At 37.8% G+C, this 288,358-nt stretch overlaps 17 protein-coding genes, 1 long non-coding RNA gene and 2 other non-coding genes across 33 annotated transcripts in view; 8 read left to right on the top strand and 12 right to left on the bottom strand.

Moving 5' to 3' along the window:
* flnb (filamin B, beta (actin binding protein 278)) overlaps positions 1-50,980 on the top strand; it is a 126,361-nt gene extending 75,381 nt beyond the window's left edge. Inside the window, exons 28-60 of the mRNA XM_067447455.1 lie at positions 33,189-33,196; positions 33,713-33,825; positions 33,891-34,473; positions 34,559-34,670; positions 34,758-34,918; positions 35,838-35,942; positions 36,010-36,118; positions 36,222-36,415; positions 36,508-36,631; positions 36,851-37,014; positions 37,108-37,231; positions 37,412-37,596; positions 37,695-37,818; positions 37,909-38,078; positions 38,162-38,288; positions 38,384-38,520; positions 38,593-38,716; positions 39,655-39,830; positions 39,939-40,062; positions 41,687-41,741; positions 41,856-41,958; positions 42,035-42,175; positions 42,316-42,444; positions 43,602-43,775; positions 43,879-44,037; positions 44,460-44,663; positions 44,792-44,944; positions 45,292-45,414; positions 45,511-45,777; positions 45,902-46,039; positions 49,851-49,964; positions 50,054-50,242; positions 50,348-50,980. Coding sequence (XP_067303556.1) covers positions 33,189-33,196; positions 33,713-33,825; positions 33,891-34,473; positions 34,559-34,670; positions 34,758-34,918; positions 35,838-35,942; positions 36,010-36,118; positions 36,222-36,415; positions 36,508-36,631; positions 36,851-37,014; positions 37,108-37,231; positions 37,412-37,596; positions 37,695-37,818; positions 37,909-38,078; positions 38,162-38,288; positions 38,384-38,520; positions 38,593-38,716; positions 39,655-39,830; positions 39,939-40,062; positions 41,687-41,741; positions 41,856-41,958; positions 42,035-42,175; positions 42,316-42,444; positions 43,602-43,775; positions 43,879-44,037; positions 44,460-44,663; positions 44,792-44,944; positions 45,292-45,414; positions 45,511-45,777; positions 45,902-46,039; positions 49,851-49,964; positions 50,054-50,242; positions 50,348-50,535 — 5,101 coding nt within the window. The 3' untranslated portion in view covers positions 50,536-50,980. The remainder of the gene's footprint in view (positions 1-33,188; positions 33,197-33,712; positions 33,826-33,890; positions 34,474-34,558; positions 34,671-34,757; positions 34,919-35,837; positions 35,943-36,009; positions 36,119-36,221; positions 36,416-36,507; positions 36,632-36,850; positions 37,015-37,107; positions 37,232-37,411; positions 37,597-37,694; positions 37,819-37,908; positions 38,079-38,161; positions 38,289-38,383; positions 38,521-38,592; positions 38,717-39,654; positions 39,831-39,938; positions 40,063-41,686; positions 41,742-41,855; positions 41,959-42,034; positions 42,176-42,315; positions 42,445-43,601; positions 43,776-43,878; positions 44,038-44,459; positions 44,664-44,791; positions 44,945-45,291; positions 45,415-45,510; positions 45,778-45,901; positions 46,040-49,850; positions 49,965-50,053; positions 50,243-50,347) is intronic.
* A 2,118-nt stretch (positions 50,981-53,098) lies between these two features.
* abhd6b (abhydrolase domain containing 6, acylglycerol lipase b) lies at positions 53,099-58,223 on the top strand. Its single transcript, XM_067447301.1, has 8 exons — positions 53,099-54,208; positions 55,036-55,192; positions 55,289-55,402; positions 56,422-56,554; positions 56,679-56,836; positions 56,923-56,977; positions 57,096-57,196; positions 57,389-58,223. The coding sequence occupies exons 1-8, from the start codon at positions 54,090-54,092 to the stop codon at positions 57,569-57,571; spliced, it is 1,020 nt and encodes a 339-aa protein (XP_067303402.1). The 5' UTR covers positions 53,099-54,089; the 3' UTR covers positions 57,572-58,223.
* A 1,087-nt stretch (positions 58,224-59,310) lies between these two features.
* Positions 59,311-62,216, top strand: kctd6b (potassium channel tetramerization domain containing 6b). The gene is made up of 4 exons (XM_067447299.1): positions 59,311-59,456; positions 59,640-59,683; positions 59,886-59,974; positions 60,993-62,216. The coding sequence occupies exons 3-4, from the start codon at positions 59,948-59,950 to the stop codon at positions 61,677-61,679; spliced, it is 714 nt and encodes a 237-aa protein (XP_067303400.1). The 5' UTR covers positions 59,311-59,456; positions 59,640-59,683; positions 59,886-59,947; the 3' UTR covers positions 61,680-62,216.
* A 185-nt stretch (positions 62,217-62,401) lies between these two features.
* LOC137079328 (small integral membrane protein 4) lies at positions 62,402-63,369 on the top strand. Its single transcript, XM_067447300.1, has 2 exons — positions 62,402-62,724; positions 63,028-63,369. The coding sequence occupies exons 1-2, from the start codon at positions 62,571-62,573 to the stop codon at positions 63,117-63,119; spliced, it is 246 nt and encodes an 81-aa protein (XP_067303401.1). The 5' UTR covers positions 62,402-62,570; the 3' UTR covers positions 63,120-63,369.
* A 762-nt stretch (positions 63,370-64,131) lies between these two features.
* On the bottom strand, positions 64,132-66,598 carry ognb (osteoglycin, paralog b). Its single transcript, XM_067446439.1, has 6 exons — positions 66,385-66,598; positions 65,968-66,052; positions 65,722-65,886; positions 64,908-65,110; positions 64,726-64,818; positions 64,132-64,634 (listed from the first exon to the last, which is right to left on the bottom strand). The coding sequence occupies exons 1-6, from the start codon at positions 66,544-66,546 to the stop codon at positions 64,464-64,466; spliced, it is 879 nt and encodes a 292-aa protein (XP_067302540.1). The 5' UTR covers positions 66,547-66,598; the 3' UTR covers positions 64,132-64,463.
* Positions 66,599-71,343: 4,745 nt separating this feature from the next.
* Positions 71,344-72,305, bottom strand: LOC137078767 (uncharacterized). The gene is made up of 3 exons (XR_010905346.1): positions 71,955-72,305; positions 71,720-71,882; positions 71,344-71,479 (listed from the first exon to the last, which is right to left on the bottom strand). It is a non-coding gene; the product is annotated as an uncharacterized lncRNA (long non-coding RNA).
* Positions 71,752-78,711, top strand: dnase1l1 (deoxyribonuclease I-like 1). The gene is made up of 10 exons (XM_067446438.1): positions 71,752-71,900; positions 72,892-73,019; positions 73,768-73,912; positions 73,995-74,083; positions 74,184-74,270; positions 76,269-76,381; positions 76,487-76,599; positions 76,689-76,846; positions 78,102-78,198; positions 78,271-78,711. The coding sequence occupies exons 3-10, from the start codon at positions 73,769-73,771 to the stop codon at positions 78,409-78,411; spliced, it is 942 nt and encodes a 313-aa protein (XP_067302539.1). The 5' UTR covers positions 71,752-71,900; positions 72,892-73,019; position 73,768; the 3' UTR covers positions 78,412-78,711.
* Positions 78,712-79,269: 558 nt separating this feature from the next.
* Positions 79,270-82,160, bottom strand: rpl10 (ribosomal protein L10). Its single transcript, XM_067447298.1, has 6 exons — positions 82,060-82,160; positions 81,678-81,736; positions 81,242-81,349; positions 80,640-80,778; positions 80,241-80,403; positions 79,270-79,496 (listed from the first exon to the last, which is right to left on the bottom strand). Exons 1-6 carry the CDS (start codon positions 82,080-82,082, stop codon positions 79,341-79,343), a joined length of 648 nt encoding a protein of 215 aa, XP_067303399.1. The 5' UTR covers positions 82,083-82,160; the 3' UTR covers positions 79,270-79,340.
* Positions 79,691-79,824, bottom strand: LOC137080127 (small nucleolar RNA SNORA70). Its single transcript, XR_010905999.1, has one exon. It is a non-coding gene; the product is annotated as a small nucleolar RNA SNORA70 (small nucleolar RNA).
* LOC137080126 (small nucleolar RNA SNORA70) lies at positions 80,478-80,611 on the bottom strand. The gene has a single exon (XR_010905998.1). It is a non-coding gene; the product is annotated as a small nucleolar RNA SNORA70 (small nucleolar RNA).
* A 20,998-nt stretch (positions 82,161-103,158) lies between the features above and the next one.
* flna (filamin A, alpha (actin binding protein 280)) lies at positions 103,159-142,312 on the top strand. 4 transcript variants are annotated; one of them, XM_067446434.1, is made up of 47 exons: positions 103,159-103,400; positions 107,686-108,167; positions 119,815-120,066; positions 120,321-120,418; positions 120,998-121,145; positions 121,263-121,459; positions 121,559-121,721; positions 122,062-122,262; positions 123,416-123,553; positions 123,670-123,796; positions 123,964-124,100; positions 124,210-124,406; positions 124,513-124,626; positions 124,711-124,854; positions 125,415-125,538; positions 125,637-125,797; positions 125,875-125,965; positions 126,184-126,353; positions 126,457-126,574; positions 126,676-126,938; positions 127,156-127,474; positions 127,559-127,732; positions 128,071-128,233; positions 128,363-128,523; positions 129,163-129,330; positions 129,421-129,544; positions 130,105-130,261; positions 130,356-130,545; positions 131,848-131,871; positions 132,733-132,980; positions 134,586-134,672; positions 135,863-135,962; positions 136,055-136,195; positions 136,362-136,490; positions 136,722-136,895; positions 136,982-137,143; positions 137,240-137,443; positions 137,550-137,702; positions 137,810-137,932; positions 138,026-138,292; positions 138,503-138,640; positions 138,756-138,871; positions 139,600-139,732; positions 139,998-140,174; positions 140,267-140,485; positions 140,880-141,083; positions 141,173-142,312. In XM_067446434.1, the coding sequence occupies exons 2-47, from the start codon at positions 107,789-107,791 to the stop codon at positions 141,355-141,357; spliced, it is 7,662 nt and encodes a 2,553-aa protein (XP_067302535.1). In that variant the 5' UTR covers positions 103,159-103,400; positions 107,686-107,788; the 3' UTR covers positions 141,358-142,312. The 4 variants fall into 4 exon arrangements, with proteins under 4 accessions (XP_067302535.1, XP_067302537.1, XP_067302538.1 ...); XM_067446436.1 differs by lacking the exon at positions 134,586-134,672; XM_067446435.1 differs by lacking the exon at positions 131,848-131,871 and having other exon boundaries at positions 103,160-103,400.
* Positions 142,313-148,156: 5,844 nt separating this feature from the next.
* On the top strand, positions 148,157-152,333 carry emd (emerin). Its single transcript, XM_067447297.1, has 8 exons — positions 148,157-148,294; positions 148,897-148,980; positions 149,172-149,267; positions 149,361-149,395; positions 149,479-149,513; positions 149,620-149,661; positions 149,743-149,802; positions 149,948-152,333. Exons 2-8 carry the CDS (start codon positions 148,899-148,901, stop codon positions 150,168-150,170), a joined length of 573 nt encoding a protein of 190 aa, XP_067303398.1. The 5' UTR covers positions 148,157-148,294; positions 148,897-148,898; the 3' UTR covers positions 150,171-152,333.
* Positions 152,334-152,470: 137 nt separating this feature from the next.
* LOC137079324 (ninjurin-1-like) lies at positions 152,471-153,913 on the bottom strand. 2 transcript variants are annotated; one of them, XM_067447295.1, is made up of 4 exons: positions 153,710-153,910; positions 153,079-153,307; positions 152,870-152,999; positions 152,471-152,698 (listed from the first exon to the last, which is right to left on the bottom strand). In XM_067447295.1, the coding sequence occupies exons 1-4, from the start codon at positions 153,740-153,742 to the stop codon at positions 152,686-152,688; spliced, it is 405 nt and encodes a 134-aa protein (XP_067303396.1). In that variant the 5' UTR covers positions 153,743-153,910; the 3' UTR covers positions 152,471-152,685. The 2 variants fall into 2 exon arrangements, with proteins under 2 accessions (XP_067303396.1, XP_067303397.1); XM_067447296.1 differs by having other exon boundaries at positions 152,471-152,999; positions 153,710-153,913.
* A 181-nt stretch (positions 153,914-154,094) lies between these two features.
* Positions 154,095-157,875, bottom strand: haus7 (HAUS augmin-like complex, subunit 7). Its single transcript, XM_067447294.1, has 10 exons — positions 157,722-157,875; positions 156,649-156,764; positions 156,479-156,546; positions 156,331-156,392; positions 155,958-156,040; positions 155,623-155,832; positions 155,434-155,539; positions 155,146-155,352; positions 154,589-154,700; positions 154,095-154,509 (listed from the first exon to the last, which is right to left on the bottom strand). The coding sequence occupies exons 1-10, from the start codon at positions 157,821-157,823 to the stop codon at positions 154,448-154,450; spliced, it is 1,128 nt and encodes a 375-aa protein (XP_067303395.1). The 5' UTR covers positions 157,824-157,875; the 3' UTR covers positions 154,095-154,447.
* Positions 157,876-162,187: 4,312 nt separating this feature from the next.
* On the bottom strand, positions 162,188-166,358 carry LOC137078763 (ninjurin-2-like). 2 transcript variants are annotated; one of them, XM_067446432.1, is made up of 4 exons: positions 165,607-166,358; positions 163,466-163,694; positions 163,253-163,385; positions 162,188-162,463 (listed from the first exon to the last, which is right to left on the bottom strand). In XM_067446432.1, exons 1-4 carry the CDS (start codon positions 165,643-165,645, stop codon positions 162,397-162,399), a joined length of 468 nt encoding a protein of 155 aa, XP_067302533.1. In that variant the 5' UTR covers positions 165,646-166,358; the 3' UTR covers positions 162,188-162,396. The 2 variants fall into 2 exon arrangements, with proteins under 2 accessions (XP_067302533.1, XP_067302532.1); XM_067446431.1 differs by having other exon boundaries at positions 163,466-166,358.
* A 142-nt stretch (positions 166,359-166,500) lies between these two features.
* On the bottom strand, positions 166,501-239,729 carry atp2b3b (ATPase plasma membrane Ca2+ transporting 3b). Of its 7 annotated transcripts, none has more exons than XM_067446428.1 (23): positions 239,255-239,728; positions 228,978-229,632; positions 211,428-211,625; positions 209,098-209,355; positions 208,697-208,822; positions 205,398-205,523; positions 204,365-204,418; positions 203,974-204,015; positions 203,236-203,400; positions 202,129-202,343; positions 201,617-201,859; positions 200,242-200,483; positions 199,911-200,145; positions 199,655-199,834; positions 199,457-199,544; positions 193,481-193,587; positions 193,041-193,232; positions 191,149-191,362; positions 190,663-190,874; positions 189,003-189,110; positions 184,974-185,156; positions 180,110-180,196; positions 166,501-170,762 (listed from the first exon to the last, which is right to left on the bottom strand). In XM_067446428.1, the coding sequence occupies exons 2-23, from the start codon at positions 229,204-229,206 to the stop codon at positions 170,346-170,348; spliced, it is 3,921 nt and encodes a 1,306-aa protein (XP_067302529.1). In that variant the 5' UTR covers positions 229,207-229,632; positions 239,255-239,728; the 3' UTR covers positions 166,501-170,345. The 7 variants fall into 7 exon arrangements, with proteins under 7 accessions (XP_067302529.1, XP_067302523.1, XP_067302524.1 ...); XM_067446425.1 differs by having other exon boundaries at positions 170,638-170,762; positions 180,043-180,196; positions 239,255-239,729; XM_067446422.1 differs by lacking the exon at positions 180,110-180,196 and having other exon boundaries at positions 239,255-239,727.
* cfap126 (cilia and flagella associated protein 126) lies at positions 238,434-253,410 on the top strand. Its single transcript, XM_067446430.1, has 6 exons — positions 238,434-238,578; positions 251,010-251,077; positions 251,164-251,226; positions 251,649-251,726; positions 251,841-252,038; positions 252,108-253,410. Exons 2-6 carry the CDS (start codon positions 251,051-251,053, stop codon positions 252,396-252,398), a joined length of 657 nt encoding a protein of 218 aa, XP_067302531.1. The 5' UTR covers positions 238,434-238,578; positions 251,010-251,050; the 3' UTR covers positions 252,399-253,410.
* Positions 245,217-250,811, bottom strand: ccnq (cyclin Q). The gene is made up of 5 exons (XM_067446429.1): positions 250,489-250,811; positions 250,140-250,323; positions 249,924-250,056; positions 248,744-248,962; positions 245,217-245,494 (listed from the first exon to the last, which is right to left on the bottom strand). The coding sequence occupies exons 1-5, from the start codon at positions 250,604-250,606 to the stop codon at positions 245,405-245,407; spliced, it is 744 nt and encodes a 247-aa protein (XP_067302530.1). The 5' UTR covers positions 250,607-250,811; the 3' UTR covers positions 245,217-245,404.
* A 378-nt stretch (positions 253,411-253,788) lies between the features above and the next one.
* On the bottom strand, positions 253,789-265,114 carry b4galt3 (UDP-Gal:betaGlcNAc beta 1,4- galactosyltransferase, polypeptide 3). Of its 3 annotated transcripts, XM_067446418.1 has the most exons (8): positions 264,860-265,114; positions 264,564-264,640; positions 262,904-263,377; positions 261,293-261,528; positions 260,912-261,102; positions 258,302-258,424; positions 256,388-256,492; positions 253,789-256,234 (listed from the first exon to the last, which is right to left on the bottom strand). In XM_067446418.1, exons 3-8 carry the CDS (start codon positions 263,163-263,165, stop codon positions 255,922-255,924), a joined length of 1,230 nt encoding a protein of 409 aa, XP_067302519.1. In that variant the 5' UTR covers positions 263,166-263,377; positions 264,564-264,640; positions 264,860-265,114; the 3' UTR covers positions 253,789-255,921. The 3 variants fall into 3 exon arrangements, with proteins under 3 accessions (XP_067302519.1, XP_067302522.1, XP_067302521.1); XM_067446421.1 differs by lacking the exon at positions 258,302-258,424; XM_067446420.1 differs by lacking the exon at positions 264,564-264,640.
* A 1,262-nt stretch (positions 265,115-266,376) lies between these two features.
* bgnb (biglycan b) lies at positions 266,377-285,443 on the bottom strand. The gene is made up of 8 exons (XM_067446417.1): positions 285,236-285,443; positions 277,863-278,139; positions 275,043-275,155; positions 272,392-272,605; positions 272,156-272,266; positions 271,813-271,906; positions 267,645-267,783; positions 266,377-267,567 (listed from the first exon to the last, which is right to left on the bottom strand). The coding sequence occupies exons 2-8, from the start codon at positions 278,107-278,109 to the stop codon at positions 267,370-267,372; spliced, it is 1,116 nt and encodes a 371-aa protein (XP_067302518.1). The 5' UTR covers positions 278,110-278,139; positions 285,236-285,443; the 3' UTR covers positions 266,377-267,369.
* Positions 285,444-288,358: the final 2,915 nt, after the last annotated feature.

Genomic DNA, 288,358 nt, shown 5'->3' with positions numbered 1-288,358 from the left:
GTGTGTGTGTGTGTGTGTGTGTGTGTGGGGGGGGGGGGGGGTGTGGATGGGGGATGGTGGATGGGCTTAACTAATAAGAGTTGCCTGCAGCATACTTCAGCATTACTACTGTGTGTGTGTGTGTGTGTGTGTGTGTGTGTGTGTGTGTGTGTGTGTGTGTGTGTGTGTGTGTGTGTGTGTGTGTGTGTGTGTGTGTGTGTTCTTTTTTCTAGCCTGGTGGGGACTTCAACCTGAATGCACACAGACTCATTGGGACACGTGTCACTGGTTTCTACAGTGTGTGTGTGTGTGTGTGTGTGTGTGTGTGTGTGTGTGTGTGTGTGTGTGTATGAGAGCCACTCTTCTGTCTAAAAAGACTACCTCTCAATGCTGTGCTTTGGCCTGCATTAAAGGATTAAACATATTATTCTGGGTTTGAATAAAAAAATTCATGTATAAAACCAGTTTATTTGTAGGGCATTGACAATATTGTTTTATATAATTAGTTAAATAATTGTGCTAATACAAATAATTATTAATAAAAAAATATAAATATTTAAAAAAACATTACTAACAAAAGAAAAAACACATTTAATTGTCTTTAAAAAGAAAAGGAAAAAAAAGTAGTGTGTGTAACTTAAAAAAATGAGAAGATTAATGCCTTTTGTTTAAGGACAAAAATGAGAACCAATGAGCAACCGGCATATAGAATAACCAGAAGGTGGGAGTGTAGCCTTATTTAGTAACCAGGTTGGATATGTCCTAGGGAACACTGTTTTGAAGATAAAACTATTGTTGTTATTGCAAAACAGTGTTTTCAGACAGTGAAATAAAAACAATGTTCTCTCACTGTCTAGATTTTGTGTCTGTCATTCCCCCCCTTCTCCCCCCCCCCTTCTCTCTCAGGATCACTCTGTGTGTGTGTGTGTGTGTGTGTGTGTGTGTGTGTGTGGAGGGGGTCGCTCTCACTCTGTGTATGTCGCCTTGTTTCTTGTTTTTCATAATTTAACCCTTTCATATCATAGGCTATCAGCAATATCTATCACTTTATTGTGAAACATAAGTTTTAAAAAATGTATTATATATATAACACTGGTCTTCTGAATTTACAATATTTTGAGCTGCAAAAAATACATTTGCACATAATTGAAAGTGATATCCTAATACTTTTAATTGTTTTCTATAACATGGGCTTTAAAGAAGGTCATGTGCTGTGTTTGCAAAGATCACGTATGACACCTCTTTAAACTAATGATTTATTGATATAATTCAAATGGATTAAAAAATTTAATTTCACATGATTTTATAAAAGTGGCTGTTTATAATAAACTTCTATAAATTTTATGCACGCATATTACTCTTACCTGACACTGATATTAAAATCATTGTTGCGGTCTCTGTGATTTGGCTTAATTTATTTTTAAGAGAAGTGTAAGGATAATACAACTTCAGCATTTGGACAGTATTCTGCACTCATTTTGAAATTGACATTAGACATCATCTGACATAAAATTAATGAATAAAATGTAATTGATCTCATAGATGTGAGTGTTGTGGTTCCTGGTCATAGCAGCACCAGTTGCTGCAGTTAATGAGGTGAATTCAAATGACTTTGACATAGTCCCTTTATTTATTTTTTCCCATATTAAATGCCTATTGCCTGCTGTGCACAGTTGAGCTGATGCCACCGGGGTGGCGGTGCCCCCGGCTTGGGCCCGTCATCGCTGCTCGCAGCTTTAATTAGGGCCCAAGCCCTGAAAGGGCGCAGAGCCCTATTGTTCTTCTAAGGATTATTTTTTTTCGTTATTAGGGCCCAAGCCCTGAAAGGGCGCAGAGCCCTATTGTTCTTCTAAGGACAATTTAGCTTTTTCGACTATTCGGGCACTTTCGGGGCCCTTATCATGCTCGAAAACTCTTGAAACTTTGCACACGCATCGGAATCTGCGGCCATCAGGGCCGGGCTGAGGCTGGTACCTGGGCGTGGCAGGGGGGCTCGACAGCGCCCCCTAAAGTGGGGTCTGAAAACATGGTCTATAAATCAAACACACTTGCACGCACATGTATGAAACTCGGTACACATATAGAGCTCATCAGGCCGAACAACTTTCGTGCTCTAAGTTATGTGTCAGCCCAACAGGAAGTGAGCTATTATGGGTTGTTCGGAAAACGCATGCTCTGGAATTTGCGATACTCCTCCTAGGCGATTCACCCGATCAGCACCAAACTCGGTCAGCATGAAGTCAAGACACTGAGGATGCTAAATTGCGAGCAACTTTTTGATATCTCAAACGGTTAGGCTGTGGCGAGGAGACGAATTTATGGCGAGAAAAGGGAAACAGGAAGTGTGTTATAACTTCTGCATTCATTAATTCATTTTGATGAAACTTCAGCTGTGTGTTCGTTGTAAGAGGCTGATCACATGGATATGACTTTTGTGAGTCAAAGTTATAGTGCCACCAACTGGCAGCAGGAAGTGTGTCACTTTCAAAATGCTTTGAAATCACCATCTTATTTTTACCCGATATACTTCAAACTTCATCAGTATAATGTCAAACCATAGCAGATATAAAGCTGGTAAGCACTTCCTGATATTGTATATACTGTTGCCACGGCAACACATCAAACTATAACATTCTTTTTCGCTCCTTTTGAGATTCTTAAAATGCTTCAAATTACATGAAACTCAATACACACATCAGACATGCTGTCCAGTAGATATGGGCAAAGACTTAAAAACGGGCATGGTGGAGGAGCTCAGTAGCGCCATCTTTTAACAAAAGTAATGCAATCTTTTGTCAAAAGTGGGGGGGTTAGTTTTATCTTCAGTCACCAAACTCTGTAGATATATTGTTCTCTTTGAGCCGAACAACTTTCTAATTTACAGTCATTAGCTCCGACGAACAGGAACTCAGATATTTAAGGCTTAAGGTGTGAGGACCTTATTGTAATTGCTAAAACCATCATTTTTCTTTTCCCAAATGAATTACATTTTTGAGGGCCTAAACACGCATGAAAACTCATGAAACTTTGCACACGCATCAGAAGTGGTGAAAACATACATCTGATATGGGTTTCAGAATTAGGTGTGGCAAAATGGTTCGATAGCGCCACCTACAAAATTTAAATTAAGCGTCATTCGCGCTACGTTTCATGTATGAGTATGAAAATTCAGTAGACGCATTCAGCAGCCCAATACCTACAAAAAAGACCCAAGGCGCAAAATCTGAAAAACCAACAGGAAGTGAGATATTTTGAATTTTCTTCGGCAACACATCAAACTATAACATTCTTTTTCGCTGCTTTTGAGACTCTTAAAATGCTTCAAATTACATGAAACTCAACACACACATCAGACATGCTGTCCAGTAGATATGGGCAAAGACTTAAAATCGGGCATGGTGGAGGAGCTCAGTAGCGCCATCTTTTGACAAAAGTAATGCAATCTTTTGTCAAAAGTGGGGGGGGTTAGTTTTATCTTCAGTCACCAAACTCTGTATATATATTGTTCTCTTTGAGCTGAACAACTTTCTAATTTACAGTCATTAGCTCCGACGAACAGGAACTCAGATATTTAGGGCTTAAGGTGTGAGGACCTTATTGTAATTGCTAAAACCATCATTTTTCTTTTCCCAAATGAATTACATTGTTGAGGGCCTAAACATGCATGAAAACTCATGAAACTTTGCACAAGCATCAGAAGTGGTGAAAACATACATCTGATATGGGTTTCAGAATTAGGTGTGGCAAAATGGTTCGATAGCGCCACCTACAAAATTTAAATTAAGCGTCATTCACGCTACGTTTCATGTATGAGTATGAAAATTCAGTAGACGCATTCAGCAGCCCAATACCTACAAAAAAGACCCAAGGCGCCAAATCTGAAAAACCAACAGGAAGTGAGATATTTTGAATTTTCTTTGGTAAATTGGTGCAGTTTTTGCCATTGCCAGACGTTGTATTTTAACAAATTCCTCCTAGAGATTTAATCATATCAACATCGTATTTGCACAGTCTAATCTAAAGGCCTTTGTGGTGTTAAATTGGGAAGATCTTGAGTTTTCCTTGAAGGGTGTGTCTGTGGCGGCCTCACAAATGTTGATGTTTTGCCATGACACAGGAATTTGTTGTACCTCAGGCATACAATGTCCGATCTGCCTCAAACTTCACATGTTTGACAAGAGTCCTGGCCTGAAGACATCTACATTCCAATATTCAGTCAAAGTTATAGCGCCACCAACTGGCAGCAGGATGTGTCACTTTTTGAAAAAAATTTAAACCACTGTCTTACTTTCACCCGATTTACTTCAAACTTCATCAGTATAATGTGAAAACATGACAGATATAGACATACGAATGGATTCCTGATATTTTATAAACTGTTGCTATGGCAAAGTGTCATTTTAATTATTTTTTTGGGTGTTTTTGAGACTTAGCATGCTTGAAATTGTGTGTGTGTGTGTGTGTGTGTGTGTGTGTGTGTGTGTGTGTGTGTGTGTGTGTGTGTGTGTGTGTGTGTGTGTGTGTGTGTGTGTGTGTGTGTGTGTGCGCGTGTTTTCTATACATGGGCTTTACAGAAGGTCATTCTGTTTTTGAAAAGACACATGTCTTAAAATTAATTATTTACTGATAAAAATCAAATTGATTTAAAAAGTAAATTTCACATGATTTTCTAGTTTATAAGTTGTCTGGGTATCACCAGACCAAGCTCAATTTAAGATGTGATCAATGAGCATTATTTGAATGACTCTGTATGCAATTGGATAGTCAACTAAACAGACTACTAAACTCGCCAATAGCGTGCCAGGTGAATAAGTTAGTCTGTGATTTGTTCCCGCAAAAGTGTAACAGAAGCAGTAGAAATGAATGTACAGGTTTTCAGACTGTGTTGCAGGGCGAAGTCAAATCGCTGGCAGATCAGGCTGGGTTTACCCAGTCAGTCTAAGTAAATTTTATAATAAAGTTTATAATAAACTTCCATAAAATTTAGACGCGCATCTTACTCTTACCTGACACTAATATTAAAATTATTGCTGCAGTTTCTGTGATTTGGCTCCAATTGGTAATTTTGTAATTAACATTTTTTTATTGGATGCTACAAATATTGAAATGAAAGCATGCTTAATTGCATAAGATTATAAATAGCTAAGGTAGGTCAAAAACACATGTAGAGAAGTGTTAGGATAATACAATATCACCATTCGGACGGTATTCTGCGCTCATTTAAAATCGATGTGACATCATCTGACATGAAACTGATTCATTAAATTGAATTGATCTCATAGATGTGACTGTTGTGGTTCGTAGTCATAGCAGCACCAACTGCTGCAGTTAATGTGGTGAATCCAACTTCATTTGTAAGGCACTAACAATATAGTTTTATATAATTCGTTTAACAATTGTGTTAATAAAATAAAAAGACCATGAATTAAATACTGGCCTTCTGGACTTACAAAATTTTGAGCTGCAAAAGATAACTTTGCACATATTTGAAAATTACCTATTATATCATATTACATTAGAATTCATCTATATTTAAATTCCAGGGTGTGGCTTGTGGTCATAGCGGCACCAGCTGCTGCGGTAAATGTGGCATATTTGAGCGATTTTAAAATACTCTCCTGTTTAAATGCATATTGCCTGTCTTGCACAATTTGCCTGAAGCCACCGGGGTGGCGGTGCCACCGGCTTGGGCCCGTCATCGCTGCTCGCAGCTTTAATTATTATTTATTATTTTTTTACGCGACTATTTGGGCATTTTTGGGGCCCTTCCCATGCTCGAAAACTCTTGAAACTTTGCACACGCATCAGAATGCGCGGCCATCAGGGCCGGGCTAAGGCTGGGACCCGGGCGTGGCAGGGGGGCTCGACAGCGCCCCCTAAAGTGGGGTCTGAAAACGTGGTCTATAAATCAAACACACTTTCACGTACATATATGAAACTCGGTACACATATAGAGCTCATCGGGCCGAACAACTTTCATGCTCTAAGTTATGCGTCAGCCCAACAGGAAGTGAGCTATAATGGGTTGTTCGGAAAACGCATGCTCTGGAATTTGCGATACTCCTCCTAGACGATTCACCCGATCAGCACCAAACTCAGTCAGCATGAAGTCAAGACACTGAGGATGCTAAATTGCGAGCAACTTTTTGATATCTCAAACGGTTTGGCCGTGGCGAAGAGACAAATTTATGGCGAGAAAAGGGAAACAGGAAGTGTGTTATAACTTTTGCATACATTAATTCATTTTGATGAAACTTCAGCTGTGTGTTCGTTGTAAGAGGCCGATCACATGGATATGACTTTTGTGAGTCAAAGTTATAGCGCCACCAACTGGCAGCAGGAAGTGTCACTTTTGTCCAAAGTGGGGGGTTAGTTTTATCTGCATTCACCAAACTCGGTATATATATTGTACATTTCGAGCCGGACAACTTTCTAATTTACAGTCATTAGCTCTGACCAACAGGAAGTCAGATAATTTGGTTGGAAGATAACAAGAAGTGGCAAAGCGAGCTCTGAGTTTTTACCTTCTCCTCAAAAGCGATTCATTCAATCTCCTCCAAACTCGGACAACATGAAGTAAATATACAGAAGATGCTAAAATGCGAACGGTTATTGGATATCTCAAACGGTTTTCCCAAAGCAAAAGGCTAAAAAACACAAAATAAGAACACAAGTGCCTGGTTCATAAATAAGGCTATACTCCCACCTGCTGGTTATTCTATATAATCACACTGTGTTTTTTTTTTTTTTTTTTTTCAACACATGCTCTCCCTTAAATGTCCAGTAGAGGGCAATATTGTATAAGTTTTCAAGCAAAAAACCTTGCCTCTGTGTGTGTGTGTGAATGGTTTTCTAACTTGGAGGGGACTTAAACCTGAATGCACACAGACTCATGGGGACTTCCCAATGGGTACAAAAGCTTATAAATCAGACAGAATGAGTTCTTTTGAAAATGTAAAAATGCAGAAAGTTTTGTGTGATGGGTAGGTTTAGGGGTAGGAGCTGTGTAGGAGGACAGAATATGGTTTGTACAGCATAAAAACCATTATGTCTATGGTGAGTCCCCAAATAGATAGTGAACCAGACATGAGTGTGTGTGTGTGTGTGTGTGTGGGGTGGATGGGCTGAACTGATAAGAGTTGCCTGCAGCATACTTTAGCATTACTAGTGTGTGTGTGTGTGTGTGTGTGTGTGTGTGTGTGTGTGTGTGTGTGTGTGTGTGTGTGTGTGTGTGTGTGTGTGTGTGTGTGTTCTTTTTTCTAGCCTGGTGGGGACTTCAACCTGAATGCACACAGACTCATGGGGACATGTGTCATTGATTTCTACAGTGTGTGTGTGCGTGTGTGTGTGTGTGTGTGTGGGGGGGGGGGGGGGGGGGTTGTTGTGGATGGGGGATGGTGGTTGGGCTTAACTGATAAGAGTTGCCTGCAGCATACTTCAGCATTACTACTGTGTGTGCGTGTTCTTTTTTCTAGCCTGGTGGGGACTTCAACCTGAATGCACACAGACTCATTGGGACACGTGTCACTGATTTCTACAGTGTGTGTGTGTGTGTGTGTGTGTGTGTGTGTGTGTGTGTGTGTGTGTGTGTGTGTGTGTGTGTGTGTGTGTGTGTGTGTGTGTGTGTGTGTGTGTGTGAGAGAGAGCCACTCTTCTGTCTAAAAAGATTACCTCTCAATGCTGTGCTTTGGCCTGCATTAAAGGATTAAACATATTATTCTGGGTTTGAATAAAAAAATTCATGTATATAAACCAGTTTATTTGTAGGGCATTGACAATATTGTTTTATATAATTAGTTAAATAATTGTGTTAATACAAATAATTATTAATAAAAAAATATAAATATTTAAAAAAACATTACTAACAAAAGAAAAAAAACATATTTAATATATTATTATTTTTTTTACCGACTATTTGGGCATTTTTGGGGCCTTTCCCGTGCTCGAAAACTCTTGAAACTTTGCACACGCATCAGAATGCGCGGCCATCAGGGCCGGGCTGAGGCTGGGACCCGGGCGTGGCAGGGGGGCTCGACAGCGCCCCCTAAAGTGGGGTCTGAAAACGGGCTCTATAAATCAAACACACTTGCACGTACATATATGAAACTCGGTACACATATAGAGCTCATCGGGCCGAACAACTTTCGTGCTCTAAGTTATGCGTCAGCCCAACAGGAAGTGAGCTATTATGGGTTGTTCGGAAAACGCATGCTGTGGAATTTGCGGTACTCCTCCTAGACGATTGACCCGATCAGCACCAAACTCGGTCAGCATGAAGTCAAGACACTGAGGATGCTAAATTGCAAGCAACTTTTTGATATCTCAAACGGTTTGGCCGTGGCGAAGAGACGAATTTATGGCGAGAAAAGGGAAACAGGAAGTGTGTTATAACTTTTGCATACATTAATTCATTTTGATGAAACTTCAGCTGTGTGTTCGTTGTAAGAGGACGATCACATGGATATGACTTTTGTGAGTCAAAGTTATAGCGCCACCAACTGGCAGCAGGAAGTGTGTCACTTTCAAAATTGCTTTAAATCCCCATCTTATTTTCACCCGATTTACTTCAAACTTCATCAATATTATGTCAAAACATGGCAGATATAGACATATAAATGGATTCCTGATTCTAGAAAAACTGTTGTCATGGCAACGTGTCAAAGTCTAATAATCTTTTTTGGTGTTTTTGAGACTCTTCACATGCTTGAAATTGCATGAAACTCAACACACACATCTGACATGCTGTCCAGAAGATGCAAGCAAAGATTCAGAAACGGGCGTGGTAGAGGGGCTCAGTAGCGCCATCTTTTGTCAAAAGTGGGGGGTTAGTTTTATCTACATTCACCAAACTCGGTATATATATTATACATTTCGAGCCGGACAACTTTCTAATTTACAGTCATTAGCTGTGACCGACAGGAAGTCAGATAATTTGGTTGGAAGATAACAAGAAGTCGAAAGCGAGCTCTGAGTTTTTACCCTCTCCTCAAAAGCGATTCATTCAATCTCCTCCAAACTCGGACAACATAAAGTAAATATACAGAAGATGCTAAAATGCGAACGGTTATTGGATATCTCAAACGGTTTTCCCGTAGCAAAAGCCTAAAAAACACAAAATAAGCACACCAGTGCCTGGTTCATAAATAAGGCTATACTCCCACCTGCTGGTTATTCTATATAGCACACAGTTTTTTTTTTTTTTTTTGTTCAACACTTATGCTCTCACTTAAATGACCAGTAGAGGGCAATATTGTATAAGTTTTCAAGCAAAAAACCTTGCCTCTGTGTGTGTGTGAGAATGGTTTTCTAGCCTGGTGGGGACTTAAACCTGAATGCACACAGACTCATGGGGACTTCCCAATGGGTACAAAAGCTTATAAATCAGACAGAATGAGTTCTTTTGAAAATGTAAAAATGCAGAAAGTTTTGTGTGATGGGTAGGTTTTGGGGTAGGAGCTGTGTAGGAGGACAGAATATGGTTTGTACAGCATAAAAACCATTATGTCTATGGTGAGTCCCCAAACAGATAGTGAACCAGACATGAGTGTGTGTGTGTGTGTGTGTGTGTGTGTGTGTGTGTGTGTGTGTGTGTGTGTGGGGTGGGGTGGGGGGGGATGGGCTGAACTGATAAGAGTTGCCTGCAGCATACTTTAGCATTACTAGTGTGTGTGTGTGTGTGTGTGTGTGTGTGTGTGTGTGTGTGTGTGTGTGTGTGTGTGTGTGTGTGTGTGTGTGTGTGTGTGTGTGTGTGTGTTCTTTTTTCTAGCCTGGTGGGGACTTCAACCTGAATGCACACAGACTCATGGGGACACGTGTCACTGATTTCTACAGTGTGTGTGTGTGTGTGTGTGTGTGTGTGTGTGTGTGTGTGTGTGTGTGTGTGTGTGTGTGTGTGTGTGTGTGTGTGTGTGTGTGTGTGTGTGTGTGTGTGTGTGTGTGTGAGAGAGAGAGCCACTCTTCTGTCTAAAAAGATTACCTCTCAATGCTGTGCTTTGGCCTGCATTAAAGGATTAAACATATTATTCTGGGTTTGAATAAAAAAATTCATGTATAAAACCAGTTTATTTGTAGGGCATTGACAATATTGTTTTATATAATTAGTTAAATAATTGTGTTAATACCAATAATTATTAATAAAAATATATAAATATAAAAAAACATTACTAACAAAAGAAAAAACACATTTAATTGTCTTTAAAAAGAAAAGGAAAAAATAAGTAGTGTGTGTAACTTAAAAATGAGAAGAATAATGCCTTTTGTTTAAGGACAAAAATGAGAACCAATGAGCTACCGGCATATAGAATAACCAGAAGGTGAGAGTGTAGCCTTATTTAGTAACCAGGTTGGATATGTCCTAGGAACACTGTTTTGAAGATAAAACTATTGTTGTTATTGAAAAACAGTGAAATAAAAACAATGATCTCTCACTGTTTAGATTTTGTGTCTGTCATTCCCCTTCCCCCTCACTCTCCCTCTCTCAGGATCACTCTATGTGTGTGTGTGTGTGTGTGTGTGTGTGTGTGTGTGTGGAGGGGGTCTCTCTCACTCTGTGTGTCGCCTTGTTTCTTGTTTTTCATAATTTAACCATTTCATATCATAGGCTATCAGCAATATCTATCACTTTATTGTGAAAAATAAGTTTAAAAAATGTATTGTATATATATTGAGCTGCAAAAAATACATTTGCACATAATTGAAAGTGATGTCCTAATACTTTTAATTGTTTTCTATAACATGGGCTTTAAAGAAGGTCATGCGCTGTGTTTGCAAAGATCACGTATGACACCTCTTTAAACTAATTATTTATTGATAAAATTCAAATGGATAAAAAAAAAATTCACATGATCTTATAAAAGTGGCTGTTTATAATAAACTTCTATTAATTTTATGCACGCATATTACTCTTACCTGACACTGATATTAAAATCATTGTTGCGGTCTCTGTGATTTGGCTTAATTTATTTTTAAGAGAAGTGTAAGGATAATATAACTTCAGCATTTGGACAGTATTCTGCACTCATTTGAAATTGACATTTGACATCACCTGACATAAAATTAAAGAATAAAATGTAATTGATCTCAGAGATGTGAGTGTTGTGGTTCCTGGTCATAGCAGCACCAGTTGCTGCAGTTAATGAGGTGAATTCAAATGAATTTGACATAGTCCCATTATTTATTTTTTCCCATATTAAATGCCTTTTGCATGCTGTGCACAGTTAAGCTGATGCCACCGGGGTGGCGGTGCCCCCGGCTTGGGCCCGTCATCGCTGCTCGCAGCTTTAATTATTATTAGGGCCCAAGCCCTGAAAGGGCGAAGAGCCCTATTGTTCTTCTAAGGATTATTTGTTATTATTAGGGCCCAAGCCCTGAAAGGGCGCAGAGCCCTATTGTTCTTCTAAGGATTATTTTTTGTTATTATTATTTATTATTTTTTTACGCGACTATTTGGGCATTTTTGGGGCCCTTCCCATGCTCGAAAACTCTTGAAACTTTGCACACGCATCAGAATGCGCGGCCATCAGGGCCGGGCTAAGGCTGGGACCCGGGCGTGGCAGGGGGGCTCGACAGCGCCCCCTAAAGTGGGGTCTGAAAACGTGGTCTATAAATCAAACACACTTTCACGTACATATATGAAACTCGGTACACATATAGAGCTCATCGGGCCAAACAACTTTCGTGCTCTAAGTTATGTGTCAGCCCAACAGGAAGTGAGCTATTATGGGTTGTTCGGAAAACGCACGCTCTGGAATTTGCGATACTCCTCCTAGACGATTCACCCGATCAGCACCAAACTCGGTCAGCATGACGTCAAGACACTGAGGATGCTAAATTGCGAGCAACTTTTTGATATCTCAAACGGTTTGGCCGTGGCGAAGAGACGAATTTATGGCGAGAAAAGGGAAACAGGAAGTGTGTTATAACTTTTGCATACATTAATTCATTTTGAGGAAACTTCAGCTGTGTGTTCGTTGTAAGTGGCCGATCACATGGATATGACTTTTGTGAGTCAAAGTAATAGCGCCACCAACTGGCAGCAGGAAGTGTCACTTTTGTCCAAAGTGGGGGGTTAGTTTTATCTACATTCACCAAACTCGGTATATATATTGTACTTTTCGAGCCGGACAACTTTCTAATTTACAGTCATTAGCTGTGACCGACAGGAAGTCAGATAATTTGGTTGGAAGATAACAAGAAGTCGAAAGCGAGCTCTGAGTTTTTACCCTCTCCTCAAAAGCGATTCATTCAATCTCCTCCAAACTCGGACAACATGAAGTAAATATACAGAAGATGCTAAAATGCGAACGGTTATTGGATATCTCAAACGGTGTTCCCGTAGCAAAAGCCTAAAAAAGATAAAATAAGCACACAAGTGCCTGGTTCATTAATAAGGCTATACTCCCACCTGCTGGTTATTCTCTATATCACACTGTTTTTTTTTTTTTTTTTTGTTCAACACTTATGCTCTCACTTAAATGACCAGTAGAGGGCAATATTGTATAAGTTTTCAAGCAAAAAACCTTGCCTCTGTGTGTGTGTGAGAATGGTTTTCTAGCCTGGTGGGGACTTAAACCTGAATGCACACAGACTCATGGGGACTTCCCAATGGGTACAAAAGCTTATAAATCAGACAGAAGGAGTTCTTTTGAAAATGTAAAAATGCAGAAAGTTTTGTGTGATGGGTAGGTTTTGGGGTAGGAGCAGTGTAGGAGGACAGAATATGGTTTGTACAGCATAAAAACCATTATGTCTATGGTGAGTCCCCAAACAGATAGTGAACCAGACATGAGTGTGTGTGTGTGTGTGTGTGTGTGGGGTGGGGTGGGGGGGGTGGGCTGAACTGATAAGAGTTGCCTGCAGCATACTTTAGCATTACTAGTGTGTGTGTGTGTGTGTGTGTGTGTGTGTGTGTGTGTGTGTGTGTGTGTTCTTTTTTCTAGCCTGGTGGGGACTTCAACCTGAATGCACACAGACTCATGGGAACACGTGTCACTGATTTCTACAGTGAGTGTGTGTGTGTGTGTGTGTGTGTGTGTGTGTGTGTGTGTGTGTGTGTGTGTGTGTGTGTGTGTGAGAGAGAGAGCCACTCTTCTGTCTAAAAAGATTACCTCTCAATGCTGTGCTTTGGCCTGCATTAAAGGATTAAACATATTATTCTGGGTTTGAATAAAAAAATTCATGTATAAAACCAGTTTATTTGTAGGGCATTGACAATATTGTTTTATATAATTAGTTAAATAATTGTGTTAATACCAATAATTATTAATAAAAATATATAAATATAAAAAAACATTACTAACAAAAGAAAAAACACATTTAATTGTCTTTAAAAAGAAAAGGAAAAAATAAAGTAGTGTGTGTAACTTAAAAATGAGAAGAATAATGCCTTTTGTTTAAGGACAAAAATGAGAACCAATGAGCTACCGGCATATAGAATAACCAGAAGGTGAGAGTGTAGCCTTATTTAGTAACCAGGTTGGATATGTCCTAGGGAACACTGTTTTGAAGATTAAACTATTGTTGTTATTGCAAAACAGTGAAATAAAAACAATGATCTCTCACTGTTTAGATTTTGTGTCTGTCATTCCCCTTCCCCCTCACTCTCCCTCTCTCAGGATCACTCTATGTGTGTGTGTGTGTGTGTGTGTGTGTGTGTGTGTGTGTGTGTGTGTGTGTGTGTGTGTGTGTGTGTGTGTGTGTGTGTGTGTGTGTGTGTGTGTGTGTGTGTGTTTGTGTGTGTGGAGGGGGTCTCTCTCACTCTGTGTGTCGCCTTGTTTCTTGTTTTTCATAATTTAACCATTTCATATCATAGGCTATCAGCAATATCTATCACTTTATTGTGAAAAATAAGTTTTAAAAAATGTATTATATATATATATATTGAGCTGCAAAAAATACATTTGCACATAATTGAAAGTGATTTCCTAATACTTTTAATTGTTTTCTATAACATGGGCTTTAAAGAAGGTCATGCGCTGTGTTTGCAAAGATCACGTATGACACCTCTTTAAACTAATTATTTATTGATAAAATTCAAATGGATAAAAAAAAAAAAATCACATGATCTTATAAAAGTGGCTGTTTATAATAAACTTCTATACATTTTATGCACGCATATTACTCTTATCTGACACTGATATTAAAATCATTGTTGCGGTCTCTGTGATTTGGCTTAATTTATTTTTAAGAGAAGTGTAAGGATAATATAACTTCAGCATTTGGACAGTATTCTGCACTCATTTTGAAATTGACATTAGACATCATCTGACATAAAATTAATGAATAAAATGTAATTGATCTCATAGATGTGAGTGTTGTGGTTCCTGGTCATAGCAGCACCAGTTGCTGCAGTTAATGAGGTGAATTCAAATGACTTTGACATAGTCCCTTTATTTATTTTTTCCCATATTAAATGCCTATTGGCCTTCTGCGCACAGTTAAGCTGATGCCACCGGGGTGGCGGTGCCCCCGGCTTGGGCCCGTCATCGCTGCTCGCAGCTTTAATTTATTATTATTTTTTTACGCGACTATTTGGGCATTTTTGGGGCCCTTCCCATGCTCGAAAACTCTTGAAACTTTGCACACGCATCAGAATGCGCGGCCATCAGGGCCGGGCTGAGGCTGGGACCCGGGCGTGGCAGGGGGGCTCGACAGCGCCCCCTAAAGTGGGGTCTGAAAACGTGGTCTATAAATCAAACCAACTTCCACGTATATATATGAAACTCGGTACACATATGGAGCTCATCGGGCCGAACAACTTTCGTGCTCTAAGTTATGCGTCAGCCCAACAGGAAGTGAGCTATTATGGGTTGTTCGGAAAATGCATGCTCTGAAATTTGCGATACTCCTCCTAGACGATTCACCCGATCAGCACCAAACTCGGTCAGCCTGAAGTCAAGACACTGAGGATGCTAAATTGCGAGCAACTTTTTGATATCTCAAACGGTTTGGCCGTGGCGAAGAGACAAATTTATGGCGAGAAAAGGGAAACAGGAAGTGTGTTATAACTTTTGCATACATTAATTCATTTTGATGAAACTTCAGCTGTGTGTTCGTTGTAAGAGGCCGATCACATGGATATGACTTTTGTGAGACAAAGTTATAGCGCCACCAACTGGCAGCAGGAAGTGTGTCACTTTCAAAATTACTTTAAATACCCATCTTATTTTCACCCGATTTACTTCAAACTTCATCAGTATAATGTCAAAACATGGCAGATATAGACATATTAATGGATTCCTGATTCTAGAAAAACTGTTGTCATGGCAACGTGTCAAAGTCTAATAATCTTTTTTGGTGTTTTTGAGACTCTTCACATGCTTGAAATTACATGAAACTCAACACACACATCAGACATGCTGTCCAGAAGATGCAAGCAAAGATTCAGAAACGGGCGTGGTAGAGGGGCTCAGTAGCGCCATCTTTTGTCCAAAGCGGGGGGTTAGTTTTATCTACAGTTACCAAACTCGGTATATATATTGTACATTTTGAGCCGGACAACTTTCTAATTTACAGTCATTAGCTGTGACCAACAGGAAGTCAGATAATTTGGTTGGAAGATAACAAGAAGTCGAAAGCGAGCTCTGAGTTTTTACCTTCTCCTCAAAAGCGATTCATTCAATCTCCTCCAAACTCGGACAACATGAAGTAAATATACAGAAGATGCTAAAATGCGAACGGTTATTGGATATCTCAAACGGTTTTCCCGTAGCAAAAGCCTAAAAAAGACTAAATAAGAACACACGTGCCTGGTTCATAAATAAGGCTATACTCCCACCTGCTGGTTATTCTATATAATCACAGTTTTTTTTTTCTTTTTTTTTCTCAACACTTATGTTCTCCCTTAAATGACCAGTAGAGGGCAATATTGTATAAGTTTTCAAGCAAAAAACCTTGCCTCTCTGGGTGTGTGAATGGTTTTCTAGCTTAGTGGGGACTTAAACCTGAATGCACACAGACTCATGGGGACTTCCCAATGGGTACAAAAGCTTATAAATCAAACAGAATGAGTTCTTTTGAAGAAAGTTTTGTGTGATGGGTAGGTTTAGGGGCAGGAGCAGTGTAGGAGGACAGAATATATGGTTTGTACAGCATAAAAACCATTACGTCCCCAGAAAGATAGTGAACCAGACATGAGTGTGTGTGTATGTGTGTGTGTTTGTGGGTGGGTGTGTATGTTGTGGATGGGGGATGGTTGATGGGCTTAACTGATAAGAGTTGCCTTCAGCATACTTCAGCATTACTACTGTGTGTGTGTGTGTGTGTGTGTGTGTGTGTGTGTGTGTGTGTGTGTGTGTGTGTGTGTGTGTGTGTGTGTGTGTGTGTGTGTGTGCGTGTGTGTTTGTGTTCTTTTTTCTAGCCTGGTGGGGACTTCAACCTGAATGCACACAGACTCATGGGGACACGTGTCACTGATTTCTACAGTGTGTGTGTGTGTGTGTGTGTGTGTGTGAGCCACTCTTCTGTCTAAAAAGATTACCTCCCAATGCTGTGCTTTGGCCTTCATTGAAGGATAAAACATTTTATTCTGGGTTTGAATAAAAAAAAAAAAAAGTATAAAACCAGTTTATTTGTAGGGCATTGACAATATTGTTTTATATAATTAGTTAAATAATTGTGTTAATACAAATAATTATTAATAGAAAAATATAAATATAAAAATTACTAACAAAAGAAAAAAACTAATTTAATTGTCTTTAAAAAAAAGAAAAAAAAAGTAGTGTGTAACTTAAAAAATGAGAAGATTAATGCCTTTTGTTTAAATATAAATGTAGAATAACTAAATATAGTATAACCAGAAGGTGGGAGTGTAGCCTTATTTCGTAACCAGGTGGGATATGTCCTAGGGAACACTGTTTTGAAGATAAAACTATTGTTGTTATTGCAAAACAGTGTTTTCAGATAGTGAAATAAAAACAATATTCTCTCACTGTTTAGATTTTGTGTCTGTCATTCCCCCTCCCTCTCTCAGGATCACTCTATGTGTGTGTGTGTGTGTGTGTGTGTGTGTGTGTGTGTGTGTGTGTGTGTGTGTGTGTGTGTGTGTGTGTGTGTGTGTGAGTGGTTTTCTAGCCTGTTGGGGACTTCAACCTGAATGCACACAGACTCATTGGGACTCGTGTCACTGTAGGGACCTAAACTGAGGTCCCAATGGGTACAGAAGCTTATAAATCATAGAGAATGAGTTCGTTTGAAAATGTAAAAATGCAGAAAGTTGTGTGATGGGTAGGTTTAGGGTCAGGGGGAGTGTAGGAGGACAGAATATATGGTTTGTACAGCATAAAAACCATTACGTCTATGAGTCCCCAGAAAGATAGTGAACCAGACATGAGTGTACGTATGCAAGTGTGTGTGTATGTGTGTGTGGAGGGGGGGATGGGCTGAGCTGATAAGGGCTGCCTGCAGCATTACTACTGTGTGTGTGTGTGTGTGTGTGTGTGTGTGTGTGTGTGTGTGTGTGTGTGTGTGTGTGTGTGTGTGTGTGTGTGTGTGTGTGGAGAGAGAGGGAGGGGGGCTGATTTCTACCTGCAGCTTACTACTGTGTGTGTGTGTGTGTGTGTGTGTGTGTGTGTGTGTGTGTGTGTGTGTGTGTGTGTGTGTGTGTGTGTGGAGAGAGGTGGGGGGGCTGATTTCTACCTTCAGCTTACTACAGTGTGTCTGTATTGTATAAGTTTTGAAGCAAAATAAACTTGCCTGTGTGTGTGTGTGTGTGTGTGTGTGTGTGTGTGTGTGTGTGTGTGTGTGTGTGTGTGTGTGTGTGTGTGTGTGTGTGTGTGTGCGTGTGTGTGTGTGTGCGTGTGTGTGTGTGTGTGTGTGTGTGTGTGTGTGTGTGTTGTGGATGGGGGATGGGGGATGGGCTGAGCTGATTTGAGCTTGCTCATAATTGAAAGTGACCTATTATATCCTAATACTTTTAATTGTTTTCTATAACATGGGCTTTAAAGAAGGTCATGTGCTGTGTTTGCAAAGATCACGTATGACACCTCTTTAAACTAATTATTTCACTGTAAAAAATTATTTAGAAAAAAAGTTATCTGGTTGCCTTAAAATGTTGAGTTCATTGAAATTGAAATTTTGAGTTAATATAATGAAATTTTTTTGAGATTCGACAACCTTTATTAAAAGATTATTAAAAGATTTTTTAAGCATATTAGGTAATTGTGTGTGTTTTATTTCTGATGACGCAGTGAAACATGCCAAATAGTGCTATTTTCATGATTTATCACATTTTTTATGTGGTTCAGATACAATAATATTTTGAGTTTCTATTTATTAAACAAATTTCCTTCATTGTATCAACTCACATTTTTAATTTCAATAAACTAAAAATTTCAAGGCAACCAGGTTACTTAGTTTTTTAAGGTAAACCAACAAAAAACAACCATCATTTTTTACAGTGTTGTTGATAAAATTCAAATGGATTAAAAAAAAAAAAATTCACATGATTTTATAAAAGTGGCTGTTAATAATAAACTTCCATAAATTATATGCACGCATATTACTCTTACCTGACACTGATATTAAAATCATTGTTGCGGTCTCTGTGATTTGGCTTAATTTATTTTTAAGAGAAGTGTAAGGATAATACAACTTCAGCATTTGGACAGTATTCTGCACTCATTTGAAATTGACATTTGACATCATCTGACATAAAATTAATGAATAAAATGTAATTGATCTCAGAGATGTGAGTGTTGTGGTTCCTGGTCATAGCAGCACCAGTTGCTGCAGTTAATGAGGTGAATTCAATTGACTTTGACATAGTCCCTTTATTTATTTTTTCCCATATTAAATGCCTATTGGCCTGCTGTGCACAGTTAAGCTGATCCCACCGGGGTGGCGGTGCCACCGGCTTGGGCCCGTCATCGCTGCTCGCAGCTTTAATTATATATTATTATTTTTTTTACCGACTATTTGGGCATTTTTGGGGCCTTTCCCATGCTCGAAAACTCTTGAAACTTTGCACACGCATCAGAATGCGCGGCCATCAGGGCCGGGCTGAGTCTGGGACCCGGGCGTGGCAGGGGGGCTCGACAGCGCCCCCTAAAGTGGGGTCTGAAAACGTGGTCTATAAATCAAACACACTTTCACGTACATATATGAAACTCGGTACACATATAGAGCTCATCGGGCTGAACAACTTTCGTGCTCTAAGTTATGTGTCAGCCCAACAGGAAGTGAGCTATTATGGGTTGTTCGGAAAACGCATGCTCTGGAATTTGCGATACTCCTCCTAGACGATTCACCCGATCAGCACCAAACTCGGTCAGCATGAAGTCAAGACACTGAGGATGCTAAATTGCGAGCAACTTTTTGATATCTCAAACGGTTTGGCCGTGGCGAAGAGACGAATTTATGGCGAGAAAAGGGAAACAGGAAGTGTGTTATAACTTTTGCATACATTAATTCATTTTGATGAAACTTCAGCTGTGTGTTCGTTGTAAGAGGACGATCACATGGATATGACTTTTGTGAGTCAAAGTTATAGCGCCACCAACTGGCAGCAGGAAGTGTCACTTTTGTCCAAAGTGGGGGGTTAGTTTTATCTACATTCACCAAACTCGGTATATATATTGTACTTTTCGAGCCGGACAACTTTCTAATTTACTGTCATTAGCTGTGACCAACAGGAAGTCAGATAATTTGGTTTCAATCTTGAAAAATCATAAAAACAAGCTCTGAGTTTTTACCATCTCCTCAAAAGCGATTCATTCAATCTCCTCCAAACTCGGACAACATGAAGTAAATATACGGAAGATGCTAAAATGCGAACGGTTATTGAATATCTCAAACGGTCTTCCCGTAGCAAAAGCCTAAAAAAGACAAAATAAGCACACAAGTGCCTGGTTCATAAATAAGGCTATACTCCCACCTGCTGGTTATTCTATATATCACACTGGCTGTTTTTTTTTTTTTTTTCAACACTTATGCTCTCACTTAAATGACCAGTAGAGGGCAATATTGTATAAGTTTTCAAGCAAAAAACCTTGCCTCTGTGTGTGTGTGTGAATGGTTTTCTAGCCTGCTGGAGACTTAACCCTGAATGCACACAGACTCATGGGGACGTCCCAATGGGTACAAAAGCTTATAAATCATACAGAATGAGTTCTTTTGAAAAGGTGAAAATGCAGAAAGTTGTGTGATGGGTAGGTTTGGGGTAGGAGCAGTGTAGGAGGACAGAATATATGGTTTGTACAGCATAAAAACCATTACGTCTATGCTGAGTCCCCAGAAAGATAGTGAACCAGACATGAGTGTGTGTGTGTGTGTGTGTGTGTGTGTGTGGGGAGGGGGGATGGGCTGCTTTATACCTGCAGCTTACTACAGTGTGTGTGTGTGTGTGTGTGTGTGTGTGTGTGGAGGGGGGGGGGGGGGTGGATGGGGGTGTGGGCCGGTTTAAACTTGCAGCGTTACAGTGTGTGTGTGTGTGTGTGTGTGTGTGTGTGTGTGTGTGTGTGTGTGTGTGTGTGTGTGTTCTTTTTTCTAGCCTGGTGGGGACTTCAACCTGAATGCACACAGACTCATGGGGACACGTGTCACTGATTTCTACTGTGTGTGTGTGTGTGTGTGTGTGTGAGAGCCACTCTTCTGTCTAAAAAGATTACCTCTCAATGCTGTGCTTTGGCCTGCATTAAAGGATTAAACATATTATTCTGGGTTTGAATAAAAAAATTAATGTATAAAACCAGTTTATTTGTAGGGCATTGACAATATTGTTTTATATAATTAGTTAAATAATTGTGTTAATACAAATAATTATTAATAAAAATATATAAATATAAAAAAACATTACTAACAAAAGAAAAAACACATTTAATTGTCTTTAAAAAGAAAAGGGGAAAAAAAGTAGTGTGTGTAACTTAAAAAAAATGAGAAGATTAATGCCTTTTGTTTAAGGACAAAAATGAGAACCAATGAGCAACCGGCATATAGAATAACCAGAAGGTGGAAGTGTAGCCTTATTTAGTAACCAGGTTGGATATGTCCTAGAGAACACTGTTTTGAAGATAAAACTATTGTTGTTATTGAAAAACAGTGTTTTCAGACAGTGAAATAAAAACAATGATCTCTCACTGTTTAGATTTTGTGTCTGTCATTCCCCTCCCCCCTCACTCTCTCAGGATCACTCTGTGTGTGTGTGTGGAGGGGGTCTCTCTCACTCTGTGTATGTCGCCTTGTTTCTTGTTTTTTTCATAATTTAACCCTTTCATATCATAGGCTATCAGCAATATCTATCACTTTATTGTGAAAAATAAGTTTTAAAAAATGTATTTTTATATATATATATATATAACACTGGTCTTCTGAACTTACAATATTTTGAGCTGCAAAAAATACATTTGCACATAATTGAAAGTGACCTATTATATCCTAATACTTTTAATTGTTTTCTATAACATTTTAAATCAGACAGAATGAGTTCTTTTGAAAATGTGAAAATGCAGAAAGTTGTGTGATGGGTAGGAGCAGTGTAGGAGGACAGAATTAATGTTTTGTACAGCATAAAAACCATTACGTCTATGGTGAGTCCCCAGAAAGATAGTGAACCAGATATGTGTGTGTGTGTGTGTGTGTGTGTGTGTGTGGCTGTGTGTGTGTGTGTGTGTGTGTGTTTGTGTGTGTGTGTGTGTGTGTGTGTGTGTGTGTGTGTGTGTGTGTGTGTGTGTGTGTGTGTGTGTGTGTGTGTGTGTGTGTGTGTGTGTGTGGCTGTGTGTATGTGTTGTGGATGGGGGAATGGGGGATGGGCTGAGCTGATTTGAGTTGCCTGCAGCATACTTCAGCATTACTACTGTGTGTGTGTGTTTGTGTGTGTGTGTGTGTGTGTGTGTGTGTGTGTGTGTGTGTGTGTGTGTGTGTGTGTGTGTGTGTGTGTGTGTGTGTGTGTGTGTGTGGCTGTGTGTATGTGTTGTGGATGGGGGAATGGGGGATGGGCTGAGCTGATTTGAGTTGCCTGCAGCATACTTCAGCATTACTACTGTGTGTGTGTGTGTGTGTGTGTGTGTGTGTGTGTGTGTGTGTGTGTGTGTGTGTGTGTGTGTGTGTGTGTGTGTGTGTGTGTGTGTGTGTGTGTGTGTGTGTGTGTCTGTGTGTGTGTGTGTGTGTGTGTGTGTGTCTGTGTGTGTGTGTGTGTGTGTGTGTGTGTGTGTGTGTGTGTGTTGTTCTAGCCTGGTGGGGACTTAAACCTGAATGCACACAGACTCATGGGGACTTCTCAATGGGTACAAAAGCTTATAAATCAGACAGAATGAGTTCTTTTGAAAAGGTGAAAATGCAGAAAATTGTGTGATGGGTAGGAGCAGTGTAGGAGGACAGGATATATAGTTTGTACAGCATAAAAACCATTACCAAAAAGATTCCCCAAAAAGATAGTGAACCAGACATGAGTGTAAGTGTGTGTGTGTGTGTGTGTGTGTGTGTGTGTGTGTGTGTGTGTGTGTGAGAGAGAGAGAGAGAGAGAGAGAGAGAGAGAGAGAGAGAGAGAGAGAGAGAGAGAGAGAGAGAGAGATAGAGAGAGAGAGAGACACTTTTCTGTCTAAAAAGATTACCTCTCAATGCTTTGGCCTGCATTAAAGGATTAAACATATTATTCTGGGTTTGAATAAAAAAATAAATGTATAAAACCGGTTTATTTGTAGGGCATTGACAATATTGTTTTATATAATAAGTTAAATAATTGTGTTAATACAAATAATTATAATTAAAAAAATATAAATGTAAAAAAAATTACCCCCCCCCTCTCTCAGGATCACTCTCTCTCTCTCTCTCTCTCTCTGTGTGTGTGTGTGTGTGTGTGTGTGTGTGTGTGTGTGTGTGTGTGTGTGTGTGTGTGTGTGTAGGGGGTCTCTCTCACTCTGTGTGTGTGTCACCTTGTCTCTTGTTTTTTCATAATTTAACCCTTTCATTTCATAGGCTATCACAAATATCTATCACTTTATTGTGAAAAATAAGTAAAACAAAAACATATATTACATCTTTAATTAAATACTGGTCTTCTGAACTTACAAAATTTTGAGCTGCAAAAAATACATTTGCTTATAATTGAAAGTGATATCCTAATACTTTTAATTGTTTTCTATAACATGGGCTTTAAAGAAGGTCATGTGCTGTGTTTGCTAAGATCACGTATGACACCTCTTTAAACTAATTATTTATTGATAGAATTCAAATGGATAATTTTTTTTAATTTTACATGATTTTATAAAAGTGGCTGTTTATAATAAACTTCCATAAATTATATGCACGCATATTACTCTTACCTGACACTGATATTAAAATCATTGTTGCGGTCTCTGTGATTTGGCTTATTTTTAAGAGAAGTGTAAGGATAATACAACTTCAGCATTTGGACAGTATTCTGCACTCATTTTGAAATTGACATTTGACATCACCTGACATAAAATTAATGAATAAAATGTAATTGATCTCAGAGATGTGAGTGTTGTGGTTCCTGGTCATAGCAGCACCAGTTGCTGCAGTTAATGAGGTGAATTCAAATGACTTTGACATAGTCCCTTTATTTATTTTTTCCCATATTAATTGCCTATTGGTCTGCTGTGCACAGTTAAGCTGATGCCACCGGGGTGGCGGTGCCCCCGGCTTGGGCCCGTCATCGCTGCTCGCAGCTTTAATTATTTATTATTTTTTTACGCGACTATTTGGGCATTTTTGGGGCCCTTCCCGTGCTCGAAAACTCTTGAAACTTTGCACACGCATCAGAATGCGCGGCCATCAGGGCCGGGCTGAGGCTGGGACCCGGGCGTGGCAGGGAGGCTCGACAGCGCCCCCTAAAGTGGGGTCTGAAAACGGGGTCTATAAATCAAACACACTTTCACGTACATATATGAAACTCGGTACACATATAGAGCTCATCGGGCCGAACAACTTTCGTGCTCTAAGTTATGCGTCAGCCCAACAGGAAGTGAGCTATTATGGGTTGTTCGGAAAACGCATGCTGTGGAATTTGCGGTACTCCTCCTAGACGATTGACCCGATCAGCACCAAACTCGGTCAGCCTGAAGTCAAGACACTGAGGATGCTAAATTGCGAGCAACTTTTTGATATCTCAAACGGTTTGGCCGTGGCGAAGAGATGAATTTATGGCGAGAAAAGGCAAACAGGAAGTGTGTTATAACTTTTGCATACATTAATTCATTTTGATGAAACTTCAGCTGTGTGTTCGTTGTAAAAGGCCGATCACATGGATATGACTTTTGTGAGTCAAAGTTATAGCGCCACCAACTGGCAGCAGGAAGTGTGTCACTTTCAAAATTGCTTTAAATCCCCATCTTATTTTCACCCGATTTACTTCAAACTTCATCAGTATTATGTCAAAACATGGCAGATATAGACATATAAATGGATTCCTGATTCTACAAAAACTGTTGTCATGGCAACGTGTCAAAGTCTAATAATCTTTTTTGGTGTTTTTGAGACTCTTCACATGCTTGAAATTGCATGAAACTCAACACACACATCAGACATGCTGTCCAGAAGATGCAAGCAAAGATTCAGAAACGGGCGTGGTAGAGGGGCTCAGTAGCGCCATCTTTTGTCCAAAGTGGGGGGTTAGTTTTATCTACATTCACCAAACTCGGTATATATATTGTACATTTCGAGCCGGACAACTTTCTAATTTACAGTCATTAGCTGTGACCGACAGGAAGTCAGATAATTTGGTTGGAAGATAACAAGAAGTCGAAAGCGAGCTCTGAGTTTTTACCCTCTCCTCAAAAGCGATTCATTCAATCTCCTCCAAACTCGGACAACATGAAGTAAATATACAGAAGATGCTAAAATGCGAACGGTTATTGGATATCTCAAACGGTGTTCCCGTAGCAAAAGCCTAAAAAAGATAAAATAAGCACACAAGTGCCTGGTTCATTAATAAGGCTATACTCCCACCTGCTGGTTATTCTATATAGCACACAGTTTTTTTTGTTTTTTTTTTGTTCAACACTTATGCTCTCACTTAAATGACCAGTAGAGGGCAATATTGTATAAGTTTTCAAGCAAAAAACCTTGCCTCTGTGTGTGTGTGAGAATGGTTTTCTAGCCTGGTGGGGACTAAAACCTGAATGCACACAGACTCATGGGGACTTCCCAATGGGTACAAAAGCTTATAAATCAGACAGAAGGAGTTCTTTTGAAAATGTAAAAATGCAGAAAGTTTTGTGTGATGGGTAGGTTTTGGGGTAGGAGCAGTGTAGGAGGACAGAATATGGTTTGTACAGCATAAAAACCATTATGTCTATGGTGAGTCCCCAAACAGATAGTGAACCAGACATGAGTGAGTGTGTGTGTGTGTGTGTGTGTGTGTGTGTGTGTGTGTGTGTGTGTGTGTGTGTGTGTGTGTGTGTGTGTGTGTGGGGTGGGGTGGGGGGGGGGATGGGCTGAACTGATAAGAGTTGCCTGCAGCATACTTTAGCATTACTAGTGTGTGTGTGTGTGTGTGTGTGTGTGTGTGTGTGTGTGTGTGTGTGTGTGTGTGTGTGTGTGTGTGTGTGTGTGTGTGTGTGTTCTTTTTTCTAGCCTGGTGGGGACTTCAACCTGAATGCACACAGACTCATGGGGACACGTGTCACTGATTTCTACAGTGAATGTGTGTGTGTGTGTGTGTGTGTGTGTGTGTGTGTGTGTGTGTGTGTGTGTGTGTGTGTGTGTGTGTGTGTGTGTGTGTGTGTGTGTGTGTGTGAGAGAGAGAGAGCCACTCTTCTGTCTAAAAAGATTACCTCTCAATGCTGTGCTTTGGCCTGCATTAAAGGATTAAACATATTATTCTGGGTTTGAATAAAAAAAATCATGTATAAAACCAGTTTATTTGTAGGGCATTGACAATATTGTTTTATATAATTAGTTAAATAATTGTGTTAATACCAATAATTATTAATAAAAATATATAAATATAAAAAAAACATTACTAACAAAAGAAAAAACACATTTAATTGTCTTTAAAAAGAAAAGGAAAAAATAAGTAGTGTGTGTAACTTAAAAATGAGAAGAATAATGCCTTTTGTTTAAGGACAAAAATGAGAACCAATGAGCTACCGGTATATAGAATAACCAGAAGGTGAGAGTGTAGCCTTATTTAGTAACCAGGTTGGATATTTCCTAGGGAACACTGTTTTGAAGATAAAACTATTGTTGTTATTGCAAAACAGTGAAATAAAAACAATGATCTCTCACTGTTTAGATTTTGTGTCTGTCATTCCCCTTCCCCCTCACTCTCCCTCTCTCAGGATCACTCTATGTGTGTGTGTGTGTGTGTGTGTGTGTGTGTGTGTGTGTGTGTGTGTGTGTGTGTGTGTGTGTGTGTGTGTGTGTGGAGGGGGTCTCTCTCACTCTGTGTGTCGCCTTGTTTCTTGTTTTTCATAATTTAACCATTTCATATCATAGGCTATCAGCAATATCTATCACTTTATTGTGAAAAATAAGTTTTAAAAAATGTATTATATATATATTGAGCTGCAAAAAATACATTTGCACATAATTGAAAGTGATGTCCTAATACTTTTAATTGTTTTCTATAACATGGGCTTTAAAGAAGGTCATGTGCTGTGTTTGCAAAGATCACGTATGACACCTCTTTAAACTAATTATTTATTGATAAAATTCAAATGGATAAAAAAAAAAAATTCACATGATCTTATAAAAGTGGCTGTTTATAATAAACTTCTATAAATTTTATGCACGCATATTACTCTTACCTGACACTGATATTAAAATCATTGTTGCGGTCTCTGTGATTTGGCTTAATTTATTTTTAAGAGAAGTGTAAGGATAATACAACTTCAGCATTTGGACAGTATTCTGCACTCATTTGAAATTGACATTTGACATCACCTGACATAAAATTAAAGAATAAAATGTAATTGATCTCAGAGATGTGACTGTTGTGGTTCCTGGTCATAGCAGCACCAGTTGCTGCAGTTAATGAGGTGAATTCAAATGACTTTGACATAGTCCCATTATTTATTTTTTCCCATATTAAATGCCTATTGCCTGCTGTGCACAGTTAAGCTGATGCCACCGGGGTGGCGGTGCCCCCGGCTTGGGCCCGTCATCGCTGCTCGCAGCTTTAATTTTTTGTTATTATTATTATTTATTATTTTTTTACGCGACTATTTGGGCATTTTTGGGGCCCTTCCCATGCTCGAAAACTCTTGAAACTTTGCACACGCATCAGAATGCGCGGCCATCAGGGCCGGGCTGAGGCTGGGACCCGGGCGTGGCAGGGGGGCTCGACAGCGCCCCCTAAAGTGGGCTCTGAAAACGTGGTCTATAAATCAAACACACTTGCACGTACACATATGAAACTCGGTACACATATAGAGCTCATCGGGCCGAACAACTTTCGTGCTCTAAGTTATGTGTCAGCCCAACAGGAAGTGAGCTATTATGGGTTGTTCGGAAAACGCATGCTGTGGAATTTGCGATACTCCTCCTAGACGATTCACCCGATCAGCATCAAACTCGGTCAGCAGGAAGTCAAGACACTGAGGATGCTAAATTGCGAGCAACTTTTTGATATCTCAAACGGTTTGGCCGTGGCGAAGAGACGAATTTATGGCGAGAAAAGGGAAACAGGAAGTGTGTAATAACTTCTGCATACATTAATTCATTTTGATGAAACTTCAGATGTGTGTTCGTTGTAAGAGGCCGATCACATGGATATGACTTTTGTGAGTCAAAGTTATAGCGCCACCAACTGGCAGCAGGAAGTGTCACTTTTGTCCAAAGAGGAGGGTTAGTTTTATCTACATTCACCAAACTCGGTATATATATAGTACTTTTCGAGCCGGACAACTTTCTAATTTACTGTCATTAGCTCTGACCAACATGAAGTCAGATAATTTGGTTGGAAGATAACACAAAGTGGAAAGCGAGCTCTGAGTTTTTACCTTCTCCTCAAAAGCGATTCATTCAATCTCCTACAAACTCGGACAACATGAAGTAAATATACAGAAGATGCTAAAATGCGAACGGTTATTGGATATCTCAAACGGTTTTCCCGTAGCAAAAGCCTAAAAAACACAAAATAGGGACACACGTGCCTGGTTCATAAATAAGGCTATACTCCCACCTGCTGGTTATTCTATATATCACACTGGCTGTTTTTCTGTTTTTTTTTTTTTCAGTTTTTTCAACACTTATGCTCTCCCTTAAATGACCAGTAGAGGGCAATATTGTATAAGTTTTCAAGCAAAAAACCTTGCCTCTCTGGGTGTGTGAATGGTTTTCTAACCTGGTGGGGACTTAAACCTGAATGCACACAGACTCATGGGGACTTCCCAATGGGTACAAAAGCTTATAAATCAGACAGAATGAGTTCTTTTGAAGAAAGTTTTGTGTGATGGGTAGGTTTAGGGGCAGGAGCAGTGTAGGATGACAGAATATATGGTTTGTACAGCATAAAAACCATTACATCTATGAGTCCCCAGAAAGATAGTGAACCAGACATGAGTATGTGTGAATGTGTGTGTGTTTGTGGGTGGGTGTGTGTGTGTGTGTTGTGGATGGGGGATGGTGGATGGTGGATGGGCTTAACTGATAAGAGTTGCCTGCAGCATACTTCAGCATTACTACTGTGTGTGTGTGTGTGTGTGTGTGTGTGTGTGTGTGTGTGTGTGTGTGTGTGTGTGTGCGCGCGTTTGTGTGTGTTCTTTTTTCTAGCCTGGTGGGGACTTCAACCTGAATGCACACAGACTCATGGGGACACGTGTCACTGATTTCTACAGTGTGTGTGTGTGTGTGTGTGTGTGTGTGTGTGTGTGTGTGTGTGTGTGTGTGTGTGTGTGTGTGTGTGTGTGTGTGTGTGAGCCACTCTTCTGTCTAAAAAGATTACCTCTCAATGCTGTGCTCTGGCCTGCATTCAAGGATAAAAAAATTTATTCTGGGTTTGAATAAAAAAAAAATGAATGTATAAAACCAGTTTATTTGTAGGGGATTGACAATATTGTTTTATATAATTAGTTAAATAATTGTGTTAATACAAATAATTATTAATAAAAAATATAAATATAAAAAAACATTACTAACAAAAGAAAAAACCCATTTAATTGTCTTAAAAAAAAAAAGTAGTGTGTGTAACTTAAAAAAATGAGAAGATTAATGCCTTTTGTTTAAGGACAAAAATGAGAACCAATGAGCTACCGGCATATAGAATAACCAGAAGGTGGAAGTGTAGCCTTATTTAGTAACCAGGTTGGATATGTCCAAGGGAACACTGTTTTGAAGATTAAACTATTGTTGTTATTGAAAAACAGTGTTTTCAGACAGTGAAATAAAAACAATGTTCGCTCACTGTTTAGATTTTGTGTCTGTCATTCCCCTCCCCCCTCACTCTCCCTCTCTCAGGATCACTCTATGTGTGTGTGTGTGTGTGTGTGGAGGGGGTCTCTCTCACTCTGTGTGTGTCGCCTTGTTTTTTGTTTTTTTTTCATAATTTAACCCTTTCATATCATAGGCTATATCAGCGATTTCTATCACTTTATTGTGAAAAATAAGTTTAAAAAATGTATTATATATATATATATATATATATATATATATATATATATATATATATATATATATATATATATATATATATATATATATATATATATATAACACTGGTCTTCTGAACTTACAATATTTTGAGCTGCAAAAAATGCATTTGCACATAATTGAAAGTGACCTACTATATCCTAATACTTTTAATTGTTTTCTATAACATGGGCTTTAAAGAAGGTCATGTGCTGTGTTTGCAAAGATCACGTATGACACCTCTTTAAACTAATAATTTATTGAAAGAATTCAAATGGATTAAAAAAATAATTTCACATGATCTTATAAAAGTGGCTGTTTATAATAAACTTCTATAAATGATATGCACGCATATTACTCTTACCTGACACTGATATTATAATCATTGTTGCGGTCTCTGTGATTTGGCTTAATTTATTTTTAAGAGAAGTGTAAGGATAATACAACTTCAGCCTTTGGACGGTATTCTGCACTCATTTTGAAATTGACATTTGACATCATCTAACATAAAATTAAAGAATAAAATGTAATTGATCTCATAGATGTGACTGTTGTGGTTCCTGGTCATAGCAGCACCAGTTGCTGCAGTTAATGAGGTGAATTCAAATGACTTTGACATAGTCCTTTTATTTTTTTCCCATATTAAATGCCTATTGGCCTGCTGTGCACAGTTAAGCTGATGCCACCGGGGTGGCGGTGCCACCGGCTTGGGCCCGTCATCGCTGCTCGCAGCTTTAATTATTATTATTATCTTTTCGCCTTTTGGGCATTTTTGGGGCACTTAACGTGCTCGAAAACTCTTGAAACTTTTTACACACATCGGAATGCGCGGCCAACAGGGTCTGGCAGAGGCCTTTGCCCCGGGCGTGGCAGAGGGGCTCAACAGCGCCCCCTTGAAAAACAGGGTCTATATATTAAACACACTTGCACGTACATGTATGAAACTCGGTACACTTATAGATCTCATCGGGCCAAACAACTTCCGCACTCATAGTCATAAGCTTCGCTCAACAGGAAGTGAGCTATAATGGGTTGTTCGGAAAACGCATGCTCTGGAATTTGCGGTACTCCTCCTAGACGATTCATCCGATCAGCACCAATCTCGGTCAGCCTGAAGTCAAGACACTAAGGATGCTAAATTGCGAGCAGCTTTTTGATATCTCAAACGGTTTGGCTGTGGCGAAGAGACGAATTTATGGCGAGAAAAGGGAAACAGGAAGTGTGTTATAACTTTTGCATACATTAATTCATTTTGATGAAACTTCAGCTGTGTGTTCGTTGTAAGAGGCCGATCACATGGATATGACTTTTGTGAGTCAAAGTTATAGCGCCACCAACTGGCAGCAGGAAGTGTGGCTTTTGTCCAAAGTGGGGGGTTAGTTTTATCTGCAGTCCCCAAACTCGGTATATATATTGTACATTTCGAGCCGGACAACTTTCTCATTTACAGTCATTAGCTCTGACCAACAGGAAGTCAGATAATTTGGTTGGAAGATAATAAGAAGTGGCAAAGCGAGCTCTGAGTTTTTACCCTCTCCTCAAAAGCGATTCATTCAATCTCCTCCAAACTCGGACAACATGAAGTAAATATACAGAAGATGCTAAAATGCGAACGGTTATTGGATATCTCAAACGGTGTTCCCGTAGCAAAAGCTTAAAAAATACAAAAGAAAGACACAAGTAACTGGTTCATAAATAAGACTATACTCCCACCTGCTGGTTATTCTTTATATCACACTGTTTGTTTTTTTTTTTTTTTCAAAACTTATGCTCTCCCTTAAATGACCAGTAGAGGGCAATATTGTATAAGTTTTCAAGCAAAAAAACTTGCCTCTGTGTGTGTGTGTGAATGGTTTTCTAACCTGGTGGGGACTTAAACCTCAATGCACACAGACTCATGGGGACGTCCCAATGGGTACAAAAGCTTATAAATCAGACAGAATGAGTTACTTTGAAAATGTGAAAATGCAGAAAGTTTCCTGTGATGGCCAGGGGCAGTGTAGGACAGAATATATGGTTTGTACAGCATAAAAACCATTACATCTATGCTGAGTCCCCAAAAAGATGGTGAACCAGACATGAGTGTGTGTGTGTGTGTGTGTGTGTGTGTGTGTGTGTGTGTGTGTGTGTGTGTGTGTGTGTGTGTGTGTGTGTGTGTGTGTGTGTGTGTGTGTCTGTGTGTTGGGAGGGGGGGGATGGTGGATGGGCTGAGCTTAGCTGATAAGGGTTGCCTGCAGCATACTTCAGCATTACTACTGTCTGTGTGTGTGTGTGTGTGTGTGTGTGTGTGTGTGTGTGTGTTATTTTTTCTAGCCTGGTGGGGACTTCAACCTGAATGCACACAGACTCATGGGGACACGTGTCACTGATTTCTACTGTGTGTGTGTGTGTGTGTGTGTGTGTGTGTGTGTGTGTGTGTGTGTGAGAGCCACTCTTCTGTCTAAAACAATTACCTCTCAATGCTGTGCTTTGGCCTGCATTAAAGGATTAAACATATTATTCTGGGTTTGAATAAAAAAATAAATGTATAAAACCAGTTTATTTGTAGGGCATTGACAATATTGTTTTATATAATTAGATACCCCCCCCCCCTCCTCAGGATCACTCTGTGTGTGTGTGTGTGTGTGTGTGTGTGTGTGTGTGTGTGTGTGTGTGTGTGTGTGTGTGTGTGGAGGGGGTCTCTCTCACTCTGTGTGTCACCTTGTCTCTTGTTTTTTTAATAATTTAACCCTTTCATACCATAGGATATCACAAATATCTATCACTTTATTGTGAAAAATAAGTAAAAAACTAAAACATATATTATATCTTTAATTAAATACTGGTCTTCTGAACTTACAAAATTTTGAGCTGCAAAAAAATACATTTGCACATAATTGAAAGTGATATCCTAATACTTTTTAATTGTTTTCTATAACATGGGCTTTAAAGAAGGTCATGTGCTGTGTTTGCAAAGATCACGTATGACACCTCTTTAAACTAATTATTTATTGATAGAATTCAAATGAATAAAAAATAATAATTTCACATGAATTTATAAAAGTGGCTGTTTATAATAAACTTCCATAAATTATATGCACGCATATTACTCTTACCTGACACTGATATTAAAATCATTGTTGCGGTCTCTGATTTGGAAAATTTATTTTTAAGAAAAGTGTAAGGATAATATAACTTCAGCTTTTGGACAGTATTCTGCACTCATTTTGAAATTGACATTTGACATCATCTGACATAAAATTAATGAATAAAATGTAATTGATCTCAGAGATGTGAGTGTTGTGGTTCCTGGTCATAGCAGCACCAGTTGCTGCAGTTAATGAGGTGAATTTAAATGACTTTGACATAATCTCTTTATTTATTTTTTCCCATATTAAATGCCTATTGCCTGCTGTGCACAGTTAAGCTGATGCCACTGGGGTGGCGGTGCCACCGGCTTGGGCCCGTCATCGCTGCTCGCAGCTTTAATTTTATTTTATTTTATATACCACCATACAGGTCTGGAATAAATAAATGGATTTTAATTGTTATTAATGTTTAAAAATGTAATTAAAATTAGTATTATTGGTATATTAAAATGTTAACTGTCATTTACTCGTATTAATTTCATTCCAAACCTGTAAGACTTTCGTTCATCTTCAGAACACATTATCTTTTTGATGAATTTCTGTGCTCTCCATAAACAGATATGCAAGTTCATAAAGAGATCATGAAACAATCCACATGAATTGAGCGGTTAAGTCCAAATTTTCTGACAAGACATGATCGCTTTATATGATGAACAATTTGAAATGTAGGCTTTTATTCACATATAAACATTGATCAGTTTACTCATTTACCAGTCGGGTTTAAAAATTGCATTTATACAACTAGGAGCAACCAAAGACATTTGTTATGCATAACTGCATCAGTGCCATATTTGATATCAATATACAGAAATATCACGTGGTCACAGGTGGAACACATGAAACGCATACTTTGCACATGGAAACATAGTTTTGAAACAGTTCCCATGTGATCAAGTAGAAACATTAGATATTCATGTGTATTTTCTGTTTGGAATGACATGTGTGAGTAAAAATATTGATACATTTTTTAGTTTTGGGGTGAACTATTCCAGTTAAATTAAATATTATTTAAAATGAATTGTGAAAATGGTGATTAGTCAGGTCTCAGATATTTTTGATTTTTGTTATCTGATTGTGTGAAGATGAAGAGGTGGATCTTGATGAAGACTTTCCAGACGGCGTGCAGCCTGGTGGTCATGGAGAACTTGTTATGAACGTAATCAGCCCGTCAAACGTCCCAGGCGACGCCACAAAGGTATTGAGTCGTACAAGTTCTGTGAATTGAGAAGGAACACTACAGTTATATGTTTGTTTCTTCAGGTACAGGCTTGTGGTCCAGGCCTGAAAGAAGCTGTTGTTGGAAAACAGGCAGAGTTTATCATTGACACAAGCAGCGCAGGCAGTGGACGACTTGCCATAAGAGTGGAAGGACCCTGTGAAGTTGCACTAAAATGTCTGGACAATCAGGATGGCTCTTGTACAGTGTTTTACCTCCCCACCGAGCATGGAATGTACAAAATAAATGTCCTTTTTGACAACTCTCACATAACTGGCTCTCCATTCGAGGCTGTCATAGTGAAACCAATCGACCCATCTAAAGTTTTGGTAACAGGCCCTGGTCTGCTACAGGGGAAAGTCGGGGAACCTTGTATTGTAAATATAGACTGTGCAATGGCAGGACCTGGAGATTTATCTGTGCAGGCTGTCTCTGACTCAGGAGTCATTGTCCAAACTGAAGTAAAGGAGAATGAAGACGGCACCTACACAGCTGTTTATGTGCCGCTAACTGGAGGTGTTTACACGCTGCTTCTGAAATATGGAGGAAAGCTCGTGCCTAACTTCCCCGCTAAGGTTACTGTGGATCCAAAGGTCTATAAAAGCCATGTAAAAGTGAGCAGGCAAGGTGAAAAAAATCCCACTTTTTGTCACGTGACAAGTAGTTTGCGTTGAGATTTTGTTTGTTTGTCTTATCCATTCTGCTTTTTCAGGAGGCATTGTGGTTGGTGAAAGGGAAAATGACACAAGTCAAGTTGTTGCAAATGGTTTTGGTCTCCGAAAGGGCCTCACTGGACATCCTAATATGTTTAGTGTAATTGCCAGGTAAGCTAGTAGGTATTTTTAGAAATGCATTCAGGGACAAAAAATGATTGACAACCAAATTTGAGCCATAATGTTCTTCTTTCTCAGCAGATCTTCAGTTGATGATCTTGGCATAACAGTGGAGGGTGCGTCTGAGTGTCAGGTGACATGCAAAGACAACGGTGAAGGCATGTATAATGTGGAGTATACTCCTTCAGAGCCTGGTGAATATAAGATCACCATTTCTTGTGGAGAGAAAAACATTCAAGGTAAGCTTTAAATTACAAGGAACATTATTTATTTTATCTACCTCAATGATATGAAATAAATCCTAGTATAAGAAGATTTTTGTTTTTGTAAATTCAGATATAGGTATGATCAAGTTTTCGTTCAGGTGAAAATTAAGTTTTACACATGGTTATTTATTGAAAGGTGAAGAACAATATGAGGTGAATTCAGGAATAAATCAAGGAGTTAATTGTTGTTATTTTTAAAAATGTATATGACCAGTTTTTAAATACGAGATGTCGAATTGGTCACTTTAAGACTTATTTATTGAAAAACATATTCTAATATAATATGTTAATATTTAACAATATTTTTAATCAGAAAATGCAAGTTGAATTTTTTTTAATGGGTTTATCTTTTAATAATAATTTTAGAATGTTTACCGTACGTTAAATTGAAAGATTCTATATAATTGTTGTTATTATTATTACTACTATTGTTGTTATACATATGTTTTTGTATATTGTCTTTAAATAAAATTGTTAAATTATTTTAAATGATGTATTGAAATGATATTGAGAATCATAGTAATGATATAAAATAATGTATTGTAAAATAATCATAATATTGCGTTGTTGTTTTTTTTTAATACTATTGATTTTGCTTTGAGTATAGCCATATGCCATTACATCATAAATACTTTTGTATTCATAGATATGTTTAGCTGACACTAATACAAGACAAAAATTCTAAAATACATTCAGATGACATTTTTGTAAATAATGTTAAATGTCTTTTATATAGTTTGTAAATAATTGTATGACTTTAGTTATTTACTTTGGTTCACTTTTAGTTATTTCATGATGAAGATAGTTGTGCTGCTGACATAGCTCTGAAAAATAATAAATATTTACTACAATAATGATGATGTTTTACATAACTGCCATCTGTATTCAACAGGAAGTCCTTTTATTGCATCAGTAGAGGATTCTTCAAATACTGCAGATTCTGGGATCTGTCTGCAGTCAGGGATTTGTTTATCTTCAAATACTGTTACTCCTCATGGTAGGTTAATTTATTTTTTAAAAATTGTATGCCAAGACACATCTTCAAATTATTTTAATTGGCATAGGTACTGAAATGACAGAGATCAAATACAATGGAGATGGGATGAGTCCAAATCCATCAATGGAAGACAGAGAGTCTCTCATCAATCCTCAGAGTCCTTATAGAAGCAGCAGGTTAGACAATCTTTTAATGCAAAGTAAGGTAAATTACCTTGGCTTGGAAGCAGAATACCTAAAAACAGATTTTAACTATTCTTTACTACTTTTTAAATCATAGTCCTATCCAGTTCCAAGCTCTGCCTAACTGTGATTGTGCTGGAGAGCTTCCCTCAGCTCAGGGTGTGAATATGGCAGAGATCATTGTTCCAGGTTTTAAAGGAAGAATCTGTGGTAGAACTTCCCAAACTTTCACACTCGGCTGCAATAGAGATGGAGCAGCACCTGAGACTGTTGCTGTGGTGAGACCTGATGGTGAGGACAAAGTAAAATGATTCTAAAACATATATTGGCAATCATTGGAAAAAATCTCTATCTCTGAGATGCTTTGAATGTTTGCACTGTAGGTTCCATGGAGCTCCTGGAGATGAAAAAAAGTGGAGAAGGCACTTATAGCGTTGTCTATTCGCCCACCATGGATGGTTGTCATTTATTAACAGTGAAATTCGCTAGTGAGGAGACTTTTAATAGGTGAGAAAAAAAAGTTACATTTATTTGCTTGGACTTGGCAGATGTGTTCAATTTCATTTTTGTTCATACCAAGTCAGATGTAATTTGTTTTACACAAGAAGCATCTGTGTTTTAGGACTCCCCATTTAAAAAAAATCACATTTAAATTTTGTTTTTTTTATAATTGAAAATATAATCTTGATTATAATTTAAATATATTATATTTATTTATTTTTGCAGACAGTTCAAGTTTCAAGTGTTGCCGATAGATGATACAGCTCAGGTTAATGTAGCCGGTCCAGGTCTGACATCAGGAACATGTGCCTGGCATCCTCAAACATTTACTGTCGACTCCATTGTTTCAAAAAAAGTTCCACAGTTTGTTGCCATAATGACACCAGATGGTATTACACTGTGTATTATATTAGATCACAACTACTAATATTATATTTCAATACAAATCATTAATGTTGCACATCTGATTAATCATTAAATAGGCTTGACTGAGGTATTTGAGGTCAGAGATAATGGCGATTGGACATACACTGTGAACTACACCCCTTCAATGGAAGGGCTTCATTCTTTGATGGTCAAATATACTGAAGATGCTTCCTTTTGCAGGTATGAGCATTGCATTCATGGCTACAAAATATTGATTAAATGCATAGGTCATGTCATATAGAGATGGAACTCATCCACCTTCAATTGACATGAAAAAATTTGCCTTTATTAGGCAATTTTATTGGTTGGAGGATTACAATGAAACGCAATGTTTTGATGCATGTTATTGTTGATTTACAGTCCTTTCAAGTTTCGAGTGCTGCCTATGCCTGATTCTAAATATAAGCCAGGCTTGAGGAATGGGACTCCAGTTTTTGGATTAGATTTTGAGCCACAAGTGTGTGTAAACACTCCTCAGACCTTCACAATTGATGGCAGTAGCTCCGGAGAGCCGCCAGAGACTGTAGCTGTTGTTACGCCTGATGGTGAGATTGTAATGGAAAAGGATGTTTGTTTCGTTGGGTGTTTCATGTTATTTTAATAGAATTCGAAACAGAATTTGACTAACTGTTGCTCTTTGCAGGCAAAATCACAATGTTAAGTGCAAAAGACAAAGGAGATGGAACGTATTTAGTGGCATACTCCCCTTCTGTTGAAGGATCTCACTCGATTATGGTCAAATGTACCAATGATGATTCCTTTAGAAGGTAAAGCAACAGATGAATGAGATTCTAGTGTGAAGCCACCCAGTACATGCAGTCCATGTCCTCAGGTTCTCATATAATCCTATCTTTCAGTCTTCTCAGATTTCATGCCATACCTTCTCACTCTGGTAGAAAAGATGAAGATGTCTTAAATAAAGAGGAACCTTCGAGTCAGAAGGGAAGTGTCAATGCTAAACCTCCTCAAACATCTGCTAACGGCTACAGTGTATCACCAGAGACTGCCACAGTAGTGAAAGCTTATGGTCAGAACCATGTTTTTGATATATTGCTGACATCTGCATGACTGTGTTTGCTAGGAGAATCAATCATGGGTGTTTACATGTAGGCTCAATCAAACTCTCCACAGATGTGTTGGGCAACAGGGACAGAACTTGCAAGATGACTTGCACACCAAATATGGAGGCCTCTCATTCCGTGATGGACAAACACACCAGTGAAGAGACTTTTAGAAGGTTTGAAAGTGTATTTGAGTCTGTTTTAGGTTTTACTCTCATTTATTACTTCTAGAGAACTACCAGAAACATTTGATATTTGATTTGTTTAATAGGCTCTCTGAGTTCCAGGCAGACATGACTATTGAAAATACAGAACCTAAGATTTGTGCTCAAATTCCTCAGTCATTCAAAATCAACTGTAGTAAATCTGGGAAGCCACCTGAGTGTGCGCTGATGATCACCCCTGATGGTGAGGACCAGCTTCTCTTGAAGGACGTTTCAGATTTCTATGGCTGTAACTGACAAACCTTCATACCTACAGGAAAGGCTGAATTGACAGAGGTCAACGAAAACCCAGATGGGACTTACTCTGTGAAATATTCTCCTTCCATAGAAGGTCTTCATTCCTTGATGGTCAAATATGCTGATGATGATTCATACTGCAAGTAAGATTTTACATATATATATATATATATATATATATATATATATATATATATATATATATATATATATATATATATATATATATATATATATATATATATATATATATATATATATATATATATATATATATATATATATATATATATATATATATATATATATATATATATATATATATATATATATATATATATATATACACTCCTGAACAAAATCTTAAGACCAGGGGATGCATTGCAAGTTTTAAACATTTCGCACTTGTGGATCATAACCGGGTTGTAAGTGCTGCTTCAAAACGCCAAAAGAAGAAACAGGAGCAAGAGTAAGTAAGTAAGTAAGCTTTATTTCTATAGCACTTTTCACAGACAAAAGGTCACAAAGTGCTTTACAAAATTAAAATATACACATAAAAGATATACACATAACATAATATACATATATACACAAAAACATACAAAACCATAATTGCTAATTAAATACTTGTCTAAAAAGATGCGTCTTAAGGTGTTTTTTAAAAACCTTCACAGAGTCCAAAGCTCTCAAGGCTAATGGAAGAGAGTTCCAGAGCCTTGGAGCCACTACACAGGCTCGGTCACCTCTTATTGTAAAGAGACAAAAAATAGAGAGTAGGCAATTTATTGAAAACTGCGTTTAAACTCAAAAGTTTACTATATATAAAAATAATAATAATATATATAAAATATATATAAAAAGTAAAGTAAAAGTTGTATTTATAATAGTTAAATAGTTAGGAAAATTAGAAATAGAAAAATGTATAAAAACTTTAATAAATTTTTTTGGTAACATTTGAATAATACAAATTTTTTAATATTTAAAATGTTATAATTTTTTTTTATTGTTTTATTTTTATTTAAATATTAATTAATTATAACACTTATCATATCTGATTTTGTTCATATTGTTTGTTTTTCAGTCCATTGAGGCTTCATGTCCTGGCTCACTCAGCTAGTGATGATGAGCATGGGATAAATACAACTGAGGTTTGTAGTAGACACTTAAAGGAAGATGTCTGTGCTCAAATTCCTCAAACTTTCACAGCTTGCTGCAACACTAATGAGGCCCCAGGGACTGATATGTTGAAAGCTAATGGTGAGGCCCTGATTTTATGATCATCTGTATCTGTCTGTTTGGAAGTCATCATCAGATATCAAGCTGAATTTAAAAGAAACCTTGTTTGTTGTGGTATTGATTCCTTAGGCAGTAGAGATCTGGTTGAAGTGTTAAATAATGAGAACCAGACCTATGCAGCAACACACTCGCCCTCCGCTGATTACTCTCACTCCTCAGCTGTCAGAAATCCCAGTGAGGAGGATCTTCAAAGGTAAAACTGCCATTACAGTTAAGTCTCAATCTAAACCATATGCATTAAAGGGGTCATGAATTGAGAAATCAAAGAAAATCTGTTATCGACACCATGTCTTGCAAAAGTGTGGTGAAACCATAGACTGTAAAAAAAAATAGACGTAGTGTCCGTGACGTCACCCATAGGATTCCGATAAGCCATTCTTAAGCTTAAAGTAGGGGCAAGCTGGGCGTTGCCATCTTGTAAGCTAGTCATCGCGAGTCATTCCCGGACAACAGAAAATGGGCAAAAAGGCGGGATGTGGGCGGAGCTTAGGCTACGCAACGAATATAGACCGCAGATAAATGGCTATCTACCTGTAACCACGCCCTTAATTATGCAGAACTTTAAGGCTTTATATAACGTAAACGAATGAGTTATTAAAAAAAATTCACCCCCCTCACAGTTGTCATGAAGGTCAAAATTAGCATTATAGGCCAAAACCACAATTTGTACCAGGCTGTAAACATGTTTTTTTTTCTGCTGTAAAGTTGAGAATTTTAACATGGGGCTCAATGAGATGGCTAGTGGTGAGCTGAGGAATTGCAGTTTACATTACTTCCGTATTGGCTTCAAGAGAGGAGGTTGCCGCTTGGGTGAAACGCTGCCTCAAGTATGCCTGGTTCTGTAGTCCCACCCACCGACTTGTGGAGCCAAACGGATTGCGCTATCAAGCAATAAAGCCAGCATAAGACATTGCACATTTGTTCCTTCATTTCACAATGGATACGGTTGTAATCAAGAGACTGGAATTGCAGACAGGATGAGAATGAATGAATGAATGAATGAATGAATGAATGAATGAAGCAACACACTTATGTGCGTAAAAAATGTGATATTATTTGTGATTAGTATTGCATTGTTACAGGTCGTTTGCTATCTATTGATTATGTGTGTAACTGTAGTCAGTGTGCAAGTAAACCTCACTCTTCTGTCCTCAAGAGACGCCCTAGCAACTGACGCTAGAGGTTGCAGCCTTTTACCTCCTTGTTAGAGCGTCCGATTCTCATGCTGGTGGCCCTGGGTTTGAGTCCTGCTTTTAGCGGGTGGTTAGATCAGGAGGGATTACATGTGTACATGCCTAACTGAACATAACTTCCACACTATTACAGGCTGGAGAAGCCTTTATTTGAGGTGTTGTTGGTTCATTGTGTGGTGAGACTCTGACATGATGTATAGGCCAGGGCTCGCAAAGCCCAACGTCCTGGGGCTAAATTATGTGTTTTCAGACAGACTACCAAAACGTAAACCTGTTGGCAGGCTGGTGAATCTTAAAGAGTGAAATGACATTCCTTTCCTGATGTGCGTTCGGAGCTCATTATAATATGCAAATCTTATCCAATCATAGCAGTGGACTTTACTTCCAAGTCTTCAGTGCAGCTAAATGAGAGGCTCAAAACCAGGGCAGAAAATACTATTACATATTCATTATGATGTTTTTGAATGTAAAAACCATGTGACCTCAGAAGTTGAGCTCAGACAACAGTATAATTTTTTTTTAAAAGACCGTTCATGACCCCTTTAATCAGTCTCAATATTCCAATTCATTATTCACAAATTTTCGCTCTGTTTATCCCTTAATTCATTTTGACACGAATTATAGTCACCAGCCATCATCCTCACACTCATCAAGCGGTCACATTGGTTTTAAAAACAAGGTACGAATGTGCAACGTTTCTTCAAGGTTAATTTCAATCCATTTAATAATGTCTCGAGTCCTTGAGACATTTCATACCTTGAATGTCTACAACGTCTTCATTATTGCTCATCAGGTTGAGGGCAGAAATGTAATTCCTCTTGGTGCCATAAATCAAGTAGGGTTTATATCCTGTGATATAGTCCTGCCATCAGACCTAAGTGAAGGTGAAATTACAGGTGAGATGTTGCTCTGGATTCAATTGCTCATTTTAATGATTGCATCCTTACATCGTTATTTTAATGGCATTCATAGGTGAGGTGATCACACCGTCTAGAAAGACAGAACAGCCTGACGTGATTGATAACAAAGACGGTACCATCATTATAAAGTTTGATCCTTCAGAAGAGGGTCTTCACCAACTACTTATTAAGTCGACCGGAAGCGATCTACCAGGTTAGACCACACACGTCCTCTCTGGAAAACATTCACTTGACCCTCTTCTTTTTTATTCTTCAACAAAGCAAATATTTAAACATTTCACTGTCAGCATTGCAAATCTATGGATTAAATATGATTCTCTCTCCATCCTGCAGTACTTCCGCTGCAGTATTATGCAAATAGTCTTGCTAATCGCAGCACGATGGCCTATGGACAAGGACTTGTGTATGGAATTGCAAATGAGATGGCAACGTTCACCATCTGTCAGGAGGATTCAGCCACGAGTGAGCATATTCTATAATAACAGACTGCACACATTTTTATGCAGTTGTACTGTATGTTCTTATTGCATCCAAAATTGGTTGACTCTTCACTGTGTGTGACAAATAGAGCCAAGAACCATGATGGGGTAAAGGCAAATGGAAAGTCTGCCCCAAATATTTTTGTGCAAAAGAAATTTTCTGGTATCAAATCGTTATAAAATATCACTGTGCATTAGTGCCAGTCCATTTTTCAGCTTTGAGTTGCTTAAAGCATTATAAATCATGAATCAAGCCAATACAAGATGAATATTAACAACAAACTTTGTGTTTTCAAACACTTTCTTGCTTCAAATAAAAGTACAATCCCATAAAGCATTGTGAATGACCATCAAATTAAACTGGAGAAATATAAACCTGCTTATTTTAATGTTGTCGATTTATATTGAAAAATAAATCTGCATATTTAGCAAAAAACATAATGTACTAAGTATTTTGACAACATGGCGAGACGGACCCTTTTACGGTGCTTTATGGGATTGGGCGCACCAGAACAGGCTCGATTTAAGATTAAACATTGGTCTGGGGAGTCTGCTCTGTATTTTCTACTGCACAAGAGGCAAGATAAACAAACATTATTCAAATGACTCTGTACAAAATTAAATAGTCCTTCAGCCAATTAGACCACAAGAGGCGTGATCAATGGCATAATTCAAATGAGACTATGTAATTGGATAGTCCTTTAACCAATTAGACCTCAAGAGGTATGATCAACGGGCACTGACCAATTACTTCTCTATCCGTCATCGTGTTAAATCCACCCATAGCATGCCAGGTGGATAAGCCAGTCTGTGATTGGTTCCCTCAAAAGTGTAACAGAAGCAGTAGAAATGAATGTACAGGTTTCCAGACTGACTTGCAGGTCGAAATCAAATCGCTGGCAGATCAGCCTGGGTTTACCCAGTCTTGGGTAATGTAGTTTTACACCACAAATTCAGCTGTTAAATATGCTTTGGACTGATGGCTTCAGCCTCATAGCTCCCAAAGTCTGTCTTTAAAGATTTATAAGCTATATTGTTAAAAATCAATTTCCAAATGGAGAAAATGAATGGCATTTTTACTTAGGAACCTGACTGTTGCACACCATGAAACGTAAAGACATTAATATGATAATTGTTCAGGTGAACTGGACATCACAATCGAGGGTCCGTCTGAGGCAGATGTGCGCTGCTTGGACAATGCAGATGGCACTTGTACTGTGAGCTACCTCCCAACGGAGCCTGGGGATTATGAGATCCAACTTCAACATAATGACATGCCTATCCGAGGTAGCCCTTTCAAGGCTAAAATAACTGGTATGGTAACCCCCCCCCCCCCCCAAACCTCAAACCACTGTTCATAAGGATATTGTGCTCAAATCTTAAATATTATATGGATGGTTTTATAAACCCAATGCAGATGGAAATGTGAGAATGTCACAGGTAAACCTGGGCAGTGCTGTTGACTTCACCATCAACATCACTGAAGAAGATATTAGCCAGCTCTCTGCCAGTGTCATGTCACCAGCAGGCAATGATGTACCCTGCTTACTGAAAACACAACCTGACAGCCATCTCGGTGAGCCATCTATTAATGTACACACAGTTGCTGTTGGTAAAAACACAATGACTAGCATTAATGAGACTAAACAAAAGTTTTAGCATTTGACCACCTAAAATGCGTCAAGCATTGGTGAATGTGATTTCACCAAGTACAACATTTTCTTGGAGCAAATCTCTGTTGATCCTGGAACAACATTCCAGGTCATCCAATCAGATTTGAGTGTCAAGTTCAAGTTTACAACCAGTTAGATGCTTCTACATCAGTGTTATTGACCCACCATTTCCCTCTGATTTTAGGGATAAGTTATGGGTAGGGATGGGGTTACGTCTACATTTTTAGATGGGAATATTCTTCCAGGATTTACAAAATATGTTGATCAAGGAACATGGTGACCCCCTGTCAAACTTCATCAGTGGTGCACTTTTTTTGTTATGCAGGTGTATCTTTCATCCCTAGAGAGGCTGGTGAGCATCTGGTCAGCATCATGAAAGACTGTGAGCATGTGAGCAACAGTCCCATCTCTCTGTCTATCAGTCAGGCAGAGATGGGAGATTCCAGCAAGGTGAAAGCCTTCGGGCCAGGCTTACATACAGGGCGCACCTTCTGCATGTCTGAATTTGTGGTGGACACTTGGGATGCAGGTATGATACTATATAATCCAAATGTATTTCTTATGACTTATGTTGAGATTTGGATCATATGTTATGATGGGGGCAAACATTATATGTAGTCTAAAACAAAAATTTCATAAACTTTATGCAACCTGCAGGGTATGGTGGGTTAACGGTTGTAATTGAAGGTCCCAGTAAAGTAGATGTTCACACTGAAGAGATGGAGCACGGAACCTGCAATATATCGTACCACCCAATCAAGACTGGGACCTACAAAATCTCCATTATATTTTCAGATGAGCACATTCCAGGTTTATAGAGCTGCCTCTTTATAATGTTAATGAGGTAACACTTGAGATTTGAGTCAAAAGTCATAGTTAATAGTGAGAATTTGACCCTAAACTAAATTGTGACCAATAATAATATTTTTTTATAATAATATAATGAAATTAATTTTATTCAACAAATATGCATTACATTGATCAAAAGTGACAGTAAAGACATTCACATTGTAAATTTTTTATTTCAAATAAATGCTACTTTTTAAACTTTCACTTGATGAGAATTTAACACAAGACATAAATATTAGGCAGCACAAAAAATATTTGAACTGTTTATATATTAAATGAATAGTAAATATTGAATTCCTCTTCACCAGGTAGTCCTTTTACAGCTGTGGTGACAGACCATGGACTTATGAGAGAGAGCATTACATACAACCAGAAAGCAGCTCCTATTGCCAGCATTGGGAGTGAATGCAGCTTAGGCTTTAAAATCCCGGGTTAGATGAATAGCACATCACACTAATCCTGGTACTATATTTCACGCCTCAACAATTGTGCAATGATGTTAACAAACACATTCTCTTGCTTCACAGGAACTGATTTTGAGACCCTGTCAGCACACGTGCATGAACCATCAGGATCTCTAGGGGAGGCTGTTATTCTTGCTACAGGCAGTGACACCTATGCAGTGAGCTTTCTAGCGAAAGAAATGGGAGTTCATAATGTGACCATAAAGAACCAAGGCCAGACAATCCCTGGCTGCCCACTCCTGTACACTGTCGGCCCACTTGGACAAGGAGTAGGTGAACAGATCCAGGTGTGGGGACAAGGCCTAAAGACAGCTCTGGCAAGTGTTCCAGGTATCCCACTAATGGTTCTCTCGTTCTGTTTTTTGTTAGCATAAGGTGCTTTGTTATGTACCGTGACAGCTGGCTAATTCAATTGTGAGTCATATCAAAAGTATGTGTTGATTTCATTTTGCAGCTGACTTCAATATTTGGTCCCGTGAGGCTGGAGCAGGAACTCTTTCTGTCTCAGTAGAGGGTCCTGGAAAGATTGAGCTCCACTTTGATGATCAGCTGGATGGTTCTTACAATGTGTCTTACACAGCACAAGAGCCTGGTGGGTAATTGCTTTTATGCAGTATACAGTAATGTTTAAAAAATATATTCTATGTCCTTAAAAATGTCAGAAATATCCAGTCAATAATATAATAATAATATAATATATATATGGCCTTTCAATCGATTACATTTTTAATCACGATTAATCACACTCTTGCTTCAACGATCATTGGAGACTCCAAAAGGATACCAAATAACCAAATATAAGGAGTCAATATAATTATATTATATAATAAATGCATACACACCTACGCACCCATGAGAAAGAAAAAAAAAACATTACAGAAAATTCGTTCAGGAATTCACAGTGTAAAGTTCATTTTAGATGTCAAGCTGCGATACCAAACATGACCGCACAGAGACACCAAAAACTCCTACATCAACCTAGCCTAGAAATCTAAGCACACCCTAGCGGCAGCAAATCTAATCTGCCCGCGAGTGTCATCTCAACTCTCAATACCCTTCTGAGCTGTAATCCCCTAACTCTTGCTGGGCCAATCACATCGTGTATAGAGTCGGTGGGTGGGGCCATAATGATGACGGCCGAGTTGCGTTTGTGTGCTTCTAGTAAACACAGAAACTGGAGAATGGCAGTCTTTCGAATCAGCTCTGACCGCTACTCTGGAAGACTTGGAGTTAAGCTTTTCTCTGAGAAAAGAACAAAGAACGGCACTGAAGTCATTTTTAAAAAGGGAAGATGTGTTCGGAGTTTAGCCTACCGGATACGGCGAATGTTTAATCTATCAACGAGCTCCGTTTCACCTTCGTTGCTCTGGTTGGTTGTAGCGCTATCCTATCGCGTGCAGAGGGAGTTTGAAAGACAACCGTTTATCCCGCCCCTTGGATTGAGCGGTCAATGGTGAGATTCCAGACCAAACATCTTGAAGTGGGTCTGGCTTGTCAGGCTAACATCAACTGCTTTTACTGCATAAAACTACGATTACTAATCACAAAAAACGGACACATGACATACCAAATCAAACATTATCCTTCCGAGTGTGTGTGTGGAAACGACGTGAATGGACTGTGTCTGTGTACATTAATGCAGAGTGTCTATAGCATGCACATACATTTGTTGTTTGTGCGTCAAATTCCAGACTCTCACGATCCTTAAAGGCTTGTTTATACTTTCGCCTGGCTCCGCTGCGCGAGCCTCCGCTGACTGTGCATGCTCCTCCCCAAACGGACGAGCCGTTTATACCAAGGGGGTAATCTAGCACTCGGAAAGTGTTCCACCCATAGGGGTGGCCATTGCTAACCAAGCCATCACCTGCTGTTAGCATCCCATTGACTCCCATTCATTTTTGCGTCACTTTGACAGTGAATAACTTTACATCTGACACCCGTTTCACACATACTCCGTCTTCAGTGCGTGTGCGGTGCATATTTTTTTCAGTACCCATGTTAACGGGTGACAGCTTTCACACAGCACACGGATGCGGTCCGTCAGTCTGTTCCAGGAGCGTTGCGTCTGCAGCAGTGCACGTACCGAGTATATTTTTTGCTGCGCTGCGCTGCTGCATTAAAGCGACAGAACATTGTTTGCATTAAAATAAACATGCCCTGATGCAAAAATCTAGTAATTTCACCACAGATGCATATCATTTAAAATATACTCTTGTTTCAAAGTCAACACATGGCTTTTTTTCTCAAGTAAAGCAACAAAACGACACCTTACCTGGCATTTAGGTAAAAAATGTGCCATAATGGATAGCACTCGCACTTTCTTGGAGGTGAAAAGCAAATTTCTTTATTGACCTGCAGGATTTCTTTTAAAAGGGTTTAAAAACGAAAGAAAAGAGTCGGCTGTTTTTGAATAGACTATTGTAAGTTTCTAATTTAAAATGTTTGTGATTTAAGGCTATAACCTATGTTTAAATGTTTTGCCACTTGTGTGAGCTAAATCTAAAGTATATAAATATCATTTAATAAAATGTTGTTTAAATGTAGTAGCCTAGGCTACGTAAACCTGACTTCTATTAAAGAGTAAACAAAGAGAATTGGAATTCTGATGAGGCATGTTCAGTAAAAACGTTTGGATTTTAAATAAAAAATAATAAATAAATGCTGTGTTTGTGGTATGCAACAGCGGATCAGTTGTGGACTGCAAACGCAGCATATGTGAAAGAACAAAAGGGTGTGGGGATCCTGCAACGGATACGCAACACAACACGCACCGCACACGCACTGCAGACAGAGTATGTGTGAAACAGGCGTGAGGCGTTTAAAGACTCCATTTGTCCATTGTTTATTTATAAAGAAACACGACAATGCATAAAAGGCTCCATTACCTTGTATCTTACACTATCGCCCCGTAGAAGCTGTTTTTGTAAAAATAGGCTAACGATTGCGTCATAACCAACGCGACTCAGTCGCACAGTTGAGAAATTACCGTATAGACAGGAGGAGCTGTCAGAAACAATCTTTTACTGTCTATGAGGCAGTCGGCGGGACGTGGAAACAAAGTCCGATAAAGTCAAGGGAGAAGAATGGGGAGAAGCCCATAGTGAGCCAAAAGCAACGGGAGAAAATATTTAAACAACGGGATTCAGATTTCACTTTCCACAACTACTAGAAGACCTACAGCTGTCAGACAGGAGGCTCACGTCACATCTACGTCGTCAAGCTCAGTCTGAGCCTGCGCAGTTCGCTCAGCCATCAGGAAGTGAGTGCTCCTTTACTGACTTCACTTAACGCCGTAGAAGTCAATGGGATAGCTCTGTCCATTTCATTTACTGTCTATGAGTTGAACTCTGTTGACATTTGACAATGCGTCCCTTTGTTGCTCTGATTGGTTGTAGGTCTATCCAATTGATGTTTTTCCTGGTTCGGTTGAAACACGCCTCATAATCACAGCCCAATGGAGCAGTTTCAGACTCATATTCTGATATTCTGACTCGTATTATGACCACGTCAGGCTAGTGTACGCAAGGTGTACGCTGGAAATTTGGTGTACGCACTTTTGATAAAAGAGGGCCAATGTGAATCTCTTCTCTCTGATATGTGTGATGTAATCAATCAGCCTGGCCGTCTAGCGCTGTTTTGGACTGTTTGAGTGAATTCGATTACTGGATCACTGAAAACATTCCCCGAGTTTAACGGCTTAACTTATCATAAACTGAGAAGTAGAATCGGGGTAAACAGTTAAAATGTAAATTTTCTCCTGCCAGGAACTTATCTGTGCTTGTACTCATTGTGATTGTGATAAACTCCCTACTTCTAAGATCATCGATTACTACGGGACGAAAATTACATACTTCACATACCTTCACATACCTCTGTAATTCACATACCTCAGCTTCACATACCTCTGTAATTTGTTTACGTTAATTACGTTAAATTTATACATAGCGCACTTGCTCGCTCTCTCTCTCTCTCTCTCTCTCTCTCTCTCTCTCTCTCTCTCTCTCTCTCTCTCTCTCTCTCTCTCTCTCTCTCTCTCTCTCTCTCTATAATAGACCAAAATTATATATTTTTTGACACGTCTATGAAAAAGTATTTTATCTTTAGTAGTATTTTATTTGATATATTATGGGTTGTTCAAATCAAGGACAATTAGGTATGATGGTAAAGTATTAGGCTAATAGCAAAAAAAAGGCAGCAGGCATGTGTTTGTGTGGACAGCTGCTAATATAGGCCTAGTTATTGTTATAGCTATCATTCTTGGAGTTAATAGGCCTTTACGTATAAAAATGTACATTATGGTCATAATGATACTAATCAATATACTGAAGTAGTTTTATTTATGATTTTCTGAGTAAGAGAAGGGCCTATTTGTAATCATATTTACAGAATTTGTTTTCCTGCAGGTGTCTATGAGGTTTCAGTCATGTTTAATGAGGAGCATATTTCCGAAAGCCCTTTCCTTGTGTCTGTCTGCGCTGCCACTGATAAGAGTCTCACACAAGGACAAAGTGGCTCTGGTATGAATTAGCAATTTTTGAAGACTTTTGCATGGGAGATATTTGAATGTGTATGGTCTAATAGTGCTTTCTTTTCTGGCCATATATAGATCATAATCAGATGTGTAACAGTTACGAGGAACCTTCTCCATCAGAGATGGAGATAAACATATCATCTGACAGCAGTGCTGAGCCAGTTTTCCTGTCTAACGCTAGTAAAGTCATCTGCCATGGCACAGGCCTGACTAAGGGCATTCTAGGACGCAAAAACACGTTTTATGTGGACTGCAGTAAAGCTGGTGAGTGCAGCTTGACATCAGCTAGAATATTAAGTAACTCGTTTCACTTAAGTAATGCAAAATAAATGTCTCTCAGAGCTGAGTGTAACTGCATTTGTGTTGTAGGACGAAACCTTCTCTTGGTCGGCATGCATGGCCCCACTGTCCCCTGCGAGCGGGTGTCGATCATTCACATGGGTGGGCTTCAGTACAGGATCAACTATGCCGTAAAGGAAAGGGGGAAATACATTTTAGCAGTGAAATGGGGAGATGAGCATATTCCAGGATCTCCGTTCCATATCAGTGTTTTATGAAATCCATAAATCTGTGAATGAACATTTACCATTAAAAGGTTTTAGGTTGGTAGGATTTATAATAATATTGTAATATAGTGTTTTTTTATGTAGTAGTACTCTTATATCATAGTATTATATTGTAGTATTTAAAATAAGTGTTTTTTAAAAATAGAATTTAATCCTGTGATGGAAAAGCTGAATTTTCAGCATCATTACTCCAGTCTCCAGTGTCACATGATCCTTCAGAAATTATTCTAATATGCTGATTTTCTGTTTAAGAAACATTTATTATTAATGTTGAAAATAATTGTGCTGCATAATCAGAAAAAAAAATCTGGATTCTTTGATCGATAGAAAGTAACATAGAAGGCATTTATTTGAAATAAATTTGTGACAATGTTAAAGTCAAATGAATGTTCTTTCTCAATAAAAGTATTCATTTCTTTAAATAAAAATCTTACTAAACCCAAACCTTTGAATGGTAGTGTACACTCATAACATTTAAAAATAAAAAATAAAAAAATCATGCTAATTATTTATGTAATTCTAATAATAATAAAATGTGTGTGTATATATATATATATATATATATATATATATATATATATATATATATACATACATACATACATACATACATACATACATACATACATACATACATACATACATACATACATACATACATACATACATACATACATACATACATACATACATACATACATACATACATACATACATACATACATACATACATACATACATACATACATACATACATACATACATACATACATACATACATACATACATACATACATACATACAAACAAACAAACATATCCTTCTCACATTCTTTTATTTTTGTTTCACTATATTTTTATGTAAAACTAAATTGAATGGCTGGTTAAAATAACACATTTGAATTTCAACTCTGGTGAATTGGTTTCCATAATTTTTCTCATGTTCTGATGCCTTAGCAGGCTTGTGCACAATTCCGAATTTAATTGAGAAGGACTCCTAAATTTCAATTCAATTCTTGAATTTGAATTGATGTCAAAAACAGGATGTAGAATTAGAATTTAAATGTCTTGTATTTCATGTATTTCAGAAATTCATATACATGTCCATCTTGCCATAGCAGCTTCATCTGCACCTGCTGAGAGAATCTTTAGTGTTGCAGGAAAGATCTTTAGAGCAGAACGGTGCAGACTCAATGATAAAAAACACTTGAGGATCGATTGAGAATTAGATCCATCAGTGTTGCTCAGGGAGTTTTGCACTGGAATTAATTATAACTGCATTTACAACAACTTTGTGTTTTTTTATTATTTTGAAATTAAAATAACATTGGAACAAAACGAATTGGACAACATTGAGGGGTTAATTTATTTAAATTTATCATTATTTTAGAACAATGTATGCATGGTTGAGAAAAGTGACACTGTAAAAAATTAATCTTGGGTCTTGTAATTTTCACACAAAAAATTAAGGTGATAAAATAAAAATAGTGTGTATTTTTTTTAAAGAAAATTTTGGTTTAGTGTTGTAAAAAAAATAAAACCAAGAGATACACTTTCCTAATTTTTTAAGGAAATGTAAGCAATTTTGAGGCTTGAATTGAGAACCGATTAAGCTAATAAAATTAAGGAAAATAAGATTAACTGTTTAAGAGAATTAGCTCAATTATGCAGTTTTAGAGACACCATTGTTAGTTCCCAGCATGCTAGAAATGGAGATTAATATTGAAATGAAGTGCTGTTTAATGTGTTTTTAAATGAAGGGAAACATCTAATGTATAATGTTCATTTATGTTTGAAATTTGAAAGAATTTCTGTTACGCTGAAGTTTTGACCGTTACCATTGTGCAGAAGAGTAGAGCTTATAGTTAGGTTGTGATGTGAATAACTTATTATTATTATTATTATGAGGAATGTTGCTTTGTTCAATATGTAATAACTTTGCTAATGCTAGTGCAATAACAAGTTTGTTTCTGCTTGTGCCAGCATCAAACAGACTATTAATTGAATAACACAACTGAAAGTCAAATATAAACAGGTCATTTCCATTTACTCTGATATTTTTTTTTCAAAATCCACTTAAATTGAAAAAGCACATTCCACTAGTAAGATTTAATTCATCATAAAAACTACTGAAATATTATGTAATATTGTTACCATCATTTTTTTTAAAGTAGAGACTGTGTAATATTTTATAGTGTAGATGTATGTAATGAAATTGTTATTGAATATAAAATTAATGTAATTGTTGTATTACAGAGGTAAAATGTGTAATTCAATTAGTTACTAATCATATTAAAAGGAAATTGCTTTGCATTGATAAAGTAATCCAAACCACATTTATAATGAGTAAATTATAACAGTAAGCAATTACATTTCCAAAGTAACCTTCCTAACACTGAATGTGTGTGAGATTCGACACATTCTTTTTGTTGTGTGACTGTGAATTTCTTTGAATTGTCATGAATTTAATTCTACTTCCTGTCATTCAAATTCAACTTCCTGTGGGGTGGAGTCAATTCAAATTCCAATTCTTGAATTGAATGGAGGCCAATTCTGAAATTTGCACAAGCCAGGCCTTTAGACATCTGGAGCATTTCATCTTGTGAAAATTTTTAAATGTTGTAAACAGTCACAATAAATGTGATACGAGCATAATTTCAACTAAATGCTTTTAAAGGTTAAATGGAATTTATATGCAAAAAGGTACATGTGAGTTATGAAATGACATTTTTAATAGTCCATTATTAAATGCGCAATCTAATTTTATTTCATTTATTCTGAGTAAGAGAGAAATATTGCATTTTCCATCTGAACCCATTGATTTCTTGATCACGGGTTCACCATACACAGTTTTCTCTGGATGCCATCTCATTGTTTATTGGAGTAAGCAGACCGCTCCGCTGATTTATTATATTAGAAGCGCAGGCAGCACACTGACCAGCTACCTTATGATGTCTAAAAGGGACTTTTAGGATCTGTCATTTATGACTGACTTCACTGAATGACGTCAATATAGGATTAACCTTCCAAAGTAAGTTCATTATTCTCAAACTGTTCCAAATCTATTAGTTGAGGGCAAATTGTTATTTGAACTAATTGTACTTTTAACCTCGTTTCAAAGGTTTAGTTGTCTTTATTTGTTGTAATAATGGTGAGATATTGTATAGATGGATATATGTTCAGAATTGTAAAATATGTCTGTGAATGTATAAAAACATAAAGGAAAAAAATATATGTATTGTAGGCAGTGACACTAAAATGAAGGGATAAAATGATGGACATGTAAATATTTGAAGCGCATGGTAAGAAATCTAGGTTACATATATTGATCAGACACAAACCGATGCTGCCAGACCTTCCCCTGCCCCTCACCCTCTTTGAGTCTGACCTGTACATATGCTGCCTTATAACACAACAACAAAGGTATTTTGAAGGTTTTCATCATTCCCTACCATTTTTAATGTTTGGCAATCATTACAGCATTTCTGTTTGTAATTGTGTGCTGTATTATCCTGCAGGGTGTTTAGCAGATGAACCAGAGTTGCCATGGATCAGGATATGGTGAATATGTTTGCCATTGCTGCAGGGACTCTTGCTATCCCTCTCCTCCTTTTCATGGCCTCTTTTATGCTGTGGCCATCATCGCTCATCAAAGTCTATTACTGGTAAATGCCACTTATAGTTAATATATACATTCATTTAACTTCTTTGTAATATGTAAATATTAAAGGCAAGGCAAGTTTATTTGTATAGCACATTTCATACCCAATGGCAATTCAAAGTGCTTTACATAGAAATTAATTAAAATTGTTGTAACATATGCATGAGAAAAAAATGAATAACGTGTATGAATCAAAAATTAAAAACAAGGATAATTAAAACTAAATGATTAAAACAGCTGTAAAGATAATTAAAAATATAGCTGCAAGCAGCCATTATCGGGGCCAAGCGCAAAGAAGAAGACAAGACATGCCAGCATGGCTGGAAGTGTCAAACCAACTGCAACAATGAGCCATTAAGGACCTATTAAGTTGATTTTAGGCAAAATAGCAGTATAATTTTAAATACAGTCAATAGTAATGATTTAATGATTTAATGGAAAATTTATAATACCGTAAAATGACGTCATAGGGTGCAATAGAATCGGCTTGAGCCACACACACACACACACACACATAAATTATATAAATATGTATGTGTATGTGTGTCTGTATATATGTGTGTGTGTGTGTATATATATATATATATATATATATATATACATAATGTACGCTGCGCTGTATGTGTATGTATGGTAACGCTTTACAAAAAGGTTTCACTTGAGCTAACATTTAGTTACAGCATTTATTAATCTTAAATGTTATACATTTTTGGATAAATGTTGGTTACATTAAATGTTTTTTACCAGCAGGTTTGCAGTGATGAATATTAAATGTAAATGCACATGTTTTGTTCATATATTCTGACCCATGAATGCTTTGTGTTTGTGGAGGTACTGGAGGAGAACTCTGGGTCTACAGGTACGTTACGCAGACTGCGGAGGTTATCGCTTTTGTTACTCGCACAGGGGGAAACCGGGCCTCAGGCCCTCTATACTCATGCTGCATGACTTCTCTGCTCATAAGGACACATGGCTCCCCATGGTGAAGGTATAGTATGTTTACATGGAATTCTCATTTTCTACCCTTGGCTATGCAGTATATTTCTAAATAATAATAAGCTTTTTGTGTCTAAATCCTTAACAGTACCTTCCCAAACATCTGCACCTCCTGTGTGTTGACATGCCAGGGCATGAGGGCACAACACGTACCAGCATGGATGACTATTCAATCCAGGGCCAGGTCAAGAGAATACGGCAGGTAATTGGGTTAGGTACCTTTTTCTATGAATAGGGTACAAATACTAAAGTTTGTTGTGAGAAATATTAGATCTGTTTAAATGATAATTTACATAATTGTCATTCAATACATTGTTGTAATTACTAGTTTGAATTTACTAATTTAATTACCAAATACAAAATTAGCTAGTCTGTATACTGAACTTAATTTAGACTAGAACATAATAAAGACAAATAAGGTTTTAAACTTAATGCACCAACATTTGGTAACATGAATGCATACGCTATCTTTCTAAAGTTTGGGGTCAGTATGATTTTTTTTCCTTCACAATTCACAAGTGAAAAAAGTGATTTACAAGTCACAATTCTGAGTTTTTTTTGTCAGTCAGAGTTGTGAATCTATAACTCGCAATTGTGAGAAAAAAAAGTAACTGCAACTTTTTAATCTCAGAATTATTTTTATTTAGTGGTGGAAACGGGCTTACATATTAAACTGATCAAAATTAACAGAAAATAAATGTATAATGCCTCTATTTCAAATAAAGGCTTTTCTTAGGAACTTTCAAAGAATCATGAGAATTTCCTTTTTTTTAAATCACAGTTTCCACAAAAATATTACACGGCAACAATTCAACACATACACTTATGAACGTCAAATCAGCATATCAGAATGATTCATGAAGGATCATGTGACACTGAAGACTGGAGTAATGATGCTGAAAATTCAGCTTTACCATCACAAGAATAAATGACATTTTAAAATGTATTAAATTAGAAAACCTTTTATTTGAAATTGTGAGATTACTGTTTTTACTGTATTTGAATAAATAAATGCTGCCAGGCATAAGAGCCTCTTTAAAAAAACATTTACAAGCAATTATAAAAATCTTACAACTCCAAACTTTTGCATGCTAGTGTAAAGTGAATAGAAAATAAAACAACTCCTTTATTTTGTAAAGCCTGAAGTATAACTTATAGTCAACTGTTAAACAATTTGTGTTGGCAGTGTTTATGAGTATTCCTCGCTTTTACACCAATCAGTTTGTAGAGGCCATTCGACTAAACCGGAAGCCGTTCCATCTGGTGGGGACTTCAATGGGTGGCACTGTGGCAGGAGTGTATGCAGCCTGCCATCCCTCAGATCTCTACAGTTTGACCCTCATCTGCCCAGCCGGTTGGTCAATACATTTAGTTTTTGACACTGAATGAATGGATATATTCGTACAGACATAACATAAACAATATAAACAAGCATTACTCCTTAATCTCACTCCTGCATGCTCTCATTTTCTCTGAAGGCCTGAAGAACCAAAACGAGAGCAAGTTTGACAGTCAGATGCATGATGTTACGCACAGCCAGTACACACTGAATATTCCTCTTATTCCATCCACCCCGGAGGAGATGGAGGAGATGCTGAAGCTCTGTTCTCACGTGCGCTTCAGAGTGCCTCAACAGGTTAGTCACACACATGTCATGTAGAGTTACTCTTGATTCAAAACACACCTTCACACACCATGTGTGGCTTTTACCTTCATTTATAGATTCTTCAAGGCCTGGTGGATGTACGGATACCACACAATGACTTTTATCATGAGGGTCAGTATGAACATTGGCCTACTTAATGCATTTACTTTAAATATGAAACATGCTAGAAAAAGTGTTGTTTTGCATAATTGTACTTTTCTTAAAATATCTTCTCTATAAACTACCACAGTTTTCATGGAAATTATGAGTGAGAATTCTAAATATGCTTTGCATGAGCATATGCAGCAAATAACTACCCCTTTACAAGTCATCTGGGGCAAACAGGACCAGGTATGTGTGGCACTCATACTGGAACTTAACATAGAAAACACACACATGCACATTGCACAGTTTATGTCATATTATTGAGAGACTGAAAATAATAGTATATAATAGTTTTAATAATACTTTGAAATATTTGAATATTTTTTTTCATGGTTTCCGTGACCTAACAACCCCAATCTTCCTGTCTTTTATTTTCAGGTGGTGGATGTGTCGGGTGTGGCGGTGATTGCAGAGGCTCTTCCACACTGCCGTGTTGATCTGCTGGAGAACTGCGGTCATTCTGTGGTTATGGAGCGACCACGACAAACAGCTAAACTCATTTTGGATTTCATCATTTCTCAGCAGAGCACAGATAGTTCCAGCACGAAGAAGAAATCCTGAGATGGCCAAATCCTGGAGATCAACCATATTTTGTTTAACACTTAATGTAGCACCCAATTGACCCTGAAGTAACAAACTTGGGAAAAAATATTCATGGTAATAATTTTGTAGTGTTTTTTAGTTTGATTGAATAAAAAAAGAGATGATGCTTATAAAAAGTATATGCTAACATATAAGATTTTACTTACTAACATTAGCAAATCTGAAATAATAATGAACAGTCCATTTATTAATCTTAATTTCAATTTTAACATTTACTAATACTATTTTTTTTTAAGTTTTATTTGCTGGCGTTAGATAATGCACTGTGAAAGAACTAACATGAACAACAGTTTTTGTATTAATTAACATTAAAAAAGATTAATAAATGGTGTAAAGTTATTGCACTGTTCATGTTATTCCATGAACTAATATTAAAGTCAGCATGAAACAGAAGTGGTGCTTTCTTCCCTGTTGTGATGTATGTCGAGTGAAACTGCTTCTCAAACAAGAACAAATGAGGGTGGGGTTTGATTTTTGTTCATTGTCAATTGTTTGGATCATTGTTTACTATTGCGGTGATCTCATGTGAGTGACAGGTTGTCCTGCCCTCTTCTCATCAGAGAAGAGATGTCGCTGCAAGAGGGAGGGGAAGTTACTTTGATTAAAGATTAAAAGGCACATTAATAACTATAACACAACAAGACCTTGTTGTAAAGTGCTGCACTATATTGATGGGATATGGCATCAGAACCGATGGTAATACCATGGTATGTTTTTGTATACCATGGAGCTGATTGTGTATGTGTACCAATGCACTTAAATAAATACCCTCATAGTTCTGGGTCCTATGATTATACATAGCATTGGGCACCATACCTATTTTTCAACAAAATAAGGCAGGAAAGTACAGAAAGTTTTTAAGTATATGTGTCATTTAATTTAAACATTTTTGTCATATATATATATATATATATATATATATATATATATATATATATATATATATATATATATATATATATATATATATATATGTGTGTGTGTGTGTGTGTGTAGGTGTAGGAATTAATGGATTTAAATATTAAAATAAGGATTAGTACATTAATAACCTGGATTAATTAGAAGCAGCATACATTGATTTAATCACTTATATTTAAATTGAATATAAATCTTATTAAAATTCATATAATATTTTATATTTATTATTGATTATATATGAGTTACTACAATTGTCCTGCTGCAATTGCGGTGGGCATAATTAGCATTTCTTCAACATACTATACAGTTATTAGGCATGTGTCCAATAAACTATGATTTGCCATGTCCAAAAAGTTATTGTTGATGAAATACTGTAGGTATATGATATTTGTGCAAATCCTCATTTTATCCCCAGTCTCATATTAGATAGGCCTATTATTATTATGAAAATATTAATTGCTTCCATTATAAAATTTACTTTTTCATTACACGGTAACGTCAAAGAACAATTGTGTATATATATTGCATTGAAAAATGGCAATTTTATCCACATATTGTGTAAAGTAAAATGGTATTTCCGTTCATTTCGTTATCTTTCGTAACATATAATCATATTTAAACAAAGTTTGGGTGAAAAAATCACGAAGCCAAAAAAAATGATGCCGGCTACATGTGATGTCATTTCATCTCATTTTATTTGGTTTCCACTTACGAGGACATAGCATAGCATGAATAACACATTTTCTGACTGTTTACCTGGGTTTTAGGAGGTTAAATCTACCGTAATGTAGGCTACGCTAGTGTATGTCACGTGACAGTGCGGTTGCCTGCTGCTGTATTCTCGTCTTTGCGGCTATACGGGAGGACACCGTGTTATAGCTGCTCTATCAAAACCGACGTTTAAAGCCCTCAGCTCTGGAGACGGGTAAGGATGGAGCCGTCACACTCAGTATGACTGCCAGGAAAAATCTTCATTTTTATTAATTTACGTCACCGTTACATTAGTAGTTAGCAGGGAGCTAGCTGTATATTATGGTAGCTGGCTAGCAAATGTTCCTAGTAAAAACGCATAATTTTTATTAAAACATGTTCATGTTTTTAATGTTAGGTACATCAGGTAAAATCGCTGGACGTGCAAAACTCTTCTAAACGGTGAGTAATTACGTTTGAGAGAACCTGCTTACTTGTCTTACCAAAAGCTAGCATGCTATTGAGCATATAATTCATTGAGTTTGCTCGCACAGCAATGCATCTCATTGTGCGCGTCATTAACGTATCTGAAAACATTCAGAAACCCTTAAGTGGGACTATACACGTGCCTTTATGTATTATTAATAAGTCCTCTTTTTTGCAGGTGTAATCAAGTATAATATCCGAGCAACTTCTGTGTCAGAGCGGTCTACCTATCCCTATCAAATGGATAATGGGGACTGGGGGCATAGGGTATGTATGTGGAGAAATATTTAACTGAAATAATTGTTATTACATAAGTATTAAAGCATATTGGTCATTTGAGTTGTGTGCCATGCAGTATTGAAATTTGAAGAAGTAGAATTAAAGTGAATTAATTCAGACATTCATATAACTGAAATAAGTGTATTTCTTAACTAGACAAATTCATTAAGAGGCGCAAGCTCTTTAACGTGGGTGCATTCTGATTGGCTATCCATGTTTTTATCATTCATTTGCTGGAAATACATTTTTCTAAAAATGATTTCAATAATAATGTTCCTCTGTGTTATGTAGACTTTACTGTTCTCATAGAATTAGAGTGATTATTAAAATATGAAATTTGTTTCCTTGTTGTGAACAGTCCTTTATATTTTTCTTATACTAGATGATGAAAAATAGATTGAAATAAAATAGATTGCCATTAAAAATGTCTAACTGTAATTTTTTTCAATCTACATCAACAAACTCAGTTCCTACCTGCAGCCTGTTCTGAATTGAATACATTTTCTAAGGAATCAGATTAAAGGTTTTTCCATAACTGACATTCAAAATAGTCACCATAGATAGATGGGCTATCTGTTTGTCTGTCTGACTGTAAGGTCTGTGTAGCCTTTGAATTATGACCTTTAAACTTTTAAAAGTATTTTAAACTTTAAAGCACAATGTCAAGCCAACATGTTTAACAAGAAATCCTTTTCTATTTCCAGTTCAACAAACTGAATCCATCTGCCAAGTTTTGTCATTTGGAAATTATTTTCCCTGTTATTAGTGATGCATATGAATTTCAAGATAGCACAAAAGCATTAACATTAATTTTCCTCTCATCGCATATTTTTCCCCACCACCATGTCCCTTTAGGGGCTCCGCAATTATTAGTGTCTTTACACAACTCTCTGTTTTGTTTTGCTATTAACAAATTAGTCACATTAAAGTCCACATTTGAAACAACTTTTCGATTATGTGTGATGAATTGCTTTAAAGTTTTCTCGATATTATCCATTTCTTTTAGTTGACTCACCCAGTCACCTTAAATGTCGGAGGTCACCTCTACACGACCTCTATCACCACTCTTCAGCGTTACCCAGATTCCATGTTGGGGGCCATGTTCCGCGGCGACTTCCCCACCACGCGGGACGCTCAGGGAAACTACTTCATCGATCGGGACGGGACGCTTTTCCGCTACATATTAAACTTTCTGCGCACTTCTGAGCTCACTCTTCCTCTTGATTTCATGGAGATGGACCTTCTGCGTAAAGAAGCTGACTTCTATCAGATCGAGCCTTTAATCCAATGCCTCAGTGACCCAAAACCTCTTTACCCACTGGACACTTTTGAGCAGGTGGTGGAGTTGTCCAGCACTCGCAAGCTGTCTAAGTACTCAAACCCAGTAGCGGTTATTATCACGCAACTGACCATAACCACCAAGGTCCATTCGCTGCTTGAGGGAATATCCAACAGCTTCACCAAGTGGAACAAACACATGATGGACACCAGAGACTGTCAGGTGTCTTTCACCTTTGGACCATGTGACCACCATCAAGAGGTGTCTCTAAGGGTCCACCTCATGGACTACATCACCAAACAGGGATTCACAATCCGGAACACACGGGTGCATCACATGAGTGAGCGAGCCAATGAGAACACAGTGGAGCATCACTGGACTTTCTGTCGGCTAGCATATAAAGTAGAAGACTGACCGATTTATGAATGTGGTTGCTGCTGTTTCCAATGCGATGTTTTAATATGTAGAAATTCCATTGTCAGTTGAGGCCAAGCAACAAAAAAGGGAATGAAATGTTCAAGATTTGTTCAAAATGAAGGCATCAAAACGATATTTGATATAAAAACATATTCATATGATACTCAAGCAACTTTAAGTAATCTATGTTCACCTTGACCGTGTAAAAAAAGAAAGAAAAAACAGAGATTTTCCAGAAAAAAATAAATATTAAAATATTCATTCATTCCATCAGATGAGAAAATCTGTCCAACATTGTGCACTATGTGCAACATCAAGATGTTAGTGTGCATGTATTTCTAACACATTCTTTAAGTATTAAATGTCCACATGCTGTAAATGGAAATACATTTCACTGATTTTTTTGATCAGATTCATTTCAGAAGGGAAAAGAAAGCATCAACATATGCCAGTTGTTTTATTTTAGTCTCTCCACTGAGAGTGATTGAAAATAAATCAGAGATGCTATGTTCAAAGTTAAAAAATTGTTATATAATAATAATATATATTTATAAAATGTATACCTTGTATCAGTAAATTAAAACCGCTAATTCCAAAGACTGCATGAAAGAGACTTCCCTATCTTATATCAGATTTGGTAGAGTCCTGCCAGCGGACCTATTAGAACACACCATCCGATCCGTGACGTAAACTCCGCCATGTTTTCCTGTTCTGTCAGCGCAGCGGGTAACGTTACATGCCTGCGCTAAGTGCAAGATCAATGTTGAAGGGCACAAGCTGTTCCGATGTTGTATTCTAGCGATTAAAACACATCTGTATTATTTAGTGCATATTATTGTGCTGTGCTTTAGAAGTATCTAGTTTGTAATTTTGTTTTGAAAGAAAAATATGTTTAGAAAAAGTCGGAACCTAAAATATATGTTAAGTCTTGTGCCTGGAAAAAGACGATTTGGCACGTACAGATTTTTGCCCTTGTTCTTCTGTATCGGTGGTGTCATGGAGTGGATCATGATTAACGTGAGGATAGGACGAGAAACGTTTTGTAAGTATGCTATCTTATGTACACACACACACACACACGCCCATCTCTTTGAGGCGTTTTTGTGCATCATTTGGCGTCCTCGTTGCGCAGCCCTGCCAATTCAACGTGAATGATGCTTTCTTCAAATCTTTAAAATAGACTTTTAATGTCTATCATTCATCTTAATAGGGTACAACGGTGCTAAAAATTCACAGTTGACATACCATAAATATACCCTATATTTATGTAGGCATATGAATCATTGTTGATTTACATAAATGGATTGTTATGGATAAATTGTTACATTATTTTCTGCCTCCGCAGATGATGTGTACAGAAGGAAACAATCGGAGAGAGAATACCAACACAAAATTGATGAGGGCTTGATTGTGCTCACAGAGTCTGAAGTCAAATGAGATCATAACACACTGGAAATACAGGATCATCACCACGAAGAGACTGAAACCAAAAACGTTTTGACACTTTTACACATCAACACACTTTTGGTATCAATCAGAAATGGGATACTATAATATTATGCATCTATTAAGCAGCTGTGACAAAGACTGTAATTATGAGGACAGATGAGGTGCAAAAGACTGTACAGAAGGTGGCAAGTTTTGTATTGACTACGAGATAAAGATGCTGTTTATGCAATAAAAAGAATCTGTCTGTTCTGTGATTCTAACCAGTAGACTCTGGACGCCCTTTTCCACTACAAATGAGTAAAAATATTATTTAATATAGTAATGAGAAATTAATCTCATAAATGATTTAGTTGCCTCATTTAGTTGCCCAGACAGGGCTTAGATTAAACAAATTATGGGCCTTATTTCAATTAGGACATTTAAGTAGCTTTTATACACATGCCTTGGGGGAAAATGGTGTGCTATGGCACTGACATTTTAACATTTGTCAGTGCAAATATCTCAGTTAAAACAGCTCAGAAATGCTGTTTTCCTCACCTTTTAGTCATAATGTCTTCATACGAAAAAAATCTTTAGTGTCTTTTAATGAAAACTTTCATTTCATAATAATGAGAAACTCATAATTATGACTTCTTGTATATCTCAATAAGGGAAAACTGCTTTTTAACTAAAAAATAAACACTAATTAGTATTTCTTATAACAAAGAGAGACTTACTAATAATGCCTTAATGACAACCTTTCTTTCAATGACTTGTTTTCTTATTATGATGCGTTATTTCTTGTAAGTCAGTTACAATTATAATATAGCAATTCACAAAGTCATTGTGAAATGTTATCAATATAATAATAAGCTAAGCCATTATAATCAATATTTGTCATTATTGTGACTTGCAGGGTCATGTTTTTTAATGAACTGTGGCAGAAAAAAATATGCTCAGTTGCAGTAGCCATACTTTATGCCATTAGTAAGAAGTCCAGCAAAGTCTGTTGGTCCAAAATGAATTTATTTACCAGCAATGGATATCAGTAAAAGTACCACTGAACATTGTTTTCCCATTTTAGACATTCTTTGCCTCATTTTTACTTGCAAAAACGTAAAAATATAACAAAATGATTACACTGAAGAAAAGTCAAGTTGCTTAAAAAAAGTTTTTTTTAGCCTGTATATGCGTCTTACAAATGTTCTAAATGATCTGAAACATCTAAATGTGCGATGCACCGAAGAGTCTTATAAATCAATAATCTGTATTGTGCTGTTAAATCTTTGTGAATGTGCTGTCTTTAACATCATAACAGCAGTTACCTACTGAGATTTTCTTCTTTTCAAAGCATTACTTGTAGTGTCCAATAGGTAGAGCTCTCAAACAGATGAAGCTGTTGGGATGTTGGGCCAGTGTTATGGGGTTTCCATCGAGCCGAACCTCCTGCATGTTGTACCTGATGTAGTGCGTGTTGTTCCCTTTGCAGAACGTGTCATCCGTCAGTGACGTTATGTTGTTGTTCTGAAAACGATTTTAAACGTATTCATATTTATAGGGACACAGTAAATACGGCAATACATATATTTAGACTATAGAGATGAGATGGCCGTACATGTAGATGAACCACATGCAGACTTTCCGGCAGCGGTGGGACGGCCTCCAGCCCGTTGTCGCCAAGGTACAGGTATGCCAGCTTGCTGAGTTTCTAATGTAAAAGATGGAAGCCAGTCATGATGAACATGACAAAATAGCTTATCGATAAAATTTCAAATTCTTTATTTAGTTCATTTTTACCTTGAAAATGCTTGCTTTCACTCCCTTTGTTTTAAGTAGGTTGTGATTGACATTGAGAGACACAAGTTTATTTGGCAGCATTGGCAGCTTGACTAGCTTGTTCTCAGCGAGTGTTAGTTCCTCAAGCTGATCGAGTTTCGAAAAGGCTCCATCTTCTATCTCAGAGATGAGGTTGCTAGACAAGTCGATTCTCCTCAGTGTGTCTGTAACACACCACAATATGGATGTATGGGTAGGCTATGTTTACACATTTGGATATTAAAATGGGGGTGCAACTGAATTTTTTTTAACTTCATAAGCTTTAATACATACATTTTATAAACTTATTTTCATAAGCTTCATCATTGTTATCATTTACTCACCCTCATGCCGTTCCAAACCTGTATGACTTCTGCGGTATGACTTCTGTGCGGCCAAATTCCGAGCTTGAAAGCCTTCCTCTCTGACAGCATGCCAAATATGCATATTTTATACCTGATTATACGTAAATGTGAACATTGGAACCTTTATTTTTTAATTCAATGAGGTCCAAATGTCCAAAAAGAAAGAAAGTCACAGTTTTTTTTGGAATGACATGATGGTGAGTTTTGGGTACACTATCCCTTTAAATGCACAAAACCTTGATTCGTTTCCCCTTCTATACCAGTGACTCTAAGGGACCTTTCTCAGTTCTGTATGTCAGTCAGACTCTTGGCTTTTAAAAAAGTCTCAAGGAAAATTTCACTCAGTTTCCCTGATTACATTGATCCGGTTCCAGTCATTACACAGTGTGTTTTTGGTGGACACACCCTAAAGCTTTTCTAGCATTCCTTACCAATATCAGCAAAGTCTCTGTTGGTTATTTTAGTGATTTTGTTAAAGCGTGCATAGAGGTAAGCCGTTTCCTTTGGCAGTGGTGGAACTGTTGTCATGTCAGGAGAAACCTCCTCACAATACACCGATCCAGTTAGACACACACACATCAGGCAAGTAGGAAGTTCTGAAAAATTCAAATGAATAGGCTTAAATATTATTATTATTAATAATAAAATAAAAGCAACAGTAAAGAAAGAATAAATACCCTTGTCATCTTTTTGGTCTGCTTCTGGACTTTCGTCATCTTTATCATCTGGACTATCATAGTCTGGGCTAAGAATGACCTTTTTCTATAGTAAAGCGGATGATAAGAAAATTGCATTATTTTGTTTTTTTTCTCTCAATATCAACATGTTCAATCAGTTCAAATTATAGTTTGACTTTCACTGAGCTCATGAGTTCCCTGATAACTTGCAGATTGTTTTGTTTTCCATTGGACATAATCCCATTATGGATTTAACAGGTTTTTCCATTGCATACCTTCCTTGGAACAGATTTACGATATCTGGCATTCTGATTATACATACATTTTAGTCATCAAAAACATCAATATGTTAAGCAAAATGATATTTTAAAACAAATTTCTGTATACAAATGCATTATCAGCATTAAATTGACGTACCTTTGGTTTCTTGGCTTCCATGACAACTCTACTCTCTGAGATTAATTCATCATCTACTATTTTCAATATCCCTTTGTGTCTAGGTACCACTTTATTGGTTTTTGCCGTATCACAAAATATCCACGGCACAGTCACGAAAAAGAGTAAAATCCTCAGATCCATCACTTTGTGTTGAGAAACACTTCGTGTTCTGTGTGTAGAGCAGAGAAGAGCAATGCAGTGTGTCACAGCCTCTGGGTAAAATGAGACCTTTAAAGAGTTTCTCTGCAGTGACTGCCTGTGAACCATTAAACTACTGCCTTAACCCACTCTGTGCTGTCCTAAGGTTGTTTAACGGATCACTTGCTCCCATTCCTGCCAAAATGAACTGTAGTGAAGATGTATTGATTACTAGAATCATTTTTTTCTCCATACACTCTAAAAAATGCTGGGTTGTTTTAAACCAATGTGGGGTCAAAGATGGACTAACCCAGCGATTGGGTTGTTTTAATCCTGTGGTTGGGTTAAATATTTGCTTAGGACAACCCAATCGCTGGGTAAAAACAACCCAACAACTGTCCATATTTGACCCAACATTGGGTTGTTTTTTACATTCAATTTTTTTAGAATGTATGCATGTGTTTTGAAATTGTGATTAAAGGGAGTAAAGTGGATAAAAACACTTTGAAGTTGATATATTTAGCTGTCTTCTTGTGAATGTGCATGATCTTACAATAACTAGCAACACCTATTCCTCCCTTTAGTGATATAATGAGACATTTTCAGGGAACACTGTGATCTGGAAAATAAAGGGAAAATATAGGAGAGAATGAACAGTGCTGGCTATGGAAATAAAGGATGGAGTTCAACAGGAAATTATTATTAGTTCAGGAATTTTGGACAGCATTTTAAAAATATGATGCACTTTTAAAACTTGCAAACTCAAAAAAAGCAACCGAATAACATCATGTGAGTTAATATTATGAATAGTGTGTGTTGTCCATCTCTATGTGATGTTCAAAAGCTTTATTGTTAGAAATGCAGCTGGGTTTCTTTGGTAGGTACCAGGGGATGGATTAAGGAGAAGAGGGAGAAAAACTTCTGTCCCCCTGTTTTTGATTAAGCCAAAACGAATTCCTGATTTAGCCAAGAGAATTAATATAATCTTTATATTGGAAATGCATTACAGTGTTGTGAAATAGATGTCACGCATCATTCAGTTGACATGCTGAATGATATACAGTACATAACTTCACCTTCTTTATATCTCTGTGAAGTGAGAACGATCTGATGGCTTTAACAGCGATCCACTGGGTTTTGAGCACTTTTTAAGTGCTGCTTGTTTTCATCGGATAACCTGGGAGAAGAATTAAACAGGTGTTCAAAGAAATGCATTCCAGGACCTTTAAAACGCACTTCCTCAACCTCCCTCTGGGTGCTGTTATATTTAAAGGGATAGTTCACCCAAAAATGAAAATGTGAAGTTTATCTGCTTAACCCCAGGGCATCCAAGATATAGGTGACTTTGTTTCATCAGTAGAACACAAATTAAGATTTTTTAACCCCAACTGTTGCAGTCTGTCTGTTATATAATGCATGTGACTAGTAACGCATGAGAGTATGAGAAGAGAGTTTAAAAAAAACATGCACGTACAAATCCATATTTAAGCCTGCAGCTCGTTATGACACATTAATGTCTTAAGACCCGAAATGATTAGTTTGTGTGAGAAACTGAACAGTATATATATAATTTTTTACTTCTCAAAACACCATGTCCAACAGCCTTCAGTGCACGATCACTTCTGGTGAAAATCTTCATTTGTGTTCTATTGAAGAAACAAAGTCACTGGATGCCCTGGGGGTAAGCAGATAAACATAACATTTAAATTTTAGGGTGAACTATCCCTTTAACCTGATGAACCCTAGACAGACTAAACTGTTTAACATGCACACAAACAAAAAGAACATTAAAATTATTATGGAAGGCAAAGCATCTTTGTGGCAAAGTCCGGATATTATTCTGCATGGTTTGCCTGCAGCTCTACCAACTGATGCATAATGGAGAGAGTGTGAACATTTCAACAGATGTGAGAGTGAATGAGGCGCTTAATGGATTCTATCAGACTAAATATATTCATTAAGTAACAACTGCATAGGATCCAACAGTGAAGATACCTGGAAAAGCCTTTATTATCGAGCTAATGAGAAATAAATACAAATAAGGGATGACAGTCCTAAAGGTCCCATTTGGGGTAAAAGGCCCTTTTAAAGTTGTCTTTGCTCCTAAAATGCCACATTACCTTGTATATTTAAAAAATATTAAATTTCCTAAACACCTGTTTATCTTTATGCACATGCTATTTTTTTTACTTATTGTAGTATCTATTGTACATTTTTTACATATCTAGTATCTACTGTACATTTTTTTGTTTCTATTTGCCTTTAATTTATACTTATTTCAATTTTAGCTGTTTAAGTACTTCAGCACTTTTTTTAAAGCTACACTGTGATATTTCCCCCGTCTAGCAGTGAAAAGGTATATGACCATCCAGTGAATATTAATTTCTGTTCTTCTCAATTCCGATTTAATTTTACCTCCTACGGTGGCCGATTTAGTCCAAGATTAACATGGCAATCCCCCTCTTCACATTCGACACGGTGCCATCAAGTCTTAAAGCGCGAAAGTCGAAGCTTGAATTTACAGGTGTGTCCCTCTTTGGCTAATGTACTTTCAAGATGGAGGAGCAACATGGCGACCTGCATTCGAACCCCTCACCCATATGTATTTTCAATGGCATATTATAAACTTACGAGAATATTTTATTACTTGAAAGAAGTAAATATACATTAATGAGCACATATATTTTTGAAGTGTTTTTAGCTAAGAATAAACTAAAAATAAATATTTATTTTTATTATTTTATTTTATTTAGTATGGCCCTGCATGACATCATGAATGGTGGAAATCCTTGTATGGGCATTTCTCAGGGATGAGCGCATGCTCACATCAGCCAGAGCCAGAGCACATCCTTCAATGAGCTTATTTCGGGTTACGGAAGCCGTCGGCAGTGCTGTCATTTAGTTTTTAGACCACAAAATCAAAAATGTCACTAAAGAAGTGTGTTTTTGATTGTGATGGAAAGATAACCTTGTACAGCTGCCTAAATTACCCAGCGTTTAGGAAACGGTGGGTGCCGTTTGTTTTTCCCGGAGCAGCAAAGGTGCAAGTGTGTTTGTTTCTTCCTATTCATGAGTCGAAAAATGCAGGCGGTGAGTGAAACTGCATCAAATGTCTGTTTTGTTGGCAATAGGCACTGAAGTACATATAATGTCAACAATGCAAACGTATAGTGAATGAAATTTATCTAGGGAAAATGCCATGATGTATTGTGTGTGTGTCCTCGTGACTCTTAAACTACTCTACAGGTACTCAATATTAACATGAGATTGGCAGAAACTGTGTCTTATCTACCGTTTTTAATCAAAACATTTTTTTTTAAATTCAATTAAAGCTACACTATGTAACTTTTCCGTCTGCTAGAGCGTGCCTATTCAAAACAAAGGCGTAGTTTGATGATGCCAAGTTTGAGCGCAGAATCTAGGGACATGTGGTCTTCACCTCACAGCCAGTGGGAAAGAATCGGGATAGGACTCGGGCAGAAATCATGTTCATGGATGCGATTATTAACTTGTTGCAAACTGCTAAGACTAAAGCACTTGAATAAAACTGGAAACCGAGGGTAATGCAAATATGACGCCATTGACAGACGACTCCCTCAGACGTCCTGGCTCCTTGGTTAAAATAGCAACTTTCTCAAAATTACAAATAGATGGAAACATTTGGGATATTGTAAGAACTCAACTGAACAAAATATAACACTGCATGGCCTGTTGGTTTATATAGATTTTACTGCAAAAATCCTACATAGTGCACCTTTAACAAAAACATTTTGAATAGTACTAGATTTAGTTAAAGCTACACTGTGTAACTTTTTTAGTTTATTCTTAGTTAAAAACACTTAGTTCTTTCACAAATATATGTGCTCATTAATGTATATTTACTTCTTTCAAGTAATAAAATATTCTCGTAAGTTTATAATATGCCATTGAAAATACATACGGGTGAGGGGTTAGAATGCTGGTCGCCATGTTGCTCCTCCATCTTGAAAGTACAGAGAGGGACATACCCATAAATTCAAGCTTCGCCTTTCGCGTTTTAACACTCGATGGCACCGTGTCGAATGTGAAGAGGGGGATTGCCATGTTAATCTTGGACTAAATCGGCCACCGTAGGAGTTAAAACGAAATCAGAATTAAGAGGAACAGAAATTAATATTCACTGGATGGTCATATACCTTTACAGCACTAGATGGGGGAAAATATCACACAGTGTAGCTTTAACAATAGTAACACTGTTATGCATTGCAAAACTGTCCTCATTGATTCAGTAATTTTATGAAATGGCATTAGCTTTTGAGTTTATTTTTACAAGCGAGGTTAAATATAATAGTTAAATATAAATATTTGTTTTTTTCAAAATATAAAGTTTTCCCATGCCATAATTAGAACCTTTTGCCTTAATTTATCTCTTCCATTTATTTTTACACAAATTATGCTTTTCCATTGTCCATAATCAAATCTGAAATCATGATCGCTGTGGACATGTAGGATGCAAAATTCATTTTCCACATTCATTTACTCCTTTAATGTCTTAAACAAGTGCAGAATGGACTGGGTTGAAGAGGGTTTCATATCTTTTAAACCCATAAAAGGGTTTTACAGATGTTTAACCCTTTTGATCACTTCGATTGTCTGCCTTTCAGTTTCTCCTTCCTGTGGGCTGATGTATCTGCTGAGGAGGCACTTTTAGGCCGTGGCGGTGAGGACTTGTAGAGAACACAAGTGGATCCATCCTCCCCAATCCGATAGGACACCTCGGAAGGGTCCACCCACAGTGTCAGCTCTATTGGAAGTGATGAGAAAAGCTGCTCTTGTGCGAGTCCAACAGCAGAGGCTGCTTTTCCTATGAGAGGGTCCATTTTACGGTTGATCCGTAAACATCTGTAGCCAGAGCCTCTGCAGGGAGCATGAGGAAACCAATGGTGCTGATAGTGCTCTAAAAGAGACATATCAAGTGAAACTGCTTACAAACTTACACTTTAAAGTCATGTTAAAGCATTTATTTGTCAAAAAAAAATCTTAGATTATTCAGTCTTTAAAAAAAATAGATTTTAATTTAAAAAAACTTATTTTATTTTTTAAAATAACTTTAAAATAAAATAAGCAATTTAACTGAATAAAGATATCGCTGGCGATTTAATACTCAATTAGTAAAGAAAAGCCCCTCTTCTCTCACCTAGTAGCCCATCAGTGAGTGTGTGAGTGAAGAGCTGCAGCTGATCTCCAGTCAGAGACACGCTGCCTCTGCTCAGTAAACCGCTAATGAAAGTAGCAGCGACTGACACCTCTGTTTTCATCCTGTTTTCATCGAGCATATGTTCTTCACTAAAAAATACGAGCTGTGGAAACAAATAAAGGTAAATTACGTGCAAAATGCAGTTAATTATCTTAAAACGTTGTGCATAACTCACCTGTGCTACGTTTTCAACGACACAAAACGCTAAAACAAAATCTTCTTGGATAAATACCGTCGGACTAAAACAGACATTCAATTTATACTAGAATATTAGCTACAGTAATTAATTGCAGGACGGACAAATAATATTAGTGAGTAAAAATAAAGCAGAACTTCCGAAACAGTTACGTCATAGGGCAGAATTAGCGCGCTTCTCTAGCGCCATCGCTTGGCGATCAAGTGACGTGTGTGCTGAGACATTTCTTCATTTCAGCTTGATGTGATTTGAATGTAGTTTTAGACCAGATTCAGAAAGTAGGCTACTAAAACGTGCGCCATATTGACCTGGTAGCACAGTTATTGCTGACTAAAGCATAAATTATCCAAAATATTTCAAAACAAACATGGGAGGGGTGGGTATGTGTAGAACTGTGAATAAAATGCATTCCAGTTCTGTGGATATCTTCAGTTTTCGGAGTAATTTTGGGTGTGTAGATTATATGTTTGTCTGGAGTTAATTTTCAGCACATTTCTTTTTTTCTTTTTCTTTTCTGAAGCAAGAGTTTACTGTGCAATATTGAATATGTGTAATTAGCCTATCTTACTCAATAGGTAACCACATGAGTAACTATATATTTCATAAGGCTTATTTATTTTCTGTCTTCTTAATAATTTGGTAACTTTCCTGGAATTTGAGAGACCTTTATACTCATTGATTTAAAACCATTTTGTTTTGTTTTGTTCTCTTCAGACAACTATGTTGTCATATTGTTGAGTAAAAGCAGTGCCCTAAACTGGACAGACCTGAAAGATGAGAAGAGAGTAAAAGGATTATACACCACACAATTCCGTTATTCATGCATATGTGTTGCATTTAGCCTACTATACAGGGTGTGGAAAGCCCCACACTCCATACATTAGCAAGATAAACTCCTCCCTTTGTCCACAAATAGCAGAGCAGAGGGCGTGTCCTCTAAGACTTCCTGAGTATAATAACACCAGTGGAAAACTCTTCTGCTACGAAAAGGGAAGAAAGAGGGACCTGCATTGTTGAAGTGAAACCCAACACATTTCAATTGAGGTAAGGAAGTCTGCCTTTCAGTATATTAAGCTTTTGAATGCGGCTCTGCCACAGTTTGTAAACATGTTGGTGCTTTCTCTGTGCTGAGATTCCCATGTTGTAGCAATTTGGCAAATAATTGCTATGGAATTTCTTTGGATAAATGTTTGGGGAACAAAAACTGTCAGAAACCTCTAGAACTCACAGATCAGGTTTCAGCCTGTTATATGCAGTCTGGGTTACTTTAAACAACAATATAGACTATTACCTACACAATATGTCCCTAACCTTTAAGCAGACACATCCTGATCATTGACACAGGCTATAATTTGCTCAACACATTCACTTTCTGACCACAGGCCCCACTGTCTTTCAAATGAACTTTTAAGTGCTTTGGGATCTTTCAAATTCATCAAACCTGATGAACTGTTATTGTCTTTGTGTGTTTATACTTGTTATATTTTTGATCCGTGCTTTTTTTTTGGATCGGAATGGGGAAATTAGATAATCTCTCTCTTCAATCCCCCCACCCCTTATCATACCACAACACTCAAACATATGATAAAGTATTACGCATCAGTTTCAAGGTCTTTTTCCTTTTTTTCAGTTTTTTTTTGTTCCCCGTTGTCCTGCTTCTGCATTCTTTTTTATATGTTTTTACAAGTCTCTGCCTGCATACGTCTATTCCTGTTAACATAACATTTGAAGGTTGTTCTTTCCCATTGAATTGTGAAGCTATAACTACAGAGGTCTTTGTCTTTACATTCAGGATGACCGACAGTATGTTCCTCTTCACCCTCTTCATTCTCTCCGGCTCGCTGGCCTGCTATGGCTTCAGAATTTGTGCCTTTAATGTTCAGAGTTTTGGTGATTCAAAATCAGCCAATGTCAAAATCATTAACTCTGTATCACGGGTAAGAGGATGAATAGCACAAAAAAAACATTATGTAAATTGTTTTTGTTAAATATTTTAAAAATGTCAGTTTTATCTTGCAGATTGTAGCTCGTTGTGACATATGTTTACTCCAGGAGGTCAGAGATCAGAAAAATAAAGCCATCCCACGCCTGCTTGATGCAGTCAACAGGTAGACAATATATGAAAAATCTGAACTTGCAGTGTAACAAACTGGATTTAAGAGAAAATCAAACATATAGTGCATAAATATTGTTATGTTTTGTTTCCAGCCTTAATAATAATGATTATGACTATGTGGCGAGTGAACGTCTTGGGCGAACACAAACGTATCAGGAGCAATATGTTTTTTTTTACAGGTATGTGTTTAGAACTTCTGTACTTTAGGACAATATGTAAAGGCTATGGTTGAAAAAGATTTTGGGGAAATATTTATTGGCTAATATTAGAGAATAGAGATATGTTCATTTATGCTGTCAATTTCAGTCATTTTAGTCATTTTTCATCTTTGGTAAAAGTAATGCATTACTATTTACTTGAAAAGTAATCCGATTACGTTACTTGCAATGTGTTACCCTCTCAACACTGTTTATCGGTATGCTAATTTCCTTTTATTATATATATTTTATATATACATGCATGCAGTACAGGCCAAAAGTTTGGACACATTACTATTTGTAATGTTTTTGAAAGAAGTTTCTTCTGCTCATCAAGCCTGCATTTATGTGGTCAAAAATACAGCTTTTTTAAAAAAGATTGTGATATATTATTACAATTTAAAATATTTGGTTTTCAATTTATTATACTTCTGTGATGCAAAGCTGAATTTTCAGGATCGTTACTCCAATCTTAAGTGTCACATGATCCTTCAGAAATCATTCTAATATTCTGATTTATTATGAGTGTTGGAAACAGTTCTGCTGCCTTATATATTTGATGAATAAAAGGTTCAAAAGAACTGCATTTATTTAGCCTGACAAGCCAGACCCACAATAGGATGTTTGGTCTGGAAACTCACCATTGACAGGGCTCAATCCAAAGGGGCGGGATAAACGGTTGTCTTTCAAACTCCCTCTGCACGCGATAGGATAGCGCTACACCAACCAGAGCAACGAAGGTGAAACGGAGCTTGTTGATAGATTAAACATTCGCCGTATCCGGTCGGCTAAACTCTGAACACATCTTCCCTTTTTAAGAATGACTTCAGTGCCGTTCTTTGTTCTTTTCTCAGAGAAAAGCTTAACTCCAAGTCTTCCAGAGTAGCGGTCAGAGCTGATTCGAAAGACTGCCGTTCTCCAGTTTCTGTGTTTACTAGAAGCGCACAAACGCAACTCAGCCGTCGTCATTATGGCCCCGCCCACCGACTCTATACACGATGTGATTGGCCCGGCAAGAGTTAGGCGAATACAGCTTAAATGTGCAGATCCACTTGTCCATGCAACATTTCTGTCGCGCCGCGCTCCACTTTATTCCTATGGGTGACGTCAAGCGACTTTAATGCGCCCGAATAGCATTCCGGGAAGGCAGCGCTGCATTTGAAAAAATGCTGCGCATCAAAAAAGCTGAACGATTCCCATCTTTATGCAAATGAATCCGTTGAACGTGACGCGACTATCCAATAGAAGTATGGCACATGGAGACTGGGGGAAGTCTCTCGCGGGTCGTTTGTTTTTCATTCCCCGCTGGCTCAAAAGCACACCCATAGCAGTAAACTTGAGGAACGCCCATCAACGCACAAATGAGGGGAAGCGTCACAACATCACGCTTCAGTCATGTCGCAAAAGTGGATCTCCACGGTCAGAAGGATATTGAGAGTTGCTAGACGACACTCGCGGGCAGATTAAATTTGCTGACGCGAGGGTGTGTCTAGATTTCTAGGCTAGCATTTATTTACAATAAAAACATATTTTCAAATAATATAAATCTCCTTTGCTATACATTTTTATCAATTTAACACACCCTTGCTGAATAAAATTATTGATTTATTTTTTTTAAAAGAGAAAAAAAATGACTGATCCCAAATTACTGACCAGTAGTGTATATTGTTGTTACAAAATATTTTTTTCTTTTTCTTTTTTTAAAAACTTTTTATTAAAAAAGTATCACTGGTTCTTTGTGTTACAAAATGGCTTATAATTTGAATATGTTTATCAGTTATCAACCGTTTAAATAATTATTGGCACATCCCTGGTTAAGGCAGTGATGTTTATTCATTTGGTAATTATTAATTTAGGAGGTTACGTATGTCTTGTGTTACTTTCATTGCTAATATACTTGATCATCATGATTGGTTTTAAGGGATTTCATAATAATTTTATTATTTCCCCATGTAATTCCCCCCTCCCCCCACCAAACAGGAAGAGCACAGCAAAACTGAAAAACCAGTATCAGTATCCAGATACACAGCATGGTGATGTTGATGCTTTCTCCAGAGAACCCTTTGTGGTACATTTTCAAGCCCCTAAAACAGGTCAAATTACACAAAGGAAAACTTGCTCACTGAATTTATTCAAATCATTGTAAGCTGAAATGTTAACTATTTTGATCATATGATAATGAATGTTTCTGTTAACAGTGGCCAAGGAGTTTGTCTTGATTCCGCAGCACACCACCCCTTCAAATGCCACCAAAGAGATTGATGAACTTTATGATGTCTTTGTGGATGTTAGAGAGCGATGGAAACTTGAGGTGTGATGTAAGCTTCTTCCTACCATATATAGAGCGTAATATCTTAAGATCCAAGTCTTAAACCTTGCTTTTTTTTGTCATCTTGGCAGAATGTAATGTTTCTTGGGGACTTCAATGCAGCTTGTGGTTACGTGGCTAAAAAGAACCGTAAGAACATCAGGCTCTTCTCTGACCCATCTTTCATCTGGCTGATTCAGGATAACGTGGACACTACGGTGAAACAGTCGACTGACTGTGCATACGACAGGTATGCTTTCAAAACATTTACCTCAGCATAATAGGGCTTGGACGTCATGACGTCATTACTTGGCGTGGCGGCCATGTTGATGGCATCCTTTACTGCTACTCGGACTACTGCGCACTGTTTATAGACGTACTCCCTCTCAGTCGTGTGTCTTAATTTGATAATTTTGGCGTTATTTCAACTATGGTAAACCGTTGCTGCATTTTGGGGTGTAACAGCGCAACACATAATCACCATGGGAAATGTCGAAAATGGATTAACTTTCCACCGCTTTCATGCTTGGAGGCGCAACCACGGACAAGAAGTAATAACAGGACGATGTGCAAAAAGCAAGAATTGTCACACAATCAGATGTTTTTTATTGTTTATTTGCAAGTAGTGCAACCTGAGAACACAGAAATGTGGAATGCTTCAAGGTAAAAGGTTACAAATAAAAAATGAACACAGAAAACGGAGTGCAAGTTGTTGCATTTTTATATAACGGAGTGCACTTTATATAACAAATAAACAATAATAAATACACTTTAAAAAAAAAAAAATTCTTTCAATACTATATAAGCAAATAAATAGGTATCTATAAAATAACAACAAAAGACAGAAAATAGAGGAAGTGCAAATTATAAATATAGTAAACAATAACATTGCAATAAATAAATAATGCAGTGCAATTTCTTATATAATAATAATAATAATAATAATAATAATATATACGTTTCGTTTAGACTTTTTCGATAGTCCACTTTAAACATTCTACTAACTATGTACGTTTTCAACAGCATGTCAACTAACACTAATTAGAGTATTAGTAGACTGGTAGGTTATGGTTATGTGTTGGGGTTGGGGTTAGTAGAATAAGTTGAATTGTAGTTGCAAAGTTACTTATTGTCAGTAGAATGTCTGTTGGGGACCAACAAAATAAAGTTTTCGTCGTCGTCGGTGCTCCGCTCTTTTTTTTGGGAAATTCATGTGGATCCAAAACTTTAATAGTTCCGATTTTGTCTCTATAGCGGTCCCTGCCTTCCCTTTTTAACGTATCCCGGTAAATTCCATATCCCTTTCGGGATTTTAACATGTTTTTTCTTTCTCCCAACTCTGCTTCTCCTCATTCGACTTGCTGTATGTTTACTTTCGCGAGGCCATCAACATGCCCGCAACGTCCCAGAATGCAATGCGGCGCCAAAGCCCTACATAATAAATCTGCTTATGATTTGCATATAGACACTGCATGACGATTTGTATTTATGGCTAAAATCCACAGATTTGTTGTGCATGGAGAGCCATTCCTCAGAACAATCGAACCGTTTTCAGCACAGCCCTTCTATTTTCCCAAGGAACTGCATCTTACAGAGGCTCAGGTAAGACAAATTCAGCATTTACTGTAATTTTGTGCAATTTCACATCACTGAACTTTGGATTGTCTGTTTTAGGCTTTAGAAGTAAGTGATCACTACCCCATCGAGGTGGTCCTTAAGACTCAGAAATCAGAGGCCTTATCAAGAAGCAACAAAGCATCATGTCACTTGCCTACAGCTTTTGTCTTGAATGTAATGCTGTTACTGCAGATATGAACACAAATCAACCACAAGTGGATTATTCATCTCACCTAAATGAAGTGAAGACTTTACTTTGCTGTTACACAGCTGCTACGTACTTGAGCTCCTACAGATCAACAACTGCATCTACAAAATGTGCTGCTGATTAGTGGATGTGACTGAATATTGCGTATTACAGCTTTTAAATTGGATAATCGTAGAGTACTGGCTCAGGTTGTACATTCCTGTTGTCTTTTTGAAAGTATAAATTCTCATTTAGTCATGCAAGTTTTCACTTTTAGAGACTTCTATTTTTGTAATAAATTCTGACAAACATGCAACTGTATGAATGTTTTCTCGTTTCACACCCCCTACAGCATTTTTTTTGGATGGTTAATGGTCATGCCCAAGGTTACAAAGAGCTATGTAACAAACCCAGAGCTTACATTCTTACAACATTTAACATAACTAGACTGCCAATGCCCAAACAATCCCATAAAGAGAATCTAGAACTTTAAATAGGTTGTGACGTTAATTTGGAGAAATCTGAAAACCATCTGCATCCATATTAACCCAAATGTTTGTTATTCATTACATATACACTGCATCCTCTGGACTGGAGGTCACATTTGAAGGCTGCGTACATCAGAGGCAGCCTTATTTATGATAAGTAACTTAAGTTGCAAAGACATTTTACCCCTCATGAGGAATAAGTCAGTTTTATTATACCTTTCTTAAGCCATCCTTGAAGTATAAAGCCTTCAATTGCAACCTCTGGAGGACAGCCTCCGAAGTGAGATGCAGCTATTGTCATTCACATTTTAGAATTTCACACAATTACAATAATTGCATTAAACATGATCAAATGCAAGGCAAAAAAAGAACCAACAAGACTTAAGTCAAAGAATGGACTTTATTTGTGGTCAGAGCCTTAGTTCACACAGATGCACTGAAGTGTGTGGTGCTTAGTTGGCGTGCAGGGCCTTCCAGCGGCTCAGGGGTCCATGGCTGGGGATGTATTTCACACCACAGCCATCGGGGATCAGACGCTTCTCCGCCAGCATGTCATCAAAGTCGCAGGCGTTGAACTTTGTGAAGCCATACTTCTTGGAGATGTGGATCTGAGAGGGAGAACATAGTCAGCAGACCACTTTAACTTCACCTACACAATACACAGCAACATAGACACATGGTTCTCAAATAAAATAAAATTCCTTTAAAACGCCATTAGAGTGAATAAATAGCCTAGAGATGAAATGTACAATTGATCTATTAAAAAATGGTCATCCAGTAATTAAATAAAAAATAAGCAATATTATGTCTCAATGGTCCCTTAAAGGGCCCAGCACTGCACAGCCAGGCTCATACACAGCCAAAGAATTACTGTCTGCAGCCTTTGCACACTACACAAGTACAGACAACCTGTCTAGTCGGCTTAATAAGCTGCAGGTAAGAGTCACAGACGTTCCAAGTGTGTGAATAGCCTTTATAAATCAGCACCCAACACCAATTCCACTGAATTTCTCCTCAGACCATTGACTTTATGCCATCTGAACAAGTCTGACATCACTCATCATCGAAATGCACTTCTGCCGACGACATCAACTTATTGTGAGCACAGTTCGGCAGCGAGAAGACACTGAGCTTGTAAGGTGCCGTCAAAAGCCCCCACTGAAGCCACTGATATAGTTCAAACAAAGCATAATTGAAATGTATTTTGTTTAAATTAAGTTGTTCTGATCCATTATTTAATGTTTCAATGCCATTACAAAGTGATGCTTTTGCAGATGTTTTGCAGGGGGGAGGAGTAGTGGACCAAAAGTTTGAAAATGATAGACCTAGTCATTTTTTAACTTCATAAGTACCTTCTGACGGCCAGGGAACTTGAACTTGGCTCTCCTCAGAGCCTCGATGATGTGTTCCTTGTTCTGGGCCTTCGTGCGCACGGACATGATCACCTGGCCAATGCACACACGGGCCACTGTGCCCTGAGGCTTACCGAAAGCACCACGCATACCAGTCTGGAGCCTGGAGGGGAGATGAACATTAAGATTGATTCACTCAAAAAGGTAAAAAGGAAATTCTATCAAAATTAAGCAAGGTTATGTCTCAATGGTCCCTTAAAGGGCCCAGCACTGCACAGCCAGGCTCATACACAGCCAAAGAATTACTGTCTGCAGCCTTTGCACACTACACAAGTACAGACAACCTGTCTAGTCGGCTTAATAAGCTGCAGGTAAGAGTCACAGAGCACAACCGCTCACCTATCAGCTCCGGCACAGGACAACATTTTGTTGATGCGGATGACATGGAAAGGGTGCAGGCGCACACGGATGTGGAAACCATCTTTACCGCAGGTCTTCACCATGTACTTGTTTGCGCAGATACGGGCAGCCTCAAGAGCTAGAAAACAAATGGCAGATTAAAGAAATGTACCAGAACGTGGACAAATGTTAAATTGTTGAAGTAGAAGATAGGAAAAACAGTATTTTATAGGGCGATTTTTCCAATTCAAGTTTAGTGTTTTGCAGTGATTGTATTTTTAAATCAAAAAGTCACGGTTTTGAATAAAAATGTTAGCAACCCGTATATGCACATTGACAAATGACAAAAGAAAATGATACAACCACATGACACGGGGAGTCATGACATGGGGAGTCTCAAAGATATTAGACGGAAGCTGATCTTTCTTCTAACTTGAGGGCTACGTTTTTATAATGCAGTTTCATGGGTTAGACACCGCTAAAGACGCAAGACGTGCGCAATCAACTACCAAACAAAAACAAGCAGTTGTTTTGAAAATAAATAATCACATCACATTTTTTGCCATATTACCCAGCCTTAGTTCTGCATGGAGATGCCTCACCTTCACTAGACAGCTGTTCATACTCATCAGATACCATGTGACCACACAGGGGGAACTCATCCACCTTAGCCTTCTTCCTGCCCAGGTCGAAGATCCTGATCTTAGGATCTGAGTTTGTGAAAAGGACATGCTCAATCAGAACAATCAGAAAAAACTACATGACTCATTAAATCAAATCAATTTCACCAAATATGAACAGTTGTCCCGAATTCAGGGTTCACACTTTTTGATTAGACAAGTTTGTGCGTGTAGTTATACTATCACTATGTACTGCAAGTTAGTTTGACTTTACACAAAAGCAATGATCAGCAGATTAAATATGCACTAAAATTATCAGCTAGGCAAAGTATATTAATCACAGAACCTTCCACGGCTTAGATATGCTAAAGATCAGAAAAAGGCATTAAAATTATCCCGATTGTCTTCATTAACTTACCAGGAACACCTCGACAGAAACGGGACTTGGGGTAAGGCTTGTTCTTACAGTATCTGTAGCTGAAACATAATATATAATATTATGATACATAATATACACATATGCACACAACTACAATAAATAACAATGTCAACAGACATCAAGTTCTAGCTGGACGAGTAAGCTTCACATTTAATAATGATTAATTTCAAATAACCAACAAATTATATTTTTATTAGAAGCCAAAACTGTTTTAATAACAGTCGTGTTAACAGCAAAAAGTAGCCCATGTCAGTGTAACGTTACTGTCACTACCGAATGAGGCCGGTCTGCTGCACATGGTTAGCGGGCCCTGCCATTTTCAGTACGGCCAATTTTTAAAACACTAAATTCACTAACTTACCAACGGGCTGGACGGCGGCCCATGGTTGCGATCTGTAATATACACAATAACAATACCTTTAAATATCAAATTTGTATTTAGACGTGAATAAACAAGGTGTTTTTTCGACAAAACTGAAGAGAGCGGCGCAGCGCGCTCTTACCACGCACTCACCTAATGGAGGAAAGGAAGAACACTGATCTTCCGCTGCGTCATAATGGACTGATACAAACTACTTCCGGTTACATATCAGTGCCCAATTTTTAATGCAGTTTATATTTTAGTTTAAGAAAATTAACCGAGTAATTCAGATTAATATAAGTGAGTTGTAGAAAAATTATAGTTAGTCAATTTCTGTGCTCTTACAACAATTTGGAAGTGTAGTTCTGCGCTCCCTCATAGCCAAGTATAGCTGGTATTTGTAGTCCATGGGCACCCCTATCGTTTGGGAACTTTCTTTGTGTTGTTTTATTAACGTAAAAAACGTTTAACGTGGCTTAATGTAGGCCTACTAAGATTTTATTAGAATTATGTTTACTGAGTTTGGTCTGAGTTGTCGGGCGAAATCAAATCCCTGCAGCTCAGACACTTCATCTAATACTGTGTGGTGTAGAAACTAAACTGTAGGCTAGTTAAGTTTCCGTTGATTTGTTTGGTCAGTAATATGGTAAACGTAGGTTGTAAGATACATATATGTACCATATCGTTATGCATACATTTATTTGTAATATTGACGTCGACGCATTTCACTTTTTCAGTACAATCCTGGAATCAACTACACAGATAACGACAAAGCATATCTTAAAACACAAGAGGGCGACACACACTTTCAAATGGATCCACTGGTTGATAGTTGCACATTGTCTCGAGAGAGCGCTGTTGCCTGTGCTTCTCCAGTTCGGATGTGGTAATGAAACCCCTCCTGCACGCTCTTAATTTTAAGAGAGATGACCTCATATCTTTGAACTGTAGATAACGAGGACCAAATGCTCGGTGGTCATTGGAACCCATAAAAATCACAAATGTTTGTTCACATTCAATGTAAAAATGACGTGACATTAAAAATACATAACCTCAGTTCAGATCTAGGCTAGAATCTAGAATCTGAGGTTATGCATTTCGTTTTAATGAACAAAATCTCTCTCTTGACTGTTCTTACATGATGGTATTAGTGATCTAGCCTCTAGATCACCATCATGTAAGAACGGTCAAGAGAGAGATTTTGTTCAGGCTTCAACAAAGAAATAAATCATTTATAATCTCAGGAAACATCCACTCTATCCGAAGCTGAGGCCAAAGCTTGTGAACAATCCGAAATATTTCTGTCTCGCTATGTGTTCTGACTTCAACTAACCGGGGCAAGCACATTCTTACCTTAGATGGGGCTGTGCACAGGTCAGGCCGAATCAAATCTGTCTCCTCGTTTATTTGATCTCATAACTGTTCCAGAGTCAGTCTAGACCGGCCAACTCCCACAGCAACAAAGCTTGGGGATATACGCAAAGCATTCAGGTCTATTGATGGCTTGATTATGTAATAAAAATAGCTTTAGCTAAATAAATAAAATGTCAAGAACAATTTTGGGATAATTATTCATTTATTTATAGTGATATGGTTATTATGATTATGATGTCACAGACAATTGTGGCCCATTTTCCATTGATTTCCTTTTGTAAGCTTACATGAGTGATGAATCAGACAACCGTTCCAGTTCTTCTGTTAGAAATGTGCACATAATGGTTTCAGAACTCAAATTTGAGGTTTCACTGTGTAGCCCTATTGATGTTAATTAAATCTTTTCTAGTCATGTTAACAACAGACCTTTTTTCACTATTTTTTTCACTATTTTTTCGAATAATTGAAAATCATTAATCTAAAAACCCATCTGAAATTCTCAAGGGCATCCATGTTGAATTTTAGTTTGGCTTACACATTGAGGTCATGACTAAACAGCTTTTTTATTTTATCATGATTCAAATGCAAATTAAAAAACAGTGTTTCTGTATTATCTATTGTTATGATTTTACTTATTTCTTAAATCAAATTTGGTTTATATAAAGCATGATAAAATCTGAATGATGTTTTTCTAATCACTCATTGGAGTAATATTCAATGCAATGTTTTTTTCTTCTCTTCATGTAGTATGAGACTTAGAAAATAAGTGTTATGATGATGATGGTCTTTAGTGATGGTAAACTCACTCTTAATACAGGGTCTTTCCTTTCAGCGAAACCACAAACTAGGTTTTTGTCTTCATATACCACACCCAAAGCCTTCACACATCAGTGTAGAAGAGTTGCATGGGCTTATATGATGCACAGCATCAGCTTTTACTCACAAGGAGAATGAGTTTTCACATGCCATTGTATCTTGGCCTTGCACAGGTCCTGCGCAGTCTGCATGTGCAGGATCTTGTGCAACCGTACTTGTGTACATGTGCATGTATGTGCATGGTTTAAATGTGTGTGTGCTGTAAGGTGGGGCACATGGTGTGTTTTTAATGTATTAAAATGTGAGAAGAAAAAGAAAATGAAGAAGAAGAGAGAGTCGATCATGAAGTTAAAGAGGAATTAAAAACTATTTGAGGAAAGGGCTGGGTCGGACATTACTCATTACCCCTGTGCAAAAGAACATTAACTAATGTGGTTTACTGCTCTTAGATGGCTTGAACTGGTTTATGTGGTGGTCTCTTAACCTGACCATGCTGGTGTTTAGCTGGTTTAGCTGATAGGTCAGCTGCTTTCCCAGCCAGGCCAGTAGATTTTCCCATGCAGCAGGACTCTTAAAATATCATTGTTCGTGCCCACTTGAATACATGATTAATCATTTGATTATCTCATATACTTTTCTATGTAGCTGTGGAGAAGTTTATTCCTGCAGAGACTGTATGTGACAATCTGTATGTAATGTGACAATCTCCCCAATGACTGATTCAGGAAAATGGTTAGTTACTTATCTCAATCCTAAGAAATTAAGTTTAATAGACATACTCTGTCATTGTGCAGGTCGATTTGGTTGTTGTTTGGAACGTGACTGTAGCATTGCAAAAACTATTGTTTAGTTACCGATGCTATTGCAAAAATCCAATTCTCTGATAGCCATAATGGGATTTATTTAGTCTGACAACAGTGGAGTTGCTGAGATAAATTAAGTAGATTTAAGATTTGATTAATCACAATGAATCGATTTGACTATAGCTAAAGCAATATTTTTGTTTCCTTCAAAACTTTTTATTCTGACTTATTCATTTCCTTAGAAAGACAAAATAGGTATTATGATGGCACTGAGAAATTTGATGAGCTGGCACATGGCACCATAGCATCACCTTAAACAGGAAGTGAAAATATATCTGCTGCTATGGTGATAACCACTAGTTTGTAAATAACAAAAGTCAGAAAAGCCCGAAGCTATGGTATGACACATCATAAGTTTCCATCTACCATTCTATAAAAAAATCACTAAACACAGAAGAATTCACTGCATTCCCGTCTCCATTCTACCGATGTGTGGAGCAGGGGCTGCTCAGGGTAAACCTGTGCTGACATGTCAACTACCATAGTCATGAGATCATGTGATGTCATCCAGGGTCAGTTAAAAGCACATGTCATAATGGGGTGTATGAAGGGGCCCTGTCTTCAGGTTTCATGTTTTTTGTTCAACTGGGATGACAGTGAAAAACTTCTATAATTTACTATGCTGTCCTTAAAGGGTAAGTTCACCCAAAAATGACAATTCTGTCATTAAATACTCACCTTCATGGTGTTCCAAACCTGTAAGACATTTGTCATTTTCAGAAAACAAATGAAGATATTTTTTATTAAATCTGAAAGATTTCTGAACCACACATAGGCAGCAACGTCATTGCAACTTTCGAGGTCCAGAAAGGAAGTAAAGACATTGTTAAACTAGTCCATGTTAGCTTAGAAATCTAGACGCACCCTAGCAGCAGCAAATCTAATCTGTCGCGAGTGTCACTCTCAATACACTTCTGAGCTGTAAAAGCCAAATTCTGGTTGGGCCAATCACATCGTGTACAGAGTCGGTGGGCGGGGCTTAACATAATGACGACAGAGTTACGCTTGCGCCTCTAGTAAACACAGAAACTGCCGAGCGGCGGTCTTTCGAATCAGCTTTGACCGCGACTCTGGAAGACTTGGAGTTAAGCTTTTCAAGAACAAAGAACGGCACTGAAGTCATCTTAAAAAGGGAAGAAGTGTTTGGAGTTTAGCCGACCGGATATGGCGAATGTTTAATCTATCAACAAGCTCCGTTTCACCTTCGTTGCTCTGGTTGGTTGTAGCGCTATCCTATCGCATGCAGAGGGAGTTTGAAAGACAACCGTTTTATCCCGCCCCTCGGATTGAGCGGTCAATGGTGAGTTTCCAGACCAAACATCTTGATGTGGGTCTGGCTTGTCAGACAACTGGCAAGTCCATGTGACTCCAGTGGTTCAACCTTAATTTTATGAAGCAACAAGAATACTTTTTTTGTGCAAAAAACCCAGAAACAAACAAAAATAACAACTTTATTCAACATCATTCTCCTTCGCTATTCATATAGTAAACATAATGCCGTGCTTCCAGGTTCATTATTTGCCCATGCTGTTAATTTGAGTGCGATTTGCCCTCTTCCGATATGTATCCCTGCCTCTGCTGAATTATTTTTTTATCCCCGGTGGGGATGGTAAAACACTGTAATGTAACAATACAAATGATTATAAATGGACTTTAACTGTTAGCACACCCGCCTAGAGACCGTCTGGGATTTGTGATCCTGTTTTACATGCATGCAGAGCTTTACAGAAATTTAGCGCTCCATTGATCTATTTGAAAGTGACAGTATGAGATTAAAGGGTTAGTTCACCCAAAAATGAAATTTCTTTCATTAATGACCCAGCCCCAATGTCGTTCCACACCCATAAGATCTCCGTTTATCCTCGGAACACAGTTTAAGATATTTTAGATTTAGTCCGAGGGCTTTCTGTCCTTTGAATGTAAGTTTATCCACACTTGCTGTCCACGTTCAGAAGGTAATGAAAACATCATCAAAGTTGTCCACATGTGATTTGGTTAGTTAGACTCTTTTGAAGCATCGAAAATACATTTTGGTCCAAAAATAACAAAAACTACGACTTTATTCAGCATTGTCTTCTCTTCTGTGTTCCTCAAATAAAGAATCAAACGGTCATGATTCGGATCACATGTCAAACTGACAAACTGCTAAAATCACGTGACATTAGCAATATGAATCACAAATCAATATGCTGATTCGCGACCGTTTGATTCTTTTTTTGAGGTTTGAAAACAAATGCGAATGTTTTCCGATAATGAACGGAGGTCTTATGAGTGTGGAACGACATTGGGGTGATTCATTAATGAAAGAAATTAAATTTTTGGGTGAACTAACCCTTGAACACAATGTTTCTGCTCACACTATGACCTAATGCAGATATTAATGAACTGACGCATAAACGTATTATGAGACAGAAGTTTACCATCACCGTAAGGTGGGAATTACCAATGTGCAATATTGACTGATGGATTGGCAGAGAATCGTCTTTTCATAGCTCTCCAAATTAGCAAACTTTTGGACTAGTTTGTAGCCTATATTGTACCAAAGTACAATATGATAAAAAATAAATGGGAGCAAACGCGATTGAAAATGTACAGGTTTGTGTCTTATTATTCTATTCAGAACATCAATAACTATAGAATGATATTGTGTGACGTTGCATTCCCTTGAGAAATGAAGAATTATTAGAGTAATTTTAAAAAGTTGTCGAAAATCAAAGCTATCTTATCTAATATCTATACTTCAAAGCAAGGTTAAATCTGAATATTTATTGTAAAAAATGTTTTTGTAACAGCTGCCAAATATAGTCTATATAACTATAGTTTTTTCATAGATCGCACCCTGCACGTGAGCACCAACACCCATGAGTGTGAGACGCAGGAGTCGACCAATACTGAGCTAGCGTTCTGACGTAGAACCTGGTAGAGCTACACTGTATTAAATATACAAAATATTGGGACGCTGGGGGCCATTGGGACATTAAATTGCACATAGCTGAATTAACATCCTTTACAGTGGGACAATATACAAAATATATGGAAAGTATATACATTTATAAAACAAATACAATAAATACAAATGTATATTGTGATTTGCAAATGTGTATATTTGTGTGTAAAGAGGTGAGTAATTGTATGATGGGTGGTTAAAGTCTTAAACTGGGAGAAAAAAAGAAAAAGAGAAAGGAAAAAAAGTTCAGTAAGAACAAGCATTGTTCTCCATTGTAACCTGGTTCTTGGTGTTTGGAATTGAAATTGTGAAATTTCGATTGCTGAGCCAAGTGTTACTGCTCATTGCACAATTATTGGATACGCATGTGTAATGCAGTCAGTGTTCCCTTTATAAAGTAGCTTTAATGTTTAGTGAGGACACAATAATCCTCATGATGCACATATAGATTTTTTAACACATCATCCTCCTGCTTTGGAACTGAACTGATAAGTCACAGCCATGTAGGACAAACTGTCTGAATTCTTGTTCAGACAGTTTAATTTGCAGTCTAATTTCTAAATAGTAGTTTCTCCCTCTCTCATAGGCTCTCAAACACACATGAGCAAAGTCTGCTGAGGGGGGGGCAGACAGTCTGAGGTCCACATGTGGTGAATAAACAAACACTGCCAGCACTGCCATCCTCCACTCAAAAATGACATCATTATTTATCTGCCTCAAACATCTGCTTTGGTTATTCAGTCCAGATGCAGGTATAAAAAGTGTGTCACTGTTTCGTGCAGTTTCATCGCAGTGTGATGTAATATGTGTGTTCTATAAGAGGTTATGTTCGATGAGATTATGTGAATTGTGTCATAATAATGATATGCACAGATACACCCTATTATTAGTTACTAATTTAGATGGCAGATCTTTTCGAATCATTTCACACTTGTGCACTACAGCATCCATAATTTTTATAAGTTGCTCATACTCAAAAAAAGTAGACAGCTGATATCAAAGACGAATCTCTCATTCTCTCGCTATGTTCCCGACCTCCTCCGCATTCCTCCTCCCAAATAAGGATAAGGTTGCTTACATACTCTCTCTCGCTCTCTGACCCGCCACCCCCCACCCCCTTTCTTTCTTTTGCATGTTTTTTTCCTTTTTTCTCACACCCTTTCTCTCACTTTTGAGGCTAATATACTCAAATACAATAACTGGTGCTGATATGCAAGTATTAACAAAGATCATGGCTTTTATTTTGGTCTATGTACTTTTATGCAGTTGATGTTGTTTTGATGCTGTTTCTGATTAAGGAAGCGTGTGTGCAAGTGAAGCAGCACGGAGGGTATTTTTGTTATTCCTCTGAGGTTTGGATGTGTAGTTAGGCATGATGTGATGTGAAGAAGAAGTGAATATGGATAGGGATTTTAAGGCTCTAATAATAGCTTTGCATGGCCCCACAGTTTAATTAACCCCTGCCTGAATGTAAAAGCTCATTTTTTTACATTATTAAATTGTAATATAAATGTATTGAAATGGCTTTTTTGGCATTTCAATAGTATGTAGTTCAAAAGCACCTGGACATTTGACTGTTTGTATCACTCCTCTTGTCTGTTTTGCTTGATCCAGACAGACTGTCAGCGACTTTTTTCAGCAATTCTTTCTGCTCATTACAACCTTGCACAAGTAGGTGATGTTAAAGGTCCCATTCTTCGCGATTCCGATAAATAATACCTGTAAAATTATAACGCTCAAAATTTCAATGCCAAGCGAGATATTTTATTTAACAGAAGTTCCCTTTCAAAGCCTTCAGCGAACGGCCGGTTTGGACAACAGCAAGAAGTGCAGGGATGTAATGATGTCACTAGAACCGTTTGTTGACTAACCCTCCGCCCACAAGAACACGCAAAAAAGGGGACTTGTTGCTCTCCCAAGTGGAGAAGAGCGCATTCAGCTTGCATCTCCCCGTTATGGTAAGAGGCGGGACCTTTCCGGGCAAAGTGCGCTAAGCGGCTGTCCAGTCACAACACGGGAAACGCTGGCCCAATCAGAACTCGTTATGTGTTTCTGAAGGAGGGACTTCATAGAACAAGGAAATCAACAGGCCGTTTTCAGGACAGAGGAAACAGCGCTGTACAGATAAGTAAATTGTGTGAAAAATACTGTGTTTTTTTAACACGTGAAACATGAACTCATGTTATTTTGCACACTGTAAACATAATCAAAGCTTCAAAAACACGCGAAGAATTGGACCTGACTGCATTTATGAGTGAATCACTGAATCATTCATTCAACGGATTTGTTTCAATCACACTGATTCATTTAGTAATGGAACAAAATATTTGGCCTTTTTGTGTGTGTGCAAACACTGCCTGCAAAAATCATTGCCTGATAGGGCAGAGAAGCAACAAGTCAGCTGCCTAATATTTCAGACACAGCCTCTATATGAGTAAACCATTGAATCATTCACTCAGCCAAATCATTCAAATACACTTTATTCATAAATGAAACACCCCTGCTGTGTGTTGCTCAAAGATGCAATAACCTTACATATCAGATAACCTGCAACATGTGAGACAACCTGATCTCACAGATTTAAGTGAAATCAACACGGACCCTTAACTCAAAAATTCGTGGCAGTTTCACGGAATCGCCGGAAGTGATGCCTCTGTAAGTCAATGACAGTCAGCATCCGTGGTCTGTTCCAACACCTTATATTTGTCAGTTTGATTCAGTCAGCATCATTTTATTTACATTTATTTTTGTTTTGTTTTAGTTTTGAACAGTTGATTATGATTTCACTTTTGTAACTTTAGCTAGCGTAATGTTGCTGTTTGAGCTAAACAACATCTGCAAAGTTACGGTGCTCAAAGTTCAAAACAAAGGAATATTTTATTTTAAAGAAATCGCTTTTTAAGGACTACAGCAAACATCTGGTAGGGACTACAACCATCTTATTCACAGGTTTTTCCAACACAAATCACGTAACACAAATGCAATAGCATGTCTTAAAAGCAAGACGACAACATAAGTAATAACCATAATTAAACAAAAATACTGTTCTGTCTTCATGCAGCAGATATGATCTGGCTCTGAAGGCATCTTACAACAGTTCCCACACCAGTGATTAATAGATTATCATAACAGAATATGCTAATCATTGACTTGAAGATAATGAACTCTGCATCAGCGACATACATTTATCAACTATTTAGAAATGTCCTATAGCATTCTACATGTTGTCAATTCTTCTTAAGCCTTTTCATCCTTGTACGACTCCAGTTTGAACATAAAAGTCTGAACAGTTTCTGACCTTTTTAGCACGTGTCTGCTAACACAAGCGCTTGAAGCTCCACCCTCTTTATGAAGCAGCAGCTCATTTGCATTTAAAGGAACACACAAAAAGTGCTATAACAATTATCTGTGGGGTATTTGGAGCTAAAAGTTCACATACACACTCTGGGGTATTCTGATTCTTATTTTTAGCACATTTGTTTTTTGTTTATGAAAGTACACTGAAATATGCTCTCAGTTAACTTACTTTTATACTGCAATTATTGTAAGTTTTCTTTAAGTGAACTTGATACATGATACTTATAGTTTACTATATTTATATATTATTTTGGAACTGTAAGTATACTGTGTGCCTATTTAGGTATGAATTATTATACTTAAAATATACCTTTAAATGTACTGTAACTTGTGGGATATTGCTTGATTAAATAATAAATTATTTTATTTCTTCTCAGAAATAAGCATTGCAATAATCAATAATTAATTTTTAAAATACGTTAAGCTCATTTTTATTTTTTCTCATTCAATGATTCCCAGATCATTTTGTCAGCTGATTCCCTTTGACCTAAAATATTTAGGATATTATATCTTAAGTTAATATTTAAATAATTTTACATTACATTTTACATTTCCATGTTTGCGGTTCTCGGATGTTGATTTAATGGTCATAATACATTGAGACAAATAAAATATTTGGCCTTTTTTATTAAGGTGTTTTAATTTGATTGTTTTTATTTTAGAATCATTTATTTTAATTTTACTTCATTGTGGTTTATTAATTACTCACAAACCATGTTCTAGATCATTATATGAGATGTTATGTCTCATATAAAGCCTGAAAGCCTGTCATACCAAAAGATTCATTGACTGGCTAAAAAAGCACAATGTATTTCGGCTCCCCAGATTCTTTTTGACTTGCTGATGTCAGTATTAAATACCAATCCTCTACAAGCCATTTCAGTGCTTACTGTAAGCATCCACATTATGTCCAGATGAGGTAAGTTTACTTAATTCTGCCATTGAGTAGGTGAGTGTGCAAAACCACATTCCTCGTCTGTTCAGCAAACATCAGACCTCTTTCCTCACTGCAGCTCTGAAGGCCCACCAAGCCTCACTCTGTAGGGGATCATCATTCTTTATTTTAGTGCAAACAAGTGATGTCACGTGTAGTCGGCCAGTCCACCAAAAGGGAAAAATTACAGCTACCGGTCATAATGTTTATACAGTCTTTACAGCATCATGATTTTAGGGTTGTTCAAGGCGTGACAGAAATAATCAATGCACAGAGGTTTTCATGATGGAGGGTTGTTTAGTTTTCTGTGAGAGCAGATCTTTCTTTCTCTCTCGCTCTCCTTGTCCCTCTTACCTCCACAAACACAGCTTACCATATATGGCTGTGTTTGTGGAGAGGAAAAGGGTAAGTGTGTGTCTCTGCGTTCAATTGTGCGACTTTGTGCTGTCGTGTGCCTACACATATAAGTGGGTTTGTGGGTACAAGTCATCATTCAAAAACAACTTTTGAATGAGCAAGAAAGAGAGAGCAAATTGGCAGGGAAGTATGAGCGATAACTGATGAGGGATTCTTTGGCTCTGATCCAGAGTTTACTTAGTAGGCTTACCTTTTAAAGACATCATGAATCAAGTAAGCCAGTGATGAAGAAAATGTAACACATTAAATTACAACATAGGTAGAGAACGGGAACACTTTAATGTATTAACAAATGAATACATTTGTTATAGTATTTATTAATTTGACTTTTCATTAGTTCATTTACACTGATACATTAAATAACTAAGATTAATTATTCAGATATCAAATGTAATTCCTTCCTTACCCCTTTCTTTGAGCCAATAAAGCACTTTCTAGTTCACTGAAAATTAACTAAAGTTTACCAACTATTGCCAGCACATTGTTTTATATGCACTCATTTTGCGCTGGAAGGCAGGGTGTGATGTAATGTGTGATTTGTCAAGCTTGCTTGCCTATGCCTGTGTCTGACAACATTCTTAATATGGTCAGACTTCCCAGAGGGAATGATTTAGAGAGAGAGAGTGAAAGAAATAGAGAGCACAAGGAAGGAAGAAAAGTGAGATCCTCAGACATAATGACCGCCACTCTGTAGGTTTTTGTGTCACACTGACCGCTGTGCAGTCAAACCCTCTGAACATGTCTCAGCATCTCCCTTGAACGCAACATAAAGCACCTGTAAGCGGGGAATAAACGATCACGTGCAGATTATGTTCAATGACTGTCATTATCTCAATCCCTCTAGACATTAATGTCTGTTTTCCCTTCATTATAGACAAAGAATCAACTTGGCCTCATTTTTCACACTACAAAGAATTTGCACACAGTGTTCAAATACAAAATGTCACATTTCCGTGCCTCAGGGGAATTGTTCACCGTCAATTTGTTTACATTTTCATTCTTCCCACAAAACTTTTGGATGAATGTAAGCAGACCGAATTAGTAACGCACCAACATGAAAATTCTTGGCTGAAACAAAAACCCTTTAACTATGATTTGTATTAAAGTTAAATTAATAAGCAATTACGTTGTTACACTTACACTTCCTTCAATTAATGTAACTTTACAATAACATGTAGGTTCCAAAATAAAATAAAAAGTTTACATAAAGGCAGGTTTCTGATTACACCATTCATTGTTAAAGTATTTTACATCACTGTTTTACTTCAGTAGGCTACAAATAAAATATGAAGTAATGTATCTACCACTGATTTTGCACTTGTCGTAAACAGGATGCTATTTGCTGCTAATTATGTGGTGCAAACTCTTCCACTATTTACTAACGTTTTGTACATTTATTGCAAATAGAAGCTGTATTAAAAAAATGTTGTTGTCATAGACTGCATTCACATAATTCCCTCTGGCACTGAGCACTCATCTAGCCCTCATCACCAATACTATAAAGAGCACAAACACTCCCTCAGTCATGGACTGACCTCGCCTGATGCTATGACGACTTGCCTGCTTGATTTTCCTGACTACCTTGTAGGCTACTGCCATATCCAATCATCACATCATCCGAAGGGGTACGGGAAGTATTCACAAGATTGTAAATTTACGTTACATTTACGTTTATTCATTTTTAGTATTTAATAGTTTATTTGTAATAAACACTTTAAATGTAAATTGTAAGTTTACAGGTTTAATTCTTTCTAAATAGGATTCACTTTGCATGTGATGCTTGAATGAACTGAATTAGCCCATCATAATTCTTGAATCTTGAATTCACCAATTCTACCTTTAGTGTTCTGGGCACAAGTTTTTCGTGTTAATTTGTGCATATATTTGCATTACCGTGTAAACAACAGCTCAATAACACTTTTATTTAAAGGCTTAATTTACCTCCCATATACTAGTCCTTTGCATTACGATCTTAATGTAAAAAATGTGATGTGCAGTCAAATATCTGTATGCTGTTTAAACGAGTGGTCTTACCGATTTATGCTTGTTGTGTTTTTTTGAGTTTTTATATGTTTTATACATTGACATATGATTTTATGCTTTGAGTTCCTGCCATATCTGCAAAAAAACTACCTGTTTGAGTTTTACCTCAGTTTTGGGCATTGTGTCCAAGCCTGAGCATAACAGAAGGTCAGACCAAACAAGATGAGGGGATTTCTCTATCCCTCCTTCGTTTATGGCCATCCCCTGGAAGACAATTTGGAGGAGATAGAGTCCTGGAGTAATGGCACTCCAAAGACCTGTTTTTGGAGTGGGCTCGATGACCACCCGTTTCAACGTCTCCCAGCAGGAGCAACCACCTGCACACTGGCACAGGACATGGATAATGTGCTGTGGCTGAGTGGCTCACCATTCACGGTTGGAAATATAGAAGATGATGACTTTACTCAGTCACACCCTCCCACTACCCCATACAGTCAGCAGTTCTCCTCATTCCAGTGACCGCCACATTTTTCCTTACTCCTGCCACAAACCCAGAGTCATTTCCAAAGCCCGGCAAGGACTACAAGCCCAAGTCTAACACAAAGCCTGCCGAGTCTTTGTGAGAAGGCCCCAATGTCCAGTCTGGAGTTTGAGCCTGAACCAGTGTTCACTGAACTCACCATGATTGTGAACTACAAGCCAGAGCCCCCACAGACCCAGAGCCAAAGCCTGCCAAGTATATAACCAGGACTGTAAGCCAGTATTAATGTTCTTCCCTGCTGAGTGCTGGTGGAGTTTGACATCATGGAGTGGAGTTCAACATATCCTCATGCCCCTGAAGTTTGTACCACATGTGAACTGATTCCCCTCCTACATTCAAGCAACCGTTGGTCATGTCCAGTCCCAAGTCGTCTTTGTTGGCATTGGCCCTGCCCAGCTCCAAGTGGTCACTGGTTGGTTAAGCCAGGCTCCAAGTCATCTCTCTGATTGGTCAAGCCCAGCTCCATGTTGTCTCGCTGGTCAAGCCCAGCTCCAAGCTACAGACTTTTGGTCCTCTGGCTACGCCTCATTCCTCCATCCCTTCGGCTCCACCAGGCTCTTCCTGTCCCCATTCCCACTGTTTTTACCCAGTCTGTCAAGTCCTGTTTCTGTGAGCCTGTGGTTTACGGCTCGACATTCTAATCCACTAGTGTCACCACAGATCTTTGGATGCGCCTGGGTCTCCACCTCAGTTGGACAGGCTCCTGGCTCCACCTTGGCTCTTCCCTTTATCTGTTCCACCTTAGGGCCTTCGTCTTGGCACTGCCCTGGATCACACTATAGCCCCTCACCCCTTCATCTCCTATCTAACTCCTTCCTTTCTGCACTCCCCCTTAGACTGTTCTGTCAGCCATCTGCTGCCACAGTGTCATCCTCCCTGCCACCTAACTGTGCATACCTGAACCTCACCTTGCCTGCATCACAAGCACTATATAGAGCGCACACACACACACACACACACACACACACACACACACACACACACACACACACACACACACACACACACACACACACACACACACACACACACACACACACACACACACACAAACACACACACACACACACACACACATACTCCCTCAGTCATGGTTTTGACCTAATCTGATGCTACAGACTACTTACCTGTTTGGTTGTTTGTTTCCTGATTGCCTTGCTAGCTACTGGGATCTCCAATTATCACGTCACCTGTCGTCTTTCAATCATCCCTCATTGTGTCTGTGTTGACTGCAATTTAATGTTTCATTGAGATTGTTGAAATCATGCAGACATTTTTCAACTAGATTTCTCCATGCACCTTTCCTCAAATTTAAAATGTGGGCTTCTTCCGACAAGACAACATCATCAGTATGATTAAAGCTGGATGATTTCATATGCACATTGCTTTATCAATTTAATGTTAACTGGATCTATTTTATGTCTGTTTTGGCCTGTTTTCTCTTTCAGCTGGCAAACGTTTGGCACTTTATCAGCTGATTCAGTTTAACATAAATGGATGCCAATCTCATTCCAATCTCATCAAGGACAGAGAAAAACAAGAGTGGGCATGTATTATAGTGCCCAATCTAACAAGACTAGCTCATATGTAAAATATTCTTAGACATTGTGGCCACTCAGTAAAAATACAATCCTAAAACAATGAACATGCATTTAGATGGCTTTTTTTGTTGCTCCTAACTTAATAGTTCTAACTAACACTAATTGTTTAACCATTTGAATTATTTTTTTCACTAAATGCATCTTGCAATTTCATAATTTAACCCATCCCAATTACATGAATGGGCACAATTGCCAAGAATGTGCATTTACTCTTGCACTCGTCACGCTCAATTAGTGCATTTACTTTAAAGTTTGAAGCTGCTTTATTCTGGGCTGTGTTTCTCAAAAGCATTGTAAGTCCATGTAAGTACCATTGTCACCTCAACTTCGCTCACAATTGCTTTTTTTTGTAGAAAAATAATAATATTTTAATTCAGCAAGGATGCATTAAATTGGTCAAAAGTGACAGTAAATATATTTACAATGTCACAAAAGTTTATTTAGTCTATGTTTTCAATAATTTGTGTTCTTTTGAACTTTATATGCAATAAAGAATCCTAAAAAAGTATCATGGATTCAACATTAGAAATGTTTCTTCAGCAGCAAATTAGCATTTTGGAATGATTTCTGAAGGATCATGTGACACTGAAGACTGGAAGAAGAATGAAGACATTTAAAAGTGTAATAACATTTTATAATGTTACAGATTTACTATATTTTTGATCAAATAAATTCTTTAGATTTGAATGGCAATATATTCGTATAGCTTCAAAAGAGAGGGGATGTGAAATTAAATGCATTGTCCTTTATACTTCAAGATTGTAGTTTTGGTTACTCAAATAGGCTAGCCCCTATAGCTTGCATGTAAATATACTTATTGAGAAGTTTAACCAATTTTGCCAAGGGTGGTTGGAGAGAATGATAGAATTGTAAGAAAATGGCCCTTTTTTTACTTCTTTTTTGTGTGTGGAAAAAAACAGGACTGGGAATGAGTTAATTGACCAATTCTGTGATTTTTCCCCCCCAGATACCCCAGGGAAGGACAATGTGCTCCAAACACCACATCTGCTCTCTTCCCAGAGTCACAATCAGGCAGTGGTTATCAAGAGAGCTGCAGGCTTGGGATCGGGCTGGGGTTGATTATTCATGAAAATCATCAAGAAGCAACTAGGCTTGTGATTTATATTGTCATTCTACCAAAACCTGATGACACCTCCTGTTTTTTAATGAGGTATGGCGGAATGAGACAGACATGACCGGTGTGGCATCAGTGATTAGTGGTAGTAGATGGCGGAGGTCAGAGATATCAACACTGTCTATGTTTCCATTACAATGCAATTCAATTTCCCTGTGTGTGGGTGTGTTTGAATTGCCTGTGGGATCAGAGTAACTGTCCATGTACAGTTATAGTCAACCAAAAGGCTGTTCTGTTTTCTGTGATGTGAAGGGAAGGGAATAAAGAATAAAGCACTGTTGCTGATGAAATCCATTACACACTTCTAGAGCTTTTGACTCTGACTCATTCTGCTGTAATATCCTCTCAAACAGTAACAGATGGTACCAACACTTTCACTGCCTTCCGACATGTTTGTAGGTGAGTGCGTCTTTAAATTAGTGTTGTACGTAATATGACTTTTCCCAAGCACACTAATAAACCCCAGTTTGATCTAGATGTGTTTTTCTCTTGACTATAAAGACAATGAAGAATGGCTGCTACACGACGTAATCCTGTGATGCTGAAAACCTTGAGATGGAGATATCCTCTAATCTTTAACTTGTGAAGACGACACAACATAAGATTAAACAGCAACATAACATGAACAATAAATTAAGTAAATTAATGCTAAATATTTTATTTTATATATATATATATATATATATATATATAGAGAGAGAGAGAGAGAGAGAGAGAGAGAGAGAGAGAGAGAGAGAGAGAGAGAGAGAGAAGTAGAACAATGTATGTTGTTCTCTGGACATTCACTTATGTCTTCCAAACATATTGTAGTTTGATGGTCAGTGGGCAATTGGCTTGCAATGTATGGACATTTTTATGCTTTTCTTTGATGTGATCGGCAAAAAAAAGAAGAAGATATGTTTGGAAAGACGTGAGGGGGAGTAAAGACCAGTTCACCCCAAGGACGATATTGCTTCTATGAGAAAAGAGAAGTTGATAACAAAATAAAGGAGCAATATCATTGGTTTTCTCTAGCTGATTAACAATGATAACATTGGCAGAATACAGCCTTTAAAGCGCTTGAGCATTTAAAGAGGCAGACAATACAACTGCAGCAAATGTTATAATGCGTTGGTGTGGACACTAGTTATCCTTGATAAATGGCCTTAAAAAATAAGATGGAATTGTCAATTGTCAGTGAACTATCCTTAAAGAATTCAATTATATTAGATTATTAATTTCCCCTATTATTACAACTTTAACATACATTGATTAAAAATTGGTAAAACTGATTAGATTAAAATGTCTACAATCAATATAACAAATATTCCCCCTAACATGGATGGAACATGATTTCACCAAGTGATTTTCAGTTGATCCTGGAACAACATTCCATTCATCTAATCAGAATTGAGAGATAAGTTTACACTTTATTGGGCTTTTCACAGTGTCAGCAATATGAGGCTGTGCAATGCTTTCAAACAGGTCGCGTGCTGCATTCATCCAATAAATGGCACTGACCCTGCAAATATATAATTTAACCCCACGTAAATTATAAAATGTGTAAAACGTAATCCAAGATAACCCAGGGTTTAGAATGACCCAGACTTAACTATTTCAAATGTGAAAAGCCCATATGTTTAGGTTTACAGCCAGGGTTAGGTGCGTCTACATCAGTGTTATTTAGCATATTTAGTTATTTTAGAAATAAATTATAGGGGTAGAGTTAGGACTAAATTTTCAGACAGGAAAATACCAGCATCAGATGGGAAAGTGTTCGACCTTAATAGACTGTTATCTTATAAATGTGTCTGACAAAGTAAATTAAGACTCCCATTGTAGACAAGAGTAAGATGATAAAAACTTCTGAAACTTGCAACATGTTTTCAGATCATTTTAAAATGGTCCAAAACCCATGTGTCACCATAATCTTCATACCTGTTCATGCCAACGCTATCTCATGACCACTTCGTATGTACTTGAATGAGATGGCTAATTCGTACGAAATCATATGAGTGAGGTCATATGAATTTGTACGAATTAGACAAATTGTCTATACTGTGATAGGTTTAGGTGTGGGGTTTGAGGTTAGAAATAAAGTTCGTGATGTTATTTCTATCAAGAGGTGCATCAATTTTGGTCAAGATCTTGTATTGACAATGCAAGAGTCAAGCACTCTTTAAAAGTCTGCTCAAGCACATCCCAAAGACTTTCAATGAATTCTTGACATTTTCATCATGGAATATGGCAGCACGCTAAACATAATAATCACTGGAATAATTATCCAACCACTGATTCTTAAGCATTTGCCTATTTAAATCCAACCAGGGACTTTTTTTTTTGCCTGGGAAGTGTTATTCTGTCTGTCGGTGACTGATACGTAGTGTCCTCTGTATGATACGGCACAGTCCTTGAAGGCTGTTAACATCAACCTATGAAAACACACCCGAAAAAGAAGAAGAAAACAAAGAAAGTCTGCTATTTTAGAAAAACACATTTGTTTTGCCTGGACGCCTGACTTTATTTACTTATTCGGATGGATATTTTGTAATTCTTAGTAGATGTACTGAATGTATGAGATGTAATTCTAACATTATATAAAAAAATGTAGTTAATATGGACAGGATTACAGTATCAAAGTAAGTCAAATATACTTGACCTCCTCAGGGAAAACTAGTCTCATTCTAAAAAGATTATTGGCTTATGCTTGTTTTCGGCCTTCATTTTGCTTCTGCCTGTGTCAGAATGGTGAATCACAGCTATCATCCTTGTTTTTCAGCTAATACGATTAACAACAGGACCCTCTTCCCTCCACAGATTGTATCCATCCTTCCAAAGAGCCACACATTCCTGTGGAAAACATGCCGTATCTGTCACTACAGCTTCCTGTGTTAACGAATTACACCCAAAAACGGATGGGTCACAACAGGCCCATCTCTCTCAAGCTTTCTGTCTTTCTTTTTCTCTGTCAATAGTGTTTCATACATTTGCTCAACAAACAAATACAGTAATTTTAGCTTGGCTCATTCTTAATAAACATTAATGCCTAGGTTAACTCACTGATATTATGTTGCTGTACTTCATAAAACATGTCCAGTGATTTTAAACTGTTCAAATTGTTGCTCTGGCTTTTGTTTATCAAGCAAAAGTGATGTCTAATGACTTAGTCTCACTAAATAAATAAAAAAAGATAATAGCAAATGGTTTTCATGTCTCATTCTTTCTGTCTAAACTTATCTTTGAGAATAAATTGTCCTGTTTTTCCAATAAAACAAAAAAGAATGTAGACAGAATTCTTGGGATTACGATGGGAAAATAAACGCTTCACATAATTGTCTCTCCCTACTTGTCATTTCTCTTTTATTCCTTTTTCTTTGGTCCTCTTTGATCTCTTTGCCTGTTACTGTACTAATTCTGTATTTACTGTCCATAAAACTGAGCATAATATTTTATTAGCCCATATTTAGACTCCATTTAAACCAATGACAACATTTTTCCTGTTCTTCACAGTCTGTTAAACAAGATCATTACTGTCTCTCGTGTGCATTGTGGACATGTTTTGTAGTGTATTTTTGATATTTTGTGTGATTTGTTAATCATATCTAATTTAGGACACAAACCGACCAATAAATAGACATCTTCAAACTCTACTATGAGATCCTGCACGTCCCTCCATTTCTCTGTGCCCTATGTCTTCTATTCTAAAAAAGCACCAACATTGTATGTACATTAGCAAATGAAACATACAAAAGCACGTCTTCACACATAATTCGGTTATGCACGTATAACATACCTGGGATGTTTTGCTAGGCTTAAGCTCCTGGTATATGCAAGATATTTTACTGTTCCCTCTTAGATTTTTGGCCTTGTTGACACCTTGTCTTTGCATATGGCTATTTTCATTTACTCTCCATTGATATCTCTCTGCTTTTATTTCAAGAGCCAGTTTGCTGCCAGAAGATAGCTGCCCCCCCCCCCCCCAAAAAAAAAACAAAAAAACAAAACAACAACAACAAATGAGATTTGACCAAGCACTAAATAATGCCAGTGTCAAACCCCATGGCGCAAATTATCTGGTTTCAGACTTCTGGATTACTTGTATTGGGGGCAATGATGTAATCCTGCCCCAAGGTTCTCTGATAAATTAGAAGGTTATAGCTGTTCCCTCTCTTTCCCTCTAAGGAATTAAGCACTGGGAACGTTTGCAGTCAAAGACAGTTACCCATGGGAGACTGGCTGTCTACACCAGGTTTTATTGGTACCAAGAGGGTTATAGAGTCTCATAGACAGGCCCATACTGGGCCATTATAAGATCCAGCTGAAATGAATGTAATGTATTAAACAGCAAGCCCTGTCTCTTTAATTATTACGGAGTGAAATACTTGTAGTCTCGACTCATTGTATAAAATGAGCAATTGGTCCCAAAAGTATGTGAAACGATATGAATACATTTTGAAATTATTCCTCTTGTCTCACACACATTTGGTTTCACTAGGCCTATATAAGAGCACATGTCATGGTGATGACCTAAGATAACTATTTAAAAGAAAACAGGCTGATTAACTCTCAAATAATGAGGACCATTTCAAATGTCCTCAGAAGTTTGGGGTTCGACTGTAAATTTGTGAGGCCATTTTTTTCAAAGTGCACACACACACACACACACACACACACACACACACACACACACACACACACACACACACACACACACACACACACACACACACACACACATGCAGTAGAGGGTGAATGATCTCACCAGGAAGGAGACCCTCGTGACACATTTATGCTGTGCAGTATAAAGTTTGGATGAAATCCAATGTGACTTGAGAGAGAGGAAAAAAAGTTTTGTGTCTTTATGCCAGTGTTCTAGTAGTCAGTAAAAGGTCATTTTATTCCCCCAGACAATGAAAGGAAACCTAAATGGATATTATTACCTCTGGACTTGCAACAACTGGTGTTAAACAGCCAGCCGAAGCTCTTTGTTGAGCAGCAGCAACAGTGTTCAGGCAGATGGAGCAGATACAGGCGCTCTGAACAGGGTGACATCATACCTTTACAATCTGAAGGCGCGGCCGCCGGTATCACGTCAGCTCGAGACGCGCTCGCGCGAACACAAGAGTAACCCCCTCTTTGATACTTTACCAATTAAGGTTCTCGCATTAAGAGCAGAGAGGACAGAAGGAGGCAGAAAAGACTAAAGGGTGTCACTAGCGTTTTTTTCTCGAGTTCAGCGAACAAGCTTTTCCTCCAGGGACACTCGTCCGGTCCGGGAGGGTCTTACAGTGAGATTTCTGCACTGTGGTACAGTGAAGTTCACCCTCTGCTGCCTGTGCCACACGCAAACTCTGAAGGGAGCAACACGAATTACTTCAAGACAAGCAGCAAAATGTAAGTTATAAAACCTCTGTTTAGCGCTGCGAGGCATGTTTTTTCTTGCATTAAGTAATGTTGAGTCCAACATTATGGGTATTTAGCTACTTTTATTCTAGTTTTGCGTCAAAACTAAATTCGCTTAGGGTTAAATTCGTAGAAAAACAATGACGCAGACTTTTTTTTTTTTACCGCAAAAATGTCTTGTGTTTTGCATAAATGTTTCGTGTAGCGGGACGGGCGCGTGCAGCATAGTGTCCGTAATGGCACTGAATGACATATAGGCTATGTTGCGTGCCTATTAGTGCCCTGCATGTATGACGAGCTGTGAGAGGGCTTATACAATATTGGGAAGAACTAGGAGACAGAATAAAAGGGGAAAAGAGCTATACCGATTATTAAAGACATCACTTAACCTACATCAAAGGCATTGTCTCTAAATGCAAATCCAAACATTAATATTTAATTCATATTCATACTCCATGTTATGTCCTCATTTACGAAAAGTGTATAAACCCGATACTCTGCAAAGGTTTTGGTGCATCACTCGAAATCTAATTAAGGCCTCCTCACCAAATAAGGGAAAATATGGAAAAGTCCGCGCGCCCTTCATCCTTTGATGTGAGTTGCGCGCGCCCTCCCATGCTCGAGGAGAATCTTGCACGAAACATCCCGACCTCACCTGGATGACAATCGTTAGAACTCCTGATTCAATATTAGGGTTTTCAGTAAAACCACACATTTTTCTTGCTATAGGTTAGAGGAGACGGGTCAGTCCGCCAGTCAAAAGTCAAGTTACACAAATGTGTGTTTTCAATAGCAGTCGTTTTATACGTTGGTTTCATGGTTCAAGAGTGAGAATTTCAGTTAATAAGAAAACGAAAATTACAGTAGGCTATCATAATATTGTTTCCCCTAATAATTGGTTAAACAAGTGACCACCCAGACGAGTCAAATATACAATGAAAGTATAGATTTTAATTGAAACGTTTAACTGTTTGTCATGACAGGGGTGTTTTTTTTCTTCATAAATATTATGCAGATTTTTTTAAATTGATCAAGCTCCATTGTGACAGCTCACCTCATCTGACAGCATGCCTCATTTTGGGCAGCCAGTGTTTAAAGTTGAAAAGTTGTGATATTCTTTCTTCGTGATTAAGCCTATAAGTGAATCGGCTTCTCGAACAACAAAAATGTTCATGAATTGATTGGATTCTTGGATGGTTGTGGTTTTTCTATTGCTGTGATCTCATGTAAGTGACAGTTTGTCTTGCCCTTACGTCAGTAAACACATCATCAGAGATGAGAAGAGATGTCACTGCAAAAGAGAGGGGGAGTTATTTAAAGATTTGAGGGCAAATTTAAAAAAATGTATGTGCATGGATAACTAATTTATAATAAACATTGCTATATTCCATGAAAAGATGAGAATTGACCATTTAGATTTCATGAACTGTAGCCCCCCGACAATGGTGAAAATATTCAATAGATGTTTTTGTAGCCAATACTTTATGGTATGTACCTCAAATCAGTGTCAAATGTAAATCTTCTCTGATAAATCCTCACTGGAGAACAGTGTGACAACTAGCCCAATGCAGTCTCTTTGTTATAATTATTTGCATTTAAGAATTATATAAAGCTTTCTATTTAGTTTCTTCGTGCACAACAGCAGTGCCACATCCTGTTGACACAAGAATTAGACGCCTTTACAAAAATACCCATCCATCCTTCCCCTCGATATGCAATCTGTGTTTTTCACAGATGAAGAAGAGATGCACATCAGACTTAGCGGTTTGCAGCCAGCATGTGGGTTCACCACTTTTCAGCATGGCTGAATCATAGCATCACGTGCCATCTTCACACTTCCCTATTCTTTATCTGTTCTCAAATGAACCTGTTTGGTGATTAAAGTCAAATGATTACATGTATTTTGAGTTAACTCTGATTATATGAATGTTGAAATTACTGATTGATATCATTAGGTTGTCTTTTAGATAAGTTCACTTTTGTAAACAGCTGTGAGTTAAAGGGATAGTTCACCCAAAAAATAAAATTCTGTCATAAATTCTCACCCTCAAGATGTTCCAAACCTATGTTCCATAAAAACGTTTTTGGTTACCTGTTTGGTTACATAGTCTTCGAAATCTATTCTTGTGGGTTCAGCAGAGGACAGAACTTCATACAGGTTTAGAACAACTTAAACTTGAGGGTGACTAAAGGGTTGGGTGAACCATCCTTTTAATAGCCTTCTGTCACACAGAGTTTGTATCTCTGTTCTTTTCAAATGTCTCAAACCTTGACAATATTCCAATATTCGTCTGCTACATGTTAGAGTGCTTAAGAACTATACAGTCTCATTTATACATTGAAAACTGTTACAACCCATTATGCATGGTCAGACATGATATGTCTATTAGAGTACTTCAACCTTGCTCCTGGGGACCCACTGTCTTGCAAAGTTTTTTCCCCCAACGTGCTTCAGCAAACCTGCCTGCATATTTTCAACAAGTGATCCTGAATATCTTGATAAGCTTCACCTGTCTTTAATTAGGGTTGGAGCTAAACTCTGCAGGACAGTGGGTCCACATGAGGAACCCTGCTCATGAACCTTGAAAAGAACCCTTTACTCACCCTCAAGTTTAAGAACTGAAATGATCTGAATCAACAGGTCTTCTTATCTTTCATTTTGATGTACAATATTCTCGTAAACTTTCCATCTTTTTAAAACACACACACACACACACACACACACACACACACACACACACACACACACACACACACACACACACACACACACAGCACGTGTGTGTTTTAAAAAGCTGGAAAGTTTATGAGTGTTGTATATCAAAATGAAATATAAGAAGCCCCGTTGATTCAGATCATTTCAGTTCTTTAATTTAACATCCATGATTGAAAATCAAATTATAATCTGGACTCTTTTTTTTACCATCAATAAGTGCTGTGTGGAAAATCATAAAATCAGCCTGTCATACTTTATATTTCCTCCAGGTGTCGCCAAACTACTGGATTTAGCAGTACTGTGTTCTGAATGCCTGACTTGTTTGTTCTTCTTTTGTTTCTAAGCAACTGGCCTATTTACAGTTAGACTGTTTTGTGAACATCATAATAACACGTTGGATTTGAGAACAATAAGACATTGGCGATTTGTTGACTTACATGATGTATGGTTTATAGTTATGAATGCAGTTCATGTGCTTGAGTCCGTCACAATGTAATCTTATTGATAAACTAATGAAAAACCTGAAGGCTGGTCTTATCCTCCCTTCTGCTCAATTTATGTTCTGTTAAAAATATCAGGCTTTCCCTGAGCATAAATCTGAATGAGGCAGAGAATGAGAACCAGATTATAACATATTATGTTTGGTTGTTATGTAGATGTTTTTTGATGGGGGCGGGGAATTGGAGAGGAGGTCAGGGGGGCATCGGTGGCTCATTACATGAAGGGCATTCCACAGATTCTCCTGGAGAGACAAATGCTGAAAAAAGGCTCTAAAGGAAAACATTCTTTTTGGACTGCGTCCTCACACACTGTTTTGGCCCATTTGCCTTATTTAGTCAAATGCTGGATTAATGTAGCTCTAAATTGTTCTATTTTGTGACTTTCTCCAACAAAATGGGTACAAGGAGGTTGGAAATCCTGCCAAGATTGTTTTATATACACACATTTGGCATTTAAGCACCTCTTTAGACTTATTTTCAAATTTCTTACTCATCTGTTGTGAATTTTTACTTAAGTCATTTGAACACCTTGTCCATTGGTAGCCTTTACATCAACTCATGAATATGGTATAGAAGTTGAACATGCAGTGTGTAGCCTATGTTGATAAATGAATAAGTGAAATGGTGAAACACCATTTTAGAATGAATACATAGCCTATCAAGTTTTATATGGACATGCTATATATTAACATTGGCTTTTAAATGTTCAGAAAATCAAACATTTTTTGATTTGAAAATTTGCTTTCACATGTCTGAGGAGATATAGCTAGCAAGGAGAACTGAGCATTTTTCTTTACAGATTTGACTCTTTTTGTTGGCTATATTTTCCAATACTGATTTTAAACAATGTTGCTGTTTTCAGAACAGTTGTTTTACACTTACAGATAGAAGACTAAATGAATGACACATTGATTAAACAGCTTCTTAAAAACGAAAGAAGTTTTATAGAAAGAATCTAAGTTTGACCAAGTCCTCGTACTTAAATTTAAGTGTAATTAAACGCCCATATCCCATGTGTATTTTAGCCTGATTTTATTAAAATCTTTTGTCTTTCTTCTAGTCACATAACTTTGGAAAGAAGAGCACACAAATTGTACAATTCCACAAGACTCCACCCAAAAAGCGAGACAGCGAATTAGTGCAGGAGACCCGAGTCGATAAAAATGAGTCAACACACACGCCCCCACCAGTCAAGCGCCGCCGCCGCTCCCCTATCCAACGCTTCTCTCTCCCCGGACAAGGACGCAGACATGCCCGCTACAGAGAAAGATCTCGCCGAGGACGCACCATGGAAGAAGATCCAGCAAAATACATTCACGCGTTGGTGCAACGAGCATCTGAAATGTGTCAATAAACGCATAGCGAACCTGCAGACGGACCTGAGCGATGGGCTCCGGCTGATCGCGCTTCTGGAGGTGCTCAGCCAGAAGAAGATGTTCCGCAAGTACAACCAGCGCCCCACGTTCAGGCAGATGCAGCTGGAGAACGTTTCTGTGGCCCTGGAGTTCCTGGACAGGGAAAACATCAAGCTGGTGTCCATAGGTAGGCTGTGTGTGCTTTTCATTCTCATTTTTGTCGGTTTTGAACATTGCACGTTCTTAAATAGTTACTAAATTATTATACGTTGTGTTTGTGGCGTTTATTCCCATGTTTGTTGCATCCAACTAGCCTATATGATCCGACTTCTGCATCGCTAACAAACAGAGCATGAAATTTTAGGCAGGCCACAAAATAACGGGAAAGAATGATGGAAATGAAGGCCTTTGTGGCCACATACTGTTTTGTGCAAAGTTGTATCATTGCTTCACAAGTTGCACGCATTTTGTGGATTTATTGTAACGTCTTGCTCACGCGGATGGGTGATGAAAATAAGATTGCTTTAGTCGCCTTTGCAGTTTAGAATCTGACAAAGAAGTGAGAATTATGAGGAACCACAGTCGCTCCATTCAACTGTTGGAAGTCCAGCCCAGAATGTCTTAAAGCAGCAGCAGTAGATGGCGGATAGTTTAGGGTAGTTTGACCATAGTTTCAGTGATGAATGGGTAAAGCTCAACTAGTGCACCCATAGGCTACTCTTATTTTCTGTTAAATGTTGATGCAGTAGCGCGAGGAGGGCGGAGGACTGAGCCGTTCCTCTCAGTTGGAATCTTCACCTCTGAGGTTTTTGACATTTTATTCGTCGGTCTATTGTTATTATAATTCTCACGTGGCTATCAGTGAACATGGCATTCACTAGGCCAGTCGCACAAAGTCGAAATATCGATCCGCGAGGGCACGCCTTCCTCTCATAAGAATGACATTAGTCTTCTTAGGAGTTTGAGATGGTTCTTTTGGGGTGTAAACGTTTTAACGGAGGGATTGGAACGTCAAGTTACACAACACTGCCTATTAGAAATGTCCAGACATGGTTCCCTCATTCAACACCGGTTGTGATTGACTAACACCGTGACACGCCCTCCAGTTTATTGCTCATTTTAGACACTAGGGGTGAAGATAGAGGGAATTGGTGTTGGTTCAGAGTGTGTGTAGTCTGATATTGAGAATTAGAGAATCTTTTTACTTTTAGGCCTACTTTTTGGTTTGTCTGTAAAAACCGACATCTCAGTTTATTCAAGTTATGCAATCCTTATCAACAGTCTGCATCTACTTGATACACCTTATGAGGTTCATTCGTGAAAATATATAATTATGAAAATAGTCATGCTCACAATCTTCATCTAACTAAAGTTCATGTAGGCCTATAGTAGATTTAGCATTTTTTCCTTTCCACTTTTATTGCAAAAAGGATTACTCTGGATGGAGAACTGTTGTTTTAATTGTAAAATTACAGAAATATTATTTAAACCTGTTTTTTAGATTTACTAAAAAGTATTATTTTATATTAATTACATCAACTTTAATTGAATAATCCTTGCATATTTATGATAAAATAACAATTTTAAATTAGTGAAAAAATAATGCAAAACATTTGGCATAAATCTTAATGCAACAAGGTAATGGACTGTTTTAGTTTGTTATTCATATTAATACATTTATGAATTCTCTTAAAAGATGAATCAGTAATATGAATATGTAAGGATCCTTCAATTCAACTTGATTTTATTGTACTATTGAAATTCGTAAATCTTAAATACAGGCTTAAATTATTATTAATTTGAGAATGTCTTGGTGTTTAATTTCTTCCTTTTTGCTTTAATGACTGCTTTGTCAGGTTTTCAGATTTGATTTAGACTGTTTAATTAACATTTAAACACTGATCAGTGAACAGAATCTCAACCGAACCTGCTTGACGCACGCAAACAAATTGGTTCTTGCTAAAGCTCAAAAAATGATGCATAACACTAGAATGAATATCATTGGTTCTCGCGCGTCAAGCAAACATGCTTGAGCTTCTGTGTATTACAACTGAGTTGAATGAATTAAATGTGAACAAAAGCCAAAATTTAAATCTGTTCATCATAGTGTTGTCAAAAGTACAGACCGCGATAACAAATCGGTTCTGAAATGTTAAAAATGTGATGCTTCGTGCGCTGTTGAGCTGTAATCAAAAACACCTCTGACTGGCCATTGTGCTCGCGCGCTCATCGGATGTGGCTGTGATTGGCTACATTGATCAACGCACGGCAGCAGTTTGAAAGAACACGGATGTGTTTTAATGTGTTTTGAAAGCTGGAGCAGGAGCATTTGCAAGCACAAGCCTGCGTCAACCAGCGGAGCGGAAGGCTGATAGACACCTGCATTTAAACGCTCTGTGTATATCTGCGCATAGCTCCGTGAAAAGCGCCATTGGTGTATTTTTACATGTTTGTGAAGCGCTAATCATTGTAGCCAATCCCAGACATATTTGATGAGCGCGTGAGCACTGGCCAGTCAGAGGTGTTTATGATTCCGCTCAACAGCACCGAGTCATATTTCAAACATTTCAGTCTCAATTTGGTATCGCGATATGTACTTTTGACAATACTAATATAAAGCAATCAATATGGATTATCTTTACAATCTCTTGATAAACGTAAGTGTCTGTTGCGTAGCTGTCAATGGAGGAACTGATTTCTTCCCAAAGACCTTCATTTGTGTTCCGAAGATGAATGACGAGGTTAAGTAATGATGGGATTTTTTTGGGTAAACTATCCCTTTAAGTTATTCAAAATCCTAAACATTTTTGCCTTTTATTTCCAAGTTTAACATGGCTTTTGAATCCCAAGATATTCAGTCCAGTTAGTTTATTTTCTGTCTGGGTGTTTTAATATAGTTTGTTCTCTTCAGGAAGCTCATATTTTCATCATCAGAGCCACAGCCCAATGGATGTAGGCTCTTTTGCTCAGGAGCCCAGAGGGTATGAATATGAATAAACATCCTTTCAGATTTGTTGCAATCAATGGTTATTCAGCAATTGCTCAATATTTTTAATGTAGGAACCCATTCATCCCTTTGTGTTAATATGAGCAAACAAAGTTTTGCGGGACTCTGAATTCCTTACACACGTGATGGTGCAATTGTCTTTAATCTATGATGTTATCTCACCACAAGTAAATCAAGGGTTTTTCCTTTTTCTTTTTTTCTCACCGTGCACGAGTTCTTTGCATCCACTATTAATGCAATAATGCAGTTTTGAGTAACTGGATCTGTTTATATCCATGTTCTTGCTTTGTATTAATATTTAAACGTGTGTGAGAACATAAACTAAATATGCACTTGTTTGTGCTTGTATAAGTTTATGCAAGCATAGAAGTGGTATGTGTTCCCCTGTCAGGACTGGCCCCATAGTTTACTTGTCTATACGAATAGTTGCCCTCCAAGGTGGGGAAGAGCATGACAGCCCTGTATCTCTGTCTTCATCTGGGTGGAGCTCATAGAGCTTTCAAGTGTAGTGCCTAGAGACGCTGTAATCGGTTTCTTCATCTGCCGTGTTAGTACTTAAATGTGACACAACGGAGCTTGATCTTGATCAAGACAGCCTCTTTAATCATTTATGACAAGGGAATATTTGACATTTATTCAGCACATAGGTTGCTCAATATTTTGACTTAGATTACTTTTAAATGCAATGATTCCGAATGGAGTCCGAGTAGTGAATTTGGAAAGGATAATTGCCATTAAGAGTGTCAAAGTGAGATGCATGTTAAGACTTGATTTGGTTAAGTAAGTGTATGACCTTAGGTGCACTGGTGCTGCAGGATATTGACTAACTAACTTTATTAAACTTTTGTGCCCTGTTGTGTAACGTTTCAGAGCCTCCAAGAAATGCAGTGAGCTTAAATGGAGATGGAGCACAATATTCCAGTGTATTGATTTTGCTATAACCACTTGAACTTATCTTGTGTTTATGCTGTTAGTTTGCTGCCCATGTTTCTGTTTATCGCATTTAAATGTTGAAATTCTCACTGTAAAATGATTTGGATGCATTTAACTTTTTAATGGTTTTTATGTGTAATATGTTTTTCAAAAATTATCCTTTTTTCAGGTATTTTATTCTAAAAAGGGTAATATAGTTAAATGGAGAGGTATGAGAGGCCTCCTGATGTTCTTGTGCTTTATTGGCAATGCCAGGATTTCCTGTTAATTTTGGAAACAGACAGTACTGGGGCATGGAGCGCAGCAGTGGTGCTCTTTGTCAACTGCTTTGGTTGCAGTAGTATTTTTGAAGTATTTTTCCCATTTATTTTCTTTATGGCAATTTAAAAAAGGAAACCGTTCCAACATATGAACCAAAACCATTTTTTTGTTGCTGAATCGCAACATTGATTTGAAGCACAAAGTATCTGAAAATTATTTTTATATGTAACTACAATCCCATGAAGCATTGTATATTTTGTAATCAAAAACAACAAAATTGTATCAAGCTGTTCCTCTACTGTCATTAAGTATAAAATATCCTATATTTGAGGTTCAATGGAAAATATCTAGTAGGAAGTCTGACCCAGTTACGTCATGTGCAATGCTTCATGGGAACGGGAGTTTGCTGCTGAGCTCTTTGGCATTAATTCCATAGTTATAGTGTCTGCTTGGTGGTCCAATGGTGGATCTCTGTCAGGATTATGGGTTGTTCTTTACTAGGCATTGTACTTCAAATCACACTAATAGGCACATTTATTAATGGAGCCTGAACTGCTATGATTTAGTGCTCCTGAATAGAACGGAATGTGGTTGCATTTGCTTTATATATCTGTTAAGTTGACATAAACCAAAATTAAATAGGGTGCTAATTTGCATGCCTGCACCAACGAATTAGTGGTATGTGTAAGTGTGCGTGATTGTGTACCATCACACCCTTCACCACACTGGAAAGCACCCAATGGCAAGTCTCGCAACCCAACCTCAGTATGGTTTTACCATTTTGTTTTTCTTCTGTGCTCCTTTAATTGGTCATACTTGAATCTCCAAATTTCTGCATAAACAAAGAAGGTGATTTTGCACTTGAGTGACTCAGATGTTGAGTTCCACTTTACTGAAAAACCCTTCAGAGGTTTTTTAGGGCCATTGCCACCCTGCTAAAAAAAACAGTTACATGGAAACCACATGAAGACATCTGCCATGCGCACACCCCAAAAAGCCTCGTGACAACAAACCGAAACAGACAAATAGGTATGCAACCAAGAGAGGAGGTGATGAATCAAGATGAGTCGAATAGACTGTGGCTAGGAAACTGATGAAAGGGTTAATCTCTTTCTATGTTGAGCTGAGATTGCTGCAATTTGGTTTTCCCCCTCCTTTTGGAAATTATATCAATTGGACTTGGCTGGAGTTTATAAGCTAATGCAAAAAAAATTGGATGTTTTTTTTTTGCAATATTTTTAGATTGATATGATTTTTTCAGTTTGGGAGAAGGGAAGTGGATCAGAGGGGGATGGATGGCAAATGAGAGAAGTGGATCGAGGAAGGGTGGAGTGGTGGTGGGGGTTTTCTTAATGGATATAATTGCATGGCACTTCCTTGATCCGGCAACCCATAGAAGAATTCATCACACATTAATTTTATGCATGCTGATGTAAAACTCCTTGTAAGGATTGTCTAATGGGGATGGCAGGGGTGATTCATCCATGGTGGCTTTGGGAAAAGAATCCAGCACAAGTGGCACTTATCAGATTATCCCAAGGCATTCATCTCCACCCTTATTTCAAGGCAGACATTTATGTGCACAGTCACACTGGCAGAACTGCTGATGAACGGAAATGTAACTGAACGTGGCTAGATCTTTTGCAATCTTGTTAAAATGTTGACTGGGCTTGTATGCCTACGTGATATATGGATTGTGACACAAAACGCACTCTGAGCTTTGATGTAAGGAAAATAGTATGTTTAATATGGACACATACTCTCCTGGCCTCTTGTTTGGGGTGAAGTTGATGGAACTGGGTTCCGTCCAGACACTAAACATCCAAGCCAAATGACAATCCAGCTCTGTCAATATGGGGTTTTACAAAAGCACTACTGCAGCAGTTTTCTGTTCTAGTCAGTTTTCCCTCCCTCACTCATTCTCTTTCTTTCCTTGCCTCCTCCTACTCCCTCCCTTTCCCCGCTGTAATCAGAAACCCCTGTGCAAAAGAATGGGTGGCCTGCCAGGATCAAGTTTGCTTCTGCCCTTTTAAGGCTAAAAAACCAAGGGGAACATTTCCAGAGAGAGAGAAGGAGGGAGGAAAGAAGGGAGGGACATTTGGAAGTCATAGAAAGTAAAAGAAAAGGAAGTTTTCTTACGGAGTTCATGCTACTAAAATCATGTATTGGATGTGCTCTATTTTGAAAACAAAAGCTGGAACGATCAGAATTCGCTATTTCACATGGCTCTCATTAAGACCTTTAGCACTACCGTTGTTTTTTTGCCTTTTTTTATTTTTATTTTTTAGGTTCTTCAAACTGCAGCTATTAGATAAAGAAACATGCTAACTATCGCTAGTGTCATGACAAGCATCCCATGTGGGAATTTTGTCCTGGTGTTAAACTGAAAAACATTTAATCTGATCAAATGTTATATTTCAGGGCACCTGGTTCCCATAGTTTACAAAAAGCTAAAATAACCTTTTATTAAAGTTGTCCTGAGGTGGAAATTCAGCAATATCTTGCGACTGATTCATTTGCAATCATAGCCTCCTAATAATCCCCATCAACTGAATTGGCTCAATCGATATCTCTTCCCCACCTAATACCTATGGCTAGTGTGTGGTGAACACAGACGCTGTTGTAGTGTGGTTGGAGAGAGACTCCGAAATTGTTAAATAATTAAGTGCTTTCTTTGAGTGTAAAGTAGTACATAGTAGAGCACTATATAAATGCCCCATTCATGTTTCTCCAATATTTTTAAACAATGTTGTAAATTGATCTTCTGGTGACGCATCAGACTTCTCTTTGCTGACATGTACTGGACTTCTCCAATCATTTATTCCATTTAAACCTGGTCCCTTATTTTTTACAATCAACTGCAAGCTCTCATTCAGATCCATCTCCATCCAATTGACCAACTCACCCTTCGCCAAGAGTTTGATTGTCAGGTGATCTAAACGATCATAATCCGCCATTTTGTCTGAGAGTTGATAGATTAACGTTGATTGACTTGAATTTGAAAAACGGTGTGTACTGATGTCTTTCCATAGTTTATGCAAATTTAGTAAATACTTTAAATGAACTAGAAGGAAGAGATGATCAGTTCACAAGCAGCTTTAACTGAGGCACTATTGCGATCTGTCACACACATTAAAGAGCCACAAAACGGTATTTATTTAAATTACTTGGTGAGACACAATTACAATTTGAGAGTTGAGACTGAAAAAGTAACCTGCTCTGTCCTGTCTGTCAGTGTGTTTTCAGTATCCTCTTTGCTGAAGACGTGGGGCATGAGAGCGCCATGGCTTGTCAGACATGGCATCAGTAACTATCTGTTGTTACTTCATTTATTGAGAGTTCAAAAAACAATTCCATTATGTAGTACCAAACTTGTTTTGACTTTATTTCTTCGGTGACGCGATGGATTCCACACAACTGTGTGGTCCATTTAATGAATGTCATTGAGGTCCAGTGAAAACTTCAGACATTTTTGAAAATGTCATTCCTCTGTGGAACACAAGATGATATGCCTTATTAGACTAAGAGGAAAGAAAGGGGCGGGGGGTCATTTGTGTTGAGTTTTCTGTGTTTCTGATTGCGTTTGTGTATGAGACGTCCTGACCACGATGATAAGACCTTTTTGGAATGTGTGCAATTTCCTCAATCCTCCTCTACAGCTATGTGCAAACATGAAACCCCCACTGCTGGAAAATGATCTCAAGTTTGTGAATGAAAAAATATTAGGTTAATTATCGAACTGAAATATGTGACTTTTCCAATGAAATGTATCTCTGTGCAAACACTCCTCCAGTCTTCAGACATCTGCAATGTTTTATGTTGTCCGGTGATGGGTCAGGTCAAGGATTAGGGCTGATGTCAGAGCAGCTGAGGTTATTTGGCAGGTCCGGACAGAGGGTGATTCATGGGAATGAATTTCTGCTCTGATCCACTATGATGATTCAGCACTCCAACATGGATCAAACAGGAAGGACACAACTCACTAGCCCTGTCTCAGGCCCTCCCTGTCTAAGCCCATGGTTGTGTCCGAAGGCTTTGCTGGCATGTAGGTAACAAATTCACATTTGAATCCAGTGTTTGCGTAACATCTGATCAGCGTCATACAATTCCCTCTATCCCACAATCCTTTGACGCTTAATAAATGGTAGTAGATATATTGATTTAAAAATAAAATAAAAGTTTTTGTTTACATAAACTAAAAATGATTGGTTGGAATTCAACTATAAAAAAATAATAAAAATGCTATATATGTAAAATGCTATAACAAAGATATTGCGTATTGGTAGTTAATGTTAATGCATTTATCTTGCCTTGAGAAATAAGCATTATGCATTATGGACACTTTGCCAATTTGCTTTGTCCCAAATCTCACTTGGGTTTGGTTTAAATCATCAGACATGACGTCATGATGCCTTCATGCAGAAAACATTTTATTTAGTCATCGAGTGACTGGACAGGAATGCCGCTTCCTGCCATTTTGTACACAGGCTATCTCTTTTGTATATATATTATTGTCTCTGACTGTCCCTCTCTTCTTTCCATCGTCTATCTCTGTCTCCTTTGATTTATCTTCTCTTACTCACTGCCAGCATTCTCTCTCGGACATGAGATTCATGTTTTGGGAATTTGATGGAGAGCTGTGAACACATGTCCTTAAAAGGAATGAGTGTGCTGTGTGTATGTTTCCTGCAGTGTGTGGTGGAAATGCTGCAGCAACACAGATTCCTGTCATGTTTCATATGTTTGCCATTTTGTACAGTGCGTCACCAGGCGCTGTGTCCCCCTCAAACCCCTTCCCACATCTAGTTCAGGATGGTCATGCATGAATCAACTAGTCGATTAGTGTGGTCAGCTAGTTTACAGAAAAATAAAGAACACAAAATCTAGATGGCAAGACTCTGAAAAGATACTGAATTTTGAAAAAACCTCAGTGCCACAGCCCACGAGTGTAGAAATGTCTAAAAGGTTGCTTTTAAATTCCTTTATGCGATTCAGCTATTTATAAACGAACACATTCCAATGTGACCAACCCTTAGAAATCCTTCTGATCAGCTTTTGGCATCATGACTAAATCATCCTAATTATACAGGACTAAGACAGACTAGTAGACTCCTCACTCAAATAATCCTACTCTATTCCAAATGCACCCCAAAAAGATGCATGCTGTTCTGTCAGTGAGGGAGGGCTGCTGAGAGGTGATAAGATGGCATGAATTTTGTGCCAATTATAGTGAGTCTTAAGGCCTTTACTCTGACTTGACCAGATAAATGAAGCGCTAGGATTTTGAGGTGTCAGAAACCGATCATCTCCCAAGGCCCTAAAGGCCAAAAAATGTGCTTCACGTAAAAAAATAACAACTGTGGATCATTTTAATTGTCTGTGATTGATCCTTCAGGATGTCTTCGTAAACCCTGCCCTGGCTTGCATTGATTAAGTCCGCCTCTAATACCTTTAACAAGCACCAACAAGTTCCCATTTAAGAAGATTTACATTCTGTCTTTGTTTTGCCAGTGAAATGAAGACAGAGAAATAACAGTGAATCAGATTGCCAAGTCTGCGCTATTGTAATGCTGAGTTTGCGTCTAATATTTCACTCATGATTTTTTTCTTCATTCAGTGCTCTTGTAGGAATAAGATGCTTAAGTCACAAAGTTAGCGTGATCTAAAGGATATTCCATTTGAGCTGACTCTAGAAGAATTTGGTGATGTTTAAATTTCCCCTTCCAGCATTAACAATAATGGCACTTTTTTTATGGGTTCATAAATTTCGATATTATTGCCCTGTTGCTAAATCGCATGCCCACTGTGTTTGGTCTGAGAATAAAGGGATCAGAGAAGGTTCAATAGCACCTTCACCAGAAGCCAAGATGAATTCCTGCAGACCCCGAGGACTCATGTTTTGTAAACCGCACCGGGAGACCAGAACTAGAGAAAAATGTAACCATTTTACATGGCCAAACAGGCACTGTTGGATAACTGGAATGGGTCAGGAGGGGAATAAAATGTTATGCGAGATCTCACAATATACAATGCATTCATTTTGAGTCTATTTTATGAACAAATCAAGTGCTTTCTTCCCTCTTTGTCACAATGCTTTTCTCTGCTAGTTTTGTTAGGTTTTATGTTAGGGAATGAAAGTTCCCTCAGAAATTAAAATGGTCTTTTACTCTACTTTCCCTCATGTCATGCCTCCTAGTGAAAGTCCATTCTCTTAAACGGCTTTGACATTTCAAAAAGTAAAATATAAAATGTATCATTAAGAATTGTAATCTGAGCAGTGTAATCCAAGTGTTTGCCATATTTGAGCTCGGTGCGTTTTTTTTTTTTTTTTTTTGGTTGTCTCTTCATTGAAATTCAATTCAATCTCAAGTTTCATTTAAAAAATATCAGTAACAATTTAAAATGAAAGCCCATTAATGAATTAACAACAACAATGATCAATCCATTTGTTGCCGTATTTATAAATCTTTTGGGTTTTGATATCTGTAAGTTGATTTTAATGTGTTGAAACTATTAACTTGTGTTAATATCTAGAATCTTATCAATTTGTTTCAAAGGTTAAAAAAAGTGTTTAAAACTAAATGAGGATGTGCATTTAATGACTGTGATGACATGTCCTGTTACAATGTAATTGTGATTTCCAGAGTGTTGCTCTGGGTAAACTGTTTAAATCACATGATAACTTGCCTTGGGTCCCCTCCTTTTTTGCTCTGCCAGTAGCACGCATTGATTTCTGGGTTATATCGAAATAGTCTCTCCTCCGATTCTGTCCCCTGCAAGGTTAACTGCATCCTCAGTGGAGCATGATTCAGTTAAAACAGGAAGTTGCACTGCACTGCCCTGCCCTGCCCTGCCCTAGTCCACCCTAAGGGTATGCGAGCGCTCTTGGTGAACAATTTTCCACATTATCTTTAAGCATCTCTGGATTCTCTGTGTCCCAGCTTGGATTAGACTTAACTTAAATACTAAATACACTGGAGGATACAGTGAGACTGTTTGATAGATTGTTTCAGTTTTATTTTGTGACTCGGGACACGCGTGCAAGCCTATAACCACATTTTGGATGGGCGTATGCTCTTGTTAAAGATAAATGGCAAGCAAAAAGGGAAGTGTGAAAGTGTTGTATGAGGGTGTAGATCATTGTGTTCAGATCTTGATGTTGACACAGGGTGGAGTGACTAGAGGAGGAGATGGGTTTACATTTATTTCACTCTTTTTATAGCAGAACTTTATAATAAAAGGCTAAAAGTCTTCATCTGGCTCTTTCAGATTTCGAATTAAAATGTTGTCCTGAAAATGTTGTCCTCAGATTGGTCTGTGCCAGCCATGTAGATGGTTTAATCCACATGTCTCCTCTGATTATCTACACTCTTGAATCTGAAGTTGTGCCAGCTTTGAATGTTTCACAGTCTGAATGTTTCAAATATGCAGTCCATATACAAACATTTCATTGTTTGGTGCCAATTTCTAGGATGGTCAGCAGCAACATATTGCACCATCTTGTGCTGAGTTGTAAAAATATTTTGTTCCAGGTATACAGGTTACAGATGCTCTCAGATGATTTAAAAATCAATTACACTCAATGTGTTTTGGCAGGCTTTGTTTAACCTGTCTCTCCGTCTCTGTGTTACAGATAGTAAGGCCATAGTGGATGGGAACCTGAAGCTGATCCTGGGTCTGATATGGACTCTTATCCTGCACTATTCCATCTCTATGCCCATGTGGGACGAGGAGGAGGAGACCGAAGAAAGCAAGCAGAAGACTCCCAAGCAGAGGCTGCTCGGATGGATACAGAACAAGCTGCCCGAGCTGCCCATCACCAACTTCAGCCGCGACTGGCAGTCAGGGAAAGCCCTTGGCGCGCTGGTGGACAGTTGTGCTCCAGGTGAATGAGGGTTCTGGGAAAAATGCAAGATCTCAAGATTTTGTGAATGTTTTGATTAATAAACAGATCAGTTTTGAACTGTTACATGGAAATGACTCCAACTTAAAAATAGATGCTCATTTGAGTTTGATTAACTATTTATGTTCTCAAGTAGCAAGACAATTATGTTTTTATAAAATAAATAACGACAGAGTCCTTGGAAAAGTGATGGACAAATACGGTTTATTTATTTATTTTTTATTTTTGGTTTGCAGGTCTTTGTCCAGACTGGGATTCCTGGGATCAGACCAAGCCTGTGGACAATGCCAGGGAGGCCATGCAGCAGGCTGATGACTGGCTTGGTGTTCCTCAGGTACTTTATTTTAGTTCAGTCATCTCTTGCCACCCCTACCTGGTGTTTCAAATTCAGTGCAACCATAGATTTTGTAGTTTCATCATGACTTGGATTGACAAGGAAGCAAACAGAAAAATCATTCACTCACGCCACATGCCGTTTTTTTTTACCTTGGTCATAATGAGTTGCAGTATGTAATCTCGCCTATTATTACAGTAGTGCTTATGATTTTAGGACTCTTTTACTCTTTTTACTTTTACTTAGATGCATAAGGAACTGAGTCAAATCACTATTTCTCTACTGATGTCCTGAAATGACCCAAAAAGTTTTTTGCTACAATGCGTGTCAAGCCTGGCACATTGCGTGCCATCGGTTATGCATGTGGTTAGATAGGTTTCCGTCCTCAGGGTAGAAGTTACTATCATACAGACTTTTCTTCTTGTGTCTTTTGCTGCTCAAAATACATTTCCTGCTGCCATGTGGGCTTGCACAATGAACCATATTGCACAATTAATATTTTAAAGAAAAATGTCCTTGTTTTACAATGAACATACCTTTTTATAAATTTACAAATAACATGCCTTGTTTCTTCACCAGGTGATCACTCCAGAAGAAATTGTTGATCCTAATGTGGACGAGCACTCTGTTATGACTTATCTGTCCCAGTTCCCCAAAGCCAAACTCAAGCCTGGTGCCCCCCTGCGGCCCAAACTCAACCCTAAAAAAGCCCGTGCATACGGACCAGGTAATAACTAAAAACCAAAGCAAACAAAACTGCAATAAGTAAAGTGATGTTTGCTATAAATTGAGTGTCAGTTCTTGGTTAAGATAAGAATCATGGGTATTGTTCTCTGCCATGCAGGTATTGAGCCCACAGGTAATGTTGTGATGAAGAAGGCTGTGTTCACTGTTGAGACCATCAGCGCTGGTCAGGGCGAGGTATTGGTTTACGTGGAAGACCCAGCTGGCCACCGCGAGGAGGCTAAAGTCACAGCCAACAATGACAAGAACCGCACTTACTCAGTATTCTATGTACCAAAAGTCACTGGACAACACAAGGTACCCAAAAGACAATAGAATGGGACAAAGCACAATATATGTGGGGAAGAAACCGTCTTGCCTGGCTTTTAATAGACTGACCTGTGTTTGTTCTCCTAGGTGACAGTGCTGTTTGCAGGGCAACACATCTCCAAGAGTCCATTTGAGGTGGATGTAGGAATGGCTCAGGGGGACTCCAGCAAGGTCACTGCCCAGGGCCCAGGACTTGAGCCTGCAGGCAACATTGCCAACAAGACCACATATTTTGATGTCTACACAGCTGGTACTTGCCCACAGTATATCATACATAGTATGACAGTATAGATGAAAAAAAAAGGCTTATCTTGGTTGATGATGATATAAAATGTTTTCATAAAATATAAAATGTACTCAAATTGAATCAGTTTTTTTTCTTTCTCAAATGCAAAATAAACCATTAGCATATTAACATTAAGCACTTTATTTGAAATTGAAGTAACATTCAGGCAAATATATATTGTTTTTTATTTAATCTAAACAAAAGTAGTCCAACTAAAAGGGCAAAATAAACATGTTTTAATTTTTTGTTTAATTTATATTTATAACTTGTACTTGGCAAAATAGACTTATTACTTCTCTCGTAGGTGCTGGAATAGGAGAGGTGGAGGTGGTCATTATGGACCCCAGTGGAAAGAAGGACACTGTTGAGTGCAGTGTTGAGGACAAGGGCAATAGCAGTTACCGATGCACCTACAAGCCTACTCTGGAGGGCCAGCACATCATCTATATCACCTTTGCTGGGGGCCAGATCTCTAAGAGCCCTTATACTGTCCATGTGGGAGAGGGTAAGTTCCAGGGAAGAGCTAAGCATGAATGTATTCCATTTGAAAGACAGGAAAGGGAAGTAGGTCAAGAGGATATACACACAGGATTCAGTAAAACAGGGCATGGAAAGGCAATTACTACTGAATATTCTGTATATAACAATGAGAGTTAAGGTTGGTTATCTGTCCTTGCTGCATGTTCTTTTGTCTGCACTGCTTTTCTTGCTGTTTTTTCCTCTGTTTTTCTTCACTGGAAATTGTGTCTCTCCTTTTGAAGGATGGGTGCTGTCTACATCCACTGGTATCTTTCCTTCTCTCTTTGGATCGGCCTCCTTTTGGCTTTTGATGTCATTTCCTGTTTCCTTGGATATGTCTTGGGTACTTGACTTGCTGCTTTTGTCAATGTCCTTTTGTTTTCTTGTTCAGTTGCCCCTCACTTAAGGCAACAAATCCTTTACAGTTATAGTTCCAGTGAAATTACATCATTTTGATGTCAATGTTTAACAGTCCATATAAGTGCTTATAGATGTTTGTTTCTCAGGAGATGCATAGACCATGTTATCCATGGTGTTGGACATGAAGCAAAATTCCTGTGACTCAGTAGTGTGTGGTGCACTAGTCAAATGGAACATTAAAAATAGCATTTTATTATCAGACAGTTTTTCCACCAGTATTCAGCAGTCATTCTTCCCACAAACACTTCCTTTGGATCAAGACAGAAAAAGATAAGAATTTACTCCATGAGCATGGCCCAATATCTCTCCTCTAACATGCTCAGTGTTTTCCTTCCTTTTTAAAGAATCAATTTAAATCTATTTCAATAGAAGTGTTGCTCTATCAACAGATTTTGATATCATAGAACAAAATAATTGAATTGGTTAAAAAAAAGCTTAACAGTATTTTTGATACCTAGAACATACAAAACTTTGCTCAGTTAGTATGTTGGTTAATGCTGACATGAAGCTGTAACCCCTTAAAAAAAGTATCATAATTGTGATATTTAAGTTACAACTTTATTTCAAACAGTGTGACTTTTTATTTTAGACTCTCATAATTACTGGTTTTATTTTTTTTGGAGCTTAATATATTGAACAAATTACTTTTTCTTTTTTATGAATGGAAGGGTACACCATTATCTACAATTTATACTAACTTGATTGTCTTTTCTAACCAGCCTGTAATCCAAGCCTGTGTAAAGCCAAGGGCCGTGGTCTGCAGCCTAAAGGCTTGAGAATCAAGGAGACTGCTGAGTTTAAGGTTTACACCAAAGGAGCTGGTACTGGAGAACTGAAAGTCACCATCAAAGGGCCCAGTGAGTGGACGCCACACTCCTATTCACATTCACACTGCCAGAGCCCTCTGTTTTAACTTGTGCTATAGTACTAGATGTTTTATGATAGTCACTCAACTATAGTATTTATTACACAGAGGGTCTTGAGGAGCCCTGTAAGAAGAAGGATCTGGGAGATGGCGTTTACAGCTTTGAGTATTACCCCAGCACACCTGGGAATTACACCATCACAATCACATGGGGTGGACAACACATCCCACGCAGGTTCGAACACATTTGGATTTATACATTGGTCAAACGCTTTTATCCCATGCAAAATACCTCACATATCAGTCCATGTTCTTTAACCCATAATCTTGGTGTTGCTAGTGCCATGATTTGCCGTTTAAACTAGAGGTGATTAAACTTAATGTCTCCTATCCCTCATCCAGCCCATTTGAGGTGAAGATTGGATCTGAAGCGGGACCACAGCCAGTGAGGGCATGGGGTCCAGGTCTAGAGAGTGGTGTTGTAGGCAAATCTGCTGACTTTGTGGTGGAAGCTGTCGGGGATGACGTGGGAACTTTGGGTACATTTCACTAGCTTGGTCTACTTTTATCTGCCTGTTTGACCATAAGTAGAATTTTTGAATTGCAAATTCAGAATGACAATTTAAACTTTGGGAATTCTCCATTCAGGTTTCTCAGTGGAGGGCCCATCCCCGGCTAAGATCGAATGTGATGATAAAGGAGATGGCTCCTGTGACGTGAGGTACTGGCCCACAGAACCCGGCGAATATGCTGTTCATGTGCTCTGTAAGAATGAGGACATCCAGCTTAGCCCTTTCATGGCTGAAATTGTTCCTGGTCCAGGAAAAGATTTTTATCCTGACAAGGTATTGAATCTGGCTTCCTTTTAGAGGTTTGAGGCTAATATGAGCAGTTGGTATTCATATATATTGTACAGATTTAAACTATTGGTGTGACTCGTCTGAAAATCAGGTGAAAGCTTATGGTCCAGGTCTGCAGAGCTCTGGCCTATCAGTTGGCAAGCCAGCCGAGTTCACTGTGGATGCCAAACTAGGTGGCAAAGCTCCTCTAAAGATTCAAGCTCAGGTGTGGATCTTCCTTTTTTTTTTCACCAAATACTGACCTACAGCTCTTCTAAATCTAAGCACTAACAAGCTCTTTCCCTCTCAGGACCGTGATGGAAACCCAGTGGATGTGCAAGTGAAGGACAATGGCAATGGAACATACACCTGCAGCTACACCCCTCGCAAACCTCTCAAGCACACTGTGATGGTGTCGTGGGGCGGAGTCAACATCCCAGAGAGTCCATTCAGGGTGGGTAATAATTCAGATATGGTTAAGATCTTTTAGAATTACTGTGCTAGCACTTTACTTGAAGTCTTTATGTATTATATAGGTATTAATAATGTATGCTGTATTTACTTTATGTATTTTCATAATACTATATGCATTATAATGTTTGTTAATTCCTTAATTTGTTTATTGTATTTTAATGAATTCTATTTCTCAAGGTATGACAATAGGCATGATAATGTATTGATGTGGTTCCAATTATTTGACATCATTCAATGCATTATAAGGTGCATTAACTGTGTGTGTGTGTGTCAGTCAAGTGTTACCATTGCGGTTTGTTACTTAACGCATTATTTAATACTTCATTTTCATAGACAAGGCTTATGCCTAGTCTCATACTAAAAAACAAGTTTGGGCTGTTGTAACTGAAAACAACTTGTATTGACATATATTAAAATGTATATGCCATTGTTTTGTCTCAAGATGAACACAGTAATGTTTTTTTATGTCCTAATCCTGGCTTAATCTAAGCCTTGTCTGTGAAACTGGGTCAATGTGTTTTTACTGCATTTGTTGTGTAGATGAATATTGGGGCAGGGTGCCATCCCAATAAGGTTAGAGTATCAGGACCTGGAGTGGCCAAGACAGGCCTGAAGGCATTTGAACCCACATACTTCACTGTGGATTGCTCTGAGGCTGGACAGGGTAAGCGCTTCAACTGTAAAAGAATGATGTGAACTAATATCCTCATGTCTTTTTATGGACAAATGAGCCTAACAGATTTTTTTGGTCTGTCTTTCTAGGTGACATCAGCATAGGCATCAAATGTGCTCCAGGTGTGGTGGGACCTGCTGAGGCTGACATCGATTTTGACATCATTAGAAATGACAATGACACGTTCACTGTCAAATACACTCCCCCTGGTGCAGGCAGCTACACAATCATGGTGCTGTTTGCTGAACAGGTAAGAGAAGTAGCATGTGTATGTGGTAAAGTGGTCTAGTGGGGGTTTCTTTTATTAAAATGAGTTTTGTTTTCCAGACCATTCCCATGACTCCCATCAGAATTAAGGTCGATCCCTCTCATGATGCCAGCAAAGTTAAAGCAGAGGGCCCTGGACTCAGCCGCACTGGTGAGATAAATGGCAAATACTAACATGGGCATCTCTGTCAGCCATCATGCTTGTAATTTGTTTTTTGAACAAGTAAAATAAGTATTATTGTTTACATTTATATATAATATAATAAAATAAAAAATAAACTAAAATATGTTTGCCCCCCAGTTTTGTTTTTAGATTAAAGGTAAATCTCTGTAATAGTGAGCAAAAAATAGCTCTTATTTCTCTTTAAGGTGTGGAGTTGAACAAACCCACTCACTTCACTGTGAACACAAAGGCTGCAGGCAAAGCTAAACTTGATGCTCAGTTTACTGGACCCAACAAGGGAGAGGCAGTCCGTGACTTTGACATCATCAACAATCATGATGGTACCCACACTGTTAAATACACCCCAGTCCAACAGGTAGGCACATGTTAGCCATTTATAAATGGAATTGCAGTTTTCTAAATATACTTTATCTTTTGAGTACTGGTGGAATCTAAGTGATAATTTTCTTTAATTTTAGGGCAATATGGGTTTGAATGTCACCTATGGTGGTGATCCCATTCCCAAGAGCCCATTTGCTGTAGCAGTTGCCCCATCTCTGGACCTCAGTAAAGTTAAAGTGGCTGGTCTTGGTGATAGTAAGTTATCACTTACTTGTCTAGCTTGTGACCAATTCATCTATAATTATGAACACCAATTTAAAAATCGAATTATCTGCTCTTTTTCTTTCTTTCTCCAGCAATGGCTGTTGGAAAGGATCAAGATGTCACCGTCAAGTCTAAAGGAGCAGGTGGTCAGGGCAAGGTTGGCGCAAAGGTTACAGGCCCATCTGGCAAATCAGTGCCCTGTAAAGTTGAACCAGGCCTGAGCCCAGAAACCAGCCAGGTTCGTTTTATCCCCAGAGATAAGGGACCCTATGAGGTTGAACTGACATATGATGGTGCCCCCATCCCTGGCAGTCCATTCCCTGTGGAAGCCATTGCACCCTCTGATCCATCTAAGGTGAGGCAGTTTGGAAATGTTGCTCAACCTAGGAATTAAATATTATTGCTGGTTTAACAAGATGATAAAGGAATCAGGAAATCTCTTGTGGGTTGTTTATTCTTCACACTGTAATTTGCTTAATGTTGCACAACTTCTCAGTGAGTGGTTTTGGCATCTGAGGCCCTTATTGGCTTTAGTGCACGCTTTTATGCATATCCCAACATCTCATGTGTAGGTGAGATGTTCTGGGCCAGGTCTGGAGAGAGCTAAGGTTGGCGAGCCAGGAAAGTTTGTGGTCGATTGCACTAATGCGGGTCCTGCTGAGCTGACTATAGAGATCATCTCGGACAATGGCACAGAGGCTGAAGTCCATATTCAAGACAATGGGGATGGAACTTACACCATCACTTATATCCCTCTGTACCCTGGAGCTTATACCCTCACCATTCGCTACGGTGATCAGGATGTGCCAAACTTCCCAGCCAGACTCAACGTGGAGCCTGCTGTGGAAACTGGTGGAGTAAAAGTATTTGGACCCGGAGTGGAGGGCAAAGGTAGTGTGGTCTTCCCAGGTTTAGAAGACAGGAATTCCTTGTCTTTGCTCATTTGTTCACTTTGTTCAATTTGTGAATTTGTAGGTGTTTTCCGGGAGGCCACTACTGATTTTACTGTGGATGCTCGTGCTCTCACCAAAACGGGTGGCAATCATATCAAGACATGTATCAATAACCCATCAGGCAACCGCACTGAAGCTCTGATCAGAGACCTGGGAGACGGCACTTACCAAGTGGAGTACACACCCTATGAGGAGGGTGAGTCTCGGTTTTCATTTCTTCTTTTTGTTATCTTGGGCATCTAATGCTCCACTAACTTTAATTGCACTAATGTAATGCCACTTAAATGGAATCTTTAGCAAATGTCAAAATTATTTGCCTTTATTTCCTATTTTAAATTGTAATGTGATGCTTTGAAATTATTTGTAGCTTTTAAAATCATTAATTTTAGTTATTTTTAAATCATTTTAATATATTGTATCATATTCATCATATCTGTTTTACAAGGATATGCAGTGCACAACTTTTAAAATCTGTAAAAATGTAGTATATTATAGAATGTATTTATGCTAATCTTCTGTGGTGTATATTAATAGGCACACACAATGTTGAGGTCACTTACGATAACAGCCCGGTTCCCAAGAGCCCGTTCCGTGTGCCGGTGACTGAGGGTTGTGACCCGGCACGCGTGCGTGTACATGGCCCAGGACTTCAGTCTGGCATTACCAACAAACCCAACAAGTTCACAGTTGAGACCCGGTAGGTAGATTTTTCACTCTGCTTTTTGTTTGACTTTTAGCTGCTGTTTCCTTGATCAGTCAATCACGGTGTCAGTCATTTGAAGGTTCAAAGGTTCTCTGCCTCATGCCTTGTCTGTTACTTGTGCAGTGGTGCTGGTACAGGTGGTTTGGGGCTGGCTATGGAGGGACCTTCTGAGGCCAAAATGTCCTGCACTGATAACAAAGATGGCAGCTGTTGTGTTGAATACATCCCATATGAGCCAGGCACATACAACCTCAATGTCACCTATGGAGGTCAACCAATCACTGGTCAGTTTTTTTTTTTTTTCATGTGTTAGTGTTTTAGTTATTTAATAGTGTTGCAATGATCACAACTCGTATTATGATTCGAGTTATGGATCGGATAGGCAAAATATAACTTTTTCTTTACATTTATTAGTTAAAGTGTACTTTACTTACTTTGATTTGTATTCGTTAGGCTAGAAGTTGTTGCTGTGGTATCAAACATTAATAAAGGCAGTCAGTCAGTAAGAACAAATACACAAATTAAAAGCATAGAGAAATACAATATAACAAAGTTGCAAGTATTAAAAGTCTTACAGTAGTCTTTAGGTATAGAAATGTACGGTGATTTCCAAATAACACCATTTAATTTACACAGTAAACACTACATATCCGTATTTATTTGAGTTAAAGCTGTTTTTTTCCAGACTGCAGCTGGTCTGTCCTAATGCATAATATAATGATAATCCTATTTTTTCTCAACTGTTTACATTAACTTAAGATATAACAATTGTGTTTGAGAATACTTGCTGAGACGGGTATTTTGTATGGAGCAATGCATTTCTATTGCAGCTCCGATTCATTACATCCCTGATATTTATAGGTTTTATGTATTTTTTTAATTTATTATAATTTTTTTAATCTTATCCTCCCTCCCCCAAACAGGAAGCCCTTTCTCTGTACCTGTCCATGATACTGTTGATGCAACTAAAGTAAAATGCCAAGGTCAGGGGCTTGGAAACAACGTACGTGCCAATATCCCACAGGTCTTTTCTGTGGATGCAAGCAAGGCTGGAGTGGCTCCTTTGCAGGTCAGAGTGCAGGGACCTAAAGGTGAGAGAATGACTTGAGTCATCTTGTTTGTTTGGATGTTTTTCCCCCTCTATTGAATTGGAAGATTGAAGATTACTGTTTATTATGAAGGAGTCGTGGAGCCTGTTGAGGTGGTAGATAATGGTGACCGGACTCACACTGTCAGCTACGTACCCACCAGGGAGGGGCCGTATTCAATTAACGTCCTTTATGCTGATGAGGAGATCCCACACAGGTAAACTGCAACTTCAGATCTGTCACCACCAACATTTTACATGTCTGTAAACTTTAGGCCACATTATGTTCAGTCATGCGGTTTATTCTGTTTCTATTTAGGACACTCTTGAAAAGTAAATGTCAGTAGAATCAAAATGAGTTTTAAAAATGGATCTTAAACATCTTATGTCAGTTTAATTTTTTTTTAATCTATTATCTGTCAACCTGGATTTTACAATACAAATACCTATGCAAAGTGTCATTGTTTTACAAATAAATTACTGGTACAAAAAGTAAGGAGTCATCTCTTAAATGTAACTATCACACTTGCTACAGCACTAAAAGTGAGTATTGTTAATTAGAGGAATACATTAAAGGTGTTTTTTTGTTGTTGTTTGTTAATACGTTACAGCATAAAGTAACATTCAATAGCAGATTAGTTCTTGCTGTAGTGTTGGAATTGGCATCGACTACTGATATTATATCAGGCCTGGTGCATTTTTAAATTCCCTTGGTTTCTGTCCTTCCTTGGTTTTTTTATTTCCCCTCTCTCACACTGCTTTTGGTCTCTTTATTCAGTCCTTATAAGGTAAAGGTTCTGCCCACTCATGACGCTAGTAAGGTCCGTGCCAGTGGTCCTGGTCTGAATACCACTGGTGTGCCTGCCAGTCTGCCCGTGGAGTTCACTATTGATGCCAAAGATGCAGGAGAGGGACTCTTGGCTGTCCAGATCACTGTGAGCTGATGCTTTGCTTCCCTTTATAGCCATAAAGTAGCTACTGACTCTTACAACCTTTTATGTATTGTTTGGTTCTTAATGCTTATTTTAGGACCCTGAAGGGAAGCTAAAGAAGGCTAACATTCGTGATAATCAGGATGGGACATACCTTGTGTCCTATGTGCCTGACATGACCGGCCGTTATACCATTCTCATCAAGTATGGTGGTGATGAGATCCCATACTCCCCATATCGTATCAGAGCCCTGCCCACAGGAGATGCCAGCAAATGCACAGTCACAGGTATGTTATGCTCAGGTCGTATTAGCCAACATAATTTACCAGTCTGTACATTTACTGATTGTATGTACCATGTAGACCCATTTCTATTTATTTCAGAAAAAACTATTGAGCTATCAGATCTCTAAATATGTACATAATATAGTAGGGCTGCACAGTATATCGGAATAAAATCCATTTGCGGTATGGCTTAATGTGAGAATTATAACCATAGCCTTCATGATTTGATTAAATATGAAACGTAGCTGAATCTGAACCATCATGAGCTGAACCATGCTTCACTCTGGTAGTTTGCAAATAATGTGCTACCGGTAAAAGCACAATGGTTTAACACTTAAAATAAGGAAACTAAGATTGTAAATATTAGTTGTTTTAAAGTTACACTGTTTCTGTTTTAATTGCACTTTTGCAATACATGTTGGGGTTTTTTAATTTAAAACATGATTTTATTTATTATATCATATTGAATGGGTCGCATGCAGTTGAAATTTGATCTAAGAGGCCAAAACATGATTATTTTTAAGCTGTTTGCTTTATGGGTGTTTTGCTATAACACCCAAGGTTTTAAAGGTATCCCCCCAAAAAAATAGTTCAACCATGAAAGTATAGTTCACGATCAAATGTTTCAGCTTTTTAACATTTTCATTTACTATGCAGAATACGCTCGCCAACAAAATCACACTAGAACAAATAATTTTTTCCAACTATAGTTGTTTAAAAAAATCTGGTGACAATTTCTGTTTTTGTTTTTTTCATATCGTAATATGTATTGCACAAAAACAAAAAATACTACAATATTGTTTTTTCCGCATGCAGCCCTTATATATATAGATCAAAAACGCCTCCATATTTTCACTATAAAGTGAGCAAACTGCTTGTTATGCATATTACAAAAAAAGGGCAATGTGCCTCTTTATTTACCCATTTCTTGTGTCTGCCAGTATACACACTGAATGGAAGGATCAGAATAATCCTGTGGTTTGGGAGCCACTGGAAACTAAATGTTTCTTTTGCTTTTGAGCCTTTTTTGTCTCATGTAAAACTTAATGTTCAGGCCGGTTTTCACAAGATCGTTTTCACAAGATCATTTTTGTATATATATATATATTTTTTTGTATAAAGTGTGTAAGGTTTCTTTTTACTTCTCACATCTTCATCCCCCACCCAGACACACACCTCCTGTGCAGTGCTGCTCACATTCCCATCACTTCATTCCCCACTTTTGTTTTATTTCTTGCACACATTTTGTTGTATTTTGCCCTGATTGTTACTTTCACTTTTTCTTGCTCTGCTTCACGGTCTCAGTCTCAATTGGAGGTCACGGTTTGGGTAAGCGCTTTGAATAATGCTCTAGTCTTATAGTTTGGATCTGCATGCAAAATTGCATTGTATATGATACTAAAGGGCTTATATTTTGCCGTCCTATCCACTACTTTAGTAAAGACGTAGTCCACATTTAGATTATCTTGCATCTAATGCTACTTCAAAGTGACTTTGACTTGTATAACAAGAGTGAATTAGTTGTCGACTGCAGGTGACTAATCACTAACTTACTGTATCAGATCTTTAATATGCCTGTATGATGATGAATGTACATATACTCTCAGCTCAGCTTTTTACTGGTTGCATTGTTAAATGGACAGTAGGACCCTGGAAATTGAGGCAACAGAAACAGGGTAGTGGATCCATCTTTTGGGCACAGAGGAGAAAGATGTCTAGATCAGTGATTCTCAACCTTTTTGATTTAAAAGCCTCCATTTTGTCCAACAAACCATTCAAAGACTAAAATGTTTTATGTATACCTGCTGTAATTATGACTGATATTTTCAAAAAAAATTAATTGACAGAAACTAGGAATTTTGATTATTTAATTAATAAATTATCCATGGGTTATTTTGTGATTCAAGAACTGCAAAAATAATACTTAAAATAAATCCTTGAATTTAGTTTTTAGCATTTAAATGTAATATAATAAAATAATTGATCTCAATCTATTAATTAAAAAAAAGTCATCCTTGAGAACCACTGGTGATGGGTCCTACTCTTAAGTCACCTGTTGCCTTGGTGTTCCAGATGTTTTGCATCTAGTGCATGGTGGAATGTATCTATGGAGGGATGGGTACTAAACTTGCTAATAACAAAACAGCTGCCTGCACATTACCTGTGACTAAACCTCTCCGTATTCTGTAGGAGCTGGAGTTGGTCCAACTATTCAGATCGGAGAGCAGACAGTCATCACTGTGGATGCAAAGGCCGCTGGGAAGGGCAAGGTGACATGCACTGTGTGCACTCCAGATGGAGGCGAGGTGGATGTGGACGTAGTTGAAAATGAGGATGGAACGTTTGACATCTTCTACACAGCACCCCAGCCAGGGAAATACGTCATCTGCGTGCGGTTTGGTGGAGAGCACATTCCCAACAGCCCCTTCCAAGTCACGGTACATATATGCCATACAGATCCTTTAATCAGTATATTAATTTCACATGGTGGACAAACTCTTACAGGTAGCCCTTCCAGTGGAGTTGTGCATTAAATATACACTGTGAACCTTTAGTGCAAAACCATCATTACAATGTGAAGAAATTCATAGCTCATTGTTGCAATTACACTGTGGTAAACATCAACATACAATTTAAGGGATTATCCTCATGCTGTTCCAAAACGGTATTTCTCCCATGAAACACAAAAGTAGAATAGGATTGGAGCATTTATGTTTTAAAAAAGGATATAGCAGTGTCAAAAGCACCCAAACAACCATAAAATATCATGTAGTAACTTGTGCTGTATTTTAGGGTGACCATATTTTGATTACCAAAAACCAGCGCACCATTATTTTAGGATTTTAGGTGTTAACATCCCGGTTACAACTAAGCCTAGTTTTTAAGTATAAAAGTATAAGTTTAAAAGTATAAGTATATTTTATTTAAGTATAAACTGAATGTTATTGACATAACCATGTATTATTGAATTTTAATGGAAACGTTAGTTATGGGGGGCAAAAAATTGCTAAAATGAAGGATAAACAGACATTCATGGCATTTAACACAACTTCTGTTACATATTTGAAGGCTGCTTTAAGAATATTAAGGGTAAACATAGGTGAGTATGTATTACTTCACGGAGAGCTTGCCACCTACTTTTCTTAAGTACAAACAGTACAAAGTAAAGAGTTGGTTACAAACTAGCTAGTAGTTACTAAACTTCTAGTGTGGTTGGATGGATGGGAATTTGTTTAAATTAAACTAAATCCATTAATGCAAGTCTGGAATTTTGAGGAGTTTTGATTGTCGATTTATGAAGAAAAAAAAAACATAAGTATGATTAGTTAGAAAGCACATTGTCTACATGATCATAACATCCTGAAGGTTCTTGTTGAGTTTGTTGGTCACAGCTTGAAAGCATTAGGATCTATTAATATTAGAAATGTTGCTCTCAGAAGAAGGCCATGTTTAATACAGTTTTCAGTCCTGTATGTGAACAGTGCTAAGAACTTGAATACAGTTTGGTTATTTACGGGAGTGACAACCTCCATTCTTGACAACTGGGTGTTTTAGATCTGACAAAAGCACTCTTCCTTCGACTGCACATTTCTAATATCTATAATATTTACGAAAATAGTAATATCAAAAGTTGATGTAAATAAAATTACTTATGTTGTAGGTTCATACATGCAGTACTCAAGCTGTGTAAAAAGGACAGGTCAACTCACACCTGTATACAAAATGAATGCATCTTTTTGTGTTTTAGCCTTTTTCAATTAATTGTATTCATTGTTATCCTTTGGCCACTGTAGTTTGCTGTTGAGTTCCACTGTGCTAGGACTATTATGATTTACTTTTGGGCCAGTTCCTCAGACAAAACTAGTTTTTTGTTTTAAATTATGAGGGTAAAGAAATTACAACCTTTTTGGGATGAACTATAGTTTTGAAATGTCAAATCTTGAGCGAAATTTCCTAGTGGCGTCCTGGTTGGGCAGCTTTGAACCAGAGCTGGTGGTTGTAATTGGAGGGATTTCATCTTTGATTCTGTTGCCCTGTCTCAGGCTTTGGAAGGTGACTCCCCTGACCAACTAATGCAGCAGACCCAGAACCTGCAGTACGCCTACGCGCCCAACATGGGCCAGCCATGGGTACTGACACACCCCTCTTTCCTCCCCGTCTCCATTTCCTGCTCTGCTACCAAGTCCCCAATCAGTCCTACGTCCTTCCCCTTTTTACCCTACTGTTTGTCTTCCTCCAGGTTTAGGTTTCTTTAATCTTATTTCCCATGATTCTTCATTCATGCGGATTCTTCATTAAGTTTTTTGATTGTATAGAATGACAGCCATTTTGGAAAGCAATAAATGTGGGCAATCTACATTTGAACAAAATGGCTGATTGTTGCAGAGCTTAAGCTGTGTGTTTGACACCGTCATTGTCTTTTGTGTTGGCATTTCGATTGTTGTTGTTGTTTTTGTGTGTGGTACATCATCATTGTGTTGGTCACATTGCCACTTGTCTGCTTGGCTTTTTCTCCACCCCCTTCTCCAGATTGGTCAATCATTGACTCATCCTGCCATTTTTCATTAGAATGTCATTCTCTCCTCTCACAGTGTTGGTGGCTGCATCATCCTCGTCATCTCCATTTATAGTTTTTCATCTTCATTTAGTTGTTTATTTTAGGGTTCTGTTGTCATGTCTGCTGTTTGTGCTCTTCATTTGTGTTTTCTTGACCAAAAACAATATACACTAAAGTTAAAAAGTTTGGGGTCGGTAATATTTTATTTTTTATAATGTTTATTTAACATTAACTTTTATAATGTTCCCAAAGATTAATATTTCAAATACATGCTTATGAGCTTTCTATTCATAAAAGAATCCTGAATTTTTCCACAAAAATATTAAGCAGCCCAACTGCTAGCAATTTTGATAAGAGATAATTTTAAGCACCAAATCACCATATTTGGTATGATTTTTTTTTTTTTTTTTTTTTTTTTTTAATGTTAAGTAATTGCTGCTGGAAAATTCACTTTGCAAACTTTTTTAACTTTTAAACTGTAGTATATGGACATGAGTTGTAATTTGATATGCTTAGTTGAATACAGTTGAAATATTGTTTGTCTGTTTAATTGAATTCTTGAGTAGACTCATGACCTAGTAAAATACATTGAACATTCAGTGAAATAAAAATTAGTATTGAACAAAATTAAGCAATTAGTAAATTCAGATTAAAGAAACCTACAGAAACAAATACATTAGCTTTAGATCTCCAGGTTCTGAGTTCAGTGTCCACCTCATGGTTTGTTTTTGATCTGTCTGATTTCTCCCTCCTTTCTCACAGGCTACAGACAGACAACTGGGTATGAATGGACTGGATGTTGCTGGTCTGAGACCCTTCGACTTGGTCATTCCTTTCACCATCCAGAAGGGAGAAATTACAGGTACTGTAATTTCTCTACAAACTCTACAAATCCATCAAATAGAAATGTCCTCACTTGTATGAGAAGATTCTTATGTAACCAATGCCTCACAGGTGATGTAAGAATGCCTTCAGGAAAAGTGGCCAAGCCTGATATTACAGATAACAAGGACGGCACGGTCACAGTGAAATACGCCCCAACTGAGGCTGGCCTGCATGAGATGGACATCAAATATGATGGAATACACATCCCAGGTAAAATAACCGGTACTTGTTTGCATTGCTGGAAAAAGAAACCGTGACCAAGTATACAAGAGAATAAATCTTATTCTCTGAAAGAGGATATTCTTTAAAAAAAAGCGTTTGCCATAATGTTAACTAATATAGTGGTCCTTAATTATGAATTCTTTGGCCTCATTAGGAAGCCCCCTGCAGTTCTATGTGGACTATGTCAACAGTGGTCACGTGACTGCCTACGGTCCTGGTCTGATTCATGGCATGGTCAATAAACCTTCAGTCTTCACTGTCAACACCAAGGATGCTGGAGAGGGTATAGACGCTCACATCTTGATTGGCTCGTACATTACATGATTAATTTGAGCTTTTAAATAATGTTTATCCTTAATTATTTCCTCTATTTGGTTAAAATATATGCATCTAGTGCTTAAGCCATTAATTTATGATGGAGAGTAATACACCTGGTTTAACAGACAACTTTAAATGCTCTCATTTAAACAGTCACAATAAAAAGCTGATTTATGATTATGAATTTTTTCACTAGGTGGTTTGTCTTTGGCCATTGAAGGGCCGTCAAAGGCAGACATTAGCTGCACTGATAATCAAGATGGTACCTGCACTGTGTCTTACCTCCCTGTTCTTCCCGGAGACTACAACATCATTGTCAAGTACAACGAAAAGCACATTCCCGGCAGCCCTTTCATGGCCAAGATCACAGGTGCTTTAAATGCTGCTTTGATATTTATTTAGAGGGGGAAAAAGTCCATTGTTTGTAGTGCTGTCATCAACTCTGTTTGTCCACAGGCGATGACTCCATGCGCATGTCTCATCTGAAGGTGGGCTCAGCTGCTGACATCCCTCTAGACATTGGTGAGCTGGACCTCAGCCAGCTGACCGCATCTCTTACCACCCCCTCTGGTCGGGAGGAGCCGTGTCTTCTCAAGATGCTCAGGAATGGGCATGTGGGTACGTTTTAAGACGGAAGCGAGACGTGAGAGGTCAGTGTGAAGTCAGCTGTTGTGCTAATCACAGCCCTCTATTTCTGGTGTTTTTTTCCCGAAGGTATCTCATTTGTGCCGAAGGAAATTGGCGAGCATCTTGTTAACATTAAGAAAAATGGACGTCATATTCCTAGCAGCCCCATTTCAGTCATGATCAACCAATCCGAGATTGGTGATGCCAGCCGTGTGCGTGTGACTGGTCAAGGCCTCAGTGAAGCCCGTACCTTTGAGCCTGCAGAATTTGTCATTGACACCAGAGATGCAGGTGAAAATTAAATGTTCAAAAGCAAAAACGAGGGATTGATTTTATTTTTATTTTTTTGCTTATGTATTTTTTTTCCGTATTTGTTCAAATTTTTTTTGGTCTTTAGGATATGGAGGACTTAGTTTGTCTATCGAGGGACCCAGTAAGGTGGACATCAACACTGAAGATCAGGAAGATGGCACCTGCAAAGTCACATATTCCCCCACAGAACCAGGAAATTACATAATCAACATAAAATTTGCTGACCAACATGTTCCAGGTATTTACTAGCATTGCTCTATTTTCAGAATGGTAGATTTAATTGATCATGTATTGCTGTGTGATTTGACAAGCTGTTTAACTAACCACGTTATATTTCCCCTACAGGAAGTGCTTTTACCGTGAAAGTGACAGGCGAGGGTCGAATGAAGGAGAGCATCACCCGCAGAAGAAGAGCAGCATCTGTGGCCAATGTTGGCAGCCAGTGTGATCTCAGTCTGAAGATCCCTGGTAGGAAAAATAACATTAAAATAAATATTGTTATTAACAATTCCCTCCTCTAATGCACCTACATTTGTTGCCCTCTGTACTTTTGGCCCACAGAGATTAGCATCGCAGACATGACCGCTCAGGTGACAAGCCCATCTGGCAAAATACACAAGGCTGAGATCATGGAGGGAGAAAACAACACATACTGCATTCGCTTTGTGCCAACGGAGATGGGTGTGCACACAGTCAGTGTGAAGTATCAAGGTCAACATGTCCCTGGATCCCCCTTCCAGTTCACTGTGGGTCCTCTTGGAGAGGGAGGCGCCCATAAGGTCCGTGCTGGAGGCCCAGGATTAGAGAGAGCAGAGGCGGGTGTACCAGGTATGATTTCGCCAGTACAGCAAATTGGTTTTAATGCCAAAAGATGCAAAAAAGACCATTGCTCAAAAGTGACTTCTGTGTGTGACAGTCAGCATGGTGAATTGGCATAAACAACTTAATTTTATAAAACCTGTTGAAATGACTGGATTTTGCATACCACAATGTTAAATGGGACTGTAGTCAAATATTTTGTGTGTACCCTATGTACAGCTGAGTTCAGCATTTGGACCCGTGAAGCAGGAGCTGGTGGTCTGTCCATCGCAGTGGAGGGACCCAGTAAGGCGGAGATTGCGTTTGAAGACCGCAAGGATGGATCCAGCGGTGTTTCCTACATTGTCCAGGAGCCTGGTGAGGCTTTTGTTCTGGACTCGCTCTATATACAACTCACTTATACTATAGGAAGTTTGTTTATACTCATGGTGTGTTTTAAGTGTCAAAGCTGACTGGTCTCCATCGGTTTCAGGTGATTACGAAGTGTCCATCAGGTTCAATGATGAGCACATTCCTGATAGTCCATTCGTGGTACCCGTGGCCTCTCCATCTGATGACGCCCGCCGTCTCACTGTTGCCAGTCTTCAGGTGAGGCTTCGAGAAAGACAGACATTTGTCCACCCAAAACAACTCCAAGTCAACCCTTGGCACAGCAGCTGCAATAACAATGAAAACCACACCATGACATGAAACAAAGTTTGATTTGTTTTAATGTGAGGTATAACATATCAAGTGCAAACACAAAAGGAGAGGTAATTGTCCTACTACACCACATGCTCTCACATACATGCACACATTTGGTAGCTGCATATGTTAAATGTGTAGATCTTTTACTGCATCTGAAATGGGTTTCAATTGATAACGTTGAAACTCAAAAGGTTGCATGCACCAATCACACCAAACATGCCACAGCCACAGTTATCCATTGCTGCTGTGTTCAAGGGGTGTGCTGGGGTTTCTGGGATATTGAAGGACTGTTTGTATTTCTCGTGCCTTGTCCTAAAGGCTCCCAACAGCCCTTCCTCCAAAACAGATGGAAGTGATAGGCTAAAGGGTTAAAGAGGGCAAAAGAGGCTTGTTTGTGTTTATGTTCTTTGACTTTGAGCTACTTAATTTTGTGTGTTGCTGAGGGTGGAGGGCTTTCATTTCTTGGTCTCTCAAAGCCTTTCTCTTTAACCCTGTTAGCCTGAAGGTAAGAGATTGTAGAGTCACATTAGGTGAAGAGCTGTTGCATATGTGAACTTGTTGTGCTGAACACCAGACATTTACTCAGTTTTTGATCCCGAGTTGAGTTTGGCAGTGTCATGTTAATGCAGGAGTCCGGGTTAAAGGTGAACCAGCCGGCCTCTTTTGCTGTGAGCCTAAACGGGGCTAAGGGAGTCATCGACGCCAAAGTTCACAGTCCATCCGGAGCACTAGAAGAGTGCTGTGTCACAGAGATTGATGAAGGTAACTGTGGGTTGAAGGCTTTGTTTCTTGCTTCTGGCACTAAAATTATCCAAGCAAATCATTGAGGGATTTCCAACTTTTGGGGAAATTAAGTACCCAGGAGAAAGATTAAGAGCTTCAAAAAGGGCATATTATATTATCTATTTACTATTTTAGTTTGATTGGCACCAATGTTGCAGATTAGCCTAGTGATGACGTTTTAGCAAAACTAGTTGTGATTTTTAACTGATCTTGAGCTGGTTTCCCCTTACCTTCTTTCTCACAGATAAGTATGCTGTGAGATTTATCCCCAGGGAGAATGGCCTATACCTAATAGATGTGAAATTTAATGGTTCTCACATCCCTGGAAGCCCCTTCAAGATCCGTGTTGGTGAGACAGGCCAGGCTGGAGACCCAGGAATGGTGTCGGCTTATGGAGCTGGTCTGGAAGGAGGCAGCACTGGTATAAAGAAATTTATACATGTACAGCGTGACCCTTTTATGTGTCAATGTGTGCAGCTGAACTAAACTAACCTCACACCGCCACCTCTTTAGGATCGCCATGTGAATTTGTTGTGAACACAAGTACAGCTGGCCCAGGGGCTTTGGCAGTGACCATCGATGGGCCTTCCAAGGTGAAGATGGACTGTCAGGAATGCCCAGAGGGCTACAAGGTCACCTACACCCCTATGGCCCCTGGAAACTACCTAATTTCTATCAAATACGGTGGACCGTACCATATTGTTGGCAGCCCATTCAAAGCTAAAATTACAGGTAAGAAGAGATGCAATCAGGTTTAAATGCAGTAGAGCTGTTTGTGGTGTGGAAAAAAACCCTAATATCACTAACTAATTTACTTCACTTTACTCAAAAAATTTAAATGGGTAATGCATTATTATAAATTATACATGATTTTTATAGCGTTTATTAAAACTCGTATTGTCTAGTTCTGGTCAACTTGAAAACTTATCTAATTGTATTTGTTTGTTGCCTAGTTCTTATCCTTTTTTTTTAAGATTTAAATTTGTTGGCTAGTTCTTGCCAACTTAAAAATGAACAATTAGATTCCATGAATTATGCAACATGAGTTTACATAAATTAGTTTTTGTCAACATCTATGTTCTATTGTGGTATCTAATTGGTATCATTTCAAATTTGTCCTTTGCAGGCTCTCGATTGGTCAATAGCCACAGCATGCACGAAACTTCATCAGTTCTGGTTGACTCAGTGACCCGCAGCGTGACATCCAGCCAGCAGGCAGCACCAGGATGGGCCAGCTCCGACGCCAGCCGTGTCGTTGCCAAGGGTCTGGGACTCAACAAGGGCTTCATAGGACAGAAGAACACTTTCAGCGTGGACTGTAGTAAAGCAGGTATGGGTCAGAAATGTATTTTTATTTTATTTTGGTCAGTCTTTTCCTATTAATTGCTAATATTTTACTATATTTGCATGTCCATACAGGAAGGAACATGCTCCTGGTAGGAGTGGACGGACCCAAAGTGCCCTGTGAGGAGATCTTGGTGAAACACTTGGGTAACCGTCTCTATAATGTGTCCTACCAGCTCAAGGAGAAAGGAGAGTACATCCTGGTGGTTAAATGGGGTGATGATCACATCCCTGGGAGCCCTTATCACATCACTGTCTAATGGCCCTCCACCAAAACATTCAACACCATCTGAGTCTCCTACCAGCATCAAATACATGAACACTGAAAACTATTTTGTCCTTTTTCCTCTATGCTCCTCTCATCCAGTATTGTCCTGCACCACTATTCAGTTTAAGCAAGAGAGGGAATTAAAAGAAGCACCTTGTTACTGTATGCCAGTAATTTTTGGATCCGGTTACATTTTCTGTATTCAGTAATCAATTAAAGCAGAGGGTCCTGGTGGCATTTGCTAAGTGTTCGGTTTACACCAGTTTGTTACTGATCTTGTCCTTAACACGGAGTAGCTGCTACTATGTTTTGCCTGGTTTAGGAGACTGCTGTTCCAGTCGTAAATGTACAGAGGAACCATTTCTAGTAGCAGGAGAAATATAGATGTGATTCAGCCGCTTGTTTAACACAGATTTGTTTTCAAATAACTTACCATTGGGTGAAATGACGCTTGGCCATAGACTGTCACGTAGACTGAATTTACACTGGTGCCAAAGCTCTGTGGGTCTGCCCTTCCGTCTGTGTGTTTTAAATATTTTGCAATCTACAGAGCTGCGCATGTTGCCTCCATTTTATCATAAAGACATTTTTGAAAATTTCAATTAGATGCCTTTAAAAAAAAACACTGATTGTGTGCCAAGTGATTTAGCAACACCAAAGGGAAATTACATGGCAGAATAAGTGATGGAGACGATGTCATTTGGCTCCATGTGTAACGAAAGGGAGATTTAATGATGCATACTGCTTGTCAAGTTATTGTTGGTTATGCAAAACGCACTTGGAAGTCTTAACATTTGTTTGGCTAAATGTCACTTATTTGCTCACGTTGTCGGCTCTTTAGCCTTTTGTGCTCCAATGTCAATGTATAATCAGTGTTCCAGAATTTAAAAAAGTTACTTACAGTATTTTGATACACAATAAAGTTGTCTTAACTATTTTTCTGTCAATCAAGATGTGTAAATCTCTTCCTTTATGTCTGTGTGTGGTTTTAGAGTTGCCTCTTGAATTGTAAAACTTGATTTTAAAAAAATACATTAGCCTACATTATTAATGAATGCATAGACTGTGCATAGGGGAGGGGTGTCAGTAGAAGTAAAACAACTACCGACAGTGATTTGCTTCGTTACAGATGCATCCAAAACACACAATCTGTACTGGCTCCCGATTAAATCTTTGAAGCAAATTTAAATCAGGTTGACGCCCATTCCTGGCATGCAGCTGAGTCAAGACTGTCTTTAATATACATAAGTAGCTGTACATGCTCAGGGGCCTATTGCACAAAACTAGGATAAGGGATTAAGCCAGGATATCTTGTTGATCTTTAGCCTAGAAATCTAGACGCACCCTAGCGGCAGCAAATCTAATCTGCCTCGCGTTTCAAACATCTTGATGTGGGTCTGGCTTGACAGGCTAGGTGATCGTCATCTGTTTGCAAAATTTAGTACACCGCTGTTGTGTAAACGTACCCTGAAGGCACGCTCACACCAAGACCAATAACGAAAGATAACTGTATATTAGTGGAAAATTGAGCCAGGATCCCCAAGATATCCTGCCTTAATCCCTTATCCTAGTTTTGTGCAATAGGCCCCAGGCCTGTACCACAGCCCTGGATCTGTTTGTTTATTACTTTAGGTCCCTCTTCTGAGGTCCCTGTAACGCAGAGGGTGTTTGTAGCCCCAGAAAATGTTGACCACCTAGTGAAGAACCTCTACTTTGATTTAAGGGTGGTTCTTCAACTACAGGCGCTTTTGGCCTGGTGAACTTGAGGGGGGGAAAGTGTTCAAATCAAAATTATCACAATCTAACAGTTAAAAATAACTACTCTAGATTAATGATCCATAAGAGAACCTACTTACATTATAAGGCAAATTGTTTTTGTTTGTTTTTTACATATTTTCCGATCCGCACTGAACAAATGTCATTTCCATCACATGTAAATATTTGATTATTTTTTTTAAATTATGATACACATAATTTCTTAACAGTGTAAGACCACTGTCACACATAGTTTTATCAATTTATACCTATATTGCAATTACCATAGATTTGTGGATTAGGTAAATTAATTGTCATGATGCCCAAACACAAAGCTTACATCCACCACAACCTGAAATATAATATTGTATTGGTTGGATACATTTCAGAAAAATAACTACTTGTGTTATTACATTAAGTGGAACATTATCCCATAAACTATGCAGATATTTTTAATGAGTGGTTACAATTTTATACATTTTTTTTTTTAAAGTTATGAGGTGGTGCAAATGACTGGGTGTTGTGGAAATGACAATGAATGGACGTCCATGTAGAAAAACAGAAAACATTTATTTGAAACAATTGAAAATGCATTGACCACAAACACACACACACACACATATATTTCACATGTTCACTTTGTTATGTTGCAGCCATTTGCTAAAATAATTTAGGTTCATTTTTATTTACATTAATGTACACACAGCACCCCTGTGTGTACATTAATGTGAATATTATTGACAGAAAAACACAGAATTGTTGACAATTTTACAGATTAATTAAAAAAGAAAAACTGAAATATCACATGGTCCTAAGTATGCAGACCCTTTGCTGTGACACTCATATATTTAACTCAGGTGCTGTCCATTTCTTCTGATCATCCTTGAGATGGTTCTACACCTTCACTTGAGTTCAGCTGTGTTTGATTATATTGATTGGACATGATTTGGAAAGCCACAAACCTGTCTATATAAGACCTTACAGCTCACAGTGCATGTCAGAGCAAATGAGAATCATGAGGTCAAAGGAACTGCCTGAAGAGCTCAGAGACAGAATTGTGGCAGGGCACAGACCTGGCCATGGTTACAAAAACATTCTGCAGTACTTAAGGTTCCTAAGAGCATAGGGGCCTTCATAATCCTTAAATGGAAGACGTTTGGGACGACCAGAACCCTTCCTAAAGCTGGCCGTCCGGCCAAACTGAGCTTTTGGGGGAGAAAAGCCTTGGTGAGAGAGGTAAAGAAGAACCCAAAGATCACTGTGGCTGAGCTCCAGAGATGCAGTTGGGAGATCGGCGAAAGTTGTAGAAAGTCAACCATCACTGCAGCCCTCCACCGGTGGCCCGACGGAAGCCTCTCCTCAGTGCAAGACACATGAAAGCCCACATGGAGTTTGCTAAAAAAAAAAAAAAAAAACAAAGGACTCCAAGATGGTGAGAAATAAGATTATCTGGTTTGATGAGCCTTAATTCTAAGCAGTATGTGTGGAGAAAACCAGGCTCTGCTCATCACCGGTCCAATACAGTCCCAACAGTGAAGCATGGTGGTGTTTATCAGCTACAGGGACAGGAGAACTGGTTACAATTGAGGGAAAGATGAATGCGGCCAAGTACAGGGATCCTGAACGAAAACCTTCTCCAGAGTGCTCAAGACCTCAGACTGGGCAGAAGGTTCACCTTCCAATAAGACAATCCTAAGCACAGCTAAAATAATGAAGGAGTGGCTTCACAACAACTCTGTGACTGTTCTTGAATGGCCCAGCCAGAGCCCTGACTTAAACCCAATTGAGCATCTCGAGAGACCTGAAAATGGCTGTCCACCAGCGTTTACCATCCAACCTGACAGAACTGGAGAGGATCTGCAGGGAGGAATGGCAGAGGATCCCTAAAAAGACTCATGGCTGTATTAGATCAAAAGGGTGCTTCTACTAAATACTGCGCACAGGGTCTAAATACCATGTGATATTTCTTTTTTAATAAATCTGCACAAATGTCAACAATTCTGTTTTTCTGTCAATATGGGGTGCTGTGTGTACATAATGTGAGAAAATTAAACTTGAGAAAATTAACTTACATGATGCAGGAAATGACTGCAATATAACAGAGTATATATGGGCAAACTTAGACTATTGGTTCTCCATTGTCTCCTTCTTTTGTATTGTTTGCGCTTTGACAAATCTGCTGGGCTTTACAACCCCTCTTTCTTTTTTCTCTACCTGTCTCTCTTCCGTTGCTCTTCATATTTGACAGGGTCCTCTTTAAGGTCGGTCCCTATAGGACTGAGACCTTTCTCCAGTTGACTTCCATAGCATCTTAAAAATAGATGAAAAGGCATTTCAACAAATATATTTGAATAAATACATTAGCGTTGTACATTTAAATAAATAAAATATTCATATGTAGCCAATCAATCTATGAATTGCACCTTGTAAGCATAAATGTAATTTCCACCCAAGAAGGTAATGTGGTGGAAATAACGGTGGTGGAAGTGACAATCCTACAGTATTTTGTAAAAAAAAAACAAAAAAACAAGCTAATATTACAGATTAGCTATGAGTTGTTAGCAAGAATTGCATGCATGAAAAACTCATCTATTTGTGTTAAATCTATTTATTTACAAACTCATTTGCTGTTACTCCATGTTTGGAAATGACATACAATAAAAATATTTTCCTTTCAAGCACCTATATAAAATCACGTTAATAGTTGTCTGCCCTTAAAAACCTCAATTAGCTATGTTTTGATTTTACTGATACTTTCAGTCATATATAAAAAACAGATAAATCATATTTTTACACTTCTTTTTCATTATTGAAGATATGTGACAAGCACAAAACAGCAATATTTGCATGTGTAATGAAGTTTAAAAAGGTGAAAAAAATCATTATAGACTACCGGTAAAAAGTTTCTAAGGTACTTTTATTTTACATTTAACTATGAAAGTGTCAATTTTTTAAATGAAATGTTTTTTTATAAAATATCAAAGGACATGAAAGATCCCGCAGTCTAAGAATTGCCCTTAAATAAAAATAGCGATTCGATAGGCTTGTTCACACACCATTTGACGTCAATAATTTACACTGGTAGCCAAGGGCGCCGTAAAGGGGTGGAAGGTTAGGACGATTCTAAGGGCCCAGACTGATTTAGGGCCCAGAAGAGCAGACCCCCTTTTTCTTTTCTTATTTATTTTCTCTTTTTTATACATACATTAAATGTGCTTGGGCCCCTCATGCAGTAAATGTGTATTTTGTCCGTTTTGACCATAGATTTTATATTTAAAAAACTAATTTCAAAATTTCAGTCACAACCTTCTCCCCCCTCCCTCACAATGGTTCATTCCACCTGTGCGGTCCGCGCTAGCGTGAGCTCTTGGTTATTGCACTTGCTATGATGAAGCGCAGACAGTGACACACGCAGGTATGTCACATCAAAAGTCGGGGCATCAAAAACGGAAAGAAAAGAAGGAAAGAGAAGACAGAGAACGCCAAAGTCTACAGTTTGTCACACAGTTTTTCAAAAAGAAAGGCAGCTTGCCCTATTCCTCTAACGTTATTCCAAAACTTTCAGAGTTAGCCTACTTATTTTTGTTGCTACATGACCTGCTTTTATCTAGCTAAAATAATTACTGAATTATAATTTACATCCAACAATACATCTCTGATGTGCTGTCTCCGGGTTATCATGTCTCGTAGACACAGATTCAGTGGCTACTGCACACCCTTCCTCCACGCCCCCCGTCCCCGTCTCAAATGAACAAGGTGAGCCTGAGCGCGAAATTTTACGAAGATTGAAGCCTCTAAACACGTCTTATCTACTGTGTTCGCCACATGATGATAAACAAAAAGTAATCTACACGCTTCAAAAATTACAAAATCAGTTTGCCATGTTCTGTCACGTGACAGTGCTGCTGCTACGATCGATGCTGTCTTACTTGATGTTCTTAAAGCAACACAAGGTAACTTTTCAACCTTCATAATATATTTTCAAGACTCTTGTGATGATACATCGACTTACAATAGGTTGAATGAGTAATGCCAAGACACACCTGGCATTACTCCTGGTGTGTCTTGATTTTGAGCCCTTTTGGCCTAGCTATTTTTATTCCTTGACTGATTTAATTATGAGTTAGTTCTAGCTGATGTTTCCTGATTGAGCAGGTGGACCCAGCTAAAGCTTGTTCATGTAAAATATATGTCAATATGTGTACAATATGTTCTGTTGTGCTTGCAATTGCAATTGAGATAATAAATGTTTTTCCCTTTTATGTAAACAAGTACATCTTTCTATATTTGTTTCTTGTTTTTGTAGGCTTTGTACTCATCTTTAGACATTTTAACTATGCAATGTGCTAAATATCTTTTTTAAAGTATACAGGGCATGTTTATTGGGTTAAATTTTATCTGTAAAAATTGTAGGGGGCCCAGAAATTTTGTTTTCCATAGGGCCCAGAATTTCTGGCGGCACCCCTGCTGGTAGCTCTGCAGCGCTTCTGTTTAAAAGGAAAGATAAGCTCCCATAGACAGTAAAAGGTAAGCTCCCCGTCAGAGAAATGTAAAAGGTGACTCATGTTATGGCGGTCTGTCCATGCCAACGTGAAAACAAATACAAACTGGTTACTCCTACCTTCAAAAAAACAATAGTATTGTTGCGATGTCTCCCCTCAGCGGTAAAGAGGTGTGGTGTTTTCAGAAATCATTCTAAATGCTGATTTGCTGCTCAAGACACATATGAGCAATTTTCAAAACAGTTCTGCTGCTTAAAAACAGTACACAATAAAAACAGTACACAATTTGATCCGTTTAAAATGCAGTCTTTGTTGGATATAAGTATTAATTTCCTTTTTTTTTTTGTAATATTTTGACGGCTGGTGTTACGTTTTTTTTATTTGTTTTTTTTATACATAACTGTTACTATAGTGGTGTATACATTCAAATATAACTGCTTTTATCGGAAAACAACAGTGTGAGAGACATTTTTTTCGCTTCGCACAACATTTTACCTTAAAAAAACAAACAAACAAAAAACAACATTTAAATTAAAAAAAAAAGGTCTTGACGCTTTGAACCGCTTTGAACACGCCTCGGCAGGACTGGCGAAAGGAAGTAGTGCGTGTCTCCTCCTAGCGCGACACGCCCAGCTCAGGAAAGCGCCTTTTTACGTCCTGGAATCGTTTCAGGTAATTTAATTAGTTTAAAAAAATAGTATTTTTAAACATAAAAGGTGTATATATGCAGGAGAATACAAACGATTGCATTGCAAAGCTATGGCTTGCCCTTCTATCCTAATGCTAAATTCGTTGTTGAAGTTGTGTCATGGTTTCGCTTGCGAGCTCGAGAAATCCATTTTCTCTCCTTTTGTTCGCTTTAAAACGCCATTAGAGCCGTTAAATCCTAAATACGTAGGCTTTGATGTGTTTTAATCTGACAGAAGAATCAATTTTCGCTTGGTCTTTGCGTAGGAAATATATTTTGTAGTAACGTTAATCCTCAATTTGCAGCTGTTGCGGTTTGCACGTGTATAATCCAGATGTTGTTGTCTCAAACTGAGATACCTTCTTTATTTTCATGCAGTGGTCAATAATACTTCATCTCTGTAATAGGTTTTTTTTTTATTCTTCAGGAACTCTTTGGGGATAAAATAAACGTACTTTTATGTTACAGTTCTCAGCCAAGTAGGCCTACTAAAACATAACGTTAATTATGAGTAATCTCAGTCAGTTCTCTATTGTTTTGTTTGTAATATTAATTCTAAACCTTAACATTAAAACGGTTGTTGCAGATATGTCTACATTCAGTGGAAAATCTGACAAGGAGATCAGTCAGCTGTTGGATGAGTATGGCATTAAACATGGGCCCATAGTAGGTATGTGTTGTCTTTAATCTGAGAAGTTTTAAAACATTTATATTTAATTAAAAATATTTAAAATAAAACTTTGTTATTCACAGAGTATGTTATTATATTTTCTTCATTATATTTAAGCACTAGTCAAAAAGGTTTTTGTCAATCTGGCAAAAATTGTAATGTGATTGTAAGGTGCCCGTTTTGTTTTGCAGAATCCACTCGGAAACTCTATGAAAAGAAACTGAAAGAAGCCATGGCCAAAAACACTAAGCCTACCTCGTCTGACAGGACATACTACAGAGAAGAACGTAAGGCATTTCTTAAAAAAAGAGACAAGCTTTGACATCAACCATATATCATGTGTATAATTACATTACTAAAATTTGCTTTTGTTTTCATAGAGGACGAAGTAGAATATGTAACGTATCATCAGCCTGTAAGTAAAAACTGAACTGAATTTTAAGGGTAAGTGTCATCAGACATGTAGTCTTTTAAACAATCATTGTTCATATTTTGCAGCCACAAATGATAAGACACGATGGATTTGGTGATGTGTAAGTAGCTTTTTTATTTTATTAAATATGAAATGTTCCTGCTGAGATCACAGATAATATCATGTATGCTGCTTACAGTAATTGTATAAATGTGATCTCTCCCCAGCACAAGGAGGACAAAGGTCATAGATTCAGATTTTGCTCACGAGTGAGTGAGATTAATTTATTTCTTCATCATCTCAATTAAGGTTGCCACCTCCTAAAAGCTAACTGGATGCTCTCTCCACAGCATAAGGAGGTCAAAGTTTACTGATTATAGAGATGATGATGATGTAGACCATATCAATGAGTGAGTTTCTGTTTTAATAACATTGTTTCAGAATGTTTCTATTCTTTTGCTCTTGCCCTAAAAATATGCTTTACTTTGTACAATGTTAATAATCCTGTAACCTCACTAAGAAATAAATGAAATGTCCTTTCCGTCTATTTTGAAGGTCCGTTATCAGTCCAACTCAAACAACCTATCAGAGTTATACTCGCCCAGGCCTGTCCGCCTCTAAATCCATCCAGCGTGGTGCCAGTCCAGAAACCAGCAAACTAGGAGGTGTGCCAGTGTGGCTGCGTGTCTTGGTGTTTCTTATCGTTGCTGTGTTTCTTTATTATGTGTACACGTGTATGGAGCCTGCAGAAGAGGCTCCCATTAAAACCATTCAGTAGGGGAGCAGTGAGATGTTTTAAAGGAACATGCTGACTTTATGGGAATTTAGCTTATTCACCATATCCCCCAGAGTTAGATAAATCCATACATACCATTTTTTAAAATCTCATAAATCTGTCTGACACACCCACCACTAACCTATTTTAGCACAAAGACTGGAGTTAAACGGCTCCATCTAGCCTACTACTTCTCAATAAGTGACAAAATAACATCAACATTTTCCATATTACATGTTGTGATGTGTATAGGTACTTAGTTTACTAAGACCGACAGAAAATAAAAAGTTGCAATTTTCTAGATTTTCTTATTCCTGCGTAATAATCCAGGAACTTTGCTGCTGTACCATGGGTGCAGCGGCGCAATGATATTATGCACCGCCTGAAAATAGGCTAACTTATGTCAACATAACGAACGTGACAACCTGCTTGCACAGAGAGCACGCTGGGGAATATTTTCAGCCGCTGCGTTAAATCATTGTGCCGCTGCATCCATGGTACGGCAGCAAAATTCCTGGATTATTACGCAGGAATGAGAGAATAGTTCCTAGCTATATCGGTCTAGGAAATCACAACTTTTCATTTTCCGTTAGTTTTAGTTCACAATGTTACTATACACATCACATACAAATATAAAATGTTGGCGTTATTTTATCACTTATTGAGCAGTAGGCTAGATTGAGCCGTTTACCTCCAGTGCTAAAATAGGATGGCGGTGGGTGTGTCAGACAGAGTTATGGCACGCACAGAGATAAAAATGGTATGTAGGACCATATCTACCTCTGGGGGATACGGTGAATAAGCTAAAATCCCAAAAAGTCAGCATGTTCCTTTAAATATGTTCATCAGCCCCAACTAAAACTGATTCAGTAGAAGAACAACCAAAAATATAGCCTGTAATATATTCTGTAAGAATACAGATTGTGAACGGTTTAATTCCAGTTATTGTACAACTTAACTTGTGCATAATGCGTAGTTTCATTAAAATATTTGCTATGCTTTTTTATAAACAAATAGGAACCGATGTGGAAGTCTGACCAAATCAAGACATTTCTGTTATAATTGGGGCATTTAAATGTCTTTAAAGCTTATTTTCTTTTAAATTGGATGTATAATCCTTATGCCATGGCAATATATTTAGGGCCTGTGTTCATGGGACATTATGTAAAGCACTATTTGGTACGCTGCTTCTATTCACTGTTTTTCTGGGGTGCTGAATTAAAAGCATTAAGAGCATATTTAAGCAATAAAGCATACAATATTAGGCTAGTTAGTGAATAATAGTTTTAGCGATTGATCTTTGTTGGGTACAATGCAACACGACCGCTCCAGTCAAGACTATATTTAAAATATAGTAAAGCCTTGAGTGCCTTATTACAATTGTTCTAAAGTTTTTAATTCATATAAATTGTATAAATATAATTTTATTAACAGATTCATTATGTACTATACTTGTGCTACACAGTATTGTCCCTGACATGTAAACACTACCAGTATGTTTTTTGCTTATGCTTTTGGTTTGAATGTTATGTAGTGTACCCAAAAGTATATGCAGATGAGCCAAAACATTATGACATTTTGTCATGAAGGAGTGTACCAGGTTTACAACAATGTTTAGGTATGTGGGCATGTATCAAATTTACAAGAATGGCTAGACCCAGGGTTTTCCAGCAAAATGTTGCTCAGAGTATCAACTTCCCTGGCTCTTGCTGGGGAACTGCTGACAGGAGCAGCCCACAAGACTTGCTTTTTTAGTGATACTCTGACCCAGTGTTCTGGCCATAACAATTTGGCCCATGTCAAAATCTCATCTTTATTTCTGCTGCAGCCACATTGATTGCAAGGACTGCTTTTTCACTAAAAACATGTGACCTTTTTAGGAAATTATCAAAACAAATTTGCTTCACCTGTGGTCACAATGTTTTGGCTCATCAGTGAATATTGTGTCATTGCATTGAATTGTCATTAGATAACTGAATGCAAGCCAATGTTGATACTAAAGCTTTTCTCAATTTGCAAAGTAATTGCACATCCAAAAATGTTACATTTGAAACATAGTTTATCATTCAAAGCTATACAAACTTATTTTTGTAAAATGTTTTCTTGAAAAGCCTGTGCTGCCTTTTAAAAATGCCACTTGGTTTGAAATTTTACCTAAAGTGATATTTGTACTTTGACAAAAATGCTTTGTTTATTGTTTTTTTTGCAGAACTTTTTTTTTAAGTACACAAGGGACATACAAAAAATGTCCAGAAATATTTCATTGTTATTGCTGACTGTTCTGATTTTTATTTCTTGCCTGCTGTCAATGAAGTGAACAGACACATAATAGCAAATTCAATTTGTTACAAAACATCAAATTACACAGTTGCTCAGAAAGTGCTTTGTTAAATGAAGGTATCCAGATAAATAAATCTTGAAAAATGTGTTTAATTAGTGAATGGAGGCAACTGAAGGTTATCCTGAGAGATAAAGGTGTAAATGCAATCCTTGTGTATTATTTGGAGGAACAGCAATATCAGATGCTGTTTCTAAAACACAAAGAAGAGATGGAAAGTCAGCCTGTGCAAATTCTCACGATTTTAAACTATTCTGACTCCAATTTTTCTACTTTCCTACAGCATTTACTGCTAACAGGTCTAAAAGTCTGATAAGAAAAAAAAGCTATTTAATCCATTCTTAATTAGCAAGATTCTGCTCACCCTCCAGACTCAAATCCCAACACAGTGATGATGACGTTGATAAGAACAGTAAAGAACACAAATACAATGGCCATATTATTCATTGTGTTCAGTCGCGGCTGTTTCCTGACATCATTGAGGTCATACTTCACTGAAGGAACAAGAGAAAGCACATCAGTGAAAGGAGATCAGAATGCTTTCAAACAGACATAAGTGTGCCGTGAACTAACCAATGAAGATGAGCAGGAGGCCAACAATGACCTGCAGTGAGATGGACAGGGAGATCAGAGAAATAAGAGGGAAGTAGAAGCGGTGCTGAGGTCCTGAATGCAGCACGGTCTTCAGCTGAGAGGAGTTCGCCATCAGAAGAGCCACATCCAACATGCTCTGCGCTGCACTCTTCTTAGTAGCGTAATGATTCATGTTGAAGGGACGCAGTCTGTTCCCTGTGGCACGAGCCTGATGGAGTGAACATTAGATTATAACATTCAGTGGCCTGTGCACTCAAGAACATGAAATTAGACAAAATACTACCATAACTAGCTATTGAGTGCAAGGCAAAAGTTAAACACATTCAAATGTTTGCGCTAGTTGTTTCCACAGAACAGACACTGAAAGCTTAAGCAAATAAGAAAGTTCTCACAGCACTGCGTGAACACAGAACTAAAGGACCTTTTCAACAAAGTATGGCCATCACTTAGGTGCCATTGGGTGGATGAAATCCTGACAAGTCTGCTTGCATGTGACACAGCATTATGTTGAATTATTGATTTCATATAAAAGTATATTAATGCCACTATATAGAGCTGCTAGGTGTTCTCCGCACTATAACAGATCAGGAAACACACATCTGTTACTCACCACTCCGTGTTGACCGAGGGCTTGTTCCTCCATTGGCTTCGGGTTTTGTTTAGCAGCAGAAATGTTTAAAAGAAGCAGTCAAGATGCTCACAAATGACTCTGCTCACTGCGATAAGTGTTTTACACTACAATTCCTGTCTCTCTCCAAAAGATGTGCTTTTAAAGATTGAGAGAAAGACCCTCCCATCAGTCACTCTCACCAATGTGTGAACAGACCACCTTGAAAAGGATTACTTCTTCAGTTTACACATTTAAATGTAGAAAAATGTATAAATTAGAAGGCACGTGTTTTTGTAATGTAACCTTTATTTTAAAAAAGCATGTCATGACATTGCAGGATCAAACACACAAAATATGATCTTGTGTTTGCTGCATCTGCATTATTTGGGAGTCAAAACACTAATAGCAGTACAAAAACACAATTCAACATGTTTTTTAAAGAAAGGAATGTTTATAATAGCTATTAGGAGTATATTAGATAGAACAATTGAATTAGTTGGATGTTTATTAATGTGACATTTATTTCTAGTATAATATAAATCTGTACAATAGTGCATGGCATAGTGGTGGTAAAACACAAAGGGCTGTGTTTTACAAAGACACCAGGGCACAGTCCTGGTCATGTAAATAAGTGGACTGATTGAAGTCTATGTCCATTTTAACCATTTAAAACTTTCAACAACAAAAAACATTTAAGCAATAGGCTGTAGATTTCTGTTCAGACAATGAGTGTCCAAGTTATGATTGGTGAAGGGAAAGAAAAGCCACATATTTTTTCTTCAGCTCCTCCAACTGTTTGGCTAAAAATAAAAAGCATCTTATTTGAATGTTTGTGTAAAAAGTATCGCTCAAATCCAAGATATCCAAGAAAATACTCACGCAGTGTGTGCTTTTCTCCTTTAGACCAGTACCGCCTGTCTGTCTGCAGCTGTTGCACTGTTTGTGTAAGAGACGACGACGTTTCAGACAGCTGCTTAAGAGCCTCCAGCTCCTGAAGAGTAAATTATGAATATGCAAAATATTTGGATATGAATTTATGGAAGAATAATGGGAACATGAGATGGGAGGGAAAAAAATTACATTTCCATGCTTTTGCATTCCCTTGAAATTTCCCCCTAAAACTTTGCATTCACTCACAAAACATTTTCGTTCTTTTACAAAGTATTGCCTTTCTCCAAAAAACTTTGCAAAACATTTGCTTTCTGTCGCAAAGCAGACTACAGCGTTTCGCAAAAGCACTGCATTTGCTCACAAAACATTTGCATTCTGTCACAAAATATTATGTTCCCCGAAGAAACTGTTTTTCTTTTCGTTTGTTTACAAAAGCAACGAAATATAGTTTTTCCTCTCACCTTATATTATTTCCAATAAAATGTTTTTGATTCCCAATCTGATTCTGTTAGTCTACTGCAAATAAAAGATGTACGAGGCCTTACCTTATTACAGGAGTGCAGAAGCTGATGTACAGATTGAAACACACTAGTGCCTGAGCTGAGGGTCGGAGGGGTTCTCTGGCAGTACCCTTTAAAGTCGGTGTTGTAGATGTGTCCGAAGGCTGTCATAAGCTGAGACATGTCCGAGATGGCCACTTTCAGCACACAGGGGGACAGCACAGCTGCAGAACCTGACTGCAGGAACTCGCACTGAGGAACAGAAAGGATCGCGCTATTATACAAACCAGACTTGTGATATCAGATGTGAAAAGCGGCACATGATGGTCCCACCTCTTTGTGGATCTCCTCTAATGTGCTCTGGGTAGACTGCAGCAGCGCTTTGGCCTCTGAAAGGCTTTCTTCTCCATGACTTCCAAGTCGGGAATGTTGATCACTCCTTCAACAGAGGTAAGTAACAACTGTGTTCAACAGTCTAGATTAAAAAAACCTGCACATGGCCACATAACAAATCACACAGACCTGTTAATGAAATCACGGGGTTTACTGTGGTTCCCGTTCAGTTTGTTGTGAGCTGACTGTGTGCGTATCAGATGTTCACGGATGTGTGCGGGCCACGGGTTGCAGGTTGGGTTCAGGAGCTTATCCAGGTCAGATAAGTGATTGTGAAACATCAGCTCGCCGAGAAGATCATCATTCTTCACACTGCCATCTCCAGAGGATGACTTCTGGCTATGTCGATCAAAACAAACCACAAGTAGGTCAAAAAAAACAAGAACATTATTTTAGGGCCTTTGGGGGGGTCTTGCTCAATGTTGATGTTAAATCAATTATATAAAAAAGCAAAAGCCAGATACCTGGAATGTATGGAGGAGTCTGCTTGAATGACCATCAGAAGCTGCTCTTGAAACACCAGCTGTCGTAATGGTGGTGCAAGACCCTGAAAATATAACATAACAGGACAGATGAATTCATTCTGCTTTATATATTTAAAATGATAAGATATAAATGCCTGTACCATGGCAGTTAAACAGCCGAATTAGCCTGATTTATTCAAGTATTGTGCGACACAGCTGTATTTTTGGACCAATTTTTTTTTTTTACTTCAATAAAATTCAGCATTCTTGCTATACAGCTGCAATAATCAAGGGGAAATAAAAACATCTATATTCTGCTCCTTATGTCAAATGTATTAGACAGTATAAAGATCACCATCATATAACGCCATACCTTGATTAAATCCTGGTCATTAGCTCTACATAGCATCATTTCATTACCAAACCGTGTGAGTTCTGTGTGAGAGAAAAAGCACAATGATAACAAAACAATGAGCATAAGAATATTAAACAATATGAAAAAGAGCATTTGTTGGATTTACCTTGAATTAAATCCTCATTCTGAGTCGCTTTAGTTGTGGAAAACTTCTCTCTTAGGGATGGACAAATGCTTTGAAAAATAAACACACAGACAAAGCATTTGCATTTAATTATAACAGTCACACTTGGCATCAATATCATCATATGTTTAATAGTCAATCAGGGATCAGACCTGGTGCAAATCCACTTGAGTATATCTGTCCTGTGTAACGAAGGTGAGCAGAGGAGCTCCTGCACGCTGTCTGCCTCCCTCAGGTACAGCCCATCCACCAGAGGACAGCCCAGACTCTGAACACAACATTAACACTTATTAGTAACTTATAATTAAAACATATTGGCCTGGTTTCACAGACAGGTCTTAGATTAAGCTAGAATTAGGCCTTAGCTCAATTAGGACATTTAAGTAGTGCCTTAGAGAAAGAAAGAAAAAAGCATTACTTATGTGCATCTTGAGACTAAACAATGGCACTGATATATTTGAAGATATCAGTGCAAATTGCTTTCAGTTAAAACAGCTAAAACATGCATTTAGTCTGGGACTAAGTTTAAATTTTGATTCTGAAATATGGGGCCAATCTCATCTAATGCATCAAATAGTCTAGATTAAAATAAACTAGACCCAAGTGTCACAATAACACTATTGTGTAACAAGTCATATAGTTCCTTAAAGTCACATATGGTGCATAAAATCTGATGTTTTTAAACTGGGGGCACAAAGGGAGTTGTAGGAGGCCATGGGAAAGTTTAGAGAAAAACTGTGCAAAAAAACATTAACAATAAAAAAAGTAAATTAAAAATTGTATTTTAAGAGTAAATACATTTTAGAATGGGGGTCCCACACAAGTGTGTTCATATTTGGGGGATTGAAATCCCCCTACATTAACTCACTACCGAGACAATCTTTAGGCTATATAACGTAGCATACACAGATTCTGATAAGATAAACTATTATTTTTCTAAATTATTTATATTACACAAGTGAATCCGTTGTCTACTAAACTGTGGACAGCAATACTCTGAAATATCTGTTATGGCGAATATATTTAACGTTAGTTGATAACTTTCGCAAATTACGAAGCAATAATTAGCTTCAAAAGCAGCGTTTACGTTACGTAAGTTATACAACTAGACACCAAACAGTAATGTTACTGCACTCAAAACAGCCAGTTTTAACTTTGCGAAACGTCAACATTATTTAATGTTTTCTTAGAACGTGTGGTGAGTCTATGAAGATGTGGAAACTACCTGAAGGATGCTGTAAACACGCAGAGCCAGCTGCTGCTCTTTTGAATCGCCCGCCATGTTGTTATTCCTGCAGTGAGCCTGTTGGCTGTGCGTCAGTGTCATTCAGCGCCTGCGGTCACAGCGACGCCCAGCGGCCACGCGCATACACTACAACTAAACAAAAACTACAAGAGCATACTTATGCATGGAAGCATATGGGTAGCAATATTCAATTTGCAATATATTTCTGTATTTACATTTTCCATACCAAATGTGCAACCTTTGGAGCAAAATGCTAATCCAAGATCAATAATATAATTTCCTACACTATAGTGTAGTTGCTACATTGCGGAACATTTAATGATAATGCAACCGTGTCTTAACTGTGAGTGTAAATGCAATTAAGAAAAATAACATTTAAATGTCAATTTTGCTAAAAGTTTGCTTAAATATGTTAAACATATCTAATAATCTCTGTAATACATTTTTAATTTTAATTGTGCAACTTATAAAACATAAACATGTGTTTAACGTATACGTTAAAACTAGAGTAGGAAATAACAAAATAACATTTTGTTCCAAAATTTTGCACATTTGGTTTGGAAAATGTAAATGTAAATACTGAATTGTGATTTTACATATTGAATTGTCTTCATGCATATTGCATTTCATATTGAATATTGCTACCAATATTCTTCCATACTTATTTTTATTTCGTAATCAACTTTTTATTTGGCTTTAACACAAAATTAAAACTATACCAAATGGTATAGGCCAGCATGCATACTCGTGTATATAAAGTAACATCACTTTTCAAACTATATACAATTGCCAAAGCTTTGGGAATAAATAAATAAATAATAATAATAATAATAGATTTTATTTATAATGATCTTTTCATTCCAAAGAATCTCAAAGTGCAACAATGGAAAAGGAAAAAATAACAAAAAAGAATAAAAAGTAATAAAAAATACAATAATAATAATAATATAAAATAATAATAATGATAATAATAATAGAATAATACAAACAATCAACACATAAAAGCCTTTCTGAACAGAAAAGTCTTCAGTTCAGCTTTAAACTGGTCCAGGCTCTGTACTGCTCTCAGCTCATTGGGAAGGTGGTTCCAAAGCAGCGGTGCAGCCGAGCAGAAAGCTCGATCTCCCATGGTACGAAGCCTGGTGGTGGGAACTTGAAGAAGCCGGTGGCCGGAAGATCTGAGGGTGCAGGTGGAGGATTTCAGAGTGATGAGTTTCTGTAGATATGGAGGTGCATGTCCGTGATGCATTTATGTGAGAAAAGGAGGATTTTGTAGTCGATTCAGGATGAAACAGGGAGTGCAGTGAGTCTAGGATGGGAGTTATGTGATCATATTTACGGACTCTCATAAGGACTCTGGCAGCACTGTTCTGGATATATTGAAGCATCTGGATATTTCTGCCAGAAATCCCACTGAAGAGTCCGTTGCAGTAGTCCACCCTGGTGGAGACAAAGGCATGGACAAGTTTCTCTGCATCTGGAAAGGTTAAAAAGGGACGGAGTTCGGAGATGTTTTGAAGGTGGTGGAAGGAAGTTGTATAAATGTGCTTAATGTGGTCATTGAAGGTCAGCTGTGGGTCAAACCGAACCCCTAGGTTTGTGACTGAGGAGGAGAAAATGATGACCTGGCAGTCAAAGGTGAGCTGGGATAAGGGAGATGAGTGGATCTGATGAGGGGTGCCAACCAGTAGTGCCTCAGTTTTACTGGAGATCAGCTGGAGGAAGTTAGTTCACATCCATGCCTTAATCTCCTCAAGACGTGGCGAGTCGTGACAGAGCTGTGGAGGGGCTCGGGGCAGTTTTAATATGAAGTTGCGTGTCATCAGCATAACAATGACAAGATAGTCCATGTCTGCTGATGGGAAGGACCTAGGGGAAGCATGTAGAGGATGAATAAGATTGGGCCCAGAACCGACCCCTGAAACACTACATGAAATAGGGAGCAGCCTGGACTCACATTCTCCCAAAATAACACGCTCAGTCCTGCCAGAAAGGCAAGACTGAAACCACTGCAGTGCTACTCCTGACAATCCAACTATGTTGTGGAGGCGGTCCAGGAGGATGGTATGGTCCACGTGTCGAAGGCCGCTGATAGGTCGAGGAGAATGAGCAGTAATGGTGATCCTGATTCAGCTGTCATAAGAAAGTCATTTGCCACCCAAAACAGAGCTGTTTCGGTGCTGTGGGCTGAACGAAAGCATGATTGAAATGTCTCAAATAGGTTATTTTTTAGATGATTGTGGAGCTGAGAGGCGGCTTCCTTCTCTAGAACCTTCGACAGGAAGGTGAGGTTGGAGATCGCCCTATAATTAGCAAAGACCTTCGGTCTAGGGTTGGTTTAAGTATAGGACGGATGCCAGCAACTTTAAGGGGAAGAGGGACGTGACTAGTTTTGAGAGAGAGATTACTGGGTGATATAACTGGGTGATGATTGGGCTGACATTGGGAATGAACGACTTGAGCACAACAGTCGGGATGGGATCCAAAGTGCAAGTGGACGCCTTCATTTTTTTTTGATGGTTTCCTCAACGTGGCTCTGCTGGACATCAGTAAAGTGTGGAAGGGATGGCAATCTCCTGGGCGAGGGGTTGGATGATAATGGAGACAAGAAGGAAGAGCCAGATATAGAAGAGAGGATAAACGGGAAAAAAGAAAGAAAATTACATAATAGATAGATAAAATGCAGTTGCAGTAATGTTCTAGAGTGCAACAACCACTTTATCCCATCTAAAATGGAGCTACGTGCTTTATGAATGATCTCTCTATAAGAACAATATCTCTGAAGTAGTTAAACCATTCTTTTATTGAAGGGGGTCCAGGAGAAAACCAGAAATGTGTTATAGTTTTTTTTAGTGGCAGTTAAACCTGCAAATACAATTTTCTTAGAAGCCAAATTAGTATTAATTCTAAGTGAAGAATCATCATTAAATAAAAAATAGGGTATGCAGTTTAGGAATTGGAAAATATTTTACTGCTACTTAGGACCAAATAAATCTGGGCAATCCCAGAAAAGCACCACCCGTTTTCAAATTACATTTTGTACAAACTGCTTCATTTTAAAACATCTGAATGGAGAAAGATAGAATTTCTGAACAAACGTAAAATGAATCAACTGATGTGCAGTATTATTTGAAGAAATAAACACATTGTTCCATCCATTCCCCCAGTCCAATTTCATGCCTCTCTCCTCAAGGTCACGATTCCATGATTCAGTCACTCCCAGAGTTTTATCACGTTTTGAAATGAATTGTGCATATATTCTAGATACCAGTCCAGTGCACGATGTTCCTGAATTAATCCACAGATTCAGCGGGTGAACAGGCAGGGGAGAATCCCAAGGGACTCCATGGGCTTTAATTGCTGATCTCAATCATTGTAGGTACGAAAACCAGGAAAAACCAGAAAGAGTGTATCTTACTTTAAGGTCCTGAAATGATCTTAAGCTGTTTTCTCCATACAAATCTTGCCAAATGTAAACTCCCCCAGAAGCCCAGCTTGCACTGAAGTTTGGGCTAGAGTTCGGCAGTAGATTATAGTTAGGCTATACCAGATTGTAGAGCAATCAGAGTTTCACGAGTTCACACTCACAAATAATTCAGATAGAATAAATGGTATGCGTATTTGGCGTGCTGTCCGAGGAGAGGGCTCTGAGCTCGGTATTTGGCCCGAACCCAGAGTACTCCCCCCGTATTTCTGGTTAGGAAAGTTAACCAGGTGCGTGTGAGGTAGAAGGGGTGGTGGAGGGATGCTGCAAACTTTGTCAAGGAACGTTGGTGAGTTGACTGGGTATTTATGTGATCCTCCACTTGAGCTGATTGGTAGACATGTTGATTACTGATTGTTGACAGCTGGTTGGAATGACATCATGATTAGGTAGATCATTTGAACGTGCTTCTCCCGAACTTAGTTTTTTAAGAAACATCATTTAGTGTTGCAACCTATGACTCGGAACTGCTTCCATAATTAGAAAAAAGTATAATAATTGAGTATTGGAGCATTTTGTGGTATGATGAGTCTGTAAAAAAGTGTAAGTGTAAAGTGTTATTTGTTACTCATATTTCAGGTATGTTTCATTTTATGTAGATTTGTAATTTAAGTTGTCACTTTGAAAAACAAACATTTTATTAGCCCGGATTCACAAAACTGGGCTTAGACCAAACCTGTATTAGGCATTAGTTCAATAGGGCATTTAAGTAGCTTTTTTTAAACATGCCGTAAAAAACATGTGCATCTTGAGTCAAAACATTAGCACTGACACATTTTAATATCTGCTTTCAACAGCTCAAAAATGCATGTGAACTGATTTAATGTCAATTCATCCCTTTTTTTCTTGCGGGAACAAATCAAATGTCAAAAGTACTGTATGAAGTAGCTTTAAATAAATTCAATAAGGTGTTTAGCAGTGTTGCTTTAAAGATGAAAAGATAGATAAAGAAACATAAGAGCACATTTTCACAAACATTTTAATACGATTTTGTTCCTTACATAAAAGATTATCCTTAACATCGGCTTTATTTCCCATAAACTGAACTAGTTAAAAATGTGCAAAACATCACATTAATTTTTGTAAACTGATATAAAATATAAAATGCATGATCATGAAGGCAGGCTGAGTGTAAATACAATCACACGTGAACAGTCTTTGTGGGCTTGCTTAGACATCATCAGTAATGTTTAAAGATCTGGTCTGAGCGAGTGCAGTCTCAAATATCACGCTGCCACTGAAACAAGGGGATGAGATGCAAAGTTAGTACAGTCTGACTTGTTATTCGGATGTGAAAATAAAGAAGGCATATGTCAATATTTCTTATGTAAGCTTCAATGAACTGAGCTAGGTATATTATGGACAGTATTTTGGAAAAACAAGATTTAAAGGTGTCATGAACTGGCATATTTTTAAATGTAATTTTTTTATATGTAGCTCTCTCTTGGAAAGTTCAGTTTTTATGGGCGTGCCGCACTGAAGACTTGGACGTAAACGCCCACGGCTAGGTTTGGATAAGATTTGCATATTTATTTGCTTAGAAGTTGGATTCAGTGTTCAAACTCTATGTAGGCCTAAGTATGTCATGTCAGGCACGAATCGGTGGGCGGGGCTACAGAATCATTTACATTTACATTTACGCATTTGGCAGACGCTTTTATCCAAAGCGACATACATTGCGTTTTTAAGGTACACATTTGACATTTTGTCAATTCTCAATTCTTGCTTTCCCTGGGAATCGAACCCATGACCTTGGCGTTGTAAGCGCCACGGTCAGGCATTGTTCTTATTCCGTTGAGACAGTGCTTCACCACACGATGACGTCAAGGTGAGGCATATTCTGAGAATGATTGTTTGCCGGGCCTGGTGTCTATAAAAGGTTTTTTTGACTAACAAGTTCTCAGGATATTCTTAAATTACCATGACCTTTTATATATATCTAAAGCTCAAGGTAAAATTGATTTCTCAATTCATGACCCCTTTAATTTAAATCTTTTTACTGAGATTTTGCTGTTACTCTGCTCACCCTCCAGTCGACTCAAATCCTAATGCTGTTATGAAGATGTTGATGAGAACAGTAAAGAACACAAATATAGTTGCAGCATCATTCAGTGTGCTCAGTCTCGGCTGTTTCCTGACATCATTGAGGTCATACTTCACTGAAGGAAACAAGAGAAAGCACATCAGTGAAAGGAGATTAGAATGCTTTCAAACAGACATAAGTGTGTCGTAAACTAACCAATGAAGATGAGCAGGAGGCCAACAATGACCTGCAGTGAGATGGACAGGGAGATCAGAGAAATAAGAGGGAAGTAGAAGCGGTGCTGAGGTCCTGAATGCAGCACGGTCTTCAGCTGAGAGGAGTTCGCCATCAGAAGAGCCACATCCAACATGCTCTGCGCTGCACTCTTCTTAGTAGCGTAATGATTCATGTTGAAGGGACGCAGTCTGTTCCCTGTGGCACGAGCCTGCCAGGGAGTGAACACTGCATACATTAAACATATTCTATGCATTTTATATTTCCTTCAAATGAATTTACACGTCTTGAATAACTTGAATAACACTTCAACTAAGGGGTTTCTAAAGAGGAATGCAAAAGAAAGACACATATGGCAAAATTACATAGTATTTTTGTTACAGGTTAAGAAATACATTACGCTAATATGGTAACAAAGCAGGGATGAATAAGATTCCACTTGTATTTTCATTTGTGTGTCAGAAATCTGCACAAATGTCATCAATAAGCCAAAAAGAATGCACTGAGATTTGTAAAGCCGTTACACCTTCCCCAACCAGGACATAGTGAGTCAAATGAATTGAATATAATTATTTCCTCATACTTAATAAAGTTGACATTTCAGTCACAGGCCTACTTAAGAAAGCACTTTTTAAATGGCTAATTATCTGCCAAAAAAATTAGTTGTTTTTTGTTTTGTTTTTGTTAATTAACAGTAATTTAAACAGACATGCTCTAGCTATAGCTCAAATTGCTCAAGGAGTTAATGCTGGTTATGATAGAAAGGTGTCAGAATACACAGTGAATTGCAGTTTGTTACGGATGGGGCTGCATATAGCTTCAAAAGCACTGACAGTGGGCACATGAGCATCAAAACTAGACCACAGAGCAATGGAAGAAGGTGGCCTGGTCTGATAAATCACGTTTTCTTTTTTCATGTGTGCCGCTTACCTGGGGAACATGACACCATGACGCACAATGGGAAAATGGAAAGAAGGCAAGTCGGCAGTGTGATACTTTGGGCAATGTTCTACTAGGAAACCTTGGGTCCTGCCATCCATGTGGATGTTACTTTGACACGTACCACCTACCTAAGCATTGTTGCAGACCATGTACACCCTTTCATGGAAACGGTATTTCCTGGTGGCAGGGGCCTCTTTCAGAAGGATAATGCCACAGAGCAAAAATGGTACAAGAAATGTTTTGAGGAGCACGAGTTTGATGTGTTGACTTGGCCTCCAAATTCCCCAGATCTCAATCCAATCGAGCATCTGTAGGATGTGCTGAACAAACAAGACTGATTCATGGAGGCCCACCTCGCAACTTACAGGACTTAAATGATCTGCTGCTGACATCTTGGTGCCAGATACCAGAGCACACCTTCAGGGGTCTAGTGGAGTCAATGCCTCGATGGGTCAGGGCTGTTTTGGCAGCAAAAGGGGGACCCACACAATAGTAGGAAGGTGGTCATAATTGTACACAGACTGTTAAGGGCATGATCAAAGCAAAGTTTAATTTTAGGATAAACATACCTATATACATTCAAGTTCATGCACATACTTGTCTCATATATGCATTCTAAAAATGCAACATATCGTGTGTGTGTGTTCTACTATCTAGAATGACAAAGATCAAATGACAAAGAGTTTAAAAACAATATATTTTTAAAAAGTTTTAGCTCGCTCAACATGGATTAAAGATGGTTAAACACAAAGGATTGGAATGATGACATTTCAAGGATAAGCCTGTAGCCTGTCAGCATATCAGTTTAGGGTGGTGATGAAGGGTGTTCTCCAGTTCTTTCAAACCCACAGGTTCTGTGAGAGCAGCGAACAAACAATCACTCCCTATATGATATTTATAGCTACTGTAACAAAACAGAACTAGTTTAATTCCTCTTTCACAAATTAAACACACTGTAACAAATTATCGTTATAGTATTTAGCTAATTATTGTTAAACCTGTAAATAAAAAAAATAAAAAAATATTTTGTTTATGGTAGCTATAGCCTGTATTTGTCATATTAAGACCACACAATACGTTTTAATTCTTAATTCTTCGAGCGTGAAAGGTGTCACTTAAGTATTCTGAAATTGTATGCTACTGTTTCAGTTTGTTTTAAAATATCAAGAAAAACACTCTACCTTTTCTGATTCATTGAGAGCTCGGGTCTCCCCCTCCATCGGATGCTCAACTTTCAAGAGTTACGCTTAGTAGTATAGTAGGAAGGACACATCAGAGAAGCTCACAAAGTAATAATACAAACAATGCGTGAAAAAGTAATGATTTCTACACTAAAACATAAACGGATTTAGCTCTCAGCTCTCCCCAAGATGTTCTGGCAGTAGTGGGTGTGATTCTTCTGTAGCCGTTTACTAAAAAGAATCGCCCTGATTCGTTCAGAAGCTGTCAGAAGCCACACCCCTCGTCTTATTTAATTACTTGTTTTTAATTCAACATGTTGACTCAGATTTTATCTTTTTTTTCCCTCAGGTATAATGGACTTCCTTGATATAAACGCCCACTTAACTCATCACAATTCCACCTCTATTTCTGTGCCATTAAATACAGTAATACATATTACACATTCTTTAATAATTAAGCAGACCTCCATTAAGGATTAGCAAGACAGTTACTTTACACGTTGTCTACCATTATCATTTCAGATAACCCTGCCCTACTTTTTATGTAAACAGCTCATAAAAAGTAACTTGGTCAATATGTTGTAAGTAAAATGTTCCTTTCCTGTCTAAGTGGGCAGTTCCTGGACAGAATACAATGCAATGAGAACCAGACAGTGGTGTTCCTTCAAAATTAGTGCTGTAATCAATGTTCCCGTACTGGAGCTATGCTCAGAATATGAAGTTGTATGCTACCTGATGAAAAAGTGTTGGAGACCTTTCTGACTATATATTTATGCCAAGATGATATATCTTTTCAATAAAGGTTTTCTTTAAGGGAAGAGGTGATCTGGCAGTCTTGTACAACGTCATCAGGCCGAAGAAATAATCACAGGCACACAATGAAACACAACCACAGACACTGGTCAAAGTTATTATTGTAGAATACTTTGATTAGATTTTTTTATACAGACAAAAAGTGTTGACTTATTTTCCCATTAAATTCTTAGATTCCATACAGTTTAGTCTACAGTATACAGCTGTGTTCTTTCATCATAGATAGATACTTTTTTCTCTTAAATAACAGGCAGGTAATTAATATATTTAATAGTTTAATTTTTTTGTCTTTTTTTCCATTGTAGAGCAGTAAGTGTATGTTCAGGAGAATGTGCAACTGTTTTTTTCCATCAGCTAAAAGTTCACTGATGGAAAAAGACAATAATAATTATAATAATAGTCATAATAATGTACAAGCTGTTCAATTTTAATTCTTTACAAAAAAAGCAAAAGGAGAAAGAAAGAGGAAGAGACAATAGAGTAAAACAAAAAAAAAATGTGCTTAAATCGTAAACAAAAGATGCACATGTGCACATTTTGGCAAAAATGTACAGTGATGGTGCAGTTGTACAATAATTTATATCTTTTATATTAAATATAGTATATTATTTACTCTTTTTCACATTACATTTTTTCACCTTACCTTGTGTGATTTTTCTACAACAGAATGGAACAAAATGAAGGCAGACGATGGAGTTTTGGATTATCTGTTTTCTTTTTTTAATATATATATATATATAGAAATGCGTATATATATTTGTCACTCTATCAGGAGTCTCGATAAAGTGTCTGTCTGTTGTGGTGGAGAGGAGGGATATACATATGCCACTGTAATATACATCATCACTGTCTGGAGAGTTCAATGATTGGGGTATACGTCTTAGATATAGTTAGATTTAAAAATTATTCAGAGACGAGCATAGCTTGAGGCCTATTTCGGTAGTTAAGCTTTGCTGAGGATAAGATAAGGTTAGGAAATGTTTCTTTATAATGGTTTAGCAGGTTCACTGACCTGTCCTCCCTGACCACCACTTTGGCCTGCTGATTGTGTCTAGGCCTTTAAATGGGTTCAACCTGTGAGACCTGCCAGCGCTCTCGAAACTAGAGACTCCACTGAAACTGTCTGAGCTCGATCGAACTCAGCGAAAGGTCGGACACATTCATGCAGATATAACACAGTTTTGCTTGAAGGCATATTCCGGGTTCGAGTTAAGCATTTGTGGCATAATGTAGATTACTTTTTTTTTTTTTTAAAGAAAACTATTCCTTTATAATTATTAATAATGAATTATATAAAAAGCAACAATTACGGTTATGGCGAGACAATGAAATTGAATATTTTGATTATTTAAAAGGATAAATAAATTATTCTGTTAAAATGTGTAGGCCTATTATTTGAGCTGTAATTCTGTTCAAATAATATTTTTTACAGTCCTTTTAGGGTTTATGGTGTTGAAATTGGATTTAATTTTACACAGAAAAGGTTAGTAGGCCTACTCCCCACATTTCAATTCATGTTGACATGGCTAATCTACGAGGGGTGTTTTATGTTTACAGATAGGCCCTATTCACTTCCATTGCAAGTGCCTCAAATTTGTTAAATAAAAGAATGGACTGAACCCAGAATATTCCTATAAAAATGGGTTTCCATTTAAAGATCCGACAAACAAAATGTTCTGCTATTCGCAGAACGGGTCAACCCATTTTAAGCAGCGTGTCTGTTGGCATTTAACAAGTAGTCAGATTGGCAGTGTGACACTGCTCCACCTCCAGGCTCCACGCCACAAACGGGGCATTTTCAGGAGGAGAACATCAGCATGAACAATAGCACATTAATAATGACGCTGGGAGGAGAAACGTGTGTCCACCAACCGCTTAAGAGCCACAGTGAAGCATCGACAGACGAAAGTGAAGTCAAACAATGACGGTGAAGAGCGAGCGCTATGATATCAACATGCTCCGTAAAGACACAATCGACCAATGCAATGACATGATTTAGTGACGCTCATGCTTGCATTGGCTGCTTTCGATATTCGCCAGTTTCTCTGAACTGGACAATCTAGAAAAGTATTCTATACAGATAAAGGTTTTTTTTCGAGATTCATATGTACATGTTGTGAAGCGTATTTCACAGAGCTGTGGGCAGGGCAGTCTGTTGCATAAGTGCCGGTCTCATTCCCAAAATGATTGTATTACGTTGCTGTAGCAGTATGATCGTAACTGTACCATTCCAGACAATAATGGGGTGTAAAAGGAGGTAACCCCGGATGGTACGGCTGACCAATGGAACGTTCGTCAACGGAATGTAACCGAATCTAACATACTATCACCTGACATGGCGAATCATGCATGTCTTTATGTATGTAAGAGGGATTATTGTTCTGTGCAAAGATGTTGTTCTGAAATGCTAACATATGGACCAATAGCAGGACGGTGTGTCTATCAAAGTCCACAGTGAACGTTTGCTCAGTGAACCTCGATATTGTGCAAAAGTAATGATACACAGATTGTCCATTGTTTTAGTATCTTTGAGATTTTTTTTAAACTATGGTGTGGCAGTATAAGATGGATTCCCCTACCCTGGTGACCACAGTCTGCAGATACATACACAATCACAATCTGATAAATATTTCACACGTATGAGGAAAGCAAGTCTGAGTGTGAATGTATTTAAAGGGCCAGCAGGTATGCATGTACTGAACGAATATAATTATTTGAACAAGTTTAAAGGGTTGATGCATTTGTTGGTGTCATCTGCACAACATGGATTTTTATGGCTTTAATGAGAAAAAAATAGAAGACACCATTAAATGTTGAGTCTGGGCAAACCCACTGAAATCCTTAAATCCTTAAATTTCAGCTACTTTGAGCAAAGTAAGACATGTTAACAAGGCCATTTTTTTGTAAGGCTGATTGCCATTGCTGAGATGGGAAACCACCAAAATCCCACCCACGTCCATTGTATCGCTGTAATGGGATTGCCCAAATCCTCTACCCTGTAGCATATTTTAAGCATGAACAGGTTGTGTAAATGTTTAAAATATCAAGAGCATGATGTTTGGGTTTTAAAAAAATCCCTCACTTAAAGCTAAAAATTGCCCTCTTTACATAAAATGCTGTAAAACAATGATCTTTAAAATGGTATGGCAACATATTTGTCTTCTTTTTGTTATCAGCGGACGCATTATAATTGAATTAGTCTAAGCTTCAAAATAATTTTATCTTTGCTTTGTTAGTACTTTTTTTCTTGGTTTTTTTATGCTTATAGGACAGACACAACACACACGGACACATATAGAGAGAGAAATAGACAAAGTGAAAATGAAAAATAAATGTTTGTGATCACAATAAATAAATTAATAAATAATATAAATAAATAAATAAAATGTTTTAAAGCTTATCCATGAAGAATTAGAGCAATAAGTCATATTATGTTATATCGCAATGATAATCCGAGCACTCATGATGACGGTGGCGATAGTAAGAAGTCAAACATTATAATAATAATATTGATTTTAGTAACACCGATAAAAAGTAAAATGAATGGACCCCTACTCCACCCGTAGGGAACATATTCCTTTGCATTCCGAGAAGTCAATAGTCACCAGCACTAAAAAAAACCACTAAAATCCATCGGGTCTGGATTCCTCACCTTCTCAGGTCCGTCCAAAGGAGCCACAGACACGCAGCAGACTTGGCTCCTCTCCACACGGTGAGAGGAGAGGTGTCTGTGGGGCTGTTTTTGAGACATGAGGAGTGATAGTGCTTTCGGTGGATGGTGGTAGTGGGCGGATGTTGCAATGGGATGACCCTGTCTTAGTGTTGGGGGCCGATCACCTATAACTTGTCCGTAGGAGCCTCCCCGACCAGCATGACCCGCACAAGTCTGCATCCTCAAGAGTTTTTAGGGTCTGGAGCGCTGTCAGTTATAGAGAGGTCTCCAGAGCGAGGAGGGGGTACAGTTGTCGAGAGGGGGGTGTCCAGTGCCCATCAGGGCCTGTGGGGAGGTTCAGACAGTAGACGCTGCTCTCAATGGCATTATTGTTGCGGTTAGGTGTGGTGGGAAGGCTGTACTGGCGGTAGGGACGGGGCGGCGGACGGGAACGCTGCGGTTGCTGGACCGGAGGAGGAGGGGGCTTTCGGAAGGCCGGATGCAAGTGGTGGTTGTGCCTCGACCACTCCGATTCGTCGTCAATGTCTGTGTCGTCGATCAGCGGGATGTTGTGGATGTAGTCATTGATGAGAAACTCGGGGTGCGCCATGAAGTTGTGGATGGAATTCCTGGACGCAGGTTTCTCGATTCCGTCGTAAAGGGAGCTACGGAACGCTTTCACCACCCGCATCTACACCGGAACATAGGGGACGAGGTGCAGAGGAAGACAGAGAAGTGAGGACAGAGAGAGGGTTGAGACAGAGGAGGGTGGGAGCAAAGACATCTCTCAGTACATGTGTGATAGAAAAGACCTGAAACACTGTAGAACCTGTTCTGAACATGCCTTACAATGCACAGACAGCTCAAGATCAGGTTGCTGCAAAACGTTCAATCTGTTTCTGTCATTTGTTTAGCAATGCTTATTTTAGTACTTAAAAGTGCAATGTGCAATTTCTAGTGGGAACCAACAGAATTGCAATTAATTGGGACTTTTCACTGTTTGTGAGTTTGCGTGTAACCATTGGCTGAACGTCTGATGGAAATGGCACAAAATGGGAAAGACTACTGCGTTATTATTCTCCAAAAGTTATGAGCGAAAAATGTCGCTCATATCTATTAATTCCCCCACAAAAGCGCTTGTCAATGCAGGTGTCTGTTGTTGAAGTCTCAAGTAGTTTGTTGTTGTTCTATCGCCTCTGTTTCTTAATGGACTGTGAAAGAGTCTTAGTTTTGTGGACAAACTAACAAATGCAAAAAAATTCCAGGCTCATCTGTGAGATGAATGTACAAAGCATGCACACTGCGCTGCATACAGTAAGTGTGTACTATGCTACGCATACCCTAGTGTACGAGTAAAAAACAAAATGCACTTTATTCGGTTGTGGCTGTGATTTTTCAGTGACTCTGACTTCTGACGTCTTTTTGAGTGATTGATCACTCATTCAAGCTATTTATTCAAACTTATTCATTCAGGTATAAAACATCACTACTGTTTGTTGCTTTGAAACACAATGGTTAATCCTGGTGTGGATTTGTTTCAGTTTTTCTTTTTTTTCAATTCATATTTATTGAATTGTCGAATAAAAGCAATACTATACTTGCAATCATGTGGTTCTGTGCTGGTCTGAATATTACCATTCTTAATTGTACGATATTCCTTACTAGGTTGGAATTTATTATGTGGCCCCTTGCATACTAAAAAAAACCTGTACCACATCGTATGCATTTATCAAAAAACCCTACAATTTTTAAAAACTTTTTTATCCCCTTTTGTCATCCACCAGTGCATGATGTCCCTGGCCACATCTCATGCCATTGGTTGAGCCAGTGATATTCCGCTCAAACAAACAGATTGCAATTCTGTTTAAGGCATTTATGCTGCAGAAATTACACAAGGCACATTCCTTATTTAGATTGTAATACCTATAATCTAAGGCTTTACACTTAAGATGAGCAACCAGATCCTAAGAGTTTCTCAAAGAAAGACAGGTGACAGACAAAATTAAAAAAATATATATATAAGGACAATACACAGGAAATGAACCCAAGCTGACAGTTCACAGTTATCACTCAAAAATAAAGGTGATAGACATTCTCATAAACTCAAAGCAAAAAACTAAACAAAAACAGACTCAAACAAACATATGAATGGACACACAAAGTACCAAACAGATAGCAATACAAAACATATGCTATGTGTGTATATAGACCTATTAGCGGTGAAAACTGAAGAAGTGATGAGGAGAAAAAGACAGAAAGGGGGATGTCTTGATACACACATAGACACACAGCCAATGAAAGAAACTGCCACAAAGTGCTAAGCAAAGGGGATGTGATGAATAGACGGATGCATGACTGAGGGGTCCAGCTGGAGGTAGGACGCTCCAACAGTGATGCACTAAGCTGTATTCAGTCTTGGAGGAGCGTTGACTTCCTCCTCATTGGTACTAGCAGCATTCAGGGGTGTGGTAACAATGAAGCAATGGCACTTTAGTAATGTAATTGTGATGTCATAACAGAAGCCATGGAGACGACATGTGTGATGAGGCCATCAGTCATTGATGTCATTTAATGCCAATGAGTGAAAATAGCTCATAAGATGTGAAGATATACTGTAGCTGAGATGTGTTAAATATCAAATGATCTGTAATCTTATCTATGAATCTTCCTGTTTGTTCATACAGTTTGTATTCTACTGTCAAGATTTACCATAATATTTTTTATTCCTTAATATTATTTAATAATAATAATAAATGTTATATAAAATATATGGGTGTTTCTTCAATTCCAAGTATTTTACTGCCTTAAAACACTTTTTGCATTCTCACTAGTTTAATTTAACTATGTAGTTAAAGTGTAAGTTATGAACATAAATCATACATTCTTCTATCTTTTTTGAGGCATTAACATTTTCCCCACATCTCAAGTTATGTTTTGTTTTGAATAACCTTCTGTGGTGAATATGGCACTGTAATGCAATTTAACAAATTTACAGCTTGATTAGAAGTAATGCTCATAAAAACATTAGAATCTCAAGCAGTGTCTTTACTTACACTGCTGTCTCGTTGCAATACAAATGTGAACATTACTACTGTTAATTATTACTTTAGTTATGCCACAACTGAGGGACAGACACAATAAATATATCGATATGTACTATGATTATTTCACACAATCTTTAGGTTATATGTTTTTAGGAAGACCTGAGAGACATTTTTTAGTGACCTTCATATATTACATTTCTTTAAGCCTATTGGTATTTCATTAAAATCACCTCATGTGACATACAAGTGCCCATAGTTGAAGAAACACCCACACACAGGGATGATCTGCAGATATAAGGTTGCTCTAGTAGGCTTATTTGATAAATTGCTTCACAGGTTCAGATTACACTGACTGCCAGGGGATAAATTATAACATTTCCAGAGACATCATCTAGATGGATGATGATAAATTCACTGAGACTAGTCACTTCCTGGCACTGAGCCATTGATTACATGACACCAACTGGTGTGACAGAAGACCTTAACAAGCACTATCACACTGACAAGAACAAAGCAGGCATAATAAACAAGGTCGCAGCATCTCTGGTTTCTGCAAAAGTCACCTTATCAGCACAAATGGATCACATCTTTGTACAGTGTCATAGGCCTGCTACTGAATTTTGTTCGCTACCTTGGTAAGGGCTACTATATTCTGGATTAGTGTTCAGATGACACGTTTAGTGGATGTTAGAGAGGTGTGAAAAAGCACATTCAGTGAGAGATTGAGAGAGTGCGGGCATCTTTTGGCATGCAGCAGAGCAGTTGAGTGCAGATAACAGACAAAGAGAAGAATAACTGAAGAGTGTTGATGAGATCTGCTTCAGTCTATATGCAGAGAAAAGGAGGAGGAGCACGGGAACCAATCAGAAAGCAAAATGCTCATTCCAGTGCAGCTGTCTCATTGTCGTGTTACAGGAACAGAAACGATGAAAGTCGAAAACTTGAATGCATAATGGTAAGCAGTCAGGCTCATGCTGTAAATCAAAAGCAGTTGGAGTACATATACACACGCGTCTCTCGTGTGTATATATATATACAGAAAGCAGATTTAAGAGCGCAATCCTTTGCTGTGGCCACAGGCCGGTGCAGCCCATCCCAACCCCCATTTCAAAACTCACCCAGCAAAGGAAAAGAAGCTAAAATGACCAAGAAAGAATTTACAAGAGACAAAACAAACAAACAGGAAGGGACGGTCAAGCATTTGGTCAAGTGCTTATCTGTTTTTCCAAAGAGCCTGTTTGTTGAGAAAAAGTCATGCAAATCTGAATTGAAAAATTGTTTGTTTTCATTTTTTTTTGTTCTTTGAGTTTCTTTCTTTCTGTTTTTGCATGGATACAGGTAAACGTTCGAGTATATCGCCCACTTTTGGGAAATGTGTGTTTGTTTAAAACTGGTTTAAAACTTTTCTCTGGATGTTAGAATGCCAGATTACTATCCACTGTCTCCCCCACGCTGTCCTTCAAAGAAAAAAGCTAGATGGAAAAACGTTTGTCATAAAAAAGAAAGAAAAAAAAGACTTCTTTACTCAACAAATATTTCCCAAAGATGTCTGAAATGAAAATAGAGCTACATAGAAAGACTGGAAGCAGACACCGTGATAAGATGCAGGAAAGGAGAGGAAGTAGTTAACGTAGCAGTGATGAAATCGTGTGGAATTTGTACAAATACATTCAACATTCAGAGAGGTTTATGCATAAAGATTGTGACACACTAAAGAGCAATCTATGCCCTATTTTCACTCTTGATAAATGGTGAAACTGGACAAAAATTACAGTGAATTATCATTATGTATAACATCATCAGTTATACTTAGAAGTGACTACAAAGTGCTTTCAAAGTCCATTTAGAGAAATACAAACCCTACTATGAATATTGTTCTGTTGTATTTTATATTAATGCAATTAAAATTTTCCTCACATTGCAACTTTTTTAAACTTTAAACTTCAAGCAATGGTACAGGGTTCCCACTCTTTTTCAGCAATCATTTTCCAGAATTTTTTAAAAGTTACTACGATGGGGATAAAAGACAAGGATCATGCTAAATTTTGCTCTCTAGGTTTACAGTACTCTCTAAGGCATACATTTTATTGCCATGACAACTATAATAACGTAATATGAGCTCATGAATCATACATTATGACTATGGAAGCTTGTTTTCTGCCACAGAATAAAAAATTAAAAAGGTAATTGCGACTTTTTATTTCGCTATTCAGAATAGTGAGCAATCAGCAGCTATAAAATCAGATTTGTGAGATATAAACTCGCAATTCTGAAGAAGAAAAAAAGTATTAAAGTAAAGTAAAGTAAAAGCAAATTGCGAGTTTATATCTCACAATTCTGAGAAAAGTAGTCAGAATTGCAATTGCAAGAAAAAGTCAGAATTGCGGGTTTATATCAGCCAATTCTGACTTCATATCATGCAATTCTGACTTTATATCACAATTACGTAAAAAAATATGTATGCTTTTAAACATGGAATTGCTTAAACTTTGCAGTGTGTATACTTAGAAGCATGAAAAATAAAACTTTTTCCAAATTGCGAAAGGGTTATTTACAGACAGCAAACAAAGAGTAGCTCCCTTTATAATCACTGCAGCTCATGACAATCACTTCAGCGCAAGCTCAGTGAGTTCTGCACTAAAACTTAAAAAACAGGTTTATAACTCCTGTTATAATCAATGCAGCTGGCTACACTGCACAATAAATCTTTTATTGAGCTTATAATGCACCAAAACAAACTTCTTGGCTAAAAAAAGATTAAAAATGTTCTCCAACTTTCCATGTGTTTTCCAGGACTGGAAAATTTGTCATCAATTCTCCAGGTTTTCCGGGACGAGTGGGAACCCTGTTATAGCAATATGTGTATTTTGTATCTGTATTTTTTTTCCTAATTTGATTAATAAATTTGATTATCTCACATTCTCATCTTGAATAATTCAACTAAAGTGATCTTTATGCAATATTAGTGAATGCACTGTTTAAAATGCTCTGCATAATCTGATGGGTCACAGTGACAGACTATGAATATGATTATTTTTATCAGATGGTAGTAATCATCAAAGCCAGGAAAACTTTAGTAAATTAACGTCACTTACTGATAGTGAGCATCTGTTTTAGGCAGTAAAACATTACCATACTTGGATTGTTGGAGCTAGTGAGTGAAATAAACATGAATCTATCAGAGGCAGCACTGCATCTCTTCTGGACCTCTGGGTTACAATGTAAACCCATCTTACAAAACCTAAAATGAAAACAAACTTGATCCATAGATCTGTCAAATATTTTTTTGTTAAACATTTGTGTGTGTGTAAGACAGCTATGATGGTGGGGTGGTGGTGGTGGTGGGGGCATGTTTCTGGAGAGCCGTGGTCAATGATTGATCTAAATAAAGTGTTTTCTGGAATGATTTTAAAAGATATTCACTGATGATGTATAAATATATACATCATAAAGGATATCAACACTAACATCAACTAAAGGTTTTTCTTATTTCTAACATGAAGTCGACAGAAAGCTGTTAATGTTTGGTTAACAAATCTCAAAGAAAATTAGCGTGAGAAAAGATTACGGGATGTGTAGAGCTGAAAAAGAGTGGCAAATTTCACCCACATAAGCACAGTACACATACACACACACACACACACTGAACAAAATGTGATGACAAATGTACAGGTACACATGGAGTACGACACAGAGCAGTTAGCCGCAATGATATATGGTAGTCGTAATTTGGAAATTTCTAGCCTGAAACAAAACAAAAAAATACCACAAAGATGAGAAGAAAATCTACAAGTATTAATAAAGAATCGGTTAGTCCACTATTTCCAGAAAATGAAAACATACTAAATTCTTAAAATCTCTATTAAAGTGCTATTAGAGGTTAGTAATTTGGGTTCAAAACAAGTAAAAAAAAAAATTCACTCAAATTATTGTCAATTATTGTTCTTTAAATTCAATTATGATTCTGTCATATTTTATTCATCCTCATGTCGTTGGAAACCTGAATGACTTTATTTCTTCCATGGAAAGCTGATCCAAGTCCAAGCCCAAACTTCTCTTTTCCATTCAATGAAGGTGAATGGTGACCATATAAGGACTTTCAAGCTATTTTATTAGTTTGTTTTAAAATTTTAAATGTGTACACTGTAAAAAATTATTTAGAAAAAAAGTTACCTGGTTGCCTTAAAATTTTGAGTTCATTGAAATTAAAATTTTGAGTTAATACAATGAACATTTTTTTGAGATTCGACAACCTTTATTAAAATATTAATAAAAGATTTTGTAAGCATATTGGGTAATTGTATGTTTTATTTGTGATGACGCAGTGAAACAGTGCTATTTTCATGATTTATAAATTTTTTATGTGGTTCAGATGCAATAATATTTTGAGTTTCTATTTATTAAACAAATTTCCTTCATTGTATCAACTCAAATTTTTAATTTCAATAAACTCAACATTTCAAGGCAACCAGGTTACTTACTTTTTTAAGTTAAACCAACAAAAACCAACAACATTTTTTTACAGTGTAATTACTATTATAATGCTTTAATAAAGCCGTTGATGATTATCCACTCTCACTGTATGGAAGAGCAGTGTGAACATTCATCAAAACGCAGTATCTCATGTTCCACAGAGGGTGAATAAATGTATTTTGGGGACATAACATTTTTGACTTGACTATCATGACAGCATCTGTAATTTCACTTGTTTTGTTGTCAAGTTGATATTTTTAACAGTATGACACAGATGCTATCAATAGAACTGAACTTGTTTTAAACCCTCATTTTGATTCCTTTAAAGAATGATATCTAGACATCTAATGTACTATGTATAAAAAACATAATGAAAGTTAGTTTAGAAGAGTTGAGAAGATGCCTACAGAGGAAAGAACAGAAGACATGTATAAATAGATTGGAGCCATGAACCGTGTGAATCATGGGACAGAGAAAACGATTGTGAGGATCTGTGGAAGGGAGATGCAGTCAGTAGCACAGAGACATTAGAGGATGCTTTCACACAGTCTCATGATGGAAAATACAAGATGCATTATTTGGAAAAAAGGAATAGAGGGACCGAGAATGGAAGAGAGAGAGAAAGACAGAGAGAACTGTCAGAGGGAGAAGAACCTTATAGGGCTTATACTCGAAGGTTTACCCCTGTGTAGGCTCAAAAGCCATAGCAGTGCAGCACATTGACTACCTCTGCTTACTGTAAAACCTCATCTTTTTAGCAAACCACGCTTGACAACAGAAGCCTCTCGGAAAATAAATGAGTGCCATGTACGCTCTGTATTCTCTCTGTGGATGTTTGGACTAAATTCAGGTTTAAATACAGGTTCAACACCGGAGCAATAATCAATGTCCAGAGATTTTTCTCATTTAATTTAAGTATTACATACAATTATGCAATTTACATCAATCATATATAGACAATTATAAATAAGTCATTTGTAGGTTAATTTGTCAGCAGGCTTAATTTGTCAAAAATCAGCAGGCTATCTGTCACAACCGCTGGTGAAGATCCCACCGTCGGCCATCAGAGGTCGCGCTCACCAGAGTACTAACTCACTCATGGACTTCATTTCCCATATCCCACATGCCGGGACTGATTACCATCAAAATGTTCCCCATCAGCTGGCCTATATATTCTCTGAGCACACACACACACATACACACACTGTGAAGTCTTGTTCTGCCCCGGCGACATTTCTGAGTGTTTACCCATTGTTATTTCTGATCTGCCTGTTTACGAACCTGCCTGTTTATCGACTCTGGTTCTTGCTGCCTGCCATTTTGACCTGTGTTTGCCTGGACTCTGGTTATTCGATTGTTTGCTGCCTGCCCTGACCCTTGCCTGGTATGACTAAGATTTACGCCTTGCCTGTGATACTACTGTTAATTCTTACCGACCTCTGCCTGTTATTACTGTGAGTTTGTGTGTTTCCAATAAACTGCACATGAATCCCAGAGTCCTCATTACACTATTAGATAAAGATCATGTTCTATGCATATATTTTGTAAATTTCCTACTGTACAAATATATAAACTGTATTATTAGTAGTAATTAGCCTTGCTAAGGACGTCATTTGGACAACTTTAAAGGTGATTTTCTCAATATTTCGATTTTTTTGCACCCTCAGATTCCAGGTTTTCAAATAGTTGTATCTTACCCGAATATTGTCCTATCAAAACAAACCATACATCAATGGAAAACTTATTTATTAAGCTATTATAATGTAGCTATTAATCACAATAAAAAAAAATTGACCCTTAAGACTACCAGGGTCACATGTTGTCTCAACCAAGAGTGTCGGACTGGGGGTGGAACTATCTGTTTGTCCAACCAATGGTTTATGCTAATTGATATTTGATCACTCATTATATTTGCAATGCCATTTGCTGAAAAAACAAAAAAACACGTTGGCTTTAAAAAATAAACTAGTTTTGAGTAAAATAAACTCAAAGAATGTGTTTTTTTACACATTCTGTTGCAGATTATCAATTTAGTTTTGGACAGAGAGAAGACAGAGAGCGGCTATTCGAGAAAGGGATTTGAAACAAAACCAACACCTTCAGACAACAAAGAAGAACCCAACAGCAAGAGAAAAGGACAGACACAGCAAGACAGCACACAGAAATCGAGAGAAAGAGAGGAGGGACTCGGGAGGGAAACACAAACGGCGGCCCATAGAGGATCAGTCAAAGCCAGACAGGCCACCTTGCAAAGAGCCACTCAATCACAGAGAGACGACTACAGAAAAGGTTTCAAATACAGAACAGATGTTCCACGGTACACACGGTGGGGTGTTACAATGTGCTGCTGTGAGTGAGGAGGAATGCCTGGTGCATGTGTGAGTGTGTTTATAAGATATCATGTTTTGTGAGTGTTATTGAATGTGTCTGACACAGGGAAAGCAGGGAACTCACTCCCAGGAGCGGCGCTTGCATTGGCAGTGGAGAGAACTACATGAGTGGGGGTAGAAATATTGGTTACGTCATGGAGCTGGCTGAGCACTGAGGATCGACGTCTCACAGCACCCTGAAACGAACCACTTCTCTTGAACGTACTCACTACCTCCATCTGCAGGAGAGAGAGAGAACCACATCATATACACACTTCAGAGTATGAAAGAGAGAGATAAAGAGGAGTAAAGAGGGAGCAGAGCGAGGAGAAATATGCTTGTGATCGCCCGGTAGGGGAAAAGAAAGCTAAGTTGGCATTGTGTACTAAGGGGTACATCTTTCAACATTAAGGGACAGTTCAACCCAAAATGAAAATTCTGTCATTTTACTTCTCCACGTGTCATTCAAACGCTATATTAATTAATTTAAAAAAAATTGTTTTGTATGTTTTTGTAAAAAAAATAAATGTTTTTTTCCCCCTTCACACAGCTGTTGAAATCGAGTTGTATGGACCACTGTTATGCTGCTTTTATGGTGTTTTTGTCCTTTTTTTGTTACAATAAACCGACATAATTATCCTTCAATATGTCTCTGTTTGTGTTCTACAGAAGAAAGAATGACCCACATGGAACAACATGAGGATGAGTAAACAATGACAGAATTTTCATTTTGGGTGATCTCTTTTTTAAGACCTACAACCATCAAAGCCAAACCGCCAAATTAATTTCTTAGTACACAGTCTTGGTCTTATTGAGATTGTGCATTTCATTACAAAAAAGAAAAAAATATACAAAAAAGTCTTTATGATCTTTCATAAAAATGTCGTAACTTGCTTTGCCACTAAAACAACTTTTCGCTGACCAAGAACTTACATTATTATCACTTTCCACGATTCACAAGAATAAGTACCGGTAAATGGTTTGCAAATGTTGGATTTAAAGAAACACACATCCTTAATTATTCTGTTCCATTATGGCCCCCACCCCATATCGAGACTGGATGTCATAGCAGTATTCTTTTTTTTTCTAAAAGGCTCCGTTAAATGATCAAATAGATACAAAATATGTTCTAAAAATATAACTTTGCAATAAAATATAACGACAAAAGGATACCTCTGCACTCAAAATGTTTCAATTCTCTAAAACTCACTGAATCAATTTGACATTTTGCAGGCCACACCAAAATGGGAAATGCCCTAAGAATATGCAATCATATTTTGTAAGACCTCATCGATAATTAATCTGCAAATACCCTGTGTGTCAAAAACACATCACTGAGCAATGGAGGTGTTTTGTTCAGCAGAGCCATGCTGGATGAAAGCCGTGATTAGATTTGGCTGACTGATGATATGAGGCCAGCTGCTATAATGTGTGTTGTGTTTTGCCTACTCAGTGTCGAGCAGTGAGGAAATCGATGGAAACCTTGTAAGGAGCTTTACAAGCACTTCAGCAATCTATACCAGGCACTCAAAATTTTAAAGAAATATATTTATAATGCTCTACCATCCCATCAAGTCTGCTCACTGATGGTGCATATTAGCAAGAACATGGCTAAAAAAGAGTGAGTGCTGGATTGTGCTGAGCATATAAGTGCTTGTGCTTGCATGTGCTTTGAGAGCATTTTATTATAAAATGTCTTTCTAAAGCTACAGTGCCATAAACCAACAGGCATCACGGCCCACTTCCTCTACGCCTGATAACCTTCATTGTCACTTATGTACCTGGTAGCGTAGTTCTGCTCTGGATTTCTTTTCTCCAAAAAGTCCAAGACAGAACAGATCCTTTAACAATTCAAGTATAAGGTCCGGACTGAGAACTACGATTAGCATTAGTACAAATCATTCAGCATTGGCCACAAATTAAACTACTTCCAAAAAACAAAACAAAAACTGTGAGCTGAGGTTCCGTAAAGGTTGAAATTGTAGAGAAAGAGATAGTGGAAAGAAATGGACACAGAAACAAGAGAGTATAATACACATTTGGTTAATCATAGATAACAGGTCATATAAAAAAAATTCAACAGAGCCCTTGAAATGAGCAAACTATAGAGGCAATATGCACAAATGTACTAGACACGAGACACATGACCAAGTATTTCTTAGCTATTCTTCTCATTAAAGTCATCCACTATTATAACTAGGGTGGACACATTTATTTTAATAATATTACAAGCCCTGAAGTGTAAAAGATGCACTATAAATCTTATGTATTATTATCACTATAAATCTTTATTTTTATTTTATTGTATCACTTGATACTCTACTGTTCAAAAATCAGCAAGAAGAAATTACTATTTTTCAGCAAGGACACATTCAACTGATTAAAAGTGACAGTACAGATATTTATTATGTTACAAAATATTTATATTTCAAATAAATGCGGTTCTTTTGAACTGATTCATCAAAGAATCCAAAAATAAATATATGAAGGTTTCCACAAAAACTGTATAATAATATAGATAATAATTGTTGAGCACCAAATCATCTGAAAATTCAGCTTTGCCTTCACAGAAATAAACGACATTTCAAAGTATATTAAACTGGAAAAGTAATTTTAAAATTGTAATTATGACAATATGTTTAAAATATGTATTTTTGAGCAAATAAATGCAACCTTGCTGAGCATAAGAGACCTTTAAACATGTTAAAAACAATATATATATAGTCTTGGTCAAAATTGTTGGTACTCTTGGTAAATATGATCAAATATGGCTGTAAAAAATAAATCTGCATTGTTTATCCTTTTGATCTTTTTTTTTAAATCACAAAAATCTAACCCTTTAATTAAAGTAAAAGAATTGAAAATGGTGGGTAAATCACATTGTGAAATAAATGATTTTCTCCAAAACACGTTGGCCACAATTGTTGGTACCCTTTTATTAAATACTTTTTGCAACCTCTTTTTTCCAAGATAACAGCTCTGAGTCTTCTTCTATAATGCCTGATGAGTTTGGAGAACACATGAATAGAGATCAGAGACCATTCCTTCATACTGAATCTCTCCAGATCCTTCAGATTCCCAAATCCATGCTGGTGCTTCTTCTCTTCAGTTCAGCCACACATCTTCTATAGGGTTCAGGTCAGGAAATGGCAGAAGCTTCATTTTGTGCTCAGTGACACATTTGTGTGTTGATTTTGATGTTTCTTTTGGATCGTTGTCCTGATGGGAGATCCAACCACGGCCCATTATAAGATTTCTAGCAGAATCCATCAGGTTTAGATTTTTTATCTTTTGGTATTTGCTAGAATCTATGATACCATGTATCTGAACAAGATGTCCAGGACCTCCAGCAAAAAATAGGCCCACAACATTAAAGATCCAGTGGTATTTTTAGCCGTGGTCATGGGGTACTTTTTATTTTATCCCTGCACCAAACCCATCTGGTAGATTTGCTGCCAAAAAGCTATTTTATAGTTTCATCTGACCACAGAACCAGGTCCCTTTTGACTTTCCAGACTTGACAACTGAATATGCTGGAGTTTGTATGAGCGAGGAGGATTTTTCTTGAATCCCTCCCAAACAACATGTGGTGATGTAGTGGTTATTTGATTTTTTTTTAGGCTTTCTGACCCCAAGACTCAACTAATCACAGTGATTCTCCATCTGTGATCCTTGGAGAGTCTTTGTGCACTCAAACGTCCCTCCTCGCCATGCATTAGGACAATGTACACACACGTCCTCTTTCAGGCAGATTTGAAACATCTTTAGTTAAATGGAGCTTTTTAATTATTGTCCTGATGGTAAAAAAAGCTTTAGCTATTTTCCTACAGCCACTTTCTATTTTGTGAAGCTCAACAATCTTTTGCTGCACGTCAGAACTATATTCTTTGGTTTCACTCATTGTGATAAATGATTAAGGGAATTAGGCTTTTATGCCTCCTTATATTTATACTCCTGTGAAACAAGACATCATAGCTGGACAATTTCATGTTCCTTGTCACCCTGGTGTGCTAAAAAATGTAAATATTAATGTAAATATACTTCAGAGATATTTTGCTCATTTAAAATTCTAGGGGTACCAACACAACACCAATTGTGGCCAATGTGTTTTAGAGAAAAGCATTTATTTCATAATGTGATTTATCCCCCATTTTCAATTATTTTTCTTAAATGAAAGGTTAGATTTTTGTGAATTATTTTAATAAAAGATCAAAAGGATAAACAATGTAGATAATTTTTTTACAGCCATATTTGATCATATTTACCAGGAGTACCAACAATTTTGACCACGACTGTTTTTTTTGTTTTTTTCCACTAAACTTTTTTTGAATCCCAAATTTCATACTGTACAATATATTGCTGTGGTGTCTAAATTCTCGTTTAGAAATTGAACAAAGTAACATTTATTTAGACAAAAAAATATATAACTTTAATATCAACCACAACATGACAATAAGTCTTAGCTTATCGTATCAACCAGATCTCTAAAAATCAGTGCATCCCTACTGTCAAACATTGTTCAGATCCTCTTCAAGCTCTATAAAGTCTGAGGAGCAACATTCTCAAGTCCCATGCAGCGCGCCGGGATGCGACTGATTCTGTGCTGTGACTCTGAGGCAAATGAGATACTAAACAATAAATTAGGACTTTAAAGGACTCAAGTTACATAATAGAGTGAGCTTTGAACAAGGGACAGGGGAATGTTAAAGATTCTTGATGGGGGAAATCTATACTCATTTAGTGAGGGTCCCAACAGTGGGCAGCGGACAGAGACAGAGATAGAGTAGCGAAGGAGAGGAGGAAAGGGAAAAGGAGAAGGCAAGGATGAGCTAATGTTGGTGACTCAGAGAGGGTCTAGAGGGAGATAAGGACAAAAACGAAAGGAAAAGCAAAAGAGCATTCTTTGAGGAGACTAGTTCTACTGTCTGTGGAAACCATATCTAATGTAACTAGTGCTCTGACTAGTTCTACCACAGGGATTGATTGATCAGAGGTAAGGGGGCTCATGCACAGCACCTGAGTCTGGATACGGTTAAGGCCTCTAAACCAGAGGATCTGCCCCCTGCGTAGCTCTCTCTCAGCATGGTCGATCTCCTCCTCGTCCTCTGCCAGCTCGTCCTCCGTCATCTCGTCTGTCCCCCGGCCCTGGCCCGCCTCCTTCAGACACTTCAGGTGACTAGTGGGCACTGTGGCGATCACCTGAGATGAAGAGAAGAATTACTTTAAAAGGAGTGGAATGACCGATATTACAGCGGCCATTTATACAGTAAATAAAATACATGGTCAAAAATACGTACACATCCCTTCTAATTAAAAGTGCTGCCATTCTGAAACCACTGAATTAAAGGAATTAAACCACATTAATTACTCTCATTACCCTCATGTCGTTCGACACCCGTCTTCGGAGCACAAATTAGGATATTTTGGTTGAAATCCAATTGCTCAGACAGGCCTCCATTGGCCACAATGTCATTTCCTCTCTCAAGACCCATAAAAGGCACTAAAGCCATCGTTACAAAGCCCATCTCACTACAGAGGCTCTACAATCATTTTATGAAGCGACTAGAATAGTTTTTGTGCGCAAAAAAAAGCTAAATAACGACTTATATAGTGGTGGCCTGTTTCAAAACACCACCTCCTGAAGCCTCTGAGCTTAATGAACCAGCATATTAATTCATGATTCGGATTGTGTGTCAAACCACCAAACTGCTGAAATCGTGTGACTTTGGCGATCTGAACCGCTGATTCGGTACACTGATTCATAACTGGTCAAAGCTTTACGAAGCGGTGTTTTGAAATCGCTATATAAGTCGTTACATAGTTATTTAAAAACTATTCTCGTCACTTCATAAAATTATTGTAGAACCACTGTAGTGAGATGGGCTTTGTAAGACGTCTTTAGTGCCTTTTATGGGCCTTGAGAGAGGAAATGACATTGCTGCCAATGGAGGCCTTTCTGAACCATCGGATTAAAAAAAAAAGTTTTCTGAAAATGAACAAAGGTCTTATGGGTGTTGAACGACATGAGGGTAAGTAATTGATGACATAATTTAGATTTTTGGGTGAACTAATCCTTTAAATATACATCTTCATATTCCAAAACCCTGCCCAACAAAGATAAAGCTGAGACCCTCTAAAGCATATATATTGATCACTGGAATACATTACACTTTAAAATGCATTCAAATAGAAAACTATTTTAAATTGTAATAATACTTCACAATATACTGTTCTTGCTGTATTTTAGATCTAATAAATTCAGCGTTGTTGAACAGAAGACTTCCTTCAAAAACATTTTTAAAAAATCTTACTGGCTCAAATTTTTGAATGGTAATATATTGGATATTTAACTTTGCATGATCTTTTCATAATCATGATACATTCATAATGATGTGATCCCTAAATTCACTTTTGGCATTTAAAAGAATTGTGTTTTATTTAGGTTAGAGCTGCAGTCCGTAACATTTTTGGTTAAAAATGTTCCCCAGCTCCTCCACTCATTAGTAAGGATTTGGCATTCTGATTCCCCCTGAATCAGACTTAATTCCCAAATTATGTTGTACATTTTAATATTGACATAATGGTATCTGCATTATATTGTTGCTTCAGTTCTGTTCCCCCTATGGGGTTTAACACTGCTCTTACTGCTCTTATCCATGCTAGGCGGCATGTTCTTGCCCAGAACAGAACCATATCGCCAATCTAAACTACAGTATATGCTAATTGTCTATCACTTTGATTATAGTAATCATGACAAAATTTCCATTTTTGAGTCAACTTTCCCCTTAACTTGCATGATCCACTTAATCTACCAAGCTCTTAGCTTCCTGATGCCCATATATGGACTGCCCTGCAAACATGCAAAATGATTGATGAGCAGAAAGTACCTTTAAAAAACTTGGATTTGAGCATTTAAATAGAATCTGTAGCCTATAATTTCGGTCAGGAAATTCTGAGCACCATTTCATTAAAAATCGTTTTAACAGTTTCGGCTACACCAATTCATGAGACATTCAGTTGCATAAAATGAATGCATCTGAATACATCCATGGGCAAATATTTTGTCGTAAGATGAGAACCAAAGAACACATCCACCAATAAAATGCTGTATTGAGTCTGGTGAGAGAACTTGAATCCAACTGAACACCCGTGGGATGAGCCAGACCTCATTACCCAACACTAGTGTAAGTGCCTGACCTCACTGATGCTCTTGTGTCTCAACGGGAGCAAATTCACACGGCTATGTTCCAAAATCTAGTAGAAATAAAGCCTGCCCTAAAGAGCAGAAGCTGTTATAGGAACAAAACGGAGGACTAAAATATTTTTTCCCCACAGTTTTACTTTTAAACTAACATTGTTTAAAAATATTGATTTATAAAGAAAACAGATATGTTCCTAATTCTAAGTATGTGACTTTTTGCATAGTCCACTGGAAGCGTATATAACAGCAAGTAGTCGCTGTACGAGTAAACCTCACTCCTCTGGTTTCAAGAGACGCCCTATTGCGACTGATGCTAGAGGTTGCAGCCTTTTGCCTCCTTGTTAGAGTGTCTGACTCTCATGCCGGCGGACCCGAGTTCCAGAGCGGGCATATTTGAACAGAAGGGGTCACGTACATTATCTTTCCCCTGCCATTGACTGAATTTCCTAAGAGGTCCTCGCTGCAGCCTATAGTGGGATTACTTACTTGATTAATAAAATACATAGTTGATGTTTTAACACACATGCACTGTAGTAGGTTTTGATTAACCTTATAAATTATAAGTTTACATGAAGCACTGTAACCTGAGAGATATGCAGAAGTTGCACTGTAATTATTTGGATAACTATCACTCTGACAGAGTTATTTGAGTTTAAAAACGTCTCTTTTTTTGTTCGTAATGTAATTTCCCATAGACGTAATGCCAATCAATTTTGTGTATGTACATTTTTTATATCATTCTAGTATAGCTGAGATAAACATCATCAATATTTTTAAAATTACATTAAAATGATAGAAAAGAATGTTCACATGACTAATAACGCCTCAGTCAAGTCAAATAAATATACAGCTCTGGAAAAAATTAAGAGACCACTTAACATTGAGAAATCAATGTTAAGTGGTCTCTTAATTTTATCCAGAGCTGTATAAGTAAACTATAAGTATGAAGTACCCCTTTAAGTTTACTTAAACCTTACAAGTATACTTGAAGTATAAAACCACTGAACTAGTAGTTTAATGAGAGTATACTTTAAAGCAGGGGTGTCCAATCCTGCTCCTGGAGGGCCACTGTCCTGCAGAGTTTAGCTCCAACCCCAATTAAATACACCTGAAACAGCTAATCAGGGTCTTTCTAGGCATACTAGAAACTTCCAACAGGTGTGTTGAGGCAAGTTGGAGCTAAACTCTGCAGGACAGTGGCCCTCCATGACCGAGATTGGACAGCCCTGCTTTAAAGTGTATTTTCATAAACTAAAAATGTGCTACAAGTATTTAACTAGTAAACTATCAGTATATCTATAAGTTAACTTGTAGTAGTTGCAGTACAAATTAAAAATGTACTCGTAAACTAGTTGTGTATTCAAAGTTTACTACAGTAACACTTAAAGTACTACTACTACATTAATATTAGTATACTTACTACATTAAGTATACTTTAAAATACACTTGAACTTTACTCAAGTATACTTAAAAAAATTACTTGAAGTACAGTTTGTTTTTGTAAGGGGCACTGTATAATACAATTTAACAAAAGCAAATAAGATGCTCACAAAATAAAGATTTATTCAAAACAACGTTTTCTTAGTTCACTAAAAACAGAAAACATGTGTGACAAGGGAGGGTTACCACTTGTGTTTATCAGGCAATGTGGTACAGTTATCAGGGGATGCAATAATCTTAAAACAGTCAAATGTCAGCCAATTAATCAGGTTCTTTTGGGGGGGGAAATAATATCTGTGAGAATTTTGAAGAACCTTAAACTTGAATAAATATTCAACACCTTCAGGTAACACAATCTTTGATAGTAGTTCTTCTTATTGGTTCTTTGACTCTTACTCTCCTACCTGACCCCACAGCAGCTCTCCAACTCCAACGAAGAGGCACCAAAGCCATTGCTCCATATTGAGAGGGGCACAACTGAAGGGCTTGCCCCCAAACTGCACAATCACAATCTGCACATAGATCAACAGCAAACAAGCAAACATCATCAACAATCCTATTTTCAATGTAGGCACCCAGAACATCAGTCACCTGCTCATGTTATCTTTCATACAACCTCATGGACAGTCACACTCTTTTCACACTCTTTTTAGGGGGGCAAATCAGTTAAATAAATGTAAGAGTTTCCAAACAAATGAAGTGCAAACTTCGCCCCACAGCCGAGTTCATTGGTAAACTCTATCACCTGTCCAAAAAGTTGAGGCTTCATGGATTCTGTTCAGACTGTTCTCATCACGACACAGCAATGCTATCTATAAGGTTGTGCTACCAACACTGTGCTAAGGTGAGGGTTTGGATTTAGTATTTATTTCAGCAGTGTGTAAGAAACAAGCACTGTGATTGGCATGACAGAATCAGCTGTGGGGCGGGATTTGGTGTAATAGTGTGTATAATAAATGTGTAATACACTGTTATTTGTAGCTGCAAGCATCATCAAATTAGTCAAAATACACTACAAACCATTACAGCTGAAAGCATAATAATAATCCTCAGTTAATTTTGTAAGAATTATTCTTTAAACAAGAAAAAGACTATTTGTCAAAGGGGTAAGACAAATATATTATTTAATAGTTTATAAATATAAACTAAATAACAGTAGAAATAAAGTGCCCTTATTATGCTATTTTAAGGTTCATAATTTTGTTTTGGAGGTCTCATACAATTTACTTGCATCCAAGGTCAATAAACACTTTAATTTTCTCATAATATACATTGTAGCATTGCCTCTTTTTATCAAAGTAACTGAAAAAGCTTGATCAAGAATCCAGTCTCTATAACCCCTCTTTTCCTCGAGCCTTTGCTGCATTGAATGGTCAGATGCCCAGGCTGTTGTGATCGGTCTAACTCTTGGGGGAAAAAAGCTGTTAACATCTTTACATTTTAGCTAAGGACCTGGAGGATTCCTTAGCACTTGTACACAGTGATACAAACTGTAATGAACGATGCCGCCAGTTTTACCGTATCAATTCAAGCCAGACTCTTCACTCTTTGGAAGTGCATGCAAAGTGGATCTGCTTTCACAGAGCAGAAAACAGCGTCTTCTCGACATGTCAACAATACCAACCAAGCACTTCCAGGCCTCAGCTACAACTACAGTGTCTGAGGACGGATTATAGCAGACGTTGATTACTGACGACTATTTTCAGACAGTTCAGAATTGGCTCTCTTTTAGGAGATAATAATAGGAGACTATTCAGCAAGCACTTTGATATTTGAAACTTTGCGGACCTTTTACATTCACAGCTACATGAAAATGAATATCCAAAAAAAGCATAAAAGGGGCACTTTGATAAATTTATTCAAGACATATTCTCTGAAAACTAGTCCTAATATCTTGCAATTTTGCACTTCAAATAAATGAATCTTGTTTAAACAATGATTAGTTTTTTATGCAGTGTATTTAATAAACTAACTAAGGGGTGAGAGATATGCAGAACTTCTAAATTCTGCAGAAATCTGGAGGACCTGCTCATGGAGCACAACGCAAACTACAGTAGCTCTGACCTGCACTCCAAATGTTCCCAGAACAATGCTGCAGAAGATCGGGTTCCCGAAGATGCCGTCGAACACGTTCCTTTCGCCGTGAATTTTGCGAGCGTTGATCTCGTTGAAGAGCTGCATCAGGACAAATGTATTGAAAATGATGGTGTAGTGTTCAGATGGTGGGGAGTGTAAGGGTGCATTACGGCCGCTGTCGATGTTGAAGATTTTCTCTCCTTGGTAGGACAAAAGAGATGAAGGCAAACAAAATAAAAATGTTCTTAAAAAGGATGAACTCAGTCACTCACTTAAGCTTTTACTGCTCTCATTTATAAAATGCATCAGCTAAATTAATAAATGTAAATTCATGTAACATATTTGAGGCTGTTATGACTACAAAGTCTGAGATGTACGGTAAGCTGCAACTCGATCAGTCAAGTATCATCCTAATTATCCATCATATAAATAATGCAAAACAACACATATTGATCCTTGAACTCTCTGTCCTACCAACAAACAGCAGGGTGAAGATGATGACGAGCTGATAGACTCCATGACCCAGGATGTTCTTCATCATTGTGAGCGAGATGAGGGGGTTGTTGCGGCCGTAAGGTTTTCTAAGCAGCAGGGCTTCGGTGGGTGGCTCAGTGGCAAGAGCCAAAGAGGCAAATGTGTCCATGATCAGATTGACCCACAACATTTGTACTGCTTTTAATGGAGAATCCTACATACAAACACACACACATTACAGATGAAGGTACTGAACTACACTTTTAGCCAGTGAAGTGTATGTAGTAGCACCAGTCTCCAGCAGGGGGCTCAGTGTCTGGTTTACTTGCATCTTTTCTATGTGCTTGAGAGGTGCAATGCAGTCAGTTCCCTAACCTGCATGACACAGAGCTATCAGCGATCTAGAGTGGCCGTTTTACTGCAACAATATGGGCTAAGACAAATGACACTGATTAGGGGGGAGGCAATGTTTGAAGAGAGTGAATTGCCCTTGCCCTTCCTTATCATTACTTTTAAATCAACACTGAAGATTTTTTATTGAATATCGCAGTACATAAATCAATTATGAATGATTTATCTGTGCACATCATTTTTTCCCTCGTAATCTTTAATCAAAATAACTCCCACCCCCTCCCTCTTGCAGTAACATCTCTTCTCTTGTCTGTTGACATGTTTACTGGCGCGAAGGCGGGACAACCTGTCACTCACACGAGATCGACAAACCACAGCAATTTGACGATGGGAAAAATCTTGCCCTACATTTGTTCTTCCATGAGATGTTGTTTTACTCAGACACAGGTCACAGTACAGAAGAAAAGACGATTGCAGCTTATGTCTCATGCTAACCAATACAGGAGTTCTTAGAAATCTCAAGTCATGCCAGTGAAATTTGAAAGGAATATTCCAGGTGCAGTTACAAGCTCAATCGACAGCACTTGTGGCATAATGTTGCTTCCACAAAAAATTATTTCCACTCGTGTAACCCTTTTTTTTTAAACAAAAGGGCACTTACAATGGTGAGTGAATGAAAAGTGAACGAGTAAACGTTAAAAAAATACTCGCCGTTTTAATAGAATAGGCAAAAATTCCAGGTTCAATACACAAATTCAATATACAAATGTGTGTTAAACACATGGTTTTAGTATGAAGACTTACTAACCTTCTCTGTGCAGTTAAACTTCATTTTACAACTGCCATGACAACATACGACTCAAATAAATGAATAAAATTGCATTTGCCATTTATAAAATGAAAACACATTTAGCTTTTAAATCAAATATTTTTTTTGTGGTAATCAACATTACTTTTTAGGTCGGGTAGAATCTGTGATCTCTGACCCAGTTTGTTTGCTGGCTTCCATGAGAGCAATACTCAGTTGATTTCCACCAACTGGCAACCTGTATTGTCAAAATACTATTGGGTAAACTGGCGGCATGCTTTATAGCACAGACCAGAACCAAAACAGACATTCTGACACGGAACGCACAATTTTAGAGTAGAATAACTGGCTGTAGCATTGTTTTTCTGAGACACAGGTAGGTGAATTAAGCATGTTTCCTACATATCTGCAAGCATATTATGATATTTTTATGCTTTAGTGAAAAACTTATATACGTAATGTTATTTTAAGCTAAAACAGCTTTTTTTTAAACATCAGTAATTAAAATATGAAATAAAATTAATTATAAATATGACAAAAGCTTAAACTTAAAAATGTAAATAAATAAATTAAAGTTAAACAAAGAGAAAGAAAACACTTATTCAAGCTATATATAAATATATGTCTAAAAACTAAAAATATTAAAATAAAAGCTCAAATGTGCACAAATACTATATTAGTGTATTAGTAATATTTTTTAAAAAAAAAACACTGGTGTATGTGTGTGTGCTACCTGTGTAATGCAGGCCCCAGTGAAAGCAACGATGACGGCCACTACATTGACAGTAAGCTGAAACTGCAGGAACTTGGAGATGCTGTCATACACATTTCTTCCCCACATGACAGCTTTCACAATGCTGGAGAAGTTATCATCGGTCAGGATTATGTCAGAGGCTTCTTTAGCTACATCAGTACCTGCTATACCCTAGAGACAGCAAGAAAGACAAAGAGCAAGATATTTAGGCAATGCATGCATCTATGTCAGATTCATTGGAGAAAATGGGTTTTTATTCACCAGAGATCTTCCTATGTTATCATGCACCCTTGTTTATAAGCAGAGCTTCTAATAAATCAGTATTCATTTCTTATCATTACTCATCGCTTGACAACCTCTTGGATGGAAGGATGAATACATGAATAGATTAGAGGGATGTGTTCATCAGATGTGCTTACCATCGCAAAGCCCACATCTGCCTTCTTGAGAGCCGGTCCATCATTGGTCCCATCACCAGTTACGGCCACCACCTGTCTCTGCTCCAACACAGTGCTGTCAATGATGCCTACACAATGGCATCATCACCCAGCAAACAATTACCAGATAGCACACAACCTTGACCAATCACTGAATACAACTACTGTCACCACAGAACATGAACATTCATCCGTCTGATACATTTGAATTGACTGTATCGTACAGCCTACTCATTGTCAAATTTACATTGTCAATACACAACAGCACCAGTCAACAGTTTGGACACAGTTGACTAAATTTACACTACCGATCAAAAGTTATGTGGTCAGCTATTTTTCCCCCAAAGAAATTAATACTTTTATTCAGAAAGAATGCATTAAATTGATCCAAAGTGACATAGTAAAGAGATTTATAAAAGATTTTGACTATCCAAAACATCAAAAGCTTGCAATGACTTTAGTCATTACTGTTCCAAATAATTAGTAATTCCTTCTAAAGGATTTAGACTAAAGTGATCTTCACTTTAGAATTAATTATCATTGTGCATTACTCTCATTAATTATGAACCGATATAGTTCTTTGTAGTCCTTTTGGAGATATGAAAAATAGCAGTAACTGATTAGCTAATAGTGAACTACCTCATTTAACTAATTCGTTAAACAGAGTTTGTTAGTTAATAGTAGTTACGAGAATGTTAATATTGTGTTACTTATTTGTTCATGTGTAGTTATTCATAGATTTCTATTTAGATTTCATAGATTTCTATTTAGATTTCATAGATTTCAAGATTAACATGGCAACCCCCCTCTTCACATTCGACACGGCCATCGAGTGTTAACACGCGAAAGGCGAAGCTTGAATTTATGGGTATGTCCCTCTTTGGCTAATGTACTTTTAAGATGGAGGAGCAACATGGCGACCAGCATTCAAACCCCTCACCCGTATGTATTTTCAATGGCATATTATAAACTTACGAGAATACTTTATTACTTGAAAGAAGTAAATATACATTAATGAGCACATATATTTTTGAAAGAACTAAGTGTTTTTAGCTAAGAATTAACTAAAAAAGTTACACAGTGTAGCTTTAAAACAAAGAACCCTGATCAAAAGTATCTAGTTTTGCACAAAAATATTAAATAGCTGTTTTACACATTAATAATAATATGGAAAGTAAGTAAATCATATTAGAATGATTTCTAAAGATTCATATGACTCTGACAGGAGCAATTATCCAGAAAATTCATTACAGGAATAGCGGTAAATTACATTTTAAAATATATTACAATAGAAAACAGCTATTTTATTACAGGTGCTGGTCATATAATAAGTAAGTGATAAAAAATATCATCAAAAAGTTTATTTATTTAACTAATTCCATTAAAAAAGTGAAACTAGTGTATAATATTTATTCATTACACAGAGACTGATATATTTCAAATGTTTATTTCTTTTAATTTTGGTGATTTAAACTGACAACCAAGGAAAATCCCAAATTCCGTATCTCAGAAAATTAGAATATTACTTAGACCATAGACTAATAGACCAATACAAAGAAAGGATTTTTAGAAATCTTGGCCAACTGAAAAGCATGAAAAGTATGAGCATGTACAGCACTCAGTACTTAGTTGGGGCTCCTTTTGGCTGAACTACTGCAGCAATGCGGCGCGGCATGGAGTTGATCAGTCTCTGGCACTGCTCAGGTGTTATGAGAGCCCAAGTTGCTCTGATAGTGGCCTTCAGCTCTTCTGCATTGTTGGGTCTGGCATATCGCATCTTCCTCTGCACAATTAAGGTCAGGCGAGTTTGCTGACCAATTAAGAACAGAGATACCATGGTCCTTAAACCAGGTACTGGTGGCTTTGACACTGTGTGCAGGTGCCAAGTCCTGTCGGAAAATGAAATCTGCATCTCCATAAAGTTGGTCAGCAGCAGAAAGCACAAAGTGCTCTAAAACTTCCTGGTATACGACTGTATTGACCTTGGACCTCAGAAAACACAGTGGACCAACACCAGCAGATGACATGGCACCCCAAACCATCATTGACTGTGGAAACTTTGCACTGGAACTCAAGCAATGTGGATTGTGTGCCTCTTCCTCCAGACTCTGGGACCCTGATTTCCAAAGAAAGTGCACAATTTATTTTCATCAGAGAACATAACTTTGGACCACTCAGCAGTCCTTTTTGTCTTTAGCCCAGGGGAGATGCTGCTGACGCTGTCTGTTGTTCAAGAGTGGCTTGACACAAGGAATGTGACAGCTGAAACCCATGTCTTGCATATGTCTGTATGTAGTGGTTCTTGAAGCACTGACTTCAGCTGCAGTCCACTCTTTGTGAATCTCCCCCACATTTTTGGATGGGTTTTGTTTCACAATCCTCTCCAGGGTGCAGTAGGGGTTGCACCGACTAGTTGACTAATCGACTTTTCTACTTTAATGTTCTGCCATGACGCTTTAAGCTTGATGTCGACTAGTCGCTGGCCTATAGAGGGCGCAACAGGATAAGCAATTTTCTGGCACGCAGACTTTGCTTTCAACAGTTAAAAATGACAAATAAATGCAAACTCCGAGAGCTCTCCACAAGACACGTTTGATTATACCATCTGGATGCTCAAAATTGATCGAGAGAATACACGCTTACTCTACACGTAAGTTAATCATTTCGCTAAACTAATGCGTGCTGCATTGCAACGCACACATAGCCGATCGCACGTCACGAGAAGATCGCGTGTGCCTCTAGTAGTAGAGAGACGCTGCCATGTAGAATTAATTCACACACAATCACTCACTAATGCATTCATATGGCATCTTATTCAGAACGAGCAGACATCTGTGAGAATTATAACGCCCATAAGACAAAATAATTGATACAAAAGCTGTTATGTAGGACCAATAACCTTATGGGCAGTGCTGTATGTATCATATGTCCTATGCACAAGAAGACCCGAGTTCGCGTCTCAGCTCGAGGTTCAGGCTTGTTTGTTCATTAATGACGTCATTAGCGACTAGTCGACATCGACTCGACTTTCATTATATAAATGTTGACTTTTTGGAGAAAAAAATCGGAAGTCGTTCAACCCCTAGGTTGCAGTTATTCCTATTGCTTGTACACTTTTTTCTACCACATCTTTTCCTTCCCTTCGCCTCTCTATTAATGTGCTTGGACACAGAGCTCTGTGAACAGCCAGCCTCTTTTGCAATGACCTCTGTCTTGCCCTCCTTTTGCAAGGTGTCAATGGTTGTCTTTTGGACAACTGTCAAGTCAGCAGCCTTCCCCATGATTGTGTAGCCTACAGAACTAGACTGACCCTGCGTCCCAATTCGCATACTATCCATCCTAAATAGTATTCGAAAATAGAATTAGTATGTCCCAAATCGTAGTATGTTGAAAAGAGTATTCCAAAGATTCCCGGATGGTTTACTATTTCCGGTCCGAATTCACAGTATGGATCGATGGGCACTCTAACGGCTGATATTACCCACAACCCATTGCGAGTTGGACGCGAGGATTCGATTAGAACTACAAACGCGGATAAAAAGCGTTAAAAAACTACAAACATGACGGATGTGCGAGTTCGACGGTTAAGTAGAGAAGTTTAGATAAAGGGGTTTGAGTGACCAACTATCAATATTTAACCTGACAAAAATATATTTATTCAGTGTTTTCACATTATATTTCACCCGCAGCAGCATTGAGAACTTTTGTAATGACACGTTTGGCCATTAACTTTTAAATGCATCATTATATTTCAACTGTAAATACATGAGGAGAGTCTCTGCATTAAAGACCCACAAATGGCAGATCAACGAGCGGCTACATTTCTCTCCGATACGGTAGGAGATTAAACTGAATGTGGAGGATTTGAACTGTGACGAATCTGACGATGATTGACAGGGCAGATAAACGGTGACGGGATCCGCACGTAACTAAGCGACAGAGTCCGTTAAAGATGGCGAAGTAGTATGTCCCGAAGCTTGCATACTTTTCTGCTACACACTCAAAAGTATATACTTTTTCTTCACAAAAAGAGTACATACTTTTAGGACGTAGTATAAGTAGGCGAATTGGGACGCAGCATGAGAGACCATTTAAAGGCCTTTGCAGGTGTTTTGAGTTAATTAGCTGATTGAAGTGTGGCACCAGGTGTCTTCAATATTGAACCTTTTCACAACATTCTACTTTTCTGAGATACTGAATTTGGGAGTTTCCTTAGTTGTCAGTTATAATTATCAAAATTAAAAGAAATAAACATTTGAAATGCATCAGTCTGTGTGTAATGAATGAATATAAGTTTCACTTTTTGAATGGAATCAGATCAACTTTTTGATGATATTCTACTTATATGACCAGCACCTGTACTGTATTTTTTAATCAAAAACAGCCTAGCTGAAAAAGAGATTTCTTTCAAAACATTCTTATAATTTTTTTTTTTTTTTTTGGCCATTGTGCTCACACGCTCATCGGATGTGCCTGTGATTGGCTACAATGATCAACAGCATTTGAATGCACACGGACGTGTTTGGAAGTGTTTTGAAAGTGGGAGCAGGACCGTTTGAAAGCATAAGCAGGGGTCAACTAGCGGACCGGTAGGCTGATAGACACCTGCATTCAACCGCACTGTGTGAGCGCTCTGTGAAAAGCGTCATTGATGTATATTTACAACATGTTTGTAAAGCGCTAATCATTGTAGCCAATCATAGACATATTTGACGAGTGTGTGAGCACAATGGCCAGTCAGAGGTGTTTACGTTTCCGCTCAACAGCGTTCAAAGCGCCACATTTTAAAAATTTCAGGCCCTTCACAAAAAATTAGCATATGTGATAAAAGTTCATTATTTTTCATAATGTAATGATAAAAATTAAACTTTCATATATTTTAGATTCATTGCACACCAACTGAAATATTCCAGGTCTTTTATTGTTTTAATACTGATGATTTTGGTATACAGCTCATGAAAACCCCAAATTCCTATCTCAAAAAATTAGCATATTTCATCCGACCAATAAAAGAAAAGTGTTTTTAATACAAAAAAAAGTCAACCTTCAAATAATTATGTTCAGTTATGCACCCCAGACCATCACTGACTGTGGGTACGTGACACTGGACTTCAGGCATTTTGGCATTTCCTTCTCCCCAGTCTTCCTCCAGACTCTGACACCTTGATTTCCGAATGACATGCAAAATTTGCTTTCATGTTTCTACTCCAGACTCAGTCCACTGCTTCCGCAGGTCACCCAAGGTCTGGAATCGGTCCTTCTCCACAATCTTCCTCAGGGTCCGGTCACCTCTTCTCGTTGTGCAGCGGTTTTTGCCACACTTTTTACTTCCCACAGACTTCCCACTGAGGTGCCTTGATACAGCACTCTGGGAACAGCCTATTCGTTCAGAAATGTCTTTCTGTGTCTTACCCTCTTGCTTGAGGGTGTCAATGATGGCCTTCTGGACAGGGTCGGGTTGGCAGTCTTATCCATGAATGCGGTTTTGAGTAACGAACCAGGCTGGGAGTTTTTAAAAGCCTCAGGAATCTTTTGCAGGTGTTTAGAGGTAATTAGTTGATTCAGATGATTAGGTTAATAGCTCGTTTAGAGAACCTTTTCATGATATGCTAATTTTTTTAGATTTTCATGATGTTCATGAAAATTCATGAACATCATTTCATGAATTTTGGGTTTTCATGAGCTGTATGCCAAAATCATCAGTATTAAAACAATAAAAGACCTGGAATATTTCAGTTGGTGTGCAATGAATCTAATATATGAAAGTTTAATTTTTATCATTACATTATGGAAAATAATGAACTTTTATCACATATGCAAATTTTTTGAGAAGGACCTGTAAATATAATATTTGTTTAGCAATTTTGGACATTACATAATTTCCATACTGTACATGTCAGTGAATAGTAATATTCCAGTGAGTCTGAGCATGAGGAGTATATGGAAAGAGCGTCTCACCTTTTACGAGAGTGTGTTTGTCTGTGGGGGAAGAACGCGCCAGGACTCTGAGCTTGGGCCAGATCTTATCAATCCTCTCCTGCTCAATCTATAAAACAAACACACACACATGCACGTAAGCAGAGCATGGACATCCATGATTCAGTTTAGTCTATATTGGTTTCGAGCTGAGATGTCTGAGATTCAATTTTCACGAACCTCTCCTTTCTCATTCCTGATTCTTCGGTTGAATTCTTTACCCTCCAGGCACAGAAAGTCATCCCCAGGCTGAATGATGCCACACTTTGCAGCAATGGCTCGTGCTGTGTTGATGTTGTCGCCAGTGACCATGCGCACAGTGATGCCTGCCCTCTGACACTTCAGAATGGCATCAGGGACCTGCGGGAGAAGCAGATAAAGGATTTATAAGAGAAATGCACTTTGAGGATACAGAATACATGTTCTCTTTGCATACCTCAGGTCGAACGGGATCCTCAATCCCGACGACAGCAATGCAGGCCAGATCAACGACAATTTCAGCTTCATTTTCCCAGTCAGGCTCGGGGTCGCAGGGAAGATCACGATAAGCGATGCAGATGGTTCGCAGGCCTTCACACGCCATGGGCTCGATCACTTTCTTCACCATCTCATCTCGGTCTCTTGGCTTGAAGTTTCGTGCTTCACCGCTTGAACCAAGTATCGAGGAACACCTGAGTTGAAGAGAGAGCAGGAAGGTCAAAAAGTGGTCTACAATAACAAACTAAACATAAAATTATAATTCCTAGATCTTTTTGTGCTTCACTCACTTTTTCAAAAGGATCTCAGAGGCTCCTTTGCTGTAGAGCCGGAAGTTTCCATCCGGCATCTGCACCACAGTGCTCATTGACTTGCGTACAGAGTTGAAAGTGTAGACTTTGTAGATCTTCTCTTCTGGGATCTGCTCTCTCACAGGGACGTAGTCTCTCTTCAAGTCCAGCAGAAAGCCCAGCAGACCACATTCTGTCTTATTACCAACCTGCTTGGGCAAACCCCCTTCCACATCCGGAGGCTGAAAGAGAATTGAAATGAAGCAAGAGACATGAAAAAAGTTGAACTGGAAAAGTTTCTATTTATATTTGACAACCGGGTGCAACAGTGAATTTTTTATAGGGTAATGTGTGGGTAATGTTTCTCGGCTTCCCCATCTTAAGCTAAGCTGGCAGGCTGGCATTGTAAAAAAATGTTTTTAATCTTAACAGTAAAATACTGTAAAAATGTTAAGGTAAAAACCTGTTTATTAGTTAATGGCATGTGCCCTTACTATATATGGTGAATTTTTTTTATAGCTCTAGCAAGACATTTTAAGTCATTTACAGTAAATTTCTGTCACTAATTACTCACCCTTGTGTCATATCAAACCCGTAAGACCTTAGTTCAATGTCGAAACACAAATGAAGATATTTTTTGATGAAATCTGAGAGCTCTCTGACCCTTCTATAGACAGCAATTTAAAATATATCGTTAAAATAGTCCAGTTAAAATAAAACAAACACAAATGTACTTTTAAAAAGTACAACTTTATTCAACAATTTCTTCTAATCTATGTCAGTCTCCTACGATGTTCACGTAGTCTAAACAATGCAATGCTTTTGAGCTCTATGTCAGAACGGCAACTCACCAGTGTTTTTTGCACACAAAATGTATTCTCGTAGCTTCATAAAATTATGGTTGAACCACTGTATCTATGTGTCTATGGAGGGGTCAGAAAGCTCTCGGATTTAATCAAAAATATCTTAACTTGTGTTCTGAAGATGAACAAAGGTCTTCCGGGTTTGGAATGACATGAGACATGATCTTGAAATTTACATTGAAAAACCATAAACTGTAGCATGTGTTAGCATGATATAGTTTTGCATGTGTGTGTATATTAGTATATTAAACATTAGTATTTTCTTCAGCTTATGGAAAAGCTACTTGTGATGAACTTATGTTAAAGTTCTGACAAACAGCATTTTTGTTTTGTTTTTTACAGTATGTTAGGATGCTGTGATGGCTGTTTTTAAAGGAGCTTTGAGCACTTTTCAGCTAAAAACAGGCTGGCCTGGCTAGGAATCCAGCTAGACTATTTGAAGAAAATTTCAACCAGGTTAGTTAAAGCATTTTTTTCAACAGGTTGGAAAAGCACAATATCCGGTCTCTCACCAGGATCTTGGAAGTATAGGCGCAATTTACAGATATGGCATTGACAAGCATCTCAAGGGTGTTGGGGTTGATCTGGCTGGGGTCCGGGATCTCACGGTAGTGCTGGTCATTTAGATAGGCCTGCACTACAGTCATGCGGTTGGTGGTGAGGGTGCCGGTCTTGTCGGAGCAGATGGCAGTGGCATTGCCCATTGTCTCACAGGCATCCAAGTGACGTACTAGGTTATTGTCCTTCATCATTTTCTGAATTAACAACAGTAGACGATTTGGATGATGAAAAAACAAAACAGTGTTGACAAAAGCAAAACATGCTAAAAACATTTCATACCCCCCCACCCCCAAGCTAATTACACACACACACACACACGCACACACACACACACACACACACACACACACACACACACACACACACACACACACACACACACACACACACACACACACACACACACACACACACACACACACACACACACACACACACACACTGTGCACCTGGTCTCTCTCACCTTAACTGAATAGGCCAGGGAGATGGTAACAGCAAGGGGAAGACCCTCAGGCACAGCTACCACCAGCACAGTCACACCGATGATAAAGAATTTTACAAAATACTGCACGTAGATGGGCGTGCACTCTGGCAACCAGGTCCGCCCCTCCACCACAAAAGTCTCGATCACAAAGTACAGCACCAGGATGATAACTGTAATGGCTGACATCACAAGACCTACAAACAAACAACAACAACAACAGAATAAATAATCCTCTGGATATTTTCTATTAATATTATCTATGAATGCAGCTTGCAGATTGTCTTCAGTGATGTGGTAAAGTTACGCACCTAATCTATTGACTTTACATACCAAAAAAAGTAATTCATGATTATCAAACTTACAGCATATCTTATTTACAAATTTATATTTTTAATTCATAATAAATAAATTGAAAAAATAAGAGGAAACTTTAACTTTTTTATAGTTAAAACGGGCTATTTTTAAATGCAAAATCGATGTGCACTCATCTGATGGAGAAAAAAGTAACCAATTGTATTACTTAGAATAAAAAGTAACAAAAACAATTAGTCAGTACTTCTAAGTTCATGGAAACAATAAGTTAAAAAAAAAGATATTTAACACAATTATAGAGTGCTTTCTCTCAGTTTACAAGGCAAAAAAATAGCAAAAAAGACACTTAACATCCGACTTGGAATATTAAGTAACATTTTAAGCACTTTCTTCTGATCATTGATGAGAAGACTGATAAGCGAAGTACTTTCTCTCAGTAAACAGTAAGAAAATATAATGCAAAATGTAACATTACTTTCCATAAAAAGTAACAAAGTAACACAATTAATCAGCGCTTCCACTCAATGGTGAGAATATGTCAAAATGTAACATTGTAGCAAATTCAGTGAGTGATTCCTCTCAGTTTCCCATCCAAATAGAATATTGTAACACTAGTTTTAAAAGTCGCATTCTCCAACACTGAATATATTTTGTATGAAGATAAAAATAAAAAACAATAGGATCAGCACAGTAGTGCGTGAGTGTGTTAGAGTGAGGTGATTTATTTTTCCATATGATAACACCTAGTAATTGGCCACATGAAGTCCCACGCACCTGCTTTGCCAATCTGTACAGCCAGTTTGGTGAGTTTGCCCTGCAGTACAGACTTCTCCTTCTTGGGCACGTTGGATTTTTTCTTCTCTCTCTCCTCCACTTCTCCACCCTCCGCACTCTTCAGAGGCTGCATCTCCATGGCAACTGCTCCATCCTGCTTTTTGGCTGGTGGGCGGGACATGAGTTAGCGTCACTACATATGGGCAACAAATCTGTCGTGTCACAACTCAGAGGCATCGTGAGAGGCCTCCGGCATGAACGAGACTCATTCAAAGCTCTGAATATCTTCATGCCACACATCAAATATGTCGGCAGTTACGCTCAAAGTGCCATACACGCATACAACGGACACACAACGAAGGAAAGCAGGACAAATGTGGACACGCACAGCATAAACACTAACATCGGTTAAAGTCAAACCACAAAAGCAACCTCAAGGTCTACTCAGCGAAATGTGTTTGGGTGCTTTACCTCGACACTGGAAACAATGAACTACAGTTACAATACTCTGGAAGCAGTCGTCATGTATGCTGTTGAGCAACAGTGCGCTACACAAATAGAGTGTTTCTGCATCTTTATGTATGTACCTGTATGCATACATGGTATTAACGCTTATATTTCCTGTTGCTATCCTCATAGCAACAGCGTAGCTGAGGAGTCCACAGAAATGTTTCTACAACAAGAGAATAATTAACCCCTCATTTTCTTAATTCATCTATTCTACTATCCCTGTGGTACCTTTATTCTGATTGGTCTCCACAGCTGCCTCTGGCTGCTTGCCTGTGAGAGAGAAAGACAGACAGAGAGAGAAAGAGAGAGAGAGATAGAGGGGGAACAAGGGAATAAAAGGCGACAGACAGAGACAGAATGAGAGACAGGGCACACAGTGTTCTTGAGTGGGGAAAATGAAAGCGCACAGAACTATGGAAACAGACACACAAACTCAAACATACGGCACACACACACTGAACTGCGCTTTTAAACTATGAAATGTTAAACCGGGGAATACACTCCACCACAGTTCTGGGCTAATCCGTCTCTATACAGTGCTGACTGTAGGCACTTCATCTACGCTGAAGGTGCTCTGTAACTCCATTGGACTCAAACAACAGGGCTGTGGATTACGTACCATTGGTGATGCCGCTTGGTTTGGCCATAGTTGTGAGTGAGTAACTACTGTCCTCTGATTGGGTAGCGAAACAAAAGGATAATGCGGGTGTGGAGGAGGGGGGTCATGGGAAATTATTAGGATTGGGTGGTGGTAGAGGTAAGAAAAAAGAGAGACCATTTTGTATTAAGGGGAAGCTGAAAAAAGTTGCATGTAGGTAGATAGCTACAGTATACAATTAAAGTACTGAGATCACTGTCCTGCAGTCTGACTTTTCTGCAAGACTATTTTGCGTCATCTAAAAGATTTTTTTCTTATTCTTGTCTAACATTTATTAAGGATGTCAATGGTCTAGTTAAATTTGTAAATCTAGTTCATTTAATGTATTATCAGCAAAGACTTATGAGTGTCTTAAGAGATGTTTTTAACTACATTTAACTGGCAGTGTCTTAAAAATGCAGCACAAGATGCTGACAAACTGTAATAGCCAAAGACATAAATCAAATATTACTCTCTCGCTCTCTCTCACTCTCCGGGGCTGATAACACATATAGAGCGATTCAGTGGGACAGTAACAGAACATGGCGCCACTTCATCCTTCATCCACCCACATCCAACCTTTGCTCTCTCTCCCTCTCTTTCGTTCCCTTTCTCTGAATAATTAATCAGCCTCCTCCAATATAACTCCTAATCCTTCTATATTCCCCTCTCTCCAGTCTCCTCTCTGTTGGCTGCAGGTTAAATTACCCATGACATGGGCCATAAAGTTTGCAGCAGTGGAGCTCTGCTTGTCTCTCTTGCTCGTCTTACCATTCATAAATATATTCCTGCAGGCTCTGAGCCCACTGGTCCTCCATTCACATCAAACCCATCCCTCCCTTATGTAAGGATCTCCCACCCCCTCTTTCTCCATTCTCTACTGTCTGGTAGTGCTACTCACAACGTGTTAGTGTGCAGTCATTCTCACAACATCCTACACTTGCCTCAGCATTTTCTCTGAGTATTACAATTTATGTTTTGGTTGGCGTTTGATGCTCTTCCTTCTCACACTTACCTTTCTTCTCTTTCTTCTCCTCCTCCCCTTCCCCAGCTCCCAGTAGCGTGAATATGATGCCACTCTGAGAGTTGACTCCAACTGCGGTCACCAGCATTCTCCCTGATCCCTCCATTACATGGGTACCTGAGAAAGAACGATCGAGAGAAAGATATAGACATCAATGTTTGATACTTTATTGCAGCACATTGGAAAGACCCAAACAAATTTCCCCAAAAGGGTGTCCCAACTAGCCTGATAGAACAAATAAAGCATTTCACACGGAACAATGTTGCTGATTTGTGACCTCCAGTGCAGCATCAATAAATAATGTTCTTCCCTTCTCTTTTGAAGATTGTAGTCATGTAAAAGTATATAGTATGCAAGCAAAAAATAATAATTATTATTACTATATTAAATATACTGGGCTGTGAAATATTAATAATAATGATGTCTCAATTGATTTATGATTTTAAAAAGAACAAACAAACAATACATTTATATAATTATCTTGTAAAACGACCAAGCTATATACATTTATTATTATTATTATTATTATTATTATTATTACATTTTGAAATATTATTAAAGTTTAACTGGTATAGCATTTTTTCAAAATTACAATTTAATTTTAATAATAAAAATAATAGATTTTCTATTAGATTTTCTAATAATAATAATGTTTAAATATTTAAAAAATAATAATAATAATAATATAAATAATTAAATAAAATGTAAATGTTTTTTTTTGTGGCCAAGTGCATGAAAGTTGTTGAAAAAAAAGAATCATAATAATTTCATTAATTTAAATCGTTTTTTTAAAGGTTAAAGGTTATTTTCCAAGAAAACAACTGTTTTCTTTCATTTCAAACAATAAATCTATCATCGCCTTGACAATAATCTACTGGCTGAATGAGACATATTGCATTTAGGGAACAAGTTAGTTAAACAAAGTATTAATAAAGGCAATTTTTAAGCTTGTATTTCCCTTGATTATTTTCACATTTTCTCAACAATTTCATTTATAGAGTGAATATATATCTACAAATACAGACAGGCTGGTCTGCTGAAGTTCGCCATTAGCATTTGACTTACACAGACACCAGACCGCACACAACAACTGCCTCCATACATCAACTACACAGAAATATCATTGGGATATTATTCAATAATATCATCAGTAGAGCAGGACTACCTCATAAAGAGAATGGAGTTATCATCCCAAGTGTCTAAGAATAGCATGGAGGAAGGGAGAGGGCATGCACCAGTGCTCACAGCAGGAAACAGAGATTCTTAGATCTAATTAACAACATCTGGATGCCACTGCAGCATCTCAGTTATTCTGACACACAGAATGCGGATGCTCCGAGTATGCTTTGTGCCCGCTGACTGACAGCTGAAGGAGCACAGCCGAGAGCAGAATACAAAGCCACTTCAGACACTTTCAAGAAAGGCTGACCAATGATGGCATCAACCTTTAAACAATGATTTTACTTATTTCATCACTTTTAATGTACAGTGACTCTGTTACCAATATAAAAGGCCCTTAATAAAGATAACTATATTACCATCCACATAAACACATGGTAGTGTTCTGTTTATTACAGTGCAAGCGGCAATAATGTCGCCTGCTACTCTGTCAGTGTTTTAAGATTGACGGTCAAAGTATTTATCATTCATCAGCTAGTGAAGAATAAGAGCTTAGAGCTAGCCGCCCGGCCAAACTGAGTGATCGGGGAAGAAGGGCCTTAGTCAGGGAGGTGACCAACAACCTCCAGACAGAAGCCACTCCTCAGTAAAAGGCAGACTTTTAAAAAAAAATTGGAGTTTGCCAAAAGGCACCTAAAGGACTTAGGAGAAACAAAGAAACTCCTTGGCCTGAATAGCAAGCATCATGCCTGGAGGACCTCAGGCACCGCTCATCACCGACCAATACCATCCAGCATGGTGGTGGCAGCATCATGCTGTGGGGATATTTTTCAGAGCCAGCAACTAGGAGTTAAGTCAGAATCAAGGGAGATATTAGTGCAGCAATGTACAGAGACATTCTTTATGAAAACCTGCTCAAGAGTGCTCTGGACCTCAGACTGGGGCAAAGGTTCATTTTCAAAGAGGACAACTACCCTAAGGGCACAGCCAAGATAACAAAGGAGTGGCTATGGGACAACTCTAAATGTCCTTGAGTGGACAGGCCCGAAAAAATACCCATAGGAAAAACTCAAGGGAACCAGGGGTAAATTAGTCCTCCGGTTTTTGACGTCATCCCTACAGATTTGTGTTACAATAAAAATAACAACTATTTATTATCTCTCTAAAATAGTTATAATAAATTAAAATATTAACCTCTTAACTGTCACCGCTAGCGGGAGACTTGGTGCTCTTTTTATTTACTACTTTTTTCACATCATATATTTTAGTAATCATCATAAATTAGGTATCATTCAAAAGCTTACAAGCTTACAATTCATCCTTTGAAAACCATTACATTACCATGGAAACAGTACTCTAAATTCCCCTAGTGGGCGGTGTCATACTTCTTTATAAATATTCATATTACAAATATTATTTTAACTACTAGCTATATTAAAAAAAAACATTTTCTAATCTTAACAAAAAACATATTGTCAGAAAGGTCTGAGCCTCAAGGTTCCATATTTGTCTGTGTTTTGTGATAGATGTGAAATGTGGATAGAAATGTATCCATTTGTTACAACACATTAAAATGTAAAAATAAATGCCTAAACACAATTTGTGTGATATCATCTTCAAATTTGGAACACAACTTGGTTAGACATATGGCTTTGATTTTATAGTAATTTTATAGTAACAATTATTTTGTAAAATATACATTTTATATGCATTTTATATTTTATATAAAATAAAATATTTTAGTACATTTGATTTAAAGTAAATTTTCATACTTTAGGTTTTTTCATTTTCACTTTTGAAGTGCTTTCACTTCACCAATAATCTGCAGAGTGTCTTTAAAGCAAGACCAAATTTAGGTCTATATTCAAAGATTCACAGAGTCTATATTCGCAACACATTCTCACACCCTACTCGTCACATATGGACGCTTGGCCAGGACCCCTTGTTGTCACTTTTTTTTTTCACGACCCCAACGAACTGGGCGTACCTTTATCGTCAATTTTCGACGCGCTGGGTGCTCCATTGGATATGGAGAAGAATCATGGTAAAATTACAAAAGATATCTTGCAGGTCACACAATCACAGGTGATTTTCAGGGGAAAGAGATGTTGAACCCCCATTAAATAAAAGGTCTAGAAACATCTGTGACCACGCATGTACGCAGACATTACCAGAGAGAAGCATAGGGTCCTTGTCGGCTGACTTCCGCACGTGGTCTGATTCACCGGTTAATGAGCTCTCGTCGATTTTCAGGTCATTTGCCTGAATCAGGATCCCATCAGCAGGTAGAAGGTCACCTGAGAGAGAAAATGAAAGTAGGACAAATAAACATCACGTGATCAGCAGGGCATCCTTACCTTAATATCCCAAAAAGCATTCACTGTTCCTACCAATAATGCTGTATTACACAGGGTACATTATCAACAAATGAGTTTCCATTGTGATTTGTGGAAATGTGAACATCACTCTAAAAATATTTCTGTGTTAATCCACACCTTCCTCATATTAGATGAGTTAAGCCTAATCTCAGCATTCATTCAATTCTCTGGGCTCAACAGAACAGGAAACTCACCATATTTGACCTGTGCCATGTCCCCAACCACCATCTCAGCAACGGGGATCTGGATGACGTTTCCATTGCGCACCACAGCGAATCGCTGCTCCAGCTCGATGCGGCTCTGCAGTCCCCGGAACTGTTTTTCTTTACTCCAGTCGTTAAAAGCGGTCACCAGCACCACGCAAATGACGGATAGCAGGATGGCTGCACCTTCAATCCATCCTGCCTCTGCCTCCCCCTCATCTTCAGCTCCTCCAGACACATTTCCACAACCTGTAGAGGGTTAAGGTTGCTATTTCATGGCTGTCTGGCATACTTCATTCTGGTTGATCAATAGCAGTATTGAGCAGTCAAATATTTTGGTACATAACTGATAAAACTCGATTTTTATCATCGGAACATGACAATGTATATTTTTATATTTGCAACCTAGTCATGGCCAATGCTACAACCTCTTCGTAGCACTTTAAATCTAGGCTATTATACAATTAAAACTGATCTAGAAAAACTGTGCGACACATTGTTACATTAAACTCTGTAAAATATTTTATATGCTTAAAATGTCTCCTCCGTGGCTGTTCTAGGTGCACATTACTGTATGACTTCATTGGCACCGGTGCAATGATAGGTCAAAGAGCTTAAAATAAGGAGAAACAAGTTAACAGGTTGAAGTATCGGTTTTGATGTTTTATTATTTATATTTATCATAGGCTACTGTTAAACTTGACAGTATTTTCTCTCTTGTTATTTCACAGGGAGCTTCAAAGAAGATGCATGTGCCCTGTGTATATCAGTATCCAATTATGTTCGTAGGTTAAAAAAAAAAAAAAAGTAAAAAATAATTTGATAACTTTTACCCCCAACGTTTCTATAGATATCCCGATATTGTGAATTATTTTGGCCACAATAACCCTGGTGTGAAAAATCTATTGTGACAGCCCTAATGTGAAAATTTTGCACATTAATATTAAAAGTTTTGTCTCTTAGAAATGCACATTTGACAGTAGCTTGAGTTGGGATGGAGATTTATGTATTTTCATTAACAAAAACAGTAACATAGTAAAATTTTAATCCCCTTTATCTAGCTTCAAACTAAAATCACGGGGCAGTTGATTTGTGGTGTGTATCGAACAACTCTGCACCGAACTGGAGCACTTCTCACTGGATCTCATTATGGACCGCATTATGGTCAGCAAGTAAATACATTTCGTTCAAGCTGCATTGTTTTTGAGCAGAGCTGATAAATGTTCTGTGTGTCTAATGCTATTTCATACATTCTGACTTATTTACACTGTTAAAGATTTCAATTCTCATGCTAAAGTTTCAAAAAATTATTTGGACGTATGACAGACTATTTCTGTGCCAAAAATACTCCTTCCAGTTTCTCACAAGTTTTTTTGAGTATGGCCCTGTAATTCATAGACTTACTATGACTAGAGCAGAGAGCATGCCCATTAAGGTAAAATAAGTTGAGAAGGATTTTTTAACAATGTCACCAATGAAGTGTGGTTTTGGTTGTGAGGGAAAGATAAATTTGTTAAGTTTCACAAATGACCCAGTGTTAAAGGAATAGTGGATGCAGGCTGTGTTTCAAGTGTGTTCCAGGCATTTTCGGTGACAAACGTTTTATAAGCAATACCCGTTGTATTTACTGATCATTGTAGGCGGTGAGTGAAACTGCATCAAATATCTGTTTTGTTGGCAATCGGTGGGTAAGTACACAAACGTATAGTGAATCAAAAGTTATCCATAATGAGATGCAGTGGCGTAACTTTGTTTTAAAAAGTAGGTGAGTGGGGAAAGTCATGAGAAGTCATGTTTAACATGCTAGTTTCATCCTTAACGTTACATCTCCTTACTATAGCATAATACAATATTGTCAGTCACGAGATTCTTCACATAGATTCGCTGTCCAATGCTAAATACTTTTTTTAGATATAAAGGATGCAGGCTCTGTAGGTACTCAAGATTAACATGAGATTGGCTGAGTCTCCCCTCTCCCATTACATTATTACATTACAGTACATTGTGCAGGACTCAATAAGTGATTGCATAAAACTTTCAGAATTCTTTTCCACACATGGTATACTGTTTATTTTTCCCCAAGTACCCTTAAACTCCTCCCTCTTATTTTCTCTCTTTTTCTGCATTCCTGCTTGACATCCTCTTTTCTCAGTCCATTTTCTCACCTTCATTCTCACCTTTTTCCTCCCACACTCCCTTGATTCAGTTCTCTCTCTCTTCCCTCCCACTCTCTATCCGTCATTGCCTCCTCCCTCGACCCACACCATTCCTTTAACTCCCTTCCCTGTCTTTATCTCTTATAGCTTCCCTCTTTCTCTCACCCTCGGCCTCGTGTCCTGGTGGCTGATAGAAGGAGAGGCCGAGAGAGATGATGGCTGCAATCTCCAGGATGATGAGGGTGACGTCTTGTAATGCCTCCCACACCAGCTGAAGGAAGGTCTTGGGCTTTTTCGGGGGAATGAAGTTTTGTCCAAATGTCTGTCTGCGCTTCTCCAGATCTGTCGGGTTATCTGACAAACCTGAAAGTAAAGGACAAAGAGTCAAACCAGGGTCATCACAATTTTTAATGGTGGGCACCCTCTCTCCCAAGCCAATGAATAGGAAGTCTCGCACAGCCAGATCTTTAGATGGTCGACAGAAGGTCTCGCTGCTTTCATTTGACCAAGGACTGCCCACACAGGCCGTCTGACAGACATAAAAAGCAACCAATCACAGTTTGATTTGTTCAGCATCATGTTTAGGGGTGTTAAAATGTAAAAACAATAACAGACCACTGTCTAAAACTCTTGGATGTATTTTAAACCGTCTATGTTGTGAACAACACATACTTTACTGTTGAGTTTCAGAGCATCCTGTACATTCAACTTCACCCAATACAGGACACATTGTTTTTAAAAGACCATTCAGAATGAGATGTTTGTATTAACTGTCTGCAGTCTCGCAGTTTGGATTTTAACAGTCTTAAGCCCTAATTTTGGAAAGAAGCATCTATGAAAAGTCTTTTGACAAAGGCACTGTAAATTTATACTGATAAATCCATGATATCTCCCTAATGATAACTATACATTGATCTAAAGGATTATTAGGAACACCATAACTGCCTTAATTCTACGTGTCATTTATTCAATAAGGTTCTGAAAGCATTCTTTACAAATGTTGGCCCATATTGATAGGATAGAATCTTGCAGTTGATGGAGATTGCACGAAGCTCCCGTTCCACCACATCCCAAAGATGCTCTATTGGGTTGAGATTTGGGGACTGTGGGGGCCATTTTAGTACAGTGAACTCATTATCATGTTCAAGAAACCAATTTGAAATGATCCAAGCTTTGTGGCATGGTGCATTATCCTGCTAGAAGTAGCCATCAGAGGATGGACACATGGTGGTCATAAAGGGATGGACATGGTCAGAAACAATGTTCAGGTAGCGTGGCAATTAAACAATGCCCAATTGGCACTAAAGGGGCCTAAAGTGTGCCAAGAAAACATCCCCCACACCATTACACCACCACCTGCCTGCACAGTGGAAACAAGGCATGATGGATTCATGTTCTTATTCTGTTTACGCCAAATTCTGACTCTACCATCTGAATGTCTCAACAGAACTCGAGATTCATCAGACTAGGCAACTTTTTTCCAGTCTTCAACCTTCCAATTTTAGTGAGCTTGTGCAAATTGTAGCCTTTTTCTTATTTGTAGTGGAGATGAGCGGTACCCGGTGGGGTCTTCTGCTGTTGTAGCCCATCCGCCTCAAGGTTGTATGTGTTGTGGCTTCTCAAATGCTTTGCTGCATACCCTGGTTATAACGAGTGGTTATTTCAGTCAAAGTTGCTCTTCTATCAGCTTGAATCAGTCGGCCCATTCTCCTCTGGCCTCTAGCATCAACAAGGCATTTTCACCCACAGGACTGCCCATACTGGATGTTTTTCCCTTTTCACACCATTCTTTGTAAACCCTAGAAATGGTTGTGCGTGAAAATCCCAGTAACTGAGCAAATTTTAAAATACTCAGCTCGGTCTGTCTAGCACCAACAACCATGCCACGCTCAAAATTGCTTAAATCACCTTTCTTTCCCATTCTGATATACAGTGAGTTCAGGAGATTGTCTTGACCAGGACCGCACCCCTAAATACATTGAAGCAACTGCCATGTGATTGGTTGATTAGATAATTGCATTAATGAGAAATTAAACAGGTGTTCCTAATAATTTTTAGGTGATTGTTTATCCTTGTACCACCTGAGAAAGGGGCATTCCTATTCATTGTATTTAATAATATCCATGATTTAAAAGTAAATGTAAAAAGCTAATGTAAACTCCACAAAATATTTAAATATTTTAAAACACTAAACGAGGAACACACAATCCCAGACATTCAAGTCGCTGTGAACACAACAAAGTTAGGCAGAAACATGTGCCTTGTTGAAATAATACTCAAAATATCAAACATGTTTGATATCTTCTGACTGGATAGAATCAAAGTCTACAGCTAAAGAAAATCTGTCTGTGCCCATCATATACAAAGCGATTTTTTGTGAATTCTGTCATCTCGAATCTCCAGACTGGCTCTGAATTTCAAAAAATAGCACAGACTCCTCCAGATTGAAAATCTGTGCAAAATTTGTGGTGTATTCTAGACTTTATAGCAGTGTTTATCAACCAGAGGGCCTCTGCACATTTCTAAAGAGGGCGCAGGATGACTTAAAAGTGCATACATAAAAAAATACTAAATTAAAATAAAATAAAGGTGCTTACCAAACTTACAAGACAAAAGTCAACATGTTAGCTAGCATATATTATAAGCCAATGGTCGCTAAATACATTAACACGTAGTGTGAAAGATCCAGCTGAACTAATGTTTAAAAAGTAAACTATCCATTTAGTTTCTGACCATTTGCAGAATCGAGTGAATGTTACCTAAAGAACTGTTTAGGTTACAGCTATACAGCTCAAGAAAATGTAAAAAAGCTGTTCCCAAATTCACCAGAATTTAACATAGTGCTTTTCTGAAGAAAAAAAAAAGTATCACAGAAAATCATGCTGCCCCTAGTTTTATTGCATCTCTTCTTTCATTGGTACGCCCTGGACCAAACAGCTAGAAGAAAGTGCATATGAATAAAGAGTTCAGGTTCCAACTGTGAACAACTCCAATACCATTTCACACAAACACACACACACTAGCTTTAAATACACCATGGAGCTAATCGACACCTTTAATAGCATATGCACTGTTTCCCTTTCCTATTATCACCACACATTTCGAAAAACACATTTAGCCACCTTAAAATCTCAAAGGCTCAAATAAAGGTCACTAATATTACATGTGCACTATACAATAGAAGATAACTGACAAAAATGACCCAAGTGCAATGTATTACAATGTAACGATTTGTTAAAGCAGATCCAGAAGTAAGAGTCGATGCAAGTCAGACTGAGCCACATATATTGAATTTCTGATGTAAATAATTAATTGCATATTTCAGCTCATTTCAAAAGGCTCCTATATAGAATGAGGAGCTGAGAGAAGACAGGAAGGATGACGAGAAATAGATATGAAGACGTGAGACATATTGCATTTAATGTGCTCTGTGCCCCCCACCTTCCTCTTTCCCTAGCCATCTATGTCTTTCAGTCTTTCTCTTACTCTCTCTTTCACTCTTTCATAGATTTGTGCAGTTTCCATGGCGATGAAGATATCAAGCACAAATTGTGCCATACTTCAACTTCCTGTCTTCGGGCACCTTTTCGCCCAGCTACAGATGATGTCATTGATTCAGTGCAGTCCATGCAAAACTTATAACAGATTTTTGATTGGTCCACTGTGAAAGCTGTTTTTGCCGACAGTGAGTCTTTTAGAGCTGGAGAGAAAATTCATGATGTTTTTAGTCAGTGTTGAAGTCAGTAGAGTCACCCGGAGTGAAACCCAGCATTACAGCTCAGCTGAATGAGGCACTATTGACGTCAGTCTATGATTGTGCATGTGTGTGCAGTAAACATGTTTCAGGGACGTATAAGGACAGGACAATCCAACCAGAAAATACTTTAAGTGGACAAAAGAGGAATGTATGGGCTGGTATGTATACTCACGACTGAGTCAGAGCATAGGTCCAACTGTTGGCAAGAGCACCTGAGGGTTATACACTGATTACAGTCACTCCATACCCGCACTCAGCAGCACTAAACCTTGCTATTACCATTACGGAATGCATGATTATACAACACTCTAAATGAGAAGTGGACATTCAGAGAGAGAGAGAGAGAGAGAGAGAGAGAGAGAGAGAGAGAGAGAGAGAGAGAGAGAGAGAGAGAGAGAGAGAGAGAGAGAGAGAGAGAGAGAGAGAGAGAGAGAGAGAGAGAGAGAGAGAGAGAGAGAGAGAGAGAGAGAGAGAGAGAGAGAGAGAAGGACAGAAGATGAATGAAGATGACAAACTCATGCCATCTGAAGAAGGTGTTAAAGTGATAATTCACCTAAAAATTACAATTCAGTAACACTTTATAACAGGGTTCCATTTATTCACATTAGTTAGCAAAGAACAAAACACTTAAAAAAAACTATTTTTATTTATATTAACAAAGATTAATACATATTTTAAGAAATACTGCGCATTGTTATCTAATGCCTGTGTCATCTAATCTAATGCCTGTCAACTAATATTAAAGGAGAACTGTTATGCACAATTCACTTTTACATGGTGTTTGAACACACTTACCTAAAGGATTATTATAGGAACATCACACTAATATTGTGTTTGACCCCCTTTTGCCTTCAGAACTGCTTTAATTCTATGTGGCATTGATTTTACAAGGTGCTGAAAGCATTCTTTATAAATGTTGGCCCATATTGATAGGATAGCATCTTGCAGTTGATGGAGATTTGTGGGATGCATATCCAGGGCACGAAGCTCCCGTTCCACCACATCCCAAAGATGCTCTATTGGGCTGAGATCTGGTAACTGTGGGGGGCAGTGAACTCATTGTCATGTTCAAGAAACCAATTTGAAATGATTCGAGCTTTGTGACATGGTGCATTATCCTGCTGGAAGTAGCCATCCGAGGATGGGCACATGGTGGTCATAAAGGGACGGAGATGGTCAGGAACAATGCTCAGGTAGGCTGTGGCATTTAAACAAGGCCCATTTGGCATTAAGGGGCCTAAAGTGTGTCAAAAAAAACATCCAACATCCCCCACACCATTACACCACCACCACCTGCCTGCACAGTGGTAACCAGGCATGATGGATCCATGTTCTAATTCTGTTTACGCCAAATTCTGACTCAAGAGGGGGGTGGAGTATGTCTCAACAGAAATCGAGACTCATCAGACCTAGCAACAAATTTCTAGTCTTCAATTGTCCAATTTTGGTGAGCTTGTGCAAATTGTAGCCTCTTTTTCCTATTTGTAGTGGAGATGAGTGGTACCCGGTGGGAACTTCAGCTGTTGTAGCCCATCCGCCTCAAAGTTGTGCGTGTTGTGGCTTCTCAAATGCTTTGCTGCGTGACTCGGTTGTAACGAGTGGTTATTTCAGTCAAAGTTGCTCTTCTATCAGCTTGAATCAGTCGGCCCATTCTCCTCTGACCTCTAGCATCAACAAGTCTTTTTTGCCCACAGGACTGCCGCATACTGAATGTTTTTCCCTTTTCACACCATTCTTTGTAAACCCTAGAAATTGTTGTGCGTGAAAACCCCAGTAACTGAGCAGATTGTGAAATACTCAGACTGGCCCGTCTGGCACCAACAACCATGCCACACTCAAAATTCTGATATTCAGTTTAGAGTTCAGGAGATTGTCTTGACCAGGACCACACCCCTAAATGCATTGAAGCAATTGCCATGTGATTGGTTGATTAGATAATTACATTAATGAGAAATTGAACAGGTTTTCCTAATAATCTTTTAGGTGAGTGTAAAAGCAACCACCCTATAATGGTTAAAAACCCACCCACTCCACTCATCTTTTTTTAAAACCCCATAAATTATAAGCAGTGTCTCAGTACAATCTGTTTGCAGATTGTAGCTTTTGTGAAATTACAATTTAGGCCCTGCCCACGACTGTGTCCCAATTCAAAAAGCTGTGTCCCAATTCAAAGGCAAGGAAGAACTCAGAAGGTCTAGCCTACGGAGGACTGTTCTTGTCGCCTAGCAAATGTGTTAGCTGCCATTGACAATGAATTTTTTTTACTACACTTTTTTGAAAGTTATATTAAACTCTAAAACTTTTTACCCATAGACTAATATATTCACAAAAATCACATGTACATAAGTATTCTCAGCCTTTGCTTAATACTTTCTTGAAACACGTTTGGCACTTTGGGGCAGTTTCTCCCATTCTTCTTGGCAGGACCTTTCAAGCTCTTCCAGGTTGGATGAGGAGTGTTGGTTCACAGCTATTTTCAGATCTCTTCAGAGATGTTCAATCGGATTCAAATCTGGGCTCTATATTTGGGCCACTCAAGGACATTTATAGAGTTGTCCCATAGCCACTCCTTTGTTATCTTGGGCTTAAGTTCATTATCCTGTTGGAAGAACCTTTGCCAGAGTCTGAGGTCTAGAGCCTAGTCTCCCAGTTCCAGCCACTGAAAAACATCCCCACAGCATGATGCTGCCACCACCATGCTTGACACAGGGATTGTATTGCCCAGGCGATGAGCAGTGCCTGGTTTCCTCCAGACATGAAGCTTGCCATTCAGGCCAAAGATTTCAATCTTTGTTTCCTCAGACCAGAGAATTTTGGTCTCATGGTCTGAAAATTTTTTTTCAGGTGACTTTTGACAAACTCCATGCTGCCTTTTACTGAGGAGTGGCTTCCATCTGGCCACTCAATCATACAGGCCTGATTGATGGACTGCTGCAGAGATGGTTGTTCTTCTGGATGGTTCTCCTCTCTCCACAGAGAAACGCTGGAGCTCTGTCAGAGTGACCATCGGGTTCTTGGTCACCTCCCTGACTAAGGCCCTTCTCCTCTAATCGCTTTTGTGTATTGGACACGTGAAAGAGTTTAATACTCACATTAAATGTTAATAACTAATGGGACTGTCATATACATGACATTATAATGAGAAAACTATTGTAATAAAACGTGATTTCTCTGGGTTTGGTTTTGCTGTTGTTTCAGCGCACTGTTGTGTGAAGAATGCATCGGCTTTACATACAAATTCTGCACATTAACACATACCACAAGTTACGAGCGTTAGCCTAATTCTCTTCAGCACATGCAGCTCAAACAGCATGTTTAACCAGTAATATTAAAGATATTTACTATTACTGTAAAATGAACTATTTTTTAAAAACATTGATGCATTATTTTTAATAACTACATCGTTCTTTAAATACTTGTATCGTTCTCGGTTATTTTCATCAACAACATGGTTTGATTCAAATAATTTTTGTCTGTTTAGAGGCTATTTCATTTCATTTCATTCATGGCAGATTAATTTTGTTTCCTTACATGCAGCCTATGTAATGCAGTACCATGATACATTTGCATTTCGTTTTTAGTGTTGTTGTTTTTTTATGTTAGGAAATAGATTTTTTTGTAGCACTCTGTGTATGGATTATGTATAGCCACCTTATTCTCATTGGGTGCTACTGTAGAAATGTCCGGAAAAACAAGTTGGTGTTGCAGATTTTAAGGGACACAACATATTTGGATGTAATAAATTAGGATCAAACTAATAACAAAAGTTTTTTTTTTTTCAAATATCGATTCTTTTTTTCAAATCGTCTCAAAATGTGCTGTGTTCTCTGCCATGTCGAACACAAAAATGGCGGCGAGCATGGCGGAAGTGATGTCTTCAGTAACCCATGAATGGAGGCACAAGCTGTAAAGGCTCTGCCCTCTTCTGGAAAGCATAGTGTGAAGCAGCAGCTCATTTGCATTTAAAGACATGCATGAAAACAGCATGTTTTTCATTTCACTCAAAAATGGGCATTTACAACATGGTATAATAAATTATCTGTGATGTATATTGAGCTAAAACGTCACAGACATATTCGTGGGACACCTGAGACTTATATTACATCTTATAAAAAAGGGGCATAATAGGTCCCTTTCAGAAAATGAGAACTTATTGTGAGATTTCACCAAAAATAATTTACTCTCATGCCGTTTCCAAACCTGTATCACGTTATTTCTTCTGTGGAACACAAAAAAATATATATTTTGAAGTTTGAAGAGAAATGTAGAACTTTTCGTAACTCTTTTCCATTACAGTACAATGAATGAGAACTTTTCAAGCTTCAACAAGGACATAAAAGCACAATAAAAGTATCATAAATTGATCCATACAAATCGTGCTCTGCCTTCAAAGTCTTTTGAAGTCATATGATAGTATGGTGAGAGAAAAAGACATATTTCTGAAAGATTCAAAGTCATTATTCATTGAAAATCTTCCTAGTCTCATTGGCAAATTTAAAAAAGCAACTATGTCTGATCTGTGATGGAATCATTTGTTTAAAAATATTTTTTCTGTGATTTGAATTTGTAAATTAATTTGTTTATCTTATTCTCAAAATTGATTTAATTTGACTGATTTGTTCATGTATCAGACTAATCTAGTTTGCTCACTAACTGGTTGCAGCGGCAAAGAGCAGAGAGAAAGATTGTGAAATGTAAGTCACTATTTACCGCAAATTTCACCTAGCTATCCTTGACACATTTATGAGTTATGTCTAATTTGTGAAGGAATTATTTTCCTGAAACGGATATTTTCCGTCATGTGTCTGATTGGTTCACATATCTGATCAAAATGATTCAGACTGATCCAGCTTACAAAATCGAATGATTCATTATACCTCTATTCTCAGTAACTGCAGCTTGCTATTAATGAATACAATTGAAAAAATAAATCAAAATCAATACATTTTAGTCTGTTCCTTTACAAAGCTAGTGTATGACTTCATAACACATGGAATAGCAAATATCAAATATGCCACTCTTATGATCATTTTGTGACTATTTTGAAGCTCTAAATTTAGCATTAATTTTAACTGCATGGAAAAAAATGACCAGAACATCTTCAAAATGTATCCTTTTGTGTTTAACAGAAGAAAGAATGTCATACAGGTTTAGAACAACAGGAGGGTGAACAAATGAAGACAAGGATTTTCATTTCTTGATGAACTGTCCCTTTAAGAAAAACTGCTGAGTAGCCATGCCCGCATGCATTCGCTTTAAAGAATCCCTTCGCTTTTCAAACACCCCACCTCCTTCTCCCCCCACCCAACTCACTCACTCTCACTCACTCTCTCTCCATCTCCCCTTGGTGTGTCCTTGACAATGCGGCAAGCTGTACCAGAATTCCTTCTCTCTTCTTCCATTCCTTATAACCTCCCTCTCTCTCGCTTCTCTTGTTCATTCTCTTTCCACCCTCCACCCCCTCTGCTCTTGGATCTCCATGTCCTGCTGCGGCAGAACAGGTATCTGTGTACGTCCAGGCTGATAGATTGATACATCCAGGGCCTGCACTGAAAACAGTATTTACAGCAGGCTGAGATCCGTGACACTGCGGTCTGCACACTGAAGCTCAACTGAAACGCATTGCTGGAGAGGATGGAGAGACACTAATGGACTTCCATTTTCAGGGCCTCATCTTCACAGTGTCAGCCTTATTCAGCATCACTTCATCTCCACCCCCTCTTGGTTTCCTCTCTTCTCCTGTTGTCTCTGCTTTGTCATGGCCATGTGACGGGATTAGTTCTGCTTCTACTTGCACTTATAGGCAAACTCCACTTATTGTATGACTATTAGCATCAGAAGCATCAGGTTTTCTTATCACCTGTTAACAGAGCGGTTGATGACAGCTGTTAGCTATCTCCATACATATAGCTGGTCTGAAAGCTTTCATGTCTTCTCAACCATTACACAGGTGGAGGTTTCGTTTATTTTAGGTGTAACTCCTGAAAGAACTTTTACACAGCAGGGTAACATCTGATATTCTAACAACCACATTTCCACATTTTCCAACTGTCGCTATACAAAAAAATGTCATCATCTACTCCCTCTTGTGTTGTTCCAAACCTGTTTGACTTTCCGTAATCTTCAAAACCCAAATTAAAATATTTTTAATGAAACCTAAGAGACTTCTGTCCCTCAATTGAATGTCCATTGAACCAAAACTTTGACTGTTCAATAAATTCATAAAGAAATACAAATTAATCAAGAGGTTTAATAGAGATTTAATTTCGGCTTTTATTCACATATAAACATTAAAGGGGTACTTCAGCGCTGGAAAGATGAATCTGTATTTAAAGTGGGTCATTAATGTAGCAGAAATGTGGAATTATTTTTGAATTTGGTGCCATCTAGACTAAGATAAGACAGAAAATGTATTTTTGTCTCATGGGGATGAATGACTACAATTCCCAGAATGCTTCGCTGCCCTGTGAGGCCATTCCCAAAGCCACCGCTGCTGGATTACAGACACTACAATTAAATACTGAACGTGTCTGCTCAAATTCATGTCTGTCAATCGAGTTGCCGCGTGAGCCTCACAGCACTAAAGCCTAGTTCACACTGCCCGATTTTTGCCCCGATTTTGAGTCGCCGACAGGTTTTGTGAAATCGCCGACAAATGCCCGAGATCACAGGCAAATCGGTGCTCGTGCACGCGAGTGACAATCACGCAGTATGAATGATCAAAGACGCGATCAGAGAGAATCGCCGACGAGTCGCCGACGCCGGTGAGATATTTGGCATGCTAAATATCTGGACCTGTCGGCGATTCAAACTCCTGCTGTGTGAAGTGCGTTCTGACTGAAAATTACACCGACAGCCAATGAGAGAGGGAGATACAGGGCAGCAGGAGGTTCAGGGAGGAGTTATAAAGCAGAATTTCAGTATTTTAATAGATATATTTACAATTCTATCAAACAGAAACAAACGCCAAACATTTGCACATCCAGCCACAGCAGCAGCACATTAAATAATTATTTATTTACCTCAAACTGTCTTTGCAGAACAAAATCCTGGCTCCCTCTGTCTCTCCAACAATTTCTTCCGCCATTATCTTTTTTCTTTTTCTCCACAAATCAGCGCACATACAATTTGAAGCAAACTTTGTGCAGTTTATCATTTTTAATAACAATTCCAAGTCTCGCGCGAGAACTCCGGTCTGACGCACGTGTGATCTCGCGTTGTTTACTTGTCACATCGCACGTGTGTTTGGGAAACGTAGTTTGAGCACCGGAGAGAGAGAGAGTTGTCGGCGATTGTTCCTCTTGTTCAGTCATACAGTGTGAACTCCTCTGTCGTCAAACCATCGTGCAGTGTGAACACAGCAGTGACTGAATGATACCCCAGATAGTCATGCAGTGTGAATAGAGCAGTGACCCGACGAGTTTGAAAATCGTGCAGTCTGAACTAGGCTTAAGTCACATTAGGAGTCAGATTACCTGGACCCTCGTGATAAGAGCTGAGGTAATCGCAACCACACTCGCGGCATACATTCACAACGCGTGTTCAGTTTGGCGTGTTTTCAGTTCATGCCTTCGGAAGCTTAACTTTCATAGAAATTAATTTGAGAAGTTAAAACACTTACATTGCCTAGCATCCGTTTAAATTAATGCCTGCAGCTGAGCCGAGTGCTGTGAGTCTGATCTCCATCCCCCATGTGCGGGTTGAAAACATGTGGAAATAGCTCCCTCTGCTGGCTGGCCAAACATTCCAAAGATGACGCAAACGGGAGGAATTTTTCCAGAAATAAAATGCATAAATCTCTCATCTCAGGGGGATATGAGTGGGGGAAGCACAATCATTTGAATATACTCCAGGGTTTCTACTGATACAAAGCCATATGCTAATCGCTGAAGTAACCCTTTAATCAATGCACATACAAAGAGCTCATTAAATATGCTCAACAGATGCTCAAACATGCTTGCTTGACACAAAAACAAATCTCATTGGTTCTCTCGCGTCAAACAAGCAAGTTTGAGTGTCCATTTACCATATTTGATGAGCTCTATTTGTGTGTTGATCAATGTTTACACAGCATGTGAATAAAAGCTTAAAGATAAGGACAGGTTTGGCGAATTTCAACCAGCTTTTTTAGTGTCATGGTCATATGTAAATGACCAATGTGTACTCTTTCTCAATGTTACCTGCACCCAGATCTCTCGGTTTATTTATCATCTCAGGCTTTTAGTAAAGCTTCAAATCTTACTTCCATAATTTTGTATCCATGTCAGATTACCCTATATTTTTGACAAAAGAGAACCATACAGCACTTTTTTCTGCATAGACAGACACATTTTATGTTTAAAAATGTTTATCAACTTTTTGAACTGTCATTAAATGGCGGGACAGAAAACAAGTTTTTATAAAAAATATGTTAATTTCCGTTTCAAAGATGAGAAAAGGCTTATTGGTTTGAAACGACGTGAGGATGAGTAACTGATGATTTTAATTTACATTTTTGAGTGAACAATCCCTTTAAAATGTGAGAAAATTAAGCACAGATTTTAAATCATGAGGGATACTTTTATTTTAATGAAATCCCTTTTTTGAAGAACCAGGATTCTTATGGTCTATAGGGAAACCAGGATATATAAGGAAGACTCAAGTTTTTGGAAGTATAGATTTGGAAAAGTCACATAAATTAATAAAATCTTAAAACTCCATGGACATTTTCCAGTTATGTTAAATAGATAAAAGATAAATTAATAATAAAATATATTAGATAAATATTAGATGGAGAGGAAATCTTTTTATGGGGACTTTGATTATTGTTGATAAGACAGTGAGGGGCATGGAGTCAAAAGGGCTGAGAACCACTCCTATACTGAAAGCTTGGATAGATTTTAGCAGAAATATACAAGTTGGCATGCATGTTCATAATAACGCAACACAACTATGGATTGCATTCTCAGTGTGGCAACAACAGGCGCTCTAATGGGCATTGTGCTAAACTGTCTTCTATTGTCAGCCTTCTCTTTCAGGTGAAATTCTGTCATGGCAAAGAAAATTTAAGAGACTCTAAAAAAGCATAACCACATATGTCAACAAATATGCTTCTAGTTAGCTGAAACCGGAAAAAAAAAACATTTGGTTTAAAGGAACAAAAAAAAAAAAAAAAAAAAATAGGCTAATTTTCCAAGTCCCTTGGAGTTAAACAGCTGAGTTTCACCATTTTTTAATCCATTCAGCCAATCTCTGTATCTGGTGGTAGCACTTTTAACATAGCTTAGCATACATCATTGAATCATATTAGTCCATTAGCATCGCTCTCAAAAATGACCAAAGACTTAATTTTTTCAAAGATAATATTTTTCCTATTTAAAACTTGACTATTCTGTAGTTACATCGTAAACTAAGACCAACGGAAAATTAAAAGTTTTGATTTTTATACCGATATAGATAGGAACTATTGTGTGATTCCTGCGTAGTAATCATGGAACTTTGCGGTCGTACCATGGGTTCAGCGGCGCGATGATATTACGCAAAAAAAAACAGGGCTCAGTTTCACAAGGGACTGCCAGTGACTGAACATTGCACCCATAAAATGCAACCTTTTTATTCTGATAGTGATTTATATTAGCATTAGTTAAAGCATAGCACATGATCAATTTCAACTTTTAACATTACATTTAAAAAGTGTGATTGCCCTATGTAGGCTACAATTTCTATTTGTTTATTGTGAAATAACTAAAACTATTATGTTTTTCTGTCTTTTGATGAGCATTATTCTGGGCTGTGTGTTCATGGTTTCTTATGATAGTTTTTGGAAACTCAGTTCTGTTTGAATAGTGTCATCAGTGAACGAACGCTCTCTCTGTGATCGATTGGTACTGTCTTGTAGCGTCTGCATGCATTCAGATCATGGTTAAGATGAGCAGGAAAATAGTCCTATACTACACAATTAACATAGTTTATTTGTATTGTATGCATTAAATAATCTTTTTAAATAAACAAAATTACTTGTAAAAAAAAAAAAACACCTTAGAATCTATATTTTTATTTGAGTATCGATACTTTCGATGCTCACACCAGTATCGATATATCTATCCTTCATATCGATACGCCCATCCCAAGTTAAAAGTTACAAATAAATGCATACTCCGTGAGCTCTCCACAAGACATGTTTGATTACCATCTTGATGCTCAAAACTGATCGGGAGAATGCATGCTTATTATACACGTAAGTTAATCATCGCGCTTAACTGCGTGCTGCATATTGCAACACACACAGCCGATCACACATCACGCGAAGATCGCGCGCGCCTCACACAAAACCATTCAGTAGCGCAGAAATGTATTGTCAACACTGTTCTGTGATTTATCAAAAAAAAAAAAAATAGCTTATATTTCTTGATAACTAAAACTCACAGCTTTACTATTAGTATAGTAGAGAGACGCTGCAAATAAATGTAATTAACACAATCACTTACTAATGCATTCATATACATGTAATCTTTATTGTGCTACTTTATCTGTATCTTATTCAGAACGAACAGAAATCTGTGAGAAATATAACGACCATAAGGCAAAAGAACTGATACAAAAGCTGTCATGTAGGATCAATAACCTTATGGGCAGCGCTGTGTCATATGCCATATCAGCTGTGCACAGTGCCGCCACGCGCACCCAGCGCTGCGCGTAGGGCACCAAGTGCTGAGAGGGGCACCACGATAAATTTCTGTCAGCGCGCCCCCGCTCAAGACGGCCAGCGGCGGTACTGGCTGTGCACAAGTAGACCCGAGTTCGAATCTCAGCTCAAGGTTCAGGTTTATTTTATTTTTAATTAATGACGTCATCAGCAACTAGTCGATGTCGACTCAACTTTCATCACATAAATGTCGACTTTAAAAAAATGAAAGTCGTTCAACCCCTACCAGCATTGAAAATTATTTGGCGGCCGCCCAAAAAATGTTTGTCCCATCAAAGCCTTATTTGATCAGTTTTTTGTAATTTATGAGTTTTTGAGTTTATGAATTTATGAGTGATGTAGATGACAGGGTGCATGTTAACAGAATGACAGAGAGAAACAACAGAGTGCACTTCATAAGCAGCACTGTCTTAACATATTTTATTCATATATTACGTTAGTTAAAATCAAAAGGTTGGAAGACCGAATCCATGTCAGACCATATTTCCTTGAAATTTGACTCTTCTCTGACTCCAGTTTGTATCTGTTCTCCTCGTCCCTTCTGCCCCAGTCTGTTCAGCCACACTTTCATCTTCAGTGTAGCTGTTATTCCGGTTAAAATAGATACAGTTCAGGATCTGCACCAAAGTAAATATCTTCTAAACGTCTCTCAAGTCTCATCTACATGATTAAGGCACGCTCTCTGTGCAAGCAGATTGTCACGCTGGTTATGTTGCCGGAAGTTTGCCTATTTTCAGGCGCTGCGTAATATCATTGCGCCGCTGCACCCATGACGGACGCAAAGTTCCTACGCAGGAATGAGAATAGTTCCTACCTATAAACAGCCTAAAAAAATAACACATTTTAATTTTTCGTTGGTCTTAGTACATGATGTAACTATAGAAGAGTCAAGTTTTAAAAAGGAAAAATATTGAAAGTCTTTGGTAATTTTTTTGATGCTGATGGTATATGATTCAATTATGTATGCTAAGCTATGCTAAAAGTGCTACCGCCAGTACAGAGATCGGCTGAATGGATTAAAAAACGGTAAAACAAAACTGTTTAACTCTAAGGGACTTGGAAAATGAGCCTATTTTCAAAAAAAGTGGAGTGTTCCTTTAACGACACATATTTGTTATTCTTAGCGCTACAGTAATTTAAGAATTAAAGTGTGTACAACAAGTTTCAGTGCATTGGCTAAACATTTGGGTCTGTGTTTGCATACATTTGAAGAGTATGTTTATAGCCTTAAAGTGGGTGTAGGGGGTGAGATACTCTTTACACAAAAGCAGGATGCGGTATTAGAACCACTGAGCAAAAACTGCACAGTAGGCATTCAGCCCTCACTGACATCCTGCAGGGAAGAAAATCACACATGAAATCTCAGTAATATCTCAGATGTTTCGCCTAGTCACCAATGAGATGAAACAGAGAGCAACTTGAAACTTTTTCTTAGTAATCTCACATCTGTATCCTCAAGCAGTCATAATCTGTGTTCAAAAGTCACAACACAACCCATCTAAATAAAAAAACAACTTTAAATAATTTATACACGTTACACTTTATCGTAAAGTGTTCTTGTTACAGTACAGCTATACATTTAAGTACGGAGTAATGTTAGAGTTAGCTGCATGTAATTATGCATAATCTATAGTAATTATAGAAACTACATGTACCGTGTAACAAGGACTATCCACTTTATTTTAAGGTGACATTACTACATGTACTTACTATAGTTATAACAGTAAATGATGCATAATTCCAAGTAACTAACCCTAAACCAACTCCTAACCATAACTATAGTAAGTACATGTAATTAATTAATATTATTTAGTACTTATTTGTCTAAGTACAATGTAACTACATCACCTTAAAATAAAGTGTTACCAAAAAAAAAAAAATTCATACAAGTTGTCCTTATTTGAAGAAAACTAATAGGGATGAACAATGTCTATACTATATTGATTATCTGCTGATATCAGATTTATATTGATATTCATAGTAAATTATAATGTTGTGATGCCAAAATTTAGTTGTAAATTTTAACTTTTTATTTTTAATTTAGACAAAAAAGAATTTTAATATCGACCATAACATTAAAATAATTACGAGCTTAAAGAAACTATCAATAAACACCCACGCCCCACCACAAAAATCACACATTAAAGGACATCTAAAGGCACAAAAGAACTATAAGCAATAGCTTTATCATAAATCTATAAATATTCTCAATCAGTACAATTCAATTAGAGTTTTATGGAGTTTATCTGTTTCTCATGACTGAGCATTATCTCCTCTGCCATCTAAATTCTCATCTGCAGTCATCATAGCGTATAAAACATCACAGCAACACATTCAATTACGAGTCAGAAGAGGATGGATGGATATGCCAAGAATTGTGATCACTGCAGGGACCTTTCGAGTCACTGACTCTAGTGAGTTAGTCTCTCCAACTCTGTTTACCCAGTAACCCCTCTCTCTACACCCACCTCACCACCGACAGCGCCGTCGCCTAGCAACCCAATACGACGCGTGCACCCAGAGTGGGAAGTTGGCCGAGTGAGACAGAGAAAGAGGTGGCGGAGAAGTAGTGTGAAGAGGTGAGAGAGAAATAAAGAGAAAGGAGAAAAGAAAGAGAAATATTTGGGGTTTAAGGGGCGTCTTTGAAGGGGCAGCTTGAAGATAAATACGCTACATCTGAGGAGAAATAATAAGCTACACTCTTAAAAATAAAGATTCTTCACTGGCATGTATGGTTTCATGAGGAACCTTTAAAGTGTTAGTTCACCCAATAATGTAAATTCTATCATTAATTATTTGGATTCAATCTGTTCATCATCTAAAGTGACTGTGTCTCTTCAGAAATTCTGGACTAAACCACTCAATTCATATGGAATTAGTTTTACAATCTCTTTATGATTTCATGAAAAAATCTTCATGTGTGTTCTGAAGACGAACAAAAGTCTTAAGGGTTTGGAGCGACATGAGGGCGAGTAATTAATGACAGAATTTTTGGGAGAACTATCACTTTACCATCTATGGAACCATTCCATAAAATGTTCTTTATAGTGGGAAAAGGCTTTTTAGATTATTAAAATGTCATTCTAAGAATAATGGTTCTTTAAAGAACCTTTTACTGAAAGTTTCTTTGGGGGAACTCAAAATAGCTCTTCTATGATGTCGCTGTGAAAAACCCTTTTTGGAAGCTTTACTTTTAGTGTAGGGACAGGGGGATATTTAAACTGCCTGAGAGATCAAGAAAACAAGACATAAAATAAGTAAACATTTCTCTCACCATCACTGGTGGAAGACTTGAGTCTCTGGCATAGGCCTTCTACATCTCCAAAGCTCTCCTGAATTTTCTGCAAGGCCTCGGATCCTCTCAGCTCCATCAGAGCCCGGAGCTCGTCCAACGACACCCCAAAGTCACCAGCATGGTTGGATTCTGCACTACCTCCACTCCGCTTGGGGTAAAACTCGACCGCACTGTTGGCCATCTCACCCATGGTCGCTGTGGTGGACATCTTGAGTCTTAAGGTGTTTGGTCCACGATGTTTGATCTATATCAGACTTCTTCTCGTCCAGGAGGTTTCAGCAATGTGAGGTCAGTCTTAGTGACGATTTTGGCTTGAGATTTTTTGGGTTCGAATTTGCTCCACCACTCCTCTCCCTCCCCGGTAGTTCCTCCCGTTCTTCTAACTCTCCATCAGAGGAAGGAACAGGGACAACTGCAGCCAGACACCAGTGTATTTGGAGAAATCCTGTCCTCTCTACTCAACCCCCTCACCCCAAGGGTCAACAGAACGAGGGATCTGGCCGTTTCCAATCCATCAGGACACAGAGAATGAGAGCAAAGAGGGGGCGCAAAACCTAGCGGGATATTTTGTAGAACTGCAGTGCTGATGCGTTAGGATTCAAAGGGTGCGGGATGTTCGGATTGGCGAGGAAGCCTGCAGAGACATACAGACAGAATAACACATTACAGTCTTTAAAGTGCTCGTGTGGGCAGCAACTCAGAGTACAGTGGGCATTCCTTAAGAGACAGACTGAGCATACAGTCAGACGGCTCCGAGCTAATGCTTTCAAACATATCAGCACATTTTCACCTCTATTCAAAGGTCTTTTGTGTTTTAATTGAGTCACTCACTTCCCTTAATCTCATTAATAAGGTATTAGACAGGCCTTTGCAACATTAATTATGCTAAACGGACAGGTCAGTCCATTTCGCAACTAAAATCCCTGGACATACAGTGAGGTATACAGTATGAGGAATGTGTGCTCTCACAGATGGTGATGCATATAGCATATACAGTATCTCTAGCAATCCAGACCACTGCATTGGCCCATAGTTGCCATGGAAACCTACAGATGCATCTGACTCCCACAAAGATCCTTCGGCCTCACTAATATATACCCCGGCACACACACACACTTGTTTCTTATTCACATTCACTCACAAACACACTGACACTAGCACAAAGTTTTCTCTCTATCATTTTGCCCCAATACCATTTTCTGACTTCGTCTTTCTCTTTTTTTTTCTCCGTCTCCCAGCATGCCTCTGTTTCTGTCCCTATGTTATCTAAGATGACAGTCTCAGCCTCAGACGGCACGCCCACAGACCACCCACGGCCTGTTTGCCGAGCTTCTGAAGCACACTGCACACTAAACTGGAAAGAACTTTCCCAATCCGGAAAGGTCTAATTTGATTGGCTGACTCTATGCAACATCCGGAGTAAAGACACTCAGGGGTTTTCAGCAGTCCGTCTGGAAACAAAGTTGTGTTTAGGTATCGGGTTGATAACTTGATAATATTAAATATGGAACATTTTAAACAAATAAAAAATATATATGGAACATTTTAATAAAGTATTTAATGTAATTATTTAATTAAAAAATATGATTTATTTTTTATGCTCCTAATTATTGTGGTATAATCTATTTCAGATAAACCTGTTGAAATGACAAAAAAAAAAAAAAAGCAGTAAAAACAGAATTAACTGATTAATCAGTGACCTGTAAGTTTTTCATCAGTCTGTCTGGAAAAAAAGTTGCAATTAATAAAATAAAATGGATTGGTAATAAATATAATTATATATCATAAACATAAATAAATAGAAATAAAGTTTCAAAAGGTTCCAATGTGGTTCACAGTTCCAAAGTGGACCAGGCTGTATGCGGTTTAGTCAAGTTCTGGCTGCGCAGGACTGCTTATATGGTGATGAGTCTGGGGTATGCAGCGTGCTGTGTGAGTATGCGTGTAGGCAGACAGAGCCGGGAGTGACATAGAGGGTGTCATCATTCTCATGCTGACTCACTAACCCCAGCCTTCCTTTCCCCCTCCTTTCCCTCTTCTTCTCTGATGCACTGCATATATGCACAACAGGAAGGATCCGCACAGTAAACAGATAATCAGGGGTCATGTGTAGGCCCAGACACAATCTGTGTATGTTTTTCACCTTTTATACACTGATTTTGAGGGAAAATATGCAGTTAAACAATGTGTCAAACGGAGCTGAGAGTATTGTGCTCTCATATGTAGCTTAAAGCAAATTATCCAAGGTATATGATAAATGAACAGACAACGAGCTGAGTATGTGTTAGTCTAGTATACCCAAACAGGACTTTTTTGCAGCTTTTTCTGGCCAAGAACCACCTACTTAGATGGGAAAATAGTGCTGTGTAATGTGACCAACCACAGTTCATTTTTTTGATGTGTTATCTGAAAAAGATTATACCCTGCAAAAAAGATACTACCGTGGTGAAACAGTGGTACAGAAAACATTTATGTCCATCAAAAAATACTAATAACTGATTCATTCACAGAAATACAATCTTTGTGTAAAACAGTAAAGTTTGTGTTTTTTGGGAATTTATTTCATCAAAAATACAGTAAAAACAGTACGGTTGTGAAATATTTCTACAATTTAAAATAACTTATATTTTAATATATTTTTCAAAATTGATTTTATTTTTGTGATAGGAACGCTAGTGATTTTTACAATATCACATGATCCTATAAAAATCATTATAATATGCTGATTTTGCTCAATAAACATTTATTATTTATTATCAATGCTAGAAATAGTTGTGCTGTTTAATGTTTTTGTAGAAACAGTGCTAAAAAAATTTAAGGATTCTTCGATAAATAAAAATGTTCAAAAGAACATTTATTTGAAATAGAAATCTTTTGTAAATTTCTTTAGTCACTTTTGACCAATTGAATCTGAATCTGAATTGAATCTAACTGCATCAATCATAATCAACATAATGGCACTAACATTTACCCTTGAAAAGCACTCATTGCATCAACATGGTACCCTCTGAACATGAAAGTGAAAGCAGCCAATCAGATTCCAGCTTTTTCTTGGTAACATGTCAGACATGAAATCATACCTTCAATATATATATATATATATATATATATATATATATATATATATATATATATATATATATATATATATATATATATATACTTTTTTGGAAGATATGTCCTTGAGTACATTTGTGTCATTTGCGGCCTCTGGCATGAGACACGTTCACTTATGGGTCTATGCAGCTCCAGATTTCCTTCACCAAGAGACTGCTTAACTGTGCAGTTATGTTCAGTGTGCAGGAGGCAGATGGTCTGGAGATTATGCTGAATATTCATATCGATCCGTGTTTTCCCAAACCTTTCATCAAGTGTGCTCTAGTACCATTTGGTAAGACACTGTTGATACTCTACTGAGCATTCCCAGGTCTGCCTTGCTTAGACCAGCCCTGACTACCACGACCCAACCCAATCTGCTAAAGTTAAAAGGGAGAGACAGAGGGCCAGCATTACATAAATTGTTCAGCGCCTTATGTAATGTGTCTAAGTAACCAACAGAGAAGTACTCGCGCTCACACCCACTCATGGGCGCAGACACACACACACACACACAAACAAACACAAACCCCTAAAGAAGAAACTCTAACATATATCCAAAAATTAAATAAGGACCACACCAGTCTATCCACCATATTGACATCAGGAGGGAATGATCTGACACTGTCAAACATTGCAGGAGATTACTTTGTTGAATGGCAACATTTACAATCCAGAGTTCTGCAGCACAAAAAAGAAAAAAGCAAGCAAGGGTCTATGAGTCAGTGCGTTGCTCATTTCACTCTTCTTACACAGACAGACCACTGACAGAGTCCGAAACACCCACCCCAAGCGAAGTAGTTTAGCCGCATTTCCGCCACTCGCATCCAGATGTCAACTGAAAGGACTTGTTTAACAAGGCATGACAGTTTCTATGGGGGAAAAGGCATATATTCACTCATCACCTAACAAATGAAAACACATGAACACCAGTTGTATGAGACTATTGTGGCCGAGGCAGATTAAAATAGGCCTCAAAGAAAGAAGCTTTTAGAGCAAAAACAAACTGAGATGGCTTAAAGGGATAATTCACCCAAAAATGAAAATTCTGTCATCATTTACTCATGCTCCTGTTGTTTTAAACTCGTGACTCTGTTCTTGCACGCAACACCAAGGGAAATATTTAGCAGATTCTGCAAGCTGCTCTTTTCCATATGAAAGTGAATGCATGGGAATGGTTTTCCATTTTCATCATATGGAAAAGAACAACTTGAACAATATGCTAAATCTTTTTTTTTTTATGTGTATGTTTTTCACACAAGAAAGACAGCAACATGGATGGTGAGTAACTGATGTCAGAATTAGTATTTTTTGGTGTGCTGTGACTCTTTTTTTCTTGTGTGGAATTATTTAGCAGATTGTCCAAACGACAATGAATGTGAATGGGGGAAAAGACTCCCCTATCCAGTTCCAACTGGAAATGAGCCGCTTGGATAATCTGCTAAATATTGCTTTTTGTGATACACGACAAAGAAAACAGGTATGCTTTTTTTACTGGACTGTCCCTTTAACAAATTACAACTATGACACTAACTCACGGTCAGTGAGTTTCTTGTATCAGGAAAAAAAATGTCCTTCTGTTCGGTTTCTAAAAATGGAACAAAGAGAAATTATATAGAGAGAATAAAAAGGAAAGAAAAATCAGTCCAGCCCTATGCTGCTTTGATGTCAGTGGACAGATATCGCTTGAGTTATTTCTGCAGAATGACAAATTCAGATTCACTTTACAGGACTCATCTAATTGTCAACCGTTAGTTTTTTTTAATAGTTTTTTAAGAGCAGAAAATAAACTCTTCTTCCCATGAGCTCCGTTTATGCAGTGTCTTAGTGACAAGAGTAAATACAGCACAGAGGCCTGCAGGCCTGCTGCTGACAGGGCTTTACTAACAGGATCAAACACAGTGGTGGTAATGAAGGGGCTGTCATACTGAGGGAGAGAAAAAGGTGATTTTGCCAAATTGATGAAGTAGGACATAGCAGACACAGTCCCTCTGGAATATGCTATAAGCCAGGTAATAATTAAGAACAGGCAACAACTCACTGGGAGAAAAAGCCTTGGGTCAGAATGACTCTAAGTATTGCATAAGATACTTTTGTTTACAGCCATTCTTCCACATCCCCATTTGACATGACACTTATGGAGTATGAACACATTGCTGGGACATGAAATTAGCAACTCAGGCTCATTTGTGTTTTTTCCGAACTTTCTTATGCACATTCCCCAACAAATTAGCTCATTTAAGATCATGCCTCCCTTATCTTCTCATGTGGGCACAAAACCACTCAGCGCATGCTACTGTAAGTGAGCATTACCTCCTCTCTTTATAAGTTCATAGGATTCCACCCCCCTCCACACACACTCCATTATCCTCAATCTTATTCTCTGTCCATCTGTTCTTTGCGCTTCCATTTTTACCTCCTCCCATCCACCTTCACTGCAGTGGCCTGTATTTGTTGCACTGGTTTCAGGCTTTCAAAGTGAGACATGGACTGCATTGGCGTAAGAGCCAGTAGGGAGTAACATAAGCTGCCCGGCTTCGATTCTAAATACCTGCTTGTTGCCCAGACATTTATATGATGATGACCGAATGCACAGGGACGGCATGATTCTTGTTCTATTTATGCGTCGCAAACAGGCTGGAGTCATGTTTATGTCATGGAGATGAAATGTAACCATGAACAACCATCACATGGGTCATTTGTTTTCACCATGCCTGGGTCTATACCACATGTTATCTAACCCAGCATCAGCTCTGCCATTTACATGTAAGACGCATCCACAACGCTACACCCTCTACAGGAAGTATCACTGTCTTATACATGTTCATAGAGTGTATACATGTATATTGATATTCAGCCCTTGCGGGATGGCACAGTTGGTTTTCCATGGATTTTAGGTTTTAAAGACAAATTATGTCCTGTATTCTAAAACTATAAATTCTATATTCTGTAAAAACGGTAAATGTATGTATTTATGTATGAGTATAATAATAATTTTTTTAACATTTTTTAAATATTAGTATTTTTTTAACAATGTAACCTTTACCTGATTTTTGTATCCATAGAAGACAGCTCTAGTTTCGTCCAGACATCTTCTAGGTCAACTTCCCTTATTGCTGCAACAACTGCATTCCAACTGGTGCAACATGGACAGAGAACTGGAGCACCAATAACTCTTTTTTTACCTCTTAAGTTTACGAGCACTTTTTGTATAAGACTAATGTTACGCTTACAGATATAAAGTTACTTGCATTGGGGGGGGGGGGGGGTCTCAAGTCAGTCGAGCATCAACTTTAATGACACCAAACACCAAAACATTTTAATAATCAATGCACACAACTTAAAGCTGTAGCCTACATATCAGTGCCAATATATAAGATTAACATTGCAAATCAATTCGTTGAGACAAAGTAGTTCCCATAGTAAAACCATTAAAATAAAAATAGTAACCATTAAAGGGGGGGTGAAACACTCAGTTTCAGTCAATCTCATGTCAATCTTGAGTACCTATAGAGTAGTATTGCATCCTTCATATCTCCGAAAAGTCTTTAGTTTTATTATATTTATAAAAGAAATATAGACTCTACCGAGTCTTTCCGGAAAAAAAAATGAGCGCCTGGAGCGTATCGTGTGGGCGGAGCTAAAAAATGACTAGCGCACACAAAGCGGTGACGTCCTCAAGCGTGGAGAAGAAAACGCTACCCAGATTCAACTAATACAGATATGATCCAGAATCAGATCCGGAGGATGAAATAAATTGAACAGGGAAAGCAACAACAGCAGGACGTCCGTCTATGTGGTATGTACTGTATTTAGTGGCCTGTCAACATTTGTTTGTGTTTACTCGCAGTTTATGAGGACATGATTCGGTTTATGGACTATTGTATGCGACTAAACTTAACAGTAGCAAGCAAAACGGTTTTGCATGTCAGACTAGTGTAACGTTATACATAGAACAACAATGGAGTAACCGTTAGCGCATTTGAATGATGAAGCACGCTTTGTGAGAACGCTAGGTTTATGTTTGGGTGGTTTTACAATAAACAAACTGACACCTATATTGTTCAGCTAAACAAATGTATTTAAACACACACCATAGATCGCATGCTCCATCGATAAACTAACTAACGTTACACACGATCGTGTTGTTTACTGATGTTTACTTACGCGACGATAGCCAACAGAATAGACATTTGAAGCAGTTTTACTCACCGCCTGCTTCCAAAGCAGGACCGAACCTTTATCGTCACCGCTCCGTCAAAAACACACTTCTTTGGTAACTGTTGATTTCGTGAAGTCCTGTGACAGCAGTGACCGTGGAGATCCACTTTTGCGACGCGACTGAAGCGTGATGTTGTGAAGCTTCCCGTCATTTCTGCGTTCAAATCGGTTCAAATGCAGCGCTGCCTTCCTGGAATGCTGTGCTGAAGCGTTGAAGTCGCTCGACGTCAACCATAGAAATAAAGTGAAGCGCGACAGAAGTGTTGCACGGACGACTGGATCTGCACCTGAGAGCAGTGTTTAGGGGCGTGTATTAGCTCTTTCGTCTCAGTCACGCGCGCGCGCGCGCACCCTTCAGGGAGAAGAGCCCGAACGGCCCATACAAGGACCTTCTACTCTATCGACGTCAAGTGGACCCATACTCGAAAAAAACTCTCCGAAACTTGTGAGAAACCGGAAGGAGTATTTTTAACACAGAAATACTCCATCAAACGTCCAACTTAGTGTTTGAAACTTTGTCTATGTTTAGGATGGGAATCCAAGTCTTTCACAGTGTAAAAAGCTCAGTATGCATGAAACATTTCACCCCTTTAACCGTTAAAATAGTAGGCTAGCTAACCATTTTACTTAAATGGTTAGTTCACCCAAAAATGAAAATGATACTTTACTCACCTTCAAGCCATCCTAGATGCATATGACATTCTTCTTTCAGCCAAACACAATAAGAGTTAAAGTTATATTAAAAATATATCTTGGCCCTTCCAAGATCTATAATGAGGGTGAATGGTACTATAAATTTTGAAGCCCAAAAACGCATCCATTCATCATAAAAGTAATCCGCTTCAAGGGGGTTTGAGGTTCGACAGGGTTAATAAATTCTAAAGCGAAGCTTCTTGTAACGGCTTAATGCAAGCCTAGCGCTGATGGAAGTATGGCCTCTGACCCGACGCATGACATTGACGAACGCGAAGCAACAAGGGATAGAGCAAAACAAAACACTAGTCACGAATTAGAAGTCTAAAATTATATATTTTTAAAGATAAATGTCAGAGGACCTTGAGTTTGTTGCCCAGTCATATTTGATTGAAGACGTCTAAGCGTACACTACTCCAACATACGTCACTCTTCCGTTGGAATTCGACTTGTGTGTGCAGCGGACTTGTGTGTGCAGCCGTTACCGGAAGCCAGTGATTATAAAGTTATAGATATGGACATTTTTCTTACAAAAACGAATCACTGTGTTTTGTGTTAGGATGAAAGAAGAAAGTCAAATACACCTATGATGGCTTGAGGGATAATTTTAATTTTTGGGTAATTAATTTTTGATGTGTTTCAAACATTGATATTATATTCTTGAACATAAAGCAGCTTAGACTTTTAGTAATCACTATAACTGTAAATTAATGTATATTAATATATATATTGTTAATTATAATATTAAAAATATTATTATTCATATATCAATATAAATATATAGAAAATATACTAGGACTATATATATATATATATATATATATATATATATATATATATATATATATATATATATACAATTATACACAAATTATTTTTGCATATTGGTGCATTTGTATTCTTGCACCAAGTCTAACAACTTCTTTTGTTACCTCAGGACTGGAGGAGGGTGACCTGAGATTGATTTTACCCTGTAGGTCATTTGTAATTGGTAAAACTGATGATGATATAAATCTCAACACAGCCAAATCCCCCTAAATTGAGCAAACAAACACACAAACACAAAGAACGCACACGCTTATAGAAGCCTGATATATTGATTAGCCTGAGAATGCTACTCTAAAGCCATCAGTTTGTAGGCAAAAAAAGAACGCACACGCACACAAAAAAAACTAACAAAAACACTTCATATCGATCAGCCAGTAGAGATGGTGTTTTAAAATCGCTGGCAATTTTTTTAACGTCTCTTAGTCTCCTCACAATTGCACTGCAACAGTCTCAATTTCTCTGAAATTATGTAAACCCCCCAGAACTGGGATCCTGCTTTGACGGTCATACGTAAATGGCCAATCAGAGTCGAGTATAGATTTACGGACTCATACACGGTCACCGGGCTGTCTGAGCCATGCGAGACTACAACTACCCCTCCTCTCCTCGTCCCACACCCAGCACAGGCTACTTCGCACACCTTGCAGCAAGAAGAAGTCCGCACGGTTGCCAAGGGAAAGGACAGCAGAGCACCTTGAGCAACTCAGACAGTGAAGTTCCCACTACGCGCTCCATAAGTCAGGTGTGTTTTCAATCGCGCTGTTTTCCACAAGAAAATGACCTTTACTGGTCACCTTCAGAGGGCGACCGGTCCTCACAACAAAACAGAGTTACAGCCCGGGTAGTTACATGCCAAACGTGATTCTTTTGAGTCTCGTGAGCGGCTCGTGATGTTAATTGAATTAACAGCGCGAAGATGCTGCTCGTGAGAGGATGGTGCGCCACTCGCATCCGGAATAAGCGCAATGCCCCTCCGCAAGGTGACCAGTGTGGGTACCAGTGCGAGATGCACACGCTCACAGAGATGTTAGACAAAAACAACACAACTATTAGCTGGATGTACGTGTGCTTGTTTGGTCTACTAACAAAATGAGAGTGCATGATAAAAAAAAAATTATGCAGGAAAATGTCAGAACAGCCCAACACAATTAAAAGACAAGGGATGGTAAACAGTCACCTCACAGATGAGAAAACATGTCATTGGGAATAATTAGATAACTAGTAAATTAGTAAGGCTTCAATGCAGCAGTTTTAACGTGCCTGACAGCTATCAAAATACATGACAAAGAGCCCTGCATTAGAAAAACAAATGCGGTGACAATTTAACAGTATGACAGAGAGCGGTCATTAATGAAAACGAACTGCCAACTGTTACCATGGCAAACACATCCTGATTAGTGTAAATATCAGATACTCACCAGGCCATGCTCCAAGGACATTGCCGTGGTTTGTTGGGAAAAGGGAATATCCTGGAGAAACACAAGAGCGACTGGATTCACTCAGTAGCTGTTATAATGTCGTCCTTTATCACCCAGGTGTTCAGCAGTGTGTTTACTAAGGATAGAGATGATGGATCCTAAAATAGTGCAGTTGTTGCCTGGTTAGATGGAGGTTCCGCATAGGAAAAAATGATAGATGGAGACATCGTTTAGAGATGCCTGTCCCGACCAATGTACCAGAAAAGGCTAATGTATTTTCTCTTTTTTTAAGCTTCTTCTTGAACGTGTAAACCAAAAAGGAGGTGAAGCGTGGTGATGCAGTATTTGGATTTTATATGCGATGTGTGATGAGAGCCCCCTGGCTGAGCTGCGCGCTGAGGACCGTGGACGCAGCATCCGCGCGGGCTGCTATGCGCGCGGATGGAGAGGACGGAAAGGAGGAGGCGCGGGGGAGGGGGGACTCTCTCTCTTCCCACCCTTAAATCCCTCCCACTCTGCTCCGTTACAGTGCGATCACGTCAGCTCACACAACATGCCACATGCGCCGCGTTCAAACCTCCGACTTAATGCAAGAAAAAAAAGAAAGAAAAAACGGAGCGGTGCGACCAGGTCATTCCACGGCACGTAACAGGTGCCATTTAGCCAACATTTCCACAAGGTTTTAAATATTTTAAAAATGTAATTATTGAGTGAGACAAGGAAAATATACTTCATTGTCACATATATTGTCATTTAGGCTATGAAACAAAACACTGATGGTAGCAGGTTTGACTTGTGCTCAAGGTCACGAAACAAAAAAGTGTTTATCAGAAAGAAAATTACCTTTGATTTTTCTAAAATATAAAGTTTTCAATAATCAGGTACAAAATCATAGTAGGGTATACTGACATAAGCTTAAAAAAGAGGAGACAGTTCTTCTTCAAAGGGTTCATGATGATGATGTAGGCTAATTGTGATGAGGTAGTTATGGAATTGAACTTATTTTGAATAAATAAATATTTACAATACAAAACATAATAATGCCTATATCGAAGTTAAAATTATGTATTTATTTATATATTACACACACAAAAAATGAATGATTAGATGGATAGATTCTCACTTTTCCATTGTATTTTCAAATCATAAATTCAGAACCCCCCCACCCCTGCCCATCACACCCACGCAGGTGTAATCTTAGTTGTCTCCAAGCATACAGACCTCAAATCTAATAGCCCTAATGCAGGAGGCCTCTCAGACCAGTGAGAAAAAGCTTTTATGTGCTGACGAGTGCTCAAGTGTGCCTCTTCTGAAGCCTTCATATGCAAACACATATGCACACAAACACTAAATGCTCTTCCCCAGATGTCCGTGTTGTCTCGAAATCACAGAGGGATAAGATTGGATCACAGTTTTTGGTATGTTGCATCTTGTTGTCCACAGTATACTCCCAAGGCTAAGCTTGACACTTTCACACAGTGATGGGGACACTATACTGTTAATAAGCACCGTCCTTCGGATTAAGAGTTAAACCAAGGTCCTGATTCCCTGTGGTCATTAAAAATCCCAGGATGACAGGGGAAAAGCGCTTTGAGTATCCAAATGTAACAAATTATTATTATTAAATTATTAATTATTATTATTACACCAACAATACACATTTCATTGCAAGCGAAATGCAAATAAAACTAAACAAAAGCCTGCATAGGCCAATTTTGCATGCCTCCACACTCAACACTACCTCTTTCTTTCCCATTCGTGCACCCAAGACTGCATGCTCACACTGAAATATTTGTGAGGCACGTCCGGGAAAGTAAAGAGAAAGTTTCAGATGTGGAGTTGTATCTATAATTCAGAGGTGAGGGTTTAGGAGATGGCTATCCCTCTGGGAGGTGCCATGCATTAGCCCTGCAGGTAGTGCATCACAGCCTTGGAGCCCAACCCAACACATGGAGTCTCACTGTCAGTCAAAACGCAATCCGCCCAATCGTGTCTTACATCTCCCTGCTTTATTGAGGAACTCCATACAAAAGCTACCAGAGTGAGGCCGTTCCATGTCTGTGAACTCTAACCCACATCTCCAGGATTCAGCATGAATGTTTTTTTATCTAAAGGCTCTCTATTCTGGGTTGGAGATTAGATTTGAACCGCTCACCATTTTTGCAGCTATACTTCAGCAGAGTTGTTGAGCAGAAAACATTTTTTCACCACAGCATTAAATCAAAATTCTGTCATCGTTTAGTCTCCCTCATGTCATTCCAAACCTGTATGACTTTCTTTAGAGGAACATAAAAGAAGATGGTATTTTTGAAGTAACTGTTTTTGTGTATACAATTAAGTTTTGGGGTAAACAATTCCTTTAATGATTAATCAACCTGTGTCTATTCCAATTGACCTTGTATCTAGAACACCCTGCACTTCTCTCCATTTCTCATTGTGCTGTAAATACAGAAAGATACATTACAACACTTTCATTTAGATTTTCTTAAGCACTCTCTAAATTGAACATCAATAGTTTGCCTCTTTGAGAGTTGATTGATTTGGCTGCGGTCCCAACTCTGGCAGGAGTTCTGATGTCAAGAAGAGAAAAATGCCACATCTTTGGTCTGCAAAAAAGATACTGTAGTACTCCCAAAATGGTTCGTAGACAGAAATAGGCAGAGATTATTTTAAGGGGGGATTGGGTTTTTTGCGGGTTAACAATTTGTGAAAGAATAACGCAACACAATTGCACTTACTCTGTGATTGCAGTTTGAATGGCTCATTCACCTAAAAATGTGAATAATCTTTTATTTTGTTTATATTAAGGGAACAAGTTTTAGACCTAAAATTGTTTTCCCACTTTTAGGTGATGAATATGTACAGGTCCTTCATAAAAAAATAGCATATGTGATAAAAGTTCATTATTTTCCATAATGTAATGATAAAAATTAAGCTTTCATATATTTTAGATTCATTGCACACCAACTGAAATATTTCAGGTCTTTTATTGTTTTAATACTGATGATTTTGGCATACAACTCATGGAAACCCAAAATTCCTATCTCAAAAAATTAGCATATCATGAAAAGGTTCTCTAAACGAGCTATTAACCTAAACATCTGAATCAACTAATTAACTCTAAACACCTGCAAAAGATTCCTGAGACTTTTAAAAACTCCCAGCCTGGTTCATTACTCAAAACCGCAATCATGGGTAAGACTGCCAACCTGACTGCTGTCCAGGAGGCCATCAATGACACCCTCTAGCGAGAGGGTAAGACACAGAAAGACATTTCTGAACGAATAGGCTGTTCCCAGAGTGCTGTATCAAGGCACCTCAGTGGAAAGTCTGTGGGAAGGAAATAGTGTGGCAAAAAAACGCTGCACAACGAGAAGAGGTGACCGGACCCTGAGGAAGATTGTGGAGAAGGACCGATTCCAGACCTTGGGGGACCTGCGGAAGCAGTGGACTGAGTCTGGAGTAGAAACATCCAGAGCCATCGTGCACAGGTGTGTGCAGGAAATGGGCTACAGGTGCCGCATTCCCCAGGTCAAGCCACTTTTGGGCTACAGAGAAGCAACACTGGATTGTTGCTCAGTCAGTGGTCCAAAGTACTTTTCTCGGATGAAAGCAAATTTTGCATGTCATTCGGAAATCAAGGTGCCAGAGTCTGGGGGAAGACTGGGGAGAAGGAAATGCCAAAAGGCCTGAAGTCCAGTGTCACGAGTGCATAAATGAACAAAATTATTTGAAGGTTGAAGTTTTTTGTATTAAAAACACTTTTCTTTTATTGGTCGGATGAAATATGCTAATTTTTTGAGAATTTTGGGTTTTCATGAGCTGTATGCCAAAATCATCAGTATTAAAACAATAAAAGACCTGAAATATTTCAGTTGGTGTGCAATGAATCTAAAATATATGAAAGTTTAATTTTTATCATTACATTATGGAAAAGAATGAACTTTATCACAATATGCATTTTTTTAGAAGGACCTGTACATATATATATATAAAACAAGCACTGTTGGTGCTTGTATATAAAAATACAAGCACCAGCAGATGAAAATGGAAGATAGGAACATTAGTAGAGAAACTTTGAATGGGAGAAAAGAGTTGGGAGTTATCTGTAGTATGAGACAGTGAGGAGAGAGCACAGGAAAGAGATGAAAGGCTATGAGATGGACTCCATGAGAAGGAAGCACAGAGCCAAGGATGTAACAAAAAGGCTTGCTTTCATACAGGACAAAATCTTGGAATGAGGGACACAGATTGAAAGTAGAGAACCAAGAGAGATGGCAAAGAAAGTAAGGTTCGAGTCTCAATCAATGCCATCCTTCCTATTCCCAGCACTCTATCCCATAGTGAGGGCCATGCTGATGTTTTATTGATGGAAGAGAATCCGGCTGCACATGTACCCTCTCCATAATTCATGATGCCCAGCATTAGGGCCTGCCTGCTGAGAGATGTGTGTGTGTGTGTGTGTGTACACGTAACTGTGTGCGTGCGGCAAGGAGAGAGAGAAGCAGGAATTATTTTTGAAAACATAATCCTTAAAACTACTTACCGCAAAGAAAATTCATCCATCTCCATCGCCCCAAACGATAGTGTGAACTGTAAAATTTGAACACTAAAACTCTCCAATATTATTTTTATTGCATTAGTTTATGCATTATATTTGTACAGCATTATTAACTTAAAATGTTAAAATTGTTGATTAATTTTTGCTAGCAATATATTAACTATTCAGGCTAAAAAAAAATATTAATATATGTAGAAATTAACATCCATCAAGATTAATAAATGCAGAGAAATGCAGTGCATGATGCTAAATGCATTATGTAATGTTACCATATAATAATTCATAGTTGATCAGATTTATGCAAACAAATCGCCATTATTGTAATATTTTGTGGTGATTAAATACACCATCCCTAAATCAAATGCTTTCATAATCCGTCTTGTCAGGGATCTGGATGACAGATAAATGTTGCACATACTGAAATCCCTTAAAGAGCAGTTGCAGTCACTGGTCAACACAATTCATTTAGCTAGAGGAAACAGCTGTTTAACATGTTAGCAATGACTGATTTGGTAAATAATGACTAAATTAGTACATTTCCTGACCGCAATTATTTGATGTGCTGAGGTTGACAGGTGTGCTATAATGGATTCTCACATTTGTATGTTTCAAAGGCTCCCTCCACAATAGCAGTTGCCATAGTAACTTATTAAGATCCACTCTAGAGCGATGTCCTGACCTAACTAGATCCAGAAATTTGAAGAACAACATCACAGATGGGAAAAAAATGACAAAGAAAGACTATTTAAAGGTGCGGTTTAAAAAAAAACGAAACAAAAAACAATAGAGCAAAAAATGTTTATTAGAAATTGCATTTTTAAAAATAGACCTTAGGAAGATCTGTCAGCTCATGTTTATCAGAAGCTGAGAATATGAAAAAGTTTTTATCAGTGAAGGTTTTTTTATTTATTTTAAAGTTTGAAATAGAAGTCCGGTGTCAAATAAAATGATGGCGCTTTGCTTTACAGCATACAGTAATTCTGCTTTAGGGAGTTACATAAAGAAGCTTACTGGGGAAAGTTCTGTAGGGAGAAGAGGAGAGTAATTCAATTAGAAAATATAAACAAAATGGCCCAGATCTCACAACGTTTTACCTCACAATTTAGCTTGGGGGGCAGGATGCCTCTTCTTTTGTTTCATTCTTTCTTAAACCAGATATTTCATCCCCTTTGTAATTTCTCTCCCCTTCTTTAGGGAAAAAATAGCACAAGGTAGAAGAAAAAAGTAGGTCTGAGGAGGCTGGGAATTGATGTGCTGTGGCTAAAGCCTGTCTTTCATACCTCCACTTACAAATCCTATATATATATATATATATATATATATATATATATATATATATATATATATATATATATATATATATATATATATATATATATATATATATAAATTCCCCTCATCACTCTTAATTCTTGAAGAGCCTTTAAAACCTTCATGTTCTGTGATGTAATTAACATGTAGAGCTAATTGTGTTACATCACAACATCAAACGAAAGAGGCATGAATCCATGTGTTAAGATAACTGTCACGGATCTCAAGTGATCAGTGTGTTGTGTCCATCAATTTTAGTACCAGTTTCATTTAGTCTCTTAGGTACACTTGGCCTCCATGTCATAGAGCTGCAGCAATTCATTCATGATGGTCTCGATCTGAGGCTTGGTGATATCTGCACAAACAACCTGCAGAGAAGCAAACAAACAAACAAACAAACAACCATCAATGCAGATTCCAGAGTTTGAGTCTGAGATGCATGGGCGTCGGAACCTTTGTATGTGGCTGGGGCAAGACCCATCCACTTTTTACGAACAATGATATTGGACCCACTCACTTTTATTGTCTCTTATTCAGCACATGTCTATTCACCTATCCCTAATCGATGAACATGATAGATGCTTTATTTCCACTTTTCTAACATGTTCTTCATTTTTGAAAATAAATGCCTTTCCGATCTAAAATATGTGATGGGAAAAGGGAGTAGAGCAAGTTTTCAAAGGAGGATTTGAACCTTGGGTCGATTTGCTTCAAAACTTGATGTACCTCTATACTATTGCCACTCTAAATGGCTCAGTGATTTCCATAATTTTGTCTGGCCCAACCAGATATTTGGTAAACAACACAGTACATTACATTTCTGAGAGAGGACCCATCCACATTTTTTTTTGCTTCTGACACCCATGCTGAGATGATAACTAAATATTAGTTCATCTGAGGCAACTAATAAGAGTCTGGTCAATTGTTGGTGTATTCTTCTTTGTGTAGTTTAGTGAAACAATTGCTGGGCCATTCCGTGTCAAATCAAACAAATTTTTGAAACTTCCCTGGCTAAATTTTTTGATTGTCTTCATATTCAAGAAGGTCAAACATAAATAGTGATTAAAGCTAAAATATTAAATGTCATGCATGAATATTTATTGAGCAATCCATTCATTTGTATAGGGGGTGGGGTCAAAATTACTTCAGAAAGATGGCAGCCTCATTATTTTATTTTTACACATAAATAGGGTGGTCTGTTAGTTAAATCTGTTTAGCTTTAGAAATTGTTGTTGCATTATATGCCAATGGTGAAAGTTGGAAAATGGAAAAAGGCAGTTTTCAGCCCCCCCCCCCATTATAATTTATATATTTGTTTTCTTATGTTAGTAATATTCTGGTATCAGTCCAGATCTGCAGATCATATACAGTGGAATACAACTGTAGAAAATAATCTTTCATATTCCATAATTATTTAACAAATGTCAGCCCCTTATAAACTATTAGAATAAATAAACCATACATTCCTATTTATCTGACAAAATAATTTGGCCAATAAGGATAAACTACTACAGCTACAGGTTTATTTTACTATGCAAAAAAAAAAAAAAAAATGCATAGAAAAACAAAAGCTCAAAGGCATACATTGACTATAAGATAATTAGCAATTTAATATTTCATTGATGCTCTCGTTTTTGCATGCGTTTATAATTTCCTTGTATGACAGCCTGGCCAAAAATTATGTCTGCACATTTTGACGTTTCATTGTGTTATCACTGTATAATAAAACAATTGGCTACGCAATATACTTAAAAAATGTCTGGATGAAACAGGAAACATATTTTCAATGATTACAACCCATTTTCAGACACTGTCAGACTATTATTCAAACACATTTTCCACATCATTATTTTAGCAGATATACCTGCACTAAACAACATATAAACCAAAACAAACAGATTGGTAGCTTTACATGCCGCTCTGCTTCTTGTCTAAAAAGATGATTATTGGCCAGAATAAGATCAAATGAGTACCAGGAATTATCCGCAAGTCTACAAAGCTTCTAAGATGAACTAGAAAAACAAGTCATGGTAAATGTGTCTCAAATAAGGAATACTAAAGTCTATTAAATTAATGTTATAGCACTAAACAGAATTCTAGGAAATTGAAGCAAAGACTTTAACCCCTTAAGCCCAGAAGGCAATTTAAGAGTTGTTTTTTTCTGAGTTAAGTTAGGTATTGTTAAGTTTTTAATAGCTGATAATAGACAAAAAATTATAATTGTGTCATAATTTGATATTATTTTTAAATTCTTATTTGACATGCAATAACTCAGGAAATATTATTTTTTGGTGAAGCTTACCTGCATCTACATCAAATTTTGTGGTGATAGCATAAATAATGAAAAGTTACAGCATTTGGAACCAGGGTAGCCTTTTTGTTTAGCCCTTGACACCTGGAAGGCATCTTTAAAATGGTTGTTCCTCTGTATTGCAATATCTGGTGATCGATGTAATGGATTATAATGATTTTGGACTCATTTCAATCAGGAACATCCACTGATGATGTTCAGACTTACACACCATACAGAAACATAGCTTTCTGTAAAGCTAAGTCTGTAGCCATTTTCAAAAAACATCTCAAGACACATCTTTTCCAGCTGTACCTGACCAATAAAAACTAGCACTTAACTATCCAATTAAATACTTTTTATTTGGTTGTTTTTTGGAAAAAAAATTGTTTTATGTACTGTGCTCGATTAACTGAGACTTCTTACAGCACTTGCAGGCGGTTGCTCTTGTTTGTTTAGTCGCTTCTATTGCTATCCTCTTTTTTTAAGTCGCTTTGGATAAAAGCGTCTGCTAAATGATTAAGCGTAAATGTTCTGTAACTAAGCCATTTTCCACGATCTGCATGTCTCATGAAGTTACAAGCGTAAACACCACATGAAAGCTACATTTGATTTTACTTAGATACATGTGTGCCTGTGGAGTTTTGTGTTGTAACTCCGTAAGGAATATACATACTGATTTTACATGATCAGAGCATGTGTCATGAAGTTAAGAGCAAAAATGTGACATAAATGCTGCATCCATATATTATTTACATTTGGGTTTTGCGGGAATAGATACATACATAACTTGAGCCAAGTTTAGTCAAAGCCCAAAACAATTATGCTAGTTGTATGCTATTTCGTGAGACCTTTCATGACATAGGAAACATGAACTGTATGATATTTTTTACATATTACAGTACGTAATAAAAAAAAGTATTTAATAAATTATGGAAAAAAATTATATCAGCAAATAATTCAGCACTACTAAGGAGTTAATCCAACTGGCTACATGCATTGCAAAGTTTAAAAAAGATCTATAAATGCAGTACCAGTACATTAGATATTACTTGGGGGTGTCACCAAGGGAACTTGTGTGAAAGACAAAGCTATTTCTCTCAGACCAGGCAGCAACCATTAGGTGCCCCTATTGCCATGGGAACAACATCCAGCACTCTAAAGGTTACTGCAATCGTGGCTCCATTGATGCCTGATTCAGCTCTGGTATAAGGGAGACTCAAACTAGTCAACGTTCAGTCTCGGTGACTCAATGAAGACACAGCATGACCCAAATGCGGCCTGGACATTTTATGTTTTTCACCACATGAAACTGTAAAACTCCTACCTGCCACCACTCTTGTTCTCCTCTGGGGAGCTGCACTCCATATGTCTGCAGAGCAAGATAGATGGAGGTGAGGGCAAGGTGTTGAGGCTTATGGCGGACACACACAGAGCCATGGTAACTGTCTTTTAATAGAGCCAGGGCAGTCTCTGCGATGGGTGTTCGAGACCAGGCGTGGCGATTCAAAAGACTTCTCACAGAGAGCAGGTAGTGCAGCAGGTACTGGGGCACAGCAAAAATAAGTTTGTTAGAAGGGGCAAAAATATAAATTATGTTTTTACAGCCTTAATTAGAGAAGGTACAAAGATGAGAGAAATGTTGCAACATATAATTGATAAAATTAAAAAACGAGAACGAAATTAATAAATCGATCAATTGAGTTTTGGAACTGTGCATAACTTCTGCCAGTGACACCACTAAAATTAATTTTAGTATCTTTATGCAGTGAAATCCAGACAGAGGAGCAATGATTATGTAAGAGACCAAATATGAATAAGGAATAACATTTTATTTGTATAACATTTTAATTTTATTTAAGTAATAAAGAAAAGATTAAAAGGACAAATTAATAAAGTAAATCTATAAAATTAATAACATTTTAAAAATTAAAATATGAAAGATTTTGCATTTTTTTATACCAGTATTACTTATATATTATTAGTTTTTATTAATATTTTGAGTTTTGTAAGTATGATTTTTTGATATTTAGTATTAATTTATTTTTATATAAATATTAGTTTAATTTATTCCCAAGTAGTGATTTGAATGTTTCAACTTTATTCCTTTATGTATCAACGGTATTAGTTAAGGATAATAACCCTATTTTAAAGTAGTAAAAAGTACAACTAAAAAATCATGAACTTACATTTTACAGTTAACTTGTGATTAAATGCAAGCATTTCATTTAGCAAAACTAATTCTTCATTATTGTAAATTGATTACAATAGTAGACATTACGCTACTATTATTTTGTATATAACTGTATATTTTACACAGAAGGTACAGTATACATTCTAGAGTTCAATTTTCCAAACCATCCCATACAATAGTTCACCCAAAACTGTATTCTGCCATAATTTACTTCATACATGGTATTTCACATACAACATATATAACTTTGCTACAGATATATCGCTGATACAATAAAACTAGCTGAGTACAAGCTAATCATTGCATTCATTACCTTGTGTGGATGCTCAAAGGACACTTGGAAGTTAAGCTGCCGAAGGATTAGGAGCTCACACTGCACGATACTGTCCCTCAACTCCCAGAACTTTCCATCTAGTTCCAGTGCTTCACTGTCTGGGTGAAAATACCTGGATTGAAGAGAAAAGGAAGAAGCGAGTTACTATGCATGGATTTTGAGAACTAAACAGCTATTTAATATCCTCTTTTATACCTGTGACAGACATTGATGATATCTCTTGTCCTGAGATGCTGTTCTTCTACTTTGCCTGCCAGGTAGATGGCAGACATAGCCACTAGGTAAGGCTCATAGATCTGCAGACTGGCAGACTGGAAGAACCTGTGATACAGCACACATGCTGTAGCCATGGGCACAGATCTCATGCCTAACTTCACTCCTACAGATGGGGAAAACATTGAATGCACTCAACCAGAAACTGCACAGCAATTCATCCGTTGACAATAATAATAAACAATCGAACAGTTACAGTACATACAATACTGAACGTTATTTAAATGTGAAACAAATCTCTAAATATTTCAGAATTGCGAACTGCAAATACCCGTCTCGATGATAAACCGACAGACTCTGAAGTGTGTTTTGGAGTTCTCGACATATTCAGCACTTTTTCTGCCCCTCGCCTCATTGACAGCTGCAGATGTTGACGCCTGTGTGCTCATTTTACGTCTCGCAGCAAATTGGTTACCCTTTCAAAGCTTGTTATTCAATTTAGACTTACTGTTTGAGTGCATTTTCACAGTAAACTTATCTACGTAATTAGTACAATTCGTGTGTCCAACAGAGGTTTGTCCAAACGCTGTGCAGATGCAGAATAGCTGAGACTTTCCTTCCTTCGGCTGATGGAAATAACAAAGCGCGCAACGTAGAGCTCTAATGGTTTATAGCGCCCCCAACGTACGGGAAGATATAACTGAGAGTTGAACGAAAAGTAAATATTTATTTTTATATATAATTATATAAAATAAAATAAAAATATTTGACACTTACAAATGGCTATTTTATTTTAAAGAATTTTTCTTAAACAGATTTTTGTCTTTCTTTTCTTTTTTCTGACATTTTGAGATGTTGCTAGGAGACCACTGCCAACACATCCGCGCGGAAAGATGTCGACTAGTTACTCTGCAAACCAGGTCGTTAAATTGGCATTATTCTACAATTATTTTTGTGAAACTGAATCACCGTGACATATTTAACATGCTTATTGTGATTTCTGCAGTATGAAAGCGCCTTTAGGTCGCAAAAGCTCCAGAATTGGACCATCCCAAAACATTTCAAGGAGGTAACGTCATTGGACAAGGAATTCGATTTTTTTCCACACATACATCTTTTGTAACATTATAAATATTTTAACTGCCACTTTTTAAAATCAATTTTGAATGCATCCTTGATAAGTATTAATTTCTTTCAGAAAATCTTACTGACCCCAAACGTTTGAACTGTAACTTAGTGTATATTTTACTGTTACTGAGCATTTCCATTTGGCAAAGCAATGAACAAAGCATGCACACGCATGCACGTCAGTTAAACAGAATGCGTCAACATGATAAATATCTTCACTTAAAAAATACATTTAAAAAATGTTTTTTTTTTTTGCTTTAAAAGTAATTTTCCCTTAATTAAGCAGTTACACAAATTGGAGAGGATAATTGTTGAAGTTCATATACTTGTTGGTTCCATTTACATATTTTTTGTTACTCAAAGAGACCATCAGCAGCAGAAGGCTACACAACATTTATAGCCACAGACCGTGGCCATCTTCTACCTGGCGTGAGAACAAAGGTATGTTTGATGATTTACATGAGTTGCATGGAATTTAAATTGTCACCAAGCTTACAACTTTTTGAAGCACACTTTTGCTGTCATTTTTCTATGTATAAATGATTTCATAATTAGCGTGGAAGTGCATGGCCAGCATTTCAAGGCACATGGGATTTACCTCGCCATATCCCCCCTGCTACCATAAACCCCACTGCACGCTCACAAGAGGGACAGGATCGCCTCAGGACCTGGGGAAGGATTAAATTAGCCACAAATCAGGCTCATGAGGCCCCTGGTAGCACCCAGGCTATAAACAAATCCCCGCACAATGTGGTGAGTATTTAATGCTGTTATAAAAAAATGTCATTGTTTATTTATTCTGACTAAGCAATGTCCTTACAGGATAACATAAATGTGGAACAGCCTGCTGAAGAGTTAAAAGTACCTGTGAGTGACCAAGACCAAAATGAACCAGAGAGGCCCACATCAAAAAATAGCAAAGATCAGTCTAGACCAACAAGCCACCAAGCCCAGTATAAGTCTAACCCACTAAATCTTCATGAAAACCAAGTCCATTCTAGATCTGGAAGTCACCACAGCCAACAAGCTTCATCCAGACCAGCCACTCAGGAAAGCCATGCTGAGCTAAGACCACCAACCCAGAACAGCAGACCAGCATCACGGCAGAAATAACACCGATTTTAATCAGATCCCCTGCATGGGCAGATATAAAAGGTTTTCCATTAAATGGCATTACATAAGTGTAACATTTTCTTCTTTGAAAAACACTTACTTTAAAGATATTATATTTTCGTGTTTCTGTTTTGTTGTTGTTTTTTTATAACTGTGCTCGCCATTTGTGCATAATGTGTGTGTCAGAACACATTAACTGAATTGTTTCAATAAAGCTAAAGCTGATTAGTTTTACTAAATGGCTTTTGTAATGGAATCTGCTTAAATTAAATGCTGCCCGAATGCAGGGTCAAGTATCACCAGAAATTATATTAGAGTACCTTAATATCATTTTAAAAAATATTCTTAAAAAAAGATAAAAACATCATTAGAGATTTTCAGTATTTTTTATTTGCTCAATAATGCACCAACAAACCTGTAGGTCCCATAGAACACAAAATCAGCTTCATTCACTAGTCATTGGTTAATGTTTTTCATGCCTGGAAACAAATGAGTGATTTTGGGAGCATTACTGAAAGCTTGGGAAACTGAAGTTGAAATTAAAAGGCATAGTTTACCCCAAAAATAATAATTCTGCCATTGTTTACCCATCCTCATGCCATTTTAAACCTCTATGATTATCTTTCTGTGCAACAGGTATTTTCAGAAATGTCAAATTTGTGGTCATCAAAAAAGTGGTTACCAACACATTCTTCAAAATATCTGCTTTTGTGTTCTGCAGAAGAAAGAAACTAATATAGGTTTGGAACAACATGAGGGTAAGTAAATGATGACAGAATTTAAAATTTTTGGATTAATTATCCATGTAAAAGTCCCTCTAAGTCAGTCACAGGTCCTAAAGATGAAGGTCTAGGACCCTTATACTCTCTCTGTTGATAAACAGACAATAAAACAGCTGCATGGTCAAATCCAAATGTTGTCAAGGTGTTTATTTATAAGATAACTGATCAGTTGCAATATCTGTGGCAAACTCAGACAGCACAGATGGAAATGCAGAGCTTCAGAGACTCTGTGTGTGTATATATATATATATATATATATATATATATATATATATATATATATATATATATATATATATATATATATATATATATATATAAAACGCATAAGGTTACGCATTATGCCAGTTACATAATCAGATTACTTTTTTCAATTAACTAGTAAAGTAACTCATTCATTTTAAATTGGACTGACCCCTCTTTTGTCCCCATGTCGAGAGAAATTCACTGTCTAAACATGATAGTTATTGTAGTTTTAGACTAAATTTTAGCAGGCATTTACTCATCTCAAAAACAGACTCAGTATTCCTCAAAATTAATAAAAAACAGTGAAATGAAAACTCAGAATATTGGATACATTTACAATAAAATCTGTTACATTACACATATGTATTTAATATCACTTTATTAATCAATTTTTTTGCTGCTGACAAAAATGGCTTCAGATAATCTCGGGCTTCATTTTTTGTTTTTATTGCTGAAGTAAGAGTGTTGATCTTCTCTTGCATCCTATTCTTCAGCATTTCAGAATGGAAACACAGCTGAAAGGTTTGTTTGAGCTGCACCCTTTACTGTACAGGTGTGAATTGGCATTTACTTCAGCCTGAGGAGTATTCATTTTACTTTTGTGTGAGAGGGCCTTTACATTTGCAAAAAAAAGAAGTGCTTTTTTAAATTAAATACAAGTCCAGCCCAAGTGAGAAAAAGTAATGTAACATTAATTTCCTTAATAACTAACACAATTAGCTACTTTTTTTAGGGAGTAGCTCAATATTGTAATGCATTACTTTTAAAAGTAACTTTCCCCAACATTGTATATAAACCAACAGTCATCATAGCCAAAATAATAATAAAATGCATTCAAATCCTTAAATCACTTCTAAACTGTTAATATCAGATGGTGTTCTCAAGCTAGAGACTATTGGGCATTATTAGGCATAGTTTAACACTAATTCCAAATATTTGATAGAAAACTATATACTTTAATAATTATATGTATACAAGGGTCTTGCAAATTTGCTAGGATGAAATATATTTACCTGCCACATGCATATCAGAATACAATAAAATGTCTTGAATTAAATACAAAACAAAAAAAAAACATTTTGTAGTTTTAATAAAAATGCAAATCTTATGTTGGTCATACTAAATAATTTTAATAATACTTATAATATACTGATCTTTAAACAAACGCTTTAAAATGTATATCTAAAGATCTAGGTTGATGTATATCTAGGTTTTACATACATCAAGATATGCACCATGTCACATAATGGGGTGAAATCTTAATGAGTGCCTTTAGACTATCATTCACAGGAAAAAAAATTATCTTTTTTTAATAGTCTGTAGTGGAAAAATGCCAGTGGATCTGCTAATATAAATGTGCAATGCCATTTAAAAAATGAAATAAAAAGTCTGTCGCTGATATCGTTGTTCTTCAAATATAGCTTATACTCAAGGATTGTATTCAATACAGAATGCAGCTTAATTTATATAATGAAAAATTACCATGATGGTTATACAACCAATATTTTTGACTAACAAATAAAATGAATCTTTGCTGCTATATAACTAACCATAAAAGTACCAATCAACCATTAATGTTTATAAAATGTTAAAATGTCAACTTACATCTTACATCAAAATCACACCTTTACCTAAACCATCAAATCTATTCAATTTGACAGAAACATATTCCTGAATTCAAATAACAGAAGTCTATAAAGATTGTAAATATTCATTGTCACTTTATCTGCTTATCCCAATGATTGTCTACAACCAAAATGGAATCCAACAAAGGCACCACACAATACCTAAAATAATTCAACTCTTTTACACTGTATCATAAAACTATTAATAGGTATCTGAGCAGCTAAAAGAGAAAATGAACCAGTGCTCACTATCAAAAGATCACACCTTTCTAAGTTTGTACAGTTAGACCAAAAATAGACCACAGTGATACATGTCTGCTCAAGCACTAGATCACAAAGCAGTGTGTGCTGATTAGATATTAAAAGAAGAGAAAAATAGATAAACATGTGGACTGAGCATTCGACTCTAGTATTAATAACAGTGGTGTACAGTAATAATGCTTTTGACTGAGTCATGGCATGTTGATAAGAGACTGGTTCAAGGGCAAGAAAAGGCACAGAAAAACAGACCCACACAGTGGGATGAAGAGCAGCAGCTGGCAGCAGGTCAGCTCAAAAACACGGGACTTGCACAGGTACGTCATAGGTCACTTTCGAGAGCGTTTACAACTCAGCCCGTTTTGATACGACTCCTACTACAGCAAAATGAGATCTTCAGCAAATGATTCCAGACGTGTGCAAATGTCACCATATCAGCAGCTGAGCAACATTCAGAGGTGACAGAACGGCTTCTGTCGACTTTCAGCGGAATTAACTTATTTGCCTAGTAGCAATGCTTCACAATATAAAACAAAGCGCAAACTGCTATTACCTCCATTGTCTCTTAATAACTCACCCTGTGAAGCATCTGTGGGAACGTGATTATCAATATCACCCTACTTCTTGGCTCACAGGAGCTTTTTTAACAACATTAGAATTTTTATTAATGGCCTTCCAGTGGGTGGGCTCTACTTTTGTTGTATTTGTGATGTCCACGCCCACTTTTTCTGTCTTCGTCTTATTAGTTGGAGCGGGTGAAGGCCGTGACTTCCGGGGTGGAGCCTTCAAAGGGTGTGGATCATCCCCAATGTTGACAGTCAAATTGGTGTACAAAGGCTCCAACTCTTTGGACAGGAGCTTATAAGTGAGTGAGTTCAGTCCATCTGAGCGCCAGTTCAGCCTTGTTCGCTTCAGCAAATCAAACCTACAAGAATCAAGTCATGAAGGGGAAAAGACTCAATAAACAGACTGAACAAATGGATCCATCCAACTATCTACAGTATTTTGTTATATTATTATATATTACATAATGGAATATGTATATCATTTATAAACATAATTTGCCATGTGACATCACCTTCTCGGGTTCTGCTCATTACCCTGATCTCCTCTATGTTTGATCATCTTATAATGACCAATGGCCAAAGGAGGACGCATTATCTTCATCCCAGAGAGACGGACTCTAAAGACAAAGCCACAGGACAAGCAGAAATAGCAATACAGTATATAAGAAGAAAAAACACATCAAGAAGGATGGTATGAATTATCAAAAGGACAGAGACAAAAGAGAGACCAACACAAAGCACAGCAGGGAAACTATTTCCAGCAGAGTCCGCAAGGTGGGCCAGATGGATGTGAACTAACTAGAAAACTACTGTTGTTGAGGATTCTTATGTAAACACAACTCAAAAACCTCAAAGGTTCATCTATAGTTGGGGAGTCTAATCCAGCTTTTAAATACTTAAAACTTAGGGGTTTATCCTCTGGTACAGCCATCTGAGTCATCGGAGTCAGGCAAGGATACTAACTGACGGTTAATTATGCGACAGTCAGGTTTGCAAATCACCATGAGCTGATATGCCCTTCAAAATGTTCTCCAACAACACAAACCGCATAAACCGTCGAAGCTCCTGGATTATCTCCACTAAAAAAAATTTTTTAACGGGGACTAGATTTGATCTGTACACTATGCAAATAAATTTGACTGAAAAATTGCTCATGGTGAATCAAACCGTGTACACATATTAAACAACAAAGAATGCGAAAAATGACGTTCAACAGCAGGCAGAGGTGTCATTCCCATTCAAATGAGCTAAATTGATTTTAAATGCAACTTCACCAACTTTTACATTTCATAATTCAGTTTCAAGGTTATTGTAGGTACAAAATTATTAGTGCTCCAAAGTTATCAGCTTTTGCCGACTTTCACAGTTTTGAAGCTATTTCTGGAGATATGCATTATATATCCAGATAAATATCAGCCCTTTTGTGGAAATGACTTTTGCCGAATTACGTTCAGTTCCATCAACATCTATTCTTCCTCCAATGCGGATGGAATACGCTACTGTACTAAAGCACTTTGACAGTCATGCACTTCCGCAGAACACTGCTATTGAATGTATAGCGCGAAACAGTCTCAGATTGCAGAACGAATGAACATTACGAGCCAGTTCTGATTAATGATTTAAAACCATTCAGCATAACCAGTATAGTCCATCGATTCCTGACCGCATAACCTTTTAAGTGAATCAAACACAAACCAAACCAGTATAGGCAGATTCACCAATGAACAACTCTTATGATTCAGTTTTATGTTAGTGAATCAAACAAATACACATACAGCAAGACATAAACCTTAATTCTATTATTTAATACAGTTAAGGCCAATTAAGGTTTATGTCGCCTCTAAAAAGACAGTAAAAGGTCTATGTAAACACTGAATTGAAATTACATTTGCTTTTACAAACACACCTTCCTCAAAAGTTCTAAAAGAATTGAAAAGGGAAAGAATCAATAAGGTTTAAAACTATCAAGAAAGTGGGTTTCAAATCCTCAACACTATCCACTACACCTGACTCATTCTGGCTTCAAGGCTTCAACAACCTCAGAGTTTTAAGTTTCTCATTGTCAAAGAAATATGTTACTCGACTTTTAAATGAATCAAAATGCAATAATCAGTGAAGTAATACTGACATCTAAATAGTTGGAAGCCTTGAGTCCAATCTGGTGATTCATGCATGTACTTACTGGTCCCTCCTGTGGCTATGCGGGGGAGGGCATGAGGGATAGACGGATGCAGTGAAAATGAGAATAATGACAAGAGACCGATGCGAATGTGAACTGAAAACAACATCAAGATGGAGAGATGTGCAACACAAACTCTTAACAGGATGTAGACGTGCCAGTTTTTTTGATCTACATTTCAGGCTTGTTTATGCTGTACTCGTGCAAATGCATTAGAAACCGTATTCTGCCATATACGGTTTCTCACCGAGCTGCGATGTCATCGTCCTCCCCTCCCCAGCCCCAGTACTGGTTCGGAAAGCCGTTCATTTTGAGGTACTGCTCCGGAGTCACAGCAGACACCCCTCCAAAGTACTGAGAGTACGGAAGCCTGCGGTGGAGTCAGAGCGTGATTTGGTGAGGCACGGAGGAATAAGGTCATCTGTCTCTTCATCAATCATTCTATCTGAAGTGTCACAGCTTCCCCTGCAGTTTAATGCTGGTCTGTACCTCTGAATTACAGGTGGATGGGAAAACCTGGACCCCTTATAAAGTGACAAACAATGCTGATGAAGCTTGTGTTCTCAACTATTTTTTAGAAGAGCATACTACTATTTCTGCAGTATAAAGTATGTACAGTGTATAGTATGCAAATTCTTCTATGCTCGGAATAACCGTATGACCTGCTACATTTGGCAAAATGTGCAGTATCCAACAGGGTTAGACAAAATAACCCACAATGCAATACGTGCAAGGTGTAATCTTTTAAACTAATTTTTTTTTGGTTTCAAACTGCTCTGTAGTGAAATGTTGTAAATGTTAAACAAACTGGGAAAACAAAACCATAATCTGTACAACCATGAATGTGATTTCATTGCATTCCCACGTGTTCTTCATACAAATTAGAAAAAATATTGATTGTAAAAGCAACCGATGTACGTTTACGGTTTACATTAATTTTTTTAAATGTTTTGTAATGCTCAACATGGCAGCATCTATTGGATTAAATGTTTTCTATTTTAATATATTTTATAAAGTATTTAATCTGGGCAAAGCTTATTTTTCAGTCTTCAGTCACATGATCCTTCAGAAATGTGCTGCTCAAAAAACATTTATTATTATTATCAATGTAGAAAACAGTTGTGCTGCTTAATGTTTTTGTGTAAACCGCAATCATTTTTTCAGGATTCTTTGATAAATAATAATAAAAAAAAGTTAGAATAGAAATAGAAAAAAAATATAAAAAATTTGAAATCTTTATTATACAAATATCTCTACTTTCAATAATTTCTTTAAAAAAAATGTCCTGCCTTCCAGAAATCCCTTGTACACATTCTAAATTCTTAAAACCTATTTGTTAAATTTTGAGTGATAGCTAGACGAGCTGCTGCAATGTATCTTTCTTTCTTCCTAATCTCTCTGTATTTCTACCCAAGGACTAACTCTCTGAGTCATGTCTGAATGCTTTATAGCCTTCAGTGGATTCGTCACAGAGAGGTCCTGATGCTGTCCTCAGCCTTGGTGGACTGAATATATGGGTTGTTTTCTCTGCGATCTCTCCATTCTCAGTGAGTGTTTATATCTAGGTGGACATTGTGGCTGCAGAGTACAGAAATGCAGACTCGGTGACCCGAAATGTGCAGACCTAGATGTTAATTTAGAGGACCAGACTCATGAGCTACTGCATACACCTGTGTCAGCACTAATAATAAATGAACTACATAGTCTATTTTACCATGCGTGAAGAGGATTAACTTTTGGTTGCTAGGAATTCTCTATGGCAGCTCATAGAACCGTATGGTAAAAAGTTGTGAAATTTGGCACTTAGATAGAGGACAGTCTGAACGTTTAACCACAGCAATTTTGGAATCTCTATCCCAATCCCAAAGTTGCACTCATGTTTATGTTCATAACTTTTGAACCATAAGGGATAGAAACAATATTTTTCAGATTCAACAATTTGAATCCAATGACACCATTTTCCAACATTACTTTTTTACACCATTTTGAATTTCCCAAAAAACTTTTGTCTGGTTTTCCTTCAAATTGAACCAGACCATCTTCAGATCATGCCGACACAAAAACACAGAATTTACTTTTTTGACTACTGGAGAAGGCTGACGGCTTCTCTGAGTATAGTTGTCACTGAGGCTTTTTTCAGGATTTTCAAGAGGAGATTGGAGATTTAGCTTTAATTTCTACATTTCCATAACTGTTTCTTTCACACCAACACATAATAATGACTTGTTCTCAGCTTGTTCTACATCCACGAGAGTGATATATTTTGATATCGCGCCTCTTCTTCCTGCTCACTACTGTGCAGAGTCGGCCCCAAATCTGCACAAGATGTCAGAACCATATTCGGACATTGACGTATTATAATTAATGTTACATATTCTACTATTATTAACTTAATTTACACTACCATTCAAAAGTTGATGTTGAAACATAGAAACATGAGATTAAAACATATGATGAATTCTGAAGGATCATGTGACACTGAAGACTGGAGTAATGATGCTGAAAATTCAGCTTTGCCATCACAAGAATAGAATACTTTTTACATTTTTAAATAGAAAACAGTCACTTTGTAATGCTGTAATTTTTTTAATATAGTTTGCAATATTTCGTACAGTTTTTACTGTATTTTTGATAAGCATAAGAGCATAAGCGACTTTCAAAAACAAAAAAATCTTACCAACCAATAACTTTTTATTTCAATTATTATTACACTAGCTCTATAATATGTGATTATATAAAATTAAAATGAATAATTATATTAATTAATACATTTATAAAAGTGAATCGAATCTTTTCATTAATATATAATTATTGAGTTCGTAAACGCAAAAAAATCCAGTCACAGTGGGTAGGATACCTGTATCTGAACTTGTCCATAGCCACAGAGAGGTGTGTAGGGTACTGGGGGTGGCAGGTGTAGGTATTGTGGTCATTCTCAGGTAGCAGGTCAACGTCATGCAGGAAAATACAGCTCCAGTCCTCCTCTTTCAGCGCCTCTCGCACTCCAACATTCAGCAACTTTGCTCGGTTAAATGTGGAGTTCCCTGACTGATAACACAGACTATGAGGAAATCAACTGAACACTAATGCATTCTTTGGCAAGAATAAAACACTAATATAGCCTGACAATAAGCTATGAGGTATGTTTACCCTTTGTCCCAGCTACTTCCTCTAATTACTGCTAGGACTTTTTCCATACAATAGATGTGACAAGTCAGCGTAACGACAAACAAGAGACCTGGTGCACAATGTAAATGCCGTAGTGGACCTGCTGGCGCTGCAGAAAGGGGTGCAGATGGTAGAGGAGAGCGCGGAGGTGGGTCTGGCGGTTCCGGTAGGGGACCACGATGGCTGTGTGGTGCCGTGGCTCACAGTCTGGTGGGCGGTAATGACCCCCTAAGGTCACCAAGGGGTTCTTCTCTTTGATCTCCTCCAGGGAGGGGGGAGAGGAGAGGTGGACAGAAACAGGACCCACTGACAGACAGCAGGGGGAGAGCACACATGCATTCGTTGTACAAAATATGTATTAGAACATCAAATTAATGGAATCATTTTCCTCAAAAAAAGGATGCCATTGTTTAATTACCGTTATGTTGTTTCAAAATTGTGTGACTCTCTTCCTTTTTGTTGAACACAAAAGGAACACTTATGAGTAGGGATGCATAATATATTGGACCATATCAGTTGCTGCACAATATCAGAGATTTTTTATTTATGTATTGCATTGGCTGATATTGAATATTTAATTGTTAGTGCTCATTTTTACAATTAGATTACCTTTGCTGCCAACACTAAGAATGCTATCTGTAATCTTTTATGGCGGACTAAGAGTGACAGTTTTCAATTGAATAATTCAAACATAAAAATACTAATTAATAAATCTCTTTTTAAATGGGCAAAATAATAGATTTACACTGTGTAACTTTAGTTTATTCTTAGCTAAAAACACTTAGTTCTTTCATAAATATATGTGCTCATTAATGTATATTTACTTCTTTCAAGTAATAAAGTATTCTCATAAGTTTATAATATGCCATTGAAAATACATACGGGTGAGGGGTTTGAATGCTGGTCGCCATGTTGCCCCTTTATCTTAAAAGTACATTAGCCAAAGAGGGACATACCCATAAATTCAAGCTTCGCCTTTCGCGTTTTAACACTCGATGGCACCGTGTTGAATGTGAAGAGGGGGATTGCCGTGTTAATTTTGGACTAAATCAGCCACCTTAGGAGTTCAAACGAAATCGGAATTGAGAAGAACAGAAATTAATATTCACTGGATGGTCATATACCTTTTCACCGCTAGATGGGGGAAAGTATCACACAGTGTAGCTTTAATTCAAGTTTTAAAATGAAGTTGAAATAATTAGTAAATCATGATTAAAATCATGATGAAACTTGTAACATTTTGGATTGTAAAACTGTAAAAAGGTAATATTGATTGTCAACAATGAATTGAAAATAACAGGCATAATTCCAGTCTTCTAGAATTAACAGAATTAATTCTAGAAGACATAGAATTTAGTGTACATGTATGCATGATGTTTTTAATTATTTAATTTTAGGTCTTTTTTGAAGCTTGAAAACCCCAGTCTTCATTCGTTGTAATTGTATGGAAAACCGCAACAAGCTCATTCTTCAAAATAGAATGAGATTTTTTTTTTTTTTTGTGATCCACAGAAGAAAGAAAGTCACAAGTTTGGACAGATAAAAGTGTAAATAAATGATGACAGAATCTTAATTCCTGGGTGAACTAAACTCATTAAAATGTGATTGGTACAAAGTGAATTAACAAATCCAATTATAATGGATCGATGTCTTAATCACTTCATTGTGGATTTATATCTACCCAGCAGTGGAGAGGGCAGTGTACAGTCCATGAGCTGCTGTTCTGGTCCACTGGGTCCTGGATGGTGGAGGAGCAGAGAGGTGAGGTTGGTGTAGACGTCATGCGGTCGAGAGTAGTCGATCTCAGGCTCGGTGGAATGAACCAAAACAGACACTAGGCCACGAAAGCCTCCCAGAGAGAAGTAGAGGACAAATGCAAACTGGAAGCCCACCAGCAGAGCCAGAGTGCAGGGGGAGTCCAGTGCTCGACCGCAGCACATCATTATGACATCCAACACAGAGCAGGAGTGACAGAGACAGGGAGGATGGGAAAGTCGAAAGGGGTGGACAAAGGAAAGAGGAGAAAAGAGAGAGGGAGTGAAGGAGGAGCAAGATTCATTAGAGAGGGAAGAGTGGAAGGATAGCAGGGGTGACAAGGAGAAAAAGTAAGCTCAGTGAGCTAAGGGAAGGACATCTATGGCATGAGTGGGAGTCACTGGAAGAACAGGAGAACACAAAAATCAATAGTGACAGATCCATCACATCTAACTAAAAAAGAAAACTTTAAAGTGCCTCTGTGCCTGGGATCAATGCCAGATCTCGCATGAAATCAGCAAAGACCACAAAGTTTTTGGGTCATTCCTGTTACAAAATCTTTTTGGAAGCATTTATATGAATACATAAATCAGACTTTCAGAATTATGCTTGCTTGATTATTTACACAATGCACAATGTATTTAAAAAAAAACAAAGTTAATGTTTCTTTACATGAGGTTGTCAATCTAAACGTACATTTGATTTGATTTTTTTTACTATCTTTACCAAAAATGTTGATATTATCAGCAATTTTTAGAACTTTACCAATCCAAAAAAGAATGAACCTTAAAGGGATAGTTTGCCCAAAAATTTAAATTCTGTCATGTGCTCACCCTCAACTTGTTCCAAACCTGTATGAGTTTCTTTGTTCTGCTGAACACATAAGAAGATATTTTGAAGGATGTTTGTAACAAAGCAGCAACCACAGCATTTTTCCCTACTATGGTAGTTGGTTGCTCTACCTGCTTGGTTACAAACATTCTTCAAAATATTATTGTGTTCAGCAGAACTAAGAAACTCATACAGGTTTGGAACAAGTTGAGAGTGAGTTTTCATTTTTGGGTGAACTATCCCTTTAAAAAATATTTTAAAGTAAGATCAAAATTCTAATACCACAAAACATAACAGAATTTTTTTACGTATTAATGATTGTACTGTTGTTAATAATTCCTGTATTAGTTATGGTTTATTAGGTATGAAAAGTTAAACTGAAAGCTCATGAAAATTTTTAATAATTTCCAAACAATATTTACAAGAAACCCTGCTTAGTTTGAAATATTTCTATCAAGGAAAACATGAAGAAATACCTGGAATATTTCATAAAAAATGTATTCTTATTATTATCATTCAGAAATGCATGGCTAACTCAGACAATTGCAAAAACGGCAACATCCACTAAAACCAAAATACAAACAATATAAAATTCACTCCTGTGTTCAACTATTTTTGATTTTACCTACAGATGACTAATATTCCATGTTTAAAAACATAAATTCTTTTAACATAAACGTGGACATGAAAGTCTGCTGCAACAGGAATGAGCCCTTTTTATCACTGAATATCAGAGTGCTATTCCATTTGAGTACCTGTGCTGACTGGTCATAAACACAGGTTTGACAGACCACTGTCCTCCTCCTCCTGTCCATCACAAAACATTGTGCACCTTGAAGACACAGATAGTTCTGGGCTGATTAACAAGATCCCCTGCTTATTTACAAACCAACTCATGTTTTGCATTGCTAGAAAACTGAAATGTATTTATTAAGCAACCGTATGCAGCGACGACAAAGGCAAGCGCAAAACATAGAGGAATCACCACAAAATACTCGTCAATATGAGGGATAATTTCACCCCTTCAGGTCAAGCGTTTCGTCTGACTCACCCTGATCACAGCGACGTTTTAAATGAGGCTCCAGCGGCAGTCGATAACTAGGCCTTTGTTTAATATGAATCACTCGATTGTGAATAGTCATTCCACCATGGCACACGAAACCGTGTTTAAGCCTACCCGCAGTCGCATTGAGCGCGTCGCGGATCGCTGAGGTGAAACGCGTCCTGAGCGCGTCAGACGCTTATGGCAGAGACCCGCTGACAGACATGTTTGATGCAGTGACGCGCTACCGACGAGCATTCTTTGATGCTGTTACAATAAAAGCCCCAATATACCTGTTAAAATCAGAGTGCTGCCTACTAGTGAGAAAACACAACGACAGGCTTATACTAGAGGCAGTTTCATACGACAGATGATATTGTGATGATGATAAAGCGAGATTAATTTGATGGAAAAAGGAACACGATTTGTAATCATGCGGATTATATCTAAGTGGTAATGTGATTTTGTCATGTGAATTATGGGAAATTGTTTCTGTCCTCAACAAAACAGATTCAATCTATGAGTAGGCTACATCAATGTTTTTTTTATAATAGGGGATCAATAAACCAAAATGTGAACTTTGGACCTAAAATAATTTTACAAAACATTATTAATAATCAGCATATTGCGTGAATTATACTTTCAGTCGTGTTGTCTAAAAGAAAAATTCATGAAATTTAAATGAATGAAGTCAAAATGTCAAGTGTGCAGCAGGTCGTGCAGGTTTTCATGACTATTCATTAAAAAAATATATTTTTTTGCGATTCATCAATCCACACAACATTCTCCACATTCTGCCCAAAACGTTTTTATCTTTGAAGTTTTTCTGTGACAGCAATGGCTTTTTAAAGAGTACATTTACTTAAATCTTGCACATTTCTTGGCCAATAATTTGTGGTTAAAGGGTCCTATAATATCTTTTTTTTTTTTTTTTTACAAGATGTAAAATACCTCTCTGATGTCCCCAGAGTGTGTATGTAAAGTTTTAGCTCAAAATAACTCTTATGGCATGTTAAGACTTTTTGAGGGTGAGTGTCCCTTTAAATGCAAATGAGCTGCTGCTCCCGCCCACCTTTCAAGAAGAGGGCGGGGCTTCAAAATGTCTTGTTTTCTACATTGATTGATAATAACAACAAATGTTTCTTACGCACTAAATCAGTATCTGAATGATTTCTGAAGGATCACGTGACACTGAAGACTGGATGATGATAATGATGCTGAAAATTCAGCTTTGCCATCACAGAAATAAATTGCATTTTAAATAAAAAAAATTTATTCCAATAAAAAAAGTAATTTTAAATTGTAAAAATATTTCACAATAAAAATGTTTTGGATGTATTTTGGATCAAATAAATGCAGGGTTGATGAGCACTTCTTTCAACAACAAAAAATTAGAAAATAGTAATGTTTCCATCTAAACTTTTGACCAGTAGTGTGTGTGTGTGTGTGTGTGTGTGTGTGTGTGTGTGTGTGTGTGTGTGTGTGTGTGTATAGTATCCAAGAAGTACATAAATAAATCTCCCAGTTTTAATAATTTTATTTTTAAGTATAAAATCTGGAATTTCGCTGACATGGTTTGCAACAAGTAGAATGATGACCCATTGACATTGTGCTTGATATTTCACGCAATCAATATTTGGCGTCCATGTTAACTCAAGTTTTATTAGTCACAGCTTTCAAACCATGATGGTACGCCACTTCTGCTCCTGAAGTCAAGCTAAAAAGATATTTTATTGGAACATGCAGCAGTGTGCAGCACAGTAGCCTACATGCATGCAGTGGCACTGCAAGAGAAAAGAAAGAAAAACACGCTACAAAGAAAAGATTTGGAATTCATAAAGAAACTGTGCAAAACAACATTATTACAATCCTTTTTTGAACCAGCCTCAGACCCAAGAGGGCCAGTTAAGAACATGAGGCATCTGACTGACTGAATCTTGAAGACATAATTATATTTTGTCTGTGTAAAGTTCCTCAATTGCCCTAAAGTACTCCCACAACAATAAGACCCCTGAAGCAAGGAAGCAAGGCAATGACACAAAAAAGAAGAAAAAAAATCTAAAACTTGACAAACAACACATACACTTATTATAAGCACCATGAATTTAAACCTTACCATTTCAACATCCCGTCCAAACTTTACTATTAATAATACAACATAAACGTATATAAAATAATAACAATATAACAGTACATATCAATAATATTAGTATAAAAGTTGAGCGGTAAGACTTTACGTTAACACACTTATAAAACAATGGCCATTAAACAATGGTTTTGCAAATAGAGCCAGTTGAAAGATAACAAATTAGGTAGGTTTCTTTTTGAATTTTCGAACACTTATTTTTATTGTTCCTTCCTTTTTTCTTTAGACTTCACAAACAAATACATCCAAAGAGACACAATAAAAACCATTGTTTGTTGACACCATTTTGACCCCCACTTTCTCCAAGTTTTTCTTCTGGTCTGTTTCAATTCCAGCATTATTATTTGTCCCCAAACCTCCCTTTCATCCTTCTCTATTTTTTGTAGTTTCCAAACTGAATAGCCAATCGGTCATTGACGCAGCGGAAGGTGGCAGGCTGAACCTCCCAGTAGTTAACTGGGTTTCCAAAGAGGCTGATGCCATTGTAGAAGCTCCTCTTCACGCTAAAACCTTGAGGGCAGAAGTCATTAATGTCCACTCGACTTATGTTGTTTGAATGAAGGTAGACCACCTGAAAAAGAAGCAAAAATCAATGGTCGTGCATGTGCGAATGGGATACTTTTCATTCATCAGCTTGGTATCTCTCACCTGCAGGTACTTCATGTTTGGCAGGCCTCTCGGGACGCGGGTCAGACGATTGTTTTCCAAATGCAGCTCCCTCAGATTAGCAACGTATGATAGGCTGCCATTCTCAATCATGCGGATATGGTTAAAACCTAGACCCAATCTGGCAAACAACAACAAGCAGAACCATGAATAAGCAACAGACAATAGATGGGCTGCACACATTGTGACAGATCTCTGGTGAGGTGGAAACACAATAGACTGGAAATACTGTGAACAGGCACTGGGTCAACTGCAGCCCCACAGGACAAGGTGCACTATAAAAAGCAAGCACATGCAGGAATTTTGAGCAAAAATTTATTTTGTGTCCTGCCAATACTTGGGTTAGTATAGTTTTGAATTTTTCACATTTTCTATTTTCAATTTCAATTTAGTTTCAATTTTGTATAATGAAAGTGATTTATTTTATTTTATTTATCTTCCTCGTGGCTCTGGGCCTGTGTCCGCTGAGGCGGCGTGCCATTTCAGATTGTCTCACCCTGCCAAACAACATCTGCTTTGTTGGGCAAGGCATATAGAGTGGGGCAAAAAGTATTTAGTCAGCCACCATTTGTGCAAGTTCTCCCACTTAAAAAGTGAGAGAGGCCTGTAATTTTCATCTTAGGTAAACTTCAACTATGAGAGACAGAATGAGAAAAAAATCCAGAAAAGCACAGTCTGATTTTTAAAGAATTTATTGGCAAATTATGGTGGAAAATAAGTATTTGGTCACCTACAAAAAAAAGAAGCAAGATTTCTGGATTTCAAGATTTCAGAAGGTCTGATTTCTCACAGACCTGTAACTTCTTCTTTAAGAGGCTCCACTGTCCTCCACTGTATTAATGGAACCTGTTTGAACTCGTTATCAGTATAAAAGATACCTGTCCACAACCTCAAACAGTCAGACTCCAAACTCCACTATGACCAAGACCAAAGAGCCATCAAAGCCAAACAAACCAAAAACAAATTTGTAGACCTGCACCAGGCTGGGAAGACTGAATCTGCAATAGGTAAGAAGCTTGGTGTGAAGAAATCAACTGTGTGAGCAATTATTAGAAAATGGAAGACACTGAATGAAGACCATTGATAATCTCCCTCGATCTGGGGCTCCAAGCAAGACCTTATCCTATGGGGTCAAAATTATCACAATAACGGTGATCAAAAATCACAGAACCACACAGGCGGACCTAGTGAATGACTTGCAGAGAGCTGGGACAAAAGTAACAAAGGCTACCATCAGTAACACATTATGGCTTTAGGGACTCAAATCCTGCAGTGCCAGACGTGTCCCCCTGCTTAAGCCAGTACATCTCCAGGCCCGTCTGAAGTTTGCTAGAGAGCATTTGGATTATCCAGAAGAGGATTGGGAGTATGTCAGATGAAACCAAAATATAACTTTTTGGTAAAAACTCAACTTGTCTCAAAAAGTCGTGTTTGGAGGAGAAAGAATGCTGAATTGCAGCATACCTACTGTGAAGCATGGGTGTGGAAACATTATGCTTTGGGGCAAAGGGACAAGGACGACTGATCCGTGTAAAGGAGAGAAGGAATGGGGCCATGTATCGTGAGATTTTGAGTAGAAACCTCCTTCCGACAGCAAGGGCATTGAAGATAAAATATGTGTGTGTGTGTGACACACTTATCTTCCTCGTGGCTCTGGGCCTGTTTCCGCTGAGGCGGCGTGCCATTTCAGATTGTCTCACCCTGCCAAACAACATCTGCTTTGTTGGGCAAGGCATATACAGTGGGGCAAAAAGTATTTAGTCAGCCACCAATTTTGCAAGTTCTCCCACTTAAAAAGTGAGAGAGGCCTGTAATTTTCATCATAGGTACACTTCAACTATGAGAGACAGAATGAGAAAAAAATCCAGAAAATAACAGTCTGATTTTTAAAGAATTTATTGGCAAATTATGGTGGAAAATACGTATTTGGTCACCTACAAAAAAAGGAAGCAAGATTTCTGGCTCTCACAGACCTGTAACTTCTTCTTTAAGAGGCTCCACTGTCTTCCACTCGTTACCTGTATTAATGGCACCTGTTTGAACTCGTTATCAGTATAAAAGATACCTGTCCACAACCTCAAACAGTCAGACTCCAAACTCCACAATGACCAAGACCAAAGAGCCATCAAAGGACACCAAAAACAAATTTGTAGACCTGCACCAGGCTGGGAAGACTGAATCTGCAATAGGTAAGAAGCTTGGTGTGAAGAAATCAACTGTTGGAGCAATTATTAGAAAATGGACGACACTGAATGAAGACCATTGATAATCTCCCTCAATCTGGGGCTCCAAGCAAGACCTCATCCCATGGGGTCAAAATTATCACAATAACGGTGATCAAAAATCCCAGAACCACACAGGCGGACCTAGTGAATGACTTGCAGAGAGCTGGGACAAAGGTAACAAAGGCTACCATCAGTAACACATTATGGCTCCAGGGACTCAAATCCTGCAGTGCCAGACGTGTCCCCCTGCTTAAGCCAGTACATCTCCAGGCCCGTCTGAAGTTTGCTAGAGAGCATTTGGATTATTCAAAAGAGGATTGGGAGAATGTCAGATGAAACCAAAATAGAACCTTTTGGTAAAAACTCAACTTATCTCAACAAGTCGTGTTTGGAGGAGAAAGAATGCTGAATTGCAACAAACCTACTGTGAAGCATGGGTGTGGAAACATTTTGCTTTGGGGCAAAGGGACAAGGACGACTGATCTGTGTAAAGGAGAGAATGAATGGGGCCATGTATCGTGAGATTTTGAGTAAAAACCTCCTTCCGACAGCAAGGGCATTGAAGATAAAATATGTGTGTGTGTGTGTGACACACTTTTTGACAGCTGAATCGTTCAAGTTTAAGATGTTCACAATCCCGTTGACTGCTTTTCCACAATTGATCTAAAGGATGCATACGTCCATGACACAGAAATATATTCTAATATCAGGTTCTTCCGATTGGCCTAGCACTATTCCCTCGCATCTTTACAAAATACTTGGATACAGCACTGGTTTTAAGGCATTTGTGTTCTCAATTACATAGACGACTGGTTTATTCTAGCACAGTCGCAAGAGATGGCGGTTTGGCATCGTGATGTCATCCTTGGCCATATAAGGTGCTTGGGGTTAAGGTTAAAGGGCAAGAAAAGTGTTCAAAGGCAGAAAGTAATGTTTCAGTGCAGAAAGCTATGTTTCTGCATAGGTCCTCTCAATGGAGGAAGTCGGACCAGCTATTTAGTGTGCTTCAGGTTGCCTAAGAAGAGATCCCAAGCCTCAAAGCAAAGCAGACAATCAGTAAATGGATTGATGAGGCAATCTCACCGGCTTATGAGGCGCATGGTTTGCCTTTACCTCTGCTGATTAGGGCTCACTCTATTAGGAGTATGGCAACTTCTAAAGCAGGAGTGTGATGTTGTGGGCTGGGCCTCCCCGCACACATTTGTACGATTTTAAAGTCTAGACCTTCCTTCCATGCTGGGATCACAAGTGCTCTCAGTTGTGCCGGGACAAGCTTCCCACCAGGGTAGGCATTAGTCAGTGTGGTACAATGGGTATTTCGTTCCCCATAGTATTGTCATCTGACACATAATATTTTGAGATGTTAACAGATGAACATCAATGAAAACAACAATAGCACTAATTATGTTTAACATAATTAAGGGAAAGAGGGTTATTTTTGTTTTTTGAGCTATTTCATTTTTCCAGTTTAAAAGCGAACTAATATCACATAATCTGAGGTATATGTGTTCATTTGGAGTGGTGATTGACTGCAGTGGTTTCTCCATATTATTTAGAAGAATAGGCTTAAAAAATGAAGTCTATTCTCTTTAAAATTCTCTTAAACATTAGTAGGATACTTACTACACTGTTTTAATGACTGAAATAACTGTAGGTAAATATAAAGAATTTTCACACAATAATACATTCATAGCGGGCTGAGAAAACAAACATATATGTTCTACAATCACCTATGACTGTCAAAAAGATTTTATGCATAGTTATATGCATTGTCTGTTTTAAAACTAAAAAGCATAGATGTTTAAAAAATGTTCCAATCCTTAAGATTTCATTCACCAGGTGGTGCTGTTGCTTTACAGAAAGCCCATAGGCAAAGAAAAAGCAAATTGTGTTTTGGAGTGCAGGACATTCATGAGATGGTTCACCTGTACAGGTGTTTATAACGGCTCAGGTCCTCCAGTTCAATGGCTTGGATCTGGTTATTGTCCAAATGGAGCTCATGAAGACTGTCAGGGAGGTCTGGGAGGAGAGGGAGATTCATCAATATATTATTGGAAGTCGCACCACGTCTATACTCTTAACTTTACATTGAAACTCATTGCAAATTGTGATTTATTACTAAGGATATTCCTAAAACTCATTCAAGTGAGAAATTGTGCAAAAAAGAGTATTATCCAAATGTTCTTTTTGAAAATGACTATGAGACTAATATTTGACAAGCGTTCACTCTAATGACTTTACTAAAGACTAATTATCATAAAGAATGACCTTTTGGTATTCCAGTGAGTTTGGCCTCAGAGATGCGCAGGTAGTTGAGTTTCAGCCCTTTGAAAGCGCCAGGCTCAAAGCCACTGTTCTGAATAGGGTTTCCGCCCATCTCTATAAGAAGCATTTAACATCAGAGAATATCCCATCACAAAAACCAGAAGGCTCCATCTAAAAAAGGAAATGGTTTGGTCAGACTGTAACCTCTATACCACATAATGGCGAGGGTTCATACAAACCAATGCAGTTCATGCTGCCCAGACCAGAGAACGTTCCTTGTGCAACCTTCTTAATACGATTCTCATGAATCCGCAGCTCCACCAGGGATGGGGGAAGGTTCTTGGGTACCACTGTCAGGAGGTTCCGGGAAAAATAAAGCTTTTTTAGGTTTCGGAGGGGTGTGAAGGCTTGTGGGTGGACTTTGGAGATCTTGTTGTTGACCAGTGACAAGGCCTGACGGGAGACAGGAACAGGTCAGCATTTATTTCTTGGAAACTCATGAAGACATGATTAATAATAGCTTGACCATGATCATTATATATGTACACAAAATCAAATGGCTTATAAATGATGATATAACTTAATGTCTTGATCTTTTTTTCTTTTACAGGCCATGTCAAATATTGTGTTTGGTGAGAGAGGCTGAATAAATATTAGGGATAAATATTGGGGATAATATGAGTTCTAAGAAGGGAACTAAAACATTAGATTTGGCAACGGCGTGTGTTTCCAGAACTACAGGAACATTCTTCTTCAGCGACTTGAACTGTGTGAACATCCTGTCAGGCTGTTTTGCACAGAGTGCCAAACGTAAAGTGAACGACAGACCGATTTTTCAAGAGTTATCCGAAACATGCTTTAAAGAAGGTTGTCTTTTTGTTTCTGATGAAAAATATGTAAAATAAAAATCAGAACTATTAAAGTTAAAATGTGCATTTTCAATCTAAATGTACAGCTACATTTTCGGTATTAAAGTAAATCGTCACATATGGAGTTTGATGCGCAGCATTAGCCAACAACGAATAACCCAAAGGGGTATATATATATATATATATATATATATATATATATATATATATATATATATATATATATATATATATATATATATATATATATATATATATATATATATATATACACACACAAAAACTATCATAAAGTTATTTTAAATTTTTTTTTTTTTACAATGGCTAGAACCCTTTTTTCAATACTTAGGTCACTTCAAAACTATTCACACAGTTCTTCTAACCAACTTTTAGCTTGGCACAGCATTTCACACTTCATGCATGTCTCAAATTAAGTCATTCTTCCAAAACACTAGCAAAGGTTGTCACACCAAAAACACTCACAACAGGTAGAAATGTTGCAAAATCCTGACTAAGCAAAAATAGCAGGCTGTGGTCAATTGGGTTTGGACTAGAAATGATATTCGCCTTACAGACATCCGGCAGCACACGGACAATGCCGGCATATTCAACTACGTGGAAGCCATAAGTTTGCCGACTATTGCACGTGTAATCAGTAAGTGTTTTTCTTAATTGTCTTTTAGATGGTGATGAAACTAGATGCTGATAAAAACCATCACAAATTCTTATTTTTTTCAAAGTCACTTTGAACCTGCCTAAGACAAGGAGAAGTCAGAATTGAATTGGTCAGTGGGCAACTGTCCAAGTAACTGGACAACATGGAGCCAATATCACTATGTGTGTGGCTTTATCGGAAGATGGTGTGGTAGGACGCAGACCTCGTACTGGGTCATATGCTTCTCTCTTGTAATCTTCCTTGATAAGCTAAATCAGGTCTGAAGAATAGTCCTGTGTAATAGTCTGGGATAATGTTCAGTTTCACCAGTGGTGTAAGCGTGATTTTAGGCACATCCTTAATTGATCATGTATATACTCCCCTTTCCTTAACCCGATTGAGGAATCTTTCTCCACATGGAGGTAGAAGGTATATGATAGGCGCCCACACGAACAAGTCAGTCTTCCCCAGGCCATGAATGACGCATGCAATGACATCATGGCAGACCACTGTCAGGTTTGGATTTGCCATGCCAGAAGATTCTTTCCAAGATGTTTAGTTAATGAAAGCACCCATTGTGATGTGGATGAGAACCATGTGTCCAAATCCACAAGATTGATGGAAGCATAGAAGTACAGTGAGGAACACTACAGTTGACATTTTACTGTACTTTAGTATAGTACAGTTTTTTTTTGTAACAACATTTTTCCTTTGATTGAAAAAATCCTATTACAGTGTACATGCAGAACCATAATGAAAACTGCATATTTAATGATTGTACTAACAACTATACAGTGAATGATAAATTAGTTATTTGAACAATTGATTCTGCAAGTGCTTCTTTAAAAGCGTACATACATTGTCTTAAAGGTATGGTCCAAAACAGACGGATGTTTTGGTAATTGTCAATTGAGTTTTGACAAAAGCATGTAGCAAACTGTGAAATTGGCCTGTAGGTACATAGAATTTTTGCAGTTTTGGTCTAAGTTAGAAAATAATTAATGTTTTTTGACAGTAGTAGTCATTTGGATGCATTTTGCACCAAAGCAATGATACATTTCTGTTGTGATTGCTCTGTGAAGTGTTTTGAAAAAGTGACCTAACTATTGAGAAATTGCTCCTAGCGGTTGTTAAAATAAAAAAAATTAAAAACATGTTTGTATGACCTTTCTCATTTGAAAATTCACTGTTTTGAGGAAAACATACAAGCCAAAAAGTTTTCTATTTAGCTTAACTGGCACTTGTATGTTCAGCCTCATCTACCTTTATTATTTCATTATTAATGAAAAGTGGAAATCATTTGTGTTCTTTAAGCGGCCTTCACCCTTTCTAGCTCTCATTTCTTCGATCAGTATCAGTGTCTTACATAGAGGTTTGTAAGTCCTTTGAAGTCGTTCTCCTTCAGTTCTGTGATACGGTTGTTCTGTAGGTCCAGCAGTTTGGTGTCTCTGGGAATATCCCTGGGCACCGCAGTCAAACCTAAACAAGATATCAACATGTTTACATGCTAATTTAAAGCATGTAGGTTATAGAACATACCATCTGGTGTGGATTTACCCATGACAGGGCTTCTTATTTGACATCAGAATTAAATAGTGAATACAATGTTAACCATTACAGCATGTCTTTGACTAGAAATTAAGTTAGATAAGTACCAGTTATTATGGCCAATTGTACTTTTTTTTTTAAATTTGTACAAATTTTTCAATCTGTGTCAGCTTTTGGAGGTATATTATATCTTTACATTAGAGTGACCTGAGGATGTTTTTCCTACACTTTGCCAAAAAATTTACATTTTAAAACCATTTCGTTTTTTTTGCCACACACGGACCTAAACTCCAACAGAACCACATCAAGAGCACAAATCTAGCATTGTGTCTGTTTTAACAGTGCACTGTCCAAGATTCTAAATCAGACCAATGATTCATGATGATTTCCAGCAGAGCACAATAATTTATACAAGGCTGGGTTCAGCCTCTGTTCCCCTCCAGCCATTTATAATGTTCTTGAGAACCACAACTGCCAGGCATCTTGCTTCCCTCAGAAGAATAAAGTAAAATCATTGAGATATTAGGCATATTAAAAAAATACATTTTGGATTAAATAATAACTTAATCTCTATAGACAGCACAGCCTTTGTTGCCGATTGTCGGAAACAATAATTTTGACTTTAATGTGTGGCAAAAAAAAGTCTGAATAACTTAATCAACCCAAGCATTTTTACAGAAAGCTGAATGTGTTTCTCTGTGTTGTAGTGTTTAATATGCTCCTATTTCTAGGGAGGTGAGGTCAGATTTTTTTCTGATGTGGAAAGATCTTTTCTGTTTTCCTTTTATGATTGTTCTTCTTAAGCCATCTGCCCACCTGCCACTCAAACCAACAAGTGCTCTGTGACTTTAACCAACAAACCACTAACCCCAGAGTAAAGCTGGGCTTTGACAGCTGCCCAGCACATCACAGCCCCCCCACCCCAACCACATCTACACACACCCCTAATAGGAACATATTTTATTATGAAGGCACATAACCACCTAAATATATACACAATTATGAACATCTGTTATGAATAAGCATCACCATCAATTCAAATTTAAGCCTACATGGCAGAATAACTTCCAGAAATATGAAAACAAAATACAAGAGCGCAGTGGATGGATCAATGTATTACAAGGAAATCTTCATCACAGCGGTATGAAGCGTATAAACAACCGCCTAAAGCAAGGGCTGTATTTTCCGATTTTATATCAAATCCACAAGCATAAACAAAGATGCAATGACATTCGCAAAAACAAAAACACTCGCAAAGACCAAAACACATGGCATAAAGCATTCATGCACATAGGCAAACACAGTTATACACGCACACACTAAAAAAGAATACATATAATTAAAATAATAAGCTCCAAATTCCTATGTTAAGTTGCTTCTGTCGGTTCAATGGCTGTCAATGTTCTATGATTATCATAACTTAGCTGGAGACAGAGAGAGCGTGTGTATTTCTAAGTATGAGGCTATGGCGGAGCTTCAATGGGCGCTGTTGGTGCCATGCTCAAAAAATACAGACAAATTTTGTCTGAAATATAAGGTTTTAACCAATTTCTTGAACATGCATCTAAACACTTTCCCACATACTAAAAAGGCAAGCTCCGCCACTGCTTTATGAGTGTGCACGCATGCATGGTGGTTGGTTTGTTTGTTTTGTGTTTATACAATTATTATACATTTTTGTCCATCCACAGTTTATGTATTTAGATTTGCAAACCGAGTGATCACTGAAAAACATAACATTCGCTTGATTGACAAACATTCCTACAAGATGAGGGTGAGTGGTTTAACAAATCGTTTAACTTTGTGATTGTAGGTCTGTTATTTACTATCATTGTACAAGAAAACAAGAGTATCTAGAAGAAATCACACTGAAATTAAGTGGTCCCTTGTCAAAACCCATTAAGGCCCAAATTACCCTTTTTGTGGATGTATTGCTGTCAAGCCATAACCCAAGACTATTTCCGGCCATTCTGAAATAAACAAATGCTCATCAAAGACTTCCAAATCTTCCACTTCTCATTCTCCCTCTCACATTCCTTCTTACTTTCCCTGTCCATCTCTCACACACTGTCCTCCAGTAAAACATCCTGTGTGTGTCATAAAAACAACAGTGAACCCCTCCTACATTTCAGTGGGAAACTGCATTGGCATTTTTCATTGTCTCTAACTCAGGCCCCAGTTTTCTGTGAAACTAAACTGCAACAAACTGGACATGGACAGCTATTTTGCCTGTTTGGATACAGACTGTCAAACAGTCTTTTTTTAAATGCTACTATTATGAAATTGAAACTAATATAAGAAAAAGATCCCCAAACCTTCAAACTATCCCTCTGATGCACTTTGGTCATTCATTGTATAATGAATGTAAACATCTTTAATGATTAAAGGCCCATTCACACCAAGAACTATAACCATAAAGAAAACTACAGTACAGTAACAATAACTATTAGTGAGTCCACATCTATAGATGATAATGCTAAATACAAGCTGCGGTTATGTTGTATAGACTCTACAGCATTAAATTCCCAGGTCGGGTAGATCTGATTTGATTTGGTAAGTAATTGTATAATTCATTAGCTGGGGAAAAAAGCTTATTGTTATTGTTATAGCTGTGGTGTGGACTTGGATAGATACTCACTCAAGTCTGAGCACTGCACCACGTTGAGTTGACAATGGCAACCAAAAGGGCATATAGACACATCCGGTGGTAGCTCCTCGATAGCTGATCCCTCCTCATCTCTCATCATTACATTCGCCAGATCTCCTACTTCTCCGTCCATAGCAAAGTCCCAGAATCCTCTCTGCTCAAAGGGCAGAGTCAGTGAAGGAGCAGTCAGGCTGCAGACACTGAGCAGCAGCAGAAGGAGAGAGCGGCAGGAGAACATCACTGAGATTCAGAGACTTACACACACGACCTGCAGGATCAGGAGAAAGAGATCATTCATTATATATTTAATTCGACATAACTGTGTGTGCATTGTATTTTTGTAGCCTTATTTTTAACTCTTATACACACATGCCTATTAAACAGAGCCTTGAGTTTTCTTGGAGTTAATGTGTTAACTACACAAGGGGCAATGTGTCCTGCGGTTATTTAATGAGACTCTGTCCAGCCCGCAACCCATTTCCTTAGCTCGGTTTATAATCATTAAAACAGTTTTCACAAAGCACATCAAAGGAACAGGATGGATCTAGGTTGTTATTTGGGGTTTTGGGAGGATATTGTAACTTTGCCATCTGAATAAAAATACATCATTCATCACAGGACATGCCCTCCCTAAGAAACACTAAGAAAGCGTTGACATTTGTCATGAGGGCACATTTTACATTACTCAAAAGTACTAAAATTACTATTATTCAAAAGTGCATAAAGAAGTTTGCTGATGTTTAGAATGTTTCAATAAGAGGAAAATTACCGAGTGCAACTATTTAGTTCATCTTTTGGTATCATCTGCAGATTTTTTAAAATATGTAATGTAGGGGAAAGTAAAGAGATAATCGGTGAGTCTGTGTCTGTGTCTGTAGCGCATGTCTGGTCAGACAGTGTGTGGTGGTGGAAAAACTTAAACTGGCCTTTTTAAAACATCTTAAAACAAGCCATTCATTAGACAGGAAGGAGGTAGGAGGGAATATTTCTGAAAGTCTGTGTTTGTGTGTGTGTGTGAGCCAAGAAGGGTGGGGAGCCGCTATGATGTCATTTCTCAATGTATTCCAGCTGAGTCTTGTGACATCATCAAATTCGGGGGCTGAGATGTGGTTAAGGGTCTGGGGTCCGCAGAACCCACCAGAGGACCTCGCTGATACCTTAAACATGGGCCTGTAACCTGAACCACAAACTCGATTCAGCCACATACCCTCCACCGGTTAGTTCCTGACTTAACCTTGGCCCCTGTGGTGAACCTAACTAACCAAGGCCTAAAATTAAAGCCAACACCTGTTCTAAACCCATATCGACCATCTAAACCCAGCCTTCATCCTGAACTTCGACTCTGAATCATGTATACTCTAATACCTCACACTAAATGTGATATCTCATGGCACAAGTCGCATAACATTACAATTATCCATCCAGCTGGGATGAAAATTCAGTAAATCTCACGGCCAGTGCCATCATAGTTGATCTCCCAAGAGTTAGCACAACACTTTAATGCATAGTATTCCATATACATGCTGGGAAGAAACACATGTGGATGAGCAAGAGAAGCCAGATGTCAGAGGATGTCGTGTCCCAGGAGAGAAACTCAATGTCTTCCCATCACAATTTACTGCCACATTCAAATTCATTCCCTCAATAACAAAAGTTGGGATGTGAAGATTAAAAAGGCATGAAAAGCATTCAGCCTCCCAGATACTCAATCAAATGCAAATAAACAGTTTCAACTAAAACATTAAAAAAAACTAGGTAATGATTAGGTAATGAGGATCCTAGACTTTGTCTATTGTGTAATCTTTAAAAATAATAATATAATATCTAAATAATCTACATTTTTTAAATTCTAATTCAAGAACACCTCCCAAAAACTCCTTTTTCAAGTTAGATAATATCTGCATTATCATTTGTCAGTCAAAGAGGAACATTGAGTTTAGTCGTTATAGACTATCCTCACTGCATAGCAAACTCCCAGAAAAGACTCCCATTATCTCAGAGTTATCCCACACAAATGTTCTTCATGTAAATGTGTCTGCTGAGTCCTTTATGTCTCCCATTTCACACAGTGTCTGTGTCATTAACTGAGTAATGAGCATGGATGCTTTAGCCGTTCCCCTTGGCTACTCCTCAATCATCTTCTGTGAACATTCACGCTTGTTGTCTAGGTCTGAGGCAACAGAAAGATCTTTGAAATGGACTTACAAACAGACATTTACATTAAAAATTTGTCATGGTGGCTGACAGTTCCCAGAGCTGACCATATGGCTGATCCAAACATTAGCTAAATATCAGTTCATCCAAGGTGGGCATTAGAGCCTAAAGTATCCAATGGAATCCCATTCTTCATCCTGACGTGCCAACATCTATGTGTGTTCCCCTCATATTGTCTGCCCATCTTTCACTTTAAAGTCAAACACTTGGGAAAGCGACAGACGTTTTTTATGCCGCTGACCTGGAATAAAAGCAAACAGAGAGAAAAAAAAGTACCCATTTGTAAAAATAGCAGCTAAATTATACCATGCTCCCCAAAAAAGGTCCGGTTTGGACTGGCCAGAGGAATGCGAGGAGAGGGCCGAGGCACAATTATACACAAGTCTTTGCATCCTGCACACCATAGAAGAGTTTGAAAACTATATGCGTTATTTATGAACACAAGCACCATAATATGCGTAAGTATATGTAATTTTTATGGGATAAAATACTGTTGCGCTCAGCACTTCCATGTAGCAACTCTTTCATGAGCAGCTGCTCAACAAAACAAGGTGTCTTGAGTAGGATTTCAAGTTATGTTCGCATATCAGCAGAATACAATTGCATTTACATTTGGCTCACTGATCAGCTAGTCACTTGTTGGATGAGTGGTTGTCCATTTTGTGACTTTGATGACCTATTCATACAGACATTCAATCTGGTTTGTCAATATGCCAATATTTTGTAGGTTAATAAGTTATACTAACTTATATTTTTAAGTTTTTGGACTAAACTAGTAATATTTAGTCAAGAGTACTTGATTTGTTCAAGTAAAGACAACATTAGGGTTTACAGTGGATGTCAAATGTAAACATTTAAGCTTCTATACAGTACCAGTTCAATAATGTATTTTTTGTGTATTTGTGTTCGATTTTGTTTTGAGTTCTGAATTCCAAAACTTTGGGATGTGTAATAAATTGTGTAATAAAAATCCATTATAAGACTCAGTGTGATAGTACACTGTAAACCCAAATGTTGTCATTAATAAAGAAATCAAGTTATCATAACTTAACAATACTTAAAATACCAATTTCTGGCATCAAAACTTACACAGGTGTGTTTAACTTACTCATTTGGCAGAAAAAAATCAGTTTAAATAATATTTTAAGTGCTATGAGCTCACAACTTTAATTTATTTAAATTGTTCACTATGTCTCTGTTTAAAATGATTGGTCGTGCTTTAAATTCTGCTTTGACAACCACGCTGATTGGTCGATCTACGTTTTTTACTTGCTGCTGAAATTGCTGACATATAGCAGCAGGCCAGACGCCAGAGTGGCAGAACCATCTGAAGCTGAGAAAAGAAAGTTAACTTGACTTAGAAAAGAAAGTTAGAAGTGAGAAAAGAAAGTTAACTTGACTCTCTTTACTTTTTGTTCCTTAACAAATGTGTCTCACAAACACAAAGCAGCCAGAGAACCACTAAAATTACACAGTCAAGGGTCAAAAGCCCAACTAAAGCAAACACTTATCTCCATCATGGTGACTTCAAACTAAACTATTATTTTCATTAAAACAGATATAAAGTCAGTCTGGTTAGTTATAAGTTAGTTGACATATTATTGTTAGGTTTAGTAAATTACACATTTTTACTTACCGAATTTATGATTGCATTACAATGAAAAAGTCTCCATCTTAATTTGAATCAGCAAAAAGCAACAGACGATGCGAAAAGGACCGCCTTTTGTAAATGTCCTCTAATCAGTGAATTAGTTCTCTTTTTGCCAGACAGAACTCCTTGCATGGTCAATCACATCAAAGCAAGACCAGAGTGAGCTATTTTAATTCATTATGATTTTGAGTTCATGTTCATGAGTTTATGTATTTTTTAGTTTAATAAGTTATACTAACTTATATTTTTAAGTTTTTGGACTAAACTAGTAATATTTAGTCCAGATTACTTGATTTGTTTAAGTAAAGACAACATTAGGGTTTACGGTGCATGTCAAATTTAAACATTTAAACTTCTATACAGTACCAGTTCACTAATGTTTTGTTTTTGTGTTCGATTTTGTTTTGAGTTCTGAATTCACAAACTTTGCGATGTGTAATAAATTGTGTAATAAAAGCCCATTATAAGACTCAGTGTGATTGTATAGCATATTTTTAAACACTGGGAAAATAATGTCTGATGAGCTTATTAAACAATGTTGTTTAATATTTAGACCAATTCATATTTACTCTGCATAAAAACAATTACTGTCTTAAGTTATTGTCCAAATCTCCACCTAGTCTGGTGTTTCTGAAAAAGTCAGACAGTAATTAACTAAATGTCAGATTTTAATAATAGAGCGCACAGCAGACGCCTCTCCAGAAATGACAGAGACTGAGCAGTACCCACACAGAGATCTTTCTGAACACCGCAGCATGTTGCCCATGATCACTGTAATAATAATAATAATAATAATAATAATAATAATAATAATAATAATAATAATAATAATAATAATAATAATAATAAAAAACATAACAATAAAACATTAGCCAAAAAAAGGAATTTCTAGTTAAGGCTATGGCATGTTTGCATGCTTATATATTGAGTTACATTCTATAAATGGGATAAGAGATACAACTTGTCATTTATTTAAGTCACAGAATAAAAAAGCATTTATAAAATCTCCAGCATGATTTATAATCCCCCCCCCCCAAAAAAAAATCTAACATAGTTCACTCCTCACGCACATTATCATGTCCATCAAAAACATAGGAGTTAACTTACTCTACAAAGTTACTTATAGTTTGTAGAATATCTAAAGTGGTCCATCAAAATAAAGTTATACCAAATGCATTTTTCATCTTTTAGAATATGGCCACGAGGAGCTGAATGTTTATAAAGTTAAATTATGGCACTTATCTAACTAACATACCAAAGTTGGGAGGAGGAAGTTGTACAGTTTACTGCACTAACCGTGAGAGCCAGTGAACTCGCATGACCCTGGTGAATCTGTGGTTTGTTACATTAGCTTTATTGCCATAAAGCATTTTTCTCACAACAGCTTTGACATTAAATGTGGTCCAATGACACTCTTGCATTCAATGTTCAACAGCAAATAAAACTCTGACATCACTAACTAATTATATGAAGATTCCCCCAAAAAACCTGTCCTCATAAAGTCAATCATCTAAATTGAGCAATTTTGTCTATTGCATGCACACATGTTTAGGCTGCTACTTACTTTTCTCTGTCTCACTCTTCTACACTTTCTCTCCTGACAAACCATCCAGAGGTTCTGGGCATTTGGCAGGAATTAACTCCTGGCATGACTGTAATTTATTAACTTCAGTCCCTAAAAAAGCTTCTGTCTGGCAATGTCTGTTGATGCTCTGCTTGAATGTGGTGACTGGCACAACAAAGAGTGAAGGTAGACCTAAACAAACAGATCAGCTGGTAGTTAAAAGGGTTAGGGTTTAGGGCTAACTTTATATATATATATATATATATATATATATATATATATATATATATATATATATATATATACATTGAAAAATCTATGTTAAGTGGTCTCTTAATTTTTTTCAGAGCTGTATATATGGACAATTCTGAGAGAAACTGAGAGAAAGAAAGTGAAGGCAGATTTTAAAAAAAGACAGCGGCTAGATAGATACTAGATTCTATTTATACTCAGTGAAAATAACATATTTTCTTAAGTGCAATAAGCTGTAGATGCTATTTACTAAGTGTAAATAGTGATATATTCTATTCACACCATACAAAAAAATTGAGTGTAAATTATTATTTTAATTTAACTTATTAAGTGGATGCTGCCTTAAATGGACAATAAAAGCCCTCCCTACACCTACCCCTAACCCTACCCAATAGATGTTTTTTTATTTATTAAACATTCTGTTTGGCACTTTATTCCCACGTTTAAAACATTTTCTTAAAAAATGCCTTTCCGATGATTTGTGAGGAGAAAAGAGCAAGCTCTGCAAAAGGTGGATTCGAACCAAGGTGTTGTTCGCATCAAAACAATGATCCAAGCTATTCGCTTTACTGATTGCGCCACTGAAGACACTAAATCACAAACATTTTTTTATAATGTTGTTTGGCCCATCAAGGCATTGTTAGGCTGAAGGCACATTATTTGCACCTGTCCTGGTGTGAATAGACACTCCATAAAAGAAAGGAAGGAGGGCCTGAAATTTGTGCTTTGGAACATAAAAGGAAGATTTCAAATGGTCAATGTAAATAAAACTTGTTGTGCAGAACAATAACCAAATAAATAAGAATAAATCATGAAACATCAATGCAAATGTGATAGAAAAGGACAGGACTTTTCTGTTTGATTTTTCAGGTGCCTCAAATGGGGATACATTTTTTTTCAAAGTGTAGGGAACTGATCTGGATGGATGGATGGATGAATGGCCAGAGAGACAGACAAGGAAAAATAAAGATAAGACAGACATAAAGAAAAACGGACAGACGGATAGCTAGATAGACTGTCATCAGTCACAACATCCATCTATCCTGTTCATCCACACTCTCCTCTTTAGTGTTCACCTATCTGCCACTGCCCTCCATATAAGTAGAGGGACGTTGAGCAAACATGAATTATGTATATAAAGTGCTCAGAGCTTAGCTTTTGGTGATTTTTCTTTAATCAATTTTCTGCAATATGTGCTAGTACTTTATGGGCTGATGATGTAGCAAACAAGAAGAAAAAGTGCTGAGAATTGTATAATTTTTCCATGACAAAAAAGAACATCTATTTGATTCAATTTAAGGAAGAGGAATTTAAAAGTTCTGTACAAGTATGTAGCCTACTCTTTAACGATCCAGAAATAATGAAGATAATGCACTTTCCGACCATATTAAGAGCATAAATATCTTCACAGCTTGACTGTGCATTTGAATAGAGTGCAACAAGTTTGCACGTAGGCTACATCGATTGCCTAACGTTACTGAGAAAGTTTCAGTGCAGTGGTCCCATGTGCTTTAAGGTTCGCTAAAGCTTAAACATAGCCAAATGTTAAGTATTCAAACTATCAAAAAAAGTAGAGGGGTAGACCATTCAAAAAGACATTCTAACAAAATATTAAAAAGAGCAGGGGAAAAAAACATACGAATAAAATATCTAAAAAGGGCGAAATTAAATATCTGAACTTACCTTAATTTTGGCGGCAGTATTTCCACACTGAGCTCCTACCGTTTATCTTCAGTAATCTTATGTGGTCTTTAAAGTAGGCTATTCTCTTCGCCGTGACTTGGTCTCCTAGTAATAACTAACTCCAGTGGATCATCAAGCCTGTATCTGTCAGTGAGGAGGAGAGCGAGAGCTCGACTGGTTTACACACTGAGGAAACAGGCGAACACAGGCGCGCGGATTTGGGTGGGTTGGACAGTGCCAAAACTTCTGCAAACCACTCTCATACAGTGATGCGGACTCAGTAGTGTGTAGGCTAACGTTACTTATTGTGCAATACATTTATGAAACGATTTCTGACAGGTTTAAAGATCCATGATTTGGTGCTTTTATTTAAAAAAAAAAAACGTGTATACACGTCTTCAAGTGCAAAGCAAAGAAAAAGAAAATTATGAAACATATCTAGTTAGCAAATCAGCTAGGCTAATACGTTCTTTTATCATTGTACATTTAAGCAATAGCCTACATTATGTGTTTATAGGCTACATTAAACAATAATCACAATACTGAAATCTCTCTTTTCAGTAAAACAGTTAGATCAAGTAATGAGTAAGTTTTGTGTGCACAGATGATAATCAGTTAGACAGGTTTAACTATAAGGAATGCAATACCCTACGGTGACTGAAATTCATCCAAAATCAAATATCAGTTTTGCTTGTCAAAACCTATTACAAAAACCTATTAAAAATCTATTACAAAAACCTATAGCCTATGTCAAGTTCAATGTTCAATGTGATGTTTCTGTCTCTCTTAGCTATTTGGGTTGTATACCAAAATGTAAAATACCTTTATTTCATACTAAGTATACTACAAAACAGTTAACATATTTACTGACATATCGCTTGAGACTTACTGACATAAATATTATAATTAAACTTTATGTGGAGTACTTTTCACATTTCTTGATATTAATTAAGCCTAAAATTTGTTAATAGTTATCACTATTAATAAGGATAGTATGATGATTAGGTAACACTAGTCCACTTTAGACATTCTACTAATTAAGTAACTATGCAACTACATGTCAACTTATTGTCATTAGAGTATTTGTAGACTGTCTGACATTCTACTGACTATGTCAACTTCAACTTATACTCCAAAGAGAGTTAGTTGACATTTAGTTGCAAAGTCACTTATAGTTAGTAGAATGTTTAAAGTGGTCTATTGAAATAAACTGTGACCAAAGATTACTGTATTATGTCAGTTTTTAAATGAAAGATATTTAAAGACTGTTCCACTTTAGCAAAATCAAATATCTTTAGTTGGACCTCAGCACTACCTTGTTCTGGATAACTTAAATGCATTAAGTACAAAATTAGTTGTTCCAATTTATCAAACTTTATGTATACCAAAAAAAAAGTCTACAATTGCAGAGTACCGGTATTTACATTGCACTTGTAGTATTTAGTATATTTATTATCTCATTTTATTGTCTTTTGCAGTTTGAAACTGTTTAACCTTAGTTGCACACTGCAACTATAGGCTACTTTGAGGTAGTTGTGGCTTTATAAGTATAGCACTTTCTGAGGAGACAGTCTACTGCAATAAAGTGAATCACTCAGAAGCATTCTCTTTCTGCACAGAGAAAGCTGCAGGCAGGATGTTAGTCTGCAAGGGGACATCATTACATTCAAATGTACCCCGACAGCAGAGAGCTATATAAACTAATATGAAAACTACTACTTTTTTTCATCATGATCTATAGGCATGCACGTTTAATCCATGTAATGCTGAGCTATAGAAAACACAGATTAGCTCATGATGATGCTGCTTCAGGTCTGTTTTCTATTTATCATTGGCAACCTGCACTGTTATTCATTTCAGCATTTAGTTAATTCTACTGCCAGCACCACTCTAAGTGCAGCTGGAGGAATACGAACAGAAACTGGTAGATTTTCTGAACTAGACCAAGGACAAAAAACATTTTCCTGATGATGTGTGCACTAATTATAGAAAATAGGTTCAGTGACAGTAGGCATGACCATCTTACAGCTCTGGAAAAAATTAAGAGACCAATTAACATTGATTTTAAGAAAAAATTAAGAGACCAATTAACATTGATTTTAAGAAAAAATTAAGAGACCAATTAACATTGATTTTAAGAAAAAATTAAGAGACCAATTAACATTGATTTTAAGAAAAAATTAAGAGACCAATTAACATTGATTTTAAGAAAAAATTAAGAGACCAAATAATTTTTTTTTGGTAAGTGGTCTCTTAATTTTTTCCAGAGCTGTAGTTGGTTAAACAGTCCATTATATCATATTTCTATATGATATATTTCTTATATGACACCTGAAATGCACCACTCTATCATGCACACGTGGATCTTTCAGTTTAATGAAGGCTGAATGTTTACTTGTTCATTGCTCACATTTCTTCCACCTTCGTCTTTCTGTACTATGTAAGCTCGTGAGTGGTCAGCGAAACTACACTTGTGAATGGATGCAATGCAGTAATGTACTGAGAAGCGTGTCTGCATGTGCATATTCTTCTGTGTGCTTTATCTTTTCTCATTCATTCCATTCTCTTTTAACTCTCTGTAATGGAATGCCCTGAGATTTGGGTTCACTGTTCAGTAGGGGGGTTTATGGGCCGCTGCCCCCTTCTTGCTCCTCTAATAACAAACACAGGAAGCTGCTGTCGCCGGACAAGGGCAGAAAGAGGACAACACAGATGGACAGAGTTTTTGCATTAAAAAAAAGTTTCATTTTGATTTTATTTTTGTACCCTGTGTTTTTGACTATTGACATACTCATTTGTGTTATTAGGACAGCAGGTGCATCGCTCTGATATACTTTCAACATGAGCAGATGCTTTTATCCCAAAAAAATTACTCAAAACAGAAAATGTTAGAAGCACTGCCTGCAGCTACAAGATATTTTTTTATATTATTACTCTAATTATGGAAGCATGTTTTTGCTCTAGATTAAAAATAAAAAGCTAATTACATGGTGTTACAGTACAGAAGGGTCAGAGACAAGAAGTATGGTTTATTGAGCAGACCAGCAGTGCCAACGGGAGTGCAGGTGAGTAGTGCTGTAGATTCTTGGGGTCTTGTGCAGATATCCTGGATAACACAGTCTG

Source organism: Pseudorasbora parva, chromosome 6, assembly GCF_024679245.1.
Source record: "Pseudorasbora parva isolate DD20220531a chromosome 6, ASM2467924v1, whole genome shotgun sequence".
Classification (NCBI taxonomy): Eukaryota; Metazoa; Chordata; class Actinopteri; order Cypriniformes; family Gobionidae; genus Pseudorasbora; species Pseudorasbora parva.
Note: the sequence above shows the minus strand (reverse complement) of the source record. Positions and strands in the feature narration are given on the sequence as shown.

Coding starts and splice junctions, on each gene's coding strand:
- abhd6b (XM_067447301.1), top strand. CDS start 54,090: ATGGATCAGGATATGGTGAATATGTTTGCCATTGCTGCAGGGACTCTT. Junction 56,837..56,922: donor GCTTCAGAGTGCCTCAACAG/GTTAGTCACACA, acceptor CTTCATTTATAG/ATTCTTCAAGGCCTGGTGGA. Junction 57,197..57,388: donor TCTGGGGCAAACAGGACCAG/GTATGTGTGGCA, acceptor TTTTATTTTCAG/GTGGTGGATGTGTCGGGTGT.
- kctd6b (XM_067447299.1), top strand. CDS start 59,948: ATGGATAATGGGGACTGGGGGCATAGG. Junction 59,975..60,992: donor ATGGGGACTGGGGGCATAGG/GTATGTATGTGG, acceptor CATTTCTTTTAG/TTGACTCACCCAGTCACCTT.
- LOC137079328 (XM_067447300.1), top strand. CDS start 62,571: ATGTTTAGAAAAAGTCGGAACCTAAAATATATGTTAAGTCTTGTGCCT. Junction 62,725..63,027: donor GATAGGACGAGAAACGTTTT/GTAAGTATGCTA, acceptor CTGCCTCCGCAG/ATGATGTGTACAGAAGGAAA.
- ognb (XM_067446439.1), bottom strand. CDS start 66,546: ATGGATCTGAGGATTTTACTCTTTTTCGTGACTGTGCCGTGGATATTT. Junction 65,111..65,721: donor CAGAGACTTTGCTGATATTG/GTAAGGAATGCT, acceptor GGTGTGTTACAG/ACACACTGAGGAGAATCGAC. Junction 64,635..64,725: donor TGCATGTGGTTCATCTACAT/GTACGGCCATCT, acceptor AATCGTTTTCAG/AACAACAACATAACGTCACT.
- dnase1l1 (XM_067446438.1), top strand. CDS start 73,769: ATGACCGACAGTATGTTCCTCTTCACCCTCTTCATTCTCTCCGGCTCG. Junction 76,382..76,486: donor TTTTCAAGCCCCTAAAACAG/GTCAAATTACAC, acceptor TTCTGTTAACAG/TGGCCAAGGAGTTTGTCTTG. Junction 78,199..78,270: donor TGCATCTTACAGAGGCTCAG/GTAAGACAAATT, acceptor TGTCTGTTTTAG/GCTTTAGAAGTAAGTGATCA.
- rpl10 (XM_067447298.1), bottom strand. CDS start 82,082: ATGGGCCGCCGTCCAGCCCGTTG. Junction 81,350..81,677: donor TTTCTGTCGAGGTGTTCCTG/GTAAGTTAATGA, acceptor TCACAAACTCAG/ATCCTAAGATCAGGATCTTC. Junction 80,779..81,241: donor TGAACAGCTGTCTAGTGAAG/GTGAGGCATCTC, acceptor TTTGTTTTCTAG/CTCTTGAGGCTGCCCGTATC.
- flna (XM_067446434.1), top strand. CDS start 107,789: ATGAGTCAACACACACGCCCCCACCAGTCAAGCGCCGCCGCCGCTCCC. Junction 121,460..121,558: donor AAGTCACTGGACAACACAAG/GTACCCAAAAGA, acceptor TTGTTCTCCTAG/GTGACAGTGCTGTTTGCAGG. Junction 125,798..125,874: donor TGGTGCTGTTTGCTGAACAG/GTAAGAGAAGTA, acceptor TTTGTTTTCCAG/ACCATTCCCATGACTCCCAT.
- emd (XM_067447297.1), top strand. CDS start 148,899: ATGTCTACATTCAGTGGAAAATCTGACAAGGAGATCAGTCAGCTGTTG. Junction 148,981..149,171: donor TAAACATGGGCCCATAGTAG/GTATGTGTTGTC, acceptor TTTGTTTTGCAG/AATCCACTCGGAAACTCTAT. Junction 149,514..149,619: donor CACGATGGATTTGGTGATGT/GTAAGTAGCTTT, acceptor ATCTCTCCCCAG/CACAAGGAGGACAAAGGTCA.
- LOC137079324 (XM_067447295.1), bottom strand. CDS start 153,742: ATGGAGGAACAAGCCCTCGGTCAACACGGAGTG. Junction 153,308..153,709: donor CCCTCGGTCAACACGGAGTG/GTGAGTAACAGA, acceptor TCACTCCATCAG/GCTCGTGCCACAGGGAACAG. Junction 153,000..153,078: donor CCTCCTGCTCATCTTCATTG/GTTAGTTCACGG, acceptor TTGTTCCTTCAG/TGAAGTATGACCTCAATGAT.
- haus7 (XM_067447294.1), bottom strand. CDS start 157,823: ATGACACTGACGCACAGCCAACAGGCTCACTGCAGGAATAACAACATG. Junction 155,833..155,957: donor GACTCCTCCATACATTCCAG/GTATCTGGCTTT, acceptor TGATCGACATAG/CCAGAAGTCATCCTCTGGAG. Junction 154,510..154,588: donor AGGAGAAAAGCACACACTGC/GTGAGTATTTTC, acceptor TTTTATTTTTAG/CCAAACAGTTGGAGGAGCTG.
- LOC137078763 (XM_067446431.1), bottom strand. CDS start 163,739: ATGCATAGAATATGTTTAATGTATGCAGTGTTCACTCCCTGGCAGGCT. Junction 163,386..163,465: donor CCTCCTGCTCATCTTCATTG/GTTAGTTTACGA, acceptor TGTTTCCTTCAG/TGAAGTATGACCTCAATGAT. Junction 162,464..163,252: donor GGATTTGAGTCGACTGGAGG/GTGAGCAGAGTA, acceptor CCCTTGTTTCAG/TGGCAGCGTGATATTTGAGA.
- atp2b3b (XM_067446428.1), bottom strand. CDS start 229,206: ATGTCCACCACAGCGACCATGGGTGAGATGGCCAACAGTGCGGTCGAG. Junction 200,146..200,241: donor TCTGAGATCCTTTTGAAAAA/GTGAGTGAAGCA, acceptor TCTTCAACTCAG/GTGTTCCTCGATACTTGGTT. Junction 190,875..191,148: donor CTTCACCCTGCTGTTTGTTG/GTAGGACAGAGA, acceptor TGTCCTACCAAG/GAGAGAAAATCTTCAACATC.
- ccnq (XM_067446429.1), bottom strand. CDS start 250,606: ATGAGCACACAGGCGTCAACATCTGCAGCTGTCAATGAGGCGAGGGGC. Junction 250,324..250,488: donor TCGGTTTATCATCGAGACGG/GTATTTGCAGTT, acceptor CCCCATCTGTAG/GAGTGAAGTTAGGCATGAGA. Junction 245,495..248,743: donor GAGAACAAGAGTGGTGGCAG/GTAGGAGTTTTA, acceptor GCTTCTCTGCAG/GTTGTTTGTGCAGATATCAC.
- cfap126 (XM_067446430.1), top strand. CDS start 251,051: ATGTCGACTAGTTACTCTGCAAACCAG. Junction 251,227..251,648: donor TCCCAAAACATTTCAAGGAG/GTAACGTCATTG, acceptor TGTTACTCAAAG/AGACCATCAGCAGCAGAAGG. Junction 252,039..252,107: donor ACAAATCCCCGCACAATGTG/GTGAGTATTTAA, acceptor ATGTCCTTACAG/GATAACATAAATGTGGAACA.
- b4galt3 (XM_067446418.1), bottom strand. CDS start 263,165: ATGATGTGCTGCGGTCGAGCACTGGACTCCCCCTGCACTCTGGCTCTG. Junction 256,493..258,301: donor GACGATGACATCGCAGCTCG/GTGAGAAACCGT, acceptor CTTTGTCTTTAG/AGTCCGTCTCTCTGGGATGA. Junction 256,235..256,387: donor AATGAGCAGAACCCGAGAAG/GTGATGTCACAT, acceptor TGATTCTTGTAG/GTTTGATTTGCTGAAGCGAA.
- bgnb (XM_067446417.1), bottom strand. CDS start 278,109: ATGTTCTCCTGCCGCTCTCTCCTTCTGCTGCTGCTCAGTGTCTGCAGC. Junction 275,156..277,862: donor GGTGCAGTGCTCAGACTTGA/GTGAGTATCTAT, acceptor TATCTTGTTTAG/GTTTGACTGCGGTGCCCAGG. Junction 267,568..267,644: donor CAAACATGAAGTACCTGCAG/GTGAGAGATACC, acceptor CTTCTTTTTCAG/GTGGTCTACCTTCATTCAAA.